Below are 288,358 nucleotides of genomic sequence, written 5' to 3' on the forward strand. Positions count from 1 at the left end.
TGGTACTTGGAGAAGTAGGAGTACCTTGTGCTGTCATGACACCATTTGGGAGGTGTGGGATGGTTTTGTTATCATTGGGCAGTGATAACATTCCTGAATGTCCACCTGACCTCTTCCAATCCCACTGGGGAGGCTGGGGCACCTTGTTACAGTCTCTTGAGAGTGGAAATCTAGGCTCTCCACTCAGCTTTGCTGGCCTGGGTAGGAGTAGGACACAATAATTTCTGTGGGGTATGGCTGGAGTAGGGCAATTATGGCCTAAATGATTTCTGTCATGGTAGGCTGCCCCTTTGCTTTTCCTTTGGCGAGAGAAAGCAGGCTTGGGGGTTTGTTTGTTTGTTTGTTTTTGTTCACTGGCATTTCGGGGTTACTGGCTTCTTTAACTCCAACTTTAGAATGTAGGAGGCAAAAACATACCACTCTGTTGTTCCTTGGGTCTTTGATCCCTAGTTTGTCTGCCTTCTTGCCATCTTTTGGAATCTCTCAGTGTTTGTTTTATATATAATGTTCAATGGTTTTAGTTGTACATAGCTGGAGGAATAAGAAAAAAAATGTGTCTACTATTTTCCCAGAAGTGGCAGTCTCAGTTTTACAAGTATAAAGAACCCTGGGTCCAAAAGATTTGAGAACTTCTGACTAAATTTAAAAGTACTTAGGTTTTGGATTTCATAAAACAAAACAAAATCAACAAATTGTAAAGGTGGTCTCAGTAAGATGGCTTTCTATTCACTGCATGACACCAAGACAATAAAATCGAAGATAGTAAAAAATAAATAGGTCCTCTCAGAATTTATCACCATTTTTTCACAAAAGAGATGTTTTACCACCAAGTGAGAATAAAAAAAAAAAAATCTCAGAAGTTGGATTCCATTAAAATGTATAAAGACATCATTATTTAAAAAAAAAAAAAATCCTTACCTTTTCTCTCTCGTGCAAGCTCTCTCTCTCTCTTTCTTTTTTCATTTTTCTCAACTCCTTCTGGTCCAGTGGAAACTGAGTTTTCTATAAGTACCCACAAAGAGACAAGAGTGTGAAAACTCTTGCTCTAGTTTGCCTTTCTGGTAATGGTGGTTCTATTTACTTACTGATTTATATTTTTCTTTTTTAGAGCTGCACTCATGGCATATGGAAGTTCCCAGGCTGGGGGTCAAATCTGAGCTACAGCTGCCAGCCTACACTACAGCCACAGCAACACCAGATACAAGCCACATTTGTGACCTACACAACAGCTTGTGGGAACGCCAGAAACGTAACCCACTGAGCAAGGCAAGAGGTCAAACCTGCATCCTCATGGACACTAGGTTGGGTTCTTAACCTGCTGAGCCACAATGAGAACTCCTGGCAAGGGTGATTTTAAACTGACCCATAGTAAGGAGAGTATAAAATTTTGTTAAATGAAATTCTCTTCAGATTTAGTCTGTGAGTTTGCAGAGAAAGGTATATTTTCACACTCAACCTGTAAAACCAAGTTGCTTATAGCACCACAAATACCCAGGTTCTGGAATACCTGTCCAATATATATGTTACAATTAGGTCTATGGGGAGCACTGTAATAGCAGAAGTTTTTGCTATTTTTGGATAAACCTTTTTTATAAGTTTTTCTTATGTTTTCCGCATTTTTTTTAACACGGAGTCTACTGTAATCGATTTATTTTTAGCAATAAATAAATAAATAGAAATTGGGTGCAATCCAGACAGATTTAGGCTTGAGGTTTCTTTCCCCTAGACACACTGATAGCATTATGCGGTCTCTGCATGTTTCATGAGCCCAAGAGTTAAGAGAGATGAGGGCAGAGTCCTTTGTTCCCCTTGCATTCCCCAGTGGTGAGAGAACCTCTCTCCAGGACCTAATCTCCAACCACCAGGTCTAGAGAAATAGACTTTCTGAAACAGGCGAGGTTCTCTGTGTAAGAAGAAATTGTGGAAACTCCTGGTGGGTTGGTTTACTTCAATAGAACTCTCTCTAGATGGAATCATTTCCCCAAGGGCTATCAAGCCAAGTGCCAATTTAATCTCAAATCCCCAAAGGAAAAGTTTACAGTTGTCAGTGGTGTGTCCTTCTCAGGATGGAAACATAAGACAGATCTAGCTTTCTGCTGGGCCAGGAAGCCTGGACTGCGGGAGACAGCAAATGCTCTCCCAGTCTAATCAATCTCACAGAGCAGATGGATACGGCAATTAGTGCAAAAAACAATTTTTGCCAAGAATATTAACACTTCTTGAGTTTATCAAGAAGGGGTGAAATTTCTAGTCAATAATTTTCTAAATTTATAGAGCATTTACCAGTGAGTAACAGGGTGAAAGATCGCTAGTCTCGTGCTTTTGCAAGGCCCAATGAGATAATTAGTAGAAGGAAAGAATTAGGTTCTTCATATCCATCAAGTGACATGTGGAATTGAGAACAAAAGAGTTTTCTAGTTAATATATGCTCCAACTCTTCTGAGAAAATACTGAACTGATTATTTTGTTTTGACACGAGTTAGCCAGAAAGTTGTTCATTCTCTACCTTTGCAAACCTAGGCACAGCTTAATGAACTGGGGCAGAGATTGAGAAACACTGTCTCTAAAAGGCCAGAAAGTAAATATTTCAGATTTGAGAGCCATATGGGTCTCTTTCCTGACCCCTCTAATTCCACAGCTGCAGCACAAAACAGCCATAGATAATATGTTAAAAATGGACAAAGCTTATGTTCTGATAAAACTCTCTTTACAATACAGGTGGCAGGACAGATTTGACCCACGGATTGTAGCTTGTCAATCACTGATCTAGGGCATTGCTTCTGTTATTCAATCCCTTCTAATATTATACATAAAATATTTTCTTTTTCCAAAATTAGGGCACTTATTAAAAGCACCAAATTTACAAATAGGCAGTGTTCCTAGAATCACTAAGAGAGGACAGTTTGCCATGTGGATCCCAGTATTTTTCCTTTTTTTCTACTCATTATATCAAATATGCTTCCCCTTTGAATAATCTCACTTATCAGCTAAAGTCTTCCTATGTCTCCCCAAGCATCTTCTTCACTCCTCTCTCTCCATGTTGCTCTTCCTTCTACTAGCTCTCTCTTTTTTTTAACTTCAAAAAAATTTTTTTTTCTTTTTTGGCCACCCCTGTGGCGTATGGAAGTTCTCAGGCCAGCGATCAACCTGAGCCAGACTTGCAAGGTATACCACAGCTGCAGCAACGAGGGATCCTTAACCCACTGAGCCAGGCTGGGGATTGAACCAGCATCTCCACAGAGACAAGCTGGATCATTAACCCAGGGCACCACAGCAGGAATTCCCTAGCTCTCTTTTTTCCTTCCCTTTGTGTTTTTTTTTTTTTTTTTTTTTTTTTTGTCTTTTTTGTCTTTTTTGGGCCACACCAGCGGACATATGAATGTTCCCAGGCTAGGGGTCTAATTGGAGCTGTAGCCTACGGCCTACGGCCTACGCCACAGCAACAAGGGATCCTAGCCATGTCTGCGACCTACACCACAGCTCACAGCAATGCCAGATCCTTAACCCACTGAGCGAGGCCAGGGATCGAACCCACAACCAAATGGTTCCTAGTCGGATTCGTTAACCACTGAGCCATGACAGGAACTCCCTGTTCGTGTTACTTTTTTGCATAGTCCTCTTCCTCCTTCCTTCCCACATTTCAACTTCGCTTTGGTCAAATGGAGTTTGGTGGCATAGCCTGCCAGCCTATTCCAGAGTTGAGTGTTAAAGTTGTCACCTTTGTGGCAAGTAAGGATAAAGCAATGAATGCAAAGGCAAAAACTACAGCTGCATTTTTGAGAGGGGAAAGAGTGGTTGGGAGCTACATCCCCTTCAGCCCATAACATGGACTCTCTGTACCTCAGTCTAATTATCAATCATATACTGGTAATACTGTATCTACCTTATCTGGTTGTTATATAGATTGGGTTTGTAGTATAAAGGGCCTAGACCCGTGCTAACACCTGAAGTTCAGGAACGAGGCAAGGATATTTGCTCTTACCATTTCTATTCAACATCATTCTGGATATTCTAGAAAATAAAGGAGATAAAGAAGGCATTTAGATTGGAAAGGAGAAATAAAACTGTTTTTATTTGTAGACAACATTATGGTCTGTGTAGAAAATCTGATGGAATCTACAAAAAAGCTACTAGAACTATTAAGTGAGTTTTGTCTAGGTTGGAGGATAAAAGATCAATACACAAAAAAATAAATCTTGTTTCTATATAGTAGGAACAAGTGATTGGAAGTCAAAATCTTATAAAATATCATAGGCAATGGAATAAAAAATATGAAATCATTTAGGGGTAAATCTGTCAAATGTGCTAGAACTACACAATGAAAACTAGAAAATACTGCTGAGAGAAATGAAAGAAGACCTAAATAAATGAAGAGCTGTATTCTGTTCATGGATCTAAAGAGTCAATATTGTTAAAATGTCAATTCTTCCCAAAATGATCTGTGGAGTTAAAGCAATCCCAATCAAAATCCAGCATATGATTTTCTTTTTTTTTTTTTTTTTTTTGGTAGAAATTGACAAACCAACCCTAAAATTCACAGAGAGAATTTCCCTTGTGGCACAGCGGGTTAAGGATCCGGTGTTGTCAGTGCAGTGGCTCAGGTCACTGCTGTGCTGTGGGTTTGACCCCTGGCCTGGGACCTTCCGTATTCCCTGGGCATGGCCAAAAAAATAAAATAAAATTCGTAGAGAAATGAAAAGGCCTAGAATCATCAAAATGAATTCGAAGAAGAATAAAGTTAGAAGTTCCCATCATGGCGCAGTGGTTAACAAATCCGACTAGGAACCATGAGGTTGCGGGTTCGATCCCTGCCATTGCTCAGTGGGTTGAGGATCCGGCGCTGCCATGAGCTGTGGTGTAGGTCACAGACACGGCTTGGATCCTGCGTTGCTGTGGCTCTGGCATAGGCTGACTGCTACAGCTCCGATTAGACCCCTAGCCTGGGAACCTCCATATGCCGTGGGAGCGGCCCAAGAAATGGCAAAAAGACAAAAAAAAAAAAAAAAAAAAAAAGAATAAAGTTAGAAGAGGTATATTATTTGTAGACTTATTATAAAGCTATAATAATCAAGAGAGTGTGGTCTAGGTGGGAAGGTTGATAAAGTAACAAAATATAAAGTCCAGAAGTGACACACACATATATGGTCAATTGATTTTTGACAAAGGTGCAAAGGCAATTCAATAGAGAAAGAATAGTCTTTTCAACAAATGGTACTGCAACGTTTGGAAATATATTTAAAAGAATCATTTTGATGAATACCTTTATACTTTGTACCATATACAAAAATTAACTTAAGATAGATTAGGGATTTAAAAGTAAATCCTAAAACTATAAAACTTCTAAAAGAAAAGATAGGAGAAAATTTTTGTGGCATTGAATTTGGCAAATATTATTACATGCAGCACTGAAAGCCATGTCATAAAAAGAAAAAAATTGTTAAATTGGACTTCACCAATATCAAGAACTTCTTTCTGTTGTTTGAAGGACACTGTTAAGAGAATGAAAATATAAGCCATAGACTGACAGGAAATACTTGCCAAGCATATATTTGACAAAGGACTTGTAACCATAATATATGAAGGACTGCCAAAAGTCAATAATGAAACTAATAACCCAATTAAAATATCAATTTTAAAAGAATAAGAGGAATAGACAGTTGTTAAAGGAAGATATATGGATACCAAATCATATGAAAAGATATTCAATTACAGAAATGCATTTCATTACAGAAATGCAATTTGAGGAGTTCCCTTATGGCACAGCAGGTTAAGGATCTAGTGTTGTCACCACAGAGGCTCAGGTACTGCTATGGGTTTCATCCCTGGTCTGGGGGAGTTTCCACATGCCATGGGTATGGCCCAATAAATAAATGAATAAATAAATAAATAAATAATGAACACAATACTTTAAAAATGCAATTTGAAAGCACAGTATCACTACACTCTTTTAAGAATGTTTAAAATTAAAAACACTGACCATATCAGGTGATGATAAGAATATGAAGCAACAGGAACTCTCATACAATGATAGTGGAAATGTAAAACAGTACAATTCCTTTGGAAAACAGTTTGTCATTTTCTTATAATGTTAAACTAATACCTACAATATGAGAAGTTGTTTTACTCCTAGGAATTTACCCAAGAGAAATGAAATATGTCCATATAGAGGCATGCATATAAATACTCATAGCATCTTTATCTGTAACAGCCCCAAACTGGAATCAACCCAAATATCCATCAATGGCTTAATGGATAAACAAACTGTACTATATCCACAAAAGGTAATATTTCACAATAATAAAAGGAATGAACATGGATGAATCTTAGAATAATCATGTTTAGTGAAAGAAGCCATAAAAAAGTGAGTATATTCTGAATTATTCTATTTGTATGTATATTCTAGAATATGCAAACTAATCTACAGTTGCAGAAAGATCAGTGGTTTCTTGGGGATGGTGACAGATGAGGATGGAAAGGGTGGAAGGGAGGGAATACTACAAAAGGCACAAGGAAACCACTGGAATGTTGGATGTGTTCCTTATGTTCTCAGTTGTGTGAGTTTGTGTGTCTGTGTCATATCTTTATTAGACATATATGTCAAAACATTAAATTGTACACTTTAAATATGTATAATTTCCTGTATATCAATTGTATCTCAATAAAGCTGTTAAATGTTTTGGTAGTCCACTCTAAGCAATTGTAGAAGCTCTCACGATATGCATTTTTGTCTGTCAAATACACCTTTCATTTTGTGTTATTTACTATCCAAATTTGGAATAATTGTGTTTTCTTTTTTGTTTCCCCCCCATCTTACTGTGAGCGTTCTAGCAAATTATTCTTGTCATAAAAAGGGGTATAAACACACACACACACACACACACACACACACAAATACGAAAATGCTGTTATTTCAGCAAGACCATGAGATGTAAAAGGCTAACAAAAGCTTCTTTATGAACTTTTTTTTTTTTTGCTTTTTAGGGCCATGCCTTTGGCATATGGAAGCTTCCAGGCTAGGGGTCGAATAGGAGCTACAGCTGCCGGCTTAAATCCAGAGCCACAGCCACAGCAATGAGAGAGCCAAGCTGTGTCTGCGACCTACACCACAGCTCAGGTTAACATCGGATCCTTAACCTACTGAATGAGGCCAGGGATCGAACCCACATCCTCATGGATACTAGTCAGGTTCGTTAACCGCTGAGCCACAAAGGGAACTCCTCGAACATCAATTTAAAGTGTACCACCAAGGGACTTCCCTGGTGGGCTAGTGGTTAGGACTCTGTGCTTTCACAACTGTGGCCAGAGTCTGGAAACTGAGACCCCCCCCCCCATTCCCCCCCACCCCACATCAAGCTGCTGCACACCACAGCCAAAAAAAAAAAATATATATATATATATATATATACCACCAAGAGGATTGTCTGTGGGCTATGGGTCTCATTCCACACTGTACACCCCACAATTCCTCTAAGTCTGATCTCATTCGTTCATTCATTCACTCACTTTCAAGATGCATATTTCCATGTCCATATCAGGATTTGAGTAATATAAACACACGATACTGAACTTATTTGTTCATAAAGAGTTGGGTCTAACTGTAGTTTGAGCATTGTAAGAAAAACTGTCGATCCTAGGTAGAAAGCTCTACTGCTGCTAGATGCAGTTTCACGTCTATATTTTTTTTTTTAGATGTTCAGTAGAATAATTTATTTTCAGAATCTTCCTGACACATTCTGACATTTGAGTGCTTTGATTTTATTTGATGTATTACCCTTTTTTAAAAATAGGATACATGCCAAACGCCTCTATGAACTTCAATGTTTATAGCACAGGATTATTAATTAGATTGAGTTTTTCATTTGAAAAATAAGTTTACTGGACTGTACCAATTGGAGTGTGAATTAAATTAATGTACTTTGAAATATAGGAATTACCAAATGCAGTTAACTTTGTATGTTGTTTCTATTTCTTGAAGCGCATGCCCCTGTTTAGAGGTTTTTTTCCCTCCCCAGGCGAAGAAGATTTCTGTCCTTTTTAATTTTGCCTTCATGGGCATGTTGCAAATACTCTACCTCGCTCTGTTTTTCAGGCCCATTGTAGTAGAGCCAATTCTTTGTTTCTCTGCTTCTCACCTGTTTCTGTCTATTTATTTGTGTATAAGATGTCAAAGGAAAATGAAAAGTAACACCTCCAAATACCACCTTGAAAAAGAAAATGCCAACAAATTCTTTTCTGCACCTGAAGCTTTTAATTCTTTAATCCACCATGGAATGTTGCTTAATTACATATTTTATTATGCATAACTGAAAATTATGTACTTTAGTTTCAACAATGATATGAAAGCACGTATTGTTTATAAATAAAGAGCGGCTGGTTTGTCTCTATTTTTTATGTTACAAATATTTGTGGAATTCTCACAGGTTCTCTTTCTAAAATTGGCTTTTTGAAAATTCTCAGAGGGCCCCAAGAAAAACTTCAAGTTTTAATATTTTCTCTAGAAGTCAGAACAGTCATCACTCTGCAAAGGCAAGATGATGTCAACATCATTGTGTGCAAAAGCCACTGAATATTTCATATATTTTCTTAAGTTTATCAAAAATTTAACAAGTTTCATAAGCATTTATTAAAGGAAAAATGTTACAATCATTGAACGGGGTGATAAACCCTTAGGGGTTCATTATACTATTTTCTCTACCTTTTTGTTTATATTCAAAAATTCCTACAGTAAAATGTATATGTTTTTTAAAAATTGGTGTATACAGATTTTACCTCAGAGTTTTCAAGATAATATTTCATACACTTGATTTCAATTACTTAGTGATGGCCTTTTTCTATTAGTAAAATACATGTTACACTATATTTCTGAAAATTTTGAATTACATTTAATTTTTTTCTACATTTTCTGCATTTGAAAAAGCTCTTCTTGGAGTTCCCGTAGTGGTGCAGTGGTTAACGAATCCGACTAGGAACCATGAGGTTGCGGGTTCGGTCCCTGCCCTTGCTCAGTGGGTTAACGATCCGGCGTTGCCGTGAGCTGTGGTGTAGGTTGCAGACGCGGCTCGGATCCCGCGTTGCTGTGGCTCTGGCGTAGGCCGGTGGCTACAGCTCCGATTCAACCCCTAGCCTGGGAACCTCCATATGCCGCGGGAGCGGTCCAAGAAATAGCAACAATAACAACAATAACAACAACAACAACAACAACAACAACAACAAAAAAAGAAAAAGCTCTTCTTAAGGAGAAACTAGAGATAGAAATTTGTAGATTTAAGACTTGGGTTTGAAGCCAATGTGGCCATTTAACAGTTGAACAAATGAATTACCCTATTTGAGTTTCCCCTCCCTTGTCTTTGAAGTAGGAATTTCAGTGGCTGCCTTAAGTACTTAATGGTAGAATGGAAATGTTTATGACAGTGCCTTGTAAAATGAAGCATTCTACAAATGTTGCTATTATCATTTTAAGCATATTTGAGGGCAATGCTAGGAAGGGGCTCCTGAAGGTAGGAAGCTTTTGTATGAGATTTGGTAGAACAAATATTTGGAAATAAAAATTGGAAACAAAGGTGGAGTAGGTGAAATCCACCCCCACAAGAAGATGCTGCTGGACAGGTTTGTGCACTGGCAAATACTTATTTTGCATCGCATTGCCACAGACTCAGTGAACTAAGCCACACATTTAAATATTTGAAACGTCCCAACGGTCTTATTTAACAGGTACGATGGTTCTTTGGAGTGTGGAGAAACTCATGGGACAGCCTTTCTTTTGGGGGCATAAAGACAGAGACTGTGGCCGTAATGAAAACTGACTTGAATACTGTAAAAAGCAAATATTCAGTAACAGTAAAAAATGCAACTGAGTAAAGAAATAATATACCACACAGTGCAAATTATGTCACTTTAGAATTTCTCCGTATTACTTTGCAAGGCAACAAAAGTATGTACTGTTTTTCCTTACCAACCAGCTCATCAACTAGTGTCAGAAAGAACAGGGCCCCCAGTCATGTGCTTTTGATCAGAGTAGGGATATTAGCAGTTGACATAGTTGACAGAAGACAGTGACTTAAATAATCTTGATAGAGGGCATGAAACCAAAAAGGGATTTTTGTAGAAGTTATTTTGAGAAAATTAAATTGGAAAAAATATGTCAAGGAGGGTAATGTAAGGAAGGCTTAAAAGTGTTGTTCTTCTTTCAAGCATGACTTCCAAACTATTTTTATGTAACATCTGGTATTGTCAAAGAGGTAATAGTGTTCTGGACATATACCTTCCATCACATTTCTTAAATAAGGGTACTTTGTATTTTATCAGAAATGTGCATGTTAACATCTGCAGTTTAGTCTTTGTCAAAAGACATGCAAGTAGGTATTATTCACATTATGTGGGCTGCCTCAGAAGAAACGCTCAGTCCATAACACGCTCCCTTGAAAAGTAAAAAATATTTATTTGTAAGGTAAACTATAGCATTGGTATCTTTTGATATTTTAAATAGGATTAATATTTTTGCACCTCTATGGGTTTCCACACTATCATGCAAATTTCTGGCTTGCTTTTAACACAACAGTCCAATTTCTATTGCCTACATAATAGGGTGTACCCATTTTAATTGCTCTCTTTTGAAAATATCACCAGGCAGTTCAGAATACCTCATTTATTGATAATATCATGACAATCAAGGACCTTAATATCAGCCAATGATAACAATAAGGAATAGGGCAGAATAGAATAATGGAATGTATGGGATTGTCATTTTCACTCAATCTTGAACCATTTGCAAATGTTTTCTACTCAAGCTATGTATTTTAGAGAAGTACACTTAGATATAGATATCACTAATGGAGAAAAACACTTCCTTTAAGCTCAGAATTCCTTAGGACTAAATGTTAATCAATACACATTTTATATATAATATGTACAGGCTTTGTAATCAAGTGCCACACAAGTAGGGCACACATATTAGTTACCTTGGATTTCAAAGGTTATGTGTCAACTCTGCATATTATGTGCCAAGGAGATACTATCAACATTATTTTTTGCATAATGTGCAAGTATTATATGGCCACAGAGTGTAATACAAATTAGTGGCAAAGTGCTGAGGGAAGGAATCCATGACAGATTCAGATGCACAAGGTTGAATATTACCCGTAAACTACCTGACTCTGCTAAGGTCTTAACAGCACGAAGCGCTATGTCATGCCCAGCTTTTAAAAGTCTCTGAAATACTTGGACAGGATGAAGCTTGTTGAAGGAATTTTACCACAGCCATTGGCAGCACTGGGAATGGTATGAGCAAATGATGACATTGGGGGAGCTCAATGTGGAAGGTAATGCAGACAAATTGTTTGCAAAATGTGCCATCTTCCCTGAAAAATAATTTTGCTCACTCCATCATGACTATCCTTGTTTATTGACATGTGCTTTGTTTTTTTTGTTTGTCTTAAAATACAAAGTGAGCAAGATTGTGCTGCTTTCTTTAAGTTAGAGGGTCTGAATGAGAATTTTATTAGTATTGTCATGTTGATGTCTTACACACACTCATCAATTCACTGAAAATGTTATTTCCAAAGAAGTTAGGTTACTGTGAATGAGAAAATCTTCTGTGCAACCTAAATTCTTCTAAAAAAGTTATTATTAAAATTTGACACCTTATAGTAGGTGTTGTGCTCTTTAAAAACAATCGAAAAACACCAACAAAAAAAACATACCCTTTGCTCTGGCTTTTCCCCTTAAACTCAGAGAAAAGAAAGAAGATTTTTTTTTTTTTAAAACGTCATCGTATACTAGTTTCTATTTATTATTTTCCAATACATGTTAAAATCTAGTTTCTATTTTAACTCAACTTCCTTTTGCTTAAATGATTCTCTGAATCCTAGTCATAAGAATGTTTAAAAGCTGTTCTCTCATTTAATAAAAAGAATTGAAAATTTTTTCAATATAATTTTAAAGTTTACAGCAAACCAGCTGCCTTTGGAGTAGTTCAGCTGTGCTTCAAAGGTAGACAGGAACTTTGAAAGATGAATTGGTAGTTTCCAGGGATGCTATTTTAGTTTCTTAAGTTCAATAAAGCAGTCCAGTTGCCTGCCTATGAGATCAGGACCCAGGGTAAAGATAGAGAGTGGGTGATTTCAGAACCAAAGGAACCCAGACACCCCATAACAAATATGAACTCTTAAAAAGAAGCAAAATACAAAATGAATGTAAAAAAAATATTTAAAAACTGCAACACTGGCCTCAATCATTTCCATGACTCTCATTTCCACACTTCATTTTATACCTTGGGAGTTTACTGAGTTTTATGTTGCAAGAGTTTTGACGAGCATGTTTAAATTCCAGGTGTGTTATTCTTATTTTCTTCATGGAGTTCTTATAGATATAACATAAACAACCAAATGAGCTCAGAGTTTTGAAGTTATATTCCATTTACAACTTAAAAAAATACATTGCTTACTAAGGAGTTTTTATACAGAAGGTCCATTTTCCCCCTTACTTATGTTACTATTAATGGCCTTTAAAAATACTTATACATCAGATAAAAAAAAACTGTTGCCATGATGGAAGTGTTGTGAAGTAAATGCAAATGAATCCATTCTAAGCACATACTGCTAAAGACTGATCTGATGTCTTTGCTGGCAAGTCCTTTTTTTGACGATCCTGCTATCTCTTGTTTGCTAAGTAAAATGTTAACCCAAACCAGATTATCGTCTTCTTTTGTTAAACTTTAAAAATGAGCATGTGTCTGTGATTTAAATTTACAGTGTTTTAAGTGACTTTTTCATTGCTCTTTTTAAAATCAGTAAAATATCAAGAAAGTATTCACATGCATCTAACTGAGGACCATCTTTGACTCTTTTATGTAACTTCACATAAGCAGACAAACCCTACCATGTCATACCATAACAAACAATTTTAATTGTGTAGTTACAGTCAATAACCACTCCTAATCAGAACATTTCTGCATAAAGAAAATTGTGATACACTTATAAAAACAGCCAGCTGTAACAAAATAGCTGGTGTTTTCATAGCCATAAACTCATAAAAAAGAAATACACCTTTATACAGAAATTTTATACAGATGTAGCTTTAAAATTGATTGTAAACCAAAGGAAGACACATTGCAACATCAATTATTTTCACATTAATTGCATAATTTTCTAAGGTGATCTATTAGTTTTATTTACCTAAGCTTATTTGCATGATAGTAAAAATTGCATACAACAATAAGAGTGAAGCTTATAGTATGAATTGCTTGGATAACATAGAGCACTTTTTATAGGCAACTGTGTAAAGCACATTTTATCTATTTAAAACTTTTAAGACACTTTGTTTTACTGCCCATCAAAATACATTTATAAATAGAAAAGAATCAGTATGGTAACAAGAGAAGCAATATTACATTTAACAGAAACTTCCAAAAAATTAATTACAACATGATGCTGCAGGATCTACAAATAAATAATGAGGACTAAATTGTGTTTCACATTTTCTTTTCATTTTTTAAAAAATCATGTAACGATGAGAATGAAAAAAAAATTACAGTGAACTTTTATTTCCAAAATAAAAACAAATTTGAATTACGGCAGTGCCATATAATACAAGGCATTTGTTGGCATATGTCATCTTTAAACTGCATTCCACAGTCTATAGTTCTTTTGTAACATACAATAGAGTAACAAACTCTTTTTTTCTTTTTCTTTTTTAAAACAAGGGGCGAGTTTCCAAAGATCAGTGTGAAGTGTTACAGAAATAATTAAAGAAAATAATAATCACAGAAGTTATAATGCTTGTTTGAGGCTCCAGAATAATAATAATTAAAAAAAAAAAATCACTGGTATCATGCTTACAGGGTACACACCTGGGTGTGTCCCGTGAACACAAATTTTCATTTTTAATACCAAACAATCCTCGATGCTTCACCTGGGGCTGCCAAGCAGTTTGTAAAAGAGAGTAAAACATTTAGTGCAGTCTGTATCATCCGTTTGCGGCTTTCCTGTTTGTGCAAGTTTCTGAAGATTCATTGGCCAAACAATGGACAAGGTTTGCTGAGCGCGTACAGAGTGGACGCTCCGTGTAGATAGTCAATACCAGCGGTGCTGATGGAGGAGGAGACCTCTCAGTCTTTGACGTCAGCGTTAATGTCTGTGTTCCCTTCCACCGCCAGCTCGTCTTCTAGTTTCACCGAGAAAAGGGTGTTAGCATTTTTGTCTTGCACACTCTCCTCCAAATCCTTAAGCAACTCCTCCTCCTTGTACTCGGCCACGTCCACCTCCAGGCCCGAGTTGTCCTTCAGCTTGCCGTGATGCTTGAGATAGTACCGCTGATTCTGAAAGAACTTGATGATGGTGTACTTGGGCAGGTCCAGCTGGGCGGACAGAGTCTGGATGGCCTCCTCGTCCGGGTACAAGCCCACGTCCTGGATGAAGCTCTGCAGGATGCCCAGCGCCTCCACTGAGATCTTGGTCCGTGGTCTCGCCTTCTGCCTGCTGTCTTCCTCCGCCTCAGCCGGCGCGGCTACTGTGGGCTGCCGCGGGGGGAGCCGGGGCCCGGCCTGTGGCTGCTGCGCCTGAGCCTGAGCTGGGGGCGGCGCTGGCTGCGGCTGCGCCTGAGCAGGTGGCTGCTGCAGGAAAAGAACAAGCAGAGGTCAGCTGCAGGCTTGGCCCCTGCGCTTGTCGCCTTGTCCACTCTGTGGCCTCGCCCACTGCACACATGGCCTCAGAAAGAGCTGGCACGAGGTTAGGAACCCACATGCACCCACCAGGAACCCGACAAGGCTGAGGACGGAATGAAGGCTGGGCTAAAAAGCCCACAGCATTGTAAAGAAAGTCAAAATGATCACTAAGTAGGGAGGAATTAAGAGGGCTTGGGGGTCTCCCGGCTAATGGAACTGCAACTCAGCGCTCTGAAAATGTGAGCCATAAACTTCCCCCAAAGTATATGTATCAGAGACGAAGACAGCAAAGCTAATTATGCTGTCAATAATTAACAAAGATTTTTAAATGAAGATTGAGAAGTGAGGATTTCATAGGCATTTGTGAAACGTGAGGAGCTGTGGGGAAGTTAATGTGTGTCTTGTCCATTTCATCGATGGCTAAAACACGGGGCAAGCATAGAATGTTGCAGTTATGCTTCAAATAAAACGGTCTCTGCTCTTCTGCAGCATTAGCCCTTGTGAATCCAAAGGACTTTTGTGAATTTCCCTCAGACCGTTCCAATCTGACACACCTTTCTTACCAAACTGCACTAGTCTGACACTGCAGGTTTTCTCCTTACCAAAAATAAATGTTCAATACATTCCACAATGGCCAGCAAATTGTTTTGTCTATTACTAAACTCAGATGTGATTAGGATTTAAATTTAGTGTACTTTTTTCATAATTAGTATCTGTATATGTCATAATTTTCATGCACAACTATACATAACAAACATGTGACACAGGCATATATATATATATATATATACACACACACACACACATATATATACACATATATATACACACACACATATATATACACTCTCTATCCAGGATTCTTATCAGCAAAGAAAATCAACCTGAGAAAGTAGCAAAATATTAGAACATTTGTACTAAGTATTTCTTTAATCCCCCTTAGAAGCAATTTTATTAAAAACAATTTACATTTTCAAACAAGTACTATTTTTATTGCTTAACATATATCTTTCCTTTTTTTTTTTTTGGCTAAACAGTAAATTTTTCAGGATTTCACTGTTATTTTAGTGCTTGATGTCCTAAGGGACTCTTTTTTTCAATTCATCTTTAATATACTCAAGAATTTTTTTCTTAGTGGTTGGATAACCCCATTATTATTGGGGTGTGTGTGTGTCCCAGCACACATACACAACAATACCAAGAAATAATATGCAGGTTAACACACTTCCTAAGCAATTGTACCATAAGAGCACCAACAAACTACCTGGACCTGGAGCCTCCCAATCTAAGTTCACTGGGGATGAATTTGGAGGATTCACTTAGTGGATGAGTGGAGACAAGTCCAGGACACGACAGGCTGAGTCTGAGGCTGACCCTGCTGGCAGTGGTCTCCCACCACGGCCATAGTTAGCATGGTCTTTGCAACACTGAGAATCCTGACCAAGGGAGCAGTCGTGGTCCCATCCCCATGTATCCCAATTTTGCTGGCACAGGGAACTCCTGTTGGCTCATCTGAGGAGTTGACAGGCCTGGTAAGAAAATGATCTAGACTCTCCTTTCCCAATGGTGGGAGAGGGCTCGAAAGGCAAGACAGATAGACACGACTGACCCTTAACCTGTGCTCTGTGATGCTGTGGGGGAAGAGCTACAAAGTGAAGGCATGGCCAGGGAGTCTGAAGAGAGATGCCGGTTTGGTTCCCCTCCCAGCCTGTTTTGGACAGAATCCAAGGTATCCAATTTGTGATTCTACGAACTTCCTCTACAGAAACAGCAGTAATGCTTTTCCTCGGGGGCAGTATTGGTATTCATTAAAAAATAGGTGACGTTTTAAAAATTGTGAATTAAAAAACACACATACAAAATCTTACACTTTCACAACCATAAAACAACCCAGTTCTAACGAAGACGTGCTTGCAAAATAAGAAGTGTTAAAGGGGATTCCTGCCACTCTGGGAGGGGTGGGGAGGGCAGGGGAGAGGAACACAGTATACGTATTGGAAAAAATGTGTTCATTTTCCTTTTCTCCCCCAGAAGCAAGATGGCAGTATATTGTTTTCTCTTAAGCCTATGTTTAGGAGCTTCCGCTGTGGCGCAAAGGGATCAGCAAGTCTTGGGAGCACTGGGACACAGGTTCCATCCCCCACCAGGCACCGTGGGTTAAGGATCCGGAGTTGCCCCAGCAGTCACAATCACCTCTCTGATCTGATCCTAGGCCTGCGAACTCCATGTGGACGGCCAAAAAAGAAAAAAAAAAAAAAAGCCTGAACAGACTGGTGGGGAGAAACTCTCCCTTCCCTGCTCAGTTTAAACCTCAGTTGACTGAGTGCTATACTGAATTGGCCAAGGTAAACCAACCTGAATCTGCTCTGCGGGCACGTGGATGATGTGGGGCGGCCGGTCACCATGGTGATGCACCGCGTTGCTCTCCTGTTCATAAATGGCATCACGTTCTGGCTGAGGGAGGCTGAGGAACCTTCGGATCATGGAGAGGTTCTCCCACAGGGTCCTGTTTTCTGGAGAGGGATCTTCTTTCCAGCGTAACAGCTCACACAACCACCCCTTGGAGACAAGGGCATAACAGGTCAGTGCAGGCCTGATAGGGTGCTAACATATTCCACTGGGAGCTAAAAAGGAAGGACCCTGTGAAGTTAAAATTTTTCACAAGCTCAAAACACTCCAGTGTGCTTTAAAAACATTTTTTATTTAACCTGTTAAGAGAGATTAGCTGTGGCTATCGAGGAGGACGAGGAGGACAGTGCAGGCTCTGTTTCTAATAAATATTCAGATGTGCATCTTAAAGGAGGGTCTCTTGTTCAGGCTCCAAGGACAAGACACATTTACCAGGGACTCTGCAATTGGTAACAGAGGAGAAAAGCAAAGCTAAGTGTGCTTCTGGCCTGGCCAGACTTCCATGTCTGATGAGTGGTCATCTGAGGTTCTGAAGGTATTTAAGAAGGGCTAGGATGGGTTTTGAGAATTTTTTTTCTAAAAGGAACCCTAAGTTTCTAATTTTTGTATTAGAAAGACAATCTGTATGAACATTTGCGTGTGTTGCGGGGGGGGGGGCGGTAGGAAAGGGAGAGAAAGGACATGTGCAATTGTGTGAGCAAGAATGTCATCCAAGGTAATATCATCATGGTTAGAATGGGCATTAAAAGAGTTCTCCAAGACAGAACTTTCCAGAAAGACACCTCCTTGGAGTCCTGCCTGCTGCAGTGTACACATATGGTTCATCAGGTAAGAATTTAACAGATTTCCTGGGCTAAGAGAGAAAGAAAGTTCCAATGAATGCCAAAACCTGAACCGTCTGGTGCCTCCAAAAGCCTGGTGTTTAATCCTCAGATTCTTTATCAAGAAGCAAGTGGTCCAACAGAGTACACTGTTGAACTTCCTCTAATCATCACGTCAAATCTTCTTCACCTTGGCTGCAGTGATGGATGCTAAGCAATGGGGTGGAGAGGAAGAGAGACCCAGACCCCCTTCACCAGCCAAGGCAACCAGCCCAGCTGCCACCCTGCCGGCTGACAGCTCACAGCCACACTCTTTTCTGGAGAAATGTCTTGGAGCCATCTCACCTGGAGATGCCTGGATGCTTGCTCCACCTCCTCACTAGCTCCTTCCTCTGGGATGGCCAGTGATTGGCTGACCCAGTGGTACAAGTCTCTGCCTTCTCCCTACCGAGATGACTTACCCTGCCCTTTATTCTCTAGAGATGGCCAGAGATGGCTTTATCCATTCGTCTTGCTGCCTTTCCCCATCAATATAGACTTTACCTGAGGCCACATTCTTACTGGACTTCTTCCTCTTTCTCATCCTCCCAAACCCTTTCCAGCTTCCTCACCAAAATCATCAGCCCCTGATTCCTTATCTTTGGCTCTGCTTTTTGGACCTAAGACAAAGAGGTTTCTTGGAAATTCAAGTAAATCAGTTGGATGGGAATGGGGAAAAGTATAACTTAGTATCTGATTTTTAGAACTGGCCAAGGGGAGTTTTGCTTTTTTTTTTTTTTTTTTTAAATGTTATCTTTGGGCGAGAGCAGAAAATAGTTGCCAAGGGAGAGGGAAGAGAAAGTGGGATGAATGAGGAGTTTGGGGTGGGTAGATGCAAACTATTACATTTAGAATGGATAAACAATGAGGTCCTACTGTACAGCACAGGGAACTATACCCAGTCTCTTGGGATAGAAGATGATGGAAGATAAGATGAGAGAAAGAATGTATACATATATATGGATGACTGGGTCACCATGCTATAAGGCCGAAATTGACACAACGGTGTAAATCAACTATACTATAATAAAAAATGAACAACTTTCAATAAAAAATTAATTAAAAAAAGCAAATGGTATGACTTTCCTTTTTTTCTTCTCACTGGAAAATTTCTAAGTGTAATATACAGTGAGAAGAGCAAAGCGTATTTGAGAGATTTTTAAAAGAAAAAGAGACAGATACATAAGCTTCTGAAGGCCCTCCTACCACCCAGGCAAGAGTGACAGGTGCAAAACTTCATGACATCGACTAGTGTTGCTAAGAGGCCTTTGAGTCTCTACTCAACATGCTAATTAAACAAATATTTACCTAGGGATGGTCATGCAATCATGCACCCAATTGATACCACTGAATGTATAATTCCAAGGTAAGAGAGCAGGCAATAAGCTGAAAATTTACCGGAAAGTTTGTTAGCTAAATAAAAAATAAAAATAATTGTGATGACAGTGCCACTGAACATGCTTCTCTTCCAACCATGGCAGCTCTTTGTTTCTTTCCAGAATCACGTGCTGAAACGTCATGTTTTAGCTCTATTTACATGAATAGAACATTAACTACAGAACCGTACTTGAGTATTTGAAGTTTTTGAGACCCACTTGCATGTGGTGCCCAGAGATGTTTATTTAGCTCTTACTGGCAAATATTTGCTCTCTGGAGTAAGCCATGAAAATGTTTTATGTTTTCCTACATCTAAGCTATTTCTTTATACTTTACCTCTAAGTTTTGATGCAGGGCAGGTTTTAGATCTAGATCTTCCTGTAGGTTTGACTATTAACTGTGGTTAAGATTATTCTCCACCCCTCAACCTCGTGTCTCCATTCTTTAGCTACGGCAATTGACAGGCCCCCATGTGTAAACACAGCAAATCACTACAATTTTATTTACTCAGGACATGTTAGAAGGTTCATAAAGAATAGAACAGAAAAGTGTTTTTTTTTTTTAACTTAGTATTATACTATTGTAATAAATGCTTGACATTGAGCATCTTAATTTTTTTTAGAAATAAATGCTTGTAACTAAAAATTGCTAAAAGTCAAATTAAGAACAATTCATGTAAGAAATCTTCTTGAGAGAGAGCTGAAAAACTCCAATAATTTTTCAAATCCTTTTAGAAACTTTTTAAAGTAACGAAGAGATCAGTTAGCACTTGGATATATGTGAAAAAACATGTGGATCACAGATGTTCTTTGGAAAAGAAAATCATTAGTTCTTTTAAAATGGCTAATAATGATAGCTAATTCCTAAACAATCACACTCATGCTGGTTTAACAAATATTTCAGAAAAAGAGCCCTGACTCATTCAACAAATATTTTGCTCATATTGTCACTTCTGTGCCTCTATACTTATGAGACGGATTCTTATTTTTATTAATTGCCCGTGACTAACATAACATTTCCAGTAGTTTGCTATTAACCTCTGCCCTTAAATAATACTTCTAATTCCTTATCTAAAAATAATTTGACGAATTACAAATCTGAAGCATGTCTCTGCTAGCCTTTCAAGAGACATGATGATTTTAAGAGACTGAAATCAGATGCTTCTTAGAAAAATATTTAACGGTGCAGCTGGGAACTGTTAGTTCTACAAGGGTATTCCAAAAAACAAAAATGGGGGAGGGGGGTATGCTTTTCTTGATGTGCCTATCTCAACAAATAATGGAAAACAGATAGCCTGACAAGCTAGTTCCTTGTCAGCAGAGAAATAAACTGGCTTAGTTTCAATTTACAGCAGCAAAAAATAAGATTAATTTATTACAATACTATTTAAATAACCTGAGAATATTTTGAGTACCTCAAATCTTGATTGATCGAGACTCCGTTAACGATGACAGTAATCTGGTGTATGTTTTGCATAAAACGACTAACAGAGCCAAATGCTTTCTAATTTCCCAATATCTTTTTCTAGGTCCTTTTCCATAAGTGACAGTGTTAAAGCCAATAAGCTTGGGAATATCTGACAAATAGAAATAATGATTTCCCTAAGCACCATGTTGGTTTTTAAGTGATAGATGCACGGATTGACTTGGTGGAAGAGAGAGGGTGAATAAAATGCAGCACTTTGTTGTAAAATGTGAACAAAATTAGGTTTTAAGCCAGGTCTCCGGGGCCTGAAATGCTGTGAGACCATAGGCAGGGAGTAGGGAACCGCTCTGACAATTAAATTAGATCACAAGTGTTCCGAATGATAGAAAAAAGACAGGAGACGAACAGCCTTAAAATAATGAGACCGATCTATTCTCAGAGAACTAAAATGGCACAAGGAACAACCTAAACTTTAAATGTAGTAAATTTGCCAAGCAACATTACACTGCATATAAAGAGGGCAAAATATAAACAGTAGCCACATGTAAATAAATTAGTAAAACTTTCAGGATGTTACTACTTTTCAAACTGACAAAGTTTAATTTGACACCTTCTGTTCTAAACCCTTTGTTTCTATTCAAAATCACGCCTTGAGCTGTTGCTATCAATCACAGCACTCCCCCTATTACTTAAAAAAACTGGCATGGACCCTGAACAAGCTGAAAATGCCATGCAGATGAATTCTGAGATAATATGTTCAAACCTGTTATATACAACACAAATCCTGTAAAGTTATGTATTGTAAACCTACATTTATTGAGAACTAAAAGTCTTCAATCCATCTGCCACAAAGGAAATACTGTTATGTACTTCATAGGAACCAAGAACCATCTGCAAATGTCTTGCCACCGTAAGCAAGAAAATGGTGCAGAAGATGCTAAACCTCAGGCTGCATGAAATCAATAACATTCTTGGGACTGGCTTTGGTTAGGCATCTCCGAAAGACAAGGAAGATCATGGGCAGGAGTGGGGGGAGAAAGAGAAAAAGAGAAAATGCAGAACGACTGCCAAGCCAGTACCAAAAAAAAGCCAAACAAACTCAATGACAACACAATGGCAGTTTATCATGGTCCATGAAACACATGACTGTATGCTCATTTTAAAGGAAAAATTAGCAGTTCTAAACTCAATATTCTAATGATGTGCTTTACTGACAGAACCTTGTTGTACCACATTTAAATAAAAATCCTGGCACCTTCATCTCTCAGCTGCTAATTTCCACCCAAACTCAATCTCTGATTTCCACTCTACTCTTTTTAGAACAGTTAATTCAAGTCAATTTGCTTCTAACATTTTCACGGATAAAGAGTGCAGAATGCTTTTAACTGAGTCAGGAAAGCAGCCTCCTTCACGAAAGGAATTATTGTACCTAGGATGCCTCACACACATAAAAAGAGAACCCTTATAACGCCTGGTCTGTGACAAAACCGGGAGCATGTAACACAACTAGATTTCCAGGGGAAAAGAGATTCAGTATTCTCTGAGAAAAAAAAAGTCACTTAATACAAGACACAGATATGTATGTGTTACCATTATGTACATATACATTTTCAACCCAAGAACTATAAAAAGAGAAAGAAAATGACAAATAATTCCTCCTGCAACTAAGAAGGAAAAATACATTTTAAAAAATAGAATGGTAATTTGAGTTCTAAAAAGCAAAACATTTTATAGTCTGTATTTATCTCCCCCCCATCTTTTATGTGTTATTTTCAAGAGTATTTTGTTCCAATCTCTGGGGCATATAGTATAATAATATATGATATTAAAAGAAATCAATCTAAATAGGGAGGTATTTGATACAAACATTTTAGTGGAAAGCATGAATTACATTTTAGCAAGTAGTAGGAACAGGATTAAGTACATAATCCATTAAATAGTACTTCTCACACAAAAAAAATTCAGTATTGTAGACTAAACTACACCAGGCATTTTGAATGAGTACATTTTCAACAACAACTAACTATAAAGCTAGCAATTTATCATTCAGCAAATAATTTTCTACTTTTAAAAGAATCTGTAAGTGTTACTTATGCTAATGAAGACAGTTTTTAATCTGCCCACAAACATGCTAATAGAGGGCAATTTTTTTTTTTTTTTATTTACAAAGCTGTCGGCACTTGAGAGTAATTTCATATCAATGTTCTATAAGCTGGGGAGGGGGTTCTAATTGTTTGAGCTACTGAAGCCTTCACCCTAATATAAAGGTTTAAAGATGTCACAAAAGATGTAAAGTGACTAATGATGTTTAAACCACCCCTTTAACCTTTCCAGAAGGGTTCCGTTTTCACACTTTGGACTTTATACACACTCCCCCAAACAGAGCATTATTAAAACATCCTACTTCTTCCAGGCCCCTAACCCCGAGATATACAAGGCCTGATGGAGGTACAATCCTCCTTCTAGGTGTGAGGCCTGTGTATTTCCTCACACACCCACTTCTAACCTTTTTTCGAGAACAATCATGACACTTAGAACAGTGAGAAACAAAACAGCGGCGAAGCAATACTGAAAGCATTTTAAATTATTTACTAGGTTAAAAGGGTGAGATGATACTTTAAATACATCAAATTTCATCGTCTGGGCCATTTTTTGGTGGCAAAGTGGTATTGATCTTTCCAAATGCTTAAAATTAACTATTTTCCAGAAGGTCATTATTTGATTAAAGGCATTAAAGTTGAGGGCAAAGAAGCAATGTACTTCTTCCTCCCCATTCAAATCATCATATAATTTAATAAAAACCATCCCAGCATGTCCTGTAATAAAAACGCTTATCTTAAGATATTGTTCTTTACCTAACATATTAACCTTTAAATGTTATGAAGTTCTCGAGGAGAAAAACCTTTGCTAAAGCAGATTCTTCTATAACATAATGAGAGGCCCCCACCTTAACATTAACAAAGATACATGTTCTCTTATGGAATTAGAAGGAAATGCATAAATCTTTCTCGCCAGCTTATTAGCATCTACTTTGTAAAAGTGAGGAGAATTTCAACAGGCACTGCTAGTAACTTCTCCTGCTAAGTTAACATTGGTCTTATTCAAGAAAACGTGGGAAATAAATCTGAACAGAGACGTGGCAGTAAATGCATTTTCCATTCTAAAAGTAGCACATTACACCCACTTTATTCAAAGATGGGTTTTAAAGAGAAACATACTTAAGTGGAATATATGTATATGTGTATACTCCCAAATATATTTATTTTCAAGGTGTGTGGTTTCTGTCCTTTTTGGCTGAGGAAAAAACCAAACATACTAGACTTGTAAATTATGACTATTTTGAACTTCCAAACTGTTACTGTTTTAAACTGTCTCCAGACTCCACATTTATTTAAGGGACTCAGTATTGTAGTCAAAAATCTATGGGTTTCCATATTGTGTTAATAATAGGACATAAAAGGGCTCTCCATAAATTTCCTGCGTAAGTAAATTTTTGCCATTTGGTCTTTAAGAGGGTAAACACATCTAGTAGAGTTTCTGGAGATTGGGTATTAGCAAAAAGAAAGGTTTCTACAACCTAGGGGAAGATTACATTAAAACTTAGTGAATTTAGGAGGAATATTCAGAATCACTGGTAAATGATTTTTATTTTAATAAAGAAAAAACAAGAAAATCATTTGTTGTTAATGTCTTTTTTTTTTTTAATCTCTCAGAGCCACTGACTTGAGAGAACACATAAATATGGTATTTCCATGGTATTTTTTTCTTTTCCTACAGATTGTTTGATTCACAATAAGATTATCATATAATAACCTAGTCCTCAGAGTAGAGAAAAATATGAAAATGGTTCTCACTTAAAAAGATTGTCAAGAAAGTTTTAAAGAATATTTTCAGGAAGCAGAATCCAGGAAGGAGAAAAAGGAATGAAGAAAAAACTACGAAATTCTAGACAACACATTAAACTGGGCTGGCAAGAAGATAATCTTTTAATTTGACCGAAATAGAGAATGTCCAAGGAAAGTTTCATTTTATTTTTAAAACATTAGATTTGTAAGATATCTAATTTAAAGATTAATCTTTCATATGCTTCAAACTTGCTTTCAGGATGGTTTCTCAAAGCTTAAATGAAAGAAATAAAAAGCTGATTTACATGTCTGATACTTGAATATGGACTCTGAAAAAGAATTTATGCTTTTCTCCTCTTAATCTAAGATGTATTTTTTTTAAGATGTATTTTTGACATTATATAAATTTCAGTGATATGGTTTGGCTCTTGTTTAATGTTTATATTTTCTGCCTTAAAAATCTTACTTAAGTAGGGGGAGAGATAAATTAGGGGTTTGGGATTAACATATACACCCTACTATATAGAAAATATATCAACACTAGGTCCTACTCTACAGTTCAGGGGACTATACTCAATATCTTATAATAACCTATAATGGAAAAGAATCTGAAAGAATACATATATACACATAGTATTTATGTGTGTATATATACACACACATATATATATACATATATAACTGAATCACTTTGCTGTACACCTGAAACATTATAAATTAAATATACTTCTATTTTTAAAAAATCCAAAAATAAATACATGTTTGTATTAAAAAAATGTTACTTAAGTTTTAATTTTTTCCTCACTCTTCACATCGAGTGTCATTAAAACACAAAACACTATACCCTGCAAGGTTCATGCTGTAATACTGGCATCAACTTTTGCCTCTGCTTTTATCATAAAGAACCATCTGCCATGATTCTTCACACCACTGACTCGTCAATGCTAGGGCACCTCTTCCTTGAATGATGCTCTTAGGCACCAAGCATTCTTTCCAATTATGTCCAATGTACAATTATTTAATTTCTGAGCAAAAAAAAAAAAAAAAAAAAAAAAAAGAAACAAACAAAAAAAACCTGTAAGTAATCATCTCTTTTCCTCTCAACCAATGACAACTAGTGCTTTGGGAAAGAATGAGAGATCAAGGGTTATCATAGAGTACTATGATTCCTACAAAAAGCAAATGAGTATGATGTTTGATTTGGCCTGTGGAACTTCCTGATAGGTAAATACACAGGTTTAATTAAGCTTTCTCATATCCCTTTAGCCCTCTTAGAGATATCTTGGCAAAGGGAGGCTAGGATGAAAATCACTGGCTCTGGTATTTGCTTTCATACTACCCAGAGTTATCCTACCGCTCAAATAATCTTCAATGCTTCCCAATACAGAAAAAAGTTCAGCCTCCCTAGAGCTGCACTGAAGGTTCCTCCAGTCACACTTGGGTCCTGATTCATGAGAACATGTACTAGCTGTTGCCCAGCATTTCTTCACATTTTACTCCCATTCCTCATACTGATCTCTTGAAAAGGAAAGCCCTTTCTCCTTTTTTCCCCTGCCCATCCACATAACAACTCTCCTTCCAGTCACTCTCAGGCACGGAGGTGTGCCAATTAAGGGTGACATCTGGTGTACGCATTTGTGTCTGAACTTGAGCAAACTACCTCTCAGATCCCTCCTCTACAATGTTCAGATAATAACAGTATTACTCTCAGAAGCCCAGGCCAGGACAAATGAAACAGGAGATGTTCAGCCCAGTGCCTGGTCCCTGATGACTACAAAACGGTCTGAAGGACTTAACCAAAAGCATTTGCCTTAAGTGGCTCACAGTATATTTGAGAAGACGTGGCATTTGAAAATAACTCTTAGAGCAAGGCAGTATGCAATGCAGGTCAATGAAGGCAGACATCAAGTGGGACCCAAAAGGAGGGGAAGAAGAAATGGGCTGAGGTAGCTGATGATATCATGTTGGCTTAGCTTTGAATAATGGGCAATATCTGGGTGGGAAGAAAAATAAAAAAGAGATGAATTAGCAATATGCTAGGAAAAATAGGTAGACCTATTCTGAATCTACTTTGCCTACCATTCTTTCACTATAGCTCTTTACCACACTATTTTCTTGAGGATACAACTTAATTACTGTGGCTTCATCTCCTCTATATAATGTACTTTTAAGATCTCTTTGTTAGAAGGCCTAAGTTTTCATTTTATTACCTACTCTACTACTTGGTCAAGTTATTCAAGTTCTCTAGACCTCAGTTTTCTCTTCTATAAAATAGGGGTAATGTTACCACCACTCAGGGGTGAGATAATTCACACAAGCGGCTTGGTGCACAATAACAGTATGATGAATGTCAGTTGTTATTTGTATTACTGTTGTCATTATCACAAAGATTATCCAATGGAATTTGAATAGCTAAGGAATTAATGAAAATAATTCAGTTTCATATCCTAACATAAACCCAGTATCTTCCTCCCACAAACTAGGTTCCTCCATATAGTTTAACTCAATTAATAGCGTCACCACTCATCCAGTCCCCTGGGCTAAAAGGCTGTTATGTGAAGTATATATTGGTATAATCTTTCAAGGCACAACATGGAAATATTGAATGTAGAAATGTCTAGCGATTACCTTTAAAACACAAATACTTTTTGGGATCCAATAATTCTACTTCTGAGAATCAATCCTAAGGAAATGATAATTAAAGATGTACACAAATATTTACCTATAATAATGTTCACATCAGCATTCATTATCTGTGAGAGTAAAAGTTGAATACAACTTAATCAGCGGGGAATTAAAAGGTGAGTATAGCATATGAATGAATGAAAGATATACATATGCACATGTGTATACATGTATATATGTACATATAAAGAACATAAATATGTGTGTGTATATAACGAGCATAAATCACGCTATCTCTAGTTAATTGGGATTATGGGTATTTTTATGTTCTTTCCTCTTTCACGTGTGTGTTAAAATTTTTTTCTACAGTGGCTAGTACTGTTAGAAAATAAACATAACAAATAGCTTCAATTAAAAATCTGAATTTGTTTGTTTCCTCCGTAAGTGAACATTCACAAATTCCTGTCCATTCTACTCCTTCAGAATATCTCTGGAATTTGTTCCTTCTTTTCTATTCCAACTGTTCTGGTTCAGCCCTTTCAGCATTTCTTCCACGAACTAAGGCTGATGGGTTTCTTTATTCCAATCCACTAGCATCGTTGCTACCTGAGTTACTTTATCATAAACAAATGTCAACACAAAGAGCCCTGTGAATGGCTTTGCAACACCCCGAGGCTCACACTTCAATGAGTGAGTGAAACATACAGCAAAAGATCCCTGCAACACTGAGGTGGCAGTAAGTTGGGGGATCAGAAGAAAACAGAAAAAAGGCACAGTCTGGGCCATTTTGTTAGTGGCAAAAAAAACTGTATACATCTCTGTAATTCCTGAGGGCATCTTGAATTATATAGCAAAGTCCAATAGTTTATATTCATAGTAACACTGTTGGATTTCAAAGGAATAAGATTCAAAATAAACTCAGCTTACTAGGTTTAGAAGGCAGAGAATACTATGAATAGCTCTCATCAGGAGTTCCCCTTATGGCTCAGCAGTAATGAACCTGACTAGGATCCATGAGGACCCGGGTTCGATACCTGGCCCTGCTCATGGGTTAAGGATCTGGTGCTGCTGTGAGCTGTGGTGTAGGTCGCAGACAAGGCTTGGATCCTGAGTTGCTGTGGCTGTGGTGTGGGCTGGCAGCTGCAGCTCCAATTCAACCCCTAGCCTGGGAACGCCCATATGCCTCAGGCGTGGCCCTAAAAGGCCAAAAAAAAAAAAATAAGAAACCAAAAAAAACTGAAGCCAAAGGTAAATGCATTTTGACTGTTTAAAATAGAAGCTTCCTGGGAAACTTAACTTTTCCCAAACCCCTCAACCCCAATAAATATGTGCTCTTACAGTGTAATATCATGAAGCAAATTTATTATGCTGCATCCCAAAGTCATTATTAAACATTTACAATATTTATTTCTCTCTTCTATTGAAGATCACTAAGAAAAAAATGTGGCTGAATATCTGTATAGGCCATGTGCAAAAACCCTATAAAATGTGAACTTATGAATAATTTTTAGGTGACTATTTACTTGATACACTGTTTGCTTACTGAAATAATTTATTATCAGGTTAATTTAAACAAATATTTCTGCCACTGCATTTTTAACTAATTCATATAAAATTTTCCAACAGTGCAGATTTCTCCTCAAATAAGCTATACTTGCCATTATGCATATTTAGGGGCTGGGAATTAAAAATTTAAATCTTCCCTCTACGATATTCTAGGAGAGATAACAAAGAATTTTTAAAATCAGGGGAAGGCAATTCGGATTGTAAAAGTTATAGGCCTCATATCTTAGAGGAACAATCAAGTGGGCAGGGTCATTACAAGCTCCTAAGTTGCTTATGATTTTGCTGATAAAGTAACACCCATTTTGTGGCAAAAAACCACATCATTTTATTTATTATGCAAACCGACTCATCAGAGGTCAGCTTAACTGAGGAGCTCAAATCTTGGGATTCACAAGTTGGTTTTAAAGGAAGAAAGCATAAGTATTTCTAGAACCATCTTGAGGGTCCCAGTGCTCAGAGCCAGGTTAGAAATTTACCAATGAAAAGAGATGAAGGAGGCTGGGGCTTGTGCAGTTAGCCCTTACAACCACTGGTCCTGTGTTATACAGAAACAGCAAGTCCAGAGAGGGGCCAGGGAGCAGGACGGGGCTGGAGTTTGGCCCAACTCTGTCTCTCCGAGTGCAGGGCCCACCCTCCTTCCACCAGGCTTCCCTTAGGAATATGCCGCCTTCTGGGTGGGCAACACTGTGAGCTGAGGAAATGTGCTTCTGAATCATTCCATTCTTCCACTAAGAACTGCAAAGAGTATCAACTGTGCAGGCTAAGAGATGTGGGGACAGACGTGATCGGGAATAACTTCTCCCAGCACTTACTGTCCAGTGACGGTGACAGCTTTAACTGCAGGGGTAGGCGGACAGTAAAGGCGAGGTTTAATTGGCCTGAAGTTTCCAGCCTAAGGGCAAAGGCACTCTCTCCCCAAGCCTGGCACTGAATGTGGAGAAAAAGGTTGTCTGGAAGGTTTTTGCTGCTGTTTTAAATGTCATTGCGATGATTGTAACCCCTCCTCACATGCTCTGGAAGGAAAGGCCCTTGAAAAATACGCATCCGAAAAAGGAATAAATAGCAAATCTTTCCTAAGTAAATGCAAGAATTCCTCAGCTAATGCGGTGAAAAATTATAATTTTTTTCTTCCAGCAAATAATTTATCTCATCATTGGTCTCACTTCTTTTGTGCCATGAACCTTTCTGACCGTCTGGTAAAGCCCATGGTTGGTGAGGTCTTTTCAGAACAATGTTTTTAGGTGCCCAAAATAAAACAGGGAAGGTTACCAAGAAAGCCAACTGTACTGAAATACAGTCCTATAAATTGTGTCATACAGTAACAAGGAGCTTCTTTATTAACGCACCAAGTAACAAGATCTAGGAGCAGTTCTGATAACTATTGTAATTTTAGAATGATGAGCAAAAATAGTATTTTGAGATATCTGCAATAAAAATGTGATATGAAAATATTTGTGATTTTTATTGGTGGCTTTTTTTTTTTTTTTTTTTTGCTTTTTAGGGCTGCACTGGCAGCATACAGAGGTTCTCAGGCTAGGGGTCGAATCGGAGCTGCAGCTGCCAGCCTATGCCACAGCCACAGCAACGCCAGATCCGAGCTGTGTCTGCGACCTACACCACAGCTCAGGGCAATGCTGGTCCTTAACCCACTGAGCGAGGTCCACAACCTTACGGTTCCTGGTCAGATTTCTTTCTGCTGTACCACGGGGAACTCCTATTGGTGACAAATTCACAGGTACTGTCAACACTACTTGCCTATACTGATGATTAAATGAAATGTCAAATTTCAGTAAGACCTTATTGAAAATAAATTTTTTTTTCTACTCATATTCATTTATGGACCCCTTGGGAAAAGGTGGGACATAGGTTAAGAACTTCTGAAGAGGGCGCCCCTCCCCCCAGCATATATCTGTGTATACATACATATACACACACACATTGTCAACATTACTCCAGAGCTATGTTATATAAGCTCCTAGTTGATTAGAAAACTTTGGTATTTATGAATTCTTGGAACAGATTTCCTTATCAAGTTACCCATTTATTATTTATTTTGCCACTAAAGGACCATGCCTCTTAGAGATGTGGCTGAAGGAAAACGCTTAATCACTAGCTCATCGTTCCCAGACTGTATCCTGAGGAGCCCCAGGTTTCCACCAGGGCAGCTTCAGCAGCACCCTGGTTGTATGTGTGCAGGGCAGGATGCTGATACAAAGGCCCTGTCTCCACCCAATCCTCAAGTCAATCAAAATGGTGGAAGACTTTTACCTACTTTATGCATTTCAGTTCTAGATGAGATTCATTCATAAAATAATAGTTTTACAGCTTAAAATTTCCTGACTGACAACTGCACTAGCACATCTATATACCTTTGTGCTTCTTCCTGGTTCTGTTATAAACTCAGTACATGGGTTTACAACCTCTGTATCATGAAAGCATCCATAGTCTAACTTAGTTAACTTCATACCATCCCAATACCTATAAAAGTAAGCAAGATAATCAGAGTATCCTCTGAGAAATGTCTACCTGCCAGAGAGGAATACCTACATTTTTTTTTTCCCCCAAAGACACTTGGGTTGCCCAATAGAAGAAGATAAAGCAGCAGTGCAGATAGAGGATGGAGGCAGGGAAAGGAATGGAATTACTGTATGTATGAGTGTGTGGGGAGTGGAACACGGAGGGAGGCTTGAAAATACTGGGAAACCAGTAGAAATCAAATAATGGTAGGTCTTTCCTCTCTTCACCTCTTCAAAAGCAAATGGTTATAAAGGATACATCTTGAAGATTTGTGAACAGGGCAGAAGCAAGCTAATCAAAGGATTAAAGAAAGAAAAGAAAATGCGAAGGAAAGACAGTAAAAGAAGGCGGAGGGGAAATGGGTAGAAAATGAGCACAGAACCATATCACCACTTCATATTATATACAGCTCAACACTAAATTTATCCAAAAATACAAACACAACTTTCTGCCTAGAAATTAAGCTTGATGGATAAGGCTTTAGTCCTTATGGTTACCAAGGGTCCAAGTTATTTAGTCTCTTTAATCAAAATACTAAAATAAAATCATTACCCATTAGGCTACTACCCTTCCCCCAATCTCCAAACACACAAGCAAAAATTAATTGCAAGCCAGGAAGAAAGAAGGCAATTTAGACACTAACAGCTTGGCATGGACTGAACTCTATTTCCTAATAGCATTTGTCTGTTTGTGAATGTATATTTTATTTACAGCCTTCACTTCCTTGACCATATTGAAAGTAATTTATTTTCACCTAATCTACATTTCATTTAAACCACCAAATACTCCATCAATGAACCAGCCGAGTAACACCCTGAAGAGCAGTCTAGTGTTGGTGCCATAAGTAAAGTGGGTAAATATTTAAAGGAGACGTTTGGGGAAGGGCACTCCTCAGCAGCTATTAAATGCCACAGGTACAAAGTTATGATCTGCAAATACAGGCTTCAAGGTATTCCTTCCAATCAGCTGTCATTCCCTGCCTCCTCCTTGTTTACTCCCCATTTCACCAACCTCAGCCAAACCTGTGATTTCTCATGGACTGAGTCCATTTTTTTCCTCTTTGATGTGTTATCCTTCCCTAAAGAACTTTTATCAACCCCTCAAAAAATGAGAAGTTAAGGTGGGCTTTCAGGCACCAGTTAAAAACCCCAAGAAGACATGCGAAAGGAGGAAACTCTTTAGTAACTTCTAAGTCATATATGGTATTGGCAACCACTCTCCCACCACATAGAGAGCCCAACCCCAACCCCCAACTGAATACAGCTCACCTCCTCTCGACGCTGTACTGACTGCTAGGTTCCTGATAAGCAGTCCACATTTCTAATAACAAGTCTCAGATGAGATCCTATCAATCTTCAGCTCATTTCATACGAGTAACACGGAGTTCATACCCTGGATTCCAAACAATCAGTTCTCCTCACTATATGCCACTCATAAATAATCCTTTTGGGCTATAGATCCCCCCAAACAGCACTTTGTTCCCACAAACTAAGCTGTTCCATGATTCAAAACCTTACCTCCTCTGTGACTCATTCCCAGACTAACACACCTGTCAGCAGAACCTTCAATCAAAATAGCATCCTCGTTCACACTTGTGCACCTGTTTCAACAGCAAATTAACAGAACCTGGAACTGCCAGGGACATTAGACATAGTCTGACCCAACCTATTTCACCTTCCTGAAGGGGAAGGTAGGAGCTTAAAAGGTCAAGCAACTTGCTTGGGGCTACAGAACCCAGTAGAAGTAGAATTGGGACCCTAACTCTTTGCAATCTTCAATGCCTTCTCTGAAAGATGAAGTTTATGTACAAGTAGTTATATAAACCACATGTGAGTTTACAGATCAACCCATTTCTATCTCATGTAGATAATTAGCAACCATGCCTTCCCCTTCCTTTCAGTTTGGAATGAAAACATAAGGGACACTACAAACAATATCGATGACTTAAACAATGCGGTGAAAAATGCAGACAGCGGGTCCAAGGAAAACAGCGAAAATATTCAAAGAAACTACTTCTTCCTGTACGCTTTCCTAAGGATCTGAGGGCAGTGGAGAGAATGGCTGAAGAAGGTGGATTGAGCTGAGAGGCACGATCAAATTTATAAATATTTCTACTGAATCTTCAACAGAGGACTTGCTAGCAGATACATGAAAACTATCTTTCATTACACAGGGACCTAGCAGGGTCCATAAAGAAATGATAACATTATCTTTTAACAATGGGACTCTTGTAGTCTCATTAAATTTAATGGAAAGGAGTTCCCGTGGTGGCTGGTGGTCAGTGGTTAACGAATCTGACTAGGAACCATGAGGTTGCAGGTTCGGTCCCTGCCCTTGCTCACTGGGTTAACGATCCAGCGTTGCCGTGAGCTGTGGTGTAGGTTGCAGATGCGGCTCGGATCCGCGTTGCTGTGGCTCTGGCGTAGGCCGGTGGCTACAGCTCCGATTCGACCCCTAGCCTGGGAACCTCCATATGCGCGGGAGCAGCCCAAGAAATAGCAAAAAGACAAAATAAATAAATAAATAAATTTAACGGAAGACATACTCTTCCCTCATACTCAAAAGTACTGAATATTCTCAAACTCTATACATACTCCATACACACCCCAGCATCCCTAAACAGCTCTTCTTCTTCATTTTTTTTTTTTTTTCTGGTTCTCTTCTCTTTTCCTTTTGCATCAACAGGTGTGCTGAGACACAAAGAAATCCTCACACATGAAAACTAAATTAGCAGATGAGGAAAGCTAGGGATAATTTTTCAGGTGATAAATGAAATCTTTCACTTACAAAGAAATAAGTCAAGGTTCCTGTAAGTGGCAAGTTTTACAAAAGATTGTAAAATGTGATTCAATTTGTATCCTGGCTTATCCCTCACCTATCCTGAAGTAGCTGTGTAAAACCTTCAGGGTCATTAAAGCAAGGGCGGTAGCAACAAAGTCAAAAGATAAAATTTTTTACCTCCACTTTTCTTATTTCTTGGACTCATCCCCATACAACTAATCTATGGATATCAAACCTCTCCTTGGGAATCCTAAAATACAACAAGTGACAGCAGCCATAGTGGATGGATCTCACTGATTACAATGAGTGCTTTCATTTCTGTGTTAAGAAGGATTCTGAGATCATATCTGTACTCAACAGGAATCAGTGTTGTGACAGGTGATTTGAGGCTTGAATCTAATTTTCCACAATAATAGCATCTTACAAAATGACCGTAAAGGTAAATTAAGACTGTTAGAAGAAACTGACCTAATGATGTGCTATTAACCATGTTGAACTGCTTAGCAGCTGAGATGGAAGAGGGTTTCCAACTAAAAGGCAAATACTTTCTTTTCCTCTGAAGTGATATTCAAGCCAGAAGAAAGTACAAATAGGGAGAAAAATGCTAGATTCAAAGTTGGGAGATATTATGGAGCAAACACTAGAGTGAAACATTGAAATTTTTTTATTTTTAATGTAAGAAAATAAGGAAGAAGGAAATGGTTAAAGAAAGGAAACAAAGGGGAAAACCTCACTATTCGATGGGAAATGGCACCTCTTACCAGACTTAGATAATAGGAGTCACCACAGAATGTTAAGGAGCTTCCAAATGAGGCTCATAACTTCAGTAGTAAAACAAAAATAAAGATAAAAAGAAAAAGAATGTACTTTATTTGGCATTAAAAGACTTTTAACTAGCTCCATCTATGTTTTAAATGTTCTCTAAAGTGGATGGTTTGAACCTTCTCTAGAGGTATGATTCCAAATCACCGTTGATCCTATTTCTTTCTCTCATAATTTTAGTTTTCCACCAGCGTATTTGCCTTCTTACGGCTCCAATACTTTAATTTTTTTATGGCTAGATTCTTTGGAGACTGGTGATAACTTTGACCTTATATGGTTATCTAAAGCACTTGCATTTTCTGCTGGTTTATCTCCAACATTTCTGCAGAAATAGAATTCATTGGTTTTCAGCTCTACCTTTCAAACTGATTCTGCAAATCAACACATCTCTCTAGGAAATACATTTTCTGATTGGGTCCATTTTTGTTTTGGGATCACCTGGGATTTGATTATCATGCTTAAGCCAACAACCTTCCATTAACAAAAATAAGAGAAACTACTCTTTAAAGAAAACACATATGCTCACTGTAGACATTCTACAGAATTTACATTCAAATAAAAGGTTTAACACTGACAGAACAAAAAGAGACTAAAGGGATATTATCCCTTCCATCCAAAAAAGAAAAAAAAAAAAAGGTACAGAAAAAAAAAAAAAAAAAGGAACTGGAGAGTACCATCTTTTTCCCATTCAAGTTTTGGTGAAAGTAAAAACATGGAATTTGATGATGCTTTTGATAAAATTACCTGGAAAAAAAACTAGGTAACTTCTCCATTTTTCTAGACACTTCACTTCTTCCCACTGCATTTTATTTTTATTTAAGCACATCTTAACACACACACAGACAGACGTACCCCAACTCTTAAAAAAAAAAAAAAAAAAAAAACAGGGCCTGAAATTTTAGTTACACCACATGTGGTTTTCATTTGTGAAAAATGAACAAGCTGTTTGTGGTTAAACTGTCTAATCGCCTGTTATCAATCTAGCGCTGCATTCAAGATTTACAGGATCCATCAGCTTCTGTGCTACATTAGCTGTAAAGGGGGGGGAGGAAAAGAGGAGGAGGAGAGAGTTTATCCTGAGGAATAATATTTCCAATGCAGCCACACTCACACTACATCTGGTTGTGCTGGTAGCGGCAGTTAAATTGAAATATTTCACAGCGTGTGTCAGAAACATGCAGAATGGTAATTATGACAGATCTGATTAAGCCGGAGTGCCACAAGCTCCCTGGCCAGCGCCGGTTGTGCAGGTGTGACCTTGTGCGTGCCTGCGTGTGTAAATAAAATTAATTACAAGCGAGAGGGTGAAGGCTTCGGTGACATCACAAAGCGGAGAAACTCCCAAGGGGGAGACCTAATGGAATATTTTCCCTCAGTCTAATAATACAGTTCATATTGACTTGAGGTAATTAGTGGGATCATTAAAGCAGTTTTCCCGGCGTATTTGGCTGCCTGATCAGATTAGTGAAAATGTTCTTCAGAACAAGCCCTGTGTGGTCTGCCAGAGAGGAGGAAATAAAAAGCAACAAAGCATATTTTGGAATGATAAGCAGCACTGGACTTTACCAAAAAAAAAAAAAAAAAAAAAAAATACTCCGCTTTTCTCTGGAGCCTACAGATCTAACTGTCCTGTCCATTTTCATTCTGCTACTCAAACTGTATATTCCTAGACACATTCCAAACTATTTCTTTCCCTTCCCTTCTCTCTCTGCTAAATCATTCTGCTCCATCATGATGAGTCAGTTCAACTCCCCAACAAATCTCTTTTAAACAAGGCAATCTGAAAACTGGGGTAAAAGTATCTTCCATGACTACTTTACTTTTAACTGACAATATGGGGCCACTGGAAGAGGCAAAAAAAAAAAAAAAAAAGAAAGAAAAAAAAGAAAACCAGGGGAAGGAATGCCACTTGAAATTCACCTACTAAACAAAAGAGTCTTCTCTTAGGGAACACATAACAGAGGTTTAAATATTTATTCGCATTTGGATCTCAAAATGGGCTTGGGCGTAGAACAAAGTTGAGGCAAACATTCTTCAAGTCGAACAGAACACAGAGCCCTCGTCAAGAAAGGGGCCATTCGTTTGAAAAGACTTTATTGAGCATGCTCTACCTTGCCACCGGAATATGCCAAGCACTGTCACAGATGGCAGGCTCTGACAGTTCCCATCCGCAGCGTCGATACGCGACAGTTCAGCACAAGATCAGTGACATTCTGTCTCATTAGAACCACGCTAATTATCACAGCTAGTTTCAGGGGAAACCATGTGTTGCAATGGTCAATTTGAAGGAGTCTGTGCATCAACAAACTGGTAATAAGGATCAGACACCTTATTATATGACAGCATGCTGCCTATGATCTGATTTACAGAATCAGAGGCACTGAGGCGGCCGAGGAGGCTGGCAGTTTATGAAACAGTGTGTTTCAACCCAATTCCTGAAGCATACTGGTTGAAAAGGGAATTGTTTGAAAGAAAAAAAAAAAAAATACACAAAAGGCCACTGGAATGGCTGAATCAAGAAATCAAAGGAGAGTAGATTCTCTATTACCATACAACGGAAGCAGATTAAGACTTAGAAAAAGGACAACTTCATCAATTTAGCAATCGTATGGCAACGCCACCAGTGGATTGGAGCTTATATATTTATAAGGTACTAAAATTATAAAATGGCTGTATTTCTACTAACGTCTAATATATATATATTATATATATATATTTTAAAGGGGTGGTCTATGATTTAGTTGTGTCATTCTGTCATGCAAAAGAACTGTGTGTGGAAAAGCATAACAAGTATACTTACGAAAACAAATAATCTCAAAGGTTACTTTTTTTTTTTTTCCCCATTTTTGGCCACACTCATGGCATGTGGAAATTCCCGGGCCAGGGACTGAACCTGCACCACTGCAGCGACAATGCCAGATCCTTAACCTGCTGTGCCACAAGGGAACTCCACAGGTTACTTTTTAAGATATTGAAGAAGTATTCTTTTGGCAGGGCCGAAAAATCCTATATCCAATACCTACTGCCAACTCCCATTCCTCTCTTAGCACCTTCCACTGATGTGAAAGTTTAATGGTGCAGTTTCTTCCAGAGCAATTTTTCTATTGTCATTTTGCATAAATGCATTTTCATAGCTCGTTCATTTCACAGGGCCCTTATTTTCATTTCTCATATGAGAGAAAAGAAGATAAAGCTAAAATAAAACCCACCTTTACTACCCAAACCATAAAAGACAACTGTTGAGACTTCTGAGAAAACACTTTGTCTTTTAACTTGGTAGTTTGTTAAAGAACTTTCTCAGTGTTACAATTATGGGCTGAGTTTAACTGAATGCCATTCCGTTTGGAAATTCATTCCTTCTGAGTGCTAAACCCCGTGGGTTTGATCTCCTCCCTATTCCCATTCTGTAGAGACTGGATTCTGTCCTGAAGAATTAGTTAGCTCTTCAGCTGTCAAAGCTGATTACAGAATGGCCTCCAAAAAGTACTTCTGTAGGATATTCTGAGGCCACACTTTCCAACTTATACTCCATTTGGGGGACAAAAAGTGGCCTCAGATTAAAGCAAATTCTATAGATACGTAACTGGTGTACTCAAAATGCATGACGCTGGCCTGCTTTAAAGTGGACCATTCCTGCGGCAACCGTCCTTGGACCTCCTCACAGGAGGATCCTTTTCAGAGAGCTGGCTCAATATCCACAAATTGCTTTTTTTCAAATCTTGACTAAAATTTTACGACTTTTTTTTTTTTTTAAAGAGGGAGAAACTGGGCTTAATGTGTCATGACTATGCACGTTCCAGTGGACTTATTAAATGGGAGAATGAGGAGGATATGATTCTTGTTACTTAGTTTTAAATTTTAGAGGAAAAGAAATGTTAAATGGTTTGAAGGTGGCATAAGATAACTAAACATTTTCAGTTCAACATGTTTAAATAGATAATATCAAATGTCTAAGGGGAAACCACCCCTTCACATGATTTTTTTGCCAAAAACATAATGGGCAAGTAAGTGTTCTATTTAATAATAACGAACTTCCTTGATCAAACTCCAGATTAATTAAAGCATATGCTTGTTTTTATAACATAAATGTGAAGAGGGCTCATACTCAGATTCACAAATTTACTTCTTAAAACATCGCATAACATACAATCATGTACCTTTAAACTGCTATATTATGTCAGTGTGTATGTACTTAAAGCCATTAATTTTAATAGTCCTGTTCAGCAATCAACTAGAGCCATAAAGACAGGTCTTCACTGCAGAAAACTAAATCCAATATGGATGCCCAAGATTTAGACAGAAGACCTTTTTAGAGACGGCTCCCAGCACAGGTAGCACCTTGAACAGGAGATGGAAGGGACTCAACATCCTTCTTAACAAGAAGGCCCCACTAGGGTCTCTCCAAATGCTAGCATTATGCTGAATGCTAGCAGGTCCTATGATGCTACATGCTGGGCTGTCTTCCTTCTCTTCTTCATCTCCCTTCAAGCATTCCTCTTGCCTCTCCCTCCTACAAGGAAACTGATCCAGGGAAACCTGACCTCAATCTCCTCAGGGTCTCCTCCCCCTAGTAAAATAAATAAATAAAATATTTATTTTAGGCACTAGATGGAGAATGCATGAAGAGGCAGTCCTCTCCTTAGATCCCGGCTGAAGGACAGTCCTTAGCCCAAGAGGAGGGGCTCTGAGGACACGGTGTAAAGATCTTCTCACAGGCTGCTAGGTGAGCATGTGGCACTAGAAATAACACGGACCATGACTCTCAAAGCTGCAGGGGCCTCCTTGTATCTGAAATCAGAGGCTACCCAGGTGAAATCGTGTTGCAGCAAAGTCTGTTACATGAACATTCCAAGAGAATGAATCAGCACAGAGCTTCAAAGTGTAGATTCTGTGAAGTGTAATTCGATTCTAACAAAATAAAAGATGCCTTCACTGACAGGCTAGAATCCAGAATGCAGTCGTGTTTCCATGATTTTTTTTCCCCTGGATTTGATCACTGTAGATTCCTATAACCAGCAATGAAAATTACATCTTTAGCCTTATTTCTACCCCCACTGATTTGTGGCATATCATATTTCACTTGTATTTAAGCCATTCCAATCACCATCTGAGAATTTCTACATGCAAAGGTCAAAAAGATGCTTTTTTTTTTTTTCCACCTACGAGCCTGAAGAGGACTAAAGCTTTCTTCTCTCTCCTCCATCCTCCTTTTTCTCTCCCATCCTAAAGGTCTTGAATCTCAAAAGTGTCTGAAAAGTAAATGGATGAAAGCAAATGCTTTGAATGATTTGGTCCCTTCTACTGATCCTGCTATCTTCACAGAAGCAAAAATTCTTTTTTAGTGAGAAAAACCACACCTCTTGACCAGTCGAAGTTGGGGCAGCCAAAGAGTCCAGTAACTCTACAGGACCAGTGAGTAGAGAGAGATTGAACAAGATTCTATTGAAAGCATGTGCGGTCAGATAGAATTTACGTCATCTAGTTGCTTTACCTAAAAGAAATAGCCTGTTCAATAAAGCACTGGAGAGAGATCATTTGCTAAATGCAAGTGGCAATGCAGATGCAGCTGCTCTGTAAAAGCCCTTTACTCTGACTGCATTCCTGTATCTGCAAGCTCCACCTCTGCAAACATGAAAATCAATGTAACAATTCAATGTACAAGGCAAGGCCTACGGCGCTGCTAATGTCCCCTTGCTGGACGTACACCTTAAGTCTCAGAGCTCTCAGGGGGTTTGCTGTGGAATAAAATTAGATTCCAACATCTGCCACCATTAAGGAAAAAATTCCATTTCCATCTCCCATATGAAAACACTATAACCAATGAACAGTAACTGAACCTTGATACTGTAATGGTTATTACCCAAATCAACTATTTTTTTTAAACAGTAAAATTAGCGAATTCTGCTCCCATAATTATTTGAATGTTATCAGCCTAAATGTTTGATAAAATTCCAATATGATTCACTTGGAAAAAACGGCTGCTGATTTGAATACCCAGAATATAAAGTGTATTCATTTGTAGCTATTCACATTATGTTTAAAGGATATCATCTTTTTAAAGTTTGCCTTAGTCTGCTTTCCTACCCAAGCACAAAAAGTAGCCTACCTTCAGTTTGCACTTGCATATTTTATCCAGACATTTCTATTAGAGTTAAAAACAATCTCATTTCTATTACTCATGGAAGAGGAGAAATAATATAATACATGTGAAATGGTGGCATCTGCAGAGTTGGTTTCTTTTACTGAAAATACTTTGTGCATTAGTCACTGCAGACCACAATTCCGATGTGTTGGTTCCACAACATTATGGGGCTGTACTACTCTTAAAAATAATTATGCCGCCTGCCATTCAGGGGATCTACATAAAGCTTTCAAATGAAAGGTATGTGAGATATGTAAATAGATAATAAATAAGTCCCTCTGTGCGGAGGTCTGAGCATCTTGCTTTAGCACATAAGACATTATCTATTTGTGCATAGTGCTGCACATTTCAAAGCTCCTCTGCATACACAGTAGCATGGGGCCGCCTCCCACATTAAAAGCAATGCTGGGCTCCAAAAGGTTAAATCATTTCCCAAAACTATAACATCGGTGACACAGCCTGGATCACAGTCTCCTGAGTTTTCCACCATGTACCTCAGCCCCAAACAGGCATGAAAAGCTTCCGTTCTAAAGGCCCTATGTTGGCTGAATCCATATTCCATGAATAGGTCAATGAAGAAAGGAAAGCCCCCACCCATTTCTGTTATCAGTTGGTCCAGGATCCCGAATTCCTCTTTCCTGGAGGGGGGGATAACTTTGGTTCTGATGTTACCTGGAACCCTAAGGAGACACTAAAGCAACATGGGAGAGGCAGATTAGAGGTTGGCTCTGCTACGTTTTAGCCAAGTGCCCCTCATGTGTAAAATGAGGAAATCAATGTTATGCAGATAATATATGAGGCACAGGGTCTAGCACAAAAAAGGTGATGAATGTTAAGCCAACAGAGAGAATCAGAAGCAGATGGGGCTGGACCAGTTGATTCCTATGGAGTGGTTCTAGCCCCTCCCTCCACCAGCGGGCTTCCTTTGTTGGGGGACTCCCACCTCATTCTGATGAGCCTCAGCACCACTATCCAAGCATAAATAACTCTTTCGCAAGCTAAGAATTTTAACCATGAAAAAGGTCAATGTGATTTGAAGGTTCTTTTGGTTTTCACTTGTTTTCCAATTTTTCTATTTCCTTCACAGAAATCATGGCAGGAGAAGAAGACTTAAGTCAATGACCACCTTCCTTGGTTGAGTCAGACTGCCTCTCTCAGGGATACATACAGTTTGGGGACTGCCTTATTTTTTATTTAATCATCGATCTTTAGATTTTCATAAAGAGGGCAGTGCCAACATCTACACTGAACAACTAAGAGAAAGCTACAAAAACACTTTAGAATGAAGTTACTGTAAATGAGTAGTGAAGAATAAACCATCTGAGGGATGAAAGTTAACAGTCTGCTAGACCCAAGTAGTCTACCATTGGTCCCTGGGATTCTCTTTCAACCAGAACTGGGGAGATGAGCTAGCAGTATGGGGGGTGCTGGGGAACACACTGGCATGGCAGATACACAGAAGCTGCCAACTGACATCGTTGAGAGTGACTCAGGGGGAGTTTTGTAGGACAGGGGTCCAAAGAGTAACGATGTTAAAAAAAAAAAAATCCAGAACATCACGCGCATGACATTATCCACCAACTGCTGCCACTGTCTGAACAGTTCCAAAATCAGAAACTCAGCTCAGGTGGGGACAACTGGGGATAACACGAAGAAAGAATGAAGGTGACACAAAAGCTGCTATAGCCATAAAGAGCTATCCTGTAGTCAGAAAGGGAAGGCAGGGTGTTGGTGATTAGATGACAGATGCCAAGTTATCGAAAAGTTCTAATATTTATTTTTATTTGTTGGGTTTAAGGCTGACCCTTATCAGAACAGTACATGTCGAGTTTCTCTCTTCATCTTTGTTGGAGACTTGGGGTGAGCATTTGGCCTTACAGGAAGACAATCTGTTATTCTTGATAATTTAATTGGAAAGGTCAGAAGAGATGTCGAATCAGAAAGAAAGGCAAGATTAAATACGTTTAACTATAAGAGCCTCATCCTAATTAGACTAAAGAGCCAAAACAAGAAGGTGCGGGGTGGGTGGGTGAGGGGCAACATGAGAAAAGGACATTTCTCCTTAATGCCTAGTCTTGGCATGTAAATGAAAACATCTGAAGGAGCACACAGGTTTGAAGCGGCTCTAACATTCTATCATAATTAGAAACATTTCAAGAGCCCTGTAATTTCCAATCAAAATTACAGTAATTTCCGATATACAAGCCATGATTCATGACAGAATTTTACATTCCATGAGAGATTACGGTGGCCTGATGTATGACACGCCGAGTACGGCACTAACATAAACAATCCAGTTTAATGTTTAAACAGCACTTGATGTTTAGAATCTCACAATAAAAGAAACATATTATTGTAGAAATTATCACTTTGACAGTGATTGAAGGGTAGGCAGGCATGTGGCCTATAAAGCTATAATTTTTACAGTCCACAGCTTGAGTTTAATCATTTTTATATAACATTTCCAAGATATCCCTTAAGTATTTCATCCAGCCTATAACTTAAACAAGAACAACCTTTTTGCAAGCAAAACTCCCATCAAAGAGCACTATCAATGTTGCTAGAGTAAAATTTCAGAGAAAGCTAAAAAACAGAAGTATTGTATTAGAGACACATCATATTGTAAATGCTCTCAGGATTGTATAATTTTATCAGATGTTGACAGTGGCCAGGCTGTTTTATAAAGGAGAGTTCATTGATGATGATAATATATTTGTTTAAACTTTCCAGTTGTTTGATAAGTGCACCTAATAGTTGTAGATATCTGTGTTGGAACAGAACAAGAAACTACAACGTTTGTAGTATTGGGGATGGAAATCAAGGTCATCTAAGTACTAATGAAATAACATTAATTCAATTATTTGTTCTGCTACAATAGACCAGATGGAGAAACCTCCTTTCTATTATAATACTCTTCTGGAAACAACTATTAACTAACTCAGGGATCGACAGAGAAATCGTGGTCTGGACAGTGACTGTTAGAGTAAACACAACCAAGGATCTGTTACCTGAATCTGAACACTTCAATATTATCACAGAGCTCTGCCGAGAGTCCTGGAAACTGTGACGTCTTGGTGATGCAAGCTCAAATTGCACATGGACACCCCTTTGAATGAACTTTCACAGGCATTACAGATAAACGTTCTCCAAGCCTAACAGGGGCTCTTACCTGGCTTTTGGTTGCTGCAACCTTTGCAAACAGTGCCTGGGAAACTTTCGCGCGCTTCATTTCCTGCTGAATCTCATCGTAAATGGAAGCATTAATGTTCATGGTATTGTTCTCTGGTTTCCCATTCCTCTCCGTGGCAATAGTAGCTGTTTTCACCTATAAAACATTTTGAACATGTCTGTCATTTTCCACTGGCCAAATTGTTTTGAGGCTTCTCAGGCTCAGCATCCAAACTGGACATGGTTGCTCCTTTTATGATCAAGGTGATCAACAGCGCGGTCATTCAACTTTAGTTGTTACCTGGAGATCACGCCGCTTAAGTTAAGGAAATCACATTGTCACAGGTGATTGCATCTGTAATATGACAACAACTGCCAGCTGACAACCAGGAATTATGATGCCATCAAGTAAGTTTTCTGGAAAACGGAATAGTTTCAAAGACTTGAAAACCCTAAACAAATTGTTTCCCAATTACCTTCCACTGCAGTTCTAACAAAGAAAATTCACAGTTAAAAATCATAACACACGGTGCTATATCTTCACTGGGTACCTGGTGCCTAACAGACAATTGTATCACTAATAGCTATTACATACTATGGCCTTTTTAATTTTAGACTCTTTTTTTAACGCCTTTTCCTCTTATGTTTCATTTAAAAAATCTTCCATAACAAAGCCATTTGCTGAGCTGCGTATTTAAATCTTCTACCCATCCATGAAACAGGTAGAGTGCCTTGCTTAATTATCATAAAGGCTGGTTGCATTTTACACGTGCATGTCCAAGCTGTTCTGTATAATTATTTCATTGTTTCTTGGCACCCCTGTATATAACTGATTCCTTTTGACTTGTGGAACCAGACAATAAGAAAACGTTTCACAATATTTAATAGAACATTACTGCAAGTTATATGCAATATATAACCAGTGACTTTACAGACAAATTCAAAATGTATAATCTTGAGTGAGAAATTAGTGTCAATACCTTTGGTAAGCAGGATAATCAGAGATCAGAGGGGAAATGCTATAAAATATAGGGGGAAGATAGCAAAATTTATGGATACCATTATCAATCTTCCAAACTTAAAAGTAATCCTTAAACTTGAAATCTTTAAAAGCATAATTTGTTTTTTCTTATGCAATGATGTGAATCACCCTGGGAAATTTACATATGAACCATGAAGCTGCTTTTTTTTTATTGGGGAAACTGATGAAAATGTAAATGAAACGTCCTACCACAGATGCAGGACCCTGTTTCTCCGGACAAAATAATCCATCAAGGCCATGTTTCTTAGGGTCCTTTATAGACTTAGGTTTTCATTCTTTAGAAACTTCCTGTCTTGGGCCATTTCTCACATCTATTATGAACAATAGAAAATGAAGCTCATTTTAAGATAAACAAATGATTTTTTTGGTATTAAAGGGCATACCTTCCTCGTCATACAGCAATGCTTCTTTCACCCTGCCCCAAATATTTGATATCAAAAACGGGGAGAGGTTATCCTAAGCGATTTAATTCCCTGCACTTAAAGCGTAAAGATGGGTCTCTTTGAAAAAGTGCCTTCTGACTTCTAGCTACATAAGTCAAATAATCATGCGGGCTTTATCGTAGGATGTAGTCAGATGCTCCCACCTACACAGACCCTTGGGCGTATAGACAGGAAATGCTGGGAAATGGTTGGACCACAGGCCCCACTGAGAACACAGAAGGTGAGGCAGGACAAGTGATCCACTGGCTGGCCTCACTGGCCTGTCCTCAACAATAAACCAGACACAGAAACGGCAAAAGCGGAGGCTGGATTTCCCAGCTTTCCCCTGCCAGTTCCGGGACTCTGCTAAGCAAGGGCACTCACTCAGAGAGGCATTTTAGCGACTGGAGGCCACTAGGAACAGACAGAGGGCTTTGAAGCAATAATCTGCTAAACACCACTTTAGGAGCCAGAAGAGTTAACGCATTACCATAAATTGCCTACAAAGTTGCTTTGGTGAGATTCGCAACTTTGCTCTGGGGTGGTCTTGCTTTGAGGCAGAAGGATAGATTTGATCACCCCATGGGGTCTCTTTTAATACCTATTTTTCTCACTGCTTAAATGAAAGAGAAAAGAAAAGCCATTTCAATCACTTTGAAAATTGAATGTTATGGAAATGGAGGCATGAAGTCCAGTGCCTTGGTAGCGATCTGCTTAGCAATAGTTAAGAGATCAGGCTTTGGAAATTTGGTGTTTCAGCGTGTTTTTAAAATAATTTTCCTTCTCGTGCAAAAATGATGTTTAAGAATTTATCTTTGAGGTGGGCTATAATCATTCACTTCAACCCTGTGATTTTGTTTCTAAAAATTTCTTTGGTTTAATTTTTTTTTAATAAAGCAATTACAACTTGAACCAAAAAGCAAAAATTTTTAAATCATAAAAAAACACCAAATAGCCGTTTCCTAGTGGCCAACACAATCGAAAGTGGAGGAGTACATAGGAAACCTTTAAAAAAGTGAGACAAATGACTTTTAAAAACATTAAGAAACTGTCTGTATTACTCATTTGAAAAATATTTAGAAAAGCTCTTCTTTATTATCTTGTTGGCTTGGATACACATCTTATCATAGATAAGCTATTAGAATTCTGGAATCACATTTTTTCCTAAACACAAGCTATTGCTTAAGGGGAACTGACTTGGACAGCTTTTCAAAAATATGAAACCTGAATTTTTTCCCCAGGTAAAAATGGAAACAAAAATCTTTTATACCTCACTCTACTAAGTACTATTTTAGCTTAGCACCAAAAAAAGCTTCTTTAATCCTGGTTTAGCTTTTAATATTATATCACACATTAAAATTCATAAAGTAGTTCATTCCAGGCAAAACAAACTACTCTTCAGCTCTTCTCCGCAAATAGCACAGGAGGTAAAATAAATGCAGTTGCTTCCCGAATAGCTTTTATCAAGGTAGCGTGTCCCACTCCATCATTACGGCGGCGCCGGGGAAGTAGTTAAGAATTGGAGCTTCTGCTATTTACCCTCCCACATGGGGACAGGGTGCAGCACTCGAGTCTGCATTTTATTTCACTGAAATTGTGCAGTAGGACACAAATTTGCCATGAAAATTCTTTTTTTGGCATCTTCATGGATTGCTGAATTCAGCAACCCATAATGTAAAATGAACAAGAACACTACCTGAGTACTACGTATGTACCACGTACATGCTACATACTTGCTACAGAGAATGGACTCTACTGTGGTCCTGATTGGTGACTATGCTCTTCCTTGATGCAGGAGGATGTGGCTGCAAGCACATTCTGCACGTGTGTCTAAGTGCATGTGCACACACACAATTTCAAGCTGGATGTAGTTTTAATAATAAATATGATAATAATAGAGATGAATGTTTATTAGTTGTTTATTATGAGGTGGGCATTGTATTAACATATATGAACTCTAACCTGCATAACAACTGCAAGTGGGTACTATTATATTATGGCCCCATTTTCAAATTAAGCAAACTACGAAGAGGTTAAGTAATGCATCTGCGGGGGAAGGTTGATTATTGAACTTAAGTCTGTCTAATGCCACTGCAGATGTGAGAAACCACTGCAATATGCTAAGGTTATGATATTATATAGAACCTCTTTATTTGGCAAGGTCTGATTTTTTAAGATATGCTGTGCCTGCTTTTTGGCAGCCCTTTGCTAAATCTAGCTCATTAATGTCTAATTTTTAAGTAGCAAATGGTTTCATCATTAGTTTAAAAAAAATCTGTCTGAATTTACTTTTCAAGTTATACAAACTATAAGTGTTTTCATTTACAGTTTAATACATAAAAATTTCAAATATTAACAATGTTTTGAGAATCATGGGTCTATTGTTTTATATTTTTCTTCCTTTCATAGAAGCAGTATTAGTCATTTTCCAAATATGGACTTTCCAGAGCTTTTAAAAGATGACTATTAATGAAAAGCATTTATAAGCACGTAAGTGATCTTAAAATAAAGCTGGTCAAGGGGTTCATAGCAAATAAAATGTTTATCAAGTGTGAGATTCCTGCCCATAACTAAACCTATATTTCATTATATCATAGAAGAATTTGTTGTAAAGAGATGGGTGCAGCTATCAGATTAAATTAATTACATATCACATTGACTTTGTACATTTGCTAAAGCATAGTCATAAAAATCACATCTTACTTTAGAAGAAACCAAAGAATTACATAAAGAGGTATATTTATAAAAGGAAAAAATAATTATATAATTCATGTCAAAGTTACAACTTGATAATTATAGGCTTTCAAACAGCCCTTATGAAGACAGAAATTGCTAATTTAACTCCAAAAGTCACAAATATCAAAACGCACAAATAAACCCATCAAAAGTGCATACCTAAATAGAAACCATCAACTTAAAACTGATCTATTTTGTGGAATAGACAACTCCCAGAAAATAATAATTAGTTATTATTAATAAAATGCATCTCGTAAACTCATCTGGAAAATTTGCTAAACACAGTCAGAAAGAAACCTTTAAGATCAGGGACCTTTGAAGGGATTGGGTTTCCCAGATATTCATATGACCAAAGTTTGGAAGGGACTTTTTTCTCCACAATCTCAGAAATGCCCAATTGTCCAAAGCCTTCCAAAATGGATCATTTGTCAAACATTTATTCTATCAGAAGAATGTTCTCATCTGTGTTCTTCTTCCTTACCTAAAAATAAAACTTATTCTCCACGACAAACAGAAAGGGCTCCCCAGTTTCATTTTCTCCTTTCTAAATTGTTTGTGTTTTGAAGAGGTGGCTTGAGGTAGGGGAAATAGCAATGGCCCTAACAGGGGATTTGAAACTACACTAAATTTTTGACTTGATTTGCTTGTTTTTCTCCTACCAAAAGTTGGTATGAGGAGTCCGTGAATTCATGCACCTGAAGGTGCTTAGAAAACTGCGAGCCGTTATCAAGTGCAAGGTATCGTATTTTGAACTAGACCATATAAGTTGTGAATATATGCTTTCCCAACAACAACAAACAGATCTGGCCCAGAAACTACTTCCCAGCCAAAGAGAAAGCTCCCCACATGGTACCCCTATAGAAACATGAATGACAGGTGTGCAGAGGAACTATCTCACTTGGGCTGGGCTGGCCAAGTTTCCTGAAACTGGTCTTGGTTTTCCCTGGGGAGGTATTACTAAGAATAAAACATGGAGCTGAAGGAGGCCCCTTCTTGAAGATAATTTATAACCTGAGTTCCTAAATGGTTTAGGTCTTGGGTCTGTTATGACCCAAGAATATCCCAGTCATCATCCATGTGACCTAAACTCTCAGGGAAGGAGCTGGAAGAAAAAGGATTCTCTCAGGCCTAAAGCTGGCCAGGGATCTTTTGTGAGCCACAAGGGACCTCTGCTTCAACATGCAGTTCTTTTTTTTTTTTTTTTTTTTTTGTCTTTTTTGCTATTTCTTTGGGCCGCTCCTGTGGCATATGGAGGTTCCCAGGCTAGGGGTCAAATCGGAGCTGTAGCCACCGGCCTACGCCAGAACCACAGCAACGCGGGATCCGAGCCGCGTCTGCAACCTACACCACAGCTCACGGCAACGCCGGATCGTTAACCCACTGAGCAAGGGCAGGGACCGAACCCGCAACCTCATGGTTCCTAGTCGGATTCGTTAACCACTGCGCCATGACGGGAACTCCAACATGCAGTTCTTTTAAAAGAAATCCAGTTTTTGTCCAACCTAAGCCCAAGACTTGTCTTGAAATAGGTTTCGAATATCTCCCTTTGGGAGGAAATGAAATGCACACTGATTTCATATAGACCCCTCTTTCACGAAATATAAAATTAAAAAGACACAATTTTGCCATCTGTTTCTGTTACCTGTGGTTTCATCCTTTTTTTTCCCCTTCCATTTTAGTCAATGAGCATATTACAACCTAACATGTGGTATACTGGCTCCAGTTTAAGCATTCAGTTTCAACTGCTGCAAAACAGTACTAACTCAACTGCTCTGTAACACATTTTTTTCCAAACCCTACATACTCATTTTACATTGATGAATATATTAAAATTTTCCTAACGTTTAAAAGGTGGGAGTTCCCACTGCGGCTCAGAGGTAACAAACCCGACTAGTATCCATGAGGACTCAGGTTCAAGCCCTGGCCTCGCTCATTGGGTTAAGGATCTAGTACTGCCGTGAGCTGTGGTGTAGGTCACAGACATGGCTTAGATCCTGCATTGCTGTGGCTATGGCAGAGGCTGGCAGTTGCAGCTCCAATTCGAACCCTAGCCTGGGAACTTCCATATACTGAAGGTGTGGCCCTAAAAAAAACAAATAAAAAGGGTAAAAGGTGAATAAATTGGTTGTGAACTGTTATGATAACATTAAGTAAAGCAGAGTGATTCTCTCAATGAAGAGATTTATATGAAGTAGTGAAATAAAATCATTCACATGTATAAGATAATCATTTCAGAATTTGGTTAGATGGCCAATAATATTGTGTTAATAGAAATTTATCTTCTTTCAAAGAGCTTTGCTAAGAATCTACAGTTCCCATCGTGGCACAGCAGAAATGAATCTGACTAGGAACCACGAGGTTGCGGTTTCAATCCCTGGCCTCGCTCAATGTGTTAAGGATCCAGCATTGCCACGAGCTGCGGTGTAGGTCGCAGACGCAGCTTGGATCCTGTGTTGCTATGGCTGTGGCTGTGGCTGTGGCTGGCAGCTGTAGCTCCAATTAGACCCCTAGCCTGGGAACCTCCATATGCCACGGGTGTGGCCTTAAAAAGCAAAAACAAAAACAAAACAAAAAAAGAATCTACACTATCTAGGTGCTTTGCAGATTCAACAATGCCTATGTATCCCCGGTTGAGAATAAACATATACAGCTGAGGGTAGCTCAACCAGCTAAATCTGTAATTCAGGCCAAAACAAAGTATATTTTCTGTCCCAATTTATAGTCTTTAGGCATACATATAGGAAAGCAACCTAAGAGTATCTTAACAGTATACAAAACAGATATCACTTAAGAATTACTGTAATTCCCGGCTAAAGAAAAAAACTTGAATAAGGACAGCAGAATCACATGTGGAGAACACATAAAAGCACTGAAACCCCAGAAAATTAGAAAATCAAAGCTATAGTAAGAAACTATTACGGCAAATATTTGGATAGACTGTAAAAAGAAAAAGCTGCCCAGTGCTTAAGTTCACACTGGTCTGAAGTAAGCTATCCTCTTGTTAGTATTGCAAAGTGATAAGTAAAATAACTCTGCCCAGAGACATTGCAGTGGCATTTGGAACAGCAAAATCAACTAAGATGGTACATGCATTAACTCTAGATACCATAAACCAAGTGTTCAATCAGGACCAAAATACAGTACTCTTTGTTTACTCTTACGAAAGTCATATGTGTTAAGTAGAGTTCCTCATTCTTTTTGTAAGAAATATTTTATAAAAGGCTTGAAAGATCAAATTCAATTCATGCATGTGTGTAGGCAGGTGGAGACATATGCCTACATCTCTATGTGATATGGTTCTCTTCTGCTAGAGAAACTTGACTTTCTTACAATTACAGCAATGCATTCCTTACTGTCTGCTTCTACAGACATCAAGACCAAATTGATTTTCATTGAATAAAATGGAAAAAATGGACTTTCGCGGTGTTTCTAAAAGAAAATATATCATTTCAGAACATGACAATAGGCAGCTTAAGACCCTCAAGGAGTGGCTCTATATTATGCCTAGTCCTTATTTACAGAGTGTCTGTCTCTGGCAGTTTCATTTTTAGTGTTGAATGAGCTCTTTCTCTATTTCTATACTTGAAAATGGATGGTTATTTTTTACTATTGATGAAATTAAGATATTTCATTATGACATTATGTTACATTAATACTTTGTATAATCCATATTCACTTTTTTTTCTTTTTTTATGGCTGCACCCATAGCATGTAGAAGTTCCCAGGCCAGGGACTGAATCTAAGCCACAACTCTGACTTACACTACAGCTGTGGCAATGCCGGATCCTTTAACCCACAGCACCAGGCTGGGGATTGAACCCATGCCACTGTAGTCAGATTCTTAATCCACTGTGCCTCTGGATTCACTTTCAGCCAGTTTTAGCCGATCTTATTTTTAAGAGGTGCACAGGCCACAAATTAAATGTATAGGAAAATATCTGCTTGTGGATTTTAAGTGTAATCTACTCTCAAAATTTTATCTAATAGTTTGTATTGAAAATGAACTTCTCAAATTCTTATAATAGTTATGAGACTACCTTTTAAATGTGATTTAAAAAAAAAGAAGTATAGATGCACATACACAAAATTACCTGGAAGGTAAAATTTGTCCTTTCTGAAAAGTGCATACATTTGTAAAATAGAAAATGTGCCCATTTCTGGGAATATGGTTGGAATTCCTTATCAGCCCCATTTAAAGCTGCCTTCAAGGATTGTATTAAACTTAATTATGAAAGATTACAAACGAGATGATGTGTAATTGGTACCAGCTGCAGTTCCTATTGGAAAGCATAAATACAAATGGAATTACTTATTTTTATCTATTTACGATTCAATGGTGGTTCTAAAACTCATAGGAATAAAACTGACTTTGTTACTTTTTTTTTTGCCTATTGAGTTTAACATTAGTAGAGACAAATAACAGTAGTAGAGACAAATATTCCATTTAAAGACTATTTTTCACCCCCCAAGAATCCCCAAAATGAAGCAACACAAAGCAATTTCCCCCTCTATCTAATTAGTAGCTTCTTGTTTTTATATCGGAATTAGTGAGTTGGGACCAAATTCTCCTCAAGCAACTCTATGAATTACTATTCACTTGTGATGGAACGTGATGGAGGATAATGTGAGAAAAAGAATATATATATACACACACACACACACACACAGATATGAATGACTGGGTCACTTTGCTGTACCCTAGAAATTGACAGAACACTGTAAATCAACTATAATGGAAAAAATAAAAATCTTATAAAAAAAACCCTACCCATCTATCTAATTCCTTGAGATTCTTCCTTAGACTTTTTTTTTTTTTTTTTAACCAAAGCAAAAAGAAGAGGGGTGAGGAGAAAAAGGAGACTTCACCTGGGGAGGGCGGCTGGGCGGTGTGCTTATCAGGGGGGCAGGACCCATAGCGGATGCTGCATTCAAGCTCCTTTCCCTTTCGTCCTGGTAAATTCGATCTCTTTCAGCTTCCGGTAACTGCAAGAAATTCTGCATAGCCCGAAGGTTTACCAGCAAAGACTGGGATGCTGTCTTGGGGTCCTCTTCCTTTCGGAGGATTTCTGAGAGCAAGCCCTGCAGGGAATGAAAGGCACAGGGTGAGCTTGCTCCGGGGTTCGGCCTGGCCCTCAGTGATCCTTCCCTTTTCTTCTCCACGCTGTTCAGAAAATGAACAGTCAGAAGCATTAATTCTACATAGGAATATATTAGTTACAATTGAAGTGGTAGAGAAGAGAGCCTCAATTGTATTCTTAATTTTATTAAGCATCTGCTTTACATATAACATAAACTGAAACTGCCTAATTGGTCTCCTTCCTTTGAGTAGCTTAACTTGCCATGAAATCTTTCACAGAGGGAGGATTGAGGGAAGTTTAAGAATAAATGAAATGCTCATAATACAACAGCATTGAACTGTATAGTTCTCAAGCTGCCTAGACAAAGGCAGTGGAATGCCAACAGCCCAATATGTAAAGATACAAAGCCATTTTGAGAGAAGTAGGATTTGCAAAGAGAATACGAGAAAATGAATTGTACCATATTAGGAAAAAGAAAATCACTAATGCATCATCTAAGATTTATGTTATATTTTCACAGGCAATATTTTAACTTCTCCTTTAGTTTTCAAATTACTGCAGTAAATGACAAGTGATTTCCTTCTATTTGCCACTTAATACAGACTACCCCAGTGATTCTAAATACAATTTTGCTATATGATACCTCTGAGTAACAGGTTAAAATTCTGAACTTCAGAAACCACCCTTTAAATGTGACACAACACCTTTTCCACATTGTAAAAATCCATTGTAGCATGACAAGAAACAGAATATCATCAAATTCCATAATAATCAAATGTCTTGAGGAAGAAACGTTGCCATTAGTGATAGAAGAAATCTACAAACCATTAGGTAATTCCTTTACGGTGTTTCTCCCCGAATAACACAGCACTGTCAACTACCTCTTTAATTTTTGGAAGAATGTTTTTAAAAAATGAATGGTTTTCTACAATTTTGTTTAAAGGATTCTATGAAATACAAGGATTAGAAAGATTTTCCGTCCATTTGAAAAGGGCCGAGCAGCCCTTAGAGCTTCAATTTTGTACACAAAGTAATGCCTAGAATGCCAAGACACATTTGCTTTCTACATTTCAGTGTATCATAACATAGTTCAGAAGAAAATGTTGTCAGGATCTCTATATAATTTGCAAATTTCACTTTCTAATAACTCTGTAGAAAAGGCTACGGTGTACATTTGGGGAAGGGAGGTAAAGTGCCATGTTAAAACAACCAGGCGCCAAGATTATAACACTGGGGTTTTTCTTTGGTTTCCTAGAAGTGCAAACTTAGTTTTGTTCCCAATTTCTCGGGGATAATGTAGCCCACTGCCCCAATATAAGAGTTAGGTACAGATAATAGGTTTTTCTATTGTCCACTTTAAAAATGATCTATAGGCTGCTATTAAAAAAGACTCTCCAATAGTCTCAAGGGGCTTAAGAAGACATTTTATTTGTTCACTTGGTCTACAGAAGGGAAGCCAGTTTCACCCGAAGAAATGTGACTGAGGAATGAAGGGTACGTGTCCTTTCATTCATAATACTGACAAGTAATGCTGCAACTGTGTTTATACAAGAGCAAAACATCCAGTCAATTTAACTAAAATTCAGTCCAACAAGCAGTCAATCACCCAGCTATTTAACGTGCACAAGGCCAACTAATTAGATTGACTGTGTTTTTGATGTGTCACGTTGAAACTGAAAAAATACAGGTCTCAAAAACAATGTCTGAAAATAGGTGTAAAAAAAAAAAGCCCCTGCCCTCCACTCTTCCCCACAAAGTGGAGATAAAAATATTAAAAGGTGTTAAAAGATGTGCTTGGCAAAGCAATATACTAACTATTAAGAGACAGAAACACACAGTAAACATAAATACACTATTATAAATTAGAATAATCTAATATTCTTTTTTGTCATCCAAGCACAATGTCTGCCATATAAGTTTGATAAATATTTAATAAATGGATTAAGCCTATTCAGACCATAGGAGGAAAAATTACAAATAGGTGACAGAAACTTAAGAACAAGACACGCTACCCATCGGAAAATTCTAACGGTAATTATTAATTTACTCAACGTGAGCCTTCAGTGAAAAGGTATGTAACATTTTGTAAGATTTAAGTAATTAAAAAAAAACTTTTGTAGCAACATGGATGAACCTAGAGATTATCATACTAAGCACACCAAGGACGAATATCATATGTCACTTATATGTGGAATCCAAAAAATGATGAAAATGAACTTATTTATAAAACAGAAATGGACCCACGGACATAGAAAACAAAAATGGTGATCAAAGGGGAGAGTTGGGGGGGAATTAGGAGTTTGGGATCATTATATATGCCTCCTATATATGAAATAGATAACCAACAAGGACCTACTATATAGCACAGGGAACTATACTCAATATTTTGTAATAACCTATAAGGGAAAAAAATCTGAACAAGAACACACACACACACACATATATATGAATCACTGTGCTGTACACCTGAAACTAACACAACATTGTAAATCAACTATACTTCAATTTAAAAAAAAAAATTTTTATGTCAAAGGAGATCCTATAAACATTTAGGATGTGATTATATTTGGGAAGTTTGAAATCAGACATTCAGAAACCTCAAATAACAAAATGTCATTTCTTTCCATTAGAAATGTTTCCTGAGATAGCAGAGAACTACAGTGAGAAAGTCAACACATGGAAAAATACAAGATGATATCAAGCCTTGCTAATATGAAACCGAGTCATTCCTGTACAGCTTCAAGTAAAAGATAGCAGGTCCCTTGGGAGAGAATTTAGAAATTTCTCTACTTGTATTTTGATGTTGGCAGGATCTCCCATTTGAGCCTATGAAATGTTTTCAGGGCAAAGTATTTTATTTCCACTTAATTGTTCTAACTAGAGCAAGTGTATCTTTTCTGCCGGGGATATGCTGAGGGTCTAGAGTGGTATATGAACTCCTGGGACACTCAGAGAGCCCTAAAGCAGCCAGTGTAGACAGTCTCAGGTGCTTTACAAACCTTGGGGTTTTTTTTTTTCTTTTTTTTTTTTTCTTTTTTTGGCCCAGGCTTTCAATGAGGGGAGTGCCCCCTGGTGGAATTGCTTGAAAATATTATTAGAAAATGTTTTGATTAGAATGTGTTCATTACTTTAAAAAAAATGATGTCACTTGAGAAAATTCTGGATGCAAAATGACTGCCATTGGAATCTGGATATGGGGAAGCATGTTTTGGTCCTGTCAGGTTGTTGTTACCTGAGTAGCTGCATTTATGGATTCAAGATGTATGTGGTCCTTGTTTTCCACTTCCCACAGATGAAATACAGTTAGGACTTGCCGAGTTAGGTCAAGGTCATTTGTAGTACTCCCCCATGGTGGAGAGTAAGAGGCATTTCTTACTAAAAACTCTTTTTCATGCTAAAAAATAATATCTCAAGGTTATCATGTACCATACTTGTTATTGCTGAAACACCAGGACTAAAATGTGTCAATACTGTGCCCCATACGTGCTCAATAAATGTGTTTGAACATAATTAAACAAAATCATTAGTCATTTTTGTTTCTGAAAAGAACTCAAGAATTTGTATGTCAGGTAGTAAGTTACCAGCACCTCACGGACATCAATTTTGTTGGCAATGAGAACCTACTTTTCCTTGTACTTCACATCTTCAAATCACTCAATATGCACTCTAAACATGAAAACGTCCAAGTATTCTGCATTGTCGTTCCATAGCAGCTGTGAGAACTCTCGTTTTTTCAGTTAAAGAGAACCTGCTGATGAATTCCTAAACCTTTTTTACATTCCAGAAAGAGTTTACAAGTAAAATTCATTAGTACTTGTAAAAGAAAGAAAAACCTTCAATAAATATTATCAGTACTTCCAAAAGCTAATTATAAATTCTTTAAAATAGCAGATAAGCAAAAGAGACTGCCAATCTGAACAAAAAGCCTCTCTGGCCTCCTGTTTGTCTCCTCTTTGAACATAATCACTGATTCAAATAGATTTTATCAGCTTCATGGAACTTCAAAGCCCTCAGAAGGAAAATATGAATTGATGAAACCTCCCCCTAAAAATAAAACATGTAGAATATTCTTCAAGGCTACCTGTCTCTGTTGTTTGGTGAATTTTTAATCACATGTCCAGGTGAAAGATGACGTTCAAACTCCACCTACCACCTTGGACTCAAGCCAAGGAAGTTATAAGCAGACACATTTCTCTCTGTCGTTGGGAGGCCAAAAAGAGAGCTGTCACTTGGGGCACCTTTTTACCTTTTATTCAATAGTGATATGGAGAGTGGACTTTTCTTAAATTACACTGTGAAGAATTATAGGAACACAGCAGCAATTTCTGTTATACTTTCTCTCCACCACGTAATTTACAGAACTCAAATTCAATAAAACATTACATGATGGTCCATTACTGTTATCAGTTTTGAATAATCCATCTTCATTCTTTATTTTACTGGAAAATAAAGTGTGCCAAAGACAAGAGGAGGGGGGAAGGAAAAAGGGGAAAAGCCACAGGATGGGATCAGAGTTAAACTCCAGGTTTTGCTCTTTTTTTTTTTTTTCCTTTAAAGGCACTAAAGAATACATTTTCTTCTATCACAACCTTTAAGTGGCAATAATACAGAAAAGTGAACTGAAAAGTATAAATCTAGAAGCTTCCACAATTTATTTTAGCTATAGGTTTCCATTAAAAAGACATCAAGTAGGCATAGCTGAGTGAATGATAGATGCTAAAAGCTAGTACCTTCAGCAATGAAAGAACATTTGCCCATCAATTCAGAAGGGGAAAAAGTCCTTAAAACAAGTGATTATATAAATTTCATCACAAATTTTCAGAAAAGGTAGATTTTTTTCTTTTTTAATAGTGATGCATGAAAGTCTTAAGAGAGGGGTATGTTTTAATTTAGGAGGCGCAATTAAGATGATGAGACAATTCTCCAATTAAGAGTTCAAACATGAAATCCAGGATTCTAGAGTTATACAGAGATGTCAATGGCTAAAATATTCTCAACTCACAACAGCGTTGTTATATGAATGTTTTAACGTACTGTTTATAGGATGCCAGTATCTTGATCTGATCATATCTTAGAACTTTGCATTTCTATGTACATATTTTGCATTAATTTCTTTAACCTGGAGCTGGAACTGCACACTGTAATAAGTGCACACAAATGTGTGCTGTGCGGTTTCACTCCGCAGAGCTCCTGCTCTATACATATGCATTAGCATGTGTATTTTCGTCCTCCACCCTCACACCATACACTCTCGCGCTGCACCTGCTTTTATTGAAATGCATACACTTTGAAATAAACACACGACATGCACGCATATGAATGTATAATCATTAAAATAAATGCAGCTGTGCATGTGCGCGTGCGTGCTGTTTCAGTATGACCACCAAAAAGACATGCATGCTTGCATGTTCTAAGGTGAATTTCCAATAAGTGAACACTTAAAGTACACAAAGAAAATGACTCTCATTGAAATCAGACAGCTTCAAACATGGCCCAACATCCCCTTTGACTGACTACCAATTACCAACATAAAGGTTTAAAACCAAAGCCCTCTATCACCCTGGGCTCCAGAGTCCCTTGAAAACATTAAGTCACTGTTTTCGATGTTAACCACAAAGATAACTATCTCTTCGAAGAGATTAATAGTGTATAAAAAGAGAGAAGACTCTGCCTTTTCCCCAGTAACAGAGCCTATGAATATCTGTGGAATTTGTCAATGTGAAAACCCAGGAAGAACAAATGGTCACTCCTGAGACTAATGCTTGGGACATTACGGCCCCAGAAAAGAAAAACTGCACCAGTGGGTGGTGACCGCGCACTTTTCTCCTTTGGCTGGACTTTCTTCACCATATAAAACCCTTTCCTCGGTGCTTTAAGAAGTAACAATTTGCTCAATTTTCAAAATGCTTACTGGTGAATCTGTAAGTCATCTGCGTCCATGTCAATGCTGTCTTGTGTGGGCTTTCAATTCAGTTCAACGAGCATCTTGCTGAACTTCTAGACAGAGACCTGCTTTTGCCCAGTACTGAGAACTACTGGTAGGTACAGCCATTTGCCAAAATAAAGGCTGCTGCCAGAGACAGGACTGACCTGATTCATTCATTCATTCATTCATTCATTCATTTTATTTTATTTTATTTTTTTAAATGATGACCCTTCCATTAGGCATCATATTAAATTTACCAGCTAATAATGAACACATTTTTAAGCTGTCAAAATAAAGAACTAGGAAAAACCAACACAATTTAAACCTGAGAGGTACTTTACAACCACTCTTAAAAAACAGACAAATGGTGCACAAAAAAATGGTTAAAGAAACTAAAAACAAACACTGAGTTAAAGGCTTTGTAAGGCCTTCTAACTTTCAATCCAGTTAAGGCAAGCCAAAAATAAGTCACAGCTGGGATTCTCTAGGTATGGAAACTCTGCCAGCAAGGAATTAATACTAGATATTTTTGTACCAGGATTTTATTCTCATAATCGTGCAATAAACAAAATAACTTAAATATGAAAGGAAAGTATGAGTCAGGCTAGGAAAAAAAAATGACAAAAGAAAGTACAGTGGCAAAACAAGAAAGTTAAAAGGACAATGTCCTCATTCTAATCAAAGTTACACATTTGTATGTGTGCGCGGGTGCACGCACGTGCAGGTGCACGCGCGCGCATGCGTGCCTGGGCCAAAAATAAATACCATACATATCATACTAGTTTTCAAGAAAAAGTTGTTTTAAAAAAATCCTCTCAAAATATTAAAAAAAAATTTTTTTAAAAGAAGAAAAAAAAATCTTCTCATTCACAGTTTGATAGAATCAATTTGTTTAGGGCTTTTCCAATATCTTTATCTCAGGTCTTCTTATATGTATCACCCTTTCTTCCCATCTTGCTAAATAAATATCTTCCTTGCTGATAATATCTTCACAGGAATTTGCCCAGGAGGACATGTCTATGGTTGCTTATGGGCCTCAAAGTCTAAAATATTTACTGTCTGGCCTATTACAGAAAATGCCTGCTGATCCCTGGTCTAGGAAAGGTAGGTGGATAGAAGGCCAGGAGCCCAGTGCCCTACCAATGCCCTCGACCAGTCCTGAGAGCTTTTCTCAGTCTGCTCAGATTCCATTACGTAAAAGCAGAGGTAATATCAGTTTGAAATATTTTTGATATTTATTCTTTTAAGGCTCCTGAATCAGGATCACTCTGTACACAGCCTTCTCTGCACATGGTAGAAGAGGTTATGATAAGGAGCTTAGTGATCAAATGTAGGCACCCCCGGGAACAGACAAAACAAGCACATAGGGAGGAGGAGAAATGTTAGCACAGAGTAAAAGAATAAACACAAGTATCGATGGGATTAAAGAAGGAAGAGAAAAAGAGAGAGAGGAACTGTTTACAAATAGAACAAAACTGACCTGAGTTCTGTTAAAAGCCACACGTGCAAATACTGCCTGGGAGATTCCTGCCCGTTTCAGTTCATCACGTACCCACTGGTAGATTTCGGAAGACACCTCTGTGTTGGTGGAAACCTGTTGCTCCAAAGGCTTATTCATAGATCTACTGACAGGGGGAGGGTGGTTCAAGTATTGTTGGTTTAAGGACTGCTGGGCTAGAAGTCTGTTCACTGCATACTGCTGGTTCAGCAGCTGGGCCATCACCAGCTGCTGGTTGACCAATTGAGGACTGATGGGCGTTGACACGAGCCCAGGGTGCAGGTTCGGAAGAGGGGTCCGGACAGAGGGTTGGCTGCCGTGGGAGAGCTGCGCGGGGGATGGAGGCTGCTCCACTGTGTTCCCTGGGACCGGCTGCTGGCCAAAGTTGACGTGGTTGGCACCTTGCTGGGATAGTTCGGAAAGACTATCCATCTCAACTGAAGTGGACAGAAAGTAAAATCATGTTAAACCAACAATGATGCCTTGATAAGGTGCTCCCATCATTTCCTAAGCAAAGATGGCTGGCTCATGGACAGGCCAGAGAAACTAAGAACATTTCTATATGGAACTCAGCGGGCTGGGTTTTTACTTTAGACTTCTGCACAATGGCATAAACTTTGAAAGGGAGGTGATGCTCTTTGATTTAACATTATAATGTGTTTTAGATCTAAGGCCTGAAATCAATTATTTTCAAATTTTAATGGGACAAGTTTGAGGGTCAAACTATTATTCACTCTTACTTATTACCCCATGGAGGCTGATAAATTAATGTTTATTTTTATTTTTGACTGCATCCATGGCCTGTGGAAGTTCCTGGGCCAAGAATCAAACCCGCAACACAGCAGTGACCCAAGCTGCTGCAGTGACAATGCCAGTTCCTTAACCCGCGAGACCATCAGGGAACTCCAAAGCAATGTTTATTTTAAAATAGCTTCTGGAAGAACACTATCTGCTTATGGCAACTAGAATGAGTGAGCAGAGCTAAGAAAAGATCATGTGCAACTGAAGAAAAAAGAAATGTCCAAGTATTTTCTCATAATACATATTAACTGTTACTATTCTAGGCAAAAGGTTTGAAAGAAAAAAGAAGACATTAATGTCATTTACGTTCAGTTCTACCCTAGCCATGAATATAAAAAGTAATCAATATAATAAATAATAAAAGTGGTCAGGATGATAAGTAATAATAACTGACTGAATACTAAACACTGCACTGAGGATCTTAGATGTCTTTTTTCATTTACTTCTAACTATCATGTTAGCGGGCAGGTATATCTGCAAATATTTCTTAGAATGTAGCAAATGATTTGTTGCATTCCAAGTCAGTATGCTCAGAATTGCTAAGAACCAAAGGCTTCCTGAAGAAGCTACAGTTACACCAGATGCTAATGACAATCTTTCGAGGAAGGGGTGGGGAGTCGTTCTAGTACAATGGTGATACTGTCAGGATTTTGCAATTTATTTCCACCCACCCAGGATGAAAGGATCGCCCTTGGCTAGATCCTTCATATGAACTGGCTGGGAGTGAGCAGTAAGTGTGTCAAATGCTTTGCTGCTACAAAGAGGAGAGTGAGCAGTAAGTGTGTCAAATGCTTTGCTGCTACAAAGAGGAGACTGGTATGATGCTCTGGACCAGAAAGGCTGAGGACAGAAAATAGGTGAGTCTTTTCAAATAGTACACCAGGCTTCCCATGTATGGACTGTAAGTTGATTTTAATCATCATTTCTCTTTTTAAATATTCAGGCTTCATAGTTAGAGGAACTTATTGTACTGCTATCATCACTGATATATGCAAAATATAGCTAAGAGTTGGGGAAGAAACCTTCCATTTCTACCAGTGATATCAGCCCAAGTGGGCCATTCTCAGGGAATAGTAATTCAAGCAATTATTCCAAAAATGATGCATTGTCTTCATTACAGCTCTAAGCTATAAAAGGCAAAGAATCTGTTTTGGTAGATGGATGGTTTTGCTTCAAATATTAAAAGCTAAAACATGCTCAAAATTCAGGTTCTCTTGCCTCTTCAAATCTTAAGGGGAAATTATTATTGTTGTTTTATTAAATGACTGTAATGGAAGGAAACAGAGGTAGATTTAAAGCAGGACATAATGCTATGCATATTAAATATCCCATTCCTATATTATTTTAAAACCTTCCATTTGGAAAGTACAAGTATGTGAAGAAAAACCTTAATAGAAATTAAAACATTAACTTTAATCACCATGTTTGCTTTCACCAACACTAACAAACTCAACAGGGAGAAAATGTCACAAGCCAAATCCTCAGGTACAACACACAACTTTTATCTGTCATTTCACGCTGCAGATAATTTTAATGTATTTCCTGTGTAACAAATATTGACCTGAAGTTACATACTAAGATAAGAGGCTATGTTGGCACTGAAAGTTTGAAAAAGATGTAATGGTTCTTTGGGTGTAGATGGCAAAGCAGTTGCCCACCAAAGTGCCTATCTAGGGGGGCTGGAAATTACAGCTCTAAAAATCACTTGTTCTCAACTGTGGAGATTATATATACAAAATTCAATTGCCTTAAAAATTGAATATAAAAACAGGCACGTTCCCTTTCTCTCAAACAAAACACCTAAAACGTGAAGGCATGATTTATCTCTGAGAGAAACCATAGCTGATATTAGTTATTCAAGGCCTGGTTAGGTCTTCACTGAGATGTTGAAAAATGACAGCTCCCCCCTCTCTCCTCCATCTCCTGCATGTCTGACAACCAAGTCAGTTGGGCTGATTTAAACACAAACATTTATTGAATTTAATTATCTCATTATACTCAGACCCACTCCCCACCCTCAAAGAAACATTCTAAATTGATCTCTAATTGGGCAATCACAAGACCTGGCTTTAGATGTGACTTGGATAAACCCCCAAATGACACGTAATGGTATGTAGCCACTGCTGCGACGGCTTTCTGCTTACCCATCATGTCTTTTGTCTTCTTGAAATGTTTGTACCACCTTCCAAATTCTTGACATTTTGCCGCTGAGACATTTGCATAGTAAGTACTGTTCACAATGGAAGAAATCATACTCTGTATGAAGAGAAGAGGGGGGAACAGTTGTAATACACAGTGGCACCAGCTAGAACACAGACAGGTTTCCAATTGCGGAAACTGGATTTTCTGTTTGTTTGTTTGCTTTTGGCCACACCCATGGCATGGGGACATTCTGCACCAGGGAGCAAACCCAAGTCACAGCAGTGACAATGCCAGGTCCTTAACACACTGAGGCACCAGGGAACTCCAGAAACTACGCATTTTTTACAGCAATGGAGTACCACTACATTTTTGTTTCACACTTTAGCCTAAAGCTTTAACTTCTTCAAATTCATTAAGTACATTATCAAATGTTTATTTAAGTAGAAAGCAACAGTCCACTGAGTATACAAGAGTATAAAGCTATCACACCCAGACTTTGCTTGAATATGTGTGGGATCTCCATCACTGTCATCTATTCCAAACTGCTGCCGATCCCAGTATATTCAAATACTTGAAGATGACTTTCTGATTGCAATTCATAAATAAATGCCACTTTGTGGTTTAGTGACTAGACTCACCATCCTTGTAACTTCCAGGATGACCCAGGGACCAGCAATATCAGCATTATCAGGAGGCTTACTAAAAATGCAGAATATTGGCCCTTACCCCAGACCTGGTCATTCAGCACCTGCATTTTAATCTGATCCCCAGGGATTTGCAGGCACATTAAAGTTTAGGAAACACCCCTTGCACTTTCCACTCATATTATTTGGGTTTCAACTGGACATAAATTAACATTGTCCCAAGGCTGACAGACCACATTTAGGAAGAAAAAAGATCCTCTATTGGAAGAAAAAAAAAAATGCTGTATTCTTATTGCTAGCATCATATACAGTAAAGCTTGGATTTTGAATTTTAAACTAACCATAAACATTTTAAATATATGCATTTCACAGTAACTAATTTCTCAAGGATACCAAAGAAAATGACCTATTTTGTCACTTGTCTTTATCCAGATCCTAGTGAAAGCCTGGAAAACAGTCGACTGTTTAACATGGAAACATGAAGAAAGAACGATGTTGATGTACTACTAGTTTTGTTTTTTTTTTTTTTTTAAACTCATTTTCAGCGGAGAAAAGTGTTTTCTTCCCAGCAAACTTTGGTTCTGGTAGTTTAGTGACTTGTTCATGGTTATTTTTAACTACAACACTCATATTCTCTAGTAGCAGCTAAATTAATTTTCTAATTAATTTCCTAAATAATTCCTACGACAAGGAATACTTAGACTGCAGTACCAATCCGTCCTCTGCCCCTGTTTGTAGAGACATGAGAACTAACATTTCAGACTTCAGTTGGTCTGTGGTGAAATCATTTACAGAAGGCAGTACTGTCTGGGAGGCAATGAACAACCAGAAAAGCCAGTTTGGGGACAAAAGTATTTTTACAACATTATCTTTAAACTACCTCTAATGTAAAGCCCTTTGGTTATCATTGGTTCTCCTGACACCCATTATCCGTGGTAATTCTAGAACATGCACCCATTCCCATAATATGTAAATCTTGGGGATCTTGGAAGACCTTCCAGTGAAGGACGAGCCTGAGTTGCATTATTGATAATAAAACATGGCTATCTTCCCTAAGAGACACTGTGATATTTTTTTTTGACACTTCCTACCTGATAGTCATTTTCACATTTTATTTCTCTTTTTAAGACGTTCTTAATGATGCTCTGCCATTAATCCAGACTAAGAGTGTCCCTCAATCCAGGGTACAAAAAGATACTTAGCAAGGTTGCCAAAACCAGAGCCAGAAGATTACCTGATCCAGTTAACAATCTGTCAGCTTCAATCACACTTACTCTTTTATAACGATGGATCAATAAAGTCAGACGCTAATAAAACTACTGAGGTGGCTGATGGATCATGATGGTTCTGCAAATGGCCGAGAACCCGTGTTCTCCCACTTTGGTCCAATTTAAAAAAAATTATTACTCTTCAACTTAGACATGCTGAAGATTCTTAAAGGTTAATATAATAGCGCACATAAATTTTAGATGCAGTTTATGTCTTAATTTTCAGAACTGTATGAAATATCTAAATTTTGCTGACGTTTTTGACAAGCATCTAGGCTACCTGACTTTGCTGATAGTTCAATATATGAGATTTGTTCTTTGCCCCACCTACTATGTGGCTGGCTGGTACTAGGAATATAAAGGTAAGACACAGCCTCTGCCCACAAGAAGTTTACCATCTAGTAGGAAGAGACATGTAAACAGATCATTTCAATTTAATATGATTCAGTAGACCAACAGTGGAAAATATATTGCGGAAGGGGGGTGGGGAATTAGGATGAAAAATAATGTGTGGGGGAAAAACATCTAAAATATTTTTATAAAACTTGAGCCTATATGTAATAGTGCTATGTAGTTCATTATTATCCATATGTGGAAAATAATATCCAAATGTGTGTGAGCATCAAAGCTTCTCCCTGCCCTTGTTTAACCCTAAATTGGTAGGCTCTATCCTTAAGTGACTTTCTGGATGCTTTCTACTCTGCCAAGTGGTATGTGCTTAGGGAACTCTGATTAATGTAAATATTAGCCTAAGCAAGACATAAATCAAAAGGCTAATCCACAGGTTATGACGCATGCCAAAGCAACTTTTTAGATTCTCTTTCTGTGCTTTTAGGGGGCTGGAAAATATTTCATAATTCAGGTAACTTGGGGTCACCTCTATTTTTATTGGAACAATATGCAGTGATCTGTACAACTAAACTGCTCATATAGCCACAACATGAGACTTTTTTTCCCCCATCTGGTAAAAATCCCTACTGAAGGCTTAGGCATGGCATCTGACTATGAGTTTCAAGGGTGAGAAAGAGAGGTTTTGGAATATTGCAGGGCACATGGTATTTGAAATATCATATTCAATCATGTATCTTCAGTTTGGAAAATCATAAAGAAAACACCTACTGTTTTGATAAAACAAAGAACAGAGAGTCAAGATTGATAATATTTTCCTACTGTGTGAGGGTGAACAGGGGTAGGTAACAAAGATCCACATTTTTAAAGAGAGAGGCTTGGGATTTTTCTGTCAATCAAAAGGAGATACTGGTTTGAAAAGATTGCTAACTAAAAAGATTACGCAGTCAGCTATGAGTGCATGCAGGTCTGGAGGTCTGTATTATCTTCCAGCCCAAATGCTCATGGATTAAATGTACACCAAAGGCGTTCATTTGATGAAGTGGAATAAGCCAAACCTGCATTCAAGTCCAAGGTGTGTTGTACACTGGTAGTGTGACCTTGCTCAAACTAATCAACCACTATGACTATTCCCCATATTGAACCAGAATGACCGCAGTAGTCACCTCATGAGGTTGTTCTGAAAATACGTTCATATGGGTTTTCTTTTTTTTCTATTCATTCAGCAGATGTCTACAGAACTCCTACTATATCCCCAGCAATGGACAAGTCACCAGAAAGATAACAACTTGAAGAGATATACTATCTCCACTTGGCAGACAATATCTAAAATAATGAATGTGATGCAATTAACCCAGAGCCTGGAACATTCCCAGTATGGACTTAAGGGAAGTTAACTTCTATGATCACCCGCCACCTCCCTTCTCCCTCCTCCCTGGCTTTTATTATATGATCAGGTTTCAGGTCAGTGAAAGACTATGCTTTATTTATTTTTGCTTTTTAGAGCTGAACCTGCAGCATATGGAAGTTCCCAGGCTAGGGGTTGAATCAGAGCTGCAGCTGCCAGCCTGTACCACAGCCACAGCAATGCCGGATCCAAGCCCAGTCTGTGACCTACACCACAGTTCACAGCAACACCGGATCCTTAAACTGCTGAGCGAGGCCAGGCATTGAACCCACATCTTCATGGATCTTAGTCGGGTTCATTAACCACTGAGCCACGAAGTGAACTCCCAAGACAATTTTTTAAATAACAGAGGAGTGTTAGATACAATTTTCAGATGATGTATTTTAGGTCAAAGAAATTTCTGTATGAAACACAAATAGTATACAAATTAAATGATAAAATTACAAGTTAGGTCAAGGGATAACAAGGAAAAACACCAGTGAAAAAGAGTATTTCCATTTGTTTCAATATTCCAATTTGGTGGTATCTTTGGAAGCTGGCTTGTAGGTCCCAGGTGCTAGATACCAGTCCTACCTGGTGTTAGATCCAAGCCTTCTCCCATCTCTGGCTAACAATGGCTCTCCCTTTAGGCTATAATTTCAGGGGGCACTCCTGCAAAGCTTTTTCCTGCCCACTCAAATACCCTGTACATAGCCCTGCTCTGGCATGCTATTTATTTCCTACTAGGCAGTAAGCCTTGGGTCTTATCTCCATAGATAAGACGTGGATTCATCACAGGGCTGGGCACAGATCTGGTGATCAATGAAAGGTCACTGAAATAAGTCATTACTTCAGGCTACCAGAAAATCCTCCTCTCCCTTTGTTTTCCTAAAGGTCAAAGGTAAGAGCAGCTTAATTGTCACGGGAATCTTTTAAATCCATCACTTTTAGCTGTCAAGATAGAACTCAGAGAGTCTGAAGAACCTTTGTTCTTTAATTTGCAAGAGATCCCTTTCCCAGGTTTTTTAAGCTCCATCCACACAGATGTCTCGGAAGTCACAGAGCTCGGTGCTGACGTTATCCCAGCTCTCTGGGTGTCTATTTATACGAGCTCTCCAAAGCGCTGGGGGAAAGGGGACGACTTGCATTGGATGTCTTCCTGTTCGGTGGCCAGTCTGTGTAAAGCATCCATGCTTGCTCAGGGAATAAAATAAGCAGGCTGATAAAACTCCGTTTTAAATCCCAAGTTCAAACGCTCCGCGGTAACACAGATCAATGGAGAGGCCCCCAGCTGCCAGTGTCGGGAAATACAATTTGGAAGTCGGCAGAAATTGGCTGTGGGTCTCCTAACCCCCGTGTGACACAGTGCTCTCCTCCTAGGAGCCAAGTTGTAAGCTTTTCTAAGATCCGTGAAGCACATGTCTGCAGCCTAGGAGGAGCTCCGCTCTTTCTGAGAGTCTGCTGAAGTTCCGATCTGAAAGAATGCCATCTTCACAGAAACCCCGGTACTCTAGAATGATACCATCTGCCACAGGCTGAGCTTCCTTTTCAGCCAAATACATTATTTATAACCTTTCTAATTGTGAAAAGGTAAGGGTGGAATTTTTCTAACGCCTGACTTAGATAGGGCTAGAACACGCTGAACCTCTGCTCTCAAATACTGCAGGTCTCTACACTGGAGAAACAAACACCCGAACCCACAAGGAACTGGTGGAGGTTACACAATTTTTCGAAACATTCTTTTCTTTCAAACCCCTGTTAGAAGAGCACATACCCTAGAGGTAGGTATTTATAACACATTTAGAAACTGAAGGAGGATAGTTTTATTTTTCTCCTTGGTCATCTCATAGCTGAGGAAGAGGTGTGAGGAGAGGGGAGGCCTCCTGGAAAAAAGGTCCCTCAATTGAGGAAAGGCACTCATCTGATTACCCTTAAAATTGCTTTGTTGTGCCTTTAACAACAACAAAAAAACCCACCCCCAAACAATGCTAATCAGGTTATTCAATCATTTAAACCAAAACTGTTCATGCTTTTCTGCCAAATCAACCAACCACAGCAAAATCTGTTATCTCTGATTGCTCAGCTTCCAGTCAAAAAACAGTTAACCCCCACTATACCAAAAGTTTTCCAAAATATCCTCTGAGTGCTGCGGGCTCATGGGGAAGAGAGAGAGAGAAAGCCATGTCGTCTTTAAAGGGTGACTGGAGTGATGTACCATATTTGCATATTACAATATACTCTAATAAACTAAGCAGCCTGTACCGGAAGCCAGCAGCTCCCCGGCATTTCATGTGTTCTTCATACAGGCTTTTCCTGCGCAATTTTTTTTTTTTTTTTTTAAACAGGACTGTGATATCATGATCAAAACTTCCTAAAGACTTGCTGATAGTGTGACTGAGGTGGGAGGAGGTAGAAGGGCCTCTACAAAATGGAGGTTCACCCCCTGTTTAAAGCTTTCAGGCTCCATCAGCAGAGAGGGCAAAAGCTACAACATCTTATTTACACAATTATCTAAATACGATTAAACAGCTGATGGACAAATATTAAACTGGAAAATGTATAGTCATTTCAGCTTAATGTAATCCTCTTTCTGTAAACACCCAAGATGATTTTTTTCAACCCGAACAGTCCTGACATCTCATAAGCCTAAGGGTGAATAGCAAGAGATTGTTTTTGATAGTTATAAATATTCAAAAGACATGCAGACCATCTGCTTTCATAATACAGGTAAAGCAAGACTGAAATGGTGACTGCTGTATAAAAATGATTCTTTTAACAAAGTCTTCCTCTCCTCGAAAACTATAAAGACAGATGTCAAAAACTGTTTACACAGAGCAATCAGGAGCGTGCAAAATGTAATATTCCTTTTACACACAGTGCTTGCTAAAGAGATTTTTTTTTTCTTTTTCTTCCCATCTGTGTGTTGCAACACATTTCTACAAGTTAAAAACATTTTTTTTTCAAACAGAGATCTCATGAATACCCAAAAACATGCTATCTGGTTTCTGAATGCTAATTAATTTCAACTAAGGAATCTGAATATCGTCTTCTGTAGGAAGGAATGTATGTTTTGAATCGGAATACTCTAAAGACAGCAAGGGAAATCATCTCGTACAGGTTTAATTCTGTAAGGCGATGTTTCATGGTTCTACCTTGTCTGTGATGTGTACATGTTAGGTCTATGTTTTAAATGAAAGCACATCACTGCTAACATCTTTGGCATAAAGTCTAAAATCACTGTTTTCTGAAATAAATGTCCTTGCATGCAAAATGTATATAAGGAAACCTTTAACTTCTCAGTCGACACAGAGTGATGCTTTATAAAGCCCCACAGTTAATTTTCAGGGCTGGAACACGAATCTTGACAGTAACCTTTTTATGTATTGTATTAATGGCACAGAGACATTAAGCACCTTTTTATAATTTTCAATAAAATGAGCATTTACTGAACAATCTGTCAAACTGCTGGCTCTCTATTCTCTTACATCTTTATTTTTTGAAAAGTGTTAACATCGCACACTCTGATGGCCTTCCCCTTCCTCCAGGTCCTGTCTGCCTATGGCCTGAGTTTTCACAGAAGGTTTTTATATGCCTGTAGTAGAAACTCACTCCAGATCAAATGGAATCAACTCTACATTCAAATACTATTTTAAGAGAGATTCTCAGTAAATGGGTTTTTTTTTTTTTTCAATCCAAAAGATATCGAATATTACAAATAAGCTCTAAAAGGCATCATGGTGACCTGGAATGCATCTATTGAAAATTCGCAGGTAGGTCCCCATCTGGTATCAGGGGGTAAAGGAGGGGAGGAAGGGAAACAGGCTTCAATATATAGAAAGCAAATGGCAGGATTTCTAAGTGTCATATTCTGTTTGTGATGTTAGCTTACGTTCCTCAAATCTTTCCCTCTGGATCCTCTATTGCTTTCTAAGCTAGTCTCTTGGGAGAAACAACTGGGGCATATTCAGAACCTCACTGTGTTGAGAAGAGACTAATCACTTCCAGAATTTACCTAAAACTCCAGTTGTCAGAGTTAAAGCTCTTGCCATCCCGATCAATCCCAGTGTCTGAAAATGGCATCTCTACACAAAGTAACCTTTGTATGGTACGAAAAATAAAAACTTGGTACACAGACCCAAAGGAATAGAAAAGGACAAAGAGAACCCACCCAATTCTGTTTTAATTTTCTTACTATATTTCCTAAAAGTGAATATGTGATCATTTCAAAGCACATCTATTTAATGATTTAAATATCCAATTCATAATTTTTAAAGAAAACGTTGGTTCACCATTCACATGGCTTTTCCACATAATTAAAGTAATTTTTACATAAGTCCTAGATAATATCTTTGACCAGATTCTCTATTCTGTCTTTTTGGATAAGTATCCATCTAGATCTTTCTTATGATATTAAAACTATCTTATTCAAATTAATTGAATATGCTGGTAAAGAGCTTACATTAGAAAATATTTGTTTAAAAAGTGTATTACTACAAAAGGCTTGCAATATTTCAAATTAATTGCACATAGAGGCTTATGTTTGTTCATCTGCAATATGAAGGAAAATGAACCAGACAACCTCCAAGGTCCCTTTTAACAGTGTTAAGATTCTATGAGATCTATATGTATTCCCAATCAGAGGGCCTATAGGGTCTTCTTTCATGACTAAAGAAGGTGCAACAGTAATACGTATCAATTCAGAGGCACTGTGCAAACATCCCCAACTACAGTTTTATTTTTTAGCAAGCTTCAAAGTCCCTTGGTATCTTGCTTATAAGATGATTATTAAAAATATACCCACTATTATTAAACCTTATGCTACTCCAAATAGAATTTTCACAAGTTTTTCATTAGATAAATCTAAATCTAATAAGTCTTATTTGATTTTTTTTTTTTTTTTTTTTTTTTTTTTTGCTTTTTAGGGCTGCACCCACAGCATATGGAAGTTCCCGGGCTAGGGGTTGAATCGGAGCTGCAGCTGCCAGCCTACGCCATAGCCAAAGCCACGCCAGATCCTTAACCCACTGAGTGAGGCCAGGGGTCAAACAACATCTTCATGGATAATAGCCAGGTTCATTACTGCTGAGCTGCAATGGAACACTAAAGCTTATTTGATTTTATAGCAAAAACTGTTTCCTAAGATTCTAAATCTTAAGCACTCTTACCAATTTTCCCCTTTGGGGAAATGCTTGCTTATTCTTTTTCTGAAGCCCCTTATGGGGTTAAATCCTCTCTTCTCTATAGATATTGAAATTTCTAGTATCTGTACTTATTACAGAAAAAGATACCAAATTTGTATTAAATTCCAGATAAAGCATTTTGAAAAACTTTAAGCCACAGAGTGAAAAAAAGAACGACTCATTTTTTTTTCTAAAAGTAAATACTAGAATTAGGCTCTGTAACTCTTTCACGGATTTTATATTCCTTCCTTTGCTGTATAAACGCTACTAGATTTTAAGTCACATTGCCTAAAAACTGGTGAGCAAAGTTAAGTCTGGTTTTCGGCTTTTAGGGGGCCAAAAACTTTCCCTGGGAGTCTCATGAATCCAATGGAAGTTCTCCCCACCTATTTACTCCCCAAAAGAGGCTTGGAAATTCTGGGTATGCACAAACCCTTGAGCGTCCAGTGTAGCACCCATGGATCCCACTCAGATATAAGACAAGATTTCACAGGAGGCTAAGGGCTAAATCGTATCCTTGATGTCCCTCTTTAATTAGTTGTTGACCAAGATTTCCCGTATCTACTAAACAGATATAAACCAATGTCACCTCTGGATTGGTCATAGAGAAAAACCAAATTAATCTGGCTCATCTCTATCAATATTATGAAACTGTTCACTGTTTAGGAAAATGCTTTACACTGTGTAATCACCTCTTTGGGAGTTATGACGAAATGGTAAAACTGTGCTGGAGGGACTGTCCATCATTAAGCAACGAGCCCGGCGCATCACTAGGGGTGTGAGCGCCAGGCTGAGCTGGTGTTCCTGCAGAAGAGTGGACAAATCAAGTCCCTGAGGCCCGTTCTGGAATGGCTGAACACTTATCTACACTTGCAGCGCTCTCTAAATTCAGGTGATTCTGGACCTTCACACAGCTGACTCTTTACACGTTATATGTTTATAGCCCCAAACGGAGTCTCCAATGCCAAATGTGAACTTTGGAACCTCAGCTGAGCAGGGACCTTGTGAGCTAACATGGGGTGGTACCAACTGCTAGCATACACATAGTGGCAGCTATTGACATTTCTCCTCTTTATATTTTTTTTAAACGTGAGAAGGAGACACAGCAAATTAATAGTTAAAAGGTGTGGGTCACAAATATAACACATTTGAGACAAAATAAAAACTATTAGCTCCACTGAAATAGATATTCGATTATAAAAGAAAAAAGTTAAATGCGCATAGAAATATTACAGTGACATAGACTTAGGTCTTGCATTGCATTTCTTAGATTTCCAGGGTTGCTTGTACCTCCTAAGACTATTGTTCTGCTTACAAACATATAAGTTTAATACATATACTCAAAGAAAAATACAGGACAGCTTGAAATATCAGTAGGATTTCTTCAAGGAAAATGCAGAAGTAATTAGCTCATTGTTAGGTAAATTAAAATTCAGAATTAAGTGTAATTTGGAAAACATAAAGTCAGATATTATAGATAAGACTATATATAAAACACTACTAATAAAATTACTGACATGGTTTATTGGTTCATGAAATAAAAGTGATGAAAATTCTATGAGGCTGTTTTGGTTTGACAAATATTCCTGAGATCCTACTGTGTGTCAGATCTATGACTGTGATGATCACAAAAACTTAACTCCTTTTTGACCATCAATTACAGAGATTCTAGTTAGTCCACAGATACAGAACAATGTGGAAAGTGCTATGGGGAGTGCATAAAAGGGGGACAAAGCCTTGAGTGTAGGGAGTGGGGGTGAGGATAAAGGAAGGAACACTGTGAAAAATTCACATCCAGAGGATAGTCCCTGTGAGGCATCTTTTTCCTCTTTGACACTATTTAGTCTAAGATACCATATCTGCTTAACTTGCAAACCTGCTTATTTAACGCATAATGCTTGAGTCTTCCCCCACTTCTATTTTAAGATACATAGGAGCTTTATAAATGATTCTAAGGACAGTGCTAAAAGCATTCCTAAAGGTGAGAATGAGTTATAAAAGAGTCCTCTAATTTTTTCACAGAAGTTCTTGGTTGTTTTCTTAAAAAGTGATGCATACATCAAAATCTTCCATGTAGCAACAAAGTTTCTTAGACCCACACATGCGATTTCAAACACTCCATCTCCATACTGTAGAAAAACAAATAATGTTATAGTATACTTTAGGAACAGAGTGCTGTTCTAAATGCTTTGTAAGTATTAACTCATGTAATTCTCTTAACAATCCTGAAAAATTGGGACTATTATCTTCCTACTTTATAGATGAGTAAATTGAGGCATGGAGAGTCACTTGCTTGAATTTACAGAGAGGTAATGACAGAGCACACATTCCTGACTCCTATGGAACGGAATGTTATTAGCTCACTAATTACATGATGATGGTAAAAAGCTATAACACAAAGACTCACAGAAAAAGGGGCAGAATGCAGTTCTGATGAAATACATCAATTCAAGAAACAGCCCCATCAAGATAAAAAGAAAATGGAATCAAGCTCTGTCCTATGTTAATATAAACCAAGAGTTTCAATACATCTGGGTAAATATTCATTGCGATGTTTCAAAGTTAATACTTATTTTGGTTAGCTCCACACTTTTAAGTGCACAGGAATAAATGTGGGACTGACAGTAAAATGGGACCAGTCTGGGACAGTTGAGTGGTACCCAATGATGAAAGACCCAGTCTTGTCATCTAGATAAGAATGTGATCTCAAACAGTGCTAACAAAGTTTTCATCGTTCTTAACTTTTCAACACTTCAAATGGTTTACATCTTTAACTTCTTTGAGTAAACTCATTCAGCATTTTTATGAGAAAATATTGCAATACAAGAGAATTGTTTTTTGGTTTTTGGTTTTTTTTGAAAAGAAGGAAGGAAAGGATGATGACTAAAGAGGATAAAGTTTTAGAGTAAGAATGAGAAAAAGGAAAGACTATTAAAGGAAGTCAGCCACCTTCTCCACAACAAGGAATTTTGCAACCTTCTGAATTGTCCAGGGTGAAATGCCAGCACCCCATAAGATGACTGCATATTAGAACACAATACAATCTTATATTTCTGTAGCGCCCTTCATGTAAGAATCCCAGGGCGCTTCACAATCATTATGAGTTAAAATTAAAACTGAAGCGCATACAATTCCTAATAGAACCATTTTAAAAATGCTAAACAGAACAAATAACTTTTAAGTCTAGATTTAAAAGTCCCAGCAGCCTGAGAGCTCCTTTCTTCAATTGGCAATGAGCAGCGGCCCGGCTGGCTGAAGCTCTCTCCAGTTATGTTAAAGGCTCTCCTATGGTTTTGTTTTTTTGTTTGTTTGTTTGTCTGTTTGTTTTTTATACTCAGAGCATGTTAGATAGAGCAGTTTCCAAGGAAAGAGGAAAAAAAAAATTGGGTGTTTGTATTTGTTTCGATTATTCTGAATTTAGGGTTTTCTGTTTGTTTATGAGTTTGTTTAGGGCCCAAATCAGACATGAAATAAAACAGGTTTAAAAAGCAAAGCCAGATAAAGTCCAGCTTGAAATTTAAGTAGTCATTTCGACAAAAGACACTCCAAAAGCAAATTAAAACTAGCTCTATTTCAGCAAGAAAATCTGATTGATTGGCATAATTTGGTTAACTTTCTAAAAAAACAGAAAAGAGCATTTAACAGGCTTTCTCTCAGGCCTGTCTACTCCTAAGCCTCAGCAGTATTTATCATTCTGCAAATCACAAAATAGGGGAAATGCACTCCTGATATGGTAATTTTCCTTGCATTAGTGATTTCTGAGGTCAAAGGAAACCTGTTCAGATCTAAAACAAAGCATGGTAAAAATCTATTAAGTGAAAATGAAGTACTTATACCTTGTTAAAGCACTCCTAAATTGGTAGGGCTTAAACTCTTTCATGTTCTACTATTGTGAAAAGAGAGCGACTATAAAATATTTGAGATCCACCCATTTTAAGTTAGATGCTTTATTAAGTTCAGCTTTTCTGATGAATATATCAGAAAGGTTATAGGGCACTAACATCAAAGTACAGTAAAACACTTATGTATCTAAAGTGGCTAAAAATGAACCTGATATATGAGATGGAAAAAGGAAGACTTGTAATTTGGAGGACTTGTCTACTGTAGATTCCGTGTATTATATTATTAACACAGAACTGATACCTCGCTGTCTATTTTGAGAGAGGTACTAGAGTGAAGTAACAACTGGTTCAAAAAGGAAAGAAAAAATTTCTTGGTGTAGTTTAGCAGTTCACACCACTACCCCATATAAAGCTGGTTTACCATTTCCTTTATGGATCTTGCCATTAATACAATTGCTGAAAGTGGTCATAAAATCCAATTAGTATCACGCACTTCAGTGCCTGGCAAAGCAGATATTCACAACCTCAGATTCCTATGGGCAATAGAGTTAAAACTGGGGAAAGTTTTATAATTTAAAAAAGGAAAGAAAAGAGGTAGATCTTCTCAAAATACATGATATTTGACGACAAGATTTATAATAGATTTACAACAATATGCTTGGGAAGGGCAGGTACAAAATCCTACCAGCACATCTCAAAGAAGAAATTTTATTTTTAAGTGGAGCTGCCAGTTATACCCTCATTCGTCCTATCAAGCCAGTGGATGATTAGGGTCTACATTTTCATATAGACTCAAGAAATTGCCCACTGTTTCCCATGCAACTGCCTAACATTGTCTTAGGGCTCAAACCAAAAGGCTCTTAGCTCCATTATACCTACTGATGCAGAAAGGATGTCGGTGGGGTTGGGGGCATGTCGAGTGGAGAAGGGACTGACACAGAACTGTTACAATCAAGCCTTTTGGAACCTCCCAAATATCAGATTATCCCATGGTCTAAATCACCCTTGCATGCCCTAAATTAGGGACATGAAACAATGGTATTTTTAAAGGAAGTCAATGTCAGAATGTCAAAATCAAAGACACAACAACAAAACATACGCTAAAGAAAAAATTCAACAGGGAGAATAAATACAATTGGAAAACTATAAGTAGTTATCAATACTTCAGAGAAATGTATTTTATAAAAGATCAAATTAATTGGAGAAAGTATTTTTAAAAAAGTCCCATATCTATCTATCTATCTATCTATCCACCTACCTACCTACCTAGAATAGTTGGTTAGAATCACAGGGTCTGTGTATGAATTCTTGTTCCTCTGCTTCACCAGCTCTGTAACTCAAACATTTCACGGCTCAGATTCCTTAACTGAAAATGGGGATATAAAACTATCTTCCACTTAGGGTGAAAAACATGCTTTTGATACTGCAACAGGACTAAATCAAAGTTATTATTTTCAACTATTAAGATGTGTCATCCTTATTACTCTATAGGAAATAGGATGCTTGTCACAGAGCAGATTGTTAATACATACTTTTGAATGAATATGTCTGTGAATATGTGAATAAATTTCATAGGTTAGACTCGCTTGTGAAATATAATATATGCATACTGATTTGGAAATTCTCTGGAGAGAATGAGATTATTAATGTTTATTAAAAATTTTTCAGAAATGTCATTTCAGTACAAAAATTATGGAAAAATAACAAAGTGCAATTTAAAAAATCATATATATGTGGTGTGTGTGTGTGTGTATATCCCTAATGGATAGGAATTTTTTTTTTTTTTTTTTTTTTTTTGTCTTTTGCGTTTTGTTATTGTTGCTATTTCTTGGGCCGCTCCTGCAGCATATGGAGGTTCCCAGGCTAGGGGTCTAATCGGAGCTGTAGCCACCGGCCTACGCCAGAGCCACAGCAACGCGGGATCCGAGCCGCGTCTGCAACCTACACCACAGCTCACGGCAACTCCGGATCGTTAACCCACTGAGCAAGGGCAGGGACTGAACCCGCAACCTCATGGTTCCTAGTTGGATTCGTTAACCACTGCGCCACGACGGGAACTCCGGATAGGAATTTTTATTTTTTTTTTTTTTTTTTTTTTTTTTTTTTTTTGTCTTTTTGTTGTTGTTGTTGTTGTTGCTATTTCTTGGGCCGCTCCCGCGGCATATGGAGGTTCCCAGGCTAGGGGTTGAATCGGAGCTGTAGCCACCGGCCTACGCCAGAGCCACAGCAACGCGGGATCCGAGCCGCGTCTGCAACCTACACCACAGCTCACGGCAACGCCGGATCGTTAAACCCACTGAGCAAGGGCAGGGACCGAACCCGCAACCTCATGGTTCCTAATCGGATTCGTTAACCACTGCGCCACGACGGGAACTCCCCGGATAGGAATTTTTAATTGGTGCTTTGTATAACACAGACTGCAAATCAGCTGGACACAGGGGTTTATTAATGTCTATGGGAATGATGGTCAAGTTTCAGAGAATCGGCACAGGTGAATGCTACGCTTCAGGAGGGCAAGGCAATTATTTTTGTTGTTGTTTTTTTTCCCCACCTGTTTTGCCAGTGCCTAATAAAAAGTCTAACACTTTTTAGATCCCTAAATGCTGTCAGGAAAAGGAAACCCCCAAAATCACTTTTCTCAATATTATTTCTATAAGGAATGTTTGAATTTAAAATCACTTTATTGATCTCTTGCTACTCAAAATAAAAAATGAAAATTCTCCCTTTGTGTAGGACTTGGGCTTGGGGCTACTTTTCCCCAAGTGAGAAATAAAACAGAAAGGTTCAGTGCCTTAAAAATGTGGAAGGGTTGGAATTCTCTTGTGGTGCAGTGGGTTAAGGATCCAGCATTGTCACTGCTGTGGCTCAGGTCGCTGCTATGCCATGGGTTCAGTCTCTGGCCTGGGAACTTCCACATGACATGGGCAAGGCCAAAAAAAAAAAAAAAAAAAAGTGGGGGGAAGTAGTGATATGCGTGGAGGGAAGGGTGGTAAAAATGTACACGTCAGATGAAAATCCCTCAGGAATATCTGACCTAAATATTTTTAGAAGGAAGACACTAGGCTGGCAGAAGTACTAACTGATCTTCTATTTATGATACCATTAACAAAACGAATTTATCCCTGTATTGAACGTATATGTATTTATCAGTATTTAAGCTCAATTTCTAAATCTCTGGGGAAAACTAAAATCAAGATGAAATGTTTTAATTATAAATCAAAATGTTTACTTTTTCAAATCCCAATTTATCTTCCAAATCCATATTCCTGTCCCCAAGTCGGACTTCGTTCCCTCGTCCTCACTTGCAGGTCCGAATACAACATCCACCTTACCTAACCACATCCACTGAAAAACGCAAGAGTAACAACAAAATGCCCGACCTCAGATCTATAATGAGCTAAGTGTTTCTTATGCTTTAGAATATTATACGAAAATAAACACATAGAACAAAAAAACTGGATGTCAATCTATTTGGGCAGATTGATGATAGGAAATCAGTAACAGAAATTAAGGTATGAGTTATAAATCAAACTACATGCACACTTACAGAATTTCTGCAGCTAGAGAAAACCTTGCAAATATTCTCAAAGAAAACACTGTTGCGCCAAAACCTAAGTCTTCATTTAAAAATCAACACTTTAAAACTTATCTTCAGGAAAGGACTTTGGGGTCAGTCACTAGCCAGCATTTTGACTTTAATCTCTAGGGACACTGGCTCCTTCATTTGGCCAAAGAGGAGTCTGGGAAGGATAACACCTTCTGAACCTAAGATTCCAAGTGCAAACTGGGTGTGTGCCTTGCAAGTGGGGGAAACCCTCCTGGGAGCTTTGGAGACAGGGCTCCTTAGACATCACAGGCAAATTCCTAGAGCTTCCCACCTGCTTACCTCCGACCTCTACACAGTGAAGGGAATCTGCTTGCACATAGGGTAGACGTCCAGCTAAATACAGCATTTTTATTTTAGTTTTAATTATTTATTTTTTCTTTTATCTTTTATTACATTTATAGTTGTACAACAATGATCACAACCAAATTTTACAGCTAAGTATGTCATTAAGGGACCCAATAGCTATATCGATACTGGGGTATTTTATCATATTAAGCAAAACCAAACTCTTAATGTACAGTAAAATGAGTATGCTGAATGGTATGCCAAAAGCGCTTGAATGAATGAAACAAAACTCCACAGAAGAGAAAAAAATCTTAAAACATAGCACTTCCTGGTGTTAGGTCCCATCTTGTACAGGGCAATATTTCTTTGCTAGGCATTTTTCACCATAGCACGTTCATCACCAAATCTCACCAGGGAGGAAAGAACAGTTTTACCAAGCTCAGCATATATTTGGGGCTTAGGCCTTAGCGTGCCTGCATTTCCTCTAATAACTTCTGACAGAAGAGAAAATAAAGAAGCAAATGGAAAACAGTTCATAATTAAAATATTTCAAATTGAGTATCAGATTCACGAATTCATTCTAGAGAAAAAGAAGATGCAGTAGGATATAAAATAACTCCTCATTTAGACAGCAAAAGTGGCACTTCATCATAATATTAAATATTAAATTAATTGCAAATATTTGTTGCCACTGCTGAACAATGTATTTTTTTTCTTTTTTTTTTTTTTTTTTTTAAAGAAAGGAAGATGGTAATTACATTGAAGTTACAGCCTAGTTTTATCACTTAAGGATGAGAGCGAGGCCTTCAGCTACTTCTCTCAAGGCCTAGCTGCGGAAATTCCTCCATGCCGGACTCCAAAATCAAGTTCTGAATTTCATTTTGTCATCCTTTTAATGTTAAAATTGTCTGTGTTCAATTCATTTCCCACAATAACATTAAGTAAACTCACAATTGTATTTATAAGCTATGGTAGGTGGAATTGATTGGCTGAATGTTGATGTCATTTAACAATTAGTTCTCACTGCCTATATCAATAAGTACTTTTATATTAGCATCCTCTTCTCTAGCTCCCAGTATATGCCTTACATCTTTACCTGAATTTACTCCCAAAATCAATGGGACATTTAATAACATGGAGATTCATGAGATTTCTATACTTGGTGTTTATACATATTTTAACTCTGAGTTTAAAAAAAAATAAAAAAAACCTTTATTTCTAGGACATTTCAAATTTCCAAATGCTAGAAACCAATATATGCCTAACATCTTTACCTGGATTTACTCCCCATATCAAGCAGACATTTAATAACAATGAGGTACATGAGATTTTTATACTTGGTGTTTATATGTATTTTAACTCTGAGTTTAAAAAACAAAACAAACAAAAAAAACAAAAAAAACCACCTTTATTTCTAGGACATTTCAAATTTCCAAATGGTAGAAACCAGGTGACAGATTATCTGGAGTTGTCTGCAAAACCCTAAGTCCCAGAGGTAAGAGTCACCTGCTTCATTACATCATCCTATTGATTTAACTGTTTAATTAATTTAAATTACTTTTATTTGATGGGTATAAATTCACATCCTCTCTAAGACTGAGAGAAAAAAGAAGGAGATCACCTAAAATGACAAAAAGAGTTTGCTTTGATTTTTCAAGAAATGGACCCTGAACACCTGAGAATATTTTACCTATGGCTCTAGCTTACCTTAAAGAATATAAAAAGCCATCACTAATTGTAACTGAATTCGTTTGCTTCTTTCCTATAATTGCTAAGAAATATCAAAAGTAAAGCTGATGGACTGTAATGCAGCAAACCTAAAATGCATGGAGTTTCCATGAAACAATAGCACAAAAGCCCCCAAGCTTCCTTCCAAAGTACCCACATATCCTCACAACAATCATGTTAGAAATAGATCTTTAGAGTATCACCACTGTAGAAATGTTAACAGCAGAGTCATAGAGTTCAAGTTCAAATGACTGACAGACTAGCATTCAGACTTACATTTTAAACTTGCATTGAAAGAAAAAACCTTAAAAATTTAGTAAAAATCTAGTTAGACCAGCACTTTAATTACACCATATGGTGGAATGACTTTACTGAGGGATGTCACTACAACACGTTGATGTCATGACACACAAGCGGGTTCATAGCACCTTTGCTTTTTCATTGAGATCAGCTGAGCATTATCAAAAGTGATGTTTGGCTTTATATTAAGAGAAACAAGGGCAGTCTCGTGCTAGGGTTTTAATTGCCTTTCTACCAAAATTCATTCTAAAAAAATCAAGTACATTAATAATAAAGATCTGTCTCATTTCAAAAAATGCCTGATGGTATGAGAGGCATCTCAGAGGAAAAAAATATGATCCCACAAAAAAGAAAAAAAAAGGTAAACCAATGCTATAAAATTGGTGGCAAAATTCTGATGAATGATTAACTATTCAACATTTAGTAACAGAGATTTCTGTTTTCTATTCTTATTTTTATATATTTTTTTAATAAATGCTTTTTCTTTCTCTCTCTCTCTCTCTTTTTTTTTTTTTTTTTTGGTAATGAATACAGCATCAAAAACTGTACTCTTATTTAGGTAGCATGGTGAAGTTTTAGACATTAACACTTCTAACACCATTCCCACTCACCTAGGGTTCCTGGAAGTTATACCACCTTTAGTCTCTTAAATAAGAGTGTTCAGGGCAGCGCAGCTTCTAAGCTCAGGGGAGGAATCGACAAGCAAGCCAGTGCAGAGTTCTGCTCAGCTTTTTCCTTCACTCTTTTCCCCATGGGAGAAAAAGTATAAAGGCTCAGTTCAGAATGAATCAGGCTTCTTTTTGAGAGTCACCAGTGGGCAAGTCACTTTGAATTTTGGGGAGATTCTGCTTCCAATACCAGCGGCTTCAGACTACAACTCCCCATCACACCTCAGACTGGGACTGCCTAGCAGGTCTTATTCTACATCACAAGCGATGTCAAGTACCTGTGAAAGGGGGCACTCCTTGGCCAAGGAACTCTGATTCATATCCTTCAGTAAGTCCTTCAGTGCGTTCCTGACGGTGGTGTGCGACCACTGCTCTGGGGGCAGTCTTCCAGTTTGGGGCAACTATTGGAGACACAGATTAGAAAGGGGATTATGACAAGATTGCATCCTGCTGCAGAACATTCCTTTAAGACAGACAGATTTCATTTTGCGCATCAAACAGATGCATCTGGAGATTGCTCTCGGTCTCCTGATTGTTCCGATTAGTTAATTACTTTATACAACACATCTGCTGTATCGATGCATGAATTATACATCAGCTGCCTGTGGTGGCTATTTTTTCATGTTACTTCTACCTTCCTGCTCTGATGCGCTTGGGAAGACAATTTAAGGTGTACTGCTTTCTCACGAGCCATCATGAAAAACAGGGACGTGGTAACCGTTTGCCTTTCAGGACTCCGTTCATACGAATTAAAACAGTAAAAAAATATATATATATATAAATAAATAAGAGCTCGGCAATAGTGAATAAGGCATTCTTTCACAAAATGTACACAGATGGCACTGTTCATGATATGCAAAAATATTTTTCTCTTAAGTAAACTTTATGTAAAATGCCTTCTTGTAATGCATCATTTAATTGACTAAATATAAAAAAATCTTGTCTTTTGATAACCTGCACAGATTGACACATTTGGTGGGGGAGGGGAGTTGCTTTTCAATGATAGATCGACGTTAAGGATATAAAAGCAGAAGGGGTAAAGTAACAAAATCATTTTGGATTAACCTTTCTGAAATACAGAGTAAATAACAATGGAAGGTTGACCAGAGAGGCTTTATTGCAAACAATCAGGTAAGGAGAAGGTTCTGCCTCAGGACTGCCATCCTGACTCACCTGTGTAACTGAATTTTCAGTGTGACCACATGATACACGTCTTGAAGCATATCTGCCACTGTAGCATCAGGGGCGTCTGTCACATAAGACAGTGGAACTGGATTCCACTTTCCAACCTGGATTAGCCCTATGCCAGATAAAGAGAATATGTCACTAAATATTTTGCCCTTCAGATAATATATCTAGTAGAAGGTTGATTTTTTTTTTATGGCCCCCCCACCACAAGCAATATTGTAATTTCTGTTTGAATGATTCCCTTCCTCTAAAAGGCAGGTCAATGAAAATATTCACAGCTAAGCTTTCCAAATTGTGAAATTATGTAAATGATGGTGGGGTTGTTTATTATTTTGGAAATAAAACCCCATCAATAAAACCTAGGCATGGGCCACATTTTCCTAACTTAACAGGAAGTTCTAATAAGACATAGCTGAACCACTTCTAAATGGCTTTACGATTTAGATAAGATTCTCTATTGCAATGGGAATCAGCATTGAAAAATACTTTACAGCCCATAAAACCATCAGAAACAGAATAAAAGAAACAGAACTAGATATTCAGTCATAAATGCAAATTGACTCTCAACAGTCCATCTGCTCAAATACGCTCCTCACTTCCTTGTGGGTCCTCAGTGGAGCAGATTATTAAGGTCAATAAGCATACTAATGATTCAGCTGAAGTAATTTAAAAAAAAAAATCTACCTCGACATTCCACATGAGCAAAATGTGTGTTAACTAAACCAAACTGAATTAAGCCAATTTTTTAAAGCCGCAGTCTAGAAGGAACCCATGTCACACACAGGCTACAGTTCTTTGAATAAAAATATTCGGTGCTTTCGCTGCAAGGTAAACAAAGGATGCCAAGCAATTTTTCCAACCCCACGTATGCATTATTTACCTTTGGCCTGGGCAGCAGAGCTATGCGAATAACCCAGAGACAGCAAGGCCATTTCTATCAGCTGGTTGAAAAGCATATCCTTTCTCACCAATACAAATTCCGCATGCTCCTCCTTGCAATCATATTCGATGGCATTTTCATAATGTTCCACCACGCAGAAAACTGGTAGCATGGTTCCTATCACGAGGACGGGGAAAAAGAGACGCAAACCAACAATCTTCAGAAATACAGTCTGGGGGGAAGAAAAACTAAGCCATGAAAATAAATCTTCACCACTGTGAGAGAAGCAGAGTCTGTGTTTCCAAGGCAGTACAGGGCACAGAGATACAGGCAGGCATACACAAACATATACATTCTTTTATTTTCATTTTTTTAAGTTGGAAGAGAAATACTGAAATAGAATGTGAACTTGGCCCTAAGGTAACATGGACCCTGTTTTAATTTTAACAGTGCATTTTCCAAAATCAATTAATGCAGAATTAACCTTTCTGATCAAATCATAAGGCTGACGAGAGATGGGTAAGTGTCTCGTCTGATCTGCTGTGAGTGGTACCCAGCATGCAAGCGTAACTCACTATGCTTGTCCTTCATGCTTCCTACGAGCTTTTGCCAATATTAAAGTTTCCCTGTTTGTGTCCAAACAAATTATCTTTGACTATAAAACTATTCACATTTTCTCCCTTTTTTAAGACACTGACCTCAATGATTCCATAAAAGAAACACAAAACTTAACCAAACTGATATTCAAAATATGATTTCAATATGTGCATAATGTAGATTAATATGATTTTTTGATGGCTACTCATTTAATCCACCTGACTCAAAAGATTTCACAGTAACCGTACATCTTTACAATTAACCATCTCTGTTAGAGTAAATGGGACAAACATGAGAGAAAAGGAAAGTGTTCCCCATTAGGACATCCTAGGATAAAGGAATCTGCAGGAACTTGATGGGTTCTCTATTTCTGTAAGCCAATGTAATAAGTCAGTAGCCACATGATTAATAAACATAGGCCACACCACTGTGAGAAGAGAGGGTTTCTAGAAACAGGCATCACGGAATGCTGTAGGACCCAAGGTATTTACACAGCGCACTGTCAGGCTTCCAATGATAAACGGAAAAGGGTTAAAAGCAGGTGCATCTGAACTGTACTATGGCAAACTGCCAGGAGGGTATCATCTTTAGCATAAATGATGACAAGGGTTACTTTAACAGGGCACCCAGGATCCCCAATTAGTCCACTAACATTAATGCCTCTATAATCTCTGCCCTCTGGACTCACAGAATCCAACCAACTTCTGAAGATGTCTCGTGCATGCCGAGCAGAGCGAAAAAATCAGGATTTCCTCCTGACACCAGAGATGCCCTTTCAGAAAGGCTCTTTTTCCTTGTTTCTGCTGAACAAAGCTGGCAGTAAAAGCGGCTACATTTTTCTCAAGTGCATCTACACCACAGCTTTAGTCAACTGTTCACAAGAGATTCTAGCTCTGACAAACAAACCCCTTTAGGTTTACTTAGAAAAGCTCACAAACTCATTTGGAGGTACCCAACAGGCTAGGCATGAAAAACACGCCATGGAGCTTGCCAATATTCTTGTCACTCATTCAGCTGTTTTATACCAGAGAGAGAACCTGTCAGGGATCAGAAGAAGACTGGGGAAGACCCCAGCAAAAACAGCGATATGCAAACCAGTGATTTCTTCCTTGGCATGAAGGCGCTTTGGCAAAATCTCCTAAACAAATAAACAAAAACATTCAACCCCTTTTTCTTCAGGTGTGCTTTCCCTTCTCGGCCACAATTTGTATCTAGCTCTTGTCAAACAGAAACCATGCCCATGAAAAATAAGAGTAAAATACGCTACCACCAGCACCAGAAGACTGTAGCAATTTTGTGGTTTGAAGTAAGGAAAGAACCCTCTTCAATTAAACTGCTTTTTAAAAAATGTCACTATGAAGCAATACTTAAAAAAAAAAAAAAAAAAAAAGAAGAAGAAGCACTTGAGCAGGAAGTGAAATTACTGTACTTTGGTTTCTCCTCCCCCTATCCTGATATCTTCAAAGAGCTGGGTTACTAGTACAACAAAAACATATGCATTGATTTTCCCTCTTATAGAATGATACAGACGTGTTCTGTCCAATGGTGCTCCTTAGACCTATGAAATAACTGTAAGCTTTTTAAAGTATTAAAATATATGAGAGTTATATGGGATTTTATTTAGAAGGACCCCATTAGATCATTAAGGTGGCTATGGATAAAGTGACAACAGTATCGTTTGACTCCAAATCTAGCTGCTAAATCTTGAGCAAACTGTCACGCTGTTCTCCTGATACTGGGAATAAAGCTGAACAGGAGCCTTCTCTGAACTGTCTGATTATTTAGGCGAGTGTTTGGCCAGACTTCCAACTCCAGCAACTTCATAACCTTCCAGCCTGAAAAGGGGAGTGCGCTGGTCACTGCTGAATGCTAAAAATACCACATGATTTAAACCTGGAGGCAGTCTTAGAAGCTTTTGCTGAAGGTTTATGAGCCTGTGTAAACAGCACGTCTGCCATAAGGAGCAGTGAAGTCTGTAGAATCCTTGTCTAAAACTGTCCTGGCATTAAAGTTTGCTGTGCAAATATCACATAATACCAGAGACAGCTGAAATCTCCTATTTAGGAATTTATGGAACTTATATGTTTGCAGGCGTCAGAAAGTCTTTTTTATAGAGCCCCAGTGCTTCACGGTACAATATTAATGCACTCTGTTTGAAAAGCCATAATAAATTATATTTTTAATGCTCTTACCCTGGCTTTCTTAAGATGCATACATTCTTGGCAAACAATCAATAAATAGGGTAATCATGAGTAGAGGCCAAAGAATTTGCTGAAGTGCTGTTTTTCCATTTTTAATAGATAAAGATCTAACAATACGGACTGCTGTGTCTGTTCATTTCAGGATCAATATATTCTTTGTTTTCACCAAACCAAGGAAAAAATAAATGATTGTATGATAAATGTTATGCATCAAACACAATGAAATTCCTCTGACTGCTAACTTTATCTACTTAATATTCTTGGTTGCTACAATATGGCATTTTTTATCCTTTGCTTTAGCAAATGTAAGGAAAATCTGAACCCTATATACAACTATTCAGAGACAAATAAAGACCTTCTAAGGCATGCACATTATGCCCAGGACAGGCACTGATTTATAAAAAACAACAGTGCTGAATGCAAAGTTGTTAAACTTCATCAGTGTGATATAAAATTGGTAGCAGAATCACACAGCTACAGATCCTTTTTTATAAACTTGACTAAATCTGCCTTTATTTTATCAAAAAATACCCAATGACAGCAAAAGGGAAACACTAGAATCATCAGGTTTTTTCTCTGCTAAATAATGAATTTGCTCTTATAAGAAAACAAACCACAAAACAATGACATCACAAAACTTCTACATTACAGAAGACTTCCATTATCTGGGAAACTGCTTTACAACTAGTAAGCCTATGAAAAAGCCAGGCAGGTCCTCAAACAATTTAAGTGACTTATTCTTAATCAGGGTTAGTTTCAGAAAAATCCACCTATATATCCTCTACTACAGTTAACATCTTATCAATAGAAACCTTGTGTAACTGAGACCATTATATTTAATTCAGTTCTGATCCATAACACCCAAAGACTCCAGTCTATAATAGAGTCAGAAGCTCCGATCAACAGAGCCTACACTTTCAAACATGACTGATACTATGGCCAGAAACTGTCACTACTTTCAGATGAGAAAGAGAATCAAGGAAAAGAATAGACAAAGACTGGTTCTGCCTCTCTACCCCGACACCAAGTGGCCTTGGGTGGACACAGGGCTTGCAGCTTTCTAGGATTTGGCTTGAAGTATTTACCTTTCCTAAGGTTGCTTTTCATCAGATGGCCCGAGTGTTTTAAAGGCACTCCCTGCATTTTTGCACCTGTGCTCCCAAGCCTTCCTCTTCCTAGTGGGCTCCCGTTCTGCTCCAGGCGGGCAATCTTGGCTGGTGGACCCTTCGGATCACTCACATTGTTAGACATTTCTGAATGTTCTTTCCCCTGAGTTGCCTCGTTCAAATGATCCATACTCAGTTACTCTGTAAAGATCACCTGCCAGAATTTAAAAAGAAGACATGTTATAATTGGCGGGGGCGGGGGGTGCTCTGCATCTCTCTCATTTTGTAGGTATAATACCATGTAAATGTTTTATCCCTGGGTATTTCTCTCCACAAATACAATGTATTTGTAAAACTGCTTAACTAGATATATAATATAATGCAGATGTTGCTATATTTCAAGATCACAGCATTATATTTCCACTCAAGTTAACAGAATAATTTGTGGAAATTGTACCAACACACGTGAACAAAAAGGTAATTTATCACCTACCAGCAAAACTACATGGGGGGGAAATAGGCTTACTTTTACCACAAGAATTGCTACAAGCATAGCTAAAAAGCAAATAGCACATTGTTTTTATGTAGTCCAAATTTTTAAAAGGTAGAAACTTATTAGAGAACAAAGTAACACTTTCATCAAAGATGGAAACATGATCACAGCCCAAAATGTTAGATCTGATGTCTGTTTATATTTTCATACACAACTTAATTCTTAGAAAAAACACATTATATATATATATATATTATGTTACATATATACACTATCTTAAAAGTAGGAAGCAAACATCTGCTTTTTAAACTCTGTTGGCTTTTTGGGTTAATTTGTAGAAAAAGTTTTCTACTGTCAAAGTATCGAGAGTTACATGACCTGTTTTAAAGATTTAGTCAAGTCTTGCCTCAAACATGATTGGATCATTCCACCTCTAAGCAAATGGCTAGAAGTGGAGGCTTTCTTCCAATAGTCCCAGTACTGAGGTGTTACAAATCAAATGCCTTAGAGTTAATATTTAGATGTCCTTTAGTGATAGAATGCTATTAGCAACTTAAATAGCAAAAGACCCGAAAATATTTTGTAATACACACATCAGATTGAAGTGTTAAACTTGCTTTTTAAAAAAATCTTGATAATTTTGGTAAAACACAACTGCCAGTGTTCAAACATAATTTCAGCGTGCAATGAAGTCAACGTCTTAGTTAACCTCAGAAAAAATTAACAGATAATTATTTTCAGTTGCATTCTACACTGGACATCAATTTTCATACTGTTTATAATAATTAGTATGTTATCAAAATTGCTTCTAAAATACAGTTGTAACTAGTATCGATAAGAATAGGCAAGTAGAATTATTTTATGACCTTTCAGGGTACTTGTACTGAGTTTACCAGTACTAAGGAAAAGGGGATAAATTTAAGAAAAGCTAGAAAAATATGATAATTATCACTTCCCTCCAGCTGTCTGGTAATTTGACATATCTCCCACGTAAGTGTAAGTGTGTATGTGTGTATACATACATATATCTAAAATACTGAAAAAGGTGTTGAGATCCAGATCTGAAAGCTAGCTTATATTATTAGCATGGCCTTTCTGTAAGCATTTTCCCCCTCTGTTTTACTCTGTCCATTATAATCAAGGAATGAGGTGATCGGAAGGGGGGAGCAATAGTAATCTGCAGGATTAAAAGCAGCCTTAAGAATGTCCATTGAAGAACTATAAAGTTAGAGAAATAATGGCTATTTATCCTTGTACTGCAGGGTGGCACACTGACACTAAAGGTTTAACGTTGATCGAGGTCCCATCTGTTTTTGGTTATGAGGTTCATTAACAATAAATGTGCCTCTTTTAACCACTTTTTATCAAGATTACTCTTTTCCATCATATTAAACTGTAGTCTAAAGCCAAAACTAGTGGTGATTATTAACTTATTCAAAACACTCTTTATAATGCTTTATGTGGATTATAATACAGGGCTTCTTTTCCCCAAATTGCTTGCCTTTCCCTAGAGCAGAAGATGAATTTTAAAACATATGATTTGAAAAGAAAATACTTAACCCGTGGGGCAATTTAAGGGGGGGGGCAAGAGGAGTAGACAACAGCATCAAAGTTAATGCTACAAAACATATTAAGTAGTCATGAGGCTTAACAGCATTATAAGCTGTACAGTAAGTGAAACTGATAGATGATAATTTAGTTAATGTATTGACAATCAGAACATCATATAGGTCATGCAAAATTGTCCTTTGAATACCCACCTAGAAGCAACTATTAAACAGTCATCTTGTAAAAAGCTTTATATTATAAAGCAAAATTACATGCACATAAAACACCCAATTTACTCATTTAAACTCTATGCCCAAGGCTAAAGTTCACCAAACCTGAGTTTGGAATTGCAAAGAGCAACCTCCATGGGCCTGCTGGACTGACAGCACAGGATCTAACTAAAGCCTCAACAGATGCCAGGCTGAAGTTTCTTTTGAGTTGCACATTTTAAAAACCCACTTTATTGTAACGTCTGGCTGGTATGTAGGAAACAGGCTACTTTTCTCAAAACCCCAGTTCCCTGTCCATAAACGAAGTCCATATATGATAATTCACAAATTAAACAGTGAACTCAGACACAGCAATTATTTCCTTGAAAAAGAAAAAGCATGAAATTCCAGTTTCAAGAACCTATTTTTTTTGCAGTGTAGGGAGCCTTTTCAACGAGTTCCATGCTGGACCGCCTCCCTCGCCCCCTCAGAACCCCATAATCACATTTTAAGAGATTGTGCCCTTATCCATTCCATATGGCCGGCACAATCCAGGCCAAGCTTTCACTGTGACCTTTTAAAGAGACAAAGAAGCAAAGTACTATCTAGAAACAGAAACACTGCAGTTTTACTGAGTGAAATTAGCAAAACCGACCTGAAACTCACCACTTCAAAACTTGACAGCATATAAATAACAAAAACAAAGGAGATTTCCTTTGCAGCCCGGGTTCTTGAAGAGAAGTTCAAGACTGATGTTTTCTATGTCCTTTTTTTTTTTTAATTAAAAAAAAAAAAAAAAAAAAAGCAGCAGCAGACCTGAAGGCGACTTCCCCTGAAATTGTATTATTTTCTCTTCCCCTACCCCCGCCCCCCCTAAACGGGGGAAGGGCAGAAACAAGCGTCTAGAAGAGTAGCCATGGGAGAGGGGGGTTAAAAAAAAATCGCAATTCGTAAAACAACATATATGGTTTGTAAAATGTCTAACCTCAGACAACTGGGTTTTCGATGGGGGAGGAGGGGAGAGTGGGAGGCAGGGAGGAGGGAGAAGATAAAATTGATCTGACAAGTGATTCCTTGGGGGGGAAATCGTAAAAACAAAGCAAAACCCGTTATGAGCGGTACACTGTGGTGGTGCTGGGGAGGCGAGGTGGCGAGTGGAGATTCTCTTAAAAAGAAAAAAAAAAAGAAAAAAAAAATCACTGCGGACAAGGTCTCCAGAAAGGCAAGAAAGGTCCCTTCGATTCCCTCCCTCCCTCCTGCTCGCTGGGGTTCTTCGGTGTGAGGACAGAAAGTCTACTTCTGGCTGTCACTTGCAATATTATTCTCCAGTCACCCCAGAGAACGCAGGGAGGGGAAGGCCGGCTCGGCTCCCCTCCGATTGCCCCCGCCCCCTCCCCAACAATTGCGACTGATATTAACAAACCTTAAACTTTCTTCCCACAGCCTCGCGCCCCCAACCAGGGCATCTACAGCCGGGCTGCGAGGGTGGGGGGCAGTAGGTCGCGGAAAAAGCCCCGGAAAGGCACTAAAATGCCACTTTTGACTCGGCCCTCGCTGACGACAGCTCCGAGGACCCCCTCCCTGCCCATGGACGCGGGGCTGCGAGCGTCTGGGGAGCCAAGAGAGTGAGGCCGAGAAAGAGGGCTGGGGGGAGGGGAGGGGAGGGGGATCGGAAGGCACCCCAGCCGCCTCTGCCGCCACCGACTCCCCGCCCCCTCCCCCCAAAAGTCGCCGAGCTCTCACTCAGCCGGAGTCCGAGGTAAACAACGAGCCCCACAATGGCACTGGGACTTGGTGGGGAAAGAGAGCCAGAAACCCAGACACAAGTGAGCAGGAGTTTCCCGAAAGCGGAGGAGGGGGGTGCGGGCGCCCCCCCCCGGAGTCGCCTGGGCCCCCGGGCGGGCTAGAGGGCAGCCGCGGCTGCTGCGGTGGCGACGAGGCCGGCGGTCGCCGGGTGGCCCCGGGAGCGGCGCGCGCGCGGCGGTGAGTGTGCGTGCGGGCGGGCGCCGGTCCCCGGACGGGGCCGCTCCGCTCTCCCCCTCGCCGCCGGCGCTGCCCCCATCAAATTCGGAGCGGACTCTCCCGGCCGCGGTGGCCGCCGCCGCCGCGCCCCGCTCGGCTTCACGCGTCCGCTCGGGCTGCAGCCCTCCGCGCCGCTGCTGCCGCCGCTGCTGCTGCTGCCGCCGCCGCCGCCGCTGTGGCTGCCTCTTCTTCCTCCTCCTCATTTTAATACACAATCACCCCGCTCGCAGCCCCAGCCCCGAGCACGCAGCCTCCTCCGGGCCGCCCGCCGCCGCCCCGAGCCCTTCCCCAGCGGGGCCGGCTCCGCCGCCGCGTCCGGGGAGCGGGAGCGAGCGAGCGAGTGGCGGCGGTGGCGGAGGGGGCGGGAGAGGAGGAGGAAGGGGTGCGGAGCGGAGGAGGAAGGCGGCGGGGGGGCAGGGTGCACGGAGCAGGCGGAAAAGGGATGGGGATTAAAACCCGGGCTGGAGGGCCGGGATTGGGGGAGGGGGCGGGGGCGGCGAGTTAAAAAGCAGCTAGAGGAGTAACTAGTGAATGAGTGCGGGGAGGGGGAGCGCACGATTTCCGGCCCCGGGCGCGCAAGAATTTGTAATGAGCTTGATTAGAGTGAGGCGGCCCGACGTTTATTACACACAATACCCAGAATAACAGGGCGCCGCGCGCGGGCCGGCGCCGGCCGCCGGGCGCGCGGGGAGGAGGCGGGGGCTGCCCGGGCCGCCGCGGCCGCCGGGCGCGCGGGGAGGGCGGCGCGGCGCGCGGGTGGCGGGGGCAGGTGTGCGTGGCTGCCGCGCGGGAGGAGAGGCAGGGCCGGGGCGGGGTAGGAAAGTGATGGGGCGGAGGGGGCGAGGGCCGGGGGAAACTAACCACCCACCCGCGCGCCACAAAAGCCACCGAAAGGAATACGTCGGGAGCGTCGCGGGCGGACACCCGGGGGACAAGCGAGCAGGGAGGGCTCAGGGCCCGCGGTAGAGGGGCCCGAGCGGGTAGGTGACGGGCGCTGAGTACCGAGGCTAGGGGACTTCAGGAAGTGGCTGAAGGGGACTGTCTGGAGGTCCAGCTCTTCTGAGACCCGCGGAGAGTGCACCAGCGTTTGCAGAGGAATAGAGGCCACGATCCCCGAAACGCTCTGGCGAATATTTATCCCCAAAGGAGGGGGAATCCTAAACTATTAAGAGCCAACGATCAAAAAAGATGAGTAAGAGCCTTTCTGTGCCAGTTAGAGCTAGATTCAAAACTCCCTCACTTCCGAACCAGGGAACACGTTGGAGGAAGAAACACAGGGCCCACAGTGGCCGAGTTAACAAAATTTGGGTCACTTGAAAGAGACCTGACTAGTTATTACAAAGGAAAAGATGCCACCATTCTTAATTTACACCCGGTGAAAGACAGGAAAGTTAGGGTGGGTAAGTACCTCCGTTGTAGCAATAAATATTTCTGTAATCTTAGGTAAATTACCCAGGTAGATAAAGGGTCATTAGCACATAAGTATGATCCTCTTATTTAGATAATCTATTAAATATTGTTCCTGTAAAAATGAAGAGCATTACAGTCTCGCCCAAAATAAAGATGCAGCGTTTATCGGTTAGGTTTTAGTATTAACATCTTAGAGCCCCGAAGGCAGTTAATCATTAAATGAAAACAAAAATGTTATAAGAATTATTTTTCAGAATACACTAGGAGGGAAAAGAGAAAAATCAGTCAGATAAACATTTTGTTACACATAAAAAAGCAACAAGTTAGCACAAGTAGTGAGATAAGAGGAAAATATGCAAATGAAGCTCTTTAAAGCTACCAATACACTCTTAGACACTGTGTACATTAGAAATCTAAGAAAAGCAGAAGATAAAGTATAGGAAATAATGGCCTCCTGGGGAGGACAAGTTTAGGAGAAACACAATGAAAATAAATCACTCTAATGGCACCCACGTTTCACCCACAAACCAGAAAGGTTAGTCAAAATCAAGGAAGGCAACAGTGAATCTTGGCACATATAAACACAAGCCTAGAGCGAAAGAAAAAATGTGATAGTAAAACACAAAACACAGCATCAAAAACAAGATAATAAATATAATGCAATCTTGACTACGAAGCGCAAATGATACCACATTTTTAAAAGCTGAAATGTGGGCAAGTATGGAGGAGTGCATTTTAATTACAGTATAAGAAATACAATCACTGGTGTCAGAGTTGCTATTGTGGATGGAAGTACTTATTTTTTTAAAGATGTTGGAAATTTAAAAGAAAAACATGGATAACAATCAATTATCTCTATAATGACAATGATTTTTACAATATGATAGGTTAAATTAGGAATTTCCAAGATGTATGTTTTAATAGTTGCTTCAGACTGATGATGCCTGAAATGTTTTCTCCAAACCTGCCTGATTTTCAGTAAGGAGAGTGCATTCTAGTATCACACTGTACAAATTTACAAACAATAGCAACATTTAAAAATAGAGAAAATCTGTGGTGGACTACAAAAAATCATTTATCCATGCAAATTCAACTCAAGTTGAATGTTTGGGAAAAAAAAAAAAAGTTGTTGGGCAAAACAAAATCAGAGCAAAGAGAAAAGACCAAAAAGGACTACTGAAAATATCAGTATTAAGACACAATAGAAAAAAATATTGTAAATGATGGTTATCCCATTATTTATACAAATAAATAAGACAGAAAGCTTCCTGACTGCCTTAGCCTCCTAATGACCTGGCTAATGATAATATAATGCGGGAATGAAAATATTAATTTTTAAATTTGAATAGCACCTTTTATCCAGGAATTACAAACTAATTCTCCAACACGAAACCTAAAAATGTGCGAGGAAGATGGACATGATAAATAGAATAAAATTAGGATAAAAATATCTAATAATGACTATACTGTTAAAAAAGATAAGAGTACACTGATGAACTTTCCATATATTACCCTTTTAGAGAAGTCATTATAACCACTTGAGCACTGTCCAGTATAAACCCAAGATAAAATCAAAAAGAAGAAAAGAAAGGTAATTAGGAAAATACCCCTTTATAGGCATATGTGAAAATAAGCTGTCATGATGGAGGGGGAAAAAACATCAATTTATTCTACACAGGCATCTTATATTTGACAATGAAGATGCAAGCAAGTATTGAAAAAAGTTAAAACAAAATGAACTTTATAAATCTACCTATCAAAATAGAAAATCTCAGGAACATGAAATATTGCAAGCCAAATACATGAACTATTTAACATGTGGATGTACAGTTAAAACAGAGTGCATCAATTTTTTATCACATGAAAAGGCATTCAGGCTGGCTACATAAAGGTAGCAGAGATAAAACACTGTAACAGATATACAAGGTTTTGTTTTGTTTTTTTTTTAAAAAACCTAATAATAAAAGTTCTACTGCATGTTTCAGATGGCACCGTATTAAGATAAATATGCAGGCAGATATCCGAAAGCATTAAAACACATTCAGAGTTCTGAATAGCACATACATTTGTAATAAACAGAGAAAGCATTTAGAATCTGAACGCTTTTAAGATATGGCAACTCCGCCAGTGACTGCTTTAGCAAAGCAATGCTTACCACCATAGCACTTTCTAAGGACGTGGTGGGGTTGTTTTTTTTTTGTTTTGTTTTTTGTTTTTCATCTTTTTAAATTCAAATACTGTTGGCTATCTCTCTATACTCTTAAAGCAGCACATTTTACATAACATATTGCTCTTTTTGTCGTGTCAACTCTTTGTTTTTTGGCTTTAGCTGCAGGTGGTGTTTTCCATATATGAATTTCTGGGAATACGGTCTGTGTTGGCCATATAAGAATGTCTCTTTGAGCCATATGTTCTGCTGTCATATGTCTCATTTTGTCTGTCTGGGATGTCAGGACTGATTTCCACATCGTTTCTTGAATGGACCAAATACAAATGTGTAAGAGAAGAGAGGAAAAAACTGGGGCTGGGGCCCAAACAACTTTGTCAAAACATATATTGGAGAGGAAATGCAATATCCTGTAAACATTCGCACCCTTCTTCTCACATCTTATCTGTGACTGACATCATCACAACTGCACAGCTTCGGAAAGGATCTATTTGAACAAGTTCAGAAGTTTGCAGTGTGTACGTGCATGCAGTTGAATCAGATAGACCCCATATCTCTGGACATCTTGGCATGGCACATGGCAGCTGTCCTGCTCTGAGAGCTCTGGGTCTCACAGCTGGCCTGACCTAGCCTAGAACTTGGGAAAGGGAGGCCATCTGAAGCTTTTCCTGCTTAGTGAATAAACACAACTCTGATTAAACTTTCCCACTAAACTTACCAGAAGGTATGGTCCCCATTTTATACTCCCATAGCCTGTGGCACTTCTCCTTTGTCCCAGTTATCATCAATGAACAATTTGGCTAATTACTGGCTTAATAAATATCTCCCATAGTAGACCGTAATCCCTGTGAGAGAAGAGACTCTCTTGCTCACTGCCATAGTATCAGGGATTCATACAACACCCTTGCAATATTTACATTATGAATAAATAAATGACAGCCCAAAGCTCACAGTGTCACTTGTAACCAACTTCCACCCTTAATTGTAATGACAATCCCTTTTAGAGACTGCCAAAGTTAGATGGCGTCAATGGAAGGTGGTGTGTGTCTACATCATTTAAATTTGAATTAATTGAAATTACATAAAATTGATGATTTAGTTCCTCAGTCACATTTCAAGTGTCCAATAGCCCCATGTGACTTGAGGCTATCCTATGAGACAGGGCAGATGATAGAACACTTCCATCATCACAGAGAGTTCTATTGGACAGCACTTACCTGGGGAACTTCTATATAAGACAGCTAAGTGAATCTGGGACCTAGTCAGGAGTATTAGAGGGGCTGAATGGCTCTCAGACATTCTAATGATGTCCAAATTGAAGTCATTTTCCATTTTAGAATGAGCCCATAGATCTGCAAAGTTGCAGGGAATGAGACTTGTATGCCGCTGCACACAAATTTAAGACAACTTTCTAGACCTTTTCTTCGGTATGGGAAGAGGGTCCGATAGTACATTTGGAATAAGATGCACTTACCCCAAATGCTGCTTTCTATGAACACTTCAGTAGCTGATAGGTGAGGCTGAAAGCCACACAATCATTCCCTACCCTCTCTCCCACCCCCACATTAAATAAGCATAGTTGCCATTAGAAATGGCTTTTTTGGAAGCTTTAATGTAGATACCTACTCAAACTGGGAGGACATCCAAATACCAAACAAATAATGGCGTACTGCAGAAAATAATAGCAGAAAGCTTGAATATGTTTCAGGAGAGATAAAAGTGAAATAATAATGAGCTCTAAATATGGGGCTTAAGATTTCCTTGTTTTTGTTTTTTCCCTAAGAAGTGGGGTTTCAGCTATAGCCAGATAGTGATCGAAAGTTGTTTCCTAATTACTTTAAGGTGGATGTGAATACCTGTTGGTAATTTGGATTATGGTTTTACTACACAAAGGTCATTATTAAAGCTAAGAAAGGTCAATGTTTAAGTTAGTTTGGGGAAAGATGGCTATGGGAAATGAATAGCCGTTATTGTTGGCTTCTAGAACCTGATGGGATAATCCTGGCCTTTTACTGAGAAATATTATTATTTTTTTTAAAGCAAGAACTTACTGGACAAGATTTTAAAAAAGCTAGTTTCCTTCCATAGATGTTAGTGTGGATCATAACCTTGATATAAGGCACAACTGAAGTAATTCCATCAAAGTTGCTAGTGATAGCTCCCAAAATTGAGTAGGGAGGGGGCAGTGTTCCTGCAATGCTGTGGAGACCTCCATGGAGCTATTACCAGCAAATTAGTTGAGAGTTTCAGGTTGCCTTATTCCCCCACCCCCACTGCATTGCTTCTAGAATGCTCATCAGCCCTCCTCCTTCTCACCTGGGGACCTCCCTTCTGCCACATCCTTTAATAAGCAGCTTGACTGCACCTCTTCTGCCCATGAAGCCTTCTCTAGCTATTAGCTACTTCCTTCTCAATGCCCCATCCCACCTCTGCCCTTCAGTGTGGCATTTCATATTTATAGGTCTGCTCCTTTCAACTGCAAGTCTGTTGGTATCTTAAGGGTGGACTCATGTCTGTATTCCTGGAGTCTCTCCCAGCACCTGCTATTTCAGGGAAAGGAATCCAAGAATTGTTTTTATGAGTGTTGGTAAGAATCTTACAAAGAGTCTTGCAACCTTAGGCAGTAATGTCAGGTGTGGGATGGAAGTTTGGTAGCTCTTCAAATCTGTTGCATGTTAATATCACCTGAGAGCTACTTCAACAACCCAGATGTCCAGACTGCACCCTACTGCCAAGGGTAGGAGTCAGCTATGTGGTGGTTTAGAGCTTCCAAGGTGATTCCAAGTACAGCTAGTTTGGCATCCATTGGGTTAGGTAATGTTTTGGAGACAGGAAATCAAATATACCTGCTATGATATCCCACTTCCTCATGTGAAGTTTTTAACCCAAATCCTGGGATCACTTGGAAAAGTTAAGGCTGTTCTGGGAATCAGCACTCACCCTAGATACAAGAAATGTACATGCAGGCAAGCTGCTTGTTTGAAACAAACAAACAAACAAAGGTAGGGGCGGGGAGGGGTCAAACTATTAGATCAGTGATTTGGTGAGGAAAAGTATACTGTTTGAGGAACTACTGGGATAAATCAGCATTTGGGCACTTGCTTGAGATTTACTGGGGTGCCAGAAATCCTGTGCAAGTATATGATTTATCATCGCAGACATAAGCGACTAACCACAAAATTACACATGAAAGCAAAGTTCCAAAACCAGTCTATTATTTACTGGAGCCAGAACCATCCCAGTTTTCTCTAATTCTTTTTTTTTTTTTTTTGTTAACATAGTTGAGCAGGATTTTTCTCCCCCCATATTTCAACCTTGAGTGGGATTCCCTTTGAAACAGATGAAAACTGTTCGTTTCTAGACTTAGTCATTGCACATAAGCAGAAGAGAAGCATTCACATTGCCCATGCCCAAGAGCCAAGGGCAGGGCACCACAGCCCTAGCTACTGTGCTGCTCTCAGGAAGCTCGGGAGATTGTAATTCCAATGAATTTAAACAGCAACCATTCCTAATCAACCTTTAGCCAAGACATATCAACCAAATCTTCTTAGTGATGTGAATGTTATTGCTAATCTTTTCTGGCTTACTTGAAGGAAAAAACAGTTTGAGGTTACAACAGACCTGAATCCTGGTCCAGACTGGGGGCGGGGGTGGTTACCAGCCAAGGGCAATATCTGATAGCGCTGTGCCCATCTCTGCAAAGCAGTAGACCAGGTCATCAGGAAGAAAAGCCACACCAGAAACAATTGCAACACATCTGGACAATAATTAAATATCCTTATAATACTTGAAATTTGTTGAAGCAAAGGAGAGGATTCAAAACACAAAAGCACGTCCTCTTTGTGATGATGGGAAGGATTTTGAAGAGACTTTGGAACTGGTTGCATGAATGTGAATGTAATTAAGGGCACCAAATTGTATATTTACAAATTGTCAAAATGGCATATTTTAGGGTATGTATCTTTTAAGCCAATTAAAAAAACCTTAAAACAACAAAATTAAAGCAAATCAATCTTTCATCTATTCCTAAGATTGGAGACATATAGTACCATGAAAATATCATGCCACACAGGAAAACAATGAGCTATAACACACTGACAACCGTCTCCTAGCCGCCAGCCCTCTACTGTTTGTCCTTACCTGCCATCAGCCCCAGTCCAGTCTATGCTGGATAATTAATTCATATGATGAATTATTACCTGACCCAAGAATAATTAACATGGATTGGTAATTAGAGACCAACATCCCACCCAAAGTAGGTAATGCGATGGTCCTCTGGTGCAAGAAAATGGTTCTCTTTTCAAATTTTCTTCTAGACTATTGTATCTTAGCAAAAGAAGAGAAGGGTAGACAAAACCCAACAGAGTATCTGAAGTCCAAACATTCTTTTTTGAAATTTTTCAAAAAATGAGTGAAAATGAACCACTCATGAAACATTAGACCCTCGCAGTTAACCACTTTCATGAAGTCCAGACATAGAAGTATAACAACTATATAAATGTAGTTGTTAAGTCAATGTAATAATTTACAAATTATCTTTATGTAAAGACTCTAGACTCTGTTTCTTAGTAAAAGAATATAAATTTTGTTATAAAAAACCCAAAAGGCTTCCCATTTAATTTTATCAGTCACTTTTTCATGACAGTAATTAAGATTAAAGTGTTTACTTATGCATGAAAATTTGTAATATCTTTTTTATAGTATATTGTCTTATATTCTGCTTCCTATAATCTACTCTTACTGATTTTATATTAGGGACTTTTATACTAATGATGGAGTTTTTAAGGTATTGGAAATTCATATATAAATTGTATTTTATTGAGGTTCATTCCTATGGATATTTCTGATGCATGACTAAAGAATATGAAAACATAGTAGAGTGAAATTAAAATTACATATTTATTGGGTATAAAAGGCTAAGTAAAATCCTAAGAAATAGTTTTACAATATAACTGAAGCTATAACTGAAGCTATAACTGAAGCTATATCCAGTTACCTATTGTGCAGGTGAAGCTTTCTTTACTAGTGTGTTTATTGTGGAATTTAATTCATTAGATAACTAACACGGACTGAAAATATACATGCAAATTTCCAGCTGATATGAAGCAAAAAGTTGATACATGATGCTACAGTATAACTTTAAAAACAGAACTAGTGAGCCTTCAGGCTATTTTTTAATCATTTATTTATTCTGTAAGGACTATTTTCATTTGTATTTATATATATATAAATACACTTGGGAAACAAACAGCATATTTATGAAAATTTTTGATGGGAAGCAGTTTGTAACTTTTGAGAATGTAATTGCTTAAAAGATGGACAATACTCATTGTTTTATTACCTCAACAACCAAAAACTATACATTCATATTGTATTTAATGAAAATTAAACTTATCTCCCTGTGGAGGTAACGAGACTTTTGAAAATAACTTTTTAGTTCACTTTGCACAAAGGGGTTTTGTCACTAAGAATTTACAACACTGTGAGCTAGTGTAAAGTCATCTTTGTGGCTAGCATATGCTGTAGTTTCAGATATAAACCAAATCTTGAAGCATTCTCAGGAGATTTGGAAAATCCAATTGTTTGGCTGACAACTAGTATGAATAAATGTATGTATAATATACATATAACATAACATGATATGTACATTAACAGATACTATTTGCATGTTTCCAAGAGAATATTACACAATTAAAAACTAGTCAACCACAATTTTCACCAGAAATTCTTTAAAACCCAGAGTTACCATGATAGTGCTCTATTATTAAGCAACTCCTACAAAAGAGGATAAATGACATAGCAGGAAAAGAAGTGGAGAAAAGGTGGGAACCCTATATTCGGGTCTTGTTTCTTTCTCTACCAGCTAGAAGAGTGACCCTTTATAAGCCAAGCAGGACCCGGTTCCATATCTACAAAGTGATGGAAAAGAATCTGATCATCTTTAAGACCACATAAAAAAGTCTCTGCCCTTAAATTTAATTTAAGGAAATCAAGTTCACTTTAAAGAGCACATAAAGAGATAAGGAAATTTCTCACATGCTACATTAGATGTTTATCTATATATGAGACAGGTGTCAAACAAACAAATTGAAAAAAGAAAAAAAAAAAAAAAAAGAAAGAAAAAAACCACTACGGCAAAGGGAAACTTTAACTCACCAGATTCCATCTGTTACATCTGAATTCATGCATAATTGATTATCCATGACTGGTAAGTTCTTTTCTCACTAGCCGACCGCAGTTTTCTAAACATTATGTATTAAACCACTACTAAAGTAGGATACATTTCAGAAACAGCAAGGGCAGAATAAGAATATTTTAAATGAAAAATTACATGCCGGTTAATAATAATACAGCTGACCTATGTTTTAGGGAGAAATTTTAATCATGTGCATATTAAATATTAATAACCTATTCTGTTATTGTTATAATAAGGTTAAGTAGGTTTCCCCATGCTTAAGGAAAGAGGGAGAAGTAGGGATTCAGAATGGTGCAAAAAGATAGAGAGACAGGAGACATAAGGAAAATGTGTCAACAATAAACAAGAGGAAATGAAAAAGAAGGAAAAGATGAAGGTGGAAACTAATCTCTATGTGTCATTATGACTGCCAGAGTACTGGCAAAGAAGCAGCATCCTTTTATTTCAATTTTAATCATTTCTGAATTTTAATACCCGGCTCCTTTTGTAATTCTCCTGGCATTCCCCATATGCCTTCATCCCAGCCAAAACACCAGTGTAAATTAAATGGCAGGCAACCACACCACTGATGAAGGCTCCCCAAAGAACCCACCAGGTGACCAAAAGCAGAAAAAGGTATGTCTACCTTACATCCCTGAGGACCCTGAGCCAATTAACTGGCTGAACGTTCTCTCTTTTCTTTAATTTTGAAAAGAAGGACAGTAGTTAGGTAATCTACAGATAGAGAATCATGAAGAAGAAAAAAAAAAAAAAAAAAAAAGAATAAAGCCAGCCAGTAGTAATACAATAATCAGTGACCATCAGGGCCTGGAAAAATGAGTTTGCTCTCACTGGCACTAAGGAGCATCACATGATTATTTAATTACAGCTCTAATTTTTGTCTCGTGGATGGCAACATATCAACAATTAATAGGGCAAATAGAGGAGACTGTTTTTAAAGAGACAGAATGTGCATGATAATGTAATAGGTCACACAGCAGTTACTGCTTCAGGAATACTTTCTTTTGTGTAACAAAATAGGACTGTCTTACAAACAGCCCTGGACATGAAATAAATTTAAAGAGGAAGTGTCTTTTTCAGAAAACTTTCATAGAATGCCTGGAACTTTTCAGAATGTTTTAACACAACCTAACACAACCCTACCGCAACTTGAGCATCCATTTTTAAGGAATGGAGTGACATAAATACCCTAAATCTCAAAATATTTTTAAACAATGTATATAGCTACAATTTAAAAAATATCTATTTATGCCATAATCATGGCCAATATTTATCCAGCGGGGTCCTGAAAAAAAAAAACAAAACATTATTGTAGGAAAGAACAGATAGAGATCAATCAGATTTGGGCCACTAGTACATAGTATTTTTGGCTCCAGAATATCAGGAAAAAAAAAATTACATGGTAGTCTATCTGCAAGGACCTCAGGGGAGGGCTCTGTGCTGACTTCAGAACAGGTTGTTACCACAACCAAACACCCAAGGACCATGAACCTAACCAGAGAGACTTCACCTCATCTTCAAGGTCAATGAGGATAAAACAACTCCCAGTGTTACTGTCCAAAAATGACAGACCATATAGCAGAGAAGAAAAGCATTCAAGTATCCAGAAAACTACGGCATGTGTAGATTAAGTGAGCAGACAACTCCAGTGGAAACAGAAAATTAGATAGGAAGGTCTTTTACCACTAAACCATGTCGGCACAAGCTAAATCCATGATTTTATTATTAATTTAATAAGTCTTTAATGTGTGCTCACTACATAAGACACAGAACGCTAACTGCAAAGTTTCTACTATTTTATATAACACAGACATGTACCTTCCACTGAATTTATTTTTGTAGTTTAAAACCTTGTAGAAATAAATGAGAGCAGCAACTAAAAAATTCACAAGGTGGGCATCCTAATGAATTTTTAAGTGCTGTATTACAAGGTTATAAGGTCAACATATCCAGATTAATCAAGGGAATTCAAATAGTTAACCAACTTGATAGCATTATCTAAGGCAGATTCAGTCCAGTTTTAAACTTCCCCAGTTTCAGTCATCTGTTTTTCTGCCATGCCAGAAGCCAGAGCAAAAACTCAGGCTTTAGATCTGGAAAATAAAATAGTCCTAGAACTACTGCTGTGATCAGTTGCTCAAATGTATCTTAAATATCAGGTTATAGAGAATTGTAAGAAAACATACTATTGGCTGAAGAAACAGTGACTAGAATGATTCCATAAAGAGTAGTATTAAGAGATGCTAAATCAACTCAATAACCTTTTAATGGCTTATGTTGGCCAAAGTCATCACAAAACAAAAATGTAGGCATCTCCAAATACAACGTGGGAAAGCTAAAACTGCTGAGGGACAACAATTTCTAAAGCCACTGGCGAAAGTGATCAAGCCAATACTCATTACAAAGAAAGAAAGAAAAAACAAAAACAAAGAAGAAACATTGAAAATTGAAACACTGAAAATCTGACATCTCTGTGAAAAGTTTTTAAATGAAGCTGCTTTAAGTAGAAAACACTTTGATGATTCTGGACCAAAAATCTGACTCCATACATTCTAAAAGACTATTTTTAAAAGAGTCTAGCAAGCAGCAGCTTGTATGTAAGAGTATACATCATTCTTTTTTAACATGACTGTTAATATACAGTTAACATGTCTCAGAAAAGGCTGTAATTAACTGTCTACTGCTCTAATAACACTAATAACGTACAGTATTATTAAAATACAATGACTCCATACAAAGTAAAGCTGTCATTTTTAAACTTTTAAGGTAATGTTCTAAATTGTTTTTGAGTCCTCTTAAACCACCCCAAAGAAAGCCTACCTCTAAGAAAAAAAAAATTAAAGCACAGTTATTAAAATATTGTTCTTTCTTCCCACAGCCTGGAGAAATCTGTCTAATATTAGACACAACACCTAGGTATCACTTTAGTTGGTGAAAATACAACGAGAGACACTTGGATGATTTTATCAATTCTATATTGATTATTATATCCATTCTTTTAGAATTTAAAACTGTAAGCATTTGAATTGAGTACTTTATTTACCTGGGGAAAGGTCTGCTATATCAGGTATCATCACATAGCCCTGTTGTTAATCCCCAATGATTTCCATTGTCTGGTTCATTGGAACAGGAAAACTCAATTGCATTCAACATCAAACAGCTAATTATGAATACACTATCTTCAAGACTATCTCCATTTCAAAAGATATCTGCATATACTAGGTTCTATTTTATTTATAATAATTACAATAAAATATTTATAACATGAAAACTCTTTTACCTTAAAGTCCAAACCTTATAAACATTAAAGGGCCAAATTGTCGTTTGCATGCTCTTAACGGCATACAGAAACCACTGAGTAAGACTACAACAGAACCTCTAGCAATCAACTCTACTATATGCCCAGCTTCCTGGAAAACTGCATCTAAAGAATCCCCCTCACACAGATTTCTGATTACTTTTTCTTTAAATATCTCAGGGAAAGAAGATCTAATAATTTCTCCTGGGGGCCCCTACCACATCGCACCACCCAAAGTAGAATGCGCACTGCAGAATTCTGTTGGTATCTGGTCCCAAATCATCTCTTGCTGAGAAAAAGCAACATCCCAACACAGAGACCTCCCCCCCGGGTCACTAAATGCTGGTCTCTCCCTGTGGCTACAGCCCTGATTCTCCATATGGAACTAATAGGAACTTTTTCTGGCACTTACCCTCCAAATATCAGAGGCTGCTCTCGGAATCTAGCCCTACAGGAGAGCTCTCAAGAAGTAGTCTTTGATGAGGTGACAATGACGAAGTTCTCTCTGGCACTGCTAGCAAGACAGAAGCATCCCCAAATGAGGTGGTTACCAGTTGCCTGTGAAGCAGCTAGACCATTACTGCAGTTCTGAGGGTACGTCACAAATCAGGTCATAGCTCTGGGTAAAGTCCACCCACTTCACCCGCTACAACGCCCTCCATTTCCTGCACACCTGGGGGGAAAGGGTGTGGGGGGGGAGGGGAAGGGGGGGAATGCAGGTCCTCAGACATCCTAGCAAAGACACAACCAGGTGCAGCCTGACATCTGCTTCTTCTGCAAGCATTTCAGCTTCATTTGGGGGACCTGCACCCAGAGGTGCAGCAAAAATTCACGTAACAATAAGCGGGCTCTCAAATGAGTGATGAGTGTAATAAAATATTGCACAGTTAAATGTTCTATCCAGCAAGATCTTTCCTCCACTGGAAATTGAACCAACTCCTAATGCTGGATTATGAGACACTTCACTACCAAATATCAAATGACTAGACTGAGTAAATTTCAGCCAAATCTAGGGACACAAATGCTGGGGTACCAGTGAACTAATTTTCATCTCTCATAGCTAAACTGGATCACCACATAAACTAAATTACATCCTTGAAAGTCCACTGAAAGAGGTGATTAGAATTTCTATTTACGAACCTTCAGACAGCAACAACTGTGGAAGTGATACAGAATAACTTGAAAGAATAAAAATAGGCCAATATGCCGGAGAAATGCTATGCTACTAAATCTCACCCTGAATATATATACACACAATCTGTATCTATTTACTCTGAAATGAAATGTCTGATCTTAAAAAAGACTTAAAAAAATAAACAGCAAAAGGTACCATTGGCATAAGTTCAAAAGTACTAAATAATGTGTGCTAATGTGTTGATCACACTCTATGAAGATATCAAGTTGAAATAGACTTACCATTGAGAATAGTACTTAGGAACGATCTATAAATTACCATAGTAGACACTTTTTCTTTGGGAGAGATGGAGAAGAGCCTCATGTAACAGATTTGATTTTTATGCTGTATTAAGATCATACTTTGCTCTGATGTTAATATGTGATTAGAGATTGACAACTGTGTGTAGACCACAAATGTAAGAGCTACTTATAGAATGTGAGTAAAAAGAAGCATTTTCTCAAGTTCTCAAGTGAACCATAAATTTTGGAATTCTAGTTTAACAGTATCATGGTATCTCCAGGGGTCTCCAAAGAGAATTAACTTGCAATTAAAAAAAAAAAAAAAAAAAGCAAATGCATTTAGTATTGTAGAAAAAAAGTTGAAATCCAAGGTTGGCAGATTAAATAAAAGGACAAAGGAGGCAAGAATATTTTCACAGGAAAGCAAACAATATCAATCAATCAATCCATCAATCAATCATTGTGTCCCACTTTATACTAATTTTTGCAGAGCTCCATTAAAAACCGAAACATTCATCTAAGGCTTGGAAAAGAAGACACTTTATCAAAGTTATTATCTAAGTAATCGAATAGTTGAAGTTATCTCTTTGGAACTTTGTAGAGTTAATTTAGTAAATGTACACTTGGATGTGTTTGAACAGCTTTGTCCTGAGTTTGCTCTAAGATGACTATTTTAAGTGGCATGTGGATTCTTTTGGGATTTTGACGTTGGAGGTGAAGTATGTAATGTAAAAATGTACAACATTTCTTTTAACTGATTCCACAGGACAGAAATGAGAAGATGAAGTTGCTCTTCTTAAAAGTTGAGTCACTGGGAAATGATAAGAAAACACTTCCCGACCCCTACTTCCAACCAGGAAGAGTCTAAAGCCCTGGATGAGAGTACAGGTAGATATTAAAATGGAGACAGAGCCGTTATTTAGTGGTGACAGGAATATAAATACGTGCACTAACCTATAAACTGGTATTTACTTCAGGAAGGTAAGTAATATTTTTCCTCTGATTGCTGAGCTGTCAGTTTAATGCAGCGTAAATAAACAGTAGGTGCCTGCTAGCTTGAAGTAGGAAGTGTTCATTCCACACGAGGAACAGATTACTGAAGCCTGATGCTCATCATGCTGAAACATAACTTTCATTTTACCAGAAAATACACCCTACCGTGGAGGATTTTTCGTGCCTGATCTATTAATTAACTAAACTCTGTTCTGTCAAAATGTGAACCAATTTGTTAAAATCACCCCAGAGTTTGGGAGTTTGGAAACCAAATCCATTTGAAAAGCAAGAATGACTGTTCTGTAATCTGATCACGAATGCTAAAAATGAATACTTAATATAATAAGCAGAAACTATACAAAACCAAAATAGACAAAGAACATATTTATATATAGAATTTAATAATCTGAGTTACTGAATTGACTCAAAATCCTCCTCCTTTGCTAATTAAAATCAACTGGCACCTTTAATCGTTTGTAACTTTGTGCTGCTTAGGTCTGTTCAATATATACGCTTATTCTGCTCTCTGAAATATCTAAAGGTAAACCATTCATAAAAATCAAATCACATTCCTTAACTGTAATCAAAATATTGCAGAACTCCCCTGAGAGAAGTGGTAAGTTTGAAGATCAAATGATTATACCCTTCCTCCTAACAGCATTCATATAAAAATTTTTTTCCCCCATTTTCTATAGACCACAAAGCTATGATGGTACAGAGCAACTAATGTTCTCCTTATATACAAGCATCCAAGCAAAATATCTGGGCTGGCATCATTTAAAATGGAACTCACCTTATCTAAAAAGGATAAAAGGAGATTTGGGGAGGTTTGGTTTCCATTTAAAACATGAACAAATTCTGATCCTTAATCAGTGGATTGTAAAGGAAAAAGAGGGGTTTAAAAGAGAACATTTTTACATTTGACTACAACATGTCTAGACATAATCTGAAGGTTGATTTCATTCATATGCACTTACTTTATATACTTCGTCAGCCCCAAGTACTAATATAACAAGTCATCTGAGACAACATGTCTTGGAAGAAAAGATGTGTTTGTATAAAGGGCATATCTATCTATATATGGCCCTTCTGGAAATTTACACAGCAGACGAAAAACCACTAGAGTGCTTTATGGAGTCCCTGCTGTATAACCATGTTGTGTTTAGCTTAATAGTGTTTGTAACCAAAAGATTTTTACAATAATGAGGAACAGGTGCCCGTCACCTGACCTCTTAGGCCTAATTTACAACCCAAAACCTGACACATGAAAAAATAATTGAAAATTTCCCCCAGATATTTCACTCTTTGCTAATTTAATGCAGACTTTCTTCACCACCACTCAGCACATCATTTGATTCAATCGCAGGTTCATATAGCTGGCAACAGACTTCTTTGCAGAAATAAACCAATATTCACTTTGTTGTTGTTCTTGTTTAAGATGCTGAGAGACAAAAGAACTACTTTTGTAGATTATCAACCAAAGAATATATTAATTTATTACAACAAATGAACAAAAGGCATTCCTTTTGAATACTTTTACATACAAAGAACTATTATTTATTACATATTTCAGCTTGTGGGAAAGTGAAGAATGCAATGATTCTGGAAATAACTATTCAGACTCTTGGAAGTTCTTTAAGTCTTCTTTCTCTGCTGATCTTTTTGCGTCTGCTTTTTTTCCCTTATCCCCCCAGCACTCTCCCCCCCCCACCCCACACACATTTTAAGGCACTAATACTTTAGGAGGGAAATCCCTATTTGTTCTTTTTTCATCCATCATTTGTATTCATTATTCAGAGAGGAATACAAAAATTGAGCAGTGATTTTTATTTCTCTTGTATAATCTTGTTACATGTAGCCATACTCAAATTTAACCATGCTTTGTATTTTATAGCTACTGTTTACATATTATGTATTACATATGACTGAACAACTCTACATTTAAAATACTGTTTCCATTAGGAAAAATATGAAGTAATAAGTGTCAAATGGAGATGAAGAATAAACATGCCTGGTATATTTATAAAATGCAGCGTCATTTAAAATGTGCACAAATAGGATACATATTTTGCTACTGTTACATTGTACATTGTATACACACTGTCTAAAGTGTATTTAATAATGTGCCTAACCAAGTTAATTAAAGTATTTATGTCTGATGATTGTGTTAAACACTTGGAGACATAGTGAAAGATACAGCCAGTTACTTCTGCTAACTAAAGTTGAAATTATGCACTTATTATAACCTTTTCTAACAATGTGAGAAAAACAGAGTAAATATATTAAATTTGTTTCACAACAGATGCTTAGGTTGTTAATATTTAAGATGCCTATTCATGCTATTCCTGTCTGCACATTTGTCAAAAATGTAAGCCTGAATGCTAATGTTTGCTAGCAGACTGGAGCAGCCAGTATATGAATGCACTACTGTTCTACTAAAATAATATGCAATAGAAATAAAGGACGGCTGCTAAATCATAGCACTAGCACCACACAGCAGATTAAAGGTTTTTAGAGCAAACACTTACTCCCCCCTCCCCCCGCTACGTTTGACTACAGAATAAATCCTAATTTCTGACATCTCTGAAAAATCCACTTTAAACTGGGTAAATTTCAATAAAGTTTCAACGGGATGAGTTATTCTGTTTGCAGACAAACACGGTAGATTTCAGGGACTGCTCAGGACAAATCCTGACACCCAGCAATAGCGTTTTACTCATTCTTACCCCCTCTTCTGTCCTTTTGGGTAAGTCAGGTCCCCTGGCCTCCCAGGATGCAAGAATGGAACCCCAGTCTGTCGGGGCAGAAAGGTCCTCTCCTGAGAATAGGACGTCTTTCTCTTTACTTTGTCTTGACAACCATGTGGAGTCCAGGTCTTAAAGCATTTGCTTGGAAATCCGGAATGCTGCTGAGAAAGTTCGCCGAGGAAGGGCGCGGAGGTCAAAGTTGCCAACCAGGGCACTTTGAGAGGAGATCCTGTGGTTGATACTTGCAAGTGAAATTTGCAACGCCCTAATGGAGGTCCGGGCCAAAACCTCCAGCAAGAGCCCTAAGCCCCTCTCCGTCTTCTGGGGTCATCACAAAAGTCCAGCTCAGTGGGTTTACCCGGCACGCGCGAGTCAGTCCCCGGACCTGCCACCTGCCTGCTTTGTCCCTTTCATCGTGGTTGTCCAAACCCACGCTCCGCCGCCCCGGGAGCCTCTGTGGCGGAGCGCTCGAGGAAGGCGCCACGCTCGGGTCGGGACCGCAGGAGGGAGACACGGGGCAGACCTCGAGGCCGCACCTATGATGTCCCTGTCCCTGCAAAGAGGGCAGCACCTCTTCCTGCCTCCAGCCTAACTCCAAACCCCACATTCTTTCCAGGAGCCCGGTCAGGACCGACCTCACTACAACCTGCGAGGACTCGAAAGGACGCCACTTTCCAACTCCTGGCTCCAACTTGAGCGCCCTGGCGCTAGAGTGGCTCCTGGGATGGAGAAGTTGCCACAAACTTCCCAGGGCCCTTTCCGCCGCCGCTCCAACCCAGCCGCGCCGGCGGGGGGCGGAGGAAAGCTCAGATGGACCGGGGAAGGATGCTGAGCTTACTTGCGATGCGACAGGGGAACGTTTCCACTCCCCCAAACTACTCAGCCGGGCACCTTTTACCAGCCTGGCTCCGGGGCACACAGAGAGGATCTCCCTTTCCCCGTGTGCTTCCTTCCTCTTTTCAACTCCCCCTTTCTCTTCCAAAAGAGGTCATACTAATGACAAGTAGTTTGTTCAGCCGGGGTCTGTCGGGCAGGTTGTCCACACCCGGAGAGATACAACGAATGGCATCATCAGGCACCCCGTCCCGGGTGCTTTCCCTCACTCTACCGGCTACCCCGCCGGATCCCGCCGCGCGCGAGAGAAGGGGCTTGGAAGACCCCTGCCGCCCGGCGCCCACAAGAGGGGAGCCGAGCTGCCCCAAAGTGGGGCACCTCGAGTGGGTACTACAGTGAAGTTTGGATCGATTCCGTAAAAGGAGAGAGACAGAGATAAAAGCACAAGAGTAGGGGAGAGGGAGAAAGAGACACAGAAAGAGAGACAGAGAGATAGAGACAGAGAGAGGCAAAGGAGCAGAACTCACTCAGGCATGGGCGTTGGGGGTGGCGGTGGCTGTCGAGCGCGGCCCGAGACCAGGAGCAGCTCCCCAGGCGGACGCGCCGGCGTCGGACTTCCGAGGCGGCGGCTTCTGCCTCTGGTGCCGCCGCAGCTAAGCTGCGGCTGCCGCGGAAGTTAATTGCAACTTGACTTCAAGTTGTCTTCTTTTCCCATCCGAAGTGGGCGTTTAAAGGGGAGAGCGAGGCGAGGAGCGAGCTAGCGAGTGCGCTGGGCCGAGGGAAGGAAGAGGGGGGAGGGAGGAGATGTTAACGGGGGGAGAGGGGGAGGGGGCGGCGGGGGCGGGAGGGGGAAGGGGCCGGCGGGAGCCCTGAGCGCCTCGGCGGTCGCGGCGTCCGCAGTCTGGAGGCGCACCGGGGCGGCCAGGGCGCCCCCCGCGGGAGCCCACAGCCACCCGGGCGCGCATCCAGCCGCGGCTCCGGGCAGGGCACGCTGCGCCCGGGGGCTCGGCGGACCTCGCGCCGCCGCCGCCGCCGCGGAGCGTGTGCGGCGCGGGCTGGCCGGCTGGGCGGCGAGGGCCCGGCCCGCCTCCCCAGCGCCCTCCCCGGCTTCTCCCCCTGGCGGTGGAGCCTCGGCGGCAGCCGGCGACCCGGGACGCGCTGGAGCCCGAGCCGAGCCGAGCCCGAGCCGCCGCCGCCGCCGCTGCCGCCGCCGCGCGCTGCTCGCAGGCTCCCTCCCCGCGCGCTGCCCCGGGTGTGGGGGGCGGCGGGTCGGACGGGCGCGGGCGGGAGAGAGGCGCGCCCTGGGATCGGACCCGAAAACCGGACCCTCAGCCGGGAGGGTAAGTGTGGGCGCCTGGGGGGGAACGCGTGGCGGTGCGCGGTTCTCGACGCCCACCAACCCTGCCCCCTCACCTCTCCCGGGCCCCCAGCGCGCGCACCCCTCCTCCTGCCGCCTGCGGCTTCCTCTTGTTGTTCGTTGTTTGGTTGGGCTTTTGGGGGGTGGTGAGGGGAAGGGGGTGATTGTAGCGTGTGTGCCAGCCGAGGAGGAAGTCAGGTGAGAGGCCCCGACGCACACCCACCCCCTCACCCCCCGCCCAAGCCAGCCTGCGTGGGGTGGATCGCTCCCCACTAGGGGCATGTGGGCCAGTTTTTTTCTCTCGCCAGAGATCGGTCGAGATCCTTCCTAGAGGGCCTCCTCCACTTCCAGCTTGTTCGGTCCACCTCCCTTCACCCCACCCTGGCCCCTTATAGCACCCCATGCCGGAGCGTTGCACCCCAACTGAGGAACAACACGTGGCTGAAGAAGGAGGGGGTTCTCTTGCAGACCACCGCGCCGCGCCCTTGCTCATTTTTTTTTTTTTTTTTTTTAATATCCTCCTGTTGGCAGCTGTACTTCTTTTCAACCCACTGGCAAAAGACGCCTAAACTGAGATCTAATTTCTCCAAAAAGCTGGAAGCGGACTGGGCAAGTGAGGAGGATTTAGTGACAGGGGACTCAGGGGTGGGGGGGGGCGAGGGAACCTTTCCAAAAGGGGACTGAAACTCCAGTCACCTCTGCTAGATTTGGCTGACTGGAGATTCAGAATCCCAGGTTAAGGAGAAACTGGATACTTGATCAACTTTGCCCTCTTTTCCTGCCCGTCTCCCCCCCGCCCAGTTCTCAGGGAGCTAACAGGTCTTTTGTCTTGTGTTGTCTTTGGGAAATTCGCATTGAGTCTGACAACAGAAAATTACTACTGTTTACTCAAAGTTAAGGAAACTGCGGAGAACAAAAAAAAAAAAAAAAGAAAAAAGAAAAAAAACCATAGTCTTTGCTCCCCGCCCCCGCCCTCTCTCTCTCCCTCTCTCATCCTCTCTCTCCCTCCCTCTCTCTGTGTGTAGCTGTTAAGTTTATGGCTTGAACTGCAAAACGTCAGTTTGCAACAATAAGGACTGTAGAGGCGCCTCGGTGTATTTTTAGAAGCTGCACTTTCTAGAGTTCCTTTCACCCAAGGCTTGGTCTCTCATTAAGTCCCCATAAATAATTGTATTTAGAGAGAAAGAAACTATGGAAGCAGGAGGGAGATGGCTAAGATCTCCATCCCGCTAGCGCAGAGCACTGTTTGCGGTGAAGTTCCTGGAAAGTGACTGTGGGCTGAGAATTCAGTTTTTCCTCAAAGCTGTTAGGTCCTCTTCTGTCAGATGTCTATGAATAAAGTACGCTGGGAAAATCCTGATATCCGTGCCATCTTATTTTATCTTTTACATAGTGGTCGATTCTACTTTCAAGTCCTGGTAACAGCACATCAACTAGGCTGTATTTTTGTGTGGTTTTTCTAAATAAAGGAGAGTAGTGCTTGTAGTCAGTGTTGTCTTCTGATATGCCCGTTCTTTTCTATCAATGGGTACTGAATTAACTGGAATTTATCTGTCTTTTTCAGTTGATTGTCATTTTATGCAGAGACAACAATTCCAAAGACAGAGGATATAGAAAGTTTATAAATTAGCATTCTTTTAGAGAACTGGCCCTTTGTTTTTAAAGACACAGGTGCCCACCTCAACTCCAGGTTCCAAAGCAAAGCGAAAAGGTATAAATGATTCCAATGGGCAAAACAAAATAAAACACAGGTTTTCCTTCCTGGACCACTTTCTGCCTGCACAGGGTCCAAGAGAAACCAAATCCTCCTGCCTTCATTTACCAAAATGCTGAATTGCCTAACTGGTACCAATATCTCCATCTGGGAATGACATCAGGTTTGGAATGGAAAGAATAAATTCTCAGTCTTTAATTACTGCTTATTAGCAATTTCTTGTTGCAGGCAGCTGATTCTCCAATTTTGAAAGCCTGAAATGAAGCTTAACAGAAATTGAAATATTAAAAAAAAAAGGATTGCTTTTTCTCCCTTACACACTCTTACATACTCTCTTCTTCCCCAGGTTATCAACTAAAGCCCCCAGAATTTAAGGTGTGATAGCCCCCTCTGCATTTAATTAAGGGAACTTTTTGCCCCAACCTTTTGAATTTGCTTTCCTCTCTGCAAATTGTCTTGTACACAAAGCTCATAGGCACTGTTATAATATAAAATTATGTACTGATTGATATAGTGCATGATGTAACATATCTTGATAAATTCTTATGTAAACCTTGCCCCCTGGCACATAGTGGGAATACATTAAATACTTACTGGATTAAGAAGTTAATGAAATATTGTAATTAGCCTCAAAATTCAATAATATAGGACTAAGGCTTTTTTCAGAAGGAAAAAGCATTTTGCCTGAAAGTTATTAGGTTAATATGTTTGTGCTCCTAGATTTTTTTTTTTTTAACAAGTCCAAACCTAATTTAAATGGCTAAAAGATAAGTAAATGTGAAACATATCAATTGGTCCATAATCATAGCTAGGGTCAAAGATGATTAATTTCTTAGAAGATACAACAAAATGTTGCCTACTAAATAGTGTGAGAAAGATGAAAAGGAGGAATAAAATAGCATTGGGCTACACAAGGAACTTATTTGCTGGGAAAATGACATTAAGATGTGAAAACACAACTCAGTGGATCAGTAAGTGCTTTGAATCAAAGGAACACTAAAAAAATAAAATTTTTTTTTTTCTTTTTTAGACCAGAGAAAGTAGACATCCTGAAGTTCCAGGTTAGAAGATATTTGTAAAGTTAATTTGTTGAGTCTGAACTTTAGGGGCCATCAGTTCAAATGTCTTGAGTGAAGAGGAACTCACCACTTAATCTCATAAAGGCAAGGATGTTATCTACAGAGTATTTACCACAGAGAAGACTTCATTGTACACTGTGTGAATGGATGAGTGATATCCTAAGTAGTTTCTTCCATCTTTATACACTTTATTCCATTTTTTTTCCTTAAATTGCACAGAATCAGTCTTTCTAAAACTTCCAGCTATTAGTCTTAGTTCTGCCACATGCAGCAAAACAAAGCACATCTGTTGTATTAGTGAGGATAGGTTATGTTATGCCAGAGTAACAAACAATTCCAGTTGTTAATGACCTATAAAGGCAGAAATTATCTTCTTGGTTATTTGATGAGTCCTCTGTAGGTTGTCTGGTCTGTTCCATGGTTCCTCATTCAGGGTCCCAGGCTGATGGAGCAGTTGCCATCTTGAATGTTTCATATTGCCGTGGCAAAAGTAAAGATCTCTCTGGAGGGTCTTGTGCTAGTATTTAAATGCTGCCCCTAGAAGTGACACACATCATTTGGGCTCACAACTCATTGTCCAGGGCTAATGACATGCCTCCTCAGAATTATCACAACAAGGCCAAATAGAACAGCCTATTATTCCCCAAGTGCAGAGCTGTGGGGCACAGCTCTAAATACTACCATTCTCATAGTGACTCTTGTCCAATTGATAGCCTCCAGCTAAATGATTTCTTCCTGCCACGTTGTGGCCCAAGTGCTACACTCTTTAGCATATACACTGTCAGAGAGACCATGAGCTTATGACATGCTGTGAATTCTTTCTCTACCTACTCCCTGAATGCAACACTACAATCTACCCATCCTCACCACCAAAATGTGGCACCCTATCAATTACAAGTCATTCTTTATACATTTGCTAATATTATATACATTTTACTTTCTTAAGAGTTGTTTTCCTTTTGAGAACTGTTGTCTGAAGATGATAACAAGAACTTTTAAGAACTGTTATCTGAAGATGTCATGGTCATTACCAAATTTTCAAATTTGATCTTGAGCAGGTACTTCCCTTACTTTAAATATCAAAATCCTGTAACACAGATTAAAAAATTATCTTGGAAGTATCCATTCATTTATTTATCCATCTTTTTGTTCATTCAGTAAACACCCATTGTGTACCTAGTAGATACCAGGCACCCTATTAAGGGTTGGGGATATGGAGGTAGAAAGGGGTTCTCCTTTCAAGAAACACACTGTCTCATTAAACAGAAAGCATTTTCGATTTTGAATTCTATTAGAATTTCAATGCTAATAGAGGCACAGAGTACTGTAGGAACACTTGGAAAAAAGCAAATAACTATCAGGATTTAGGAAAGTTCCACAGAAGAAATGAACTAAATCTTGTGGATCAATGATAATCTTCTAGGCAGAAAAGTAAAATGTAGGGAAGATACTGCAACCACAGAGACCACCATGATTAAAGGCACTGAGGATAAAGAAGCTTGTCATTTGGGGAACTGCAAGGAATTCACTGTGACTGGAAAGTGGGATGTTTGTAGATGAAACCAAAGAGCTTCAAATTGTACAGGACCTTGCAGGCATACTCTGTAGAGTTTAGATCTTATCTCATCCATCACAGATTGAAGACTCTTATTTCTACCTTGGTCCAAGCATGAATATAAATGAACAAAGCAGACTGAGTTGAGGCCATGAGCAGTGGTAGGACTGTGGCAACTGGGAGAACAGATTCTCTGTCCAGCTGGGATGGTCAGTGTCAATGGTGCAGAATATCAGATCTTCCAATTTTTAAACAGAGCTACTAATTCAGATTTCTATGAAAAAATGGAAGTCTTAAATGTTGAGAACTTACCCATATTGTAAAGCACACATAGGGTGGAAGTGGACATTTCTACAGGTCAAAATCAGCTTAACGACCCCCGCCCCATCCTGGTCACATGTCTCCTACTGCATGAGTTAGGGAGTCATTAAAGCTTGTAAGGATGCAGGGTAACACTATCAGATCTCTTTAGAAAGATCAGTCTGGTGGCTGAATGGTCAGGAAAAGCCTGGAGGCTGAAGGGTCTGGTTGATGCTGCATAACCATTTGAATGATGATGTCCTTTATAACGCTGCCCATTTTATAGTATATAACTTTCCACGTATATAGGGCATGCCCAGAAAATATGTGCAGAGCTAATGAATGAACGAAAAGAAAGCTAAAGTTTTCCAAGAAGGGCACATATTTTGAGTCCCTGTGTTACGCACTTCCTTTGCTATATGGTTTATTTTTCAGGAGCGCAATTATCTTTTATTGATCATAGGTATCACTCTATGATAGATGTTATTGGTTTTTTAAAAATGCATAAATCATTCAGTGTAGGACACAAGATCAGCACGCATCAGAATATCTGTTGTTTAGGATGAAACTTTCCTGATCTTCCCACCTTATTAAGGAATGCTAGCTGAACAGGTGGATCTTATATCAGGTCCTAAAACTGTCCTCTTAACTACAGAGATCAATTTGTACAGCATATGTATGCTTCCAAACTTTTTATTGCTATCCATCAGAGTAGAACTCAGCCTGTCCTGTATCCACATATCTAAGACTATCACTGTGTTTCATTTTTCAATTTAAAAAAATGAGTTCACTAAACACACTTATTTTTGTCAGCTCTTTTCCTACTTTGAAACCACTCTTGCCTGCCATTCCACAGTCAGCAATCTGCAAGAAACCCTATACTCTCCTAGAAACTCCTATAAAATCTTAGAAACTCTAGGTACCTTTTCTTAAGGTGTGTGACTGGTTTCCTGTAGGTTCTGTTCCCACAGGCACATCCAGATTCTTAAAGCCACTCAATTGACTGGACAATTAAATCTTTAAATTCTCAATAACTTGCTCTACAGATTGTAATCTTTTAATTCAGCTTTCTTGAGGTTTGATTTAGATATAAGATAAAATTCACCTATATTATATTCCATGACTTTTTAATACAAAGGAGCATGAGCAAATATAATATTTTTAGTAAACTTCAGGGTAAATTAATAGATTTAGGCAAAACAGCCTTAGATGTCTGACTGCCTGCATTCTAATCCTGGTTCAGCTATCTGCATGACTTTGAGCAAGTCTCCTAATTTTCTGCCTCAGCTTCTTCATCCTTATAATGGGGGTAATTGTACCCACCTCCTGTAGTGAGTAAATGCACAGTGTTTCAACACAGTTAGTACTCAATAAAGACTAACAATTTTGGAATAGTTCCCATCATGGCTCAGCGGTTAACAAACCCAACTAGCATCCATGAAGACGTAGGTTCAATCCCTGGCCTCTCTTAGTGGGTTAAAGATCCAGCATGTGTAGGTCCCAGACCTGACTCAGAGCTGCTGTGGCTGTGGCTATGGCAGGCAACTACAGCTCTGATTCCACCCCTAGCCTGGGAACCTCCATATGCCATGGGTGCGACCCTGAAAAGACACAAAAAAAAAAAAAAAAAAGTCTAACAGTTTCTTGTTATGTTGTTATCATTACTATTCTAGTAGAAAAGAAATTGAGTTGACTGGAATGTAAGTGGGGTAGAAGCAAGTCCCTCCCGGGCGACTTGCTAGTGTGCCAGGAGTACACAAAGCCAAAGAATAATGATGACCTCTATTTCTGGAATATTTATTTTTGACTTAAAAGATTTTGGGAAAAAATTATTTTTCTATTAAAATAGTTTTACATGCACTGAAATTGAATGCAGTGTTTTGTATGCATTTTTGACAAAAATAAGTCTTCAAAGACATTTGGGCTATTTGAGACTTGAAGGTGGTGGGGTTACCATGTAGGGACTGCATTTGCTTCCTTCTGCTGTTTTCTCTCCTCCATCACTTTGGTGGAAATGTTTGCAAATTCCATACCATCCACACTAGTAACATTTACCTAAAGTTGTTGAAGCACCTCCTGTTTTCATAGGCTATGAATGCTGCCCAAATGTAGGTTCTTTGCCATTAGTCAAAGGTTCACATTTCAGATGAAAAATATGTCTGGCTGAGGAAGAAACATATTAGGACAGAAGCTTGGGAAGATCAGGTCTCCAGGGAGACAAGAGTGGAACTGAATTCTAGTTCTGATTCTGTAATCAGCTAATTTGTTGATGTCCACGAGGGCAGGGAACTTTGTTCTTCCCACTCATCCTTCCCACATACTTAGAATAAATATGGGCTGTTGACTGATCTTTGGAAAGATACCTAGTCTTTATTATCTCAGTTTCCTAAGCCAGAAAATTGGATCAGTAGATTTTAAATATTAGTATGTTTAGGAATTAGATAGAATGCTTATTTAAAATTCAGATTCCTTGGGTGTAGGTCCATAAATTCAGATTTGGTAGAAACAAGCTGGTATCCAGCAATCCACATGGGTAAGACAGATTTGTGCTGAAGGGGCAGAAATCCAATTCAAAAATGAAGATTTCATTTCATTATTTATTCTCTCCCCCTCCACACACACACATATTCTCATATACGCACACGTAAATTGGAAAAAGCGTAAGGACTGCTTTAGGCATAATTAGATCTAGCTGCTCAAATAGTGTCACCAACTATCTCTTGCTTCTGTTTTCTTCTGTTTTCACTTTATTCTCAGTCTGGTCGTCCCTTTACTGTAGTAGGCTAATCCCTCCAGGCTTCCATTCTTCTGACATAGAAACCCTAGCACAAAGAGAGTTTTCCGAAATTTCCGGCTGAAGAATTACACTTGACTGTGACTGGATCAAATTGCATCCTGTACCCAGACCTGCACTCATCCCCCTGGTCAGGGACTGTGGTTCTTTAACTCACCAGCTTTGGATTAAATGCCCACCTTGGATTTGTGAGTGTAGCCATCCTATCCAAATTAGGTAGTCTGGGACTTAGGGGAGTATGGTTCTCTAAGATACATTGGGGAAAATTTTTCCAGAAATAGGGAAAATAGATGCTTATTAGCCAACACGATAGAGGATTATTTCCATCCACTACTGTACATTTTTCAGAAGTGCTTAGATAAGAATGAGCCAACTGCTGTTACAAAAGAATAACCAAAGGGCTGAAACATTGAGGACTTCTACCCTCCAGGTGACACAGCAGGGCCTGGGAAAGGCTTAGGATGGTCAGAGAGTCCCTGAGCCAGTTGCCTTATCCATGTACTTCAGTGTTTTTGGCAAATATTATGCATTTTCTATGTGTGCCATAAAAATGATTTATAGCCAGCTCACCTATGATTTGCATATTGAGAATCAATGAATTTTAAGAATCATTCACCCTTTGGGGTCGTCTCAAACAAGATAATACTATGATTCTAGGATCTTTATGAGATAACCTGGAAGTTGGTTTATGCAATTGAAAGGACAGTAAAAGCTCCAATTATGGTGCAAAGAAATGGGGCCATCACACAAGCAGCACCAATAGTTGAATCCTACTTTGACTTGGTTTTCAGTTTGATATTCTTGGGCAATGTGGTCTATTCCATCTAATAGATACAGTCCTAGTATAGATCTCAGTTAATGTTTGGAACATAAATGGATGCACATTAGACAATGTAAAGGCATAAGCTGGCAACAGCATAGGACAGAAAACTGAGTTAACTGTTGGTCATCAGATATGTTTTAAGGTGCTTGATATGCGGTTTCTTGGAAAACGTGAATTCTCATAAATGGTTTGTCAACCCATTCTTTTAAGTGAAGAAGCTACTATTTTCTTAAACTCACTAATAAGATTAAAAAAATAAAATATCTACCTCTTTATTTTCAGATGACCTCTCCATGCCCTCACTCCCAATTTTCATCTCCTCCAAAGCAACCTGATGCGCCAAAGAAGTATTCACAACAAATGGTGCTAGAATGAGTAGACATTGATGTAGAAAACCATAAAAAGCCCTCAATCCCTACCTCACATCAAACACACAAATGGGCAATGAAATATGGAAGCTAAACCATTGAGCTTTTAGATCTTTATGTTTTCAAACATAGCTAGGAGATAGACAAAACTTTCTTAGATAAAGCAATAATCATAAAAGAAAAGAATAGATAAATTGCATGTTAAAAGTAAAAATGTCTCCTCATCTAAAGAAGAGCAAGGGGAGGAGTAAAGCCTGGGGATCCATGACTGAACAATCATTGCCATCAGGAGGATTTCCTTTCTTGTGCTTTAGTTCAAGTTGTTTTGACTTGTGATAGAAGCTGACTTAAGAAAAAAGGGAAAAGCACACTAGGGCTTTTCATGGAATTCAAAGTCAGAGGTGCAATGGGGCCTTAGGAACAGAAGTACTGAAGTGCTAGAGGAAACCTGGTCATTCTTCTTCCTCCATATCTCTTGGTTGTCTTTCTTCCTTATGGCATCCAGATCCCTTGTCCCCTCAATTACATACCAGAATATGGTTGCCAGTCTTCTTGAACCATGGATGTGGCTTGGAAAGTGAACCATCCAGAGAAAAACCTTTCTGTCTTTCACAATTCTCAAGGAAGTCTAATCAGTCATTCTCCTTAGGTCCATGACTGTGCTTAGTCCAATGATCTGACCAGAGGAAAGACAATATTTAAAAAATCATAGCAGCTCCTTTCATCCATGGGAATATAGGGTGAAGAGATTGCATTCTAGTTGATACTCCACATTTCCTCTTTATTAGACAAGAGACAGAGTTGATGAAACTATTGTACTTGGTCAGTTTTTAATGGCTACAAGTTTTGGTGTATTGATCTCTTTGGTAATCTGATATCATCTCTGCATTTCTACAAGATGACTGATACATACTAAGGACCATAAACAAAATTAGTCCATTTAAAAAATGGGCACATTTATTTGTGAATTATTAGCCAAGATCTATCCAAATGCAGACATGCTTTGTTCTAGGCTTAATATACAATAAAATTAATTTAAATATCTTTAATCAGCTTCAAAAACAGCAAATTTCAAGACAATTAGGTTAACTTTAAGAACTCATATTTATTGAGTTAACAGATGGTAAATTAAAAAACAATGAAGTTAATTTTTAAAATCATTCATTGGATTAGAAAAACAGACATTTAACAAAACTGTTTTTAAGCTGTTTTTTTTTTTTTTTATCCCGATATGCATATTTTAAGATTCCAATTTGGGAGACTTCTGCAAAGACACTGAATGAGTTACAATATATGAACACAGTCTTCCACTGAATTACTTTTTTAAAGGATTTAAAAGCATCTGAAAAAGAATTTTATGCAACAACAATGCAAGTGTAAGAAATAAGCATATTCCACATATTGGAAGAAATGAAGAGTCTACTTCATCACGTTCATACTATAACATGTTTCTGTGGCCTTCTGTGTTGCTGGCCCTGACATGCCTTGGGAGTTTCCTATGCTAGCAGAATAAAGGTTACTCCTGGCAGGAATTGCATTCCTGAATTTTTTTTTTTTTTTTTTTTTTTTTTTGTCTTTTTGCTATTTCTTGGGCCACTCCCGCGGCATATGGAGGTTCCCAGGCTAGGGGTTGAATCGGAGCTGTAGCCACCAGCCTACGCCAGAGCCACAGCAACGCAGGATCCGAGCCGCGTCTGCAACCTACACCACAGCTCACGGCAATGCCGGATCATTAACCCACAGAGCAAGGGCAGGGATCGAACCCGCAACCTCATGGTTCCTAGTCGAATTCGTTAACCACTGCGCCACGATGGGAATTCCGCATTCCTGAATTTTAATGGTCAAACATAAGACTTCCCTTTGATGGCGTCTTGGACATTTGTGCACCAATGATTTGAAATACATGAGCATTATGAAAATGTTCTTCTTTGTTCTTTTTTTATTTTCTCCTTTGTTTTCATTAAGTAGTAGAAGTTGTCTCTGTAAGCTTACAGGAAAAGGGGAATTTCTTGGAGGTACATTAAAGGCATGGGAGCTTTTCCTCTGTAGATGGAGTTGGAGATAACATCACTGATACATTAAGATATATTATTTACAAAATGGTTATTATTAATTTTAACATGATGGCTTATTTAGAGCTAGAGTTATGTACATGGTAGCAAAGTTATTCCATAAAAATAACTGAAATAGATTTGTTTGAATGACTGGTTGCTCAGTTGGTGTTATAGTCCTTTCCTTAACCTTGGATAGTTGCAAATTGTAATATAATTTATTTTGTGGTCATAGAAACTCCTTGTCTAAAATATGGTTTACTTTACATTGTAGGCTAACATTACTTGGTCAGTAATGTTGAGCGCTGTATTTATTGGTTTTGATAAAAAAATTATTAGTTGTAATTTGGGTCAAATACAGAGATGTAAATGCATGTCATTAAAATTAGGGTAGTAAAAATTATCTTGTTATTATGCATTTGAAACCAGCTTCTAGCCCCTTTTCTCCTTGAAATAATTTTTATAATAATCTTTTGATAATATGAAACTTTGTAGGAATGCAATTATAAGAATATAGCAGGGCAGACTATATTGTTTTTAATTAAACAAGAATAGGTCAAAATAAGAAGAGATGTGACTAAAAAATTCAGTAGGTGAAATTTCTGTTTTACAGAAGTAGAAATGAGGGATACAGAAGAAAAACTTCATAACTAGTTTAAACAGGCAAAGAAAATGAGTAAAAGTTAAAAAGATAAGAGGAAAATGGGCAAATTATGGAGCTATAACTTGAATGTTAGCTCCTTAAGAGCAGTAAACATCTTATTGTAACTCTACCCCTAACAGCAGGCTTAACACTGTACTCTTAGTGTTAGGTAAATATTTCTTGAGTTTATGAATAAAATAATGGGTGTTTCTCTTAAAATGGGGCATGTGGATCAGAATTAAAAATTAAAGTTATAATAGAAGAAAACTTTCTTCATATAAAAAATGTAGAGATAGTGTAAGGTTTCTTTCTAACAAAATTAAGGGATAAAGGTAAATGTATGGTTATAGGCTGGTAATTTTTTAAATTTTTAGGACAAACAAAATTCCTGCAAATATCTAAGAGAAATATGTACTTTTATAGATTGCCCTCATGTTTATTTATTTAATTTTTTTAGTGCCACAGGTGCAGCATATGGGAGTTCCAAGGCTAGAGGTCCAGTTGGAGCTATAGCTGCTGTCCTACACCACAGCCACGGCAATGTCAGATCCGAGCTACATCTGCAGCCTACACCACAGTTCATGACAATGCCAGATCCTTAACCCACAGAGTGAGGCCAGGGATCAAGGCCAAATCCTCATGGATACTAGTCAGGTTCATTTCCTCCAAGCCACAATGGGAATTCTGCCCTCATATTTCTTTTATAGAACAAGAACTTTTGTAAGACTACACATCAATTTATACATAATTTTAAGAGAAGCAAGTTTGATTCTGCAAGTGTTATGCCTGCCCAATTATTGACTTGTACATTAAAACAACAAAAGAACGTTTAAAACCTGTAAGGTGTCAGAAAACATAACAATTAAGAGCATTTTATGCAAAAATTGCAAAGAGATATCTTCTGGTCACAAAGAGATGAGATAACATAAAAATTAAAGAATAAGAAATTTCGGGAAAAAAGATTAGTGCTAACTAAGCATTGAAGGTTAAGACAGTAATAAATAGAATAAAGTATAGTGAACATCAAAGTAACTTAAAAATTGATGCTGATGGCTATTTACATACTAAATATATAGTTATATATATAGTTATATATATTTAGTAAGAAAGCAATGTTTTCAATAAATAATTCTGAAAGGAGATTTTAAAAATTCTAAGGAATCTGTATCTAATGATCACAATGTGGAAAGTGAAGATGGAAAAAAAAGAAAAAAAAATTGGAAGTTTTCCTTTATTTTTAAATCATTAGTTAAGTATGCACTTAAGGATAGTTGTGAACAATTTAATATAGGTACTAGTTGAATGGGAAACGGAATATCTAATTTACAAATATTTGTGGAAGATAAAAGTAAATAAAACCTAGTCCATGCAAAAGATAAGATGGAGAGGAAACATTAAGGAAGTATTGAAAAGAAGAAAGTATAAAATAAGTCCAATGAAGCTTAAAATTTGAGAAGAATAAATGGCTTAAACTTGCCTGTTCAAATATAAAGATCTTCACATTAAAATCAAATGAAACTGTTATGTCTTGGTAGTGCTTAAAGAGTCATACTTAAAGAAAAATGACTTGGAAATACTTTTTAAAAGGGCAAAGATTTTCCAGCATATCATGCTTGCATCTAAATCAGATATAACAATATGAATATCAAAGAAAGCAGAATTTTTGTCAAAAACCAGTAAATAATACAAAAGGGAGTAATTTATAATCATTAATTGTAATATTAGTGAAGGAATATGGTACTGAAAAGTTATGCATAAACAAAATAATTTATACATGCTATTTTGTGTGTGTGTGTGTCTTTTTGTCTTTTAGGGCTACACCTGTGGCATATGAAGGTTCCCAGGCTAGGGGTCAAATTGGAACTGAAGCCACTGGCCTATGCCAGAGCCACAGCAATGCAGTATCTGAGCCTTGTCTGTGACCTACACCACAGCTCACAGCAATGCCTAATCTTTAACCCATTGAGCGAGGCCAGGGATTGAACCCGCATCTGCATAGATGCTAACCACTGAGCCACAACGGGAATTCCTACATGCTGTTTTTTAATGCAGAACTCACAATAGCAAAATAATGAAAATAATGTGTATTCAAGCAGTGCAAAAGTTTACAAAATTAGAAACTAAATTAATTAATTAATGTAAAAATACTGGAAATGTATATGTTTAGAAACAGGAACAGAGATAGAAGAATGATTTTACCATAATACTGTCATTAAAATGCTGTAATTTTGAAAGCCCTTATCAATATAATAAAGCCTACTAAAGAAAGAAGAGTTACAAAGATTGAAAAAAAATAAACATTATGTACTGGAAAAATATTTTTATAACTTGAAAATTTAAAGAAGTGAAATAATATTATTAAAATATTAGAAGATATGAATATTAACATAAGTAAGTAGTATTTATAAATATTAGCAACCCTGAACTCAAGCATAAACTTTTAAAAGAGATTCATTTTCTGAGAGCAACAAAATGCATAGCGCTCTATGATCAGATTTAAGCAGAAGGATGTTACCTATCTAATAAAATATTTTGGGAGCTTTTGGATTATTAGTCAAAGATTGGTTTCTGGGTTTAAAAAATAACATTTTAAAACTGTTCATTGTTTCCAAAGTATAGATTTTGGAAGTCTAACAATAGTTTCTCTTTTGTTTTTAACATTCTAAATTAAGGGTAAGAGGAACTTGATTTTAACAAAAATCTGGAACAGTGTAGGCAAAAATAGCAAAAATCAGTTTTGAGAAAGAAGAGTAATGAAACTAATCTTATCAAATATTAAAATAGATTATGAAGTTATAATAATTAAAGCCATGTGATAATAGATTAATGTGGCAAAATACATATTTTATATAATAATGAAATATAATAGTAATAATGAAATCAGGACATATCAATGAAAACACTCTGCAATACATAGACTGACGAACAGTTTGGGAAAAAACCAATTCATATACATCATATACATGTAATAAATAAACAAAACCCATACCATAGAAAGTCTACAGGGACCTGTTTTTATAGGCTTAGAATACTGTAACTAATTGCATAATGAAAGATAAAATAGATGTGATTATATTAAAACAACAATAAAAGAAGCAGAAGCCTAGATTCATTATTTAAACATAACAGAAAGGGTTAATGTGATTATTACACAGTAGCTCATAATAACACCACAACTGAGAACTGATACATGAGATAAGAATAGAATCACATTTAACCAATATATGAAATAAGGCTAAAATCACATTTCACATAAGATGAAATATAACACATTTGCAAACATATGAAAACATTCTGCTTTACCAAGAATCAAATGAATACACACTAAAACAAAAATAAGTTGTATTTTGGTTTTATCAATTATTTTTAAATTAACATCAAGAATTTACACTCCCTGCTGTTACAGATTATTTTCATTCAGATCAACTCGTCCTCTGAGAGCAAGTAGAAAAACTGGATAAACTCTAGCAAATATTTGTTTTAAGGGTGTCAGAGAGCTCCAGGGTAAAGAGGGCATGAGAGGCCAAGAACCTGGAGAGCAGAATCCTAGAGAGATCTCACTTAGATAACTACCTATCAGAAGCTAAAGTGAAACATCACTTGACAATAAATCATCCATAGGCTCAAATTACCTGTACAATTTTTTGTACACAGTTCCTGGCACTCAATAAATTACTAGGCTTACCAGCTGACAAGATAAAATGACCAAAACCAGACCTACAGACAGTCTGGATACAGGAATAATAGACTTTAAAATATCTGTGATTAATAAATCAAAGAAATTAAAGGAGAAGATAGAGAATTTGAGCACATTACAGGTAGCTATGATAAAAATCAATTGGAAATTCTAGAACTGAGAAATTAGAAACTCAATAAATGGGTTTAGGAGCAGATTAGACACAGCTAAAAACAGATTAATGAACCGGAAGACAAAGTAATAGAAAATTTAATGGTAATACCCAAAGTCAACAAGGGTACATGGAAAAATGTTTTCTTACTTGCTCAACAGTTGGCATATAAATCTATATAACACATTTTGGAAATTCTTTGGCAACATAAATCACTTATTAGAACAAAAAATAATTTATATATTTTGACCCAGTAATCTTATGTCTGGGAAAATCTATTAAGAAAATAATTTTTAAAATGTGAGTTGCTTTATTTATGAAGATGTTCAGCATAGACTTATTTATGATAGTAATAAATCTGTGCAGGTAATATTTTAAGGGCTTTACTTCAATTAATGCAGTTAATCCTCACAAAAATCCAAGGAGGTGAAAGTTCTGACTATTAATATCTTCATTTTATAATGAGAAAACTGAAACATTCAGAAGTCAAGTAGCTTTCTCAAGACTATGTAGCTGGTGAGTAGAGGAGCAAGGATTTGAACCAGGCTGTCTGACTCCATAGCCTGCACTTGAACCTGCTCTGGGCTGATGGAACTAACCTCAATAGCTAACAATTGGAGACTTTCCAAATAAGTACAGTATATCCAGTCTATATAACATTATGCAGGTATTAAAAATGAACATCGCAAACTCTTTTAGCATCTTAGGAAATACTTCTGATATAATATGAAGAGAAAACATCAAAATTATAGAACTGTAACAAATAAAAAATTTACATATGAATATGATAGAAAGCAAATATTCTCAAAAGGTAGCATCAATTAAGTGAGGTTAGTAGCACTATTCTTCCATTTTCTTTCCTCCAATTCTCATATTCTCAAATTTTAATGGCTTTTTAATATTCAAAATATATTCCATTATTTATACATTAAAAACCTAGAGAATATATTGGGTAAGAGCCTGGGCTCTGAAGCCAGGCTGAATATGCCACCACTTAGGTGTGTGACCACAGACAAATTTTTGAACTTGTATTTCTAATTTTATCCTGTAAAATGAGGGTAATTATAGTACCTTCCTTATAAAGTAATTGGGAGAATTAAATATGTTTTAAATGTATTTAGAACACTGTGTGGAACTTAAATACGTAAGTACCATTGAGTACTGTTACTCTTATTTTACAAACAAACCTCATTGCTTCACAACTCTTTAGTGACCAGACACTAACTGGTCTGGTCCTTAGAAAGCACACCCATTAGCAACAAGTTTCAATTCTATATGTAGATCGTACTTTGTCTCTTTGTTGTGGTGGTTGTCTTTTTAGGGTTGTACCCATGACATATGGAGGTTCGCAGGCTAGGGGTCGAATTGGAGCTGTAGCTGCCGGCCTATGCCACAGCCACAGCAACGTGGGATCAGAGCTGCGTCTGCCAGCTACACCACACCCCACAGCAACGCTGGATCCTTAACCCACTGAGCAAGGCCAGGGATTGAACCTGCCTCTTCATGGATGCCAGTCAGATTTGTTTCTGCTAAGCCATGATGGGAGCTCCCTGTACTTTGTCTTTGCTATGAATTCCCCAATGCAGAGATTTCTAGAAACCTACCTACCATTTGCTGAAGGGACAGTTGTGAACCCTTTCCAAGAAGCATTGATAAAAATTAAATGTCTATGTTTTTTATTTTCAAGAAGCTCAGTCTCTCTGTTTGTGTCATATCTCTGAGGACATGTGCTTGAGTGATTGAAACTGCCCATTGAAGGCAATATTACATTAATTTCACCAGCCCTGAATCAGAGAAAATGAGTTATCTACTTCCCCAAAGTTCATCTTTCTCTAGATGCATGACTTTTTTCCAGCTCTCTGTTCTAACAATAGAAAGCTCTATTTAGAACATTTGTTGTGACTTGATTTTTCTGACTTGAACATTCTAGGAGGCCTGAAGATGTGCTTTGAAACTTTATTCCACTTGTCCGATCCAAAAAGTTTGGAGGCTTTTGATAGAATTTCTTCACTACTTGAAGCAGTTTCAGTGAAACAAAAAACAGAAAAAAAACAAAGAAAAAAATCAAAGAACTCTTAGATGCCAAGATTTATTGTTAGCTGTCTTAATGGCTAATGAAATAGTTAAGACCTTGTAACAACCCTGCTGATTATACCGACAAGTGTTTACCAGGTAAAATATTGCAGACCCTGTAGTAGGAAAGGATGCAGACTGGTATTTTAAACATTTGGGAGCATTCACCCTTGATGTGTCTGTTTGGTTTTCAGGATGTGTCTGGCCTGTGCTCTTGTAAGACTTCAACTGCAGAACTCACATATGACTCCTCCTAGGTGAGTTAGTCATTTCCTTCATGCTGTCTCTTACCTGCCTCTATCCAGGCCCTAGGATGTCCATTAATTATGTCCCTTGGTTAAACTCCCTCATAATTCTCAGCTCCATAATATGGTAAATGTCTAACAAATTTTTTTGATGTTGAGTTTTCCACTTTTGTTAAAGTCATTATTCCTTTCAGGGTTACTCATGAAAGCATCTCTAGGTTTATCCATCCCATCCTCTATATTGTTCTAGGACTTAACCCCACTCCCAAACTTTTCACGCTCTCTTTTCTAATATTTATATTACATTATAATGTAATATCACTTGTTAAAGTAGATTTACAAAGTCAGAAGCCAACATTTCACAATTAGTGATGACTGGCTACATGAAGAACCAGAAAAGAGTATGGTAATAGTGAAATTCCTTTTCTGTTTTGGAAAAATGGATCAAAGGATTTACTCAGCAAATAGTGAATCAATGACAAGTCAATTACAGTGAGACTATGTGACTAAAAGGTGATCTGATCTCAAGATTATTAGTATAATTTGAACTAATTTCTTATGCAGATAATTGCTGGACAGTTTCCTATTGTTATAGTATGATGGGAGGTGATTTCATGTGTTTTAGATTACGTGGAATTGGGTTTGGTCCCCTCTCTAACATCTCATCAGCGTCTGATCTTGGGAAAAATTTTTAAACAATGCTGGGCTTCAGTGTCACCACTTCAAAATAAGAACAATGGTGTTTATCTATTAGATTATGAGAGCAAAATGTCGTAACATAAAACACTTGGCATCCAGCAGTCCCTTAATTAATGCTGGTCCTCCCAATCCCTGTTTACAGAGCTTGAAGGTAGAGAGATAACCCACAACTCTGCTTTCATCTTCAAATATATTCTTCATTGATTATCTTAAGAATATAATCATTGACTCAGAAAATAGGTGAAATTTTCCTCTCTCCAACCTTCATTCCTTTATTCATGTTTCAGTGCTTTAATGAGCATCTTCTATAAGATAGTAACTGGCTGCATTGGGAGACAAAAAGGGGAGTGAAGTATTAATCCTAGTCTCAAGGGGTTTGGGGTCTAGACATGGAGGTTATATTTTTTAAAATACTAGTAGAGAAAATAAAGTACTCTCGTACTTTGTAAGAAGGAGAAATTATTTTTTTAAATTGAATTACAGTCGATTTACAATGTTGGGTTAGTTCCTGGTGTACAACAAAGTGATTTGGTTATATATATATTTTTCAGATTCTTTTCCATTATAGGTTATTACAACATGTTAAATATAGTTCCTTGTGCTATACAGTAGGTCCTCATTTATCTATTTTATATATAGTAGTTTGTATCTGTTAATTCCAAACTTCTAATTTATCCCTTCCCCTTCCATTCCCCTTTGGTAACTATAAGTTTGTTTTCTAGGTCTCCGAATACCTTTTTCTTTTTTTAAGGGCTGTACCTGTGATATATGGAAGTTCCAGGCTAGGGGTCAAACCAGAGCTACAGCTGCTCTTATGCCACAGCCACAGCAACACAGGATCCGAACCGTGTCTGTGACCCACACCCGAGCTCATGGCAACACTGGATCCTTAACCCACTTATTGAGGCCAGCGATTATAACCTGCTGAGCCACCATGGGAATTCTCCTCTTTCTGTTTTGTAAATAAGTTCATTTGTATCATTTTTTTAGATCCCACATGTAAGTGATATCATCATATTTGTCTTTCTCTGTCTGACTTCACTTAATATAATAATCTCTAGGTCTGTCCATGTTGTTGCAAATAGCATTATTTCCTTCTTTTCATGGCTGAGTGGTATTCCATGGTATGTATCTACTGCATCTTCTTTATCCATTCATCTGTTGATAGATATTTAGGTTGCTTCCATGTCTTGGTTTTTGGAAATAATGCTGCTATGAACATTGGAGTACAAGTGTTTTTTCAAATTAGAGTTTTCTAGGAGGAGAAACTATTTTAACTGTGGTGGCCAGGGAAGGCTTCATGGAGAAGGTAGAGTTGGACTGGGCTTTAAAGAAGGGCTACAATTTGGGCAGCAGTGGGGAGGGGATACAATGATAAGTCTGAGGTTGTGGCCTTGGGTGGTAAAAACGTAGACCTGGAGCTGGAATACCTGTTTGGCATTACCTTGGGTGGACCACTTTTTCTTCAGTTTCTTCATCTGTGAAATGTCTAAAATGATATGTGCCTATTGGTCTTTTAGGGCTCTGTGAAGAACAAATGGGAGCCTGAGTGTGGAAACTCTTTGGAAACCATGAAGCAGTCTGTAAATGAAAAGGGTAAATTTTTTCTCTCTCTTAACCATAAACTCTATGAGGGCACTGGACAGGACCAGTCATAGTCTTTAAAAAATGTTTAATGAAGTATATTAAACAATCATATTGTAAGCCTTAAATATGTATAATTTTTGTCAATTATACCTCAATAAAACTGGGGAAAAAAACGTTTGATGAAATAACGAACCATTGATTGAATGAGTGAATCCATCCATGAATATTCAGAGCTGAATGTGTCCCCCCTCCCCCCCAGGCCCCACACCAAACCCATATTTGAAATCCCAACCCCCAATGTCCTCTTTATTAGGAGGTGGGGCTTTTGGGAGGTAACTGGGTTTAGATAAGGTAAGGTCATGATGCAGAGTCCACACAGTGGGATTAGTGTCCTTGTAAGAAGAGGAAGAGAGACCAGAGCTCTCTCTTTACAAGGGCCCGAAGAAGAGGCCACGTGAGCACACAGAGAAGGTGGCTGTCTACAAGCCAGGAATGCGGCTCTCACCAGGAACCAAATCTGCCAGCACCTGGGCCTTAGACTCCCAGCCTACAGAACTGTGAGAAGTAAATGTCTGTTCCTTAAGCCACCCGTTTTGTTAGCGCATCCTCAGTAGACTTGGGGGCCGTGAACGAGCGATTAAATGAATGAAACAAAGACACAGAGTACAAAGGCATAGAGTACAAATGGGGAATAAAGGGCTGTCTTTGAAAACATGTGGTGAGGTGTTAGGAAGGTAACCTGTGGCCTGATGGAAGGAGTCCACCAGGCTGGTGGTTCTAGGAGTGCGGCTTGTGAACCAGAGGCATCCGTATCACCTGGGAACTTGCTTCAAATGCAAGTTTCTGGACCCCCACCCAGGCCTATTGAATCTGAAACTCAGGGGTGGGGCCCCAGTCTGTGTTTTAGCAATCCCTCTAGGTCATCCTGAAGCACACTTAAATTTTGAGAATGATGACCGTACAAACATGGAGAGTTTAGAAATGATTCTGTTGAAAATCCAGTGTAAATGAAGGGTTTTAGCTGTGGAAATACTCAGAGCTATATTTCTAAGATGATGAGGCATGGAAAGAACAGTTGGAAATACTGGAAAACATTTATTTGCCAAGCCTCAGAGTTGAAGATTTTGGTTTTTCCTCATTCGAGATAACGTCCTCCTAAGAATCAAAGCAGAACAAGCATTGGCCAAACCTCCTTGGTCTACACAATCAGGAAGAATGAGAATGTTTATGTAAAAGCACAGGAGTAACTGTGGAATAGGGACCTGGTTGATCTCAGAGAGGCCTCTTAGTTTTGACTGACTGTGGGGAAACCTAAAATGGAACCTTCTAAATCAAGTTAAACCTCAGCTTTTCCTAAGACTGTGCTAACTAGACAGGGTGCACATGCAGTTCTGTCTTTAGGGCTGGTGCAGACAGGTCTGCCAAAAGAGAGAACATTGTATGGGGGAGAAATGAGCCTCAAGGGGAAACACTTACCTTAAGAGTCAAGAAGCAAAAATACAATACAGATGGGGAGGGAGTTGGGGAGAAGCAGGATGGAGGCCATTCAGAGTAGTTAGGGACTGCTGAGATGACCAGTTATCATGCTTGCCCAGGACTGTGGGATAACCCAGGACACAGGGTGTTCAGGACATCCCTGCCAAACCTGGACAACTAGTCACCCTCTGATGACCCTCCACCTGTTTTTAAGACCTGGGGAGAAAAGAAAGCAGAAAAAACACTACTCTAAACCTTGTTTCTCAAAATAATTGCCTAAAAACTGGCAAGGTTACCATCACCTGGGAACTTGTTAGAGATGCATCTCCTTAGGCCCACCCTAGACTTGCAGGATCAGACTTGTACCAGATCAAGAGCCCTGGGCGATGTGTATGCCCATCAGTTTGAGGACGATCTGAGCACCAGGTGGTGCCCCCAGTAGGAAAATGTACCACTGATGGAAAGCAGAGGGAATTTCTTGATTGTGTTATGGCTTCTGTGCAGGTCAGCCAGATTCTAAGCCAAAACCATCTCAACCTTACCTGGGAAGGAACAGAAACTTTGGGGAAGATTTTATGCTAGGAATACCTGCACCCTGGGCTTGGGGAAGTTCCCAGGCCAGGGATCAAATCAGTGCTGCAGTTGCAGCCTGCACCATAGATGCAGCAATGCTGGATCCTTAACCTACTGTGCCACAAAGAAACTTCCCTTCCTGAGCTTTTAATAGTGGTTACTGTAGGAAACGTGAGGAGAGCCAAAAATCCAGCAGTTGTGTGGTGAGAGCAAAGCTGAGGAAACATTCTTTTTCCCTGTGATTGTACTCTTTTTAGTAAAAACAGGCTGCTTTGGACTGGTAAATGAGTGATGCTTGGAAATGTGGAGCCACAGCCCTATAGGTAAGCGTGTCGGAAAAAATTAAAAATAATCATCCACTAAAAGTACTTGGGTTTAACATTTGCATTATCACTCCAATATGCAAAGAAAGTTGTGTTTTCTTTTTGCTCTACCTGGTCTGATCTTTTCCATGGACTCCAGCTCTGCATTCTAGCAGGGATAATTTGCACCTAATTAATAATGTTTCATTTTCCTCCAGCTTGAACATAGTTCTTTCACTTAAAACATTCTAACCAGTGGTTCTTAAATGCAGACATGCAGCAGAATCACTTAGAGGGCTTGTTTAAAACACAGATTTTTAGGTCCACACTCAGGGTTTCTGATTCAGTATATTGGGTGAGGACTTAGAATTTGCATTTCTAAGGAGTTCAGGGGGTGATGCTGATATTGCTGGTTCAAGGAACACATGTTGACAGTTTCTCATTCAAACTACTCATCACTTTACTCCCATCCAAAGGTGATGGTTTGAAAACTACCACTTTTTGGATTAATGCTTCTCAATTGGTTGATCTTTCCGATGCACCATAGATCCAATATAGGCCCTTACTACATCTGAATTGGATGCAACTTATGCCACAGGCAACTTGCCATGCCAGTTCAACATACCTGAACTGGTCTATATCTTATTCAAGGAGTACAATCCACTGATCACATGCTAGGATGTCAAGGCAATGTCAATTTATGATAAAAATTTCACCTGTGTTTATCTCACCTCAAACCAGTGATAGTTAGTAGACTGACACTGGCTCATAGACTGCGTTTTGAGTAACACTGTTTTAGATGGCTCAGTATTTCTCAAATTCTCTATTTTCCCCTCCCTTCTCTTTCCCAAGAAAGTATCTGGGTAGATGGGTGGGGGGTGTCTTGCATCCTTGTGGTGCCCTTGGATCATTCACTGTCCTCTGAACACTCTAAATCTCCTCCCTAGAGGGACTGGATTCATCTTCTCCCTGGAATTGGGATCAGTGAAATGTGCTAGATTCCACCAGTCTTTTGGGATGATGTGTGTTGGCCCTCACTTCTGCTGTCACAGCCTTGAACGTTTCCCCTATTATCAAAGTTCCACTCCTCCACTCCCATAGCCTCTTTCCCTGCCCTTAGACCCCTGCTGGTCCACCAGCAGTTCCACAGGGGAAATGAGAAACTCCAAAGTACCCCTCCTTCTCACACAAAGGCTATGAGGAGCAGGAATGCTTTCAAAGCTCTGTGCACCTTCTGCGGTTGCCTCTGCACCATGGCTTCTGAGCTGCAAGGGGTGTGATGCTGGCCCAAAAGCTCAGGATCCCCTAGAAGCAGTGACAGGCTGGAGGGAGCGTATAACTTAGTTTTTTAGGAAGTATGTACTCCAGTTGTTAAATATAGCCATTATTTTAAAAAAATAATATAAACATACACTTAAACAAGTTGTGTTAAAAGCCAAGGTAATTAATACTCAGAATTGCCACTTCCTACTTATTTTTATTGCATTTTATTATCATTTGTTATAGATGCATGATGAAATACTATGTAACAGTGAACTGCAACACAGTTTCTTCCAACTCTGTTCAGTAAGATCGTGTTGATCGGTTCAAACTGGCCAAGGCAGGAGTATTTACACCACGGAGATGAGCAAACACTGTAAATCTAGGCTCCACCCTCCCTTCCACCCCCAGCACCCATTCCTAAGGCCAGCTGTTAAACATTTACCAGCACACCCCTGCCTAGAGCCTACATCTGGGAAATTGAGCCATCCACCCAGTGGCCTCTAGTCAGGCTGTCCCTATCTGGATATTACAAAGCTGCCCTTGCCCTGAAGATTAACCCCAAGAAGTTGTGTGTGGAAGAGATATTGAAAACTAGACCTCTATTATCATCTTATCTCCTTTCCATTCTTCTGTATCCCTTCTCTCCCTGCCATCTCTTGGGAATGGAAGGAAGGAGCAAACTTCTGACTTTTTATTTCCTCCACATCTTATACATTGAGGATAACATTCATAGCCTACCATCACCCTTATGGTATTCTTCCCCAAAACATAGAAATGTTATCTAAACATGAGAAAACATTACATAAACTCAGATTGAAGGACATTCTACAAAATACCCCATTCTCTTCAAAACTGTAGAGATCATGAAAGACAAGGCAAAACCAAGAAATGATAAGAGCTTGGAGGAGTCACTGGCACTAAATTCAATGTAATATCAAGGATTGGACCCTGGAAAATAAAGGAAGTCAGTAAAGGAGACCCTGCTGTGGTACAGTGGGTTAAGAATCTGACTGCAGAGGCTCAGGTTGCTCTGAGGTGTGGGTTTGATCCTCGGCCTAGCACAGTGAGTTAAAGTATCTGGTGTTGCTGCAGCTGTGGCATAGGTCACAACTACAACTGAGATTCAATCCCTGGCCTAGGAACTTCCATATACCATGGGTACAGCAGAAAGAAAGAAAAAAAGGAAGGGAGGGAGGGAGAGAGAGAGAAAGAAAGTTGGTAGAAAAATGGTGGAAATCCAAGTTAAGTATTATCAGTGTTAACTTTTTTTTTTTTATTTTTTTTTTGTCTTTTTAGGGCTGCACACGCTGCATATGGAGGTTCCCAGGCTAGGGGTCCAATCGGAGCTGTAGCCACCAGCCTACGCCAGAGCCACAGCAATGCAGGATACAAGCCATGTCTGTGACCTACACCACAGCTCATGGCAACGCTTCCTTAACCCACTGAGTGAGGCAAGGGATTGAACCAGTGTCCTCATGGATGCTAGTCAGGTTTGCTAACCGCTGAGCCATGACAAGAATGCCAACTTCTTATTTTTAGTCATTATGAGAAGCATGGGGGAGTGTATATGAGAACTCTGAACCACATTTATAGCATTTCTCTAAATATACAATTATTTCCAAATAAAAGTAATGAAGGGAGAACTTCACAGCCTAGATGATAGATGGAAAAAAATATCTTTTCTATGCTGTGGAAAGAACTTAAGGTCTGCATTTACCCGCTTTGTGATATGATAAAAGGGGGAAAGATGGGGCTAATAGAAAATCTCTTAACAAAGCTTGGATTTCAAGTCTTTCATCTTTTGTAGAACAAAACATTTTACTTCAGATCTTGTAGGCTAAACATTAAGTCTTTCCCTTTTTCTTTACAATCTAGCTATAACAAAACTAATCCCCATCATCTGAAAGTGGACCTCCTCAGACAGTGAAAGAGGTCCTATACATAGAAAGTAGATTAATGTGAATTCCCAGATGATACTTTGCTGCTGGTCTCAGAGTAGGGAGAGTGGGGCCTCTTTCTGAGGTATCTCCTCTTCCTTTGGCACAGGAAGCATCAAGAAAGTTTTTACTGGCCAGAGGCTTAAAGACACATAGGAAATGCACAGAAATAAACAAGTTGAGAGGGAGTTCCCATCATGGTGCAGCGGAAACGAATCTGACCAGGAACCATGAGGTTACAGGTTCGATCCCTGGCCTTGCTCAGTGGGTGAAGGATCTGGTATTACTGTGAGCTGGTGTAGGTCACAGACATGGCTCGGATCTGGTGTTGCTGTGGCTCTGGTGTAGGCCAGTGGCAACAGCTCCCATTCAATCCCCTAGCCTGGGAACCTCCATATGCCACAGGTGTGGCCCTAAAAAAAAAAAAAAAAAAAAGATAGAGACAAAAATAAGTTGGGAGGATAGGAATAATATATACTCACTGCTGTATAAAATAGATATTAACAAGAACCTAGTGCTAGTGTATAGCTCAAGGAAATATACCCAATAGTTTGCAATACCCTATATGGAAAAATGGAATGGGTATACTCTCTCTATATATATATATCTATATATATGTATACATATATATAGATATATATATATATATCCTATTCACTTTGATGTATACTTGAAACCAATAAAACATTGTAGGTCAACTATACTCTAATAAAATTTTTTAAAAGAGGAAAAAAAGTTAAAGAAGAAACACATTAATCAAAATATAACAGTATTGCATACGTTGAGACAGAGTGAAAGATGGCCCATGCAGGCATTCACTGGATATTAGTGAGGCTATTTTTGAAGTTTACTTTGAAGTCCCAAATAAGAGTCATTGTATCCAGTCATACCCTTTCACCAGAAAGGAAAAAAAACTCAACATTTCTTATTAAGGAGGAACTAAAGTTCTCAGAAGTACTGAGTTGTAAAGTGCCGATTTACCCCAATCTCCTTCCTCTTCCAAAAGTTTCTAATGATTATGGCTTCTGGAAAGTAATGTATTATTTTTTCAATGAACACTCAACCTACAGAAAAGCTCTTGCAAAAATTCAAGCTAGAAAAACAGGTAATTTGTTCGTATCATAGAGACAATTCACGCCAGTTAAAAAACATACGTTTTTAGAATCTGCTATGTTATTAGAATAAAGCGTTTTACATGCCTATATATATATTTTTATTCCCATATTATTAAGTGCTTCTAAGATGTAAAATAGATTTACAGAGCTACTCTCTTAGCATTTAAGTTGTGAAGCATCTTCTAGAATATGTCCTATAGGCACTTTGGCAGTTTTATATGTGATTTATAAACATTGTGAGGTACTTGACTGAAGTAATCTAACTTTACTAATCACTTATCAGTTCTTTTAACCACTGTTTTCTTTATGAGTGATGTTGCTTGTTTTGCCAATGTATATTATCTAGTTTACTGTAAATATAAATAATGTTGCCAACAGCAAAAGGAGATCCTGGGTGCAGATTCCTGGGTCCTGGTGGCACAGTTCTATTTTTGTTTTTTGTTTTTCTTTTTATTGCCACACCTGCGATGCATGGAAATTCCTAGGCTACAGGTTGAATTGGAGCTACAGCTGCTGGCCTATGCCACCGTGACAGTGACTCAGGATCCAAGGCGCATCTGCCACCTATACCACACCTTGTGGCAACACCAGATCCTTAACCCACTGAGCAAGGCCAGGGATAGAACCCTGCATCCTGTTGAATACTGTGTCAGGTTCTTAACCCAATGAGCCACGGTGGAAACACTACGCAGTTCTGTTTTGGATTACTAGCTCTCCTTTGCACTATCGATACTGCCCAGTAGACTGCTTAGGCTTTCTTAATGTCTCAGTAGGGATCAATAGAATGTTTCTTTTTCCTGGACACCAACTTCATCTCCTTCATACTTTAAGAATTCACTATTAATTTAAGAATACGTGAAGAAAACAGCATTAGTTTAAAGGACTTTTCAATTTGAAGTAAATATGTAGATGTTTAGTCACCCATGATTGATGTTAGGCAAGTAGAGAAAAAAAATGTAGGTTGATTTCATCCTCTGCCTTTCAGATCTTTAAGGGGGAAAGAAAGTAGACTGTTTTTTAAAAACTTCTCACACTTTTGAAAGTAACAACCTTTTTTGCTCTTCTGGTTTTTAATCTATAGAAATGGGGAAGTGTGTATATCAGCTATGTTTTTCTTTAATTTTTCTCTTGACATAGACATTAATAACTGGAAGTTACTGCATCACCCTCTCAATGTTGCAAGTGAAATAAATCTGAAACATGTATTAACCAGAAAGACTTATGTCCCAAACAGGAAAGAATAATCCATGAAACCAAATTTGAAGTTCAAGCAGAACCATGATGTTAATGAATTTGTATTTCCCTTTTTCTTGGCCCTCTTGGTCTTTGTGCAGTGTATAAATAACTACAAATAAAGAACTAATGATTGCATTTTTACTGGGAAATTTGTTTTAAATGTGACAGCTATCCTTCAATAGTTGGCTGATCCAGATTCTTTTTTTATATAAGAAAAACTGGTGAATATGAAATAAAAGTGCAAAAAACTATCTTTCTTGCAAATATAAATACCAAAGTATGCAATAAGATTACTTTTAAAGTAATTGCTCTTGACAAGGGATTTCCAAATATGAGTGTAATTAATTTTGGTTTTTTTTTCTTCTTTCTGTTGCCATGCTCCTTGGAACTTTTCTTCTTTAGATGACCTTGTACTTTCTTTGCAACTCACAATAAATAATGTGTGTTGTTGTGCATTTTTTATAGCAGGAAGCAAAATATTAAAAAATTAATCAAAGTTTCAGGAGGAAGGGCACTCCCATAATAGAAAAAAAAACATGTAGCTTTATTTTATCATCTTTTTGGAGGCTCTCAAGAGGGGAACAAGATTCCTTTAAAAATATGAGATGATATATTATTTGAAAACTGCTTTAACTACCAATGGTTGAGATAATAAATTGGCACAACAGTTGGGCCATTGAAACACACAGACACAAACAGAAACAAAAAATTCCTAAACTGTGAATCGCCGTTTACACAGACAGACTCACTTTTAGAAATTTGTGCTAAGGAAATATGAGTGTGTTCACAATTATATATACGAATGTTCATTGTGGCATATATTGGGAGAAAATTGGAAGTACCTTAATATCCAAGCATAAAGACAAGTTTAATAAGGTGTAATACATCCAATCTATAAAATTCCATTCATAATCACAGGGGAAGACATGTAGGAAATATTTAATGATGTGAAAAATAGGAAACATTAAGTTAAAAAAAGTAAGTTACAAAGTAATTTGTATAAAATGATCACACAAATCCCTTATATATACATATGGTATGTTCTAAAATGTAGATGGTCCAATTACACCTCAATAAAGCTAGGAAAAATGGTATGTGTTTCTGGATTTTGGGATTATAAGATTTTTTTCTCTTTGCTTATCTGTATTTTCTTGATTTTTTTCAACAAATAAATACTATATATATATATATACATTTTTTTTTTTTAGGGCCACACTGATGGCATATGGAAGTTTGCAGGCCAGGAATTGAATCTGAGCTGCAGCTATGACCTACACTGCAGCTGCAGCTAATCCAGACCCTTTAACCCAGTACACCAAGCCGAGAATCAAATCCGCACCTCTGCAACATTCTGAGCCACTGCAGTCAGATTCTTAACCCACTGCATCACAGCAGAAAGTCCAAATAAATACTATTTTTAATAAAAACCATGATATTGATCTTTTTAAAAAATCAACAAATTTCATATTTACTCTCCCATTTGCAATCTTGAAAATTTGATAGCTTTGCATACTAGTAATTATGTAACAGATACTTAATTTTAAAAATGGAAGTAGATCAGATAATTTTTATAAAACAAAGCAAGAAAAGGTCATGTAAAATATTATAAGGACTTACTTTATTAATAGATAAGCCATAAATATCCTAATGAATTATTTCCTGGCAAGAAATAAGAATTGTCCTGGCTCAGGGTTACATTTTCTTGGAATATCATCAAAGCCATAGCAATTCATATAGCTGGCCTAAATTTGCATCTTAATGAGCAGTTTTTAACATTCCTGCATAGATAAGATAGCTCCTGGAATCTTCCCAGTGCTCAACTATTTACTTGATGACTCAATATAATGATTGATTTATTAATATAAATGTCAAAACAACATATATTTATTAAATGCCTATTAGATATTTGGATATTGCTAACTGGCTGAGTGTACCAGAGCATGAGGTCTGGCCTCTGACCTAAAGGAGCCACAGTATTTTGCGGGAACATGTAATATGGGACAAATAGAAAAAACATGTTTTAGAGAGTATAATCCAAGCATTCCTTGACTGAAGAGATAAGAGCTAGGGTATTCTTATAAAGTAAACGATAAATATAGGCTGAGCCCTGGGAAGAGTTTCAGGGAAAAGACGCAATTTTCCCTACTTGTAAAGACGAGTGGGGTTTGGATTGAGAGAGAAGAGAGGAAACACATTTCAGTTAGAGTCATGAAAGACTAAAGTCCATTGGCTGAATTTGTTGTAGTTGTGTTTACTGCAGTTTTGCAGAGTTGAGGACTTGGTTCACCCAGGACTTACTGGCCGTCCGGCTGGAAGAGAGGAAATGGTAAGATAAAAGATGGCTGGATCAGCTAGGATGCTCTAGGGGGTGTCTTTTCTTGGCTTCCCTGCCACCTGCTCTGAGTTTCCACAGACATCTCTGACAGTCCTTTATTCAACCCCCAAATGCTGGCTTCATTCAAGGGCCTTCCAGCTTCTTTTCTGACTATTTTCTTTCCCTGGGTGAGAGTGGGGGGTTCTAAACTATCCACTCCTAGGATTTAAAACACCTATACACGTCCTTGGAGAAATGATTGATTCTAGGGCTGGGGCAGGGATGATGCAAGATAAGCCTGGAGAATCTTGTAGTACCAACAGGTAAAGAAGTATTAAAGACGGGGGCACGTTGAAAGGACACAGGCACCAAACTGGAGTTGTTTTCAGTGGCCAAAGCTGGAAACATTTCAATAACTGAATAAAATGTTGGATTATGAAACAGTGAAGTTCATGCTGACATTAATAAATGATTGAATAAGTAAACGGTAGAGGAAAGATAACTCCTCCTTACAGAAGAATTTCGATTAATAAATGTAAAAAGGAAGAAGGAAATAGCAAATCATCACTAGAACCCTGGAACAATGGTAAAAATTGCTGTAGGCAGGGTCCACTCATGAATGCTAAAATGACTGGGCAAAAACTTAGCCTCAAAATATTGCTCCTCAAATATTTACTGTTTACAAAGGGGAAAAGTGTAGCTTTACAGTCACTAAAAACACAGTAGGTACCACTTTATCCAAGTGAGCAGAGTTGACATATCAGTAATAGGACATGAACCCCTGATGTGATGCATCTGGAAGGGCCCCCACCTCTGTGATATCTTTCTCATTAGTGCACAACTCTAGTCTGAGTACGAGAAATCCCCAAACAAGTGAAAATGGAGAGATATTTTACAGAAAATCTGACTAGTACTCATCAGGAGTGTCAAGGTCATGGATGACGATGATAAACTGAGCAACTGTCAGACTGGAGGAGGTGAAAGAGACAACAATAAATACAATGTGGACCCTGGATCGAACCTTGAGACAGAAAAGGGACATTAGTGGAAAACTGGTGAAATCTGAATAAAGTCTGTTGTGTATTTGATGGTATCGTACAGTGTTAATTTCTTACTTTTGATGGTTTTACCATGGTTATGTAACGTGCTAATATGAGGGGAAGTGAATGGATATATGGCAACTCTACTATCTTCTGTAATGTATAAAATTATTTCAAAATAAACACAAATGAAACGTCTAAATACTCAAGAGAACTCAGTCCTCTTTGTCTCTAAGGGATCTTATTTTTCTCTTTTAGAATTTTTTTTTTTCTGAGATGAATCCTTTATTTTTTTATTTTATTTTTTTTTAATTTTATTTTTATTTTCCCACTGTATGGCAAGGGGATCAAGTTATATACATTACATTTTTCCCCCACCCTTTCTTCTGTTGCAACATGAGTATCTAGACATAGTTCTCAATGCTACTCAGAAGGATCTCCTTGTAAATCTATTCTAAGTTGTGTCTGATAACCCCAAGCTCCCGATCCCTCCCACTTCCTCGCTCTCCCATCAGGCAGCCACAAGTCTATTTTCCAAGTCCATAATTTTCTTTTCTGTGGAGATGTTCATTAGATTCCAGTTATAAGTGATATCATATGGTATTTGTCTTTGTCTTTCTGACTCATTTCACTCAATATAAGATTCTCTAGTTCCATCCATGTTGCTGCAAATGGCATTATGTCATTCTTTTTTATGGCTGAGTAGTATTCCCTCTTTTAGAATTTTTACTCTTATTCTATCCATTTAAAATCTTTATCCTCTTGGTTCCCATATATTTTTACCTCCTCATTTTAAATAAACATAAAAGCCACTAGGTATTCTGGAGAATTTGTCTGATGAAAATGCATGTTAGGGCTCCTTTTGCCCTCCAAGTGCTGAAATGTTAAACAAAATATTATTATTTTTATTATTATTGGCTGTATTAATAAAAAATGCTCTGGGCCAGGGATCAAACTTATGGCACAGCTGTAACCAGAGTCACAGCAGTGAAAATGCCAGATCCTTAACCCACTGACCCACCAGGGAACTCCAAAATACTAGTTTTTAAGTGTGTGAAATGCATAGGCAAATTCAAATGATAGGCAATCCACAGTGATGGAGCAGAAACCAATGATCTATAGACATATGAAAATCATGGACTTATAGCAGGGGCTGAAGTCATAATGCCATTGCTGGGACAGGAAATGAAAGTTTAAGCTTGTGCCAGGTAAGGAACTGGAAGGACTAGAAAACTCAGAACTACCCTAGAGAGGGTTCAAGGAAGAATTTCTTATGCTCAGAGCCATGAATGGGAAAATAATTACTCATAAGATCAAATTCAATCCTACACTCTTTGTGGCTGTGGGATTTAAATTTATATTACCCACATGGTACAGAAACTAAGAAGTTAATGTAGAAACTGTTATGGAATGGACAAAACTCTTATGGGCTTAGCAGGTGTAAATGCAAAACCTCTTTATAGGGATACTTTAATAAATGTCTCTCAGGTAAAAACCCCATTGAATGAGTCTACTATCAGAAATTATATGCTGCCCAGAGAAACAAAGCATCATGAGCAGCAAACAAGAAAATTCACAGCCTAAAACCTAGAGAAAATAAAACAATTTAAACTATACTATACAGTAAGTACATTTAATTGGTTTAAAGAGAAAAATGAAGGTATAATATCAAACTCAAGAAGAGGTCATTATGAAACTAGGAAAAGAAGTTTAAAAAAATGTAATCCTTGGAGTTCGCACTATTGCTCAGTGGGGTAAGGACTTGACATTGCCTCTGTAAGGATGTGGGTTCAGTCCTTGGACTCACTCAGTGGGTTAAGTATCTGGTGTTGTTGCAAGCTGTGTCATAGGTTGTAGATGCAGCTCAGATTTGGTGTTGCTGTGGCTATAGAGTAGGCCTCAGCTACCAATTGGATTCAGTCCCTAGCCTGGAAATTTCCATATGCTACAGGTATGGCCATTAAAAAAAAAAGAAAAAAGGAAAGAAAAAAAATGTAATCCTTAGAATAACACAGAGCCCAAATATTAATATATTACGACCTTGATTGGGTGGAAGTTTTACAAAGTATATAGACACTCTTGAGAATAAGAACTAGATGCTAGAAAATAGATATGAGGAAATTACTCAGAATAAAGATCAAAGAAGTACTGAGAAGAAAAATTTGAGAGTTTATGAGTTGCAGAAGCTAGATGTTTTTCTGTTTTCTAAAAGCAATTCTGTAGAATTGGATGGAATAGAGAGAAGAAATAAAGCTTACGCTTTGTCTACTCAACTTTATGGACAAGTGTATGTAGTCAACAGATATCCAATAAGGATAATAGGACCTTCTACACTTTTTAGTGTAATCTCATTAATCACTAAGGGGTCACATTCAACTCATCTCTTTTGGATTATGTTATTACTGACTATTCTCTTTCTTCCCTTCATCATTCGAATTACTTTACTACCTCTAGATTCAGTTTAAATTTTGACATTTTGATAAAGAGATCTCAGTGATTCCCTCTCTTCCTTAAACTTGTATATCATTGGATCAGAACCACCCAACTAAATACTTATGTTCTACACTTTGAATGGGGAAACAGGGGTAGCTAAACCTATCCTGTCCACTGCCTGTTTATGTATTGTCTGAAAGCTAAGAATGGTGTTTATATTTTTTAATTGTTGGAAAAAATACTATTTCATGACATGGAAAAATCATATAAAATTCAAAATTTGGTGTCCCTTTCAATGTCCAATAAAGTTTTATGGGAACACAGCCATGCTCATTTGTGGTCTGCAGCTGCTTTTATGCTACAACAACAGAGTTCAGTAGTTGCATCAATGAACACACATCCCACAATGACTAAAATACATCTGGCCCTTTAAAGATGAAGTTTGTAGCTTTCCCTTATGGGTCAGTGGGTTAAGGGTCCAGTGTTGTCACTGCTGTAGATTGATGCTGAGACATAGGTTTGATCCCTGGCCTGGGAACTTCCATATGCTATGGATGTAGCCAAAACAAAACCAAAAACAGATAAAAGTTTTCAAATCCCTATTCTGCACTACTTTCTGACTCTGTCATGCTTATGAATCATTCCTCTCAAATTGCTTGAAAACTACTTGAAGTCAGGACTGTTGTCATATACTTTTTTTTTTTTTCTTTTTAGGGCTGCACCCGTGGCATATGGAGGTTCCTAGGCTAGGGGTCAAATTGGAGCAGTATCTGCTGGCCTACACCACAGATACACCAACACAGGATCCAAGCGGAGTCTGCAACCTACACTATAGCTCACTGAAATGCTGGACTCTTAACCCACTGAACAAGGCCAGGAACTGAACCTTCATCCTCATGGATGCTAGTTAGATTCATTAACTGCTGAGCCATGATGGGAACTTTGTCATATACTTCTTAAGTCTCTTCTCTTGACTCCATGTAAGACAGCTTTGGATTTTCTTGAACAAATTTTGCACGTCAAGCACAGGATATTAGGAAATAAATCTGACTTCATAATACAGAATAGATTAGAAAGAAAGAGAAGTGATCATAGTTTATAGGCATTAATTTAGATCTGAAGGCAGATGCTTTCCTATGTTGTGACTGTGATATTTGTGACTTGGTTAAGTGCAGTGCTGTTGCATAGGGTGGTGGAGGAAGGGACCTGGAATAAGATGAAGATGGTTAGGTGGTACAGAACAGGACGGAAGAGATGGGAGGAGACTGTCTGGCAGGAAGAATGTGGTGTCCATCTTATACAACCCAGAAAGCACTGGATAACATGGACCAGAAAGCACCAAGGAATGAAGAGGGAAGAGAACAGATCCCCAAGGCACCCAGACGCCCCTGGGGGCAAGCAGGTAGAACATAGCCAGGGAAATTGGCTGGCTGGATTGTGTTCTGCCTGAGATTAGGAAAGAGAGACATTACATTTGGAGTAGTGGTGGTGTCTCCCTTGTGAATTGAATGCAAGAATTCTCTTCAAATTTCTTCCCCTTGCAAATTCCTCCTTCACCCCCTACACGTGACCCATTTTTAACCTTCAAGTAAGTGATGGGTTCCAGGAAACGTGTAACCAAGTTTCAGCACACCTCTTCTGTAAATTTCCGTAAGGTCTAGCACCTCCTTTGTCACATGGCATTATTCTCATGTGGTGACTCCCCTGAAACCATGAGCTTCATGTTTTGATAGAGCTGATGTATTACACAAAGTAGAGCTGGGATAAATGAAATAGACATAGTTCTGGTGGACCTTTTGTAATTGGAGCTTAGCAGTGAAAGAAATAGATCTGTAGTCAGCTAAGTAGAGATAAAGCAAAAGTTTAGTTTTAGGGTTGGTGATTATTTTGTAAATAAGATATGCAGGCCTTCACATATTTGAAACAACCTAGGTGAAGCTATAGAGAAAAATTGTGTTTTATTGTGGCATCTGTTTTTATTTTCTTTTTTGACTTCAATTGTATGCTTTTTAATGAAATAAATAAGTATTGGATGTCTTGAGAGCTGTGTGATTTCCTTTGATAACTACTAAGACACCAGAGGTTTCAATTGTTTTTGATCTGCTTTGATCTCCCTCAAGTACTTTTTTTCAGCATTGTAAATTTTCACAATTTTTATATGAGAATGAACAAGAAAAGTTAACACTGTCATTGTACTTAATTGAAGAATATGGCTGTGTGTACACAATAAAATCATTTGCAGCCATCATCTTCATCTTTTTCTCAATAGATTATTATTTAATTTGCATGTATACAGCACAACTGTAGCAAGAACAAGCAAATACTTTTTCTTTCCAAAAGAAATAATTAAAAAATTTTAGAACATTTCACAGTCTCAAAGTTTAGTGTCAAGGGATTTCAAACAGCATTTTTGCTTGAAACCTTATCACTGTCTCTCTCTCTCTCTTTTTTTTTGGACTTTTTGTCTTTTTAGGGCTGCACCTGTGGCGTATGAAGGTTCCCAGGCTAGAAGTCCAATCAGAGCTGTAGCTGCTGGCCTACGCCAGAGCCACAGCAATGAAGGATCCAAGCCTCATTTGTGACCTACACCACAGCTCACAGCGACACCGGATCCTTAACCCACTGAGCGAGGCCAGGGATCAAACCTGTGTCTTATGGATGCCAGTCAGATTCATTAATAGCTGAGCCACGACAGAAACTCCTCACTGTCTCTTATAGGAATAAGAGAATGTTTAGTAACCAAACTCTAAATATACTAAACTCTAAACTTCTTGTTTGAAAATAAAAACATAAAACGCCCAAGTTGGCAATCCTTAATGGGTCCTTTCCAGGACTGTTTAGAAAACAAAATAGCTAGGCTTTGTTTAGCTGGATAATTCATCAAGGATTTTTACTAATAATCATGTACAGTAATTTCATGGGAGCACACTCAATTTTGATGCCAAATCAATATAGCATAAGTCATGACGGTTTTCTGCAATTTCAGCTTTCAATCAGTATTAGCCTTGTTTTAAAATGAACAAAGAGGCAAAGAAAGGAGAAAGATGTAATGTTAATAGACTTCCTTTTGTGATCTCTCAGGGACAGGTCTTTTTAAATACGGGGCTTGAACTTGACCTTCTTCAATGGCACAGAGGTCCAATGCATGGTTTTTAAAGTTATATTTAAATTTTAATAATTTTGCTCATCGGAGGCAGTTAGAGTCAGACTCTCAAAACCTAATCCTCAATCTTTTAGTGTAACTGATTAGCAAAGAAGGGACGCTTAGGAATAAAGCCTGGAAGAGGTACATACATATTGTCGTGATTTCTATATCTCATACAATCGAGCTGCTTTCAGATCATTATCACTGTGGGTATTTGAAAATATGACTTCATATAGAGTTAGTATGGGAAAGTCTTTAATTTCTTGATAAATCTAGTTGTAGGGATCTCATTAAAAACTAGAGGAAAAAATTATATTCTCAGTATTGGCAAAATAGCGTGGAAAGAGGCACTATCATATGCTGCTGGTGAGAGTGTAAATTTTTAAAATCTTTCTGGAAGGCAGTTTGGCCATATCTATTGAATGTCTCAGAATTTTGCATAAAACCTTTAAACCAGCATTTTTACTTTGGGGGATTCATGCTAAGAAAATAGTCATCAATGTTTGCAAAATTATAGCTACAAGATTTTTATGAAAGCATTTTTGGTAGAAACAAGAACTGAATGAAACATAAATATTTAACAACAAGGCTTTATTTAGCCCTTAAAAATGATACTAGAGAAATATTTACTGCCAGGGAAAAGGTGGGAAAAGCTGATTAGAAACTGTATGCAAAATGTGATTCCATTTCGTAAAAAAAAAAAAAAAAAAAAAAAAATTGTGTCAAAAAATATGGATGAAATTTGTAGTGGGTGAAAACTACAAGTATGAACAGCAGTGTCTCTGTGTGATGGACTTATGCACGCCATTTTTTGCCAACATGGAAATAGCTTTTAAACATATTTTAAAAATTAGAATGCACACTAGATGTAGAAATCTCAAAGCATTGAAAAGTAAAATAAAAATAAATAAAAATTTGTGAGCCCTTCTCTTTGCAGTGGAATCATTTGGCAGAAACACACACATATGCACACACACATACACAGGTCTTGATTTTATTCAGCATATTCAACATTATATCTTGGGGAGTTTTGCATTTTAGTGCATATATATCTACTTCATTCTTTTAAATTGCTGCATAGTATCCTGTAATAGAAATATGTAACAATCTTCTTTAACAACTCTTCTTCACCTGACCTCTCTGTTCCAACAGCAGGATCTCTAGATTATTGACCTATTTCCTCTCCTTCTAACTTCTCTTTTCCAGCTTAAATAGTTATTTCATTAGACTCTTTCTCTTTTTTGCTCTTATCTGCAAAAGCACAACTCTTCAAATTTTGTGCAGATTTATAAGTAGTATTATTTTAACAGTTTTCATTTGTATACATTCTTTTCTTAGTCTTGATATCAGGGTTATTTGATTTGATTTGTAGAATGAATTGGGACATTTCCTTCTGTTTTTTTGTTTTTTTTTTCCCCCAAGAGTTGAAAGGATTTAAATAAGAGAAGTGATCCATTCCTTCAAAGCTCGGAAGCAGTGTTTTGGCACAAGTCTTTGATAGAGGTAAGGGTGATGGGGTTGGGGTGTGTGTGTATGTAAATCTTTGTTTACCCTTCAGATTTTCCTATAATTATTGTTCTATCCCATTTCCCCCCTTCTTTGTGAGTTAGTTTTGGTAATTTTTATCTTCTTAGAAAATACCTACTTGATCTAGATTAAGGACTTTTTTTTTTAATTTTATGAACCCCTTTGGCAGCTGATGAAATCTATGGATCACTTCTTAGAATCATTTTTAAAAATGTTCTTCCTGGAATTTGACTTTTATTGTGATTGGAATCACATGACTTCCTGTGCCTTCCTACAAATAATGCATGTGTGGGTTTTTTCCCCAATTATGTTTATGATGTTCTCACAATGTTATTCTCAATATGCTCTGTATTTTCATTGGAATAAAAATGCATAAAACCTGCTTGGTATAATATACCATATTATACAGTGTACAGAACAGAGATTGAAGAGGAATCCAAATAAAGAAAAGAACCTTTGCTATTCAGAACTTGTAACATTCATGGCCTGTATCACGGCACAATCTGTGAATACTAATAAGTTACTTTAAATAATACTTCAGCAGTTATCTCAGTCATGTGATGTGTTTGAACTTGCAAGGCTTATACTGGTATCTCACTTAGTTATCTGTATTACAAAACATCATCCTGCCTTTTGGAGAGTTGAACATTCTCATTTCAAATGACCAGTTTTACAAAACTTTACCAAGTTAGGGGAAAAGCTCTCCCCCTTTTGACTATTGATGGACAGAGGTAGATAAGAATATTTGAGAGTAAAATGGGTGACTGAAGCACCAAATGGATAACCAGGCACATCTGCCGGGATGGGAGACGGGTGGTCAGCCCATATCCAGGAGCATCTGCAGATAGGAGCTTGAGATTATGTGCAATCTACAGCTGATGTAATGACTGTCATTAATGGTATTTTCATATACCTGCACCAATTCAAAAGTGATACAAACATTTCCATGATTTGTACAGCTAAAAGTCACAGGTGTTGCTAATACCACTGTGTTTATTGCCAAGATTTACAATTGAAGGTCAAGCTAAATTTCAGTCAGAGGCAAGTGGAGATAAAGACATAACTTCCTTTATGATCCAAGATTATAGATCCCCTGGAATCTAGAATCTAAGGTTTTAGAATCTAGATTTCTAGATTTCCAAAAAATTAGTATAAAAGAATAGATAATATAATGTCCTCTTATTTTATGTTTTTCAACCTGCTTTAAAAAATTTTTTTTGCTTTTTTTACTTAGGAATTTAGGAACTTATAGAACATAAAAATTAGGAGAATTTTCTTCGTGTCTTAGTCACTTAATGATTATTTAAACTAAATCAAGAGCTTAACTGCTTTCTGTTTTGCTACTTTTTCTTTTACCCCATGTTTTTCTCTTTATGATGTACATTATTTTCTGCTTTGTTGAGTACTGCTCACACAAAGTATTTGTGGATTTTAAGCTGTCCACTTCTTCATATGTCCCTAAATGTTTTCCTTCCACTCTTACACTCAGTTCAAAACTTTGCTAGATATAGAATTCTAGGTTCCAAATATTTAACCTAAGAAACTGAGAAGAACTTTTCCCATTCCAGCATCCAGACTTGGAGATGGTACATCTACATCTTCATTCTAACTCCACTCCTTTGAAGATGAAGGAAACTCTTTTCATATTTCTCTGATTTCAGTTTTCTGGTTTTCTCTTTACCTTTGAAGCTGAATTTTCATTAAGGTGAGAACTTTCCAGCTTGGCATTTCGACTCCTTCAAATGCAAGATTCACGTCTTTTTTTTTTTTTTTTCCAATTCAGGGATATTTTCTTCTATTACGTTTAAGTTATTCCAACCTTGCCTCTTCTTCATTCCCTCTGATTGGAATCCCTATTAAATAGAAATTGGAATTTCTGAATCTATTCTTTATTTCTCCTAGCACTTTCCTTACACTTTCCATATCTTTATCTTTTCAGTGCATAATGAGAGAACTACTCTTCTTGTTCTCCCAGGAAACTAACTTCTAATCAGTTGAGTCCATGCTAAAAAATGTTTTCTGTAGTTCCTGTCAGTGACTCAGTGGTTAATGTACCCAACTAGCATCTGACACAAGGACACGGTTCGATCCCTGACCTTGCTCAGTGGGTAAAGGATCCGGCCTTGCTGTGAGCTATGGTGTAGGTGGCAGACACGTCTTGGATTGTGCGTTGCTGTGGCTCTGGCATAGGCTGGTGGCTACAGCTCCAATTGGACCCCTAGCCTGGGAACCTCTATATGCCGTGGGTGTGGCCCTAAAAGACAAAAAGACCAAAAAGAAAAAAAATAGATTTTCCCTAAATAATTGGAAATCATGAAAATTTATAAGAGCCTTAAAAAATATATATATATATATATTGGGCCACAGATTCCTCAGTCTTGTTGGGTTTTATAGGCCAATATTGATAGCATCAAATTCTTGTCTGAGCTCATTTGACTCTTTGTTCTGTTTCCAGTGCTGCCACAAACTGAATTTTTTTTTTATCCTGCATTTTTTTTTTCCCCCTTTGAAGGGAGTTAAAAGTTTTCATCAGCCTTCTTAAATCTGAACTCTTGTTTTTGGAGTCAGATATGTGTCCAATTACGTGTTAGTCACTGGATAGACAAAGCAGATGCGTGAGCTCCCAGTCCAGTGGAATATCATGACTACACCAAGCACTGCCCTCTGGGGCACACAGATAGCAGAGAGGAGTGATCTGAACAGTTGGGGACCAGGTAACTAAGGCTTTTTTCCGTATACTTTCCGAAGGAGTTAGGACTTTATTTTCTAAGCATTAGGGAGCTAGTAAGGGATTAAATGTTTTTAGGAAATTGTTTTTGTCAACATTATGGAGAATGAAAGGAAGAAGTCAGGATGGGAAAGGGGAAGCTGTATAGGAGATGATGCTGTTGTCCAGAAAAATCATTATCCCTGAACTTTCCCAGTGACATCAGAGAGAAGAAGAGGGGCAGGATACACTCTTCCAGAAATGGTATGAAATTCCATGTAGAGAGCTACACCATTAGCCAACAACCACAATGGTTATCTTTTGGTATTTTGTATTATTTTATCACTTTTTTCTTATCCACAGTGTAGCCAGGATGAGCACTGGCAGTAAATTTCTGTACCTTTGCTGTTATACGTTGTATGGATTCGGATCATGTGTTTTCAAGTGTAATGGATGGATCATGGGGCTACAAGAGGATGAAGCTGTATGAGGATTGTGTGGGTTTTTGAATATTAGTGGTGCGGAATCAGGTTCAGTTCCAAATTGTGAATCCAAGTTGCAGATGTGATATTGAAAGGTGAGACATCTCATCCCTAAACTCCAAGGTGAACTTTAAATTTCCCTCCCAAATATGTGCTGGGTAGTTGAAGAAGACCATGTCCCCTGGAAGATTGGGGGCAGTCTTAGGTCAAGGATAACCCTGTGTCTATAGCAGTAGAATTTATAGCAAGGTCACATTGTTCTGACTAGAAAGGTGGGCACTGGAAAATTTTAGTAAAGTATACATCAGCAGAGGAATGGATAAAGAAGACTATATATTAAGTGGAATATTACTCAGCTACAAAAAAGAATGAAATAATTCTACTTGCAGCAACATGGGTGGACCTGGAGGATATCATACTAAGTGAAGTAAGTCAGAAAGAGAAAGACAAATATCATATGAGATGGCTAATATGTGGAATCTAACAAAGAATGATACAGAAAACTTGTTAATGAAACAGAATCAGACTCAAATATTTTGAAACCAAACTTTTGGTTACTAAAGGGAAAACATTGGAGGGAGGAAGAAAATGGAAGTTTGGGATTGTCACATGCACACTGCTTATGGAATGGATGAGTATATATATACTCAGGGAAATCCATTCAATACTCTGTAATAATCTACATGGGAAAAGAATCTGAACAGGAAAGGGTATGTGAATATGTATAATTGATTCACATTGCTGTACACCTGAAACTAACACATTATAAGTCAACTATACTCTGATAAAATTTAATTTAAAAAACTGTTAAAATAGTTTCCTGTTTTTTATGATAAAGAATATAATAATAAAGGTAATAAAAATACTTGCTCTATTCACAGTCCCATGTATGGCAAAGTACTGAGGTCACCCTGGCAGGCAGATGTGGAGCAGGTGTTAAAATTCAATTGGATGCGTTAGTAACGTAGATGCCTAGACCAGTAAAGGAGATGGATGAATTTGACAAGGAAATGGATGCGTGCTGATGTATTTATGAAAATCTCTTTTGATTGTTTCTTTCAAAATGTTCCTAATGTAAAATTTAAGCAGAGTTTTCAATTCAATTTTTTTTTTTTTTTTGCTTTTTTTCAGCCCCACCCATGGCATATGGAAGTTCCCAGGCTAGGGGTCGAATCAGAGCTACAGCTGCTGGCCTACACCACAGCCACAGAAACTCAGGATCTGAGACGCATCCGTGACCTACACCACAGCTCACAGCAATGCTGGATCATTAACCCGCTGAGTGAGGCCAGAGATAGAACCCACGTCCTCATAGACACTAGTCAGATTCATTACCACTGAGCCACAATGGGAACACCCTCAAATTCAAAATTTTAGCTGTAAAATCAACCCAGTTTTTTCAGACTTATGCATTTTATTAAGATATTCTTTTAAAAATGAGTTTCCCCATGTGCATGTTTATAAACTGTCAAACAAAATACTTTCTACAATGTAATGTACAGAAATCTCAGGAATATTTATATCCACAAAAATAGTCTTAATTTAAAAAATTTTCATACAATTTTGAAGGATCACTTCCCATTTACCATTACTACAAAATATTGGCTACATTCTCCACGTCGTACAATATATATCCCTGAGCCTATCTTAGGCCTGATAGTTTGTACCTCCCACTGCCCTACCCAAATGTTGCTCTTCCTCCCACTGGTAACCACTGGTTTGTTCTCTACATCTGTGAATCTGCTTCTTTTTCCCCTTTTTTGGCTGCACCTGCGGTGTATGGAGTTCTCAGGGTGAGCCAAGGATTGGATCAAAGCCACAGTTGCCTGTGTCCTGGAGCTGCAGAGATGCCACGGATCCCGTTGCACCATGGCGGGAACTGCAGAATCAGCTTCTTTCATGTTATATTCACTAGATTGTTCTATTTTTCTGACTCTACATATAAGCGATATCTTAAAGTATCTATCATTTTGAGAAACACTCATTCTGTTTTCCATAGTGGCTGCACCGATTTACATTCCCACCAACAGTGGACAAGGGTTCCCTCTTCTCCACATCCTCACCACATTTGTAGGCATTTTGAAGACAGTCATTCTGACAGGTGTGAGGTGATATCTCATTGTGGTCTTCATTTGCATTTCCCTAATGATTAGCAACATTGAGCATATTTTCATGTGCCTGTTGGCCATCTGCACTTCCTCTTTGAAAAAATATCTATTCAGTTCTTCTCCACGTTTTAAATAAAATATTTTTTGATATAAGATTAAGTGTTAAGATATAAGATTAAGAATTAAGAGTGAGAATGATTCGGGATTTTGAGGTGAATGTAGTGTTCAAAATATTTGAATCCTTTTTTATTTTTTTCATTCAATGAACAGTTTTTCATTTGAAATATATACATGCTTCTCTTCCCATGTGTGTTTATCTTCCTACCTGAATAATATTTGTTTGCTGAGGATATATATTCCTCTGCAATGATAGCTTTATATTCAGCTTCAATCTGATTGCACTGAATAAGATGTGGTGATTTGTGCTCACTCTTTCATGAGATATTAATTTTGGAGGTTATTGGAGTAAACCCTATGCATTATATAGAATTGTCACTTTATCTATTTAAAGATGTCTGTTTTTATTATGTGCTGATTATTGTCTCACTGTCTAAATATTAAACTACTTCTTCTTTATTTAGTTTTTATTTTAAGGAGCTATGAGCTTCATATGCCAACTTTTAATTTAATTGATTAAAAGCAAAACTCGTTTCCCTAACCACAGTTTGTTTGGCGTTGTTCAGCTCAACTCGCAGTGGGAAAAAGGAAGAGAAAACAAATAAGCAGTCTGTACTTTTTAAAAAAGTTTTGAACAGTTAAAACAAATGTAAAAATGGATCAAAATAAACAATACTAATTTAGTGATGAAATTGTATTTTAAATAAATTTATCAATGGAAAGGAATTTTTTTAATTTTTATTTTTTATTGAAGTATAGTTGATTTTCAATCCTGTTTCATTCAGGTGTAGGAAGGAAATATTTTACGCCTTTTCTTTGAAAGTCAAGTACTCATTTGTTTTCCTATTTTTGGTAAGGAGAACTAGTACACTTACCTCAAAGAATAGTACTAAACCATTCCTATTAATAAGAGCAAAGGAAATAGGAACATTGCTATTTGCTTAGCTCTGTGCTAGGTGCTGGAGAGAGCAAACAAAAGAAAACTTCACTGCCTTTGAGTGTGTTTGTGTGTGTGTGCACCAGTGTGTGTGTATTTTGCAGTGTAATGGGAAAAAAAATTCTGATTCCACTTTGTAGCAGTTCAGCATAGCGGGTCATGCTACTTTTAGTTGTGTATTGATGTACATGTTTGCTGCTGTGGGTTTATAGTATGTTATTATATTTGGTTCTCTCGATGTGGTACGTTACACATGTTACACATCTTGCGACTGGTGACCTCTTGGTCTTTTTTTTTTTTTCCCTTTTTAGGGCTGCACTGGCAGTATATGGAAATTCCCAGGCTAGGAGTTGAATCAGAGCTGCAGCTGCTGGCCTACACCACAGCCACAGCCACCCTAGATCTGAGCTGCATCTTCAACCTAAGCCTTAGCTCGAGGCAACATCCACTGAGTGAGACTAGGGATTGAACCCGCATCCTCCTGGATACTAGTTGTGTTCTTAACTCGCTGAGCCACAATGGGAACTCCAACCTCTTGGTCTTTTGAATACATGCAACTAACACTCAGGCACTAATATTATGTTTCAATGGGATTTACCAAATGTTAATAATTTCACTTAAAAAAACCCACTTATATGCAGATTTTTAAACCCCTACTATTTAATCAGAAACAGATACAAACAAATAGGATGCAACTTTCAATCTCATTGAACTCAGAGGTTACTGGTGGAGGCAAAGATGCTACAGACATTAGGGTCACCGGGCAGTGATGGAGGGAACCACCGATATTACCCTCCACAGTGTAGGAGGGTCAGTGTGTGGGAATGGGGAGCTTTTCAAGGAAAACCCTGGGGAGGTGGAGTTTAAGCTGAGTCTCAGGCAAAAGTAGGATTTAATTAAGTGAAGAAGGTACAGGGAAAGCATTTCAGACAGATGGAACAAAGTCTATAAAGCAAGGATGCAAGCGAGACTATTTGAAACACTTGTCCTTGTTAAATGCAATGACATTTCCACTCACAAAAAAAATAGGAAAAATTGAGATGCCGTGTGTAGATGATTGATATCCCAGTCCACACCTGAATTAATTGCAAAATCCTTAAATACAAAATGTAAACTCCTTTGCCATTTTGGAAAGATGGATGTTTCAACATTTTCCCCTTTTGCCAAATGTTAAGTCTTCGGAGTGAACTCTTGTCCTCAATTTTCCAAAATATATTTTATTAGAAAGAAAATAGATTTTCCTTAATCAATACATTCACATGAGTAATTTTGTACATTTCTTTGGAATTAACAGTACACTATAGCAGAAAATTTCTGCTTTGGTCTGGGCTTATCTTCCTGGGTCTGCTAGCATATTTGAGGCCCTCTTGCCTTCACATCTGAGACAGAACTGCCAATAGCCAAGGAGTATTCATGCAGGATGTTCACACACACACACACACACACACACACACTTGCAGTCACTCATGTGTATACACATGCACAACTAATGAGCTTAATGCATTTTACTTGGGAACCAAGCAAATAGTATGTTTCTTCAGCAAAGTGTCGTATTGGACATTATGTAGTATTTTTATACTTTAAAATATCATTTAGATATTTTCACTTAGTATACTCAGCACAGAGCCTGTGGACTCATTCTTTTGGGTCCAGATAACCATTTTTCAAGGTATGATCTTGGACTATAGAGGTCAGAATCATCTGGAATATTTCAAAAAGTAGAAACATCCTGATTCCATTCAGGATCTATTGAATTGGGATCTCTGGATGTGAGTCCAAGGGGCATATTTTAAGAAAGACCCCAGGTGATTTCTGATGTCCCCTAGAGTCTGTGTAGATCTTCCATCCAATTTGGCCCAGGGTTAACCATTTAGAGCCAAACATAAGAAATACAAATAGCATATGTTTGACTTAATCTGTTGAGCTTAAAAAACTAAGTTCAGAATTCTAGGCTTGCAGCCTTGTTTCTATAATTTCAAAATTTCTCCTAGCCATCATGAAATACACTATGAACATCATAACTTTTTTGCACATACAGTACTTTCAGAAGTCCAACACTCAATTTTACCAAGCTCGTAGCATTTGTTTCTCCCTGACACATTTCAATTTGTCTTACAGAAAATTTTTTATTCTTTACTGATTTATGCCTCTCAAGGTTACATTTGCCTACATATTTTTCTTGTGGTATTTTGGTATTTATGTCAGGCTCTGAAACCTATTTAAATTATTTCTAAGATACATCTTCCTTCAAAAGGCATCAACATTATCTTGTCTCAGTAAATACCCAGTGTTACTTTTTCCCTGCTTCTGATTTTAAAATGCTCTGATTCCTATTCTTTGATACAGTTTTTGCCCATGAGATCTGTATCTGTTTAGACAGTGTATTAATCCCCTTTGCTACCTCTAGAGTCCTCTTGGATTTATAACTGGAACAACTCTAAGGAACAGGAGTGATTTTAATGTTTTCTTCCAACCTCTGCTTCTCCATGACTAGGTGAAGAGTGAGGGGACTGTGTGATATGATAACATAGGGACATTTTCCAGTATCACTGATATTAAGAAATCAAATAAATTGTGATCCTCAAAATTCAGTGTGATCACATAGAATACCAGAGCAAAATCTATTCTCAACATTTCCTCTTTTTGGACTGTTGTATTACCGTACCTGCCATGGTTCGATTTGGAGGTCAAAAACACCATAAGTATCAAATATAAAGAACCTAGTGTAGGAAGATGTTATACAAATGGGGAGATGTTTGAGAGAAGTCCAAAAGGAAGAGTTTAAGGATCAGATAGGAACCATCAGCCAGCCCTTTTGATACACTTTACAAGAGGACAAGTGATTACTGACAGGAAAATCTGGAAGCTAGGCATGCCCAGATGCTAAAGTTACAATACGAAGGAGAGCCAGCAGAGCATCCAGTTTGGGGTAGCTGTTGGTTAGCAGGGCCAGCAGTTGGTGAGAAGAGCTAGACACAGGGTAGAGGATAAAGCGAGGACATGGCAGACTCCATTGGCATCTCTGCATCTGTCTCTCACAGCATCTGACTATGAACTATGGCCTCCCCTCTCATCCCTTTAGGTACTTTGTACATTGTTGATACTGTATAAATGCTTTTCTCCCCCCTAATTTGGTTGAATGAAGTTCTGAAAAGTTAGTATCTGATGTGCACATGTGCTATTGAGAAGCTTGTGCAGTCTCTGAGTCACTAGGAATCATATCTTTATGACTCTAACCAGAAGTCATTCACTCCTTTGGATCTGATCCACCACATTTCACATAGGGGTTTCTCAAAAGCAGCATAGGTTAGGTCCATGCTGAGGACCCATGTCAGTCCTTGTTGCATGAGAAACCACCCCAAAACTTAGAGACTTACAACAGGAACAATTCCTTATTTCTCAATTCTAGAAGTAGGCTGGTTATTTCATCTGCTGGTTTCACCCAGGTTCACTTATCAGGCTGAATTAGCTTGAGAATCAGCTGGTCTGCAAAACCCAAGAGAGACTCATTCACATGTCTGGTTGTTTCTTGCCATTGGTTGGTGCATTTCTGTTTTTCTCTCTAAGGAGACCACTGGATTCCTTACATGGTGGTTCCAGGGAAGCACTCTAAGACAGCAGATTGGAAGCTGGAATCCTAGCTTCAGATGTCACATAATGCCATTTATGTACTTTTTGTTAAAACTCTTTAAAAACAAGGCTAGATTTGAAGGGAGGAGAAATACACTCTACATCTTACAGGAAGAGATACCAACTATTGCAGCCATGTTTTTCAATGTGCAATACCAAATTTAAGGGTGAAATTATCTTAGTGTTTTTAGTAAAACCAAACCCCTCTGCTTCTACGCACATGCTACATAGTTATTCTTATATTAGTGGTTCTCAACTGGGGTTATTCTGTCCCTATCTTTTTCAGGGGATTTTTGGCAATGTCTGGAGACATTTTTGATTCTCACAACTGATCGTGGGGTTGCTACTAAGAATCTAGTGGGTAGAGGCCAGGAATGTTGCTAACCATCTACGATTCTCAGGACAGCCTCTAACAACAAAGAATTATCTGGTCCAAAATATTAGTAATGCTGAGGTTGATTAACCCTGCCTTATATGGAATATAGTTCTCGCAAGTTGCAGAGTAGAACTTAGGTCAGGAATAATGCCTAGAGGTATTCGTTTTACACAGCCTGAAATGATTTAAAACTTTGAAGGGATCATAAATTTCCTTTCTGATGTAAAGGGACTTTAGGCATTCTGCCTTTCTAACATTCATTATTTATGAACAAACCATTTTAGATAGAATATGAACCACTCAAACCCTTCTTTAAGATTCCAACTGAAAACAGTTCTTAGACTTTTGAGAGTTTGCCTATTATTTTTAATTTTCAACTCTCTCTCTAGCTTCTAACCCAAACCTAAGGGATGTGCACGCATACTTGCCTACCTGCCCATCTGACTCCCCCCCTACACACACACACACACACACACACACACACACACACGGTTTTAGCTATTTATGCAGAAATCTCTTAAAGATGTTCCCACATTTTTTTAAAGGCTAAGAAGTGTATGTTAATTGGTCAAAGCCCTTGTCTCATTAACTGAGGAATAATAACTTATACAGAATCCTATGATCTTTCCAACTGTCTCTGTAGAAAGAGGCTGATAGAAATGACAAAAACCTACCATGGATTCTCCATCCCAGTGTCCTTGGAGAAGTTGAAATTTTCAAGGTTTCCCTTCCAGAACAAAGCAGAGTACAGTGTAAAACAAAATGGGATAAACTGGTAATGACACAAAACAAGTCAGGATTGTATACAACAATAAATTAGACTTCCTTCAGGCAGGTGGGGGGGGGTGGTAAAAGTGCTGAAAGAAGGTAATGTGGACAGCTTCACCACTTGGTTTTTTAACAGGAACTTAAAAATCAGAGCGGGGTAGAAATCAGTTGGGCACCGTAGCTCTGATCTATATTCCAATTCCAGTTTCTGAGCTACTCTTGGCTTGGATGGTCCCCAAGTCAGCTTATTCACCTTTCTCACCCAAACACACCCCATCTGCTCTCTCCTGAAGGTGCGTGATCACAGGTATCTTACCTCGTCAAGAAGGATGTATTGACACCCCCTCTCAAGTGATAGAAACGGTTTTTCAGTTGTGCTGGCTCTCTCTGAATGCCTTAATAGACACTCACTACATTGGTTCAGTCCTGCAGACTCTTCTTCAGTTGAGGGAAAAAGTAGGAGTGAGTCAGAGAGAGAGAGGAAATTCTTAAAAATTCAAGAATCCATTGAGATCAACAAAGTAGTTCCCCTAATCTGTGGATGAGACCAAATTCACAGCTATAATTCAGATTGCTTTAGTTGCCTCAATAACAGATTAATTCCTTTTTTTCAGCTTGAGGGTTGATGTCATGCACAGAAAACAAATTTATGATCACCAAAGGGGAAGTGTGGAGGAGGAATAATTTAGGAGTTTGGGATTAACAGATACACACACTACCGTATATAAAATAGATTAAAAAAAGACTTGTATAGCATAGGGAACAATATTCAGTATCTGTACCAATGTATAATGGAAAAGAATCTGAAAAAGAATATGTGTATGTGTGTATTTGAATCACTTTGACGTACACCAGGAACTAATACAATGTCATAAATCAACTATATTTCAATAAAAAATACAGGGATAAAAAACAAAGGATTGATGTCTTGAATGCACTATTTCATTGGAGGGATATTGCTGAAATTTGTTTGCTTAATAAAGCAATTATTGATAGCTTGCAATTGGTTATCAAGTTATTAGCAAAAGCACTGTCATGTCTCAACAGTGATGTGTTTTTCTATTTCAGGAACCACTGACATATAATATTTCTTCCAGAGAGATATGTCAGAAAACCATAACCCTCAAACTATGAAATGTTATATCCACAAAAGCTGGAAGAGTGTTATGGAAATACTGAACATATTGTTGGTGTTTTCTGCTTCAGGTGTCTTGACCTCTGACCTCTCACTTCAAAATGATAGTGGTGGATTATAGAAACAGAGGTCTTTAACTTGTGGTTCTGGAAACAAAGCTTTTTCCTTAGAGACTTTAACATATAGGTGTCTTCCAAAGAGTGGATAACCGACCTCGTTTTGAAGTGCTCTCAGAAAGCAAATGCTTTCTTTGCAACCACAGCCGAAAAATGTAGGCATCTCAGGCCATCGTCAGCCGTGAAGTAGTTGTTCTGTTTGTTATTTTTTGCCTAGGCTTTTCCTTCTCCACACTCAGGAGTGGGTAACAGCAGCTGCAGATGACACTGGCCCATATTGTGAGCTCTTGAAATTGTAAAACACTACCTTGAAGTATTCCTGCCCCTGATTCCAAAAGATATAACTACACTCGATTAAATTACTCACAAGGATGGCTGTACCATTCAAAACACTTTAAGGCATTTCTTCTGTTAGAGAGTAGCGATAAGAATAGTGCAAGATTAAGACTCTTTTCCAAGAGCCATGATAACACTACCTGACATTTATAGAGTGCGATACCTTTTCAAAATATACCTAAATGTATTACAAAGAGTGGCAGTATAGGGTACCGGTCAAAAACTTAGGCTTTGGGGTCAATGCGATATACTTTTAGCAATGTAAAGGTTCCATTTCTTTATCTATAAAATATAAATAATATACCTAGGTTGTAGCATTATTTTAAAGATTAGCTGTAGGTAAATATCTTAGTCTTATGGCTACCCCTAGTTACCATCACATAGCTGGTAGCTATTGTTGGTACTACCTTAATGCAGGTGTCTTTTTCACCACTTATGTTTCAGATATTTAGATCTCAAATAGTCATTAGAGATTGATTGCTAAAGCACAGAATTTTAAGAACATCTGTATCAGTACCAAGGTCCCTCAAAAATTTGCTCTGCATCTCTGCAAAGGAGCAAAAAGGAATAAGACAGGCCTTAGACTCTTCCATGACCAAATAAACAACATGCTTATTAAAACCTCTCCCAAGATCATGGATTCTGACTGACATTTCTTAAATCATAATTTCAAACAGTGTCAGCCCTGGCTACAAACATTGAGGTTACGAAACCAGAATCCGAAATGTGGGTAGTGCTGATGAAACACCAAATAGTGCTGAAACAGATTGATTGGGCTTCCTGCTTCTGCCCTCCAAGCCATCAGGAACACCTTCTTTACATCTTTTTTTTTTTTTTTCTGAGGTGCTAATTCTCTACACAAACAGTGCACATGACCCCAGGCACCAAATCCTTCCGGCTGCTCCCAAGTTGCCCATATTCCTTGGAAGAGTTTGGGAACCACAGAAAGCCCAACAACTGTTTCAGAGCCTGCCGCCTGGGGTGCCAAAGAATTATGCACGAAGAAAACCCTGCCGGGAAAATGTAAGATGCTAAACTAAGCATCTTAAAGAAGAGATGTGAAAGGATGTAAATGCTTTAAACCACCCGGCAAAATTCAACTTAGAAATGGATAGATAGTCACATAAAGATTCTAAGTTGAAATACAAAAATAACATGCTGAAAGTTGACATTTGGTTGTGGGAGAGCCATTCACTGATGGTGAGATGGGATTCTATTCTGATAACGCTACATTTTAGAGAAGTCTGAAATGCCAAAATTGGAAAATTTGATCTATATAAACTAGAGAAGTCCTTTTCAGTACAATAGGCTCTCCTTGAGCATTTGAACAATGTGATGGATTTAAAAAATGATATACATATATTAAGAGGAATGCATCAAATTTGTTGAAAAATCTAAGCCAATGCTGTTGCCCTGAAAGAGGGAGAGAGCAGAGGAGCCTTGAACATGGCTCCTCAGTCTATTTATAATTTGAAAGGACAAAGAATGGAATAACTGGAATGAATTCGCTTTTACCTTGATGTTAGTCTAGAAGTTTGAACTATTTACTTTTTGTTCTCTCCCATCCCTGGTCATAACACATTCGTTTCTTTTTCAGTTTCACTGAGAAAACTTGAGAAAGAAATGAAACATCAAGAGGTTTGAGGTTCGTAAGTATGTCCACCTGTCTGCCATTTTGCTATTTCCATCTTCTTCTTCCCTTACTAAAGCGTCAAGTCTGGTGTTAAAGAGTGAGTGAATGAGAGTGTGTGTGTGTGTGTGTGTGTGTGTGAGAGAGAGAGAGAGAGAGAGAGAGAGAGAGTGTGCACGTGCTTTAGATGGCTCTATTCAATTGCAGAAAAATGCTTCTGAGGTGGCATCTAGGGTGAATCATATTACTTTAGGAGTTCTGCTAATTATCTGGGTGTGTTTTGCTTGAATATAGATAAATATGTTTATTCCAAGGTTTTCCTGACAAAATTATAATTTTCACTTAAGGGTTTTTTTTCTCTGATTCTCATACACCTTCTCCACATCCCAAAACACAAACACACACACAGTTTATAGCTCTGTGATGTCATTTTTCAAAGGGTATTCCGAATCTTTTAACTCTTCTTTTTTTAAAAAAAGACACCCTTCTGTTTTTCCTTCTTTTCCCAGGACCTGTATGAACCCTACCCAGAGTGTCCCTCTAATCCTCTTGTTTACTGCTCTAGTCATGAAATGTAATTTAATTTATTCGGTAAGTTTCCTTTTTTTCCCCATCCTGAGACTCTCAAAAAGGAAAAGTCATGAGAATTGTTCCTATTGGTCAGAATTTCCATGTGTGTCAAAGTTGTGATCAGGAAAGAACCAAAAAAAAAAAAAGCCCAAAAAACCAACAATACATGGGAATTAAATCATTTATACAAATTAGTTTGAAATCTGGGACAGAAATAAGATCATTGGAGTATATTTTCAGGGATTTTTTTTTTTTTTCCTGAAGAGAACTGGTTCTTGAAGTCATTATTTCTAACAGAATGCATAATTATTTTAAAATAATAAAATAATTGATTCAAATAAGCCTTTACTTCTAGAAAATTCCTTTCAAAGTTACTGTAAATATTGAACAGTAGTTCACAAATCGTGGGGAATCAGCAAGTTTCACATAAGTCAGTCACAAGTCCCCCAGTGAGCAAATTTTCTTTCAGGGAGAGCATGCTGGATAGGAGTTCAAATGGGAATTCCAGGATGTCCCCAGATTCTGAAAATACTATTGTTAACTCAGTGTGCATTTTCTGGGTCTCTTTTTTGACAGGGAATCTGAGTTTGGGGGCAAGCAGGATGCACATCAGAGTACACAAGAGGCATGTCTTGGTGACTTCCGCCTGAGAGTACATGCATGGCTTCCTGTTTTGGTCTGATAGCTTCCCCTGAGCTTTCATAGATGCAAGATTACCCAATGCAAAAGAGAAGGTATCTTATTTTTGGAAAGCTTTGTTTCACATTACTTCTGTCATTTTATTTCACTAACCCTGTTTCCTCTTATATTTTACACTAACCCTTGAAATGTCATTTCATCTGCCTATGAGAAATACTCCCCCCATCTTAGACTTATTCTTCTTGGAATCTGTTTTATCTCTTCTCACTTTAATAGTACTGCTTCATTTGGTTACAATACTAATAATCAGCCAAAATGACTTGAGATACTTTATTAAATAATATGGACAACAGTTTAAAAATATTTATGAGCCTGTTCTGTTTCCACACATATATATACCCTGAGGGTACAAAAATGCCTCAGATATTCATTTTGCTTTCAAGTGGTTTACATTTTGAGTTTGGAGGTATACTTACTCAAACTGTAGATCAAAATACAAAATGATGGCCTCCCAGGAAAGGTAAAGATGAAGAGCTATGAGAAAGTTTCTTATATTTTTTGGCCATTGCATATCTTTTATGAAGTATCTGCTCAGTCTTTAGCCCATAATTTCTCATTGGATTTTTTTTTTAATTTGAGTTAAAAGAGTTGTTTATATAGTCTATGCATAAGTCTTTTGTATGTATATGTATTTATTTTCAGAAAATGACTTGTTTATTCATTTTCTTAAGGTTTTAATTCTGATGAAGCCATATATATATGTATGTATATACATATAATTTTCTTTTTTAATTTGATGCAATTACTTAGAGTTCTACAATTCAGACATTGTAGATAGATCAGTTTGAAATTTACAGATGTACAATTTTTTTTTCTTTTAAAGTTGGTGCCTTCTGGGTCCTGTCAAAAGACTTTTTGCCTACTCTAAAATAACAAAAATATATTCCTGATACTCCTGTGTTTTCTTCAATCTCTAGATCTACATTGAATGTCATTAAGGAAATGTCATTAGGGGAATGCAAATTAAAGACAATGAGTTATCACTACATACTCACTAGATGGCTAAAATTAAAAAGACTGACAATACTAAGTGTTGACAAAGATGTGGAACAACTGGAATCATCATATTCTGCTAGTCAAAATATAAAATTACAAAATCACTTTGGAAATCAGTCTGACAATTTCTCATATAGGTAAAAATACACCTAACCTATGGGTTAGCCCTCAAAATTTTAGATTTTACCCAAAAGGAAATGAGCACATATGTCAACAAAAAGATTTGTATAAGAATGTTCATAGTTTCCTTCTACACAATAGACAATAATTCATAAGCCCATTAGAAAAAAGTGGATAAAAACATTAACTTATCCATACAATGGCATATTACTCATCAATTAAAAAACACACAACACTGATATACATGAATAACATGGATAACTCTCAAACTGCTGAGCTACAAAAACCTTCCACAAAAGAGTACGTGCTGCATGATTTTATTTATATGAAGTTCTAGAACAGATAAAACTCATTTATGATGAAATAAAGCAGTGGTTATTTTCTGGAATAAGGAAGGAAGAAACCTTTTAGGGTTATGGAAATGCTCTATATTTTGATAGGAATGTGAGTTATTGTGTATATATTTGTCAACACAGTCAATATACATTTAAGATTAGTGTATTTCATTGTATGTAAATAACACTTTCATAAAAATAGTGAAAAAAGTGCTTAAGGGCTGAATTTAGGAACTGATTGGTTTGAAATATGGCACATGGGTATGAGCGGATTTTGTACTCAAAGAGCTCTGGATTCAGATCATAGCTCTGAAACTTATTACCTATGAAAACTTGGGTAAGAAACATAATTTTCCTGAACTTCAGTTTTTCCTTTGTAGAAATTCAATAATAACTTCTTTCAAGAGATGTTGTGAAAATGTTTGTAAAGGTCTTATATAAGGGCTGACATAATGTGTTAAGAAAGTAATGCCACTCAAATAATTCTCCTCCTCCTTTTTTTCCCCCTTTTTGTTATTATTGAGCAGAGTGTCCAATATGATGAGGAGGTTTTGAGTTTGGTTATTAAGAGAATAAATTGTTAACAGAAATAAGATCATACCTGGAAGACAATATGGTGAGTTCTCATTTGAACCTAATTAATTCTGAATGTAGTTGGCAACACTGGGTCGGGAGGGAAATCAGAAAAGGAGCTTTGGATTTAAGCTATGGTGAGGTAGTACACCAGATTTCCAGGAAGGATGGGGGAAAAAGCTCTCATATGTGGTGTTTGCTGATTTCCATGCTGTAAATACTCGCATCATGGCCAGTTTCAAGTTACCGAACCAGTTTGCCAAATTCCTGAATACTTGCCATTCTGCTAACTCCAGCTGGTGCCTGCTGGCTCTATCACACTCTAGCTGAGTCATTTGCCAAGGCAAAGAATGAGAGAGATGCCAATCTTTTCTCACCTTGCACCAGGTCCTCTTGCTGACTGGATATAGTGAGTTTAAGTTCTTTTGCTGTGAATACCCACTTCAGAGTGCTTGTCCAAAGTTCTCACCCTTTTCCACTGGGAAACAGAAAACTTGACCAACTTCCTTTAAAGGTGACCTCTGCTCCGTGGTTTATCCATCTTCCTGTTGACGTGATACAGTTTCTTTATCCTTTGAGGATACAGAGGCTGCTCTGTCTAGGGATATCCACCAGGGTCCTCAACTTGAGAAGGGGTCAAGCACAACCTCATACTGTGAGAAAAACAACTCTTCATCCACTTTCTGCTGTGTCTTCCAGCGCTGGGCTCCCACATCGCTTAGATTATGTTTCATTCCTTGATGGAGTAGAAAGGAACACTTCAAACCAAGTTCAGCATCTCCTTCCCACTATCCCACCTCCTGTCCAGTGCATAAGTCTGTGTTTGCATGAACTGCAGGTGTAGACAGTTCATGATTCTCATTCCATGGGCTGCTGGGATGGTGGCAAACCATGGGTTGAGGTTCACCCTGTTTTTAATATCATTGAGCTATCTGCAGTAATAAGAAACTTTGTCAAGAGCATGTGGGGACTTTTCTTCACCCAGAGGCCAACAAATATGCTCTGCTCAATGTATATTCCAGAAATTCTTTGTTCTAAAAAGAATAAATATGTAAAGAGTTTTTCACCCAGACATTTTTCAGTATTATTATTGCAGAATAAAATTAAAACAACATATATGCTCACATTTCCATAGCCAAATACAACATACCCATTTAAAATAGCATTATGTAGCCTTTAAAATTCTCTATGAACAATTTTTTATTCGCATAAATGTATTTACAGTATACTGAAATATCATATTTACCATTTTAACTCTGTTAACAATGTGGAAGGAGAAATCATTGGAAATAAGTTTCTCAAATTGTTAACAGTGATTTTCTTTTGGTGGGAGGATGGGATTGGGGATGGCTTCTCTCTTCCTCACTGTGCGCTCATGAGCTTTTCCAAATTTTCTGCACAACAAGCAAAAAAATATCTTTAACAAATTCTCAGGGATCTAGAGACTGTATTTATATTCCAATATCCTTGGTTTCTTCACTCCAGTTATTATTTTTTTAAAAATAGAAGTCCACTTGAAATCTATAGTCAAATTATTTCTAAAACACATAAGATATATGTCTTGTGCCGTAAAACTGAGGTCCTTCAGTCTTGCTCTGTAGTTAGTGGTGTGACTTATGTGGTTATTTACTTCTGTGTTGTGTTTCCTTCACCACATTTCAAGAAATGAGAGTAGTTGAAAAAATGAAAACCTAGGCTTTCCTCATTGCCAAGTACCTTACCTTTAATTTGTAGGGAAATCAAATCTTCAAACCTATTTTTAAAAATATATATTAATATATTCTTGAGTTGTATTTTTCCAACATTTCATCATGGAAAACTTCAAGCATATAGAAAAGTTAAATGATTATTACAATGAACACTCATAGATCTATAGTTAGATTCTATAATTAACATATAATTAACATTTTAATATACTTTGCTATGTTGACTCATGGATAAGTAAGTAGATAGCTGACATTTTTGATACATTTCAAAGTAAGTAGCAGACATGAGGATATTTAATTTCTAAATATTATATCATGCATATCTTTAACTAGAATTCAATATCTTTTTGACTTTTTTCTTGTTTTTCAGGGTAAAATTTATGTGGTATATAAATCTTAAATTATATTAATTAGTTTTGACAAATGCACATATCTGTGCCTCCCAAACGCTTATCAAGATAATAGACCATCACCATCATCCAAAATTTCCCTCATGTTCCTTCCCAGTAAAGTCTACACCAACCTACCAAGGGCCAACCTTTCCTTTGATTTGAACATCAAATAGTTGTTTTCCCAAGTCTAGAACTTCATATAAACAGAATTAGAGAGCTTGTAGTCTTTCGTGTTTACTTTTTTTTTTTTTCCCCCTCCTTTTTCCTTTTATGGTTGTACCAGCTGCATATGGAAGTTCCCAGGCTAGGGGTTGAACTGGAGCTGCAGCTACCAGGCTATCACATCCATAGGAACACTGGGTCTGAGAAGTATCTGAAACCTACACTAGCTTGCAGCAATGCTGATCCTTAACCCACTGAGTGAGGCCAGGGATTGAACCTGCATCCTCACAAACACTATGTCAGGTTCTTAATCCGCTGATCCACAACAGGAACTCCTGTATCTGGCTACTTTTACTTGTATAATATTTTTTGAGATTCAACTACATTGTTGTCTTTCTTGTACAAGCCTCTTTTTTTGGACTTCTGTCTTTATTTCTTTTGGGTAAAATACCTAGGGATAGAATTGCTGAGTTATAGAGTATATATTTAATTTTATAAGAAACAGTTCAACCTTTTTTCCAAAGAGGTTGTATCTTCTTACAGTCCCACCTTCAACTTATTATTTTTTATGCTTTTTTTTTTTTTTTTTTTTTTTTAGGGCTGCACCCTTGGCATATGGAGGTTCCCAGGCTAGGGGTCAAATCAGAGCTGTAGCTGCTGGCCTACACCACAGCCACAGCAGTAGCAGATCCAAGCCACATCTACGACCTACCACACAACCTACAGCAACACTGGATCCTTAACCCACTGAGCGAGGCCAGGGATCGAAGCCACAACCTCATGCTTCCTGGTCGGATTCTTTTCCTCTGCATCACAGTGGGAACTCCCACACCTTCAACTTATAAGACTCTCATTTGCCCTTTATTCTTGGTAACACTTGGCATTGTCAGTAATATAATCTTTTTTTTTTCTTTTAATTTTAGTCTTCATGGGCATATTGTAGCTAAATGATACACACACACACACACACATATATAATTAAAATAATCTTTTTTTTCTTTTTTATAGCCACACCTGCGGCATGTGGAAGTTCCCAGACTAGGTATTGAATTGGAGCTGCATCAGGCAGCCTACACCACAACCACAGCAACACCAGATCAGAACCACATCTGCTACCTATGCTGCAGCTTGTGGCAATGCCAGATCCTTAACCCACTAAGCAAGGCCAGGGATAGAACCCACATCCTTACAGAGACTATGTCAAGTTCTTAACCTGCAGAGCTGCAACGGGAACTCCAAAATATATTTTTTAAGTGTGAAAATACTTAGTTTCTTTGCTGTCCAAGTGGGAAAAAAGGCAACAGCCAAGTTTTGCTCCAGGAGATCTGGCCTTACTGAATCTACAACACATTGACTTTGGGAAAACCACAGCATTTTGTAAGAATTGATTTTTCTCCCATGGAGAACTCTCATTTCTCAACATTGGAGTTGTATTTACTGTAGGCTCTCTTTATAATGATCTCCAATGTGACTGTTGGTCCCCACCTCCTAAATCTTCCTCTTCTACTTCCGCAATGTCCCACCCTCCTTAGACTACTTGCAGGGATTATAGAGTGGCTTATTATGTACCTGGTGTTTCTCTTAAGTAGCTTGTCATGCACTTTTTTAGGATGTAGGCATTTTTGTACACGTCTCATCTCTCTCCTTAACTGTAGACATTTTGAAGAAAGGACATTATTTAATTTACCTTAGCTCAGCCCCTTCACCCCCAGAGGTGCTCATTCAATGTGTGATTGAATGAGAGGTGATACAATAGTTGTGAGCACAGATCCTGGGGCCAGACTCTACCACCTATGGCTCTACATTATCAGACCCTCTCTGAGCCTCAGTTTCCATCTGAAAAATGATGATAATAAGAATACCTAGGCGTTCCTATTGTAGCTCAAGCAGGTTATGAAACTGACTAGTATCCATGAGGATCTAGGTTCCACCTATGGTCTCACTCAGTGGGTTAAGGATCTGGTGCTGCCTTGAACTGTGATGTAGATCACAGATGAGGCTCAGATCCTACATTGCTGTGGCTGTGGAGTAGGCTGGCAGCTGCAGCTTCTATTCAACCCCTAGCCTGGGAACTTCCATATGCTGCAGCTATGGTCCTAAAAAGCAAACAAAACAAAACAAAACCCCCCAAAACAAAACCTACCTTACTAAAGTTGGAATTAATAAATCAATTAAAAAATTGCTTTTAAGAGTGCCTAGACAAAATAAATAAATACAAATAAAATTAACCGAAATTTATTTGGACCTTATATATAATGTCAGTGAAAAAAACTATTTTCTAAATCACTCTGTGATATGAAAATTTTTCTTAAAAAAAAAACATGATAACCCAGCACAAATTATTGCAATAATTCAACCCCAAATTACTTCCTTCAAGTACTTTAGTCCTGTTATTCCAGAATTTGGTGAATAAGTCTATTTATCTGTAGTGATTTTGTAACCTTTGATTATATGCTTTTCATCCTCAAGACTAAACAGGTCCAGAGCATTTTTTTTTTTTTTTTTTTTTTTTGCTTTTTTTATGGCTGCACCCGTGGTATATGGAAGTTCCCACGCTAGGGGTTGAATCAGAGCTACAGCTGCCAGCCTGTGCCACAGCCACAGCAATGCCAGATCTGAGCCATGTCTGTGACCTATACCACAGCTCACGGTAACGCCAGATCATTAACACACTGAGCAAGGCCAAGGACTGAACCCTGGTCCTCATGGAATCATTACTTCTGAGCCACAAAGTGAACTCAAGGAGCATTTTTTTTTCTTATCTTGGGTCTTAATAGTGTCTTTTTTGAAATGCCCAGATCAGATTTATAATATTTGAGATGTCAACTCTATTCCCTTTGTTTTTTAAAATAGAAAGACAGTTAGACCCCAATGTTCTTAGGTGTTATTTAGCTTATATTCACTTGCTTTACATGAGAAAGGTCTGCATCTTTGACTATGAAGGAAACAGGAGACACTGACACATTGGCAGTATTTAGGATCAATAGGACTGACACATTCTGAGGGTCATGTTGTACATTCTTTAAAGAAGACTTCGGGATTTTCTATACCAAGCGTTTGAAAAGAAAGAGGTGGAAGGGTCCTGAGAACAACCTCCTGAAGAGGAAAAGGGCAAACTCTATCCCAGGATCTTTTTTTGTTTGTTTGTTTGTTTGTTTTGTTTTTTTGTTTTTTTTTTCAACTGTCCCTTGGCCAATTAGACAAAATCCCAAGCCTTGTCAACTTTAGGTCTCAGAATTTCTTTTTTTTATTTTTTATTATTTTTTATTTTTTTATTTTTTATTTTTTTTGTCTTTTTGCCATTTCTTTGGGCCACTCCCACGGCATACGGAGGTTCTCAGGCTAGGGGTCTAATCGGAGCTGTAGCCACTAGCCTATGCCAGAGCCACAGCAACGCGGGATCCGAGCCGCGTCTGCAACCTACACCACAGCTCACGGCAACGCCGGATTGTTAACCCACTGAGCAAGGGCAGGGACCGAACCCGCAACCTCATGGTTCCTAGTTGGATTCGTTAACCACTGCGCCACGACGGGAACTCCCATCCCAGGATCTTTGGTGTAAGTGATAGCATGTCTCTCTTTTCCTTTCCTGACCTGGATTCCATAATGAAGCTCTTATTTTCTGGCATCAGGATGCATCTGTTTGTCTCCATACAACATGGAGGAAACAGGCTCATAAAAATCAAAGGAGCGTTCTGACCACTGTGACCTCTGAACATGTTTCTCTACTTCTTTTCGGCTGAAGGATTTCAAATCTCATTATTAATGTGATGAAACATACTGAATTGGAAAACATTGATATCCTTCATTTGCAACATCAGAACCAGAGAGAACACGGCCATGGTCACCGCGACGGTTTTCTTGTGAGTTCTGACTTGCCTCGTATTTTAAAGGGAGTCTGGCTTGGCATGTCTGGAGAGTGGAAATCCACAGGGTGCAGAATAAAGTAAAGGCTAGAGGTGTCCATCGAGTATTAAAGGAATGCTTTTGTAAGCAAAAAAAAAAAAAAAAAAAAAAAAAAAAAAAGAAAGAAAAGAAACAATGTTGGGTAAAAAGAAGTGTGGTTTTCCCCTGCTTCGGCATCTGCTTGCTTTCACAATGGCCGCAGTGTTTTTCTTTACCTGGTAGGTGGCCTCTCCATGTATCTATGAGGCACTGCGTGAAAATGTGCCTCCTTATGTCGGAGGGAAATTTGCTTTCCCTTCTTTCCCTGGCTCTTCTGTGCCTCCCTTTGTTCTAATCATACACGTGAGGAGAAAAGCCAGTCATACCCGCGACCATTTTCTTCTCCAGCCACTTTTTGGAGTTAATAATTCAAATGGATCTTTTACAAACTCTCATTTTATTCTTAGAAATGGCCTTATTGCTAACAGCCTGCTCTCCAGTTGTACTTTATCAAGCAGCAGATCTGTTGTAAAATGTGATGACTGGATTTCATCTGTTTTGCCACCCCCTAAGAATTCATTGCCCACAGTGCTTCCACTGCTGTTATAAGAGACGGTTTAATTTTTGTGGTACATTGATTGATAACTGGGCTCCCTGGTAACATGGTCTTCCTTGAATAGGACTGCTGTTTTCTAGGTCTCAGATCCCCTGAAGATGCTACATAACTCCCTGTATGAAACAAATCTTCCACACCCTAATAGTAATATCCCCAATCCTCAAATGAACAGCTAATGCACACGAGTGGCTGTAGGTAACTTCATGCCTGCAGGTGAGACAATATGGGAAGGGAAGCTCCCCTCCCCCGCTCCAGTCTTAGGTATGATGGAAACTGAGACACAGAAAGACCAACCAACAAACAAACAACGTGGGAAGACTTGCCACGATTCTAAAAAGTTGTCTAAATGGGTCTCTACTGAGTAATAAAATTGCAGGTAATTCTTCACTTCTTTTTTTTTTTTTTTTTTTTTTTTTAAATTTTATTTTCCCACTGTACAGCAAGGGGGTCAGGTTATCCTTACATGTATACATTACAATTACAGTTTTTCCCCCACCATTTCTTCTGTTGCAACATGAGTATCTAGACATAGTTCTCAATGCTATTCAGCGGGATCTCCTTGTAAATCTATTCTACGTTGTGACTGATAAGCCCAAGCTCCCGATCCCTCCCACTCCCTCCCCCTCCCATCAGGCAACCACAAGTCTCTTCTCCAAGTCCATGATTGATTTTCTTTTCTGAGGAGATGTTCATTTGTGCTGGATATTAGATTCCAGTTATAAGTGATGTCATATGGTATTTGTCTTTGTCTTTCTGGCTCATTTCACTCAGGATGAGATTCTCTAGTTCCATCCATGTTGCTGCAAATGGCATGATGTCATCCTTTTTTATGGCTGAGTAGTATTCCATCGTGTATATATACCACATCTTCCGAATCCAATCCTCTGTCGATGGACATTTGGATTGTTTCCATGTCCTGGCTATTGTGAATAGTGCTGCAATGAACATGCGGGTGCATGTGTCTCTTTTAAGTAGAGCTTTGTCCGGATAGATGCCCAAGAGTGGGATTGCAGGGTCATATGGAAGTTCTATGTATAGATTTCTAAGGTATCTCCAAACTGTTCTCCATAGTGGCTGTACCAGTTTACATTCCCACCAACAGTGCAGGAGGGTTCCCTTTTCTCCACAGCCCCTCCAGCACTTGTTATTTGTGGATTTATTAATGATGGCCATTCTGACTGGTGTGAGGTGGTATCTCATGGTAGTTTTGATTTGCATTTCTCTTATAATCAGCGATGTTGAGCATTTTTTCATGTGTTTGTTGGCCATCTGTATATCTTCTTTGGAGAAATGTCTATTCAGGTCTTTTGCCCATTTTTCCATTGATTGATTAGTTTTTTTGCTGTTGAGTTGTATAAGTTGTTTATATATTCTAGAGATTAAGCCCTTGTCAGTTGCATCATTTGAAACTATTTTCTCCCATTCTGTAAGTTGTCTTTTTGTTTTCTTTTGGGTTTCCTTTGCTGTGCAAAAGCTTTTCAGTTTGATGAGGTCCCATGGGTTTATTTTTGCTTTAATTTCTATTGCTTTGGGAGACTGACCTGAGAAAATATTCATGATGTTGATGTCAGAGAGTGTTTTGCCTATGTTTTCTTCTAGGAGTTTGATGGTGTCCTGTCGTATATTTAAGTCTTTCAGCCATTTGGAGTTTATTTTTGTGCATGGTGTGAGGGTGTGTTCTAGTTTCATTGCTTTGCATGCAGCTGTCCAGGTTTCCCAGCAATGCTTGCTGAATAGACTTTCCTTTTCCCATTTTATGTTCTTGCCTCCCTTGTCAAAGATTAATTGACCATAGGTGTCAGGGTTAATTTCCAGATTCTCTATTCTGTTCCATTGGTCTGTCTGTCTGTTTTGGTACCAGTACCACACTGTTTTGATGACTGTGGCTTTGTAGTATTTCTTGAAGTCTGGGAGAGTGATGCCTCCTGCTTGGTTTTTGTTTCTCAGGATTGCTTTGGCGATTCTGGGTCTTTTGTGGTTCCATATAAATGTTTGGATTGTTTGTTCTAGTTCTGTGAAAAATGTCCTGGGTAATTTGATAGGGATTGCATTGAATCTGTAGATTGCTTTGGGTAGGATGGCCATTTTCACAATATTGATTTTTCCAATCCAGGAACATGGAATATCTTTCCATTTTTTTACATCTTCTTTGATTTCTTTGATTAAGGTTTTATAGTTCTCGGCATATAGGTCCTTTACCTCTTTGGTTAGGTGTATTCCGAGGTATTTGATTTTGTGAGGTACAATTTTAAAAGGTATCGTATTTTTGTATTCCTTTTCTAATGTTTCATTGCTGGTATACAGAAATGCAACTGACTTCTGAATGTTAATCTTATATCCTGCCACTTTGCTGAATTTATTAATCAGTTCAAGGAGTTTTGGGGTTGAGTCCTTAGGGTTTTCTAGGTATAGAATCATGTCATCTGCATACAGTGACAGTTTGATCTCTTCTCTTCCTATATGGATGCCTTTGATTTCTTTTGTTTGTCTAATTGCTGTGGCTAAGACTTCCAAAACGATGTTGAAGAGCAGTGGTGAGAGTGGGCATCCCTGTCTTGTTCCAGATTTGAGTGAGAAGGCTTTCAGTTTTTCCCCATTGAGGATTATATTCGCTGTGGGTTTATCATAAATGGCTTTGATTATATTCAGGAATGTTCCCTCTATACCCACTTTGGTGAGGGTCTTGATCATGAATGGATGTTGAACTTTGTCAAATGCTTTTTCTGCATCTATTGAGATGATCATATGATTTTTGACTTTTTTTTTGTTAATGTGGTGTATGATGTTGATTGATTTGCGTATGTTGAACCATCCTTGTGAACCTGGGATGAACCCAACCTGGTCATGGTGTATAATTTTTTTGATATGTTGTTGGATTCGGTTGGCTAAGATTTTGTTGAGAATTTTTGCATCTATATTCATCAATGATATTGGGCGATAGTTTTCTTTTTTGGTGGTATCTCTGCCTGGTTTTGGAATGAGGGTGATGGTGGCCTCATAGAATGTCTTTGGGAGTATTCCTTCTTCTTCAACCTTTTGAAAGAGTTTAAGGAGGATGGGCACCAATTCCTCTTTATATGTTTGATAGAATTCACCTGTGAAGCCATCTGGTCCTGGGCTTTTATTTGTAGGGAGTGATTTTATGACCTCTTCAATTTCATTTCTAGTGATTGGTCTGTTCAGTTGGTCTGTTTCTGCTTGATTCAGTTTTGGCAGGCTGTAAGATTCTAGAAAATTGTCCATTTCTTCCAGATTGTCAAACTTATTGCCATATAGTTGTTCATAGTATTCTCTTATGGTTTTTTGTATTTCTGCTGTATCCGTTGTGATTTCTCCTTTTTCATTTATAATTTTGGTGATTTGGGTTCTTTCTCTCCTCTTTTTAGTGAGTCTGGCCAGGGGTTTATCAATTTTGTTCACCTTTTCAAAGAACCAGCTCTTGGTTTTATTAATTTTCTCTATTGTTTTTTGAGTCTCTATTTTATTGATTTCTTCTTTGATCTTTACAATTTCCTTCCTTCTGCTGACTTTAGGACTTCTTTGTTCTTCTTTTTCTAATTCATTTAGGTGGAGGGTTAAGTTGTCAATTTGGGATCTTTCTTCTTTTTTGAGAAAGGCCTGGATTGCTATAAATTTCCCTCTGAGCACTGCTTTCGCAGCATCCCATAGATTTTGAGAGGTTGTGTCTTCATTATCATTTGTTTCGAGGTAGTTTTTAATTTCCTTCTTGATTTCCTCATTGACCCATTGGTTTTTTAGTAGCATGTTGTTTAGTCTCCATGGAGTAGGTTTTTTCTCTTTCCTTTTCCCATGGTTGATTTCTAATTTCATGGCATTGTGGTCAGAGAAGATACTTGAGATAATTTCTATGCTCCTAAATTTATTGAGATTCGCTTTATGTCCCAATATGTGGTCGATTCTTGAGAATGTTCCATGAGCATTTGAGAAGAATGTGTATTCTGATTTTTTTGGATGTAGTGTCCTGAAGATATCAATTAAGTCTAACTTTTCTATTGTTTCCTTTAGGATCTCTGTTGCTTTATTGGTTTTCTGTCTAGAGGATCTGTCCATTGATGTGAGGGGGGTATTAAGGTCTCCTACTATGATTGTATTCTCATCAATATCTCCCTTTATGTCTGTTAATATTTGTTGTATGTATCTGGGTGCTCCTATGTTTGGGGCATATATGTTAATGATAGTAACATCCTCTCCTTGGATGGATCCCTTAATCATTAAATAGTGTCCTTCTTTGTCTTTCTTTATGTCTTTTGTTTTAAAGTCTATTTTGTCTGATATGAGCGTTGCAACTCCTGCTTTTCTGTCATGTCTATTGGCATGAAATACTTTTCCCCAGCCTTTCACTTTCAATCTATATGTATCTTTTGTCCTAAGGTGAGTTTCTTGTAGGCAGCATATTGAAGGTTTTTGCCGTTTTATCCACTCAGCCATTCTGTGTCTTTTGATTGGGGCATTCAGTCCATTGACATTTAAGGTGATAATTGATAGATGATTATTTATTGCCATTTGATCCTCGTGTTCCAGTTGATTCTATGGTTCTCCATTCTTCTTTTTTTTTTTTTTTTTTTCTTTTTTTTTTTGGTTGGATGGTCTCCTGTTATTATCTGCTTGAGTGTATTTTTTTTTTTCATTTTTTTGCAAATGCAATATTTGGTTTTGGCTTGTGGTTGCCCTGTTTTTTAAGTATGCTAACCCCTTCCCATAATTGTGTGTTTTAGCCTGATGGTCCTGTAAGTTCAAACACTTCATTATTATATTAAAATTAAGAAGAGAGACATACATACAAACAAAAAGGATTATTTACCTCCTAACATCCCTTGCCCACATTTTATGGTTTTGATGACTCTTTTATTTTTTTCTTTTTAATTTTATTTTGTTTGAAGCATGTTCATGATTAAATCTGTATGCTGGCTTATTTGAGTGACTGCTCTCTGATTGCATCTTCCTCAGTCCTAGTTCTTCCTCTTCTTCTTCTTCTTCTTTTTTTTTTTTTTTTTCTTTTCTTTTTTCTTCCCTTTCCTTCCTTTCTTTTTGGTTTAGAGAAGCCCTTTCAATATTTCCTTTAACCTGGGTTTTGTGTTGCTGTATTCTTTAAGTTTTTGTTTGTTGGGAAAAATTTTTATTTCCCCTTCTATTTTAAATGATATTCTTGCTGGATAAAGTATTCTAGGTTGCATATTTTTTCCTTTGAGCACTTTAAATATCTCTTGCCATTCCCTCCTGGCCTGTAGTGTTTCTGTAGAGAAATCAGCTGATATTCTTATGGGGGTTCCCTTGTAGGTAACATTCTGTTTTTCTCTTGCTGCCTTTAGGATCCTCTCTTTATCACTAACTTTTGCCATTTTTATTATGATGTGTCTTGGTGTGGGTCTGTTTGGGTTCAGTTTGTTTGGGGCCCTCTGTGCTTCTTGTATCTTGAATCCAGTATCCTTTAGATTTGGGAAGTTTCCAGCGATAATTTCTTCAAATATATTTTTCATTCCCTTATCTTTTTCTACTCCTTCTGGAATTCCTATTATGCGTAGATTGGCCCGTTTTATATTATCCCATAGGTCTCTTATATTGCTTTCCAGTTTTTTGATTCGGTTTTCTGTCTGTTGACCAGATTGAGTGATTTCCATTATTCTATCTTCCATATCGCTGATTCGTTCTTCTGCATTATTCATTCTGGTTTTTATTGCCCCTAGTTCAGTTTGCATCTCTGCAAATGAATGTTCTAGTTTTTCTTGGCTCCTCCTTATATTTTCTAGCTCCTTTCTGAGGGTATCTGCATTGCTGTTCATATCTTCTCTTAATTCCTTCAGTATTTTCACTATTTCTCTTTTGAACTCCAGGTCTGTCAGACTGCAGAGATCAGTTTCATTGTTGACTGTTTTAGGTGAGTTCTCCTGTTGGTTTGACTGGGGGTGGTTTCTCAGCTTCTTCATCTTGCTTGTTGTCTTCTTTCTCCTGAGGGAGTTGTACTCTCCTTTATCGGGTAGTGTTTGCCTTGTCACTGCCCTGGAATATTTCCTGAGGGCTGTCGTTGTTGGTCAATCTTTTTTGAGGCAGTGTGGCTTTTCTGGAGTGTTGATGGGACTAACAGTGTTTCTTTGAAGCAAAGGAGGACTTCCTGAGGGCAGACAGGACTGGGAGGTCCACCCCACGATGGTAGCAGATTTCACTTGGTTCTCAGCACCCCCTGGGGTCTTGGGCGGGTAGCAGGGCCCTTGGAGACTCAAGAGGCTCCTCCCCAGGGCAGCCCGACTCAGAAAGACCGTCTGAGATCTTTTCGCAAGTCAGCCAGGCTTGTTGCAGCTTTTCTGGGCTGCAGGGGGTCCTGCCTGGAGCTGGCAGTCCTATGCAGCTGGTCCAGTAGGTCTCAGCACCCCCTGGGGTCTTGGGCGGGTAGCAGGGCCCTTGGAGGCTCAAGAGGCTCCTCCCCAGGGCAGCCCGATTCAGAAAGACCGTTTGAGATCTTTTCCCGATTCGGCCAGGCTTGTTGCAGCTTTTCTGGGCTGCAGGGGGTCCTGCCCGGAGCTGGCAGTCCTATGCAGCTGGTCCACTAGGTCTCAGCACCCCCTGGGGTCTTGGGCGGGTAGCAGGGCCCTTGGAGGCTCAAGAGGCTCCTCCCCAGGACAGCCCGACTCAGAAAGACCGTCTGAGATCTTTTCCCGATTCGGCCAGGCTTGTTGCAGCTTTTCTGGGCTGCAGGGGGTCCTGCCTGGAGCTGGCAGTCCTATGCAGCTGGTCCAGTAGGTCTCAGCACCCCCTGGGGTCTTGGGCGGGTAGCAGGGCCCTTGGAGACTCAAGAGGCTCCTCCCCAGGACAGCCCGACTCAGAAAGACCGTCTGAGATCTTTTCCCGATTCGGCCAGGCTTGTTGCAGCTTTTCTGGGCTGCAGGGGGTCCTGCCTGGAGCTGGCAGTCCTATGCAGCTGGTCCACTAGGTCTCAGCACCCCTTGGGGTCTTGGGCGGGTAGCAGGGCCTTTGGAGACTCAAGAGGCTCCTCCCCAGGACAGCCCGACTCAGAAAGACCGTCTGAGATCTTTTCGCAAGTCAGCCAGGCTTGTTGCAGCTTTTCTGGGCTGCAGGGGGTCCTGCCTGGAGCTGGCAGTCCTATGCAGCTGGTCCACTAGGTCTCAGCACCCCTTGGGGTCTTGGGCGGGTAGCAGGGCCCTTGGAGGCTCAAGAGGCTCCTCCCCAGGGCAGCCCGATTCAGAAAGACCGTTTGAGATCTTTTCCCGATTCGGCCAGGCTTGTTGCAGCTTTTCTGGGCTGCAGGGGGTCCTGCCTGGAGCTGGCAGTCCTATGCAGCTGGTCCAGTAGGTCTCAGCACCCCCTGGGGTCTTGGGCGGGTAGCAGGGCCCTTGGAGACTCAAGAGGCTCCTCCCCAGGACAGCCCGACTCAGAAAGACCGTCTGAGATCTTTTCCCGATTCGGCCAGGCTTGTTGCAGCTTTTCTGGGCTGCAGGGGGTCCTGCCTGGAGCTGGCAGTCCTATGCTGCTGGTCCACTAGGTCTTAGCACCCCCTGGGGTCTTGGGCGTGTAGCAAGGCCCTTGGAGACTCAAGAGGCTCCTCCCCGGGGGAGCCCGTCTCAGAAAAACCGTCGGAGAATTAGTTCGATCTATTCACGGCCTGGCTAGGCTTGTTCTAGCTTTTCTGGGCTGCAGGCCTTTTCTAGGGGGCTGGTGGTGTTTGGTGCTGCTCTGTGGAAGTGTAGCCCCTCCAAAGGGCAAGCAGGCCTGTGCAGGGAGAGCCCCTGCGGTGGTAGGCTTCAGGCAATTGTTGAGGCCAGCCCTCCTGGATGGCAGGCAGCCCCAGGTTCGGCGAGAGCGTAGGGGGTGGCGGGGGTGGGGGGAGGGAATGCACTGGGAAGCACAGCTTTCTGCTAGCTAGCGGGCCTGTAAGCTTGCTGTGGCGTGGGGGGTATTCTATGGGGACCCACCCCTTCTTCTCTCCCCTCCCCAGCACGGGCGCAGACCAGGCTCTTCTCCCAGGTTCCCTCTGAGGCGGCTTTCCACTTCCCCGCCCCTAGAGTATTGCTCCCTTCCTCTGCGACAGCTTTGTTTTCTAGTCTCCCAGGCAGTCTCTGCCCCGTCAAATGGTTTAGAGACCTCCCAAGCAGTTTCCGCTCTTCCCCGCCCCCCTAGCCCAGGGACTAATCTCTGGAGCCGAGGTCTCGGTGCCCAGCCCCCCCCCCCCAGGCGTCCCCCGGCCCTTTCTTGGGGACTAACCTTCGGAGGCGAGGTCTCGGTGCCCAGCCCCAACCCAGGCGTCCCCCGGCCCCCTCTCGGGGACCAACCTTCAGAGCTGAAGTCTCGGTGCCCAGCCCCCACCCAGGCGTCCCCCGGCCCTTTCCCGGGGACTAACCTCTGGAGCCGAGGATTCGGTGCCCAGCCCCCACCCAGGCGTCTCAATTTTTGGTGACTGTGCCCGTAGTTCAGATGGTCCGTTGGGTTCTTGATCGTTTTTCCGTACTCCGACTTACTGCTACACTCTTCTCTGCATCTGGAGATTCCTCCGGTTCGTTTGATCTTTCCCCCGGTAGGAGACTTTCCAGGGTGCGGGATCCCTTTCTCCTCCGCAGTTCCCTTTCGGGAGCGCCCGTCCCGCTCGGATTCACCTTCTCTCACTCTCCTCTTTTCTCCCGTTCTGCCCAATAATGTCACGAACTTCTTGCCGTTATTGGAGTTTAGGTTCCTCTGCCAGCGATTGGTTGTTGTTCTGTGCGAGTCATTTCTTCTATAGATGTGCTTTTTTTGTTGTGTTTGTGGGAGAGGGCGAGCGTGTCCCCCTACTCCTCCGCCATCTTGTCCTCTCTCATTCTTCACTTCTTGACTAATTTTCTGTTGCTTTCAGGTGAACTGTGTGGAATCCCTACTACACACCTTTAAATTTAAAAAATAATAGAAAAGGGAAGCAAAATTTTTTTTGCAAAGAGGAGAATGGTAAAAATCAGGAAAACAAAGGACAAGAGAATCAGGCAGAAGGATTTGAACGGCCAAGCTGGGGCACTCAACTTGTCATCAGTTTATTAATACTCCATTTTTAAACAAACTTCACATAATTCTCTGATATATCAAGGTCAAGAAACTCCATGTCTACATACACCTCAAAGAAGGTCATGACGTAGATCCTATAAAATTGGTACTACTGGATAATAAATTTGCCATGCCCACTGCATGAAAGAAAATTGAGGGCTTGGTAAAGTTTCATCAGGTAATCTAGCCCAAGGCAAATTCTTAGCAATCTAACATGCTGAATGATTTGGGTGAAATCCATTTCTTCCCAGCCAGGTGCATCCAATGGCTGATGCATAGGGGAGCGCAAGGAAGTTGGAAAATCATGAATTTCAGTCTGACACCTTGAATAGCTTTATTAATGATCCCTTCTGATCTCCCATGACCTTTCTTATGCTTTCCAGAGCAAATCTTATTCTGACTACCTTCTTTTTATTTGGATACATGAGATGGGTTAGATAAAACTATTTCTGTATTTATTGAGCATTATTCATTCATTCAGAAAATATCCATTAAGCACCAGTATGCTTCCATAATCCATAATCCCCATACTGGGGATTCAGTAATGAACAAAGCAGAAAAATCTTGTGCCTTTGTGAAGCTTATATTTCAGTGAATGAGTCAGATAATAAAATATCTAAGTGAATGACATATTTGAAAATGATAAGGTCTAACAGTAAATGAAAGAGTGGAGGAGGCATTTTAGACTGAGAGGTAAGGACAGCCTCACTGAGAAGGTAGTTTTCAGCATACAGCTAAAGAAAGTGGAAGAACTATCCATGCAGGTATCCAGAGGATGAGTAATCCAGGCAGAGAGAACAGCAAGTGCAAAGGCCATTGGGCCGGGGCATGCCTTGCTTTTGTGGGGAAAACAGAGTGACTGGGATTACTAGAATGGAATAAATGAGGGGGGAGTTATAGGAGGTGATGTCACAGAGGGGATGAAGCCTACTATGTAGGGCCTTGTAAATCATAGAAGTGACACTGGCTTTTGCTTTGAGTCCCATGGGACACCTTTGGAGAGTTTTGTGCAGGAGACTGAGATGATCTTCTGTACCTTTTAACAGGATCACTCTGGATGTTATGTTAGCTGAGACTGGATGGAGAAAGGGCAAAGGCAGATGGAGGGAGGTCAGTCAGGATGCTGCTAGAATTATTGGGGTGGTGGGAGTGGGGGTGATAAGTAACCAAGTTCCAGATATATTTTGAAGATAGAGACAATAGGATTTGAGGATGGCTCTTAGAAAACAGTATTGACTCCCGCAGGATATTGATGTAAACAGGTATTGAATTGAATGGGTTGAATGGAGTTTTAGCTACCATGGGGAAGAGTGGAGAGGAGGGGGTGTGTGTGTGTGTGTGTGTGTGTGTGTGTGTGTGTGTGTGTAAAGATCCTCATCTAGGACATGTTAAGAATGATGTGTCTATTAGGTATCTAAGTGGAGGTACCAAATAAGCCCTTGGATATGTGAGTCTGGAGATGAGAGAGAGGGGCTCAAGTTGGAGATAGAAAATTGAGCATCATCAGCAGATAGATGGCTTAAAACTATGAGATGAGTTGAGATCACTTAGGTCACTTCTTAGGGGAGGAGTATATAGATTGAAACTTGGGGCTCAGAGAGACAAGTAGAAATCAACCATTGAAGCTGAGAAGGGAGAGGGGTCGAAAAGAGTATGATTTGCTGGAAGCCAAGTGAAGGACTTGTTTTAAGGCAGAAATAAGGATCGTTTCATTCAAAGGTTGCTGAAAGATCTAAGACGAGAATCATGGAATGGGATTTAGCCATTGCATTTAACAGAGTTTGTCAGTAACTTTTAAAAAAAATTTAATTGAACAATAGTTAATTTATAATGTTGTATTGGTCTCAGGTACACTGCAAAGTGACTGACTTATGCATATCTATTCTGTTTCAAATTCTTTTCCATTGTAGTTATTACAAGATATTGAGTAGAGTTCCCTGTGCTATACAGTAGGACCTTGTTGTTTATCTATTTTATATGTAGTAGTGTGTATCTGCTAAGCCCAAGCTCATAAATCACACTTTGAAAAGAACTTTATTCTGTTGGGCTCAAGGTCTAAATAATCCAAGATACTTCATCACCTCTATGGATTAAGTAAGGAAATAAGTCCGGATGAAAACACATTGTTCAAAAGCAGGTGGAGGTGAAAGAACAAGATATCAAAGAAGAGAGTTCTAAATTCTTTACCAGCACCATTCTGTAATCTAAAGTATGAAAGTAATGTGATATTTAAAACAAACAAATAAGGAAACAAACAAAAACTAGAACATCATCCAAATAGGACTGCCATAGGTACTAGGCTTCAAAAGAAACCATGACAACAAGGAAAAGAGGCCTCGCAGGAACTTGGTGTGAGTGTGTGTGTGTGCGCACACACATGCTTTTGCTTTTTCAATGTATTTATCATGCTGTGGCCTTGGCAAGAGTAAAATCTAGGGAAAAACAAACAGTGATTCCTCATCTTTTGGAAAAGAAAGCAAAACTGGTCTAATGTAAGCGGTTAAAAATCCTCTCTTGAGTTATCAATTTAAATGTACAAATCCAGTTGACCAAAATGAATGCGGTTGCAGTTGTGTGGGTGGGTTTGGTAGGAAGTCTGTGCTACAAGAGTGGAGGGTAATTTTGGCTAAAAACAAAAGCATATCCCTTTGAATTTCAGAAGGCCTCAAACTCAGCCTAATTGGAATGAGAATTGGTAAAAGGGAGTGATTGGATTAATTTCAGAATTTTAAAATTGAAAAAAAGGTAGATTTTTGTCCTGTAGGACTCAGAAAAGGCAACTGTACATGAAAAATAATGATCACACGGCTTCGCATATTGGGGATTGAATTTTTGACAGTCTCAGCTAACCAAAATGCAGCCTCTTCAGAGCAAGCTATCACACAGTTCATGTAGTGTAGGACAGATGTGGTCCTGCCCTATAGGGCAGAGGGGAACCCTAAACATGCTGATTCCTATTGGTTATCTGATTTCCATTTAAATTAGGGGCAGTGGATTTATTGACTAATTGCTGACCAATCCAGGAGGTGAGTGCAATAGGGAGGGTGAAAACAAAGATCAGAGGTGGCCCAAGAGAGGAGTAAATTAATTTAAGTCCCTTAAATGGCCCCTTCAGGACTGCTGGCTTGACGGTGAGATACAAGAAACTCCTACCCTCTGTAGCCTTCAGCTCTAAAATCTCTGCATCTGGACTTTTAAGCCAGCCTAACACACTTGCACACCTCAGTTACAATGACCCAGGGGTCTGGCTGGCAGTCACCCACAATTCTGTTTGAGTGTTCTTCATTGTTCTTGCCCTGAGTCTGTCTCTGTAAGACCTCAGACTCTTCTCCCACTCTAGCTTCAGTGTGTGGCTGGGCTTGCTCTCAGCTGTTTGATTCTCCTGTCTCCTTCTCCAGGGTGAGTCGGATAAGAGGCCTTGTTCCTATTTCTCAAGGCACTGTTTCTCGTTCTAGGTCTCTTGCAAAGGAGAAGAGATTGGACACATGGAAACTACGTTTTCTTTCTATTTTTTTTTTTTTTTTTCCTTTTTAGGGCCATGCTCACTGCACATGGAAGTTCCCAGACTAGGGGTCTAAGTGGAGCTGCAGCTGCTGGCCTACACCAAAGCCACGGCAATGTAGGATCAGAGCCATGTCTGTGATGTACACTATAGCTCATGGCAACGATGGATCCTTAACCCACTGAGCAAGGCCAGGGATCAAACCAGCAACCTCATGGTTCCTAGTCGGATTCATTTCTGCCACGCCACTAGGGAAAGTCCAGAAAACACATTTTTTAAAAAGCAGGTCAGAGTCACAGCCACAGACTGGGAAGGGTTTTATTTCTCAGAAGCTCAGTAGTACAGAAACAGGGTGAGGGATGACAAGACAATTTCTAATGAATGAATGATTGTGAGTTATTCTGGAAATGTCCAAGCCACTTACTTAAAACCTCCCTTGCTTCTAATAATTCACTAAGGATTATAGTGTTATAGTATGTTTGTTTGTTATAGTGTGATGAGATAAGGAAATTGCTCTATTTGGGAATTTTTTTTCAGAATATTGTTGGCACACCTGAGTGAAAATCTGTATTATGTTTCTTTTTTCTTTCTTTCTATCTTTTTTTTTTTTTTTTTTTTTTGTCTTTTTAGGGCCGAACCCATGGCATATGGAGGTTTCCATGCTAGGGGTCCATTTGGAGCTGGAGCTGGAGCTGCCAGCCTACGCCACTGCCACAGCACTACCAGATCCAAGCTGTGACCTACACTACAGCTCATGGCAACGCCAGATCCTTAACCCACTGAGCGAGGCCGGGGATCGAACCAGCAACCTCATGGTTCCTAGTCGGATTCATTTCCCCTGTGCCACTAGAGGAACTTCAGTATTATGTTTCTTAAACTGAGGTTTCTTGAACAACTTGCACTGTGAGGAAGCGAGGATGATCATTGCATTGGTTACTGTCTTAGGTCAGGAACCCAGCAGCAGGTCCTGAGATGAGGATTTTTATACAACTGATATATTAAGGAAGTACTCCTGGGGGAAACCAGTGAAGAAGTGGGGGCTTCAGGACAGGAAAAGGGAATAAGCCAAGCCACATGTGAGCTTCAGGCCAAGCCCATATGACAGCCTTAGCCTCTTCCTACAAGGGAGCTTGAGTGGGGGCTGATTGTACCCCATGAGGCTGGGCCTCCATACGCTTACCTCATCCGTCACTGTGGAGGTCTACCCCAGGGCCATGTGAATTCCCAGGTACCTCTGCTCCAACAGTCCAGGGCTCACCCTCCCAAGGAGAGTCTTGTACAGGGCCATTGGAAATAAAAGCCACAGAGCAGCATGAAATACACAGAAATATTCAAAGGCATTCAAGGAGATCTGAGTGGGGAAAGCAAGGCACATTTATTGAGACTTTGGTTTCCGGCAAGGCATTTTTTTTCATGTGGTACAACATTGAGTTCTCACGATACCCCAATGAATTATCTCTAATTTTACATACTAAGGAACTGAAGTGTTCAGTAAATTGAAGGTCAGTGACAGAGCCAAGGCTTAACTCTTGGTCTATCGAAAGACCGTGTCCACAGTTACTTTTCTTTCCTCTTATGATATTCCACTCTGCTCTCTTATTATATTCTTTATTCCTCTCCTCTTATGATTTTCCTCACTTTTCTCTCATTTTATTATATTCCAATATTCCTTTTGTTTATATTTCATACCCAAAGTGAGAAGTTCTGTTCAGGAAGAGATGGGGAAATTGAGGATAGGGTAAATACAAAAAAATTAGAGATGGTAAAATAATTTGTAATCAAGAAATCATACGCAAACAAGGAAGGATTGTTCTGTGGCCAGGAGGAGATATAAGGCAGAAAGGAGGAGATATAATAATAATCTTCAAGTTCATGAAAGGTTTTAACACAACAGATTGGCCAGCTGTGCACAAATATATAGAGAGTACAACAGGAAAGAAAGCTCCTCGCTATTACAACTGGAGGATTTTATGGTGAATTAAAGGAAGTGCTCCCTGGCCCTAATGGCCATTGAGTACTAAAGTGAAATCCTATAAACTCCAATGAGAAAGAAAAGAAAAGAAAAAGGAAAGCTAGAAAGATGCAAGCCCCCAGCCTGCCACCCTGTGCAAATGTATGAGATGTTACCTTGAACACAGCTGCTTCACACCTGAGTGGGAACTGTAAATTGGGGCGGGGTGGGGGGGAGGGAAAGGCAGTGAACTTCATTGCAGCTGAGGATGGCCCGCCAGAATCTATCCTGTTGTTTGTGCTTGTGATGTGACTGGTCTGGTGTCGTAATTTGCTTCTCAATGAGAACTCTTTTTTTTCACTTTAGTCCCTTTTCCTCCAAAGAAAAGATCACAAATGCTATTAAGTGCATGTAAAAGAGCATTTTGCAGAGAAATAAACTTGTTGATGCTACAGTGTGGTATGGAGCCATTGACTGAACAGCAGAGGGGATGAAAAAATTTACAAAGATTCTGAACACTACAGAATGAAAGCAAAGAATGTTTTAGTTAAGGATTTTAAGTTAGGCAAAAGAATTAAATAAATGATGCCATTCTCTGATAACTCAAATTTATCAGTTTTAATTCCACAGGGATAATAAAAACTGGGGTCTGGGTTTATACTTGAGGAGCAAAATTCTCAAATTCTTTGCATGTGCTTAATTTAAAAAGTATATCCACACATTGGTTTCTCATCCGAGGCAATACATTAATATATCTTAAGTAAACTGCATTTCATTTTGCAGAAATTATCATCACTATATTTTTGCCAATATGCAATAAGAACCCGTAGCTATAGTTTCCAAGGTGTTATATAGATCACATATAAAACCAAATGCCTCTGATTTTCCCCAAACTGAGAAACTGAAAGAAGCTGGGGAATGGCTATGATGGAGAAAGTAAACAGTACAGGGCAAATAGGATGGCTGGGGAAGAAATAGAGGCTCATTTCAAAGGTCATTGCACTGGGAGACAAATGATTTGAGGTGTGGTGGTCCCTTACTTACAGAGCCCTTCTGAGACTGTGGGAAGGACTCTATTGATGGGTTCATTATAATTATAGCATTTTCCAAACTTATCCAAGGATAAACATTTTAACTGAAATTTGTTAAGAAAATGGTCTTTTCTCCCCTTGAATGCTTTTTTTTTAAATCTTTTTTTTTTTTTTTTTTTTTTTTTTGGACTTTTCTAGGGCCGCTCCTATAGCATGTGGAGGTTCCCAGGCTAGGGGTCTAATTGGAGCTGTAGCCACCGGCGTATGCCAGAGCCACAGCAACTTGGGATCTGAGCCGCGTCTGCAACCTACACCACAGCTCATGGCAATGCCAGATCCTTAACCCACTGAGCAAGGCCAGGGATTGAACCTGCAACCTCATGGTTCCTAGTCAGATTTGTTAACCACTGCACCACACGGGGAACTCCCCCTTGAATGCTTTTTGCCTTGTTGTATTTACTTGGGTCGGGCAGCATTGAAGTGACTGTAGAAGTTCTAGAGGATGCAATTCAAGACAGACATATTTATGTGGGCCATAGGCACTTCCATATTTAGCTAAGGTACTGCTAGTCCCACTGTAGGACTGCTTTCCATGAATACCCATTCTATCAGCTGTGCCAACTTACCAGGCATTGTGACAAGAACCTGCATGGGTGGAGGTTTTATCATGAAGTGAATAGGGTGTCTAGCCCTAGAAGTATATAGTGGTGAGGAGAAACTTGGTTAAAATATATGGAAACAGAAGCGAGTCTATGGAACTTCTTCCAGTGATTATAAATGTGAAATTGCCAGTGAAGGGTTCAGTTCTTATCAATATGAACTCAAACAGAGTGTGCTCTGGCCAGGAACATAATAGATAATGTTGCATATATAATGACTCATGCCATATGCATATCTATAGAAGAAAGAATGAATTATCTTAATTATCTTTTTATTTTCTTATAGTGTTATAAAATTGTCACAAAAGAGACGAAGAGTTTTGCACAAAAAAAGTATTAAGAAGTGGTGAATTGATAAATATATACATCATTTTTTGAATTTTGTGCGATTTGTGGGTGTTTGTAGCTTTTGGGAGTTGGAAAAATATTCTGGTTTCTTATTCTGTCTTAATAATCACTTCCAAATCTAATTCAACATTTAAACTTTTGTATTTCTTTTTTCTTTTTTTTGTTCTTTTTTAGGGCTGCACTGTGGCATATGAAGGTTCCCAGGCTAGGGGTCGAATCAGAGCTGGGGCAATGGCCTACTCCACAGCCACAGCAATGCCAGGTCCAAGCCATGTCTTTGACCTACACCACAGCTCGTGGCAATGCCGTATCCTTTACCCACTGAGGGAGGCCAGGGATCAAACCTGCATCCTCATGGATTCTAGTCAGATTCATTTCTGCTGAACTACGATGGGAACTCCTGTATTCCTTTTCTTAAATTAAGGTCCTCAAATTAACAGGTTTTTTAAGGCCCCAAACACTTGAATCTGACCTTGTTCTATTCAAGCTTTAGGTAAAAAGAACTTGATTCAACATCTAGTCAAATCTTTTTACCTCTCAAGATGACAGTCTGATCACTATCTGCAGGGCCACCATAGTTTTTAACCTTAAACCTTCGTTGAAGGGCTTCTGATTTCTGTATGAAAGGAAAGATGCAGCTTACTTATTTTATATTAAAATTTCTATGAACTTTGTGAAGAATAATTGCCATAAAACAAGAAGTGCATATTTAAAGTGTACTATTTGGTAAGTTTTGTCAGACATTTACACCCATGAAACTGTCAACATAATCAAGATAATGAAAACACTCATCACACCCAAGGTTTCCTCATACTTTTTGGTAATCTCTTCTTCCGGCCTTTCCTCCCCCTCCCAGCCTCAGTCAGCCACTAATCTGTTTTCGATCACAATAGGCTAGTTTGTGTTTTCTGGAAACATACAAAAATAGAATCATATGGTGTGTATTTTTTGGGGGGGAGCAGTCTGGCTTCTTTCACTCAGCATAATTATTTTGAGATTCACCTCTGTCATTGCTTTTATCAATTACTGAGTAGTGTTCCATTATATCATTATACCAGTTTCTTTATTCTTTTTTCTGTGCTAAATACTTGTGCTATTTCCACTTTGGGCCTAATACAGATAAATTTATTATGAATATGTGTGTACACATCCGTGTTCTGACATACACTTTGATTTTCTTGGGTATATATCTGAAAGTGGATTGCCTGGGTTATATGTAGGTATATATTTCATTTTTAAAGAAAACTATCAGCAATTTTTCCCCCAAAGGAGTTAAACCCTTTTATGTTCATTCCCACCCTGCATATGAGAGTTTGGATTCTCCAAAATCCTTGGTAACACCAGATATACTTAATCTTTTTTTTTTTTTTTTAAGTGGGATGCTGCAAAAGCAGTTTTTTTTCTTCTTTCTTTGTTTAAATTATAGTTGATTTACAATGTTTCTTCAATTTCTGTTGTACAGCAAAGTGACCCTATCATACACAGTTATAGTCAATCTTAAAAAAAAATCTAGCCCTTCTAACAGGTCTGTTTTGCTCATTGTGGTTTTAGTTTAATGCAGTTGAGGATCTTTCCGTATGCTCATTTTCCACTGATATATCTTCTTTGGTGAAAAGACACTTGGTGAAGTGTCTTTTCAAGTCTACTCCACTGTTTGTTTTTTTATTATTGAAATTTTACAGAAAGTGTTTATTTTAGGTTCTTCATCAGATGTGTAATTTGCAAATACTTTTTCTAAGTCTGCAGCATGTTTTTTTCATGCTGTTATCAGTATATTTCAAAAAGCAGAAGTTTTAAAATTAAAATGTGAGGTTCAGTTTGTCAATATTTTTTTTACAGAACATAGTTTTGGTATGATATCTAATAAAATTTTGCCTAATACAAAGTCAGAAAAGTTTCCTTCTAGAAGTTTTATAGGTTTAAATTTTATATTTTTTCTTCCTTTCTTTTTTTTTTTGGCTGTGCCCACAGTGTGCAGAAGTTAGTCCTGGGCCAGGGATCAAACTCGTGACACAGTAATGACCTGAGCCACTGCAGCGACAATGCCAGATCCTTAACCTGCTGAGCCACATGGGAACTCCCTAAATTTTATGTTTAAAGTCTATGATCCAGGCTGAGTTAATTTTATGGTACAAGATATGAATCATACATATGTACATACAGGTGTATATGTATCCATATTTTGTGTCATAAAAATTACATATACATTCAGTTATATCAGCATTATTTGTTAAAAAGACTAATGTTTTCTACTAAATTACCTTTAAAAATTTGTCAAAATCATTTGTCTGTCTATGTGTGGGTCCATATCTAGCCTCTGTCCTTTTCCATGTATCTATTTGTATATTTTTATACCATACTGTCTTAAGTATTGTAGTGTTATTATAGCTTCATAAATATTTGTTCTCTAAATCACTTACCCCTTTCCATATTGCTTTGGCTACTCTAGATCCCTTGGATTTTTTACATCAATTTTAGAATTGGTTAGTCAACTTCTACAGCAAAGCCTGCTAGAATTTTCATTGAGATTGTTTAAAATCTATAGATTAGTTTGGGGAAAGTGGATTTCTTAACATAACTGAGTCTTCTGATTGGTCAGCACAGTATCTCTCACCATTTATTGACACTTTTAATTATTCTCAGTCATGTTTTATAGTTTTATAGCACAGGATTTTCATGTCTTTTCTGATTTATCCCTAATTATTTCATACTTTAAAATGTCATCTTTAAGGGCAATTTTTGGAAGGGGCTTAAACAGTAAACATTTATTTCTTACTGCTCTGGATGCCAGGAAGTCCATGATTTAAGTTCTAGCAGATCAAGTTTTGTTTTGTTTTTTTGAGGGATATTGGTACTGATGGAAACATTTGTATCTTGAGTGTGTCACTGGCAGTGTCCTCCCCAGGATGCTGTACATATATTTCTGCCAGACACTACTTGGGGGTTGATCTGGGTAGAGGGTGTGATGGTAGCTTTGTATTATTTCTTTCAATTGCAGTTGTTTTAAAAATAGAGGGTCATTTTATTATATTTTATTGTTTTCTTGTCTTTTTTTTTTTTTTTTTTCTTTTTTGATGATGGATGGGTTATGGAGTACTCAGGCCAGGGATCAGATCTGAATGCATTTGTACCTCCACTGCAGCTGCAGCAATGCCAGATCTTTTAACACACTGTTCAGGGCCAGGGATGGATCCTTTGTCCTGGGGCTGCAGAGACACTACCAATCCTCTTGTTCCACAGCAGGAACTCCTCTTTTTATTTTAAAAAGCACATTGTGGAAAATGAAACACATGAGAAGTTACACAGAGCTGCCACATGACCCAAGGGACAGGATTCCACTCTAAGGCATAGACATAAAACTAAGAAGATACGTGCACACAAAAACCTGGACCTAATGTCCCCTGCAGCATTCTTCCTAAGACTCCCAAAGAGGAAGTCACCTAAATGTCCACCAACAAAGGACCAATAAATCAAATGGGGTCCATCCATGCAACAGGATCTTATTCAGCCACAAAAAAGAATGGAGCACTGACAGGCTATCATATGGGTGAACCCAGAAACACACTGCTGAGTGAAAGAAGCCAGACACAGGACCCAATATAGTGTGGTTCCGTTGATATGAAATCCTCTGAAGAGGCAAATCCGGAGAAAGAAAGCAGATGAGTTCTTCCCAGGATGGGGAAGAGGAGGGGTGATGGGAGTGGGTAACTGCTTATGGGTACAAGATTTGCTCAGGGGGAACAGAAATGTTCCAGAATTTCTTGTTGTGATGGCTGCACAATCCCTGAATATACCAAAAAAAAAAAAATTGCACACCTTAAGTGACAGGATTGTGCAATATGTACAGAGCAGAATGTACAGAGCATCGTGGAGCTGGCTGGCTGGTGCTTTACCTCAGAGCCATTTCCCATCTCCTGGGAAAGCTGACCATTTTCCCACTGTCAGCCACTGACCCCACCACTGAGCATGGGTTACAGTTTGCTGGGGAACCTGCCAGGTGTTTCAGGTGACTGCACGCTCTGAGAGCCTCAGGACAGTGTGGAAGGTCCAGGGGCCCAGACAATTGTCTGTATGTCTGGGGGCAGCAAGGAATGTTTGGTGTTAACAGTTAAACTCTTCACTCGCTTGGTTTACACTGACCCACCCTGGCCATGAAGTTTGGGGTCAGCCACTGGAACCTGGGGGCCTGGGACCAGCAAAAAACCCACCAGGCCCTGGCCAGGTCCCTTCTCCTTCCTGAGGCCTCATGTCCTCCCAAAGGCTGGACCTGGGTCCCTCAGTACCAACATCCCAGAACCTTGATGAATCCTATATCAGCTGCGGGGTTCCCTGCAAGCCCAGTCTCTCAGAGAGGTGGGCTGAGCCCTACCTTGGGGGAAGAAGTTGATATGACAGGGGTTTTAGCCTGTCGTTCTGTCCAGCCAGAGAAGAGCCTTTGTAGCTAAGCCCAGGAAACCTGTCTGCAGGTCAGGGCTCCATTTGAGAACAAGAGGGTGGGGGGACGAGGTAGGCACAGGAAGACTGGGGGTGGAGGTGGTCAGGGGGCACAAAATAAGAAAGCTGATCCGGAGTCCTGTCGTGGCGCAGTGGTTAATGAATCCGACTACGAACCATGAGGTTGCAGGTTCGATCCCTGCCCATGCTCAGTGGATTAACGATCCGGCGTGGCTGAGAGCTGTGGTGTAGGTCGCAGATGAGGCTTGGATCCTGCATTGCTGTGGCTCTGGTGTAGGGTGGCAGCTACAGCTCTGATTGGACCCCTAGCCTGGGAACCTCCATATGCCGGGGGAGCGGCCCAAGAAATGGCAAAAAGACAAAAAAAAAAAAAAAAAAAAAAAGCTGATCCAAGACCCCAGGAAGGCAAGCTACCAACCTGTGAAGAGAGCAAGAGACTGCAAGCCACAAGGGTAATTCCCAATTTCCAAGTAGTCACGTTTCAACAAGGAAAGAAAAAAACCCAGCTGAGATTAATATTGATAATATATTTTGTGGCACCCAACACCTGCAAAATATTGCCATTTAAACTTGTAGCTCTAGCCACATTTCAAGGGCTCGACGGCCACTCATGGTTGGCGCCACCATCCTGAACTGACAGAATTGCTTGGTGTGGGCCTGGGTCACATGTCGGGGAAACACCTGTCCAGACACTGAAGATAAGATGTTTTGGCCTCACCCTGGTCTAGCTGAGCCCCTGTATCCAGCACAGCTGAGCCTGCTTTGCTATGCCACGGGCTATCTGGGAGTGGTGAGCAGACCAACACCCCTCAGCTGAGCTCCTTTTTCTCAACCACAAAATGGAATCATTTGCAATGCAGCTATTGGTGTTCCGAAGGAGACCATACTTCCAAATATCACTTATTTTAAAACTAGATATGCACATTGTGGACATAGAGCTAGATCAAAAGAAAACCTCATGTTTAGGGCAATAATGAAATGTTACATAGGATAGGGACTGCGAATGAACTGTGTGAGTCAAAACAGGCCATTTATCATTACCAGAGACCAGAAACCTGGGATGCAACAATGAAGAAACATGCAAGTACCAGCCTGTTTTGTTTTTTTTTGTTTTTGTTTTTGTTTTGTTTTTTTGTCTCTTCTAGGGCCGCACCCACGGCATATGGAGGTTCGCAGGCTAGGGGTCAAATCAGAGCTGTAGCCACTGGCCTCCGCCAGAGCCACAGTAACGTGAGATTCCAGCCGCATCTGTGACCTACCCACAGCTCATGGCAATGCCAGATCCTTAACCCATTGATCGAGGCCAGGGATCCAACCCACGTCCTCATGGATGCTAGTCGGATTCATTAACTGCTGAGCCATGCCGGGAACTCCGTAGATCCATAGATCAAGTTTTGATGAGGTTACTTTTCCTGGTTATAGACAGCTGTATTATCCTTAAATCATCACATGGCTGAGAGAGACAAAGAGAGGGATGGGATCTCTTCCTGGTGTCTTTTTTTTTTTTTTTTTTTTTTTTTTTTAGGGCCACACCTGCAGCATATGGAAATTCCTGGGCTAGGTGTTGACTAGGAGCTGCAGCTGCTGGCCTATGTCACAACCACAGCAACACTGGATCCAAGCCACATGTGCTACCTGCATCGCAGCTTGCGGCCACAATGGATTCTTAACCCACTGAATGGGGCCAGGGATCAAACCCACATTCTCATGGATACTAGATGGGTTCTTAATCCACTGAGCCACAAGGGGAACTCCTCTGGTGTTTTCTTATAAGGACGCTAGTCCCATTCATGACTCTGTCCTCATGACTCTACCCCTCAAATGTCCCTGAGTTTGGGGAGGACACACACCTTCAGTCCATTACACATTTTTGGTCAGTGTTAGTAAATATCTCTTGCCAGTAGTATGTATGGGGAAATATTTTCTATCCCATTTCAGTTTGTTTTGGCTCTTCCTTTATACTACACTTAGAAAAATAGAAGTTCTGGAGTTCCTGTTGTGGCTCAGTGGTTAACAAACCTGACTAGTATCCATGAGTACACAAGTTCCATCTCTGTCCTTGCTCAGTGGGTTAAGGATCAAGCATTGCTGTGAGCTGTGGTGTAGGTTGCAGACACGGCTCAGATCAGGCGTTGCTGTGGTGTAGGCCAGCAGCAACAGCTCCAATTTGACCCCTAGCCTGGGAACCTCTATATGCTGAGGGGTGTGGCCCTAAAAAAGAAAGAAAAGAAAAATAGAAGTTCTTAATTTTAATGCAATAGAATATTAGCTTTTTCCTTTAGTATATTATTTTTATGTCTTGTTGACAAATTCAGGAGTTCCCATTGTGGTTCAGTGGGTTAAGGACGAGACATTGCTTCCATGAGGATACATATTCGATCCCTGGACTGGCTCAGTGGATTAAAGAGCTGGTGTTGCCTTGGCTGTGGCTTAGGTCACAGATGCATCTTCAATTTGACTCCTGGCCTGGAAACTTCCATATGCAGCAGGTGCGGCCATAAAAAGAAAAAAAAGAAAAAGAAAACTCCATACCTACCCTGATGTTAAAGGTACTCATATTTTCTTTAAAAAAACCTTTGAAATATTGCCATATATGATTCAGTCCTTAATTCATTTGAAATTATTTTGTAGATGATATGCAGTAGAGATCAATTTTCTCCCAAAGAGGTAGCTGATTTTCCTAGAATTATTTTTCTCACTCATTAAATCTTAAATTTGTATATCTTAAAATATTTTGCCACCATACTTTGTTTCATTTCTTTGCCTTTTATATCTTTAATTCCAAGTTTAACTTTTTTGGACTTTTGATCTTCCATATAATTTTAAGTTTTAACATATTAAAACAAATTATTGGGATGTTATTAGAATAATATCACTCTGGGGAAAATAGAAATGCTTGTGAATCATTAGTCTGATGACATCTTTATGTAACCCTTCTTTTTGAAGATAGTTTAGTTGTATATTCAGTTCTATGTTGCCCAGTCTTCTTCATCTCTGAAGATATTATTTCACAATCTCTTTGCTTCTATTATTGCCATTAAGCCACCATTTGTTAGTTTAGTCTCCCTTCCTGTGAAGGTAAGTTTCCTTTTTTTAATTGAATGATAATTGACATATAATATTATTTTAGTTTCAGGTACACATATAGTAATTCAACATTTAATAAATTATAAAATAATCATACTAAGTCTAGTAACTGTCATCATACAAAATAGAGTATTAATTGTTCCTTATGCTGTACCTTTTATCCTTACTACATACTTATTTTATAACTGGAAGTTTCTGCCTCTTAATCCCCTTCAAAACTCACCACCTTCTCCCCTCTCCACACCAGCAACTTCCAGTTTGTTCTTTGTTTCTGAGTCTGTTTCTGTTTCATTTTGTTGGATCATTTATTTTGTTTTCTAGATTCCACATATAAGTGACAACAAATAGTATTTGTCTCTGATTTATTTCACCTAGCATAGTACTTTCTAGATCCATCTGGGTTGTCACAAATGCAAGATTTTACTCTTATAATATTCTTTTTACATGTATAAATTATATGTGTATACATACATATTCTTTTTCCTCTTTTTTTTGGGGGGGGTCTTTTTGTCTAGGGCTGCACCCTCGACACATGGGATTCCCAGGCTAGGGGTCTAATTGGAGCTGCAGTCGCTGGCCTACACCACAACCAAAGCAACTCGGAATCTGAGCTGTGTCTGTGACCTACACCACAGCTGACAGCAACGCCGGATCCTTAACCCACTGAGCGAGGCCAGGAATCGAACCCACAACCTCATGGTTCCTGGTCGGATTCATTAGCCACTGAGTCACGATGGGAACTCCTGTTTCTTTTTTGAAAAGTAAAATCAGTTTACAATATTGTGCCCATTTCCCCTGTATAGTAATGTGACTCGGTCATACATATATATATTCTTTTTAAAATATTATTTTCCATCACGGTCTATGGCAAGAAGTTTTTTCCCTGTGCTATACAGTAGGATCATATTGTTTGCCCATTCTAAATGTGATAGTTTTCATCTACTAACCCCAAACTCTCAGTCAGTCCCACTCCCCCACCCTCCTCCTTGGCAACCACAGTCTGTTCTCTATGTCTGTGAGTTTGTTTCTGTTTTGTAGAAAATTTCATTTATACCATATTTTAGATTCCACATATATGTTACATCATATGGTATTTGTCTTTCTCTTTCTGACTTGTCATTACTTCGTATGATAATCTCTAAGTCCATCCACGTTTCTGCAAATGGCATTTTTTATGACTGAGTAGTAAGTATACCACTGTATATATGTACCACATCTTCTTAATCCATTCATCTGTCAATGGATATTTAGGTTGTGTCCATGTCTTGGCTATTGTGAATACTGCTGCTATGAATATAAGGGTGCATGTATCTTCCTGAATTATAGTTTTGTCTAGATATATACCCAGGAGTGGGATTGCTATATCATATGGTAATTCTATTTTTAGTTTTCTGAGGAATCTCCATACTGTTTTCCATAGTGGTTGTACCAATTTACGTTCCCATCAAAAATGTAGGAAATTTCCCTTTTCTCCACACTCTCTCTAGCATTTGCTATTAGTAGACTTATGGCCATTCTGACTGGTGTGAAGTGGTACCTCATTGTAGTTTTGACTTGCAATTCTCTAATAATTACTGATGTTGAACATCTTTTTGTGTGCCTACTGGCCATCCATATGTCTTCTTTGAAGAAATGTCTATTTAGGTCTTCCGCTCTTTTTCAATTGGGTTGTTTTTTTCTTTGTTTGCTTTTAGGGCTGCTCCTGGGGCAAATGGAAGTTCCCAGGCTAGGTGTCAAATTGGAGCTATGGCTGCCGGCCTATGCCACAGCCACAGCAATGCCAGATCTGAGCCATGTCTGTGACCAACACCGCAGCTCACAGCAACACGGGATCCTTAACCCACTGAGTGAAGCCGCGAATTGAACCTTTATCCTCATGGGTACTAGTCGGATTCATTTCCACTGCACCACAACAGGAACTCCTGGGTTGTTTGTTTTTTGTTGTTGTTGAGTTGTATGAGTTGTTCATAGATACATGTTTTTATCCATTCATCTATTAGTGGACACTAATTGCTACTGTATTTTGTCTATTGTAAATGATGCTGCAGTGAACATAAGGATGAACATATCCTTTTGAATTAATGTTTTTTTCCCTTTGGGTAAATATGGGCAAATTTTTTCTTTTCTCTGCAGCCTCACCAACATTTGCTATTTGTACACTTTTTGATGGTACCCATCCTGATAGTGTGAGGTGATGCCTCAGTGTGGTTTTGATTTGCATTTCCCTCATGATTAGTGATGTTGAACATCTTTTCATGTGTCTGTTGGCCATCTGTATATCTTCTTTGGAGAAATGTCTACTTAGGTCCTCTGCTCATTTTTAATGGGATTATTTGGGTTTTTTTTGATATTGAGTTGTATGGTTTATTTATATAATTTGGATATATTCACCATTTAGCAAATATATTGTTGTAAATATTTTTTCCCATTTGGTAGATTGCCTTATCATTTGGTTGCTTTGCTTTGCTGTGCGAAAGCTTTTTCGTTTGATATATTCTCAATTGTTTATTTTTGCTTTTTTCACCCTGTCTGAGGGGATATATCAAGAAAAAATATTGCTAAGACAATCAAAGAGCATAGTGCCTGTGTTTTCTTCTAGGCATTTTATTGTCCAGGTCTTACATTTAAATCTTTAATTCATGTTGAGTCTATTTTGTACACAATAGTATAAGGAAGTGGTCCTGTTTGCTTCTTTTACATGTTGCAGGCCAGTTTTCCAACATCATTTATTGAGGAGGCTGCATTTTCTGCATTGTATATTCTTGTCTCCTTTGTTACAGTTTAATTGAACATGTAAGTATGGATTTATTTCTGAGATCTCTTTTTCTGTTCCATTAATCTATGTGTCTGTTTTTGTGCCAGTACCATACCACTTTGATCACTGCAGCTTTGTAATATAGTTTGAAATCAAGGCATGTGATAGCTCCAGCTTTGTTCTTCTTTCTCAAGATTGCTTTGGCTATTCGTGGTCTATTGTGGTTCCATACAAGTTTTATAATTATTTGTTCTAGTTCTTTGAATAATGTCATTGAAATTTTGATAAGGATTGCATTGAACCTGTAGATAGTTTTGGATTGTGTGGAAATTGTATCAATATTCTTTCAATCCATAAGCACAGTATATCTTTCCATTTATTCGTGTTGTCTTCAATTTCTTTCATCTATATCATATAGTTTCCAGAATTTAGGTCTTTTACCTCTTTGGTTAAATTTATTCCTAGGTATTTCATTCTTTTTGATGAAATTGTAACTGTGATTAAAAAAAAATCTTCCTGATTGATTATTATTATTGTATAGAAATGTAATAGCTTTCTGTATGTTAATTTTGTATTCTACAACTGTACTAAATTCATTCATTAATTCTAAGCTTTTTTGGATGGAGTATATACATATTAATTCATAGTATCATGTTATCTACAAACAGTGAGAGTTTTACTTCTTCCTTTCCAATATGGATGTCTTTTCTTTTTCCTCTTATATCTGTGGCTTGGACTTTCTATGTATGCTATGTTGAGTAAAAGTAGTGAGAGTGGGCATACTTGTCTTGTTCTTGATCTTAGAGGAAATGCTTTCCACTTTCCACTGTTGAGTATGATGTTAGCTGTGGGTTTGTCGTAGATGGCCTTTATTATGTTGAGGTTATTTTCCATATATTTTCATTTTGTTGACAGTTGATAGGGGTATATCATATTTATTGACTTGCAAATTTTGAACCATCCTTGCTTCCCTGAGTTAAATCCCACTTGATTATGGTGAATGATCCTTTTAATGTATTGTTGAACATGGTTTCCTAATATTTTGCTGAGGATTTTTGGCATCTATGTTCACAAAGATTATTGCCCAGTATTTTTTGTTTGTTTTTTTTTTTGTAGTGTTTTGTTTGGTTTTAGTTATCTGGATAATGCTAACCTTATAGAATGAGTATGGAAGAGTTCCTTCTTTGGGGATTTTTTAAAAAATTTAACTTCTGATTGTTTATTGCTATATATAAAAATCCAGTTGATTTTATATATTGATCTTTTATCCTGAAACAGCTCCTAAACTCACTTAATAGTTCTAGTAGTTTTTTTTTAAATAGATTTCAATGGAGGTTATACATAATTATGTTGTTTCTGAATAAAGAGAGTTTTACTTCTGCCTTTTCAATCTGGATGCCTTTATTTCTTTTTCTTGATTTATTGCTCTGACAGGATATTCAAATACAGTACTGAAGAGAAAGGGTGAAGGTGACATCCTGCTGTGTTCCTGACCTTAGATAAAGCTATATTTACAGTTTTTTAACTGTATTTTTGTAGATACTCCTTATCAAACTGAGAAAGATCTCTCCTATTCCTAGTTTCCTAAGAGTTTTTATCCAGAATATATATTGAAATTTGTCAAATGCTTTCTTCTGCATCTACTGAGGTGTTCATATAATTTTCTTTATTTCTTTTATTTGTTTCTTTGTCATTATAAAATTCACTAGTAATTTTCTATTGTTACATCGAATTTGCATAACTTTGTGCACTTTGTCATGATATATTATCTTTTTACATAGTGTCAGATTTAATTTGCTCAAATTTTGGTGAGAAATTTTTCATTCTTACCAGATCATGAGGGATATTGGTCTGCAATTCTTTTTCCTATAATGACTTCATCTCTTTTTGCTATCAGGGTAATCCTGTCATCAAAGACTGAGTTGGAGAGTATTTTCTCCTTTTAAATTGTGTGGAAGTATTTGTGTAGGATTGATATTATATCCTCCTTAAATATTTAGTAGACTATTCCAGTGAAGCCATGTGGAACTCAGAATTACTTTATAGGAAGTTTTCAAACTACAAATTTAACTTTTTTTAATAGTCAGAGAGTTATTTATGCTATCTAGCTATTTTTTTTTTTTGAGTGATCTTTTGTCATCTGTATTTTTCAAGGAATTTTTCCATTTTTCCATTATGCTTAAGTTGCAGTGTTTATCAATATAAAGTTGGGTGTATAGTACATTTCGATATTTGTAAAGTCTGTAGTGATATCACCTCTCTCCTGATACTGACAATTTGTATTACCCCCTTTTCCCTGACTAGTGTAGAAATTTATTGATTTTACTAATTTTCTCAAATAAGTTGATGGATTCTTTCAGCTTCCATACATCTGAAAAAGTCTTTATTTTTCTTTCATTTTTGAAAGGACTTTTTACTAGGTATAGAATTCTAGAAGGACAGATTTTTTTTCCCTTTCAGTACTTTACAGATAATGCTTTACTTTTTTTTCTCTCACATTATCTGTCTTGAGAAATCTACTGTTAAGTTTTCTTTGTTACTTTGTATATAATTTATCTTTTTCTCTGATTGTTTCTTAGGTCTTTTATCACTGGTTTTGGTCTGTTTGATTACACTGTGCCTTAGTATCATTTTCTTTATGTTTCTTTAGGTTATCAGATATGCAGATAGTTTTCAGCAAATTTGGAAAATTTTCATCCACAATTTCCTTTGAATGTTGTTTCTTTTCCTCTCTCCTTATAGTTACTTCAATTATTCATACATTAGGCTGCTTGAAATATTCCCACACCCCACAGACTGTCCAATTTTTAAAGGTTTACTGTATTTCATTTTGTGCTCTTTCTGTTTATACATCTTCAAGTTCACTAATCTTTTCTTCCACAATGTCTAATCTATTGCTAATATTAAGAAGTATATTTTTTATTTCACACACTGTATTTTTCATCATTAGAAGTTTCAATTGGATCTTTTTCATATCTTCCATGTTTTTGCCTATCTTTTGGAACATATGGAATGCTGTTATAATAACCATTTAAATATCCTTCTCTGCTAACTCTAACATCTGTGGTTGGTTCTTAATCAGATTCAATTGATTGATTTATCTCCTCATTATGGATCATATTTTCCTGTTTCTTTGTGTGTCTGGAACTTTTTGACTGAATGCCAGACATTGTAAATTATACCTTGTGGGATGTTGAATATTTCTGTATCTATAAATGCTCTTCAGCTTTGTTCTGGGACACAGTTAAGTTACTTGGAAACAGTTTGGTCTTTTCTGGCCTTGCTTTTAATAACTCTTAGGCAAAAACCATAGGCTAATTATTCCCCACTGAGGAAATATCCTTCTGAGTATTATACACAATGCCCTGCAAATCTAGGTTTCCAGCCTGCCTGATGGATACAGGCATGACTCTTACCCCTGAGTGTTCACTGGGCACTGGTACCTCTAATCCTTTTGGGTGATTCTTTCTCTGGTCTCAGGTATTTTCTCACACGCAGGCACTGATCTGTATTCAGCTGGATACTCAAGGCAGACCTCTGTAGCTATCTGCAGCACTCTCTCTCTGCAGCTCTTTATCTGGTACTCCATCCTGTGAACTCCAGCTGCTTTGCTTTTCTCAACTCGAGGAGTTGGATGTACTCCATCTGGGCTTTCCTTCTGTAGATGTGACCTGGAAACTTTTGTAAGGTAGTAAGGTGGAGCAGCCTAGGGTTCATGTGATTTGTTTCTCATATCTCAGGGATCAGTATCCTTCATCCCTTGAAGATCCAAAGTCTTGAAAACCATCACTTCAGATATGTTTGTCTAATATTTGATTAAGTTTGGTGAGTAAATCAGTTCCTTTTCTCCATCCTGGCCAGAGGCAGGAATTCTCATTATTTGATTTTTCTTTAGGCTTACATTGGATTCTTTAGGATCAGAATAAAGAAGAAAAGAAACTCATAAAGAGATTTCAGGTACATGGCATAGGTACGTGGCATAGGTGCTTGGCAATTAAATGAGTCAGTCTCCACTTCAGTTTCATTAATCTGCTAAAGAGAAAGAGGAATCTGCATGAAATCCACAACTCTGATTGCCATGTTAGCCACTGTATCAGGAGGCTTGGGAACTGCTCTTGGGAGAAACAAAATCCCTGATAGTTGTTGATGCTTTTGGAATAGGAGACTTCTGTTATTTTAGCAAACAGAGAGACTGCATAAAAATGTCAAAAAGAAACTATTTTTTGAAGAAAAAAATAGAAACTGACTCACTAAAGGGACCTATTGGGAATAATTACCTAGAGTCTGTGGTAGATCGGGAGGGCTGATTTAAAGTTATTGTTTCTGCAAATTCTGCAAAACAAAACAAAACAAAAAACAAAAACACACACACGCACACAAAAACAAAACATAGTGGTTTTTTTTCCCCTGGCTTTGCCAGTAGTGGAAAACTTCCTCCTACAGCTATAATCTCATGTAAACTGCACAAGTGAGTTTCTCTTTCTGTGTTCCTCAAAACTCCTTTTGGGTAATACAGAGCAATCGTGGCTTATGACAAAATATTAAAAACTATAATTTGAAATAGTATTTTGTTTCTGATTTGCAGTCTGGTGAGCGATTATATGGGCTTTAGTTTGTTGGTTTCCTGCTGTATTAGGTCAGTAAAGCCTGAAACTTTCTCATCTGACACCTCTTCAACTCTGAGAATGCTGATTAATTCATTGTGGAAAGGTATCAACTTCACAACTCAGAACTCTGCATTCCTAAAATGTCCTCTCATGGAGATATTCGATGAGCTTTGAATTAACTGAGGTAAATAAATATTCAGTCCTTTGGATAACATCATATTTTCTCTTTCAAAAATGTCTCCTCACTTGAACTTTATCGCAATAAATATATTAAAATTTAATTTAATTAATATCACCTGAAGAATTACTATATTATTTATGAATGACGTGTGCTTTTCTGGTCACACATATACTAGTTATTTTTTTTTCTGATGTACAAAAAAGTGATTTATTTATACACACACACATATTCTTTTTCAGATTCTTTTCCATTATAAGTTATTAAAAAGTACTTAATATATTTCCCTGTGCAATACAGTAGGTCCCTGTTGATTATCTTTTCATATATATAATAGTATGTATATGTTAATCCCAAAGTCCTAATGTATTTTCCCTCACTCCTTTCCCCTTTGATAATTATAAATTTATTTTCTATGTCTGTGAGTCCATGTTTCTATTTTGTAGATAAGTTCATTTGTACCATATTTTAGATTCTATATATGTGATATGTGATATTTGTCTTTCCTCTGTCTGACTTTAATTAGTATGATAATCTCTAGGTCCATCCATGTTGGTGCAAATGACATTATTTCATTCTTTTTAATGGCTGAGTAGTTTTCTATTGCATACATATGCGCCACATCTTCTTTATCCATTCATCTGTCAGTGGACATTTAAGTTGCTTCCATGTCTTGGCTATTGTAAATTGTGCTACTATGAACATCAGGGTGCAAGTATCTTTTTAAATTAGAGTTTTCATCTTTTCTGGATATATGCACAGAATAGAATTACTGGATCATATAGTAATTCTATTTTTAGTTTTTTATAAGGCATCTCCATACTGTTTACCATAGAGGCATGGTTGTTCTTAATTTATATAAATTAACCATTCGTTAAAATCCAACCATTCAGTTTAAAATGGAGAGAACCTTGTCAGAAAAAAATTTCAAATAGGAATTCAGGTAGATATAATGACAGAAAAGTTAAATGTAAACACAATGTGAATAAACATGGAATAATTAACTTATTACACTTTGGGAAATCAATTCTATCTTTTGAGACTTGAAAGCTTCCAGGTCTTAATTCACATTAAGCTGTAATGGCTGATGTCATGTTCCCTCCATTTATGTCTCCTTTGGCATGTGAACATCCTGGGGTGTTATGAGAATGGGGTCACCAAGGTTGCAATCAGATAAACATGGAACAATGTCCTGAAGTATAATCCCACTGGGTAAGCTTCAGAAGTCCATGTAAGTTATTCCACTTTAGAGTTAGCTCACCCAGTTTTTATACTCCAACATTCCTCAGTACTGCTTGAGAATTGCTCCTGGAGGCATGAATTCCAGAAACTTACAATTTGTTGAACAGGTGGCAAAGTGAGTTCCATCAGTGAGAGGACCCCTCAACAAAACCTGCTGGGGCTGGGAGCTGGGAGTTGGAGCAAGTGCAAACAAATGCTAATATATGGGAGAGGCACTGACACCATCTGCTGTGAAACCAAGAGACAAGATGGAACATTCTGGACAAATGAGTATCTATTAAGCAGAAGTGTAAAAATAATACTCAATCTCTTGTGTCAGTTGAAACAGGGTTGGTTATACTGCAGCCTACTAGTAGTGGCTCAATGCCACAAAAGTTTATTTTTCACTCATGTTGTCAGGGGACCTCTGTGGATTGTTTTCACTCAAGGACCCAACCTGATAGAATAGTCATCATATCAAACTCAACCAATTGTGAATCAGAGGGAAATGTGAGGCTTTGCCTCGACAATTAAATAGTCTGCCCTGTAGTAACTTGTGCCACTTCCACTTACAAATAATTACCCAGCACTAGTTTCATAGTCCAACCCACTATGAAGTGTTCACATGTTTTCCACCATGTATTGGGAAGAAGAGAAAAACAAGTGACTAAGGACTATCACATTCTAAGACTACAATAATTCAGGAGAATCAAAGACATAAACAAAGAAGTGGCATTAAAGGAATAGAAGAAAACATTACTGAGTTTGGTACACATTTAAAGTGATTTCTAAGTAACATGGCAAACCCAGAAACTGAAAGGGAAAGATATTTACAAATTTAAATGCATAAAATGTTAAAAAAAATTGATAGGACAGACGTACCATAACAAAATAAAGGGCCAAGACTCTAAAAAATGTGTTAACATAGCAGTCCGGGTCCTAATTTTCTTAATATACTAAGAACTCAATAAGAGAAATTCAGCACCTAGAAGAAAAATGAGCATGGAAAAAAGGCAATTCAGAGATAATGGCATTTGTGTGGCCCATAAATGTATGACATACAAAATAAAATAAAAGTTCTGCATTTTAGTCATTGCTTGAGCAGAAGTGCAGAGGTATCATAAGAATCAGGCATCCTAATACACTATGGATAGGAATACAAAGGGATTTAACCTCTAGTTTTATTTATATTTTTGACATCTCTATTATTTTATTTAAAATTTTTTTTCCATTGGTGAAATCTCTATATTTCTTTATTTTATAATGATTTTTATTTTTTTCCATTATAGTTGGTTTACAGTGTTCTCATGTGGCTCACAGCATAAATACTCAGGTGTTGCTTCTCTTAACATTTTAAATGCACATCCTCTTTGACCTAATAATTTTATGTCTCTGACTTTATTTTTATTTATTTATGTATTTTTATTGTTATTTCCCCAATACAATTTTTTTCCTACTGTACAGCATGGTGACCCAGTTACACAGACATGTATACATTCTTCTCACATTATCATGCTCTATCACAAGTGACTAGACATAGATCCCAGTGCTGCAAAGAAGGATTTCATTGTTAATCCATTCCAAAGGCAATAGTTTGCATCTATTAACCCCAAGCTCCTAATCCATCCCATTCCCTCCCCCTTCCCCTTCACAACCACAAAACTATTCTCCAAGTCCATGATTTTCTTTTCTGTGGAAAGGTTCATTTGTGCTGTATATTAGATTCTAGATATGTGATATGGTATTTTTCTTTCTCTTTCTGAATTACTTCACTCAGTATGAGAGTCTCTAGTTCCATCCATGTAGCTGCAAATGTCATTATTTTGTTCTTTTTTATGGCTGAATAGTGGCTTTTATAAACTATACTTTATACACTTTTATATACTATTCCATTGTGTATATATACCACATCTTCCTAATCTAATCATCTGTCAATGGACATTTGGGTTGTTTCCATGTCTTGGCTATCATGAATAGTGCTGCAATGAACATGTGGTTGCATGTGTCTTTTTTAAGGAAAGTTTTGTCTGGATATACACCCAAGAATGGGATTGCTGGGTCATATGGTAGTTTTATGTATATTTTCCTAAGGTACCTCCATACTATTCTCCATAGTGGTTGTACCAGGTTACATTCCTACCAACAGTGCAGGAGGGTTCCCTCTCTCCACACCCCCTCCAGCATTTGTTATTTGTGGACTTATTAATGATGGCCATTCTGACTGGTGTGAGGTGGTACCTCATAGTAGTTTTGATTTGCATTTCTCTAATAATCAGAGATGTTGAGCATTTTTTCATGTGCTTGTTGGCCATCTGTATATCTTCCTTGGAGAAATGTCTATTCAGGTCTTTTACCCACTTTTCAATTGGATTGTTGGCTTTTTTGCTGTTGAGTTGTATAAGTTGCTTGTATGTTTTAGAGATTAAGCCCTTGTCAGTTGCATCATTTGAAACTATTTTCTCCCATTCTGTAAGTTGTCTTTTTGTTTTCCTTTGCTGTGCAAAAGCTTGTCAGTTTGATTAGGTCCCATTAGTTTATTTTTGCTCTTATTGCTGTTGCTTTGGGAGACTAACCTGAGAAAACATTTGTAAGATTGATGTCAGAGAATGTTTGCCTAGGTTCTCTTCCAGGAGTCTGATGGTGTCTTGTCTTACATTTAAGTCTTTCAGCCATATTGAGTTTATTTTCATGCATGGCATAAGGGTGTGTTTTAGTTTCATTGATTTGCATGAAGCTGTTCAGGTTTCCTAGCAATACTTGCTGAAAAGACTGTCTTTTCCCCATTTTATGTTTTTGCCCCCTTTGTCAAAGATTAATTGATCATAGGTGTCTGGGTTTCTTTCTGGGTTCTCTATTCTGTTCCATTGGTCTGTCTGTCTGTCTGTTTTGGGGGCAGTACCACACTCTCTTGATGACTATGGCTTTGTAATATTGCTTGAAGTCTGGGAGAGTTATGCCTCCTGCTTGGTTTTTATTCCTGAGAATTGCTTTGGCAATTCTGGGTCTTTTGTGGTTCCATATGCATTTTTGGATTGTTTGTTCTAGTTTTGTGAAAAATGTCATGGGTATTTTGATAGGGATTGCATTGAATCTATAGATGACTTTGGGTAGTACGGCCATTTTTACAATACTAATTTTTCCAATCCAGAAGAATGGAATATATCTTTCCATTTCTTTACATCTTCTTCAATTTCCTTGATTAATGTATTATAGTTCTTGGTATATAAGTCCTTTACCTCCTTGGTCAGGTGTATGCCCAGGTATTTGATTTTTTGGGGTGCAATTTTAAAAGGTATTGTATTTTTGTGTTCCTTTTCTAATATTTCATTGTTAGTATACAGAAATGTGACTGTTTTCTGAGTGTTAATCATATCCTGCTACTTTGCTGAATTTGTTGATCAGTTCAAGTAGTTTTTGGGTTGAGTCCTTAGGGTTTTCTATATATAGTATCATGTCATCTGCACACAGTGACAGTTTTGCCTCTTCTCTTCCTATTTGGATGCCTTTTATTTCTTTTGTTTGTCTGATTGCTGAGGCTAGGACTTCCAGTACTACATTGAATAAAAGTGGTGAGAGTGGGCATCCTTGTCTTGTTCCAGATTTGAGTGGGAAGGCTTTCAGCTTTTCTCCATTGAGTATTATATTTGCTGTGGGTTTTTCATAAATGGCTTTGATTATGTTAAGGTATGTTCCCTCTATACCCACTTAGGTAAAAGTTTTTATCATGAATGGATGTTGCACTTTGTCAAATGCTTTTTTCTGCATCTATTGAGATGATCATGTGGTTTTTGATTTTTCTTTTGTTAATGTGGTATATGACGTTGATTTATTTGCGTATATTGAACCATCCTTGTGCACCTGGGATGAATCTCACCTGGTCTTGGTGTATGATCTTTTTTATATGGTGTTGGATTCGGTTGACTAAGAGTTTGTTGAGAATTTTTGCGTCTATATTCATCAAAGATATTGGCCTATAGTTTTCTATTTTGGTGCTATCTTTGTCTGGTTTTGGAATTAGAGTGATGGTGGTGTCATAGAATGTCTTTGGGAGTGTTCTTTCTTCTTCAACCTTTTGAAAAAGTTTAAGAAGGATGGGTATAAGTTCCTCTTTCAATGTTTGGTAGAATTTACCTGTGAAGCCATCTGGTCCTGGGCTTTTATTTGTAGGGAGTGTTTTTATGATATATTCAATTTCATTTCTAGTGATTGGTCTGTTCAGTTGATCTATTTCTTCTTGATTCAGTTTTGGCAGGCTGTAAGTCTCTAGAAAGTTATCCTTTTCTTCTAGGTTGTCAAATTTGTTAGTGTACAGTTGTTCATAGTATTCTCTCATGTTTTTTTGTATTTCTGTAGTATCAGTTCTGACTTCTCCCTTTTCATTTCTTATTTTATTTGGGTTTTTTTTAATCTCCTCTTCTTGGTCAGTCTAGCCAGAGGTTTGTCAATTTTGTTTACCTTTTCAAAGAACCAGCTCTTGGTTTTATTGATTTTTTTCTATTGTTTTTTAATCCCTATTTTATTGATTTCCTCTTTTATCTTTATGATTTCCTTCCTTCTGCTGACTTTAGGTTTTGTTTGTTGTTGTTTTTCTAATCCACTTAGGTGGTGGGTTAAGTTGTTGATTTGAGATTTTTCTTCTTTTTTGAGGAAGGCCTGTATTGCTGTGAATTTCCCTCTGAGCTATGCTTTTGTGGCATCCCATCGATTCTGAGTGGTTTTATCTTCATTATCATTTGTCTTGAGGTATTTTTTAATTTCCTTTTTGATTTCCTTATTGACCCATTGGTTTTTTAGTAGCATATTGTTTATTCTCCATTGTAGTAAGGTTTTTCTCATTTCTTTTCCTGTGGTTGATTTCTAGGTTCATGCCATTGCGGTCAGAGAAGATACTTGAAATAAATTCTACACTCTTAAATTTGTTGAGGTTAGCTTTGTGCCCCAGGATGTGATAAATTCTTGAGAATGTTCCGTGTACATTTGAGAAGAATGTGTATTCTGATGTTTTTGGATGTAATGTCCTGAAAATGTTGATTAAGTCTAACTTATACATTGTTTCCTTTAGAATTTCTGTTGCTTTATGGATTTTCTGTCTAGAGGATCTGTCCATTGATGTCAGTGGGGTGTTAAATTCTCCTACTATGATTGTATTCCCATCAATTTCTCATTTTACATCAGCTAATATTTATTGTAGGTATCTGGGTGCTCCTACATTAAAGGCATATATATTGACAATTGTAATATCCTCTTCTTGTATCAATCCTTTAACCATTAAATAGTGTCCTTCTTTGTCTTTCTTTATGGCCTTTGTTTTAAAGCCTATTTTGTCTGATATGAGTATTGCAACTCCTGCTTTCCCATCTTGTTAATTGGCTTGAAGTATCTTTTCCCATCCCCTCACTTTCAATCTATAATGTCCTTTGCCCTAAGGTGAGTCTCTTGTAGGCAGCAGATTGAAGGTTTTTGCTTTTTTATCCAATAAGCCACTCTGTGTCTTTTTATTGGAGCATTCAGTCCATTGACATTTAAGGCAATTATTGATAGATATGAATTTATTGCCATTTTAAACCTTGTTTTCCAGTTGATTCTATATTTCTCTTTTCTTCCTTTCTTTTTTTGGTTGGATGGTTTCCACTCATTTTATGCTTGAGTACTTTTCTTTACAGTTTTTGTGAATGTAATGTTTGGTTTTGATTTGTGGTTGCCCTGTTTTTTAAGTACATGAACCTCTTCCTATATCTGCTTGCTTTAGCCTGATAATCATATAGGCTCAAACACATCACTAAAATAAAAAAAAGAATCTGTATTTGCTTACTTTCCTTCCTCACATTGTATGATTTTGATGTCTTTTTTTTCTCCAACATCTTCATGTTTAGATTTATATACTGGCTTATTTGAGTGATTGCCTTCCAATTGTAGTTTCTTCCATCCTAATTCTTCTTTTTTTCTTTTTCTTTCTTTCTTATTTAATTTAGAGAAGCCCTTTTAGTATTTCTTTTAGAATGGGTTTAGTATTGCTGTACTCTTTTAGCTTTTGTTTGTTGGGGAAACTCTTTATTTCCCCTTCTATTTTAAATGATATTCTTGCTGGATAGAGTATTCTAGGTTGCAATTTTTTCCTTTCAGCACTTTAAATATATCTCGCCACTCCCTTCTGGCCTGTAGTGTTTCTGTAGAGAAATCAGCTGATAACCTTATGAGGGTTCCCTTATAATTAACACTTTGCTTTTCTCTTGCTGCCTTTAGAATCCTCTCTTTATCTTTAAGTTTTGCCATTTTTATTACAATATGTCTTGGTGTGGGTCTGTTTGGGTTCAATTCGTTTGGGGCCCTCTGTGCTTCCTGTATCTTGATATCAGTATCCTTTAGATTTGGAAAGTTTTCAGCCATAATTTCTTCAAATATATCTTCAATCCCTTTTCTTTTCCTTTTCCTTCTGGAATTCCTATTATGCGTAGATTGGCTCACTTTATATTATCCCATAGGTGTCTTATATTGCTATCATGTTTTTTCATTTGATTTTCTGTCTGCTGTCCTGACTGGGTGATTTCCATTATTCTATCTTCCACGTCACTAATTCATTTCTCTGCATTATTCATTCTGGTCTTTATTGCCTTTAGCTCAGTTTGCATCTCTGCAAATGAATTTTCTAGTTTTTCTTGACTCCTCCTTATATTTTCTAGTTCCTTTCTAAAGGTATCTGTATTACTTTTCATAGCCTCTCTTAATTTCTTCAGTATTTTCACTGTCTCACTTTTGAACTCAATGTCTATGAGGCTGCAGAGATCTGTTTCATTGTTGACTGCTTTAGGTGACATCTCCTGTTCCTTTAACTGGGAATGGTTTCTGAGCTTCTTCATCTTGCTTTTGTTTTTCTTTATCTGTGAGTTTGGGGAAGCCAAACTGTAGTCTTGTAAGGCTACTTCTAAACAAGAATACCCCTTTGTATTTTGGGGGGCATTATTATTTATTTTGGGGTGAAAGTTTGAATATTTGCTGTCTCTTTCTTCAGTGTGAGCAGGCTGTTATTCCTAGGATGCTCAGTGTGTTTTCAGGGAGAAGGAGGCAATGGGCAGGGCCAGCAGTCAGTGCCTGGTCATTGGGCTCTCAGCAGCAGCAAGGACCTGCAGGAAGGTAGCACAGGCTGCTCCTAGTTGCAGGGCCCTGGGAAGTCATAATAAACTCTAGGCAGAACTTCAAGGTCACCAGAGCATTTGGCAGAAGCAGCAGCAGGGTAAGTGAGTTCCCAGGGGAGTGAGAGCAACAACAGCTTGTGTTTGATTGCAATGCCCTCCTCTAGGTGATTGGAAATGCAGGTGGTGCCTGTTCAGGGACCCCTAGTGGAAGCAGGCCCTGACCGTCTCTAGAGTCAATGATAACTGTGGAGGTTTGCCCCCACCAACTGCAGACCATGCGTGTTAGCCCACATAGGAGGTGCTGTATAGGCTGCTCCTAGTTGCAGGATCCTTCAGAGCCTGAGTCTCAGCACCAGCCCCCACCCGAGCGCCTCAGGCTGTGGTGTCCTGGCCCACATGAACTGCATGGCTCTCACTCTGCTCTACTGTTCTCAGTCCAGCTGCTGCAGTTTTCTCAGAGACCTCGAGGTCCTGCTGACTCAGCTGATATTTCCATCAGTCAGGTGACTTCCCAGGAGTGGGTTCCTTTTCTCCTTCACTGCTCCCTCTCAGGAATGCTAGTCCCTTCCTGATTCCTTTTCTCTATCTCTCTTTTTTCTTTTGTTCTACCCAGTCATGTCAAGAGTTTTTTGCTCTTTTTCGAGGCTTAAGTTCTTCTCTCAGCATTCAGTTGATGTTCTGTGTGAGTTGTTTTACATGTAGATGTGGTTTTTTTTTTACGTGTTTGTGGGAGAAGGTGAGCGTGACCTCTTACTCCTTTGCCATCTTGCTCCACCAGCCTATGTCTATGACTTTAATCTAGAGATAAACTTAAATGCATTGAATTTATGTACAGGTATACACAATGGACACTATCTGTAATGACAACACTATAAAAAAACGAATTGTCCATCAATAGAAGATTAGTTAAATGAATTATAGTATGTACTTATAAGTGATTATTTGGTAGTCATTGAAAAGCAGGCAGTAGGTTCATTGCTGTGGGGTCATATGGAGGGTCAAGTACGGATTATTAATGAAATACAGACTAGCAAAGAAACCTATCGTGTGATCCTATTTGTATATGTCTTCTATATTCACAGAAAATTTATAAAAGAATACATGAGTGATTGAAAGAGTGATAACAGGAGGGCAGGACTAGTAGGGGTCCAGAGAGGGAGACAGGGGCTAGAGTGGACATTACTTTTTGGTCAAGAACATTTATTCTTCCTTCTTTTTGTAAAATTATATCCTTCCCCTTCACTCAAGTTACACATCTTGGAGTGGACTCTTCATCACTGTAATTCCAGAGGTGAAGCATACATAAGACTGACCCAAGCCTAGTCAAACAGCCATCCAATCCCACCAGCCACAGTAATGGGTCAGGGATGTTATGTTGCAAGCCAGTCCAATCAGAGTCAATCTTGGGACTTGTTTGTGAGCTTATGGTAATATAAACTCTTTTTTTCTGGAGGTGAGTCTGGAAAAATGTGCACTAAAACTATGGCAGCACCTGAATATTAAGAAGGACAAAACAAAGCATGAGGAAGAAGCAGAGCTCATATGTTTAGAGTGAGATCCATGGACATTTCAGTTAAATAAGAAACAAACTAATCTATACATTCATAACATAAGTCACTTTTTTTTTTCCTTTAAGCAACTTTGAATTATGATGTAGCTGAGCTGGCGTCTTTTCTTTCCCTTTAATATCCTTTCCTTCATTTGGATAAATGTCATTTTTGTAGTTAAATGTATTTTATAAATAATAAGATTCTATTCATTTTATAATTACATTAAAACATACAATAGGGGCTTGGTTATATAAACTGAGATATTTCCAGATGTAATGCAAAATAACTATTAAAAATAATGAGGTTACTTTCTACACTGTTGATGGGAATGTAAATTGGTGCAGTCACTGTGGAGAACAGTATGGATGTTCCTTAAAAACTAAAAATAGAGTTACCATATGATCTAGCAATCCCACTCCTGGACATATACCTGGAAAAGACAAAAACTCTAATTCAAAAAGATACATGCACCCCAATGTTCATAACAGCACTATTTACAATAGTCAAGACATGAAAACAACTTACATGTCCATCAATAGATGGATAAAGAAAATGTTCTCTCTGTGTGTATATACAAGGAAGATTACTCAGCTATAAAAAAAGAATGAAATAATGTCATTTGCAGCAATAGGGATTGACCTAGATATGATCATACTAAGTGAAGTAAGTCAGATAAAGACAAATATCACATGGTATCACTTGTATGTGGAATCTAAAAAAGATACAAATGCACTTATTAAAAAAAGAAATAGATTCACAGACAGAAAACAAACTTGTGATTATCAAAGGGGAAAGACATCGGGGGAGAGATAAATTAGGAGTTTGGGGTTAACATGTACACTCTACTATACATAAAAGAGATAATCAACAAGGGCATACTCAGGGAACTTTATTCTTTTTTTTTGTCTTTTGTCTTTTTAGGGCCGCATCCTCGGCATATGGAAGTTCCTAAACCAGGGGTCTAATTGAAGCTGTTGCTGCCAGTCTATGCCAGAGCCACAGAAATGCCAGATCTGAGCTGCATCTGTGACCTACACCACAGCTCATGGCAATGCCAGATCCTTAACCCATGAGCGAGACCAGCGATTGAACCCACAACTTCATGGTTCCTAGTCAGATTCATTTCTGCTGCGCCAAGACAGGAACTCCAGGGAACTTTATTCTGTACCTTGTAATAACCTATAATGGAAAAGAATCAGAAAAAGAATGTTTATATAAACACACACATATGCATAACAGAGTCACTGTGCTATCCACTTTTAACAAGACATTGTAAATTACTTCAACAAAAAAGAGTTAACACAGAAGTAATGAAGTTTGTCTATGTGTATTTATATGGAAAAATGCTTCAGAAATGGGAATAATTCAGGTGCCAGAAAAATCACAAAGAGCACATGTCCCTTTATGGAAAAGAAAAGAATTTTGGGGGCATCAAAATCTTGAAAGCTGTACAGCAAATTAAATAGTTATTTCCAAAGTATTGAATTATGAGAGGGAATTTCACTTCTTATTTTATACATTAGCATTTGGAAATCTTTTATCCCCATCCTTAGGTGAGAAAGTCCTCAAATATAATGTTTATGTCATCTTCAAAGATCATCTTGAGGTGACGTTCTTCAGATTGGGTAACAAATATTTGTGGAGTGCACAAATATGAAAAAGGGGAAAATTAAATGAATAAAGAAGGGAATTTTACCTCATAGAATAGGGAATGTACAGCTAGTCTTCTGTGTCTAATAGGGGCAAATTTCAAGCAGTACCATTTCTGTAGGCTTTGAAGAATTAATTCAGTCTCTATTAATCCCTAGTCTTCTATTCGGTCCTTTGCAAATGAAATTGTTTGGAGAACAAGAAACATTTTATGTTTTGTTACTGGAAACTTTTTTCACAAGGGTGGCTCTCAGGATAAATTGGGGTTATGTTACAGTAAGGACTAAAATTTCAGTGGCTTGAAACAATTCAAATGTACTTCCTGTGCATGTGGCATTTCCAAAACAAATTACAAACGAAGCTTTGTTTATTATAGTCAGTCAGGAACCCAGGTAGATGGAAGCTTTATCTCAAAATGTGAATCTATGATCACAGTGGAGAGAGGGAGGCATTATGACAAATTATGCCTTGGTTCGAGTTGCCACCTAGAAGTGATGTGTGCCCTCTGTTTCACTGGCTGTGCAGTTCACATGACCACTGCTCATATCAAGGAGGGAAGGGACATGAAATCTCACCCTGTACAGATTCTGAGGAATGGTGGATGGGATTTATTTCTATGTAAAATCATCCACATGTACATATTTTCAACATCCCAGTTTGGACTCCCTTCACTTGAAGCCTATTTCTCATGCCTATATCATAACCCCTTACCCATAAATAATGTTTCCTAGAACACATGCTTCCTCTCACTCCATACCCACAACTAAGATATAGAGAGAGAGAGAGAAAGAGAGGTTTCCCACAGCTAAGCTGCCATTTAGCCACTTTCTTGCTCCTATTCTTACCCTGTAAGCAAATAATTACCACGCAAGTGAATTCTATACTTCTTAGGTGATTACACTTGAGGTTCTATTGATTTCTTTACCTTGGGGATATAAAGAGAGCACCTTTTACTTATTAGTAGTGGGTTAACAATTTTCTTTAAAGTAAAATTTCTCTAAGTATTTTAATTGCCATTTCCAGCAAATACAAACCAAATTGGTACATTGCCATGTTCCCTGGGGTGAGTGGGGGGCTCAATAAATATTAAGTGGTGAGAAGAGAATGATTAAAATTTTAAAGTAAATGCTTACATTGGAAAAAGGGGATCTTGCCGGACAAGTTCTGAGTAATAGCACTAATCTCTCTTAGTTATCATGCATGACATAAAATATATAATTTATTGTGAAATGGACTGCCCTAAATAGGCCATATTGTTATCTTTATGGCCAAATTTGAACTCTAGCAAATATAAGCTCCATGCTCATCTCTGGCATTATTAGCATTATTTAGTTTTGTTTTCATTTGTTTTTTTAATTTTCTTTTTTAAAAATTGAGATATAATTGATATATAATGAAGTTAGTTTCAGGAATACGAGGTAAATATTTGACATTTGTATGTACTGCAAAATGGTTACCATAATAAGTATAGTTACCATCATTTACCACACAAACTTACAACAAACTTTTTCTTTCTCCTTGTGATGAGAACTTAAAATTTACCCTCCTGGCAAGTTTCAAATATGCTCTACAGTATTTTTTACTATAGTCACCATGCTCTATATTACATCCCTACGAATTATTTATTTTAAAACTGTGAGTTCTGATATTTTTTATTTTTGAAAGAATATTTTTGTTTGATTTGCTTATGAGATATCCTTCTATATATTTTATGTTCAAATGTCACTTATAATAAAGCCACATAAAGTTCCATTGCTAAATTCACACCTTTAGTAGGAATAAATTTGAAGTGACCTTGGTATACACAAAGGGAAATGAAAAAAAAAGAGTATTATATTCTCCAAGAATAAATTTAACACAGCGTATCCCAATCAAAAATAATGGGCCGTATTTAACCATGTCAAAAATGACTAAGCCTTCAGTTGGATAGGAAGCTAATTCTGTACAATGTTATTTAATGTCAAGGAATCTATTTTTCTTTCTTTAAAAAAATTTTTAGACAATAGTTGTTGTTTCTTTTAACAATTAATAACAGGTTTTAAAACGTATTACATTTTAAACAAAATATGATGTGAAGTTTTCAATTAATGATACTTCATGTTTTGTATCTCTTGGTAGAATTAATTTCTTTTTTTTTACTTCTTTAAATTACTCAATGAATTTTATTACAGTTATGGTTGTACAACAATCATCACAACCCAGTTTTATAGCTTTTCCAACCCAAACCCCCAGCCCATCCCCCGCTGCCTGTCTCATTTGGAAACTGTAAGTTTTTCAAAGTCTGTGAGTCCGTATCTGCTCTGCAAAGAAGTTCATTGTGTCTGTTTGTTAGATTACACATGTAAGTGATAGCATATGATGTTGGTGTCTCACTGTCTGACTGACTTCACTTAGCACGGTAATTTCTATGTCCATTAGTGTTGCTGCAAATGCTGTTCTTTCTTTCTTTTTAATGGCTGAGTAATATTCCATTGTATGTATGTACCATATCTTCTGTCAATGGGCATTTAGGTTGTTTCCATGTCTTGGCTATTGCATATAGTGCTACAATGAACATTGGAGTACATGAATCTTTTCAAGTCATGGTTTTCTCTGGATAGATGCCCAGGAGTGGGATTGCTGGGTCAAATGGTAGTTCCATTTTTGGTTTTCTGAGGAATCTCCATACTGTTTTCCACAGTGGTTGCACCAATTGACAATCCCACCAACAGTGCAATAGGGTTCCTTTTTCTCCACACCCTCTCCAGCATTTATTCTTTGTAGACTTTTTGATGATGGCCATTCTGGCTGGTGTAAGGTGGTACCTCATAGTGGTTTTGATTTGCATTGCTCTAATAATGAGTGATGTTGAATATCTTTTCATGGTTTTTTTTTTTGGCCCTCTGTATGTCTTCTTTGGAGAATTGTCTGTTTAGATCTTCTGCCCATTTTTTGATGGGGTTGTTTGTTTTTTGGTATTGAGCCACAGGAGGTGTTTATAAATTTTGGAGATTAATCCCTTGTCAGTTGTTTCATTTGCAAATATTTTCTCCCATTCTGTTTTGTTTAGGGTTTCCTTTGCTGTGCAGAAACTTTGAAGTTTGATTAGGTCCCATAGGTTTCTTTTTGTTTTTATTGTCATTACTCTAGGAGGTGGATCCGAGAAGATGTTGCTATGGTTTATGTCAGAGAGTGTTTGGCCTATGTTTTCCTCTAAGAGTTTTATAGTATCTGGTCTTATATTTAGGTATTTAATCCACTTTGAGTTTACTTTTTTGTATGGTGTAAGGGAGTGTTCTCATTTCATTCTTTTACATGTGGCTGTCCTGTTCTCCCAGCACCACTTATTGAAGGGACTGTCTTTCTACATTGTATATTCTTGCCTCCTTTGTCATAGATGAGTTGACTGAGGTGCATGTGTTTAATTCTGGGCTTTCTATCCGTTCCACTGATCTATGCCAATACCATACAGTTTTGATGACTGTGGTTTGTAGTATAGTCTGAAGTCAGGGAGCCTGATTCCTCCAGGTCTATTTTTCTTTCTCAGGATGTCTTTGGCTATTCTGGGTCTTTTGTGCCTCCAAACAAACTTTAAAATATTTCCTTCGAGTTCTGTGAAAAATGTCCTTGGTAATTTGATAGGGGTTGCATTGAATCTGTAGATTGCCTGGGGTAGTATAGCCATTTTGATAATATTGATTTTTTTGTGTGTTTCTGTGATGTCCGTTGTAACTTCTCCTTTTTCATTTCTAATTTTATTGATTTCAGTCCTCTCTCCTTTTTTCTTGATAAGTCTGGCTAACGGTTTATCAATTTTGTTGATCTTTTCAAAGAACCAGCTTTTAGTTCCATTGATATTATCTATGGTTTTCTTTGTTTCTAGTTCATTAATTTCTGCTCTGATCTTTATGATTTCTTTCCTTCTGCTAACTTTAGGTCTTGTCTGTTCTCTCTCTAGCTGCTTTAGATGGAAAGTTAGGTTGTTTATTTGAGCTTTTTCTTATTTCCTGGGGTAGGCTTGTATTGCTATAAACTACCGTCTTAGAACTGCTTTTGCTGCATCCCATAGGTTTTGGAGTATTTTATCTTTGTTGTCATTTGCTTCTAGGTATTTTTTAATTTCCTCTGTGATTTCTTCAGTGATCCATTGGTTGTTTAGTATCATGTTGTTTAGTCTCCACGTGTTTGTGTTTTTTGCAGTTTCTTTTCTTGTTGATTTCCAGTTGTATAGCCTTGTGGTTGGAAAAGATGCTTGATATGATTTCAATTTTCTTAAATTTACCAAGGTTTGATTTTTGGCCCAAAATGTGATCAATCTTAGAAATGTACTTAGAGATGCACTTGAGAAGAATGTGTATTCTGCTGCTTTTATATGGAATGTCCTATAAATATCTATTAAGCCCGTCTGGTCATTCAGGGCCTGTGTTTCCTTATTGAATTTCTGTCTGGATGATCTGTCCATTGCTGTAAGTGGGTGTTAAAGTCCCCCACTATTACTGCGTTATTGTCAATTTGTCCTTTTAAGGCTGTTAGAGGTTGCCTTATATATTGAGGTTATCCTATGTTGGGTGCATATGTATTTACAATTGTTATATCTTCTTCTTGGATTGATCCTTTGATCATTATGTAATATCCTTCCTTTTCTCTTATAATATTCTCATTTTAAGCTCTATTTTGTCTGTTATGAGTATTGCTACTCCAGCTTTCTTTTGATTCCCATTTGCATGGCTATTTTCTTCCATCCTCTCACTTTCAATTTGTATGTGTCCCTAGAATTTAAGTGAGTCTCTTGAAGACAGCATATATATGGATCTTGTTTTTGTATCCATTCAGCCAGTCTATGTCTTTTGGTTAGGGCATTTAGTCCATTTACATTTAAGGTAATTATTGATATGTATGTTCTCATTGCCCTTTTATTAACTGTTTTGGATTTGTTTTTGTTGCTCTTTTTCTTCCTGTCTTCTCTTGTTCTCTCCTCTTGTAGTTTGATGACTATCTTTAGTGTTGTATTTGAGTTGATTTTTCTTATTTGTTTGTGTATCTATTGTAGATTTTTGGTTTGCAGTTATTCTGAAGTTTTGATATAGGAGTCTATATACATAGGAGATTGCTTTAAGTTCTTGGTCTCTTAATTGCAAGTGCATCTCCAGTATCCTGCATTTTTACCTTCCTCTTCTCACGATTTCTGATTTTGGTAGTGTATTTTTGCGTGGATGAATTCCTACCTTTATTGTATATATGCCTTTACTAGTGAGCCTTGTCATTTTTGGTATTTTTGTTTCTAGTTGTGGCTTTTTCTTTTTTGCCTAGAGAAGTTCCTTTAGTATTTGTGGTAAAGCTGGTTTAGTGTTGCTGAATTCTCTTAGCTTTTGGTTATCTGTAAAGCTTTTGATTTCTCCTTCAAATCTGAATGAGAGCCTTCCTGGGTAAAATAATCTCTGTTGGAGATTTTTCCCTTTCATCACGTTAAGTATATTTGCCACTCCCTTCTGGCCCAAGGGTTTCTGCTGAAAAATCTGCCAATAACCTTATCAGCATTCCCTTGTATGTTATTTGTTTCTTTTCCCTAGCTGCTTTCAATATTTTCTCTTTGTCTTTAATTTTGGTCAGTTTGATTAATATGTGTCTCAGGGTGTCCCTCCTTGTCTTTGTTTTATATGGTATTTTTTGTGTTTCCTGGATTTGAGTGAGTACTTCCTTTCCTATGTAGGGAAATTTTCAGCTATTATCTCTTTGAATATTTTTTCTGTCCCTCTTTCTCTCTCTCTTCTCTTTCTGACACCCCTATAATACAGATGTTTGTGCATTTAACATTGTACCAGATTTCTCTTAGACTGTTTTCATTTCTTTTCAATCTTTTTTCTCTTTTCTTTTACGCATCAGTGATTTCCACTAGTCTGTGCTCCACCTCCCTTAATCATTCTTCTGCTTCCTGTATTCTGCTTTTTGTTGTTTCTAATGAATTTTTTATTTTGGTTATTGTATTTTGCATCTTTGCTTTCTTAAGTTTTAAATCTTGTATTTCTTTGCTCAGTGTTTGCTATAAATTATTGGTCTTTGCCTCCAGTTTATTTCCAATGTCTTGTATCATCTTCAGCATCATCAGCCTGAAGTCTTTTTCCTGGAGGCTGATAATCTCCAGATCACTTAGCTGTTTTTCTGCTTTTTTTTTTTTCTTGCTCCCTTATCTGAGTTATAGTTCTCTGCCTTTTCATTTTTATAGTTTTTTGGTGTAGTATCCTTTTTTTTTCTTTGGAGACAATATAGTTGTAGCCTTTCTTACTTCTGATGTCTGCTCCCCTTGTTGCTGAAGTTGGTACAGGGTCTTGCTGTAGGCTTCCTAATGGGAGGGACTGGGGCCTGCCTGCTGGTAGGTGGGGCTGATTCCTATCCCTTTGGTAGGTGAGGCTTTGTCTCTGGGTGAGATTAGAAGTGACTGTGTGCCTGGGAAGGGGTCTTTATGCAGCCTGTTTACTGATGGGTGGGGCTGTGAGCTCACCTGGATAATTTTTTGGCCTGAGGATTCTCAGAGCTTTGGGTGGGGCCAGATTTTCTCAAAATGGCCACCTCTAGAGGAACACATGCTAATTCCCAAGAGATTTGCCTCCTATGTCCTTCTCCATAACAAGCCACATTCGCCCCCTGTTTTCCTAGGAGATCCTCCAAGAGCTGCAGTCAGGTCCCGCCCAGATTCCTATGGAATATCTGCTTTGCCTTGGGACCCTACTCCTAAGTCCTGTGGATCTCCTGCACACAAGTCCCACTGGCCTTCAATTCCAGATGTTCTGGGTTCTCTTTCTCCCAATGTCAGATCCCCAGGCATGGAGACCTGTTGTGGGGCTCAGAACTCTCACTCTTACAGGTGAGTCTCTGTGATATGGTTACTTTCCAGTCTGTAGGCTTCCCACCCAGCAGGTAAGGGGTTGTTCATATCATGTAATTGATGCCCTACCTCTTGAAGTGGGTTCCTCTTTGTCTTCTGGAGTAGGATATCTTTTTTAGTTTCCAGTCCATTTGGTTGAAGGTTGTTTAGGATTCGGTTGTAATTTTATTGTTTTTATGAGAGAGGTTGAGCTCCAGTCCTTCTCTTCCAAGATCTTAATCCTGACCTCTCTCTTTTTTAATTTTTTTATTAATAGTTGATTTACAATGTTCTATCAACTTCTGCTGTGCAGCAAAATGACCCAATCATAAACACACACACACACACACACACACACACATATTCTTTTTCCATCATGTTCCATCACAAGTGGCTAGATATAGTCCCTGTGCTATACAGCAGGATCTCATTACTTATCTACTCCAAATGCAATAGTTTGCATCTATTATCCTCAAATTCCCAGTCCATTCTACTCCCTCTCCCTCCCCCTTGGCAAGTCTGTTCTCCATGTCCATGAGTTTGTTTCTTTTCTATAAATAGGTTCATTTGTGCCACACATTAGATTCCAGGTATAAGAGATATCATATGGTATTTGTCTTTCTCTTTCTGACTTACTTCACTTAGTTTGAGAGTCTCTAGTTCCATCAATGTTGCTGCAAATGGCATTATTTTGTTCTTTTTTTAATCCTGAGTAATATTCCATTGTGTGTATATACTACATCTTCTTGATCCATTCATCTGTCAATGGACATTTAGATTGTTTCCATGTCTTGGCTATTGCAAATAGTGTTTCAATAAACATAGGGGTGCATGTATCTTTTTCAATGAAACTTTTGTATGGATAAGTGCCCAGGAGTGGGATTGCTGGGTCATATGGTAGTTCTATATTTAGTTTTCCGAGGTACCTCCATATGGAACCATAAAAGACCCTGAATTGCCAAAGCAATCCTGAGGAACAAAAACAAAACAGTAGGCATAAATCTACCAGATTTCAGACAATGTTATAAAGCTACAGTAATTAAGACAGTGTGGTACTTGTATAAAAACAGACATACAGACCCAATGGAACAGAATAGAAAACCTAGAAATAATTCCAGACATCTATGGTCAGCTAATCTTCAGTGAGAACATAAAATGGGAAAAAGTCTCTTCAGCAAATGGTGCTGGGAAAACTGGACAGCTGTATGTAAATCATGAAATTGGAGCAAACCCTCACACCATGCACAAAAATAAATTCAAAATGGCGTAAAGAATTAAACATAAGACAAGACACCGTCAAACTCCTAAAGAGAACATAGGCAAAACATTCTCTTACAGCACCTGTGCAAATATTTTCTTAGGTCAGGCTCCCAAATCAATAGCAATAAAAGCAAAAATAAATGAATGGGACCTAATCACACTGACAAGCTTTTGCACAGCAAGTGAAACCATAAAGAAAAAAAAAAATACAACCTGAGGAATGGGAGAAAATAGTTTCAAACAGTGCAACCGACAAGGGCTTAATCTCTAAAATATACAAACAATTTATACAATTTAACAGCAAATAAACCAAATATGGAAGGTATTGTAGTGGCTCCTTCCAGAAAGGATTGAGGAAGGGTTAGGAAGTTAATGGGAAAATTGAAGTGCTAATTAAGTAGGATGCGACAAGAAAGATCTAAATTCCGAGGTTCGGTGAGAAATGGCCACAAAGACCCAAGCCCAAGCAATAAGAGTTTTGAACTTGGCAAACTAATGGTAATAATCATGTGATTAGTTTTCAAACTCTGGGATATTAGCATTTTGGGTAAAGCTGTTATTTTGCAAAGTTAAGCATCACCAATGCAAAAAGCACTTTAGCTAGTCTAGAGAATATCTGAGGTTAAATGATTATAATTTATTAACACCTCTGGAGAGAAACAGAGCTTTGAATAAATCCCTTTGATCTACTAATGTTGGATCAAGAATGAGTTTAGTATAGGTTGAGAATCCACAGAGAACTAATTTTCTTTCTAAAGAAATGCCAGCTTTATTCATGTCTTCCTGGAATGTATTGTCCACTGTGTGTACAAACACATACACACACACAGAGCTTATCCTCACTATTTGTAGATGCTACTGTGCAAATTTTCCCACTTTCTAAAATTTATCTGTAACCCCCAAATCAGTACTTGTGGCACTTTCACAGTCATTTGTGGACATGCAATTTCTTGTCACTTGACATGCATATTCCCAGCTGAGGTTGAACAAGCAAAATTCTGCTTTCTTGTTTCAGCTTTCTTACTGTAAACATGTACCCTTTTAGTGGTCTATTTAGTGCCACACTTTTTGCAATTTTGCGCTTTTGGTGATTTTGCTGTTTAAAACACAGTGCTAAAGTGTTGTCTAGTGGCCCCAAGATCAAGAACACTGTGATGTGCCTTATGAAGAAAATTATGTCTTAGATAAGCTTCATTCAGGTATGAGTCATAGTGCTGTTGGCCATGAGTTAAATGTTAATGAATCAACAACACATATTAAATAAAGTATCTTTAAATAGAAACATGCGTAAAACAAAGTTATGTGTTTTTTTGAGTAACTATTTATTTATTTGTCCTCAGCATGTTAAATTTCAAGGTCTAGGGATTGAACCCATGCCATAGCAGTGACATTAGATCCTTAATCCACTGAGCCACGAGGGAACTTGAACAAGATTGTGTTTTGATTGATTCATGCAGTATTATGACCAGAGGCTCGCAGGAATATAACCCTATATTTCCCCTCTTACTGCTTGTAGCCCAACCATAATTTCCAGTTGTATTCTTATATTTTGCATCCTTATCTTCTGAACCCTAAATTCTTTTTGGTTTTGTTGCTACCTTTCAAGTCCTGAGGCTCAGAAAATCTTGGCTTCTGTCTTTGTACCAGGTTCCGCTATACAGGGCTTCACCAATTGCCTATGAGAACATATCTGCAGGTTGGTTCTTATTCTCTAAGGCTTTAGTATTCCTGAGTTCTGCCCTACTTATCAAGTCATTAGTCTTCCCTGAAAGATAGCAGAAATAGACTGACATAACTAAAAAAGAATGACAATACCAAGTGTTTATGAGGATGCAAAACAACTGGAATTCTAATACTTTGCTGGTGGGAGTGCAGAATGGTTCAGTCATATTGGAAAACATTTGGCAGTTTCTTACTAAACATACACTGCCATATGACCCAACATTTCTACTTCTTAGTACTTGCTCTAGAAAAATGAAAATAGTTATATAAAATAGTTATATACCAAAAACTTGTATGCAAATGCCCATGGCAGTTTTATTCACAACTGCCTCAATTTAGAAATAACCAAAATGCCCAGCCAATGATGAATGTGTTAACAAATTATGGTATATCCATAAAATGGAGTATTACTCAGAAATAAAAGGAATGTAATATTGATACAAGCAACAGTATGGATGAATCTTAAAAACTTTAGGTTTTGCAAAGGTAATTTGATCTAAATGATCACATACTGAACGACTCAATTTATCTGAAACTGAAAAGACAAATCTAATTTAGATGGAGAGAAGGCAGATCAATTGTTGGCTGGGGAGGAGGCAACAGGGCTTTGTGTGGTGATGAAAATGTTCTCATATTGTCATTCTGATAGTGATTGCATGGTTTAATAAGTTGGATGCTTGGCTATTTTGCTGGAAATGGGGACTTAATTGCAAATGTTTCAGTAAGAGAAGGGTGTTCTGGGCAGAAAGTGGTTTTCAGCAAGACTCTTTGACATTAGCGTGTAGATGGGATTCCAAGACAGTAAAACTGGAAGTAAGGAAGCTAGTTAGAAGGCGAAATCATGGTCTAATGAAAGGTGATAGGACCTAACTTGAACAGAGGTTATGAAAATATAAAGAAAGGAATGGATTTGGGGAAATATATGAGATATAAAACTGGGAGTATCTGTTAGTTGATTGGATGTGGGGGGTGAAGGAGATAGAAGAGTCTAAATTGACTGCTAGATTCTGACATGAGTTACTGACAGTATAATCATCACATTAGAATAAATTAAAAAATAAAGCAGTATAGGGTTAGGCTTGTGGAGGAGAGCAAGGATGTCACTTTAAGATCTGTCGAGTTTACATTTCCTAGTTATATCAAAATGTTTTCATACTACTATATATAAAATAGATCAACAACAAGGACCTAGAGTATGGCACAGGGAACTGCATTCAGCATCTTGTAATAATCTATAATGGAAAAGAATCTGAAAAAGAATATAATATGCACATATAAAGTGTGTATAACCAACCATTTTGCTATACATCTGAAATGTTGTAAATCAACTGTGCTTCAGTAAAAAAATTAATTTTTGTTTTGTTTTGTTTTTGTTTTTTTGTCTTTTTGCCATTTCTTGGGCCCCTCCCGTGGCATATGGAGGTTCCAGGCTAGGGGTTGAATCGGAGCTGTAGCCACCACCCTACACCAGAGCCACAGCAACGCAGGATCCAAGCCGCGTCTGCAACCTACACCACAGCTCACGGCAACGCCGGATCGTTAACCCACTGAGCAAGGGCAGGGACCGAACCCGCAACCTCATGGTTTCTAGTTGGATTCGTCAACCATTGCGCCACGACGGGAACTCCTAAATAAATGTTTTTAAATGCACAGACCAAGAAGGAAGAGGATATGTGAGCCTAAAGCTCTGGGGAGAGGGCAAGGCTTGTGTCGAAGCAAATGGAAGTTTACAACTTATAGCCAACAGTGCAAGATTAACTCTGTTGGCTTCCACTTAATAAGTGAAAATGACCAGTAAGAAGCCTTTCCAAATAATTTATAATTCTATAGGACTACTCAAAATTCCAGAAATATTCCAATATAAAATTATTCTGTTTATCTAGACTAACCTAAGGTAGGATTATAAAGGCATATTACCTTAACCACTGCATGAGTGCCTTCCATAGTCCATTAGACATCTTGGAGGAATAAGTGTTGTCTCTGTCCCTGGAAGCTTGACCTTCCAACAAATCAGGAGAGAAGAGGGGCAGTGTGTTCCCTGTCCTGGGAGAAGTGTCATGAAGGTAAAATTGCTCCATATGAGGAAATTTTGTTTTTCAAGATTGGTTTCCCTCTGGGTGATATTATTCCTAATAATGACGTGCTGTATACAACTCCTATATGTTGATCCTAGATATAATTACCACATATGTTGACTCTGCTACCTCCACCAGCCTGGTTGTAAAGATAAGCAACTCAGACAACAATCATATGTTGTCACTGATATGGGTCTATAGCCACCACTGGGGCCTAAGAGTCATAGTTAACTGGACATGATGATTTTGTCCTTTTCATCTAATGGATGGTGATAATCTGAGAAATGCCTGGAAGGGAAAGAATAGAGGAAAAGTTGAAATCTGAGGAACACCACTCTTTTTTTTCATTTTTTAAAGTTTTATTGAAGTACAGTTGATTTACAATGTTGTAATAATTTCTGCTGTACAACATAGTGATTCAGTTATGCATGAACACATATCCATTCTTTTTCAGATTCTTTGCCCACATAGGTCATCACAGAATATTGGGTAGTTTCCTGAGCTATATAGCAGGTCCCTGTTGACCATCCATTACACATATAATAGTGTGCATACGCCAATCCCAAACTCCAATACATCCTCCACACAACCTGTCCCCTTTCGTAGACATGAGTTTTCAAAGCCTCTGAGTCCGTTTCTGTTTTGTAAATAAATTCATTTGTATTATTTTTTTTTAGATTTGACCTATAAATATCACATGGCTTTTGTCTTTGTTTGATTTACTTCACTTAATATGACAACCTCTAGATCCTTCCACATTGCTGCAAATGACATTATTTATTCTTTTTACGGCTGAGTAGTATTCCATTGTATGTATATACCATATCTTGTGTGCTATACTTAACACCATTATTTGAGAGCCTGGCAAACATGAGGAGCTCATGAAGGGGATTAAGATGGAATGATCAGAAGAAGAGGATAATCAGGGAGAGGGTGACGTGCCCACAGGCACAAGAGATCTTGTCCTTGCCTTCCAGGCCCTTTCATCATGTCCCCTCTAGACATCTCACCCTAAGACAACTGATCTTCTTGCTATGAGGCTTGGTTCACCCTGTCTCTGAGCCTTTGCAGTTGGTATTTTTCCTCCCAGATACTTGGAAGTCTGATTCTTACTAGTCACTCAAGTATCAGCTCATAAGTCACCTCTTCAGAGAAGTCTTTCCTGATCATCCTAAATAATATCACACACCACAACTTGAAGTTACGTAATTCATATACACTTCTTTTTTCAATTGCCTGTTTCTCCCCTGCTCTGGAATCTTGGCTCATTGTGAGCCAGAACATTCTCCCTCTTCTTTACAGAGGTATTCCCAGGACTTAGGATGGTAACTAACACATGGTGGTCAGTAATTATTTATCGAAGGATCAAATGCTTCAAGTCAAGGGAAAAAGGGCAAAGAGAGATTTAAGAAGAGTCAATGGTAACAATGTCAAATACAGGAGAAATATCTAATAAAATAAAGAGGCATCCATTGGGTTTCACACAATCCTTGTCCTGAACATGTTTTGTTGATGGCACAAAGTGTAGACCCTGTAATGTACAAGGCATTTAAAAGCAGTGCACCATAATATACTACAAATGGTACATGAATGTGGAGGCATCAAATGAGTGACATTGTAAATACTTTTGATTTTACTCCCAGGATTAAAGCTCAGAGGTTTACTCTGCTCTTGCCCTAAGCCACCCACTCATTGCTCTGGGAACAGGGAAAATGGCGTTATTACTGAGTATTGTTTGAAGCGATGCCTTTGGTTCCTATTGGCTTGCAAATATTTCATTTCTGTCTCTGATTTCAAGGGGGTCAAGTGTGACTGCTTCAGCTTATATTACTCTAAGATTATGCTGTGACTGTTGATCATATTTGCCAGTTGTAAAATTTTGATCAGCTTCATTTTAAAAAGCGATCACTCCCAGAATTTTGTGATCATCAATATGAAAGAGAAGATTTTACATAAGAAACAGTTACTTGAACATTATTATTCAGCTGGATGATAGATTTTAATGACTTAAGTCAATTTTTTAAAAATATTTGTACAGATATTACTTCTGCCTTTATTGCCTTTATAAATTTTAAAAATACTTTATTTCATGTTAAAGATATTGCATTTTGGGTAACTATCAAGGGCCTGGGGTGGGGGCAGGCAAAACCTGGTCTTCCATGTCATTTGACTATTTAGGCACCTTTGAAGACATCTGTTGCCTTATCCAATGCTCATTGATCTCTGTCCAAAACAGCTATGACATTCCTTGTCTCATCTGGACCTCAGCTGTCAGTCTACTCTGGTCGCCATGGAGATATCCTTCTTCCAATGTGCACAGTCTCAGTTCCAGTGGTTCTCCTGCTACCTCTGAGCCACATTTGACCAAAGTCAATCAATCATCTTCCTTTGCCGCTGCACTGCAATTTGGGAAATTCTTGTATTGCCTAAAGTTCTACCTGCTTCCGTGTACTCAGCAGTCACTCTTAGGTTTTGCCTCCTTTTGTTCTACTTAGATTTCATCAACTTCTCTGGGGTTTTGTCATCGGCCTTGGGTTTAGCCTAGGTGCATGGACAGTGAATTTTCTTTGGGAGGGTGCTAAAGTCTGTTGCCCCTCTTACATTTCCTTTGCTCCTACTTCTGTGACATTCAGGAAAGAGAACTTTGTTTTCTAAACTGGCAGTGGTGAGAACTTATGGAAAGCTGTGCTTTGTCATGATATTTTTATCTTCAATCTTTTGGTAGATTATGACTCTTTTCTATTCCTCTACTTCATTTTGTAGGCTTCTGGATCCAAAGGCAAAGAAATAACTCTTTTATTTTTCTGCTGTCACAACCCCTCTCTGAAACAATTAGATGGGAACAGCCTAGCTGACTGAACAGTGGGTAAGCCAAAGATGTGGTGAGAGACCACTTGGGGTGCGTGGGTGGGATCATGCTGGCTAATATTTTAACATTATTATTCCATCTTTCAAGTAAATGTCAACTTTTTATTTAAAAATAAGAGTTCTGTGTAGTCATATTCTCTAATTTCCCATTTCAATGCCTCATGCTCTCCATGCCTTAACAGAAATGTTAGTGAGAATTCAAAGAGAAAATTAAGGTAGCAAGGCAGTAGAATAGATGCTAGAAGACCTTTAATTCTTGGATTTTTCTCTTATTCTGCTACCTTGGCATTCTTTGTGCTTTTGATATGTGAATATTTGCAGTAATAATCTAATCTATCACCCACATCCTCTGAAGAAATGGAGTATATGAAGTAAATAAGAATCCTGGAGTTCCTGTTGTGGCTCAGCAGTAATGAACCCAACTAGTATACACAAGGATGCGGGTTTGATTTCTGGCCTTGCTCAATGGGTTAAAGATTCAGTGTTGCCGTGAGCTGTGGTGTAAGTTGCAGACATGGCTTGGATCCTGCATTGCAGTGGCTGTGGCTATGGAATAGGCCAGCAGCTGCAGCTCTGTTTGACCCCTCGCCTGGAAATTTCCATATGCTAAGGGTATGGCCCTAAAAAGCAATTAAAATAAAATCTTTTTTCTTTCCTTTTTTTTTTTTTTAAGAATCCTTATTTGGTGACTTTTTCATCCTTAACTTCTCCTGGCTTTCCTATTCTTCCAAAGCTCTGAAATACCAACACTCAACACACACACACACACACACACACACACACACACACACACACACATGCACATACACATAGAGACATACGTACACTGGAGACTCATTGACGTTAATAAACTCCTCTTTTATTATTTATTTATTTAATAGTTTGGCTGCACCTATAGCATGTGGAAGTTCCTGGGCCAGGAACTGAATTTGACTCATGGTAGTGATCCGAGCCATAGCACTGACAATGCCAGCTCCTTAGCTGCTAGGCCACTAAGAACGCCAACAAACTCCTTTTTTAAAGTACAAAAGCAACTCTTTACTCAATAGTAGTTTGTTTCCAAAGGAGTCTGGATTTGGATGCTGAAGGAAAAGGAAAATCAGAGGAAAAAGAAACAAAATAGAAGTTTATATCAACATGGATCCCTGTGTCCATGCTTCCATCTCCTCTTTCTCTGTCTTTAGTGTGAAAACTAGATTATAGAAAACTTGGAAAACTCTGGAAACTGATCTGCAGTTTGGAGAGTTGGAGAGGCTGGTGAGAGCTAGAAAGAAGAAGAAGAGTTAAAGGATGACAAGGAGTGGGAAGATAATGAAAAGTTGGAGAATGATAGAGAATTGGAGAACAGTGGAGGTGGTTTTATATTTTAGAGGATGACAGGCTTCAACAGAGAAGTCGTAGGGGCTGTGGTGGAGTTTGGACAAGACCTCAGACCCTAGAGATTCAGTGTGTAGGCGAGATTAGCCTCTGAGATTAAAGTTGATGACACTTGGAAGTTATAGTAGAAGCCTCTGAGGTTTTAGAGTCAATTAGTAAGGTAATTACCATGCTGCTCATGACCTTAGTTCTGAGATATCAGTTTTATTGTTGAATTATGGCATGTTGCTTTGGAATACACTCAAATCATCTCTCTGTGTTTCATATTCTTGATAATATGCTCCTTGAAGGCAGTGGCTGTACCATTTATAACACTTCATATGACATTTAGCTCACAGAAAGCACTTAGGTCATGCTGGTTAATATTTTTTTTCCATTGATATTTACGCTATTTTCTTCCCCCAAGTTATTGTTAATGTATTTGCTTTGTCTCTTTGAGTAGATTGGAAGTTTCCTGAAGGCAGGGACCAGGCTTCCATTTATTTACACTGCTTAGTAGAGTGACAGGCCCAGGTGGGGAGCTCATTTAATGCTTTTTGGTGGACTGAATGATTGACTAGAAATTTCTTTGAGGTTCCGCTTCTAGGAAATTAAATCTTTGGTTTGCCTAATAAAACAACAAATGCAAACTGCCTATGGAATGGTAAGCCATCTCCAGATTTGTTAACGGTTCTGACAACTTCACTGACAAGGATTTGCATTCATCGCACTTACTTGGCTGCTGGTAATGGAAACTTTATTCAAACTGACTTTTACAAAGTGATTGAATGAATTTAATAAAATTAAATTTATTTATTCACATAGCTGACTATCCCAAGATCCTGCTGATTTGATCTGTATCATAGGAGTCTAATTATGTCGGTTGGACCAGTTCTGTCTTCCTTGTTATGCTTTGCTTTCCTCTACAATGTCTTTGTGTTAACATAGATTTTTCTCTCATGGTGATCTTGGTGGCTCAGGTTTCCTATTTATCTCTCTAGAAAAGGCTCAGGGCTGATGCAGGATTGTTCTAATAGCCTGACTAAGGCCATCTTCAAGGAACTAGACCAATCGTTCTGGCTGAGGAGATATAATATTGGAATTATACTGATCTGAGTCACGTGCTCATTCTAGAATCAGATGCTGTGTTCAACCAGACTCAGATGGACTCTAGGACAGGACTCTTTTTCCAAAACAAAATTAGAGCATTATTTTCAAAAGGAGAATGGATGCTGAAGAGGCAAAGCCACGGTTATCTTCAAGATATCCTCTTTTTAGTTTTTCTTAAGTGGAGCCCATGGCTGAAGATATTTGTATCCTGAAAAATGCTTTCTTATGTAATAGTTCATTTCTTCATTTCCTATTCCTCAAATAAATTAACCTTTTGTTCATGACATAATATTGAGCCAGTATAATTATAGACAAAATACAAATGAACAAACAAAACACAAATAACCCCCTGACCCCCAGATGCTGTAGGTTTCATGTGTATTTTCTCTTAGACTTTTTGATAAATTTGAAATAGCTCCATGACCTTCAATTCTATTTCTTCCACCCCTGTCATCTTAGAAGAATAGAATACAGCTGCTAAAGTTTGTTTTAATACAGAGTTTTTCACACCCAACTGTGTATAAGAATCACCAGCGATTAGTTGGGAATACTGATATCCAGGTCCCATTCCCAGAGGTTCTTACTTATTTAGTGAACCTGGAGAAGGAATCAGGCATCAGAGCTTTTGTTTGTTTGTTTGTTTTGTTTTGTTTTTTGGCAGACGCTCTAATGAGTCTATGTGCAGCCAGAATTGGGGCCCTCTGCAAATCTTGCTCCTTTTGTAGTGACTTTAAGCAGCTCTGTAAATCAGGAACAATGAACATGGTTGTACCTGACATCGTTGCAGGCTGCAACCACAAAGAGCTGCACCATTCACTCCAGCTGTACCTTTCCCTTTGTCCATCACACCTTTGCAAAAACCAGCAAACAACTGCAATCACTGTAGAGAGGTTCACAGAAAGGTTGACACCAAAGATGTGTTTTTCCTTTTACTTATGCGCTAATTTTCTTTACATATTTATAAACAGTGACTGATTTTACATTTTTGGCAGAGTTCTGCTTCTGAGTTAATATGCATTGTGAGTGCCTGGAAAACAAAGTTTTCCCAAGAACTGTCGCATTGTTTGTGGTTTAGAGGTCATTCATAATGGCTTAAAGAGTTTAGCTGGAGTTTCGATCTTGCATTTTTTTTTGCTTTTACTGCAGAATGCTATTATTTTTTCTTAATTAATTAAATATGTTTCTCCAAGAAGGTACAAGCTGTACCATGAACAATTTTGCCATCTGATTTAATCTGTATGTGTTAACATTTGAAAGAAGTTTGGGAACAAATGAATAATGAAGTAAAGCCCATCAATATTGGTACTAAAAAGGTACCAATAAGTCGTGGAGGGCAGAATCCACAGAAAATTTATAGAATCTTCAGATACCTGTGATGTGTAAACTTGGAGGTCTCAGTAGTATACCATCAACATATATCTCTGCTCTGGTGTGATGAGAACATTTGGTATGGCTATAGCTCCAGTAAATGTATGATCTGAAGATCTAGGAAAAATTGGATTTAAAACATCTGTTCCATTATTTCCATAAATTATCAAAATATTATGGAAAGTTCATTATTCTGGCAAAGAAGCAACATATCTCAGATTGTTTGCCTTCCAGCTGCCTCTAAAATATCTGATTTTGGGGTTTGGAAAATCAGAATAACACAAAAAAGAGCAAACAATTCTTGTAGAGAACAGCGATTAGTAAAATTCAAAAGTGATCCTGTTTTCACTACAAAGAGACCATTCAAATGTTTTGTTATAGATTGTGAGAAGATTATAGGAAATTAAAAGTCTAGAGTAAATGAAACTATCTTTGAATTTCCCCAATCTCACAGTTCAAACTGCACAGTTAACGTTCTGATTGATTCCACAAAACTTGACTTGAGTCAGAGGGGAATTTAGCTTTTGAAGTTGATGTACAAACTAAAAGATAACCCGAGAATTTGTTAATTATTTCTAGTCTGAATTTTTATTTGTTTTGGCCAAAGACATTACAAGATGTACAGGGTAAGAGGGATAAAATAGTATGATCTCAAAAATAACCTATAAAAATCTAAATAGAACAAAGTGGAATGAGATATGAAATGTAAGAAGTAGTGTTTTAGAGGTGATATCCTAAAATGAATTATCAAGCCAGTAATTATTTCTTTTCTGATATAGTGATTATCTGATATTTAGTGGTAAATATATGCAATAACCCCACCATGGAAATTAGCAAAATCTGAGCACATAATGAGATAGAGAACAAGTATGTACATTAATTAAATCTCAGACCTGACTCAAGAGAATGTGCCTTTACTTGTTTAACATGCCAATGTGAGATGAATCATACTGCTAAAAAAGTGCCTTGTTTGAGAGTTCTAGTTTCTCCACATTCTCACCAACATTTGGTATTGTCAATCTTTGTAATTTTAGACATTCTGGTAGAAATATAATGGCATCTTATCAATGGCTTTAATTTGCATTTCCCTGATGACTAATGATATTGAACATTTATTCATGTGCTTTTTTTTGCCATCTGTTTATCTTCTTTGTAGAAATATCTGTTCAAATCTTTTGCCCATGTTTTCATTGGGTGTTTGAGTTCATATCATTGAGTTGTAAAAGTTATTTATATATTCAGATGCAAGTCCTTTTTCACATATATGTATAGTAAATATTTTCTCCAAGTCTGTTGCTTGCCTTTTCATTTCCTAGTGCTGCCTTTAGAAGAACAGAAAATTTTAACTTTGATGAAGTCTTATATATAAGAAATTTTATTTTATGGTTTGTGCTTTTTGTGTCCTCAGATTTTTTTGCGTATTCTAAGGTTGCAAAGATTTTTCTCATAGAAGATTTATGCTTAAAACCATTTTGGAAAACTATGTGGAATGTGGCTTAAATTTTATGAAGTTAAACATATTCTTACCATACAACCCAGGAATTTCTGGTAGGTCTTTACCCAAAAGAAATGAAAATATATTCATAGAAATATTTGAACACAAATGCGTATAGCATCCCTAAGTGGAAACAACTCAAATGACCACCAACAGGTGAATGGATAAAAAGGTGTGGTATACACATACATGTGATGTATCTATATATACACACACAGCAATAAAAAGGAACAAACTATTGATATATGTAAATATTGATACATGCATGGATTAACCTTGAAACATTATGCTGAACCAAAAGAGACAGATACAAAAGAGTGCAAACTGTATGTTATACTTATGTGCAATTCTGGAACAGGAAAAAAATCAATCTGTAGCACTAGAAAGCAGATTAGTGGTTGCCTGTTCTTAAATTAGGTCAGGATTTGCCTGGAATGCATGTAAGGCAACGTTATAGAGTGACAGACAAGATATAGAACATCTTGTCTGGGATGTGCTTATATGGGTGTGCATGCTTGTCAAATTCATCAACTGTCCATACTTTAGGGTACTTCAAGGTACATAAAATCAAGAACATTTGGTTAAGGATGATTAAAGGTATATAAAATCAAGAACATTTGATTAAGGATGATTGAAAAATACCATAGAGTTAGTCAATAAAAATATACTTAGTAGAAAACACACTAATTTTTTAAATGTGATATTTATTGGTAGAATTTTCAGCAATTAAATCTCTAGATCGTGACATTATCATTTATATTTTTAAATTAGACATTCTACTTAATAAAAATTTGAAAGATACAGAAATGTTAAAAGAACAAAAAGAAATTACTTCCTGTCTCAACACTTAAAGCCAAGCTTTTTTTATGTTTTGTGTTTTTCAATTTCACAGTTGTCATCATACTCTCTTTTTAACATTTTGCATATTACATTGAACATATCACTACTTTTGTCATCTAAGAATTTTCCCAAATAATTCATAGTTTCTAAAATATGATTTTAACAGTTATATAATAGTCAGAGAAATATAATTTTAAGGTATTAAAAATATCCTACTTTTGAATACTTTTCTTTCTTGTTTACTTTTGAATTTTTCCTTATCTAAAGCTATGAGAATTAGCATACAACATTTTCCCCATTGCAGATTATTTACTTGGGATAGATTCCTAAACACCTTGATCAAAGGGTAATAGAGTCAACATTATTACTTCTAACAAAAAGATTGAAGCTCGAGCCTTCTGTATGGCTTTTCTCTTAGGTTTCAGTTCCAGAAAATTTTTTATTCTTCTTGCTTTCTGATAAATTATTGTTTTTGAGGCAGTGAGCTAAGGAGAAAGAGGATTTTCACCTACTCTTCTGAATGTACTGCGTTGCCTGAATTAGCCTCATCTATCTGTCAAAGTGCCCAGAAACCATGATGATAGGAGCTGTGGAAATAGATATCTAGCATATGGGAACCTGCTTATAATTTCTTGCTCACAGCATTTATCCCACATACAGCATTTATCTTTAAAAGAGCAAGACTAATGAACCCGTATGTATTGTTTTCTACTTATAGCATATCCTCATTTGAAATACATTCCATGGAATATAAAGCTCTGCTAATGAGTAAGGAATCGCAATGTTTTATACTCAGTAGAGTTATGATGCCTTGGTGTAATTCTCACTTTTGCCACTGACATTATTGGGTCATTTTTTTTTTTTTTAATCAGAAAGACAATTTGCTGTCTGTAAAACGCTTTGATTATTTCTGATCTAGAATGTTATGTAACTACACCTTTTAATAAAAATTATCTTGCTTCAAGAAAATTGGGATTAAATTATCACATCATTGTAAATCAACTATACTTCAATAAAACTTTGAAAAAATGGAAAAAAAAGAAAATTGGGATTGATCAAACCAATTACTGAAGATGAGACCATGTGGGGGAAGTTATTTTTGTATTGACAAAGGATTTTTCAGTGAATTACAACTGTGGCTTGATTAACAAAAATTCAGATGAGAATCAACTTCTTTAGTAATACATCTGTTACTAAGTGTTAAACAATGTAGAAGGGTGGTTAAGTTCTGACTTTTAAAAAGCTGTGTTTTGGGGGGCAAATTACACAGCTTGTCCAAGTACTAATTTCATCCTCTGTAAAATGGGCAATGAGGCAACTTGCTCATAAATTGTTATGAAGTTTAAATGAGATAATGCATGTAAAATGCACACCTCATGCATTTCAGATGCTCAATAAGGCCCATAATCATGGTTATATTCATAGAAAACAGAACCTAGGGATATTCCATCATGCCTCACAATTCTGCTTGTCCTCTTCTCCTCCCTTATTCTCTGAATTTTCATCAGTGGATACCTGACTCCACTCTCTACTCTCCCCTAACTTTCAAATTCTGACACTCTCCCTGTGGGAGGTAAACCATCTTAAAGACTCAAACTCTCTGAAAAATGTCTACTTTACCACTTGGACCAGCATCTGCAAACCTCACTCCTTAGCAGCCCTCTGTTTGGGAGAGGTTTCGTCTACCTCATCGTGACCAGAAGGAAACATCACTGTCCTCCACTGGACCAGGTTGCTTTTAGACTAGGGATCCCCTCCCTCCTTTGCAACCCCTGTTGCTTTGAGGCTCAGTTCTTCTAGACAGACCTTCATTTCCTCATGGCCATTGTTTATAGAATTCCTTCTAGTCGCCTTTCTTCTTTCATTCAATTAAATTTTGCCCCCAGGCTCTTCATTTCCTTCTATACTCCTTATCATTCTTGGGAACTTGGCTTTTTGGTTCCTTTCCTTTTCTTTGAAGTGACCTTATCTTCTCCACCCAAAATCTCAAAGGCATGCATCTCTTTCTTTGACCACCCCGGTCTCATTATTCTGGGATTTTCTGCTTCATGACATTCAATCCATCGATCTCATTGCTTACTCAAAACCCTTTAGATCATGTCTGCTATCACATCCCTTCCTTCCTTTTTTTTTTTTTTTTTTTTTTTTTTTTTTTTGTCTTTTTGCTTTTTCTTGGGCTGCACCCACGGCATATGGAGGTTTCCAGGCTAGAGGTCTAATCAGAGCCAGAGCCGTAGCCAACAGCCTACGCCAGAGCCACAGCAATGCAGGGTCCGAGCAGCATCTGCCACCTACACCACAGCTCAAGGCAACACTGGATCTTAACCCACTGAGCAAGGCCAGGGAGCGAACCTGCAACCTCATGGTTAACACTGAGCAATGATGGGAACTCCACATCCTTTCATTTCTGCCTTAGATTTGTGATGAGAAGTTCTCCCTTGCAAATATATCAATGATCTTGTCCCTTGTCCTTCTATTGTCTGAATTTTGTAAACTTGGCTTAGTTCAACTTTTCTAGCCTTTTCCACATCTGCGCATGAAGAAGCACAACATAGCTGAGGAAAAAAAGCAAGATATCAGATCTCAAATGGTTCTTAATACTCACTACTAAACAATTTGGCATTTAAAAATAATCAGTACCATTTAAAATCTATTCTGCTCTCACGTCTTTCTCCCTCATTTCAGCTAAGAACATATTATCATTATGCAGGTAGAAACCATAAGACAGAGAACTCTGTCATTTTTTTTTTCCACCATCAGAATTGGTGATCCAAATCCATCTGCAGCAGAATCTGTCCTCTTCTTTCTTACTATGAAAACGAGGTACATTTCCCTTCTTTCAGATATTAGTACCACTCTACATAATCCAGATCTCATCCTCTCTCACTTTGTTAAGATCTTTGCTCATTTGGCCTTTCTCTTTCTTTCTCTCTCACATCATCAATTTTTCTCTTCCTAAATGATCTTTCCCATAATCCAAATATGCCATCTTATCTGCCATGGTTATGTTTCCTTTACCCTGTCACCCCTTCTGCCCCATTTCCCCATACATTTTCATAGCTTGGCTTCTCAAGATAGGTCCATAAATGGCACTTCCAGGTTTTCATTTAATTCAGTCTTTAACAAATTCCAGAATGACTCCCCGACCCCACCTCTACCACTCAACCACAATTGCTTTGGTTAAGACCACCAAGCAGCTTCATGGACCAATTTCAATTAGTCCAATTTCAGTTAGTTAAAAGAGTAGTTGTATCTTTAGTAAAACAGGACCCTGGTTCCCTAAACTTAGCTAAAAGGAAGAATCTTCCAATGGAGGTTCCTCATTTTTTCTCTATTCCCAAGATGTCTATTTCCTTGGGAAACCACATCCTGATACAGCTTCTGCTCCATCTCTTTCCTCACTCCAAATTCGGATGTGGACTTGAAGGATCTCCTATGCTAGCTCTGAATATTCCTAATTCAGCTATAGGTTTAAGGCTATTTAAGATCTCTCAGCACATCAGAAACATGTTAAAAAACAACACAAAACAAAACAACCTTAACTGAAAACTCAGGAATAGCAGAGAAAATAAACCCAGAAATAATCTATCAAGCCAACATTCTAGTCCATGTTGTAGTTTAGGGTTCCCAAAGTGCTGACTCTTAAAGGGTGATTTGTGGCCCCATTTTTGCCCATTAAGGGTCTACTTAGGATAAAGCCATCTCTTTAATACTTAAAGTCATCTCTTTAATACTTAATACTTAGAGGTGAACAACATGCCATTTCATAGCTTTTATTTTTGTATGTAAGAGCTTTTTAAGCATAGCCTACTGAGTTAAGTATTAGTTAACCCAACTTGTTTGGGTTATTCAGTTGATATTGACTAATACCTTCTAGAAGTTGGAATTCATGAACTAAAATGACTAAGTGACTAATCCCATCAAGGACTGTATTTGACAAATAAGTCTGGTGGCCACTCATTTGGCGACATTACAAAGCTCCCTCTGATATTACACATGACTGAATATATACAATACTACTGTTAAGTATATATAAGGAAGGGAAAGGGCATCTTTGGCTTGGCTCCAGAAGGGTGCCAGTGCAAATGCAGGAGAGACACTGGTTTCATTTTTGTCTCCATGTGGTAGATATCACGGCAGCAGTTTAGGAACAAATTCTCTTTCAAAGCTAGGTGTAAAGAGAGAGGTCATCAGAACAAAAATTTGAAGATGGTACTTTGAGGTGGAAGTGAAAGGCAGAGCCTACATTTTAAGAGGGGGGGGGACTTTGTTTTGTTGCCTTGGGCCTATAGTTTAGGAACTCTGGTTATGTTTGAGGTGGCTGGTTCTGAGGTGGCTGGGGGAAATGTTGCCTCTGTCATGTCGAGGCAGACTGGGAACGAGGCAAAGAGAACCCTTTGTTGTGATGGGTTCCTGATTTTTGGATTTTTGGGGACCAGTAAAATATTAAAAATGGAAGGGAAACACAGAATAATAACTTTTTGTTTTACCAAATAAGGACACCAAAATAGCAAGTGAAACCTGCTATTAAAACAGAGGACTACTGGAGTTCTCATCGGGGCTCAGTGGTTAACGAATCTGACTAGGAACCATGAGGTTATGTATGTGTTCAATCCCTGGCCTCACTCAGTGGGTTAAGGATCCGGCATTGCCATGAGCTGAGGTGTAGTTTGCAGACACAGCTTGGATCCCTTGTTGCTGTGGCTCCGTTGTAGGCCGGCGGCTACAGCTCCTATTTGACCCCTAGCCTGGGAACCCCCATATGCCACGGGAGTGGCCCTAGAAAAGACAAAAAACAAAAAACAAAAAAAAGAGGGCTATTTATGAAATATAAAGAGGGAGGACACAACCTCAGGGAAAAATAAATATCATATATATATAGCATATGACGTTACATATCCTATACATTTTTATTTATTTTTTATTTATTTTTTATTTATTTATTTATTTATTGCCATTTCTAGGGCCGCTCCCACGGCATATGGAAGTTCCCAGCTAGGGGTCTAACTGAGCTGTAGCCACCTGTGTTCACCACAGCCACAGCAACGTGGGATCCGAGCCACGTCTGTGACCTACACCACAGCTCACAGCAATGCCATATCCTTAACCCACTGAACAAGGCCAGGGATCGAACCCAAAACCTCATGGTTCCTAGTCAGATTCGCTAACCACTGAGCCACGATGGGAACTCCATATCCTATATATTTTTAAATGCATCATGTGAAAGCCTCATTGCATTTCGTTCTTTTGCATTTGGCTGTGCCATGCACCAATGAAAACCCCATCACAGATTTGCTCTGGCACATGGAAACCAGTGCTCCACCAGACAGTTATATAAAGCTGTAATATATAAATCAGATCACTAAATTGTATATTCCTTTTACTGTGTTTTTTTCCCCCCATGCCTGAATCCTTGGGAAAGTTTGATTTACATATTCTCACCTCATCTCAGTTTAAAAAAAAAAGAAAAAGAAATATGAATCCATGTCTGGGACCAGTGAGCCTTCTGAAACCAGGACAATGATGGCCACTATGCTAATGCTTTAGCAATATCCAGGAAATTGTAAATTTCAGGAAAGAGAATTCAGGATAAAAGTCCAGATGCTCATCAAAGTTGAGTTTTTGCCTTGTATTTTCTATTGCAGTTTTGCTGTTCAATTTCCTAAAGGGAGCTAGAGGTTTTTCTAATTGAGCTTCCTCATATTTCTAGAATTGCCTTTTTGGAATTCCTGAAAAAAAGGAAAGGAGTATTCTAGGCATCCTAGACTCTTCTCATGCCCTAAAAAGTGGAAAGGAGTTCCTGAAACATCTCAGTGTCTCTGCACTACTTCCAGGGGAGAGATACCAGCTTTGGCAGGTAGAATTGGTGGAGGTGGGAAGTGTCAGCCAAGGGCTCCTCCTTGGTGTGGACCACACAGCATGGGTTGACTCCTTTCCCTGAGCCCCCTGGGGACTTACCTCTCTCCGATGTGGAGTCAATAGTTGGCACACAACTAATCAGGTGAAAATCCTGCAGAAGTTTCCCCTGGGGGAAGAACTGGACTGTAGGAGGGCAGAGGGTAAGAAAAGGTCATGGAAAACAGTGACCCAATTAGGGATGAAGGGATGAAGCCAGAAGCTGGGCTACAGCTGCTCAGGGGGTTCTCATCAGGCAGCCACCAGGCTCATGAGGCAAGCTGTTGAGTGTTCCCAGCTTTAGAAAGGGCAACTCCTTCCCCAGACCGTTGACAATCTAGCTGGAAGGTCGGGTGAGTTGTTGGCCAGGGCCTCTGCCTTGTTTTGCTCATTGTACTTCCCATATTGGTCAGATGGAATTGGGTTGAAGCTGCTCATAAAACTAATTTCCATTGGGTTCTTTCCAGACAAGCTCAGTGTGGACGTATTAAGAAAATCCTAAAAACACAGGTCTCTATCCAGAGGTAGCATGTAAGAGTCTATTGAGGTGAATGCTGTGGAATGAGGAAACAAACAAATAAGAAAAGAGAAAAAGAAAAAGAGAAAAGGCGAGTGAGCCTCTGGGAATTAGCACTAATTTGTGAACCAGGCATCCTGTTTCTGCCGCACAGTGCAGTGTGATCTGACAAGGCTGAGTAAATGTGGTTTTGGCTTTGCACTGAGGAGGCGTTTAACTGCATCATATGAGGTGGACTGGAACTTCAAAGGCATCCAGTGACATATTTGTTTCGTCACCTGTCTGCCCACTTCTGCATTTATCAGTAAGCCAATGCAATGTATATATATGTATGTACACACACACACTCACTCACATATATAGGTGTGTGTATATGTGTATATGTATGTATGTATTTTTTTAACTTCACACTATGGTGTCTGATTTATAATTTCCCGAGGGCAATATTTTTTTACAGCAACTGGCAGGATTTTTTGTTCTTCATTAGGCCTTTTATTAACCCACTGCCAGAGCTCTGTATCTAACCACTCCCAGTGTTTCAGTGATCATATTATCAGTAATAGCATATTTCCTCTGGGAGATATGAATACAGTCTCTTGCAGGTGGAAGGCTGGGAGGAGGCGGGGACAGAGCCAGGGAGTGTTCACATTTCTGTTCGTGCTCTGCCTTCAGACTCTTCCCACTAAACTTGCAGATGTTGCTGACTAGAGGCTTTGCGGTTCCTTAACTTCATTTTTATGCATAAGAGCCACCACTTGATTTATTCAGAAAGTTTTATAAAACTATGACATCCGGCTCTTTCTAAAAGCAGCCCTGACCAAACGTTTGGGGGTGCTAATTCCTGAGTTTTCCTTAAGACATTTGTCTTTGCCCCCAGTCAACGTCTAGAGAATTAATAGACGTGGACTAGCTTGAAAAGCAAGCCCTACTGTATAAGAGGGGGTGGTTCCTTCCTGTCTGGCTGAAGAGCTCAGAGGAAAGGAAGTACGGAAGCCTAAAGCTTAATTATTATCATCGCTGCCCTTCCATTTAGAGAGAGAGAGGGAAAAAAAAATGTCCCGATTACAAGGCAAGCAGAATACTTAGGAGAGGTCTTCTGGTCTCTTTCTAACCCAAGTCAGGACCGCCTATCAAAATGCTTTATTCAGAGAAGAAAACACTTTGTTTTTAAAAGATTTGCAGGGGAGGAAGTTCTAAAGTTTCCCTGGCATCCCATTTTAGCAGCCAGCAACACCATCTTTTTCTCTCAGCATGAATATTTACTAGCAGAATGTACTTGAACAAGTCACTTAATCTCTTGGAATCTCATTTGTTAAATTTGAATTCTAATAATAATCTGTGGAATTCATTTCATTGTTGTGAAGAACAAACCAAATAACCCACTTAAAAGGAATTTTCAAACTGTGAAATGCTTCACAGTGATAAGCTCCTCTGGTATTAAACATAATTCCTGTGCGTGTAGCACCTCTCAAAATAAAATACAATCAACAAAATACATTGAACACCTTGGGAGAGTTGGAAAAACATCAGCTTTCGCTCTGCTTCCTTTACCTTATCCTGCATAATATGATGGAAGAGGGTCAAAAGCATGCGTTCTATCATTAAACTTAAAATAATGATGTCCCTGCAGTTGGATGTTCTTTTGATTCCTTGATTCTAATTTCCATGCAATCTCAATTATATTCCAAGCTAATAAGGAAAATAATATCCTTACCCCATTACCTGGGATGGTGGCCTGTTCAGCGTATTGAATCCACTTTTCTAAGACTTTCTTTTAATGAGTTAGCCTGAGAAATGGAGTGAGAAGAATCTGGCCAAGTACCTGGTGCTTTCCTCTAACAATGTGAGATCTTATCCTTTGCATAATGCCCTTTTATTTAGCTTTTTCTTATTGAGATATTGCCCAGAAAAAAAAAAAACATTGAAAATTGAAGTCTGTTGGGTTTGGACAGTATTTTTCTATGATTTTTTACCCCTTCAACAGATTGTCCATTGTATTTTGGCAGAGGCAAAGGGTCTGTGCTAAGGGCAGTGCTCTCAGATGTATCCAGAAGATCAATACTTAAGAAGGAGCCACTTGATGTTAAAATTAAAGAAGGAAAGAAAACAGACCAGAAATGGGAAAGGGACTTTTCCCTGACCGATTGTGAGGGAGCTGGGATTCAGGTGGAATCATTCTGCGTATATGATAATGGTATCTACCTCATACGTTTGTAGTGAGAATTCAATGAAATAAATTGAATGGTCATGTGCATCACCAACAATTTTTCAACTTTCATCTGAATGGATGTCAAATTAAGCTGCTGAAACTGGCCAGTACATCTGGTTTCTCTAATATCTCCTAAGGTTTCTAGACATCCTCTTTATCCTTTTGGTGAAAGTCCACCTCGAGCCCCTATGCCATCCTCCTCATAAATGGAGAGAAGCTAAAAGTAGCTTCCAATTGACTAACTGAATTTGACAGTTGTAAAAGAAATACGCTGACTTAAAAACACTTCTTAAAACATTCATCCTCAAAGGCAACTCTGTTGTCCAGTCTCTGACCAGGCAAGAGAAGCATGGCTCTAATTTCAAAGGAGAAGCAGTGAGAATTTCCCTGACAAGACTGAGAGCAGTGTGTTGGCTTGCTACCCACTTAAAATATTTGGAGCCCATTCTTTGTCGAAGACATTCTGCAAATCATGGATTATCTCACTAAATTCTCACAAATTAAAGTATGAGGTAGGTACCACTATCATTCTCATTTTTCACAGGCTCAAAGGGCTGAATAACTTGTTCCATGTTATGTGGTCAAGCAACTAGTGGAGTGAAAATTGACTCATGTTTGTGGCTCTCCAAATTTCCCCTCTGAATCACTACAATAATAACATCTCCCTGAAGGGTTGTTACAGAAGGCAAACAGGGTAGCAGACACAAGCTTCTCTGTCCCACTGCTTTTCCTTCCCTTCAGGGGTCTCAAAGAATTACTACCACACTCTCCCCCAGGGGTGTCCCCTGAATATTTGTTTCCTCATCCAGGACCTGTGCCTCTGGCTGTTGTTCTCTACACAACCACTAGGTGGCCCAGTGTAGAGTGACCTTCCCCCCAGATGTGAATTCCCAAAGGGTTGAAGAGGTGTGGGAACAAATTGCTGCCTCCTGTCTTATCAGATGTCACTGGCAGGAGCTCTTCCTCTCTTAAAGAACCATATCTCCACCAAAAGTGTAAGGTTGTGCTCGTTGAATTCAAACAAAGGGAGATGCATTTGAAGCTGGCTCACATTTCTGACAGGCAGCTTGAGAGGGTCTTTATACTCAAGAGACCAGAGGCTTTACTGGTAAATCTTTCTTCAAAGGCATAAATTAAGTTGAGAAAGAACTTATAAAATTTCAAGCAAGGAAGTTTGTGGCTTGATTAAAACCAACACACACACACACACACACACACACACACACACACCCCAACTAGCTGCCAGTAGAGAACACCTGCATGGGTGAAAATGCCCTTAAGCACTAGATGATGGAGTTCGTAAAGAATGCCGAGGTTTGCTAAGTTGTGATCAAACTTCCCCCTATTCCTCCCCCTGACACTTGCACACACACACCTCCACCTCAACCTTTGGAGCATGAATTTTTTCAGAAAGAAATTCTGTTCAAGCTGTGGAAGGGTACCATGGGGTTTGCTTGTCGCTGAGGCTGAAATGAACTCTTTCACCCCTTTAAATATTTAAAAACAGAAAATCCTCCTGATACAGGCAAATAGGTCATGAAGTGCCAAAAGATAGATCTGAGAGAATACACCTGTGTTTGAGATCAGGACTTCTGATCATCTCATGTCCGTTTTGATTTGCTTTATTGCTCAAATGTGAGAGGCCCCCAAATCTTAGCACAAGGGCTAACTTGCAGGCCCAGTGCTCTGGGAAAGGGGAAAGGGATCCCTTCAGGGTAAATGAAATTAATGTTCTGTCATTCAAGTGGGTGTTTCTAAGCTTATGGTGGTTATCTTTTGCTAGAGTAAGGGACAAATCAGCTTAACCCGTGCACACTGGGTGCCAATGATTAAACAATGATACTTTACTGATTGAAGAGGTTGGGGTGAGTGTGTAGACATAGGTTTGGAAAGAGACATAGGTTTGGAAAGAGACATAGGTTTGTAAAGGCTTGGAAAGAGAAGATAAGGGGAGTCAGATCTTTTTCATCTATTTGACAGTTATGCCTTGAGCTGACCAGTGCTGAGACTAAATCCTGTCCATGGATTTTATTTTCCTTCTATGTGAAGAACAATCTATGTATGAGTCCTTAGTTTCCTGCTGTAAGGTTACATTCTCCCTGACTCGTCGTGAGATTTCGCTAGTCAGCCTAAGAGGATTTGAGATAACTGGAAAGCCTAGAAAGAGTATGACTGAAACTTTAAATTCAGTATCACTCCCTAGTCAAGATTCTCCTCCACTCTTCTGGGGGGCCCCTGACCTCCAGATGATCTTGGATCCATAGTGGTTGTACCACAGGTAGCAACCAACTCAAGTTAGAATTGGAATTTAGGGTCAGTTTATAGAGCTCTCATGTGTTAACTTAGTGGCTTGGGGGCACCCGTATGTCCTGCTTTATAAACTGAGAAGCAGCAAAGGAATACTTGAAGAGAGAGAGAGAAGCCTAGGAGAAATGAGAAAGGCAGAGTGTTAAGAATTTCTAGCTTCACATCACAGGTCATCCAACTCTATGGGACACCATTGTAGCCTCGTAATAAAGTCACAATGATATCTTGAGTTGACCCAAGTAAGGAAGTCAGTTTCTGCTACTTACTATCAAAGGTTTCTTTTTATCTTTTTTATTATTTTTTTAAATTTTATGGCCACACCCATGGCATATGGAAGTTCTTAGGCCAGAGGTTGAATCCAAGTAGCAGCTGTGTCCTACAGCACAGCTGCAGCAATGCTGGATCCTTTAACCCACTGCACCAGGCCTGGGATGGAACCCCTAACCTCCATAGTGACCCAAGCCACTGTAGTAAGATTTTTTTTTTTCCGGTCTTTTTAGGGCCACACCTGTGGCATATGGAGTTTCCCAGGCTAGGGGTCAAATCGAAGCTGTAGCCGCTGGCCTATACCACAGCCACAGCAATGCCAGATCTGAGCCATCTTTGAGACCTACACCACAGCTCACAGCAATGCTGGATCCTTAACCCAGTGAGTGAGGCCAGGGATCAAACCTGCGGATGCTAGTCAGAGTCGTTTCTGCTGAGCCATAATGGGAACTCATGCAGTCAGATTCTCAACCCACTGTGCCATGGTAGGAGCCAAAAATTTCAAATTAATACCAATCTTTCTGTTATTCAAAGGTTGGCCAGAGATGCTCTACTTTACAATGGGTTGGAGAATGAATGGATAACAATTAAGGGATAATTATCGATTTTTCTAGTAATAAAAATTTTCCATTTTTTAATTTTCCAATTTTCTGTTTAATAATGTCCATTTTACACCTCTCCAGTTACTCTTCATCAGTCACCAGATAAATTTTCCTGTAAACTGTTTGCAACATCAGAAAATTGTAATCCAAAGACCCCCTTCACCTAGGAATCTGCATTGCTTGTTACAGTGCAGGTTCTGAGGCCCCACTCCCCACTGAATCAGACTCTATGAAGCTGATCCAGGGATCTACACTTTGAAAAGTGCTGCAGGAGTTCCCGTCGTGGCGCAGTGGTTAACGAATCCGACTAGGAACCATGAGGTTGTGGGTTCAATCCCTGGCCTTGCTCAGTGGGTTAAGGATCTGGCGTTGCGGTGAGTTGTGGTGTAGGTTGCAGACTCAGCTTGGATCCTGCATTGCTGTGGCTCTGGCGTAGGCCGGCAATTACAGCTCCGATTCGACCCCTAGCCTGGGAACCTCCATATGCCAAGGCAGAGGCCCAAGAAATGGAAAAAAGACAAAAATAAAATAAAATAAAATAAAAACTAAAAAGTGCTGCAGATGGTTCTCAAACACAGTTGAGTTTGGACCCTAATGGCTTAAGGAAGTGGTGGTGCCAGAACTTCTGGGGTTGGTACCATGAGAGTGAATACCCCCGAGCCAGATCCTTGATGTGAGATGCAAATCCTTCAAATGGTGGCCTTGAGAAAATTTCTTCCTCCATAACCTCTTGGCCCAACTGGCCAGGCTCACCACTTAGGTTTTCCTTACCTCCCTTCCCAGTTGGGGTTCTTAATTGGATAGGTTGAGTAGCTTTTTGGATCTGGAGTTCTGCAACTTTTTCTGGAGGGGATTCACCTGTGTGCTGCACTTGTGACAACAGAGAAAGTTACTTTGTCGGTTCCCTGGGGGTCATTGGCAAGATTTGGTGTAAGTTTTGTTTAAGCGCTTTAAAGCATCTCTGGCACAGGGCCAAGAAATGGGTGCTTAAAAACTGGGGGGGAAAAAAATCAATGGACAGATCAATATGATGAATATATGGCTCCATTAGCTACTTCCCGGTCTCTGGGATCTGGATGATGGTTTCTGCATTTTCTCTGCTGCAGGTTTTGGATGGAATTAGGGGAAGCTGTTGCTGCCTGTTTTGAAGCTGCCTCATCTTATGTAGATGGCTAGTTTGGGATATTCCCATAGCTGAGATGAGAGCCTCTTGGTTCAACAATCTGTTTTCTTTCCCTTTCCCTCCTGAGACTTGAAGACCTCCAGACGGAAAATTCAATTTGCCTCCAACCTACTCATTACCTGGTGGGTTTCCTCAGTGAATCAGCGCCTTTGCGAGGCCAACATGAACGCTGACCCTGAACTTCTTTCCTCAACTGCCTTGTTCGATCTCATTTCATGACTCCACTCCTGACTAAGGCATACAGGTCAAACTCTGACTTTACAAAGGAAGGTTCACCAACTGAATACTTCTCAAGTAATTCTGGAAACTTGAGAGGGAATAGTTAGGGTACAAAGGGGCATGCGCTGGCTTGTTCAGCTTCTATATTAAAAAAGGATGGCTTTTCAGAAAACACGAGCACTCTCCAAAGAGGTTCCTATGAAACATACTTATTCTAGTTGAACAAGTGCTGCTAAAGAAGATTCCTTGGTGCAGGGGGACAGAGAGAAATTTCTAAATCCTAACCAAACCAAAAAGGGGGTTTTCAGAAAAGTCCTTTTCTCTTGGGTAGAACTTCCTTACAAAGAATGGGTACTGAGTCAACACTGTGTTTTGCTAATCAGTAGAGTCTAGCTGAGATGTTATACTAAGCTGCAGTCCTAACAATGAGAGCAGGGCCTGTTTAGCTGTTTATATTTCTATTGTGAGGAGAACGATTTTCTAGCTTAAGTGACTCTGCCTTTATTAGAGGTTATTATGATATAAAGGGATTTCAAGTCCTTAAGGGTTTTAAAGGGTAATAATTGACCCTTCTCACCTCACTCTATTTCCTTGGGGAATACACAATAGACCCCATAGATGTCATTATGGGAACCTAAGATATGAGACCCTCTCCTCTAAGAATTCCTACAGGGTGAAGACTATGGCCCCGTCAAAGGACAAGTAAAGAAAATAGATTAACATATATGATTCAAATAAGGCATTTGTTTTAGGGGGCTGCATGTAATGAGGATGTTGAAGACAACAGAAACGTCATCAAAAAGTGGGACTTAAATTGTCCAGGGCAGAGAGTTGGGTTCCAGCAATACTGGGAGATGTGATTAGAATGCCAGATTGGGGCAGAACATTTTGTTCATGAAAATTTGTGGTTGTAGGCTACTACAGAATATTTACTTAAGTTTTAGGTTTCCTGACTGTCCAGGCAAAAATGGAAACTGTACATTTTTTTTCTAAAGGAAAAAACAGATGTGTGCCAGTAAATCAGATAGGACAAAGCTTGCTTACTCTTATTTAAAACATCATGACTAACACTGGAAACCATGTTTTCAGCAATGGTTTTGCCCACAGAAACTTGGTCTTGGTGGTTCTCGATGAAAGCCACGGCCACACTCTTGACATAAAACTTTGGGAAGGCCTTTCTGAGAAGATGGTATTAATGAGTTTCAAACCCAGAGCTTTCTGATGGTTTAATTTGGTATCATGACTGGCACAGCCCTTAATTTAACCTCCCCAAACAACAGTTGCTTCACTAAATGTTTCAAGCTTCTAGTGAGAATTGCATAGTAGAGTCTAGGAAATCATTTGGCAATAACTACTAAAGAGAGCAAGGGTCAGGTCATTGCCGTAGTAATCCTATGTCTAGAAATCTAGTTATCCATGTTCAAAATAATCTGAAACACACAAAGATGTTCGTGTCAGTATTATCTATAGCAGAAAAAATATGGAAAATACAAATGCTTGATTGTAAATACATTAGATACTACATATGATAAGATATCATATAGCCATTGACTTGGTAATAAATAAAAGTGGCTTATGATATGAAGTAGGTAAGCAAGATGCATATGAAACTTTGTCCTTGGCATATTAATGCACTGGCATTAAATGTGAGTAATTCCTATATATATTGTGATCTAACATGGAAAATATGCATAGAAAATATGTTAAAGGGCTAATTACCATGGCATTACTACCAGGGGTGAGCATTAACAGAGCTTCACTAATAAGAGGGTTGTTTTGGTGTTTTAAACATTTTCTATTTGTAAAGAGATTATTACTTTAATAATAATAAAAAAAAGCCTATATAATTATAAAGAGAAAATTTTACCACAAAGTTTAAATTTGGTCCTCTCTTCTCTCACCAACTTAAGGGCAATGATACATTTGAATACCAGACATGCAGGAGGCGAAACTGTCTGAATAGAAATGAACTGCTTTGAATCATTCACTCTTTGGAAGACCTATCAGACTTTCACATCTTTAGATTTAGATGATAATAGGGGCGCCTCAAGAGGGTCCAACACTCTGTGCCTAAAACACTGAATCTTCGTAAGAGGTCTGATAAAATGAAGTCAGGAAAAGCAGTTGAGTGCGGTCTTGAGCGAGGCTGCTTGAGTTCAAATCCTGACGCTATTGGTTTCTGGTTGTATGATCTTGAGCCAGCCACTTTGTTGTATCCTTGCCTCATCCTTATGGGTTTTCATGATGATTAAAGCATGTAACTGAAAAGTATTTCAAATAGCACTTTGCTTTCAGTAAGAACTCAATAAATGTGAACCATTATTAAATCAAAGACTCCATTTCTGAGACTTGATTCTACTTCTTGTGTTAGACCCCTATGGCTTCTTGTGCCCAAGCTGCCTGTTACCTTTTCCCTGTTGCTTTTAGTAAGGACACAAAGGAACATCACGTGACATATCTTTCTAAACCGTCTAGAAAAACAGGTTTGCAATTATTCACTCATAGGCACAACTGTCTTTTATAAGCTAAAAATATCTTGCTTATACAGATCATTGGTTCAATAATAGGAGGGTAACCGTAATGAATTTATTTGCTAATTATCCATCCTCATTCCATAAAACAACTGGTCTTTAGTAAGGCTGTTGGTACATTGTTCATAGTTGCCAAAGGAATGACAAAGCCATAGAAGAAGAAGACCCTTGAGGGACATGAGAGCCCAGAAAACAGTAGGTAATCTGCCCCCTCAGAGCTGGGTTTGGCCTCAGCATTAATAGTTATCAAATAAAACGAGAATAGGGCCTAGGACACTGTATCCCCTGGGGAAGCAGGTAAGACTAAGTAGAGAAAAGCACAAACCTCTCACAAAAGAGTCCAGCCCTTTGAGTCTTTGAAGGAAACTATATTTGCACTACTAGTTACCAACAGAAATAAAATACAGCTGCAGGGTCATGTATATATATGGTCAAATTTTCATCAATTGCCATCATACTTGAGATGCTTTCTTTTTTTAATTGAAATCCAGTTAATGTACAATGTTGTGTTTGTTTCAAGTGTGCAGTCAAGTGAGTCAGTTCTACATATACATATCTATTCTTTTTCAGATTCTTTTCCATTATAAGTTATTTCAAGATATTGATGATGGTTCCCTGTGCTTTGTTGTTTATCCATTTTATATGTAGTAGTGTGTGAGATGCTTTCTCTAAAAATGTCTGAAGGAGTTTAGAGATGAGCTCCCCCCACTCCCCAGCCCCTGAAATGGAGTCTTTTGGAGAAGCTAGTCATACATTAATTCTATTGAAATATATGCTTCACTTGTTAGTGAAACAAAACAGTTTGAATTCACTAAGGTCACACTAAACCAGGCCTTTGCTCTGAAGCTAAAGGCTTTAAATAGATCAAAACATTCTTTGTAATGCCCTTGAGTGATCCATTTATTGTACTTAACTTTCTCATTACTTAAATGCAAAAGACTAAAGTTGAAGAGGCCAAAACATACATTTGGAAATTTCAGAAAACATAATAGGCTGAGAGAGATAATGTAATACTTCTCCATGAAGAGGAGAGCTTGAATATCTTGATTACAGCTTCCCTACCCATCCCTCACACATTGAAATCCAATATATGTGCTTTTATTAATGCGTGAGTGCAGAGATATGCATAAATGAATATTGATAAGGCAGGATACTGTATATTTATGAGGTTTTATATGTTTTCCCTTTATGTTTTATTTGTATTTTTATCCAGGGCTGCATGCTGTATGTATGTGTTTATAAGTATAGCCGCTACGAAAAGAAATAAGATTTTAATTGATTTCTTAATATTTTGCAACCACATATACTCTCCCATCTATTTCACTGATGTGTATTGTAGGCGGTGGGGGTGGGGGGACACTTTCTATTGGTCTCAGTGAAGATTTGTAATAAATATCTTACTGCTTAGGCAAGATTCTATCAACAACCTTATGTTATAATGCAATGGTATCCTTGAAATTTTACATGCATAAAAGTCAGAAATTTGGAGTTGTCATAGTAACATTAATTCCGGCCCTTTCCAAAAGTGCAGTATTTTGTCATATAGCATAAAATGTTAATGCTCGTGCCTCTGTGACTCGGCGATGAGACTGAGTTACATTTGCCACAGAAATCATGAGTTTGGAGAGCTTTACTGTCGACATTTAGAATCAGAGGCATAACATGTTGCACTAAATTTCCCTAATTAAAAAAAATACAAGACAGAGTAACAAACTGGACAAAAGGGCAAAGAACAATGATTATTATTTTTGAAATGAATTGAACAAATGGAAGAAAGAAATGGGAAGATGTTGAAACATTTGTTGGGAGGAACTTAGTGACCCAGACGTGTTTATTCGGATACAGTCCACGTTGGAACAAAGGCTCCAGTGTCGAGGTGGGTGCATTTTGCTACGAATGTGCAGGTCTCTATTCAGGAGAAGCAACATGTGGATAAAATGCAGCAGCAAACAAACAAGGCAGAATGTCATGTCTCTGTCGTTAGCAACTTGCAAGAAGAAAATAAATGATCATCTCTTGGGGGCAGGATAAATGAATACCTGACTGAAGTCAATATCTGACTGAGGGTAGTTTAAGATGTCTTTCCTAGTTCTAGGATTCTATGGATTTTTAATAAAAGTAAATATTTTCTAATATGTATATAAAGCCTGACGTGGTGAGCCAGCTGCCAGGCTGATGTTAACTGCAGAGATGAAGGTAAAGGAAAAGGCTTACTTTGGGCCTCTAAGCTGGAGGCGCAGTGATGGCATGAGTGGAGATGGGGATGGGGGGATTAAAGTGGTTGTGTCTTTTCTAACTATCAAAGGAGGGGATGTTGGCAGCACTTGGGGTGGAGACCCTTTGGCACTAGTCAAAAGTGGCTTTACCTGAAATCAGAGTTCACCTAAGCTTGTGCTCTCTTCCAAGCACATGAGCTCAGAGTGCTTTTTTTATATTATTATTATCAAATTTCAAAAATTTAATTTTGATCCATATGGTTTTCTAATACAGAGCCCACATTTAAATGTTGCTTATTCTCCCAATACCCTTCCCGCCCTTTACTAAATCCCAATTCAAGGATCCAGTCTGGGATCATGAGTTGCCTGTTGTTGCCTTGTGTCCTCAGTTTCAATGATTCCTTTACCTTTTTCATGACACTGACTTTTTTTTTTTTTTTTTTTTTTTGCCATTTTTAGGGCCGCTCCCGCGGCATATGGAGGTTCCCAGCCTAGGGGTCTAATCGGAGCTGTAGCCACCGGCCTACGCCACAGGCACAGCAACAGCAACGTGGGATCCGAGCTGTATCTGCGACCCACACCACAGCTCATGGCAACGCCGGATCCTTAACCCACGGAGCAAGGCCAGGGATTGAACCCGCAACCTCATGGCCCCTAGTCAGATTCATTAACCACTGTGCCACAACGGGAACACCGACACTGACTTTTCTGAAGAGAACAATTGGCTGGACTATGGAATTCTATTGATCTGAACTTGTCTGATTGTTTACTCATGAATAGTTTCAGTTCTAGGTTTTTGCAGGGATGTTGTGGAAGTGATGCCGGGTCCTTCTTGGTGCATCATATCAGGATTCGTTGTTCTCAGAGTGCCTTTGATTCCTAAGCTGGTCCCATCTCTTCAATTGAGTCCAGTGACAGAATCTTCAGAATCCAAATCAGCTTAACCTCTCTCTTCATCCCCTGTTCTTTGTCCTCATATCAACCTCTTGTGGGAACTTTCCTACATTTTTTACCCTGGCTAAAGGAATCATTGAAACTGAGGACACAAGGCAAGAACGTTAGCCAGAATTCTCTGAGAATCTATGATAATATTGACTAGACTCTATCCACATAGCTGAAGTTTCCTCCTTCAATAGAAAAGGAAAATATTGTATATACTACATTCTCTTGAGGCTAGAAAATCTGGCTGTCAGAACTGGTATATGTTAAGAGGTGGTTTTTCCCAGCTCCCTCTGAAGAAAGCTGTTATTATATTGATGGGGCACTTTATAATTAAAACATCCTAGAATTCAGGAAATACAGTCAGTCATTTCAATGTCTTTCCCTGTCTGTTCTTTCCAATAACTCTGAGTCAATCCACATGTGATTTTTGAGAAGGATGTTTTTTGTTTATTTTCTTCTGAACTAGTTCTGGAGCATGACATTATGGCTGTTGTTATTATAGCCATTATTTTATTTTAGTCACGAGTTCATTCTTTAAAAAAAAAACAAAAAACCACCTTTTATTGAAGTATAGTTGATTTACAATGTATTAATTTCTGCTGTACAGCAAAGTGGCTCAGTTATACATATATGTTCTTTTTTATATTCTTTTCCATTACGGTTTATCACAGGATATTGAATATCTGTGCTATACAGTAGAACCTTGTTTATTCATTCTATATATAATAGTTCACATCTGCTAATCCCAAACTTCCACCAGTTCATTTTTAAACCCATTACAATTTGATTCTGTCCTGTAACACCCCCATAGGTATCAGAAGTCTCCTGTGGTCACCCACTATCCACAGTCTGTGATAATGTCTATGTCTTTGCATTTCCTCATGTTTGTTATACCTCTGCTAAAACTGACGAACACTCTTCCCTCCTAAAGCTTTTCTTCCTCCCTAAGCTCCTTTTTCCTTAAGCTATTTTTGAAGAGTTTTTCTACTCATCTTTCCTGCTCCCCTTAATGGCTCTTCTGCCTCCTCCCATCGTAACATGCCACCCCTTGCTGGGATTCTGGATATGCTCTGACGTTACATACTGGATTGTTTCACCCATTCCCCAGCTACAATGATCACCTATATCTGCACTGTGTGTAGGGTAACCACAAGCCACATATGGTTACTTAAATTTAAAATTTACCAGAGTTCCCTTCATGGCTCAGGGGTTAACGAGCCTGACTAGAATCTGCTGGTCAGGATGCGGATTCGATCCCTGGCCTCGCTCAGTGGGTTAAGGATCTGGTGTTGCCATGATCTGTGGTGTAGGTCACAGACATGGCTTGGATCCAGCGTTGCTGTGGCTGTGGCATAGGCCAGCGGCTATCGCTCCAATTTGACCCCTAGCCTGGGAACCCCCATATGCTGTGAGTGCAGCCCTAAAAAGACAAAAATAAATAAATAAATATATAAATAAATAAGTAATAAAATTTACTTCCTCAGTCACAATAGGCAAATTCCAAGTACCCACTAGCATATGGGCTAGTGGCTACCATATTGGATATCATGGATACAGAAGGATTTCCTCATTGTAGAACGTTCTGCTGGACAGCACGATTCTCAAACTGAATCTGAAGTCCAGACATTCTTCTGTGGTTGAGACTTACAGTTAACAAGTAGATAAAGAAGTAAGGCAGGAACAAAATTCAGCCTTTGTTTGGTTATGCAGAGGTTTTTGTTTTTGTTTTTGTTTTTGTCTCTTTAGGGCCGCACTTGCAGCATACATACGTTCCCAGGCTAGGGGTCAAATTGGAGCTGTAGCTGCCAGCCTAAGGAACAGCCACAGCAACGTGGGATCCAAGCCTCATCTTCGACCTACACCATAGCTCACAGCAATGCTGGATCCTTAACCCACTGAGCAGGACCAGAGATCCACCCTGAGTCGTCATGGATACTAGTCAGGTTCATTAACCGCTGAGACACAGCAGGAACTCCCCCTCCTTCTCTCTTAAACCCTTTCCTCTCATTCTCAGTTCCATGGCCCCTTTGGAAGGTCAACCTTTCGTAGCTCAGCTGGATGGCTGCAATAGCTCCATCCTTTTCCTCATCAAACTCCCTCCTTCCACTCTCTGTGTACCATAATTTCCCCCTTATTTAAAATATTTCTTTGACTCTTTAGGACCTGAGGTATGGATTCCATAAAACTCCTTAGCCTGTTATGCCTCTGACCTCAGTTACTTTTCCTCTCCAATTTATCATTACCTTTCCCATCCTATTACCATCTCTTCCAAACATCCCCTACCCCGAACACCTGCAGCATATGGAAGTTCCCAGTCCAGGGTTGAACCAGAGCTTCATCTGTGACCTATGGTACAGCTTGCAGCAATGATGTATCTTTAACCCACTGAGTGAGGCCAGGGATATAACCCACATTTTCACAGAGACAATGTTGGGTCCTTAACCTGCTAAGCCACAAAGGAAACTCCTAAACATCCTCTTTCTTCATGGTACATATGGAGAGCTGTGTTCTCCATGAAGCTTTTTCCTGAGTTCATTCTATTAACCCCCAATTGGTTTTGCTCCCCATCTCTATAGCTATGCCTCTTTCTACATCAGGAGCCAGCAAACAATAGCCCTCAGGTGAAGTGCAGTGCTGTTTTTTATACCTTGTAGGAGATAAGATGGTTGTTACATACTTAAAAGGTTGAGAAAAAGCAAGAAGAAAGAAAAAGAATATTTTGCAATATGTGACAATTATAAGAAAATCGGGTTTCAATGTCCATGAATAAAGTCTTACTCGAAAGCAGCCACACCCACCACTTTGCAAGTTGTTTATGGATACTGGTGGCTTCAATGGCAGAATCCAATAGTGGTAGCAGTGACTATGGTTTGCAAAGCCTAATTTTCTTACTACCTGGTTGTTTATGATCTATACCCATCTTTACAGGTGTATCTCTATATATCTCTATATATTTTTTGAAATACCCACAACACTTTTACGTCTCTATCATTGTCACTTGGCTAAGTGTACCTAATAGTTTGTTTACTTATATTTCCAACCACCTGAAAAATTCTAAGCTCCTTGAGAACTGATATATTGAGTTTATTATTCACTTTTGTATAACTTGCTAGCACTTAGCACAAAAACTTGCACATGCAAAGTGCTCACTAAATATTTTTACTGAAGTGACTAAAATATGGTTTTGTGTGCAGAATCACTTCAACTTCGGCGTGAAGTTATATATATATATATATGTTTTATATATATATATTAGCATGTTATGATAGGTACGCTTATATGCTCTCAAATACACACATAGTACACATGAAAATGTTCTTTATATCCAAACAAAAGTAAATATTTATATTTACATGGTATTTAAAAACAGAATCTATGATATCTATAGAGATAAAATTGATATTATAGCAAGGAAATAGGTTGAGATGTTTATCAGATAAGGACACATATTCCAAATATTTTATATTTGAACTGTTCCTCATGCTCCCAATTGAATTGCAGTATTTTCTTTATCTGATATATGCTTAATCCTATTGTAAGTGGTGGAAACATCTACTCACTTGGCCTCTCCCATTGTGAGCACATTCGATCTTTTCAAAATGTGCCTTTGACTATCAGGTAACAAACACATTTGTTGGATGAAGCAATAAACAAACAGCAAAAGTGTGTGGGTTTCAGGATGGTTTAAAACCGCATAATGCTGGTTTTTGCATCCAGGAAAGTGTCAGCAACCTACCTTTAATCAAGCATGTGATTTGAGCTTTGCCACACTGCACAAAATTCAAGTGAATAATTTCTTTGTGGCACCTTTAGCCAAACTCTACATTTTGGGGTGAAACCTGGTGAGAGTTGGAGTATGAACACGTGGCACAGATCCAAGCTGGTTGACTCTGAAAGCCTGCACCTTCATACTGTGGCTGAGGAACATTATGTTCTGTCTTTGGAAAGCCTTGTAAGAGTGGATGAAGAGAGAAGCAGAAGTGGGTAGGGGAGGAGTTACAGTAAAAATCCTCTCACTTGAGGGTGTGGCTTGGAATGTCAAGAAAGGGAGTGGTTTGGAATTTCCCTTGTGGCTCAGCAGGTTAAGAATCCAACTAGTATCCAAAAGGATGCAGGTTTGATCCCTGGCCTTGCTTAGTGGGTTAAGGATCCAGTGTTGCCAAAAGCTGCTCAGTGTAGGTTGCAGATGCAGCTCAGATCTGGTGTTGCTGTGGCTGTGGTGTAGGCCTGCAGCTGCAGCTCTGATTCGACCCCTAGCCTAGGACCTTCCATATGCCATGGGTGCTGCCCTAAAACAAACAAACAAACAAACAAACGAATGGGACTAGTTTGATTTTAAGTATGAAGTATTTTGAACAGTGTTTTACTTGAAGCATTTTAGTTTGGAAAAAATCTGAGTAGTCTGTAGCTCTTGCTCTGAACTTTTATTTTCCACAGAAGCCGTCCAATGGACAGTCAGTGATCCACACGCAGACTCTGGCCACACTTTGACCCCCACCTTTACCAAGCCAGACCTTGTTTGTCCAATTTTAGGATGGAGATGGTGGCCAACGAATCACATCAGCTGTAGATGGGCAGGTGTGTGTCCAGGTTAGTGGGAATGCTACTCTGTTTCTTCTACACACGAGAGCCTGTTGGAACCCAAGGGAGTAAAAGTGTCACTCTTAAACAGATAACTTTGAATTCAAAAAGCATTGCTAATTTTAATTCTGTATTACTTGTAATAAGAAAATGTTGACATTTCCTAACTGACCTCTCATCTACATCTGCCCATACAGTGCAGTGGAGGTTTGCTGATCTATATCATCAATTTAATCTTATTATTATCATTAATAGCTTTTTAAAAAAGTTTTGACCACACAAATGGTTAGTCCAAATTATTTGATTATGCATTATTAGTCCAGAGAAAATGAAAAATAAAAACACTTGCACACAACTCCACTGGCCAAAGATAATCAGAGTTAAAATAATGGGAATAAGAATTGCTTTTTCATTAAAGTTCCAAGTAAGTGTGCAAATTTCCAAAAAATGGGATTAGAGTTCCTGCTGGGGCACAGTGAGTTAAGGATCTGACATTGTCTCTGATGATGTGGGTTTGATCCTCTGCCTGGTGCAGTGGGTTAAGGATCCTGCATTGCCACAGCTGTGGTATAGGTCACAGCTATGGCTCAGATTTGATCCCTGGACCAGGAACTTCCATATGCTTTGGGTGTGGCCATAAAAAAAATTAAGATTATATTATGCACGTGGATTTGTATCCATTTAGCAGTACGCTTTAAGTATATTTCCATATCATTAAATACATGTTTAAATCACCATTTTGATTAACTGCAAGTGTTCCAGTATATGGATACATCATAGTTTAACAATTCCCTATTACTAAACATTGTGGTTATTTCCCATTCCTTTGTAGACAATTCTATGCTGAAATCATTGTATAGTCATCTTTTCACACTTGTCTAGATTGTTGCCTTAAGATACATCTTTGAAAATAGATTTGCTGATTTGGAGTGGTAGGGGGAATCCCTAAGCATTTTTTGCCAAATTGCCCTCCAGAAAATTTGTACCTATTTATACCTCTGGAAACATCCCCCCCATAGTATTATTGCAAACATTTTCCAGTCTGGGAAAGAAAAGGGTCTCTGACTATTATTCTATTTTACATTGCTAATATTATTCATGAGGTTAAATAGGGTTTTTGTGTGTGGTGATGATTTTTCTTTTGGGTGATAATATGCTGTGGTTAAAAGAGTAAAGGGATTTAGAATGTGTGGGACCATTTCTGGTTCTAGTATTTACTAGCTCTGTAGCCTTGGGAAAGTTACTTACACACCCTGTATTTCAGCTTCTTCATTTATAAAATGGGGAAACCAAGAGCGGCTTCTGCCAGCTTGCTATGAGGAATAAATGAGATATTTTATATCAAATGCCTTAGTGTAGTTCTTGGAACACATTAAGTACTGAAGAAATGTGGAGGCTGCTGGAGAAAAGATTTTCAAAGCATTAATGGCATTCTCTTATATGTTTCTAGGTTGTGTTGATATGGCAATGAGTCAAGGGTTACATTTATGGGCTCCATCTGGTTTGATCTGTTTTGATTCTAAGTCTAGGGTGCTCAAGAAGTTCAAGTGTGAGTGCAACTATAGCTGGTGTCAGTGTGACCAAACCCAAGTTCAGCTGCTCACTACTCATAAGCCAATACTTTGAGAGGCCTGTGTCAGTAGGACGGAAAAGTGCTTTAATTAGAAAAGCTGGCAATCCGGGGAGAAGGTGGACTCATGTCCAGAGACCAGCTCTGAAGATTCCGGTCAGCCATGATAGTTTTTAAAGGGAAAAATTGGGGGGAGGGGAAGAATCTCAGTGACTCATTGAGGCAGGAGGTTGGGTTTTGCATCCTTCTCCATGGCGTACAACTGGCTGACTCTCTTTAGATGTTATCTTGCTTGCATGATCTTCCTGCAGGATTCCTTAGGGGGCTATTGGGAGTAGAGAGCTAGTCATTCTTTAATTACTGAATTTTTCTTACTTCTTTTCATCTAGGAAAAGAATCAACAGGTTAGACAAGGCATGGTGTGCATTCAGGAGAACATGAGTCAGGAGTTAGGTTACGTTGCCTAGTGATCTCATTCCTATAATTAGGTTCTTTTAAGGTTAGAGGGGTACAGAAATGGGCAAACAGGAAAGAGGCAGAAGAGCTGCTTTCATCAGAATCACATCAGAGTCCCTGCAGAAACCTGGGTCTAGGGAGACCTGGGGCCCTTTCATGCTTCAAGAAATTTGAGATTAACCAAGAGGTGAATTGCCTTAGAACTTGGGTATAGCTTCCTTTTATCAGTTCCTGTATCCCTTGCCCATACCTGAATTGAGTCCTACAGTTTAGGAAAGAAACCCTGACCAAAGAAGAAACTGCATTTGAAGGAATCAAAACCACCACTAGGGCCAGAAGTCTACTTGGATGGTCAGAGTCTGTAGGGTTGTGGGCAAAGAAGCTGAAGTCCCAGCCTTGCTGATGACCACAGAGCCCATGTGGTGGTGGATATTTTAAAGACATGTCTTAATCTTGTGAGAACTTTTTGTCCATCTGTGTGATTTTCGATTTAAATGACCAGCTGCCTTAAAAGAGACTAAGCATATGACATGGGCACTCAGGACATCCTGAGAAGCAGGAGGGAGTGGATTCACTGCAGACTGCCTTTCTGTTATCCTTGCATGGTTCCTCCCTGAATTATCTTTCCCCAAAGCATCTGATGTTAGTAGGAAATTCTCCTTCCATCCCAATCTCAATCCAAATAAACAGCCCCTTCTCATCCCTGGACTGGCTTCTTCAGGCTGCCTACGGCTGCCTTTTTAGTGCCATTTAAATCAGGGTTGGTTTTCACTAGCATCACAGCAGAATAAGAGAGTGAGAAGTTTCAAAGCAGATGTATCATGCCTTGCAATGCAGGTGAGAAAAAACTTCAAGACGTTCATTCTTTTGCCTCCATCTTCTTGTGCCGATCAAAATGCAATCAATAAGCCAGCCTGGTTAAGAAGTGAGTAATTTCAGAGATTCAGTGACGCTTCTTCCTGGAGCAGGTTATTTAGCCCAGGTGTTTTAAAAATTGCAATATAGTGAAAAAACCTCACATGGCTGGGCAGCCCTAGGAGTCACAGGAGTGGCCTCCTGCTTTGGCCAACTCTGCCTTTGAATAGAGATTAAGAGAATGGGAGCCTGCAGGAATTTCCAAGTGGTGCCTCAGACTGAAATCTGAGAGTGTTTGAGTCCTGGCAGCTGCTACACCTTTGTCTGTGTTGAGCTTGAAGTCTGTGCTTTCTGGAAGCATGTCTTTGTATCTGCATTTACAATTAGCACATTGCAAGAGAGAGATGGAAGGGGGACTCTACACTGTGTGGGAATCAGAGAGCCTCCCAAATGCCACTCACTGCATTTTCTCCCAAGGAATCTCAGGAACACACGAAGCACAGGTGGCAATGTGACGGAGGGGAGGGTGAGTGTAAGGGGGGTGATAATTGATGGGGGCCCGGAGTCCAGACCGCAGCTGTCCCCAGGTGCACCCCACTGCATCTGTTCTTCTGTGAGGTACTACGATGCGGTAGCAGGTTTTGGATTATTTAAGCAGGGGAAAACAAATCAGGAAAGTTAACAAAGCTCTTGGAGGAGGAAGGTGAGGAGGTGTGATTGCCACATTTGAGGAAGGAAGCTTTCAGGAAGGGAATAAATTGGAACAGGGGGGCTGGCACCCAATAACAGGACTCCTCCCTGCGTATTACCTGTGAACTTCATGGCTCTGACAAAAGGTGGAGTGGGGACCTCCTTGGCTCCATGCATCCCTGTTCTTTTGAGCAAGCAATGGATTTTTATCAAGTGGTGAATCTGTGTGAAACTGGGGGGGAATTCTAAAACAGATGAAGCCTTTCTTTCTTTTTCTCTTTCTTTCTTTCTTTCCTCCCTCCCGCCCTCCCTCCCTTCTCTCCTCCTCTCTCTCTCTCCCTCTCTCTCTCTTTCTTTCTTTCTGTATCTTTACTGGGACTACAGGAAGGAAATGGAACTATCTATCCTCCACTACCAGGAATGTTCTTCCAAGCCGGTGTCCCCCCAGGTCTCCCTGCTGCAATGATATTGGTAAAGGAAATAAATTCATTTACTGGATGTGATACTTAATGCAGGCCTGAGTCTGGAGTCCCACTGTCTGTCCTGAGTCAATGAGGACGAAGGCCAAATTGACAACATTGGAATGATGGGAAACCCAGGCCATTTGTCATCTGCAATTCAGATCACATGATATCTTTGGAGATTTCTCCTGACATAGTTTGTTGGAAAAGTCTTGAAAGGTCCTCACAATACAACAGTAAAATCTGACAGTGAGAGAAACTGGTTCTTTCTTTTCTTTTTTAAAACGGGAGTGTTACGTCTTCACCTGTTTTGATTTTATGAGAATATAAAACACTGTAAAATAAGTTAGGTCAGGGTATAATTGGAAGTTTTCTTACTGTCTCATGATGCTTAGTGACTCTGGCAGATTTTTTTTTTTCCCCCGTGGAGTAAGTGGCTGGTGGGGCAACCATGTTGAAAGAGAGGCACAGCAGACACATGTAAAGAATATTCTCTGCCCCTTAAAAGTGTATGATGACGTGTCCTGGATGCTAAACAAATTACTGCAAAGGGTAAATTCCCCTAAGGAATTCTGATAACTGTTTACTATAGTATTTGGGCTTGAACTACTTTTATTTTTCTGCATTATTAAAAGTATATCTTTTGGCATATTTATTATATCTAATATATATGTTTTTTAGCTTTATGGAGAAAGCTGTAAGGCTTCTATTTAAAGAGGAATAAGAACAAAGTAAGGACAATCAATCTGTGGAATACTTTGATATAAACAGATTTATTTAAGGTCAAGAAACAACACTTCCATTTTTAGTGATATAAACCCAGGAAGTTTTGAACCTTTAGTACCAATATTTAAAAGATGTTCTTGATTGATTCTTTGCTAAGCTCACTGAGTCCATCAGGTAGCATGCTTTGGGCTGCAAGTAATAGAATATGCTATTACAATGGATTAAACAATGAGAAGAATTTATATGCTCAGAAACAGAAGCCATTCGAGGGTTTATTCAATCAGTGGCCGAAAGATGATACTAATGACCCAGATTCTTTCTGTCCATTCTCTCCCTGCAGTTTGTTGGCATTTCCCCTCAGTTTGTTTCCTCACAGTAACAAGATGGTCTCTGTGGTTCTAGACAACATGTTCTCACACAACCATGCGGATAGACTGAAAAGAGAAAATTTCTCCTTAAGCATCTTTTTGTCAAGAAGCTCAGAATTTTTCAGAAGCTCCTTAGCAGACTTCCCTTTAAGTCTCATTGGCCAGAGTTGTTTCACGTGCAAGAGGAATAGAAGTACCAAGAACAGCTTAGACTATTGAAGACATTGTGCACATTAATTTTTAATACAATAATTTTCATCCTGGGATATTTCTTTATGCAAAATCCACATTTCCTGATCCTAAAAGAATAACTTTAAAAGGGAATTATTGTGGGTGTCCCTGCTGTGGTGCAGTGTTTTAAGGATCTGGGGCCTCTCCAGTTTGATCTCTGCCCAGGGCAGTTGGTTAATGATCTGGTTTTTTTGAAGCTGTGGCATAGGTCGCAACTCTGGCTCAGATTCGATCCCTGGCCCAGGAACTTTCATGTGCCACATGTGCAGCCAAAAAAAAAAAAAAAAAAAAATTATTGTTTGACACTAAAAAGATGTTTTAAAAAGTAGAAAAATGTGTTTAGTAACATGCACACATAGCACTATTGCTGCATTAAACTGAAACCTCCATAAGAGCAGAACTTTCTTTTGTGATATATCCCTAGCGTGTGAAATAGTGCCTGACAAGTACTAAAACCTTCATCAAGATTTGTTGAAGGAATAAATCTTTGCTCCATATCCCTTCTGGAGTCTCACTGGGTTCTCACTCATGTCTTGGTTCTCTCATCCATGAACTTCACTCCACCCCTAATTCATCTTGAAGTCCCACCATGTTCCTCAACCAGTATCTGAGTCTTGTCCATTCCTCACTACAAGGTGATGTCTGGCCCATTTCTCTACCCAGCTCCAGGGTAACCCTACCCTTCTCTCTGAGGGTTCTCTTGTTATTTCCAAGGGTGGTTGATAGTTTTTCCTATACCCACAAACATTGTCCCACATGTTAAGCTCTATCTCTCCATGATATGTTACTTGTGAAGCCATTTGGGAAGGGAGCTTCACTCTGGCCACAGAGGCTGGTACTTAGTCCCTTCCCCCAAATTACTGACGCTTGTACTAAGGAGGCTGCCCCTCCCCCAACCCCAGTTCTCAAATCTGCAAGATGTCACTCAGAATGTCAAAGTGCTGGATTCCCAGTGATCTTCACAGCCTCAGGATCACACAGTGCTCTTACCAGAAAAACCAAGAAGCCTCCCCTTCTCACTGTGGTACAGTTTCTCACATAACTGCCAAATAGGGCGTGTGTCCTTGGAGCCAGGCTGGGGATCAGGCACCACAATATTGATTGTTTCTGCTGCTTCTCATTTCTGCTGCCGTTTCAAAAGTCACTACCATTTCACATCCTCCTTCCCTCAATTCCTAAGACACACTGCCAGCTGGGAACACCAGGCATACATTTATAATTCTTTCTTTTCTCCCTTCCTAAAAGAACATAAGGTGCTTCCTGCAAAAGCACAGAGGCCAATAATAGGTAGATGGCATCAGAGCCACCTGTAGAAAGGACTAGGTAGATCCCTTATTGTTTAGACATCCCTTTCATGCCACAGTTCTGCCATTTATCTGTGAGTGATACTTTAGTGCCATCAAGGTGCTTCGGGTACCCTACACACATCCTCTCGGTATTTGCTTCTATACAATCCCAAAGCTGCTTAGACAAGCACGTTCAGCCTCTTCAAAGGGCTGTTCTGGTCTCTGCAGGATGAGTGGTCCAGACGCAGGGCAAATTGCAGTTAATATCCTTAGAAGCAGCTCTCGGCAGACACATGAGGAGTGGACAGATATGCACTTGACCTCCTGGGCACCTCCGTGGGATAACTCTGAGCTGTGTTCACCACTATTCCTCAAGGTTCTCCAGAAGTGTGGAGTCCCCTTTGTCCATGGTGATTATTGCCTTGGTAACAAACACTTTATTGGCCTCTACCTTCTCCCTTCCCTTAGCAGAGTTTCCTGGGATCATGTTCCAAATATTCTACTTGCACGCAAATCCTCATATCAGGGTCTGCTCTGGGGGAACCAAATCAATACAGACATTCGAGAGTCTTAAATTTATCAGGATTAATTTTTAAAATGCTCACTTTCTAAATGTCCTTGGATTGAACCTGATATTGTATCCCTATGACGGACCAAATTCAAGGAAATTCAGGGGAGTGTAATTTTTCTATATTAGTTTCAGTAAAGGGCATGAGATATTTTGGAGACAAAAAAAAAAAAAAGACAATGTGAACGTGAATATTTCCAAGAATAATACTTTGAGTTTTAGTGACATTTTCTCTTCTTGTTTATAAGACATATTCCTACAATATAAATGTACAGGAGGTTTTCTTTTAAAATTTTGACTTTCTTATGTAGTGCTTCTGTTGTTGACAGTAACTCCAACTGCCTCTTGTTTGGTACTGAAGTTCATACAACAGACTATGAGCCAAAGTTAGTGATTAACTGTTTTGAAAGAATCTCCCAAAATACACTTGTTTGTAATATGTCTTGCTTTAGTGTCTCAGGTGTAAAATAATTGGCATTTTATGCCCAATTTGCCTTTTGCAAGCGATATGTTATGTGCAGTGGGACGTATGTGTCTTCGTAGGACTCATCTTGGGAACAGGGCTTCCAAGTATCACCATAATCCCAGTCCACCTGGATTTTCCCATTTATCATCTCCACTTTCATCCAGGTCCCCGTGAAAGCATCTGATTTTAAACATAATTCATAATTATATGTTATCTTCTCCCAGAGTAACATTTTCTGACAGTAATCTCAACTATATTTTCTCTTTTGCAGATATACAATGATCTTAAATAATTCCAAGTGCTTTGAATAAGTTGACCTAATGCTGTTGCTTTCTTTTGATGATGGAAGTTGGAAACCAAAATAGCTTATTTTGATACACTTAGTTTGCTGTGCCTTTATTCAAGTACCTCTATACTTGAATATATAGGTAATAGTATATAGGTACTATATATTACACACGTGAATAAAAGCATTTATATTAAAAATAGATACACATATTTTTTGTTTTGTTTTGTTTTGTTTTGTTTTTGGCTGCACCTATGGCATGCAGAAGTTCCCAGGCTAGGCATTGAACCTGTGCCACAGCAGTGACAATGTCATATCCTTAACCTGCTGATCCCCCAGTGAACTCCTTATTTGTTTGTTTGTTTGATGTACATTTTAAAAATTATTTAAAAGTTCCCATCGTGGCTCAGCAGAAACGAATCTGACTGGTATCCACGAGGATGGAGGTTCGATCCCTGGCCTCAGTGGGTTAAGGATCTGGTGTTGTCATGAGTGATGTTATAGGTCGCAGATGCGGCATTGCTATGTCTGTGGCTAGGATAGCAGCTACAGTTCTGATTCAACCCCTACCCTAGGAACCTCCATATGCTGCAGGGTGGCCTTTAAAAGATGACCAAAAAAAAAAGTTATTTTAAATTGGGAGTTGCTACTGTGGCACAGTGAGTTAAGGATCTGGCATTGTCTTTACAGCAGTTCAGGTCACTGCTGAGGTGCAGGTTCGATTCCCTTTTCGGTGCAATGGGTTGAAACATCCAGTGTTGCTGTAACTGTAGCTCAGATTCAACCCCTGGCCTGAGAACTTCCACATGCCCGGGGTGTGGCTATAAAAAAAATTATTTTAAATTGGATAATGTACACAACAGATGCACCCGTTATATACTCCATCCCCAAGTATTACTTTGATCCTGGCCAGAGGAATGCCCTTCTGACTCTGAAGGGTTAGCTGAGATCAGCCTGTTTCAAATATCCAAATCCTTGCTGTGTGGAAAAGTCCAGTGCCTACTTTTGGGAGCTTCAGTTGTTTTTGTGTGAGGTGTGGAATTCTTGCTTTCCCTGAGCTAATTCATTTTAGTGGCTTCTCTGGCCCTCTTCTTGGACAACTGCTGTTATGCACTTAAGGGAAACAGATGGGGGGCGGGGCTCAGCCTCTTTCCTTTGATCCAAATCTCCCCCTGCCCCACCCCAATCACAGTTCCCTAAAACACTCCCTTTGTTGTGTATTGGCTGACTTTATTGAAGATTCAGGGCAAGAGAGGGCATTTACATCACAGAAACACAATCACTACACACTAACATTTTAGAAATCCTTATACATAAATGTAATTTAGATAATCCCCTCCCCCCAGGTATTCCTTTCTTCCCTACTAGGTGCTTCCTAATCACTGTGTTGATCTGCTTCCTGCCTCTCTTTCCCGTTCTCATCAATTCAGCAAAACACGTTCAAATTGACTTCATTTTATTCCATGGAGAAACTCAGCTGAGATTTTGTTCTTCTCTTTTGTTCTTTCTCTTTTCTATCTTTTCACATCAAAATGGCCCATCAAGGGATTTTCCTAAACAGAGACAGTTTCCTCCCTAAGAGGAATTTTGATACTGGCTCTTAAGAGAATTGATTTTCCTTTTACCCTGCTCTATTGTACTAGTCCAAGAGCTTTGAATTGGCCTTTTCACATCCTGCTTTACTCAAACCAGTCTCCGTGTGTTGCTAAAATGTAAACTTGATCTTGTCACTGATCCTCTATTGAGAGCCTTCCCAATGTTTCCAGCACTCTGTTCTTCAAAGCTTCCTTCATAGCATTATCTGGGAGAGAGGAGAAGTAGCCACAGCAGAAATTGCCCCAGAACCAACAGCCTAAAGAACAAAAAGTCTTAATCTGAGGCACAGAGGCAAAAAAAATGGTACCATATGCACCAGTGGACACTCATGGCAACTGAGGGAAGAGAAGAGAAAAACCCTTCTATCTCTGGAGGAGGGGCATGTGTGCAAACTAGGCCCAACAAACAGCTGGGGGAGGGCAGTGGGTGTGGTAAAGCCTCTCTTCTCCCCATCCTCCTATCAGACTCTAGGACAGGACCTTCTGAAATCGAGGATTAATCAGGGTATCAGAGCATCAGCCCTCTGTCCTCCACCCATCAACACCAGGCTAAACCTGGGGTAGCTGCCGGAGTCAGGTTTTCTTTGCAAAGTAGCACAAAGGGCAGACCCAGATCTAAGACAGAAGGGGACACTGAGAAAATAACCTCTGGCAAGCCAGCCTCAGCTGAAGAGAAGGTATGAAGCTTGAGGTGGGAATGAGAGTATTCATAGCAATAGCAAAACTCCTGAATAGCTCAAGCTAACTCTCTCACTCTAACTGGGTCACCATGCTGCACAGTAGAAAACTGACAGAACACTGTAAACCAGCTATAATCAAAAAAAATAAAAATCAAGATTAAAAAAAATAAAGTTCTCACAGAAGGCAACTTGTGTGGATCTTCGTGCACAAAAAAATATTTACCTTGGTATTTACTGTTTTAAACTAGATAAGCAATTTTTCAACAAAAATTACAAGACATATGCAAAGGCAGGTAAAATACACTTTGAAGAGACAAGGCAATCATCAGAACCAGATTCAGATAAAACACAGACTATATGTTATTGTGAAAAAGACCCACAGTTGTCCAGGGAACTAAATAGGAACCCTAGAGTTAGACCCACATAAATAGAGTCAACACAATTTTGCGCTATATGCAAAGGCAATTTAATGGAGAAATTGTCTTTTCAACAAGTGAGGAAAATAATTGATATGCACATGCAAAAATAAAATAAGAGGAAGGTGGATACACACTTCTGACATTATACAAAAATAACCAGAAATGGATAATTGAACATAGTACTATATATAAAATAGTCTACAAGGACCTCCTGTATAGCACAGGTAATTATACTCAATATTGTACAATAACCTATAAGACAAAAAGAATCTGAAAAAGTATACATATATATATGTATATATATATATACATATATATATGTATATATCTGAATCACTTTGCTGTACACCTGAAACTAACACAACATTGTAAATCAGCTATACTTCAATTTTAAAAAAGGATCATTGACATTAACTTAAATGTAAGATATGAAACTTTTAGAAGAAAAAATGATGTGACCTTGGCTCTGGCAGAGTGCTTCTTAGTTATGAAATCAAAGGCACCAGCTAAAAGAGAAAAGAAATTGATAAATTAAGCTTTACCAAAATTATAAACTTTTACTCTGTGACAGATACTGTTAAGCAAATGAAAAGAAAGACCATAGACTGGAAATATTTGCAAAATATATACCATACAAGACACTTATCCAGAGTATATAAAGAAATCTGAAAATTCAGCAATACAAAAACCCATTTAAAAAATTGGCAGGAGTTCCTGTTATGGTGCAGCACAAAACGAATACGACTAGGAACCATGAGGTTGTGGGTTCGATCCCTGGCCTCACTCAGTGGGTTAAGGATCTGGTTTTGCTGTGAGCTGTGGTGTAGGTCGCAGATGCAGGTCAGATACCGCGTTACTGTAGCTCTGATTCGACCCCTAGCCTGGGAACCTGCATATGCTGCAAGTGCAGCCTTAAAGAGCAAAATCAAGGCGGGGTGCGGGGGGGGGCAAAATCTGAATGGGCGCTTTATTAAAGAAAACTATGGAAATATAGAGGGCAAATAAGCATATGATAATGTGTTCAATATCAAAGTTAGTTTTTAGGGAAATGCAGATTAAGATCACAATGGGATACTATTATATTAGAATAGCTAAAACAAAACTACAGTTCCAAATGCTGATAAAGATGCAGAGCAACAAGCACTCTTGTTCAAGTGGAGCGCGAAATGGTACAGCCACTATGGAAAGCAGTTTGTCAGTATCTTATAAAGTTAAACATGTACTTGTCAAATGATTTACCAGTCCTACAGTTAGGTATTTAATCAAGTGAACTGAAAACTTATAATCACACAAAAACATGTATGTGAGTATTTGTAAAACATTTACACATAATTGCTAAGAACCGGAACCAGCCCAGATATCCTTAAACAGGAGGATGAATAGACCAGCTGTAGCGTATCCATTACAATGGAATACTACTTAGCAATACAAAGGAACCAACTATTAATTCATGCAACAGCATGAATGAATTTTAAATGCATTTTCTTAAATGAAAAAAAGCTAGATATAGAAGTCTGTATGTTGGGTGGTTCTATTTATATGGCATTCTGGAAAGGGAAAAAAATATAGGAATGGAAAGCAGATCAGCAGTGGAGGGGTGGACTCAAAGGAGCAGCACCAGGGAATTTGGAAGGTGTTGTTCTGAATGGTATGGTGATGCTAGATGTATGATTCTATGCATTTGTCAAAATCCATAGAAATGTACATCACAAAGAATGAGTTTTACTTATGCAAATTGAAAAAAAATAACCAGGATGTCAGTGGAAGCCAAGAAGGAATACAGACTGTGATAAATAAATGCATGATATAATTACCAAAAGTGAAGAGGAAATAAAGAAGCTGACCTACATAATTTTGGAAAACGGTATTTTAACTAGACACTGTAAGCCTAGAGACCAAAACTGTTCACAAACTGTTTAGTTGATAAATGTATTTCTCATAAGGGTATGGGTTAGCCATTTTGAAACTAGGATTGAACAAATAAATACATATATTGTAGAAAACAAATGCCAGATTCCTCACACAGAAACCTAGCAGGTTCTTGTGGGGCTCCTGGGCGCAAAAGATTTTCTGTGTCCTTCTTGTCTGTAGGGAATAGGCTTTAGCCTCCATGACCTTCCCTGAGTTCCAGAAGTCAGGTTCACACAGTTGTTAATTAGGGAAGGGAGTAGATGCAGAGACTAGGGAGGAACGGTTAAGAAACAATAGTGCAGCCTCAGGGCAGGGTCCTAGTTCCTCCTCAAGGAATTCACATGACAATATCTTTGAGTTCTTAAGCAGAACTAAAACTTCCAACAAATGAAAGATGTTAATTATTTGATGAAGCGTTCTTTATTCATCAAAGGACCACCACCAAATCAGTCCTGGGGCCACTAAACACCAGCTTTGAAGAAGGATGCAAGCAGGCATCCACCCTGATCCTTATCTGTGATCCCATTTTCCACTCAAACTGTAAGAGCACCTCCTATTCTCTCCTAAAGGGGGCACAGTCTTTAAGGCATCAGGCTGCTGTGGCCTCCTTTGCCGGATAAAGTAAAAAGAGCTATTTTTTCTCCTTTTCCCAAAGCTCTGTCTCTGTGTTTTGTTTCTACTTGGCACAGGTGGATAGAGTCTGAGTTTCAGCAACACTGCCAAAGGAAAAAGTTTATAAATAATCAGGGGGAAGACAGGAATGAACCTTGTGGTTCTAGATGAGATTCAGAATTTATTATATTTCTATGAACCTATGTTTATTTTAATATACATATTGTTAAGTATGAAAATAAATTTGGATGCGTACATGTGTGTATGTGTATTTATTGGTTAGTATAGGTACATACATTCCCTGATAGGGCCTCATAGCAGTGACACTTTTTTTTAGTATACAGTACTTGCTTTCTAAACACCATTCCCCAATAAAAGGAATCAGGTCTTCTTGAAGAAAAGGCTAAGGCAGGGAAAATATAAGATGAGACCAGAGCATTGCCTGATTTCAAAAAGTAAGAAAGTAAGACAAAGAAAGTCAAAATGATTTAGAAATCAGCAACTTTAGACATTTCCCAATGACCAAAACTGTAATAATTTGAGCAACAAAAATAATAGAGTATTGGATTATAGCCCAAAGGATAAAATACAAACCCATGAATCCATGCTTATATAAATAAATAGATGGGTCACTTTTTCCTTTCAGAGAAATTCCAATTCACAAATATAAACAGAATGAGGGACGTAGAAAACCACACCAGAACATTACGGTAAAAGTTGCTGTTGGCAAGATGTGGTGATAAATGCTAAAATTAGTGGGCAAAATTTAAGAAGACACATTCTCGCATCATCACAAATGATCTCTCAAAATATGGATTAATTCTGTGCTGGTTATAATTATATGTCCATGGATTCTTTAATACATCTCCCTCCAAAAGGTGAAGATGATTTTTTCTCCCCTTGGGTGAGGGTTGGCTTTGATGACTCAACAGAGTAGGGAAAAGAGAAGATAGTAACCGGGTGGTGGGGCAACCTGGCAGAAATCTTCCTTTCCAAGTGATCATGGGTCACATCGTTAATGACAGAGCATATTGCCATTGTGTACCTTCTGGTGTGATGCATTGAAGGAGGTACCCCACCTCTGTGGTTCCGTCCCCAAATTTTATCATCTCAGTCTAGTCATGAGAAAACATCAGACAAACCCAAACTCAGGGGGTCTACAAATTATCTGACCAATATTTTTCAAAAGGTTAGGGTCATGAAGGACAATGATAAATTGAGGGACTGTGCCAGATTGGAGGAGACGGAGGAGTCACAATGTCTAGTATGACATGGACCCTGGACTGGACCTTGTAATGGAAGAAAGGACATTGGTGGAAAGCTGGTGGAAATCTGAATAAATCCTGTAATTTAATTAATGGTTAAAATAGTTAATTAACCAGTGTTAATTTTCTTACTTTAGATAGTTGTACCATGGGTATGCAATCGCTAACATTAGAGGAAGCTAGGTGAAAAGTGTACGTGGCAATTCTGTACTATCTTTGCAAATCTTCTATAAATATAAAACTACTTCAAAATAAACAGACTTTTTTTTTCTTTAAAAGAAATGTAGCATTTTTTGAAGTCTTGCATCTAATTGTCAGCTCTTTGCATCTTGGACCTCAGAACAATCTTTCAAATGGCTACAATGGGCTATTTTATTTTTTCACAGAGACTATTGATCCTGCCCTTTGAATGCTCTTGGCAGCCATGGTAATAATAATAGTAGCTTACATTTATTGAGTGCCTGCTATATACCAGACACTCTGCCAAATGCGTAGATACATAGATATCCACTCATTTCACACTCACACCAGTCCTGAAAGGACATGCTATCCAATTTTATAGATGCGGAAACTGAGGCAAAGAGAAGTTAGGCCCAAGGCTATATGATTAGTAGATGCTGAGCAAAATAGGATTCAAACCACTTAAAATGCCAGGCTCCACGACCAATGCTAATTATGATAATAATTTGAGTAATTAATATGTACTTAGCATCAAATGATTTGTTAAGTGTGCTGCTTCGTTGCCCTTGTGGTAGCATTTTCAATGTCTTATTCTATTGATGGGGAAGCTAGTAAGTGAGCACCTTGCTAGGCTCCAGATCCAGCAAACCCGAGACTCCCTCTTCATTCCAAGTCTGTTGTGCTGTCTTTATAAAGATTTGTCTTTTCCTCCTGGTCTGTCAAACGGAGGGCTATACTCTACATATTTTTTAAAATGACAAAACTGTGTTCTGATGTTCACCCTGATTTCAAATTGCTTTAAAATCAAAGTGATTTGAAATTGTTCCTTGTAAGTGGCATGAGGCCCAGGATGCGGCTGTGGGAACACCACTGGGTCCCTGGATGTCACGGTAAATGCCTCACATCATGACATCATCTAAAAACTCCCTGCCGACTAGCTTGTGTTCTAGGCAGTTTTTATCAAAATAAAGAGTTGGCACTCTTTATGTCACAAAACCTTACATTCAAAAATCAAACAACAAAAGCCATCCAGCAGAGGAATTTTCTCCCTACTTCCACACCTGAAGTGAGCCCTGAGGTAAAAATGCCATCAAATGCTTTCTCTGAAAAATTAAATAGAGGCACCATAACCAAGACAGGATGGTGGGAGGACACATTAAAATGACTTTTTAGAGTTACCTGGCAGAGGAGCTCCTGAGGCAGTAGGGTAAGATTAGCTTGCCTCTATTGCATGTTACTTTTCAAGCTCACCGCTTTCCAAAGCTGAGTCCTTGCACTGAACGTCAGGGGGCCATTTGGTACAGGAACAGGATGTTATACTCGCATTAAGCCTGTCCTTGATTTAGCTAACATACCTGGTGTCACTCATCTTATCTGTAAAGGCGTGACTGCCCATTGCCAAGTGCAGGAAAATAATGGTACCATGTAACTCAGCAACCAGGTACCATGAGGCCAAGGACACTGAAGGATGATGAACTAGACCGGAAGGCAAAGCATCATGGGTATGGGAAACATAATGTACTTGAAAGTAGGACAATTACCTATTGTTCACAGCTAGAGCTGGATGAGAGCCTTTTTCATGCCAATTTCTTACTTAATACCCTTCACTTATGAGCAGATAGAAGGGGATTGTTTAGATGGAGGCAACCACATACAGCAGCCATCTCTGCTTAGTTAATTAACAAATATTTACTAAACACTCACCATGCAGTAGGCATTTTGCCAGACGCAGAAGTAGAAAGGATTATAAGACACAGTCTCTGAATTTGAGGAGCTCATACTCTTGTGGGGAAGATGGACTTGTAAACAAATAACTGCAACCTGGTATGATATGCTCCAATATAAAAATGGGTATCAGCTCATCAGAAGAACCTGAAGAGGATGGCATTTCCTCTGTGTGTGGACGGAGGTAATAAAATGTGTTTGACCATATTTGGTAGAATAGATTTACATATATTTGCAAGGATGGTGCCATCTATTGTCAGACATAAAATTAATCAGCTGTCTTGCACATAAGCCTTATAGATAGGAAAAGTCTCCTGACCTACTCCTACCCCATTTTCCTGGGTTTACCCCCAATGGCTCCATAATGTTTCCACTTGTTCTAAAGTGCCCATATTCCCCAAATGTGTTTCTCCCTCTCTCTTTCTCTCTCTTTTTTTTAAGTCTTTTTAGGGCCACACCTGTGGCATGTAGAAGTTCCCAGGCTAGGGGTGGAATCAGAGCTGTAGCTGCCAGCCTATGCCATAGCCACAGCAATGTGAGATCCAAACAGTGTGCGCGACCTACACCAACCATAGTTCATGGTATTGCTGTGGCTATGGCGTAGGCTGGCAGCTGTAGCTCTGACTCCACCCCTAGCCTGGGAACTTCCACTTACCCTATTGAGTGAGGCCAGGGATAGAACCCATGTCCTCATGGATGCTAGTCGGGTTTGTTACCACCGAGCCACAATGAGAACACCCCTCAAATGTATTTCTTTGTGTCCCATCTCAGTGCTCTTGTATATACTAGTTTTTCTACCTGGATTGTCTCCATAAATGCCTAATAAAACCCAATCGATTCTTTCAAGGGTCCACCCGATATTGCCTCTTATAAGATCAACCTATCTGAAAGCAAAATCTTCCTGTATGAACATCTCAAGTGCAATGCTTACGTCCCCTTTATCTTACTTATCATACATTCTCTAGGTTTCAGTTATTTCTGCCTCTAAGTTATACATGATTTCAAACTAGGTCCCATGTGACTTTTTTAGGAGCTAGCACTGTCGCTGGGACATTGAATGGATTCAGCACATTTGGCAAATAAATGCATTTGTGGAAATAGACAATTTGCTAGAAAACTTGGACTTGACCAACTGTGAGCAAGTAAAAAATGCCCTACAAAGAGACAAGATTATTTCAAAATACCCAATAAATAAAGGGGAATGCAGATATTAGTGGCTTCTTCAAATACCTGGCGGGATCCCGTTAAGGTCGGCTTCCTCGGTGTATAGCCCATGTCTCACATTGAGCTCCGTGCTTTGTTTAATGTGTTCCTGTCACCATCTTGAAATTCTTAATAATTTTATAATAAGAGGACATGCATTTTCATTTTGCTCTGAATTTTGCAAATTATGTAGCTGGTCTTGGATGCAGTTTAAGAAGTGTCTAGATTCAGAAGAGTTAGTTAAGAACCAGTATATACCAGCCCTTGTTTACAACCTGGAGGTTAGTAATTGAAAAAGCCAAGATGATCTGTAGAGGTCACAAGTTTGCTATATCCTTTCTGTCCTGGGTATTTTCTTTTCTTTCCAGAAACATCTGTGTCTCTTGTTAGCTGATGGTAAATGGATGAAAGGTGGTGTATTAGTTTGTTAGGGCTGCTATAACAAAATACAGGCATTCCTCCTTCCATTGAGCTTCATTTTACTGCTCTTTGCAAATATTGCATTTTTATAAATTGAAGGTTTGTGGCAACCTTGTGTCAAGCAAGTCTATTGGTGCCATTTTTCTAATGACATTTTATCTTTTCATGTCTCTGTATTACTCTCATAATATTTCAAACTTTTATTATTATTATTATTATTATTATTATTATTATGTTTGTTAGGGTGATTTGTAATCAGTGATTTTTGATGTTAGTACAAAAAGATTATGACTCACTGGGGCTCAGTAGAGAGCATTTTTAGCAATGCATGGTTTTAAAATTAAGATAATTTTTTTTAAGATATAATGTTATTGCAAACTTCATAGCCTATAGTATAGTGTAAACATAACCTTTTTTTTGGTTGAGCCCACAGAATGAGGAAATTGCTGGGCCAGGGATCAAACCCATGCCACAGCAGCAACTTGAGTCAATGCAGTGCCTATACTGTGCCCTTAACCTGCTGCACTACAAGGGAACTCCCTAAACATTGCTTTATATGCCCTTGGAAACAAAAAAAATTTATGTGACTTGCTTTATTATGATATTTGCTTTATTGCAGTGACCTGGAACTCAATCCCACTATCTCTGAGGTATGGCTGTACCACAAAATGCATGGCTTACACAGAAATGTATGATAGTTCTAGAGGCTGAAAGTGCAAGGTCAAGGCAGGGCTGGTTCCTTCTAAGGGCTGTGAGAGAGAATTTGTTCTCTCTCTCCTAGGTTCTAACAGTGTTGGATGTTCCTCAGCTTCTGGATGGTGTTCTCCCTTTTTTCTTTCCATCTGTATGTGTGTCTTTCTGTGCCCAAATTTCCCCTTTTTATAAGGATGCTGGGTGTTTTGAATGAGGGCCCACTAGACCTCACTTTAACTTGACTACTTCCAAAAATACCCAATTTCCAAATAAGATCATTCTGCGACATTGGGGGTTGGGCTTATATCTTTTTTTTTTGGTGGTGGTGGTAGAGGGAACTCAACCCACAATAGGTGGATCTCTGTCATACAGAATTGCTATTATTTTCATATTAAATTCTCTTTTTTATAAGATTGGGTAGGGTTGAATTAAATCTCTCTCTCTCTCTTTTTTTTTTTTTTTTTTTTTTTTTTGGTGCATTCTAAAGGAACTATAACTTCTCTACCCCTTTCCCCTAGTATTTTACTATTCAGGGGAAGTGAAAATCACCTTTCTCTCAATGCATACAAAGTGCCGCCAGGATTCTAAGAGGAGATTTAGACCTCAAGTTGACCCCTGGCTGCTGTGGTTTAGCCGCATAAGAGGCACAGCCTTCTAGATCTGCAAGGGACCCTAAAAGTAACATGACACCTTCGTTTTACTAGTGAGGAAATCCAAGTCCAAGAGGTTAAAATAATTTGCTGCAGAGCACTCAGCTAATTAAGAGTAGAAGTTGATTAAAGCCGTGTCATTTCACTCTGAATAGGAAGCCTTTTAGTACATTGTTGCGTTCATATAGACAAATAAAGATCCTAAAATCTTTAGGGAGAACAATCCTCAGGTATATACCAGTTGCAGTCCCTCACTAATGCTTGCAACAAAGGTTGTAAATGCGTAAATGCTCACAGGAGCCAGAGAAATCAGGAAATAAATCAACCAGGTGGGGTGTTGGTACCAGGGAGCTGTGGAAAACTGAAGAACAGGAGCATTTTCTAAGAAAGGGGGGAGGGGAGCAATCAGTTCTCAGCCCAGCTGCTTACCGCCCTGTGGAATATGTGCTCAGTTTTCCAGATCTTCTGTGATTTAAAGGTAGCCTAAGAATCTGGATTTTATTTAGAATCTTCCAACTTTTCAGTGTGGGAAAAAATATAAAACGATAAGAAGCATTGGATAAGCCAAATAAAATCTGTCAGAGGTCCTGGTCTCTCATTCATATCTTCTACACCCATCTAATAATCTCTTTACTCCATGGATGTTGCTAGATTTCAGAGCTTAAAGGCATCTTCACAAGCAAATAGAATCTCCTTTGGCAATACATATTTAAGGCTTTCTGTTGGATTTCCCCAAGTTTTCTTTGAGGGCTTTTCATACCCAGAGTACCTATTCATAGTAAACAGCAGCAAAATTTGTAGCCATTGGAACTAAATGATTTCTCATCTTCATGTTTGAATTTCTCAAAATGTCAGAAAGGTTTTTCTGAGAAGGCCATAAATTTTTCAGTTTGGGCGAGGGTTCAAGAATTCAATGTTAGAGGAAGGGACACATTTGGAATTTGGGATTAACAGATACACACTACTTGTATATAAAATAGATAAACAGGAGTTCCCGCTGTGGCGCAGCAGAAATGAATCTAAGAACAATGAGGTTTTGCATTCAATCCATGGCCTCGCTCAGTGGATTAAGGTTCTGGTGTTGCCATGAGCTGTAGTGTAGGTCTCAGATGTGGCTCGGATCCTGCGTTGCTGTGGCTGTGGCATAGACCAGCAGGTGTAGCTCTGATTCAATCCCTAGCCTGGGAACCTCCACATGCCACGGGTGCAGCCCTAAAAAATAAAATAAAATAAAATAAAATAAAATAAAATAAAATAAAATAAAATAAAATAAAATAGATAACAAGGACCTATTGTATTGCACAGGGAACTATATTCAGTATCTTATAATAATCTATAATGGAAAATAATCTGAAAAAGAATATATATTTAACAGAATCAGTTTGCCATATACCTCAAACACTGTAAATCAATTATAGTTCAATAAAAAATTGAAGGGAAAAAAGAATTCATTTTCTTGGAGGTGAATTTCTGGTTCAAATGTTTTGGAGCAGAAGGGACATCTAATGCTTAGTGTAATAGTGTTTGTACAGGTGGTTTATCATATAAAACCAAGCTCAAACTTCATGTACTTATTATCCTCCTCTTAATTCTCCAAGGCTAGGTGAATTTTTTTTTTTTTTTAATCTCAAATTTCTCTGTTGGAGAAAGAGTGAAGAAATCTGTTTATTCCTCTAAAGAAGCAGCCACTCACTCAACCCTGCACAAAATCCTGCTGGTTTTAATGTCATTCAATGACCTCCTTGCTTCTCCTGGATTTTCTACCTGAGTTTGCCTATGAGTGTTATTCAGGTGGCCTTGGGGGTTGTTTTCCATTATGGAAAGAATGGCTTTTGACCTTTGAAGCACTTGATCCAAGATGGCATTCTTTGGACAACTTAACATGGGTGCTTTCCTTTTCTTTCTTTTCCCCTCTAAGGCAGGCAGGCACTCTGGTGGTGTTTTTCATTCTTCACAGTGCAGAAATTGTGTGGAAGACAATAGGCTTGTTTCTAATTTGGTGTTTCGAAAGCTTGGCAAAATAGAAATAAGTCTGTATTCAAAAGTTGAAAAAGAGCATGTAAATAGCAATAACTGAAATTTGTGATTAAACAATTAACAAAAAAGAACCTTATGAAGTCATTAAAAAGTATAAAGAGGGAGGAACTTCCTGCTTGATCATTACTGGGTTTGAACAGTTATTATTTAACATTGACTGTGCACCAGCCACGTGGGAGCCAGCCTGGGAACGGCAGAGTCGAAAATATTAATTTCCCAGTGGTATTCTCATTGGCACTTCTCCCCAGCAAGAAAACATGAAAAAGTTTTAGGTAGCACCTTATAGAGATGCAGAAAAGGGAAAGGGCTCTAGACAATGTGGTTATTGGGGATCAAGGCAAAGAGAATATCAGCTTCAGAGCAAAACAGACAGACAAAATAGAGTTTGAATATTGTCTTCCCACTGGTTATTTTTGGCACCTCGGGCAAGTCATTTTATTTCTCTCAGCTTCAGTTTCTTCATCTATAAAATGGGAGTAATATTACATCTCTTAGAGAGTTTTCATGAGAATGGATGATGATCCATGTAAAGTCAAAGAACATCCTAAATACTCAGGAAAAGGTTGCCATCTTATTATGATTATTGCTGCTAACTGTCTTCATTCATAACCATCTCATTGTTTTATAACATTGATTAATTCTAAGGATATTTTAAATGTCATAAAGAATTTGAGAAAGAGGAATTTAAAGGGATCAGGGAAAAGTGTACCAGTCAGTTAGGATTATGTTATTTCATTTGGCTCTAAGCCAAGCAAATGTTCAGCTGCCAGTTAAAAATGTACCACCTGCCTTCCCCCACTCTTTAATATATTCTTTAAAGTAGCATGGTGGAAGATATCCAGCTAGACTCAAGGCATGCCTTTTAATTTGCAGTTTTGAGCATCAAGATTCTAGAAGGAATCCCAGTTTGGGACCTATAAACAATGCAAGAATTTTAAGGCTGGCATCCACCATGTTTAAAGGGAACATTGATCTAGACAAACACAGTTGTGATATATTTTGCTTGGTATTTATCTCCGTTCATATAGAGTGATGTTGTTTTCCCCAATGAATAGTAACAGATGCAAGTAGAAGATTATGTAAGAATGGCTTGGTAGAGATAAGGATATTTTCACTTGTGAGAGATGAAACATGTTAGGGGAGAGCAGAGAACAAAAGCTCTCTTCCACAGTAGGGAATATATTGATGACCTAATGCAAATATTATACACTTTGGAAAGTGCTTGATATTACAAGTATCATTTTGTAGTGTGCACTCTTCTCAGCGTATTTGCTATTTTATTTTAATACGCATGATTAGCACTGCAAGTGGAGAGTGTTGTGGATAAGAAATTATATAAACATAGAAGATGTAGCCACAGTGATCAGGACAAAGCCAAGGGTGCAAGCACACTAGGCACCCCACAGAGGGGCTGACCTGCCTCATTCTGGTCAAAGGAATGCAAAAGGCTGTACAGTGGAGTTCAAACAGGCAAGAACATCAAATGCGGCCACTTCTCACAAATAAGTAAATTTTTAAAAAGAATTGAAAATGTCTGGTACAGTATTTGGAACATACCAGACGCTTAATAGATGGACATTTATTTTTATTAGTCTCTTTTCTTTCAGGAAGTATGATATTATTGCTGTCAAATATTTATTTATTTCTAAATTTCTTTTTCTTTTTTCTTTTTATAGCTGTACCTGCAACATAGGGAAGTTCCCAAGCCAGGAGTCAAATCGGAGCTGCAGCTGTGGTCATTGCCACAGTCATAGCGACACCAGATTCTAGCCACCTTTGTGACCTGTGCCTCAGCTTGTGGCAACATCATATCCTTAACCCACTGAGGGAGGCCAGGGATCCAACTGAATCCTCACAAAAACACCAACAGGTTCTAAACTGATGAACCACAGCAGGAACTCCAATGGCAGATATTTATTGAGGCTCTATTATGCAGCATGAATCTTCTAATAAAAATCCTTTTGCTTGCCTCAGAGCACTTACATTTTTTTCATTTTTCTTTTTCTTGGGAACTCATCTTCCTTGGATTCCTGTGATAGAGTTCTCTAAAGCCTATCACAAAACCTTCTCTATATCTCTAAGGGAGATTTTCAGATTTCTCCTGTGGCCTTCATCATTCATCTCCTCAGGACAAAAGTCCAGCTGGGCCTTGTCAAGTTGTCTAAATAAAAATGACAACTAAACCAAACAGAAGGCAAGACCCTACCTCAGAACACAGCTTTTGCAAATGTGAGAGGTCCAGAAGGGATTCAGAGTTGAAAATTTTCTACCATGGCCTTTGTGTGTTCTTTCTCCTGACAGCTGTTCCTTTCCATTCTCTTTTGGGCACAACTTTGATCTCTAGCTTGATAAAAGCTAGATTGTCCCACAATGGGGTGTGGCCTGAGAAATCTGCCTTCTTAACCAAGTTTCCAAGTGGTACAGAGGTTGCTGGTTCATAGGCCACATTTTAAATAGAAGAAATCAGGAGACTCTTTTATTAGGATACCTATTCAAATCATAGGTTCTTAAGATTGCACAGCTCAGAGGAATAATCATCATTTCTGGCAGTTATTGAACCCCTGTTATTTACAGCAGCAGCTCTAATATAGTCATTAAAAACACATAGATGTAAAACTGGGAAGTCTTTTGAGTAGGTGAAAGCTTTAAATTAGTCTTTGTTTTGTTGACTTTCCTCAATCTTTATTCAAAAATATGTTTAAGACAACAACAACAACCAAAACAAAGTTTTATAATTCAGCCATCAGCTGTTACAAATAGATTTTCTATCCTGGGCTTCTGAGCCACATTTTCATTGAAAATCTATTGGGCTAGTTTCAATTAATTCTTTTCATTGGCTGATCAATAAGTTTCAGGAGTGAGCACAGATTTTTTTTTTTTTTTTTTTTTTTTTTTGGAGGCTGAAGAATGTGTTTATAGGTCTGATGAAGAATGAGAAGGTCATTACACCCAAAGGATATTTGTACCCATTTAGGGGAGTATTGTAAAGGAGTGTATTATTGTGGGATGGATAATGGTGGTTTCCTTCTATACTTAGCAATTTCATAGCAATGATACAGCTGGGTACTATGGGAAACCACCCAAATCTTTGGCAGAAGTAGAATACCAATGGTTCATTTCTAATTAAACTTGTTTA

General features: G+C 38.5%; 1 protein-coding gene and 1 long non-coding RNA gene across 2 annotated transcripts; one reads left to right on the plus strand and one right to left on the minus strand.

Moving 5' to 3' along the window:
• SATB1 (SATB homeobox 1) lies at positions 12,261-106,962 on the minus strand. Its single transcript, XM_003358325.5, is given in 12 exon segments — positions 12,261-14,608; positions 17,015-17,218; positions 44,198-44,353; positions 53,263-53,475; positions 60,881-61,335; positions 63,844-63,955; positions 83,377-83,480; positions 83,483-83,499; positions 84,272-84,398; positions 85,167-85,343; positions 89,050-89,284; positions 106,826-106,962. Coding segments are annotated over 11 exon segments (2,280 nt in total). The 5' UTR covers positions 89,261-89,284; positions 106,826-106,962; the 3' UTR covers positions 12,261-14,104.
• LOC102166633 lies at positions 123,945-140,750 on the plus strand. The gene is made up of 3 exons (XR_001300071.2): positions 123,945-131,107; positions 131,203-131,265; positions 133,473-140,750. It is a non-coding gene; the product is annotated as an uncharacterized LOC102166633 (long non-coding RNA).

Source organism: Sus scrofa, chromosome 13 (genome assembly GCF_000003025.6).
Source record: "Sus scrofa isolate TJ Tabasco breed Duroc chromosome 13, Sscrofa11.1, whole genome shotgun sequence".
NCBI lineage: Eukaryota > Metazoa > Chordata > Mammalia > Artiodactyla > Suidae > Sus > Sus scrofa.